General features: G+C 44.0%; 4 protein-coding genes across 8 annotated transcripts; 3 read left to right on the top strand and 1 right to left on the bottom strand.

The window, feature by feature from the left end:
• Positions 1 to 36,646: 36,646 nt before the first annotated feature.
• LOC121553276 (LIM domain-binding protein 3) lies at positions 36,647 to 109,531 on the top strand. The gene is made up of 16 exons (XM_045211465.1): positions 36,647 to 36,981; positions 66,387 to 66,538; positions 84,235 to 84,310; positions 86,645 to 86,667; positions 88,198 to 88,392; positions 91,515 to 91,681; positions 91,864 to 91,900; positions 92,539 to 92,634; positions 95,953 to 95,961; positions 98,104 to 98,376; positions 104,510 to 104,877; positions 104,973 to 105,345; positions 105,464 to 105,644; positions 105,762 to 105,882; positions 106,113 to 106,228; positions 106,358 to 109,531. The coding sequence occupies exons 1-16, from the start codon at positions 36,886 to 36,888 to the stop codon at positions 106,445 to 106,447; spliced, it is 2,373 nt and encodes a 790-aa protein (XP_045067400.1). The 5' UTR covers positions 36,647 to 36,885; the 3' UTR covers positions 106,448 to 109,531.
• A 284-nt stretch (positions 109,532 to 109,815) lies between these two features.
• Positions 109,816 to 182,959, top strand: LOC121553724 (bone morphogenetic protein receptor type-1A). 3 transcript variants are annotated; one of them, XM_041867057.2, is made up of 13 exons: positions 109,816 to 110,225; positions 127,412 to 127,553; positions 162,549 to 162,898; positions 176,291 to 176,450; positions 176,847 to 176,949; positions 177,148 to 177,247; positions 177,363 to 177,459; positions 177,885 to 178,023; positions 178,635 to 178,827; positions 179,117 to 179,414; positions 179,676 to 179,851; positions 180,122 to 180,252; positions 180,484 to 182,959. In XM_041867057.2, the coding sequence occupies exons 3-13, from the start codon at positions 162,823 to 162,825 to the stop codon at positions 180,607 to 180,609; spliced, it is 1,599 nt and encodes a 532-aa protein (XP_041722991.1). In that variant the 5' UTR covers positions 109,816 to 110,225; positions 127,412 to 127,553; positions 162,549 to 162,822; the 3' UTR covers positions 180,610 to 182,959. The 3 variants fall into 3 exon arrangements, with proteins under 3 accessions (XP_041722991.1, XP_041722992.1, XP_041722993.1); XM_041867058.2 differs by lacking the exon at positions 127,412 to 127,553; XM_041867059.1 differs by lacking the exons at positions 109,816 to 110,225; positions 127,412 to 127,553; positions 162,549 to 162,898 and adding an exon at positions 175,211 to 175,411.
• Positions 182,960 to 184,578: 1,619 nt separating this feature from the next.
• LOC121553725 (multimerin-2) lies at positions 184,579 to 206,549 on the bottom strand. The gene is made up of 8 exons (XM_041867060.1): positions 206,144 to 206,549; positions 196,525 to 196,647; positions 196,184 to 196,290; positions 195,691 to 195,774; positions 194,722 to 194,946; positions 188,210 to 188,646; positions 186,501 to 188,037; positions 184,579 to 185,403 (listed from the first exon to the last, which is right to left on the bottom strand). Exons 1-8 carry the CDS (start codon positions 206,503 to 206,505, stop codon positions 184,991 to 184,993), a joined length of 3,288 nt encoding a protein of 1,095 aa, XP_041722994.1. The 5' UTR covers positions 206,506 to 206,549; the 3' UTR covers positions 184,579 to 184,990.
• A 26,194-nt stretch (positions 206,550 to 232,743) lies between these two features.
• On the top strand, positions 232,744 to 246,242 carry LOC121553423 (synuclein). 3 transcript variants are annotated; one of them, XM_041866520.2, is made up of 6 exons: positions 232,744 to 233,130; positions 238,092 to 238,133; positions 238,284 to 238,411; positions 239,383 to 239,427; positions 242,730 to 242,807; positions 244,761 to 246,242. In XM_041866520.2, exons 1-5 carry the CDS (start codon positions 233,010 to 233,012, stop codon positions 242,775 to 242,777), a joined length of 384 nt encoding a protein of 127 aa, XP_041722454.1. In that variant the 5' UTR covers positions 232,744 to 233,009; the 3' UTR covers positions 242,778 to 242,807; positions 244,761 to 246,242. The 3 variants fall into 3 exon arrangements, with proteins under 3 accessions (XP_041722454.1, XP_041722453.1, XP_041722455.1); XM_041866519.2 differs by having other exon boundaries at positions 239,383 to 239,451; XM_041866521.2 differs by lacking the exon at positions 239,383 to 239,427 and having other exon boundaries at positions 232,748 to 233,130.
• The last annotated feature ends 33,955 nt before the right edge of the window (positions 246,243 to 280,197 follow it).

The following is a 280,197-nucleotide window of genomic DNA, read 5'->3' as shown; positions in this document are numbered from 1 at the left end:
AGGATTCTTCTGTGTAATCCGCAACGAATCCTATTAAACCAACTTTTGGCCTGGAAAGCACCCTGGATTTGTGTCAGCCAATCGCATGGCTCCTAAACTAATCTGGCACCTCGTTACAGACAGGATGGTAAGATGAATCCACGGCAGAGCAGGGTCACTCCAGGGAGGAAGCTTTAGGAGGGCTTTGCAGTACCATAGATGTCTAATCAGATTATGACATGTTTGAAACGTTGTGTTCATCTTTATGGTGTTCTTTCAGTGTTATTATTTAAAATGTGATGTCACCTGCTAAGGCAGTGTTTTACTAACTGTGGTATGGAGCACAGTACTTGTAGGAGGCAATCTGTATCGGAGGATAAGAATCTCTTTTAAAAATGTATGAGCAATCGCATAGGGGTCAGCAGACATATTTCTGTAAACGGGTATATAGAGATAGCTGATGGGTGTTATCAGGGTTCATGACAAAGAAAAGTTGCATTTGTGTCTTAAATCTCTTTACAACATATTGTGATGCAATTGTAATCTTTATTGATAGAGGTTAGTTTTCACTGTTAATTAAATGTCCCCCTTTAGTGTATTTGCCCTTGTTCACTCATCTGAAAAGTAGAATAAACTTTAGCTGGCTTTCATCTGGGTTCGGAGCCACAGTATAACAGTATTCAGTGGTTTGACCACCCAAAGCGTTAGTTAAATGAGAACAGTGACCTAAGTGGACCTCCTATAGATTCTAGGTCAATATTTGGTAGATAGGATAGCATGCCTGATAGTACCCGTAAATTTGTCATAAGAGACTATGGGCACCAAGTGCTAACGAGCAGTAGTAGTTCTGGTACTTGGGTTATTTATAACTGGTCATTTGGATCATAGATATACAGTGCATTCTGAAAGTATTCAGACCCCCTTGACTTATTCCACATTGTTACATTACAGCCTTATTCTACACACAATACCCCCATAATGACAAAGCAAAAGCGTTTTTTGTTTTTTCTATAGCAAATGTATTAAAAATTAAACATGGAAATATGACATTTACATAAGTATTCAGACCTCTTTTACTCAGTACTTTGTTGAAGCACCTTTGGCAGCGATTACAGCTCGAGTCTACTTGGGTATGACGCTACATGCTAGCACACCTGTATGAGGAGTTTCTCCCATTCTTCTCTGCAGATCCTCTCAAGCTCTGTCAGGTTGGATGGGGAGTGTTGCCTGCACAGCTATTTTCAGGTCTCTCCAGAGATGTTCGATCGGGTTCAAGTCCGGGCTCTGGCTGGGCCACTCAATGACATTCAGAGACTTGTCCCAAGCCACTCCTGCGTTATCTTGACTGTGTGCTTAGGGTCTTTGTCCTGTTGGAAGGTGAACCTTCGCCCCAGTCTAAGGGGTCCTGAGCGCTCTGGAGCAGGTTTCATCAAGGATCTCTGTACTTTGCTCCGTTCATCTTTCTCAATCCTGACTAGTCTCCCCTGTCCCTGCCACTGAAAAACATCCCCCACAGCATGATGCTGCCACCACCATGACTTCACCGTAGAAATGATGCCAGGTTTCCTCCAGACGCAACGCTTGGCAGTCTGGCCAAAGAGTTCAATCTTGGTTTCATCAGACCAGAAGATCTTGTTTCTCATGGTCACGTTTCCTGCAGGTGCCTTTTGGCAAACTCCAAGCGGGCTGTCATGTTGCCTTTTACTGAGGAGTGGCTTCCGTCTGGCCATTCTACCATAAAGGCCTGATTGGTGGAGTGTCTGCAGAGATGTTTGTCCTTCTGGAAGGTTCTCCCATCTCCACAGAGGGGATCTCTGGAGCTCATTCAGAGTGACCATCGGGTTCTTGGTCATCTCCCGACCAAGGCCTTTCTCCCCGATTGCTCAGTTTGGCCGGGCTGAGCTCTTCGGAAGAGTCTTGGTGGTCCAAACTTCTTCCATTTGAATGATGGAGGCCACTGTGTTCTTGGGGACCTTCAATGCTGCAGAAATGTTTTGGTACCCTTCCCCAGACCTGTGCCTCGACACAATCCTGTCTCGAGCTCTATGGACAATTCCTTCGACCTCATAGCTTGGTTATTGCTCTGACATGCACTGTCAACTGTGGGACCTGTCCAATCAATTGAATTTACCACAGGTGGACTCCAATCCAGTTGTAGAAACATCTTAAGGATGACCAATGAAACTGGATGCACCTGAGCAAAGGGGTCTGAATACTTATATAAATAAGGTGATTTCTGTTTTTATTTCTAAAAACCTGTTTTCGCTTTGTCATTATGGGGTATTGTGTGTAGATTGATGAGGACATTTTTTATTCAATCAATTTTAGAATAAGGCTGTAACGTAACAAAATGTGGAAAAGTCAAGGGGTCTGTATACTTTCCGAATGCACTGTAGAATTGCTGAAAATCAGAGACATGGTTTGAATATTGCTGTCCATCAAGGATTCCAAACCAAATTTACTGAGCTTGACAATGGATACAGTATATGTTGCCGTAAGACTTGTACCAAGTTTGTAGAATCTTATTCAAAAATGATTCACCGCTGTAATGGCTGCCAAAAATGCTTCCACACCAAGTATTAACTCTGGGGTGTGAAGACATCTTAATTTTTTATTAATTAGAAATGTTCTATAATTTTCTTTCACTTTGAAAATGTGGAGTAGGTTGTGTAGATCCGTAGGAAAAAATCAAATTGAATCAATTTAATTTAGATTATATTTTAAAGCAGCAAAATGTAGAAGACTGTGCAAGGGTTGTGGAGCCTCACAATGGACTGTAACACTGACTTTTCAAGCCTGATTGTTATCAATATCCGCCCATTCAAGATCAAATCATTAATGAAGGCTTAATTGTTATGTGTTGCCTCTTATATAAGGAATCCCTACAATTATTAGAACGTCTTTACTACGTGACCCAACAAATGTGTTTTGTGTGACTGGAATTTAATTGAGTGTCGACATTGAAGTGACTCGCAGTTCGTCACTTATTATAATAGCAGGAAACAACCTCACATCATGTATTTTGTATCTTCCAGAGCTCTTACGATGTGGACAACATCTCCATGACAGGCGTGGGCCACAGTGACCACGACTTCCAGCTGTGTACCCATAATGAGTGTCAGTTAATTCGCTTGTTGCTGTATCGACTAGGTGGCTTGCCATTACCTTCTTCAATAAAAATCAAAGCAGCACTGGTGCCCTATTTAACCTTTGCTCAGTCTGAAATATAACACATGTTTTCCCTGTTTTCTACCCTCTTGAGCCCATAAGTACGTAATATGGCTCCCAGTCTCCCATATGGAGAAGACTCTATAGCAGGGATCATCAACTAGATTCAGCCGCGGGCAGATTTTCTTGAGGCGGATGGTCAGGGGGCCGAACATAATTACAAATAATTTGAAGATTGCAAATTGACTGCAAGAAGCCCAAACAGATATAACATTTTACTAAAACATAATAATTTAAAACCTTGCTTACAATTGTATACAATCACATATATATATATATATATATATATATATATACACACACACATATACACACACACAAATCAAATCAAATCAAATTTTTATTGGTCACATGCGCGAATACAACAGGTGCAGACATTACAGTGAAATGCTTACTTACAGCCCTTAACCAACAGTGCATTTATTTTAAACAAAAAAGTAAGAATAAAACAACAACAAAAGTGTTGAGAAAAAAAAGAGCAGAAGTAAAATAAAGTGACAGTAGGGAGGCTATATATACAGTAAAATAAAGTGACAGTAGGGGAGGCTATATATACAGGGGGGTACCGTTGCATTGTCAATGTGCGGGGCACCGGCTAGTTGAGGTAGTTGAGGTAATATGTACATGTGGGTAGAGTTAAAGTGACTATGCATAAATACTTAACAGAGTATCGCAGCAGCGTAAAAAGGATGGGGTGGGGGCAGTGCAAATAGTCCGGGTAGCCATGATTAGCTGTTCAGGAGTCTTATGGCTTGGGGGTAGAAGCTGTTGAGAAGTCTTTTGGACCTAGACTTGGCACTCCGGTACCGCTTGCCGTGCGGTAGCAGAGAGAGAGAACAGTCTATGACTAGGGTGGCTGGAGTCTTTGACAATTTTGAGGGCCTTCCTCTGACACCGCCTGGTATAGAGGTCCTGGATGGCAGGGAGCTTTGCCCCAGTGATGTACTGGGCCGTACGCACTACCCTCTGTAGTGCCTTGCGGTCAGAGGCCAAGCAGTTGCCATACCAGGCGGTGATGCAACCAGTCAGGATGCTCTCGATGGTGCAGCTGTAGAATTTTTTTGAGGATCTGAGGAACCATGCCAAATCTTTTAGTCTCCTGAGGGGAATAGGCTTTGTCGTGCCCTCTTCACGACTGTCTTGGTGTGTTTGGACCATGATAGTTCGTTGGTGATGTGGACACCAAGGAACTTGAAGCTCTCAACCTGTTCCACTACAGCCCCGTCGATGAGAATGGGGGGCGTGCTCAGTCCTCTTTTTTCCTGTAGTCCACAATCACTCTCCTTTGTCTTGGTCACGTTGAGGGAGAGGTTGTTGTCCTGGCACCACACGGCCAGATCTCTGACCTCCTCCCTATAGGCTGTCTCATCGTTGTCGGTGATCAGGCCTACCACTGTTGTGTCAGCGGCAAACTTAATGATGGTGTTGGAGTCGTGCCTAGCCATGCAGTCATGGGTGAACAGAGAGTACAGGAGGGGGACTGAGCACGCACCCTGAGGGCCCCCGTGTTGAGGATCAGTGTGGCAGATGTGTTGTTACCTACCCTTACCACCTGGGGGCGGCCCGTCAGGAAGTCCAGGATCCAGTTGCAGAGGGAGGTGTTTAGTCCCAGGATCCTTAGCTTAGTGATGAGCTTAGAGGGCACTATGGTGTTGAATGTTGAGCTGTAGTCAATGAATAGCATTCTCACGTAGGTGTTCCTCTTGTCCAGGTGGGGAAAGGGCAGTGTGGAGTGCGATAGAGATTGCATCATCTGTGGATCTGTTGGGCGGTATGCAAATTGGAGTGGGTCTAGGGTTTCTGGGATTATGCTGTTGATGTGAGCCATGACCAGTCTTTCAAAGCACTTCATGGCTACAGACGTCAGTGCTCGGGTCGGTAGTCATTTAGGCAGGTTATCTTAGAGTTCTTGGGCACGGGGACTATGGTGGTCTGCTTGAAACATGTTGGTATTACAGACTCAGTCAGGGACATGTTGAAAATGTCAGTGAAGACACTTGCCAGTTGGTCAGCACATGCTCGGAGTACACGTCCTGGTAATCCGTCTGGCCCTGCGGCCTTGTGAATGTTGACCTGCTTAAAAGTCTTACTCACATCAGCTACGGAGAGCGTGATCACATAGTCGTCCCGAACAGCTGAGTGCTCTCATGCATGCTTCAGTGTTGCTTGCCTCGAGGCGAGCATAGAAGTGGTTTAGTCTCGTCTGGTAGGCTTGTGTCACTGGGCAGCTCGCGGCTGTGCTTCCCTTTGTAGTCTGTAATAGTTTTCAAGCCTGCCACATCCGACGAGCGTCAGAGCCAGTGTAGTATGATTCAATCTTAGACCTGTATTGACTCTTTGCCTGTTTGATGGTTCGTCGGAGGTCATAGCGGGATTTCTTATAAGCGTCCGGGTTAGAGTCCCGTTCCTTGAAAGCGGCAGCTCTACCCTTTAGCTCAGTGCGGATGTTTCCTGTAATCCATGGCTTCTGGTTGGGGGGTATGTACGCGGTCACTGTGGGGACGACATCATCGATGCACTTATTGATGAAGCCAGTGACTGATGTGGTGTACTCCTCAATGCTGTCTGAAGAATCCCCGGAACATGTTCCAGTCTGTGCTAGCAAAACAGTCCTGTAGCTTAGCATCTGCGTCATCTGACCACTTTTTTATTAGCCGAATCACTGGTGCTTCCTGCTTCAGTTTTTGCTTATAAGCAGGAATCAGGAGGATAGAGTTATGGTCAGATTTGCCAAATGGAGGGGCGAGGGAGAGCTTTGTATGCGTCTCTGTGTGTGGAGTAAAGGTGGTCTAGAGTTTTTTCCCCTCTGGTTGCACATTTAACATGCTGGTAGAAATGAGGTAGAACAGATTTAAGTTTCCCTGCATTAAAGTCCCGGCTACTAGGAGCGCTGCATCTGGATGAGCGTTTTCCTGTTGATTAATGGCCTTGTACAACTCATTCAGTGCAATCTTAATGCCAGCATTGGTTTGTGGTGGTAAATAGACAGCTATGAAAAATATAGATGAAAACTCTCTTGGTAAATAGTGTGGTCTACAGCTTATCATAAGATACTCTACCTCAGGCGAGCAAAACCTCGAGACTTCCTTAGTATTTGATTTTGTGCACCAGCTGTTGTTTACAAATATACAGAGACCGCCACCCCTTGTCTTACCGGAGTTTGCCGTTCTGTCCTGCCGATGTAGCGTATAGCCTGCTAGCTGAATGTTGTCATTGTTGTCGTTCAGCCACGACTCCGTAAAACATAAGATATTACAGTTTTTAATGTCCCGTTGGTAGGATAACCGTAATCTTAAATCGTCAATTTTATTCTCAAAAGATTGAACATTGGCTAATAGGATTGATGGGAGGAGGCAGTTTACTCGTTGCCGTCGGATCCTTACAAGGCACCCGGATCTGCGTCCACGATATCTCCGTCTCTTCCTCACGCGAATGACAGGGATCTGGGCCTTGTCGGGAGTCTGTAGAATATCCTTCGCGAACGCCTCGTAAGAAAAAGTATTCGTCCAACGCGAGGTGAGTAATCGCTGTCCTGATATCCAGAAGCTCTCTTTGGTTATAAGAGACGATGGCAGAAACATTATGTACAAAATAAATTACAAATAACGCGGAAAAACACACATAGTAGTACAATTGGTTAGAGGGCTGTAAAACGGCAGCCATCTTCTTCGGCACAGGTCTGGATAAAATTAAGAGACCACTGTAAATGTTTCTTAAATCAGCATCTCTACATGTATGACAGCCATTCCATTCCAGTGTCTGTTGAATTCCAACACAGAGGCACACCTCATTCTACTGAATTAGGTACTGATTAGGTGATCACCTGAACCAAATCTTATTTAACGAGGGAAAGTATAAAAACCACTGCTGTGGTAATCACTATCCTCTTGCAATAGGACCAGCTGGATGGCAAAAACAGTGCTAATAGTACCTCAAAAGTAGTATTAATCAAAAAATAACAATTGACCATGCCAAAAGAGTTGAAAAGGAAAGTTTTGAGTGAGGAAAAGAAGGTTTCAATTCTGGCTTTACTGGCAGAGGGATACAGTGAGCGTCAGGTTTCTTCCATCCTTAAGATTTCAAAGACGGCGGTTCATAAGAACAAGGTCAAGCAGCAGACATTGGGGACAACAAAGCTACAGACCGGCAGAGGGCGAAAACGACTCTCTACTGACCGAGATGACCGCCAACTTATTCAAATATTACTCAACAACTGTAGGATGACATCAAGTGACCTACAAAAAGAATGGCAAACGGCAGCTGAGGTGAAGTGCACGGCGAGGGCGGCTCGAAACAGGCTCCTAGGGGCAGGGCTGAAGTCGTGCAAAGCTAGAAAAAAGCCCTTCATCAATGAGAAGCAAAGAAGAGCCAGGCTGAGGTTTGCAAAAGACCATAAGGATTGGACCGTAGAGGACTGGAGTAAGGTCATCTTCTCTGATGAGTCCAATGTTCAGCTTTGCCCAACACCTGGTCGTCTAATGGTTAGACGGAGACCTGGAGAGGCCTACAAGCCACAGTGTCTCGCACCCACTGTGAAATTTGGTGGAGGATCGGTGATGATCTGGGGGTCCTTCAGCAAGGCTGGAATCGGGCAGATTTCTCTTTGTGAAGGACGCATGAATCAAGCCACGTACAAGGTTGTCCTGGAAGAAAACTTGCTTCCTTTTGCTCTGACATTGTTCCCCAACTCTGAGGATTGGTTTTTCCAGCAGGACAATGCGCCATGCCACACAGCCAGGTCAATCAAGGTGTGGATGGAGGACCACCAGATCAAGACCCTGTCATGGCCAGCCCAATCTCCAGACCTGAACCCCATTGAAAATTTCTGGAATGTGATCAAGAGGAAGATGGATGGTCACAAGCCATCAAACAAAGCCGAGCTGCTTGAATTTTTGTGCCAGGAGTGGCATAAAGTCACCCAACATCAATGTGAAAGACTGGTGGAGAGCATTCCAAGACGCATGAAAGCTGTGATTGAAAATCAGGGTTATTCCACCAAATATTGATTTCTGAACTCTTCCTAAGTTAAAACATTAGTATTATGTTGTTTAAAAATGAACATGAACTTATTTTATTTGCATTATTCGAGGTCTAACAACACTGCATCTTTTTTGTTATTTTGACCAGTTTTCATTTTCTGCAAATAAATGCTCTAAATGACAATATTTTTATTTGGAATTTGGGATAAATGTTGTCAGTAGTTTATAGAATAAAACAAAAATGTTAATTTCACCCAAACACATACAGTGGGGAGAACAAGTATTTGATACACTGCCGCTTTTGCAGGTTTTCCTACTTACAAAGCATGTAGAGGTCTGTAATTCTTATCATAGATACACTTCAACTGTGAGAGACAGAATCTAAAACAAAAATCCAGAAAATCACATTGTATGATTTTTAAGTAATTAATTGGCTTTTTATTGCACGACATAAGTATTTGATACATCAGAAAAGCAGAACTTAATATTTGGTACAGAAACCTTTGTTTGCAATTACAGAGATCATACGTTTCCTGTAGGTCTTGACCAGGTTTGCACACACTGCAGCAGGGATTTTGGCCCACTCCTCCATACAGACCCTCTCCAGATCCTTCAGGTTTCGTGGCTGTCGCTGGGCAATACGGACTTTCAGCTCCCTACAAAGATTTTCTATTGGGTTCAGGTCTGGAGACTGGCTAGGCCACTCCAGGACCTTGAGATGCTTCTTACGGAGCCACTCCTTAGTTGCCCTGGCTGTGTGTTTCGGGTCGTTGTCATGCTGGAAGACCCAGCCACGACCCATCTTCAATGCTCTTACTGAGGGAAGGAGGTTGTTGGCCAAGATCTCGCGATACATCGCCCCATCCATCCTCCTCTCAATACGGTGCAGTCGTCCTGTCCCCTTTGCAGAAAAGCATCCCCAAAGAATGATGTTTCCACCTCCATGCTTCACGGTTGGGATGGTGTTCTTGGGGTTGTACTCATCCTTCTTCTTCCTCCAAACACGGCGAGTGGAGTTTAGACCAAAAAGCTATATTTTTGTCTCATCAGACCACATGACCTTCTCCCATTCCTCCTCTGGATCATCCAGATGGTCATTGGAAAACTTCAGACGGGCCTGGACATGCGCTGACTTGAGCAAGGGGACCTTGCGTGCGCTGCAGGATTTTAATCCATGACGGCGTAGTGTGTTACTAATGGTTTTCTTTGAGACTGTGGTCCCAGCTCTCTTCAGGTCATTGACCAGGTCCTGCCGTGTAGTTCTGGGCTGATCCCTCACCTTCCTCATGATCATTGATGCCCCACGAGGTGAGATCTTGCATGGAGCCCCAGACCGAGGTGATTGACCGTCATCTTGAACTTCTTCCATTTTTAATAATTGCGCCAACAGTTGTTGCCTTCTCACCAAGCTGCTTGCCTATTGTCCTGTAGCCCATCCCATTCTTGTGCAGGTCTACAATTTTATCCCTGATGTCCTTACACAGCTCTCTGGTCTTGGCCATTGTGGAGAGGTTGGAGTCTGTTTGATTGAGTGTGTGGACAGGTGTCTTTTATACAGGTAACGAGTTCAAACAGGTGCAGTTAATATAGGTAATGAGTGGAGAACAGGAGGGCTTCTTAAAGAAAAACTAACAGGTCTGTGAGAGCCGGAATTCTTACTGGTTGGTAGGTGATCAAATACTTATGTCATGCAATAAAATGCAAATTAATTACTTAAAAAGTCATACAATGTGATTTTCAGGATTTTTGATTTAGATTCCGTCTCTCACAGTTGAAGTGTACCTATGATTAAAATTACAGACCTCTACATGCTTTGTAAGTAGGAAAACCTGCAAAAAATCGGCAGTGTATCAAATACTTGTTCTCCCCACTGTACCTATAAATAGTAAACCAGAGAAACGTAAATTTTTGCAGTGGTCTCTTAATTTTTCCAGAGCTGTATATATATTGTGATGTCACGAGAGGCTACACAGCTTTCAGCGGGATTGCTCAAGTAGTGCAAGGAGACCAGGTTCAACAAAACAAGGATTTTATTAAAGGTCTTGGGAAACTAACGAAAGTATAACACAATTCTGTTCTCTGGTGGCTCTTTAAGGGTTAACAGTTCAGGGATGTCTCTTCCACATCCAAAATCATAACTCTCCCTCGCCCAAATAACTTTTCCCCAGTCTTACTGTATTCCACGTTGCAGCTAGTGGCCAACCCAGCAAAACGTCCTTCCCAATGTCCCACACGTATTTCCACAGGTGCATATATCCAAAGGTGAGTATTTCCCCAAAGGTAAAGTGTCTCCAAATCCTTATATTCCTCATGGAAGTGGACGTGCAGCACTCTTGTCCTCCAGAGAGCCCAGGTTGGAGACTGTGTTTCTTCACCCCCCACCCACTCCCCTCAGTGTGTCTCTTCCCTTCCCAAACCTTCAGCTCATCAGCTCCTCATTTGTTTCAGCTGCGTGGGAAGATTGGCCATAGAGGGTGGAGTTCCCGACCATCACCAGCAGATGGAGCCATAGCTGTCTGGGTTTGCAGCCACCTCAGGATGTAACGTCCCTCAGGACACAGCCTCTCGTGACATCACACATCCCCTCCTCGGGACCGACGTCCTCGTCGGGGTAAAGGCAGCGAAGAAGGCATCACGCCGGGAGAGGGCGTCCGCATTGCCGTGGTGCTTGCCAGACTGCTCTCTCTTCAACTCCTCCAACTCTAGGACCAGGGACTCAGCCTCCTGTTGTCTCTCCTTGAGTTTCTTACTGAAACGCATCAGCCTTGGTTTTAGCAGAGTTTAGCTTCTGTTGAGCAGCTTTCAGTTCCTTCTCTCTCTCTGCCTCCGCATTCTTCATCTTGTTCTCCAACACCTTGTACTTCTCCTCTGCCTTCTTCTGGACCTCCTTACTACTGCGCAGGGTCTCCTCACACTCCTCGATGGTCCTGCGCAGCCTCTCCAGCTCCTCCTGTTGCTTAGGAAGGAGCTCTGTTGGAGTTTAGCCTGGAGGATATCCTAACTCTTCTGTCTTCATGTCTAACTGTTGCTTTAACAAACGATACCTCTCAGCGGTCCCCTTCAGACCAGACAGTTCTTTGTCCAGATTCTGTAGCTCCCGTCTCTGTGTCGGTCTGGGCACCTGCCATCCCTATCAGAGCCCGGGCGGGAGTGAGTAACTCGGAGGATTGCACCGGAGCCTTCCCAGGATGAGTCTTGCCTCTCCGTTTCCGAGGTACTCGGGTTATCCTCTCCTGAGACTCTCTCCAGAGTGGGTAAAAGGCTGGGCAGTTCTCGTCCAATTAGGACAGGGACGGGGAGGGAATCAACCACCCCACCGTCGTGTGTATGGTTCCCCGTGTGCTGGTCATTGTAAGTTCAGTAATGGGGTATTCTCTGGTGTCCCCATGGACACAGGAAACTGGGAGGACTTTCCCGGGGTCAGACACGTTGGGCCCACCAAATCCTTACGCACCAGGGTGGCCCGGCTACCAGAATCCAGTAAGGCCTCCACATCATGGTGATTCACAGTTACCGGGCAGGTGGGGGGTCGATCTGGGCCGCCATCTCGACTCCCAAGAGGCGAGGCAAAGCGGTGTGTGGGTGCTGAGCTGGAGGACTTCGCAGTGGGCATAGGTTCATCGGCTGGTTTCCACACTGCCAGGAGATATGTCCCATCTCCCCACACACGGTAACACTGTCGAGTTTCCCCCTCCTGGTGTACTCTTCTTGGACCCGCCTGGTTTCTGGCTCCCCCTGGAGCCGGGATAAGTCCTGACGTGGCTGGGTTCGAGACCTTGGGAATCCTTTGGACGGGTTCTTCCCATTTGTGGTGGGGCGCACTCCTGGGGTCTTTTCGGCATTCAGCATCTCCGCTGTGGCCTGGTACTTTTCCACAGCTTCCACGGTCAGATCAGCCGTGGTCAAGGCCTGTTGACTGATGAACCGTTTTGCACTCATAAGGCAGGGCGCGTAGGTAACGATCCACCACAACGGCCTCCACCACCGCCGCTGCTGTATTCCTCTGCGGATCCAGCCATTTCCTTGCGATTCGGACAAGTTCATGCATCTGCGCCCGAGGAGGTTGGTCTGGTTGGAAGGTCCAACTGTGAAGGCGCTGGGCCATACCAAACTTTGTGAGTCCATATCTGCTGAGGATCTCAGACTTCAGGGCATCATAGTCAGTAACCTGGTCAGGGCCCAGGTCCCGGACAGCATTCAGCGCTTCCCCGGTTAGAAAGGGGGCTAACAGACCAACCCACTGTTGCTTGGGCCAGGCTTCCCTAGTGGCCGTGGCCTCAAATGCATGCAGGTATGCCTCAATGTCATCGGTAGCTCCCATCTTAGATATAAAGTCACTTTGCCTTTATTGGGCGGGTATTTTGGACCACCCTCTGTCTCTGCAACTGCAATTCCTCTGCCTTCAGAAGGTTGGCTTTCTTTTGCTCCTCCAAGAGAGCCACGTTTGCTTGCATCTGGGCTTGCTGGCCAGCAACAAGGGCTTTCAATATGTCCTCCATTTCAGTCGGCGGGGAGCCTACGGCCAACTTGGAAAACTGGGTGATCAAACCTTCGGTATCCTCCTCTGACATGCACTATTAACGCTTGAGCGTGCCCGCATTCTCCACCATCTGTGATGTCACGAGAGGCTACACAGCTTTCAGCGGGATTGCTCAAGTAGTGCAAGGAGACCAGGTTCAACAAAACAAGGATTTTATTAAAGGTCTTGGGAAACTAACGAAAGTATAACACAATTCTGTTCTCTGGTGGCTCTTTAAGGGTTAACAGTTCAGGGATGTCTCTTCCACATCCAAAATCATAACTCTCCCTCGCTCAAATAACTTTTCCCCAGTCTTACTGTATTCCACGTTGCAGCTAGTGGCCAACCCAGCAAAACGTCCTTCCCAATGTCCCACACGTATTTCCACAGGTGCATATATCCAAAGGTGAGTATTTCCCCAAAGGTAAGTGTCTCCCAAATCCTTATATTCCTCATGGAAGTGGACGTGCAGCACTCTTGTCCTCCAGAGAGCCCAGGTTGGAGACTGTGTTTCTTCACCCCCCCACCCACTCCCCTCAGTGTGTCTCTTCCCTTCCCAAACCTTCAGCTCATCAGCTCCTCATTTGTTTCAGCTGCGTGGGAAGATTGGCCAAGAGGGGTGGAGTTCCCGACCATACCAGCAGATGGAGCCATAGCTGTCTGGGTTTGCAGCCACCTCAGGGGGATGTAACGTCCCTCCAGGACGCAGCCTCTCGTGACATCACAATATATTTCCAAAATGAAAATCATTTGGAGCTGAGTTGCTGGTGTTTTTACAGTCTTTTTATGTCCAACAATAAAATAAAATAAAAAAATATATATATTAAATCACCCGCGGGCCAAATTCGCTCTATAGTCTCTGCCTTAGCCAAAGATGATTTAACATATTTTTATTTCCATCATAGCCTCAGTGTGTTTAGTGTTGACTGATGTGAATGCGTTCTCAATTAGCCCATGTCAGCTAAAATGTTTTAGATTGGTAAATTAGTCTAACGGCCGGCCAGGTGTAGGAACCAAAATTATTTTCTGATCGTTTCGTTCTGAACAGAACCATTATTTAGTTGGGTCCGTTCCACTGTTCTGACTAGCAAAATAAAAAGTTCTGAACCGGTTCGAACCCCAAAAAAGTTTTTAAACCTCTGAAATCACTTTATGTTTTTACATTAAGCTCAATATTTAATTACTTCACCAATCAGTGCAGCTAGAACAGCTTGCTATGGAGCGGGCAAGTTATCATTGTTTATGCGTGATGGACAGACAAGTGTAGGGCGCGAGATGTGGCTGAAGTTTTGCGGGTGGGGAGAAAGCGAGAGAGGGTGGAGGAGGAGGCTTGGCTTGAAGCGCTGGGCATTTTGTGATGACATGCATTATCTAAATTAGGCCCACAGAATCGTACCTACGGAGGAACTTTGAATGTCTTTGAACTTCCGAGAGTTGGCTTAGTGTTGGACCAGAGCTTACGTTAGCTAGCTAGCTAACTAACAAGTTTGTGTGTGCAGAGCGGCACCAGAATTAAAAACACATCTTACCTTTTTGTTGTTAATAAATCCAAACAGAATTTAGCTTAGGGCCCCCAAAAGGCTAAGGCCGGTTCTGACTACGTGTGGGTATGGATGTGGGTATGCAGACCCACGAGCCACCGCGGCCCCCCCATTGTTTGTTGCCCCCAACCCCATTAAAGTTGACCATCCCTGGTCTAGATAGGCTTTGAAGTATACAAGACTGTCTTTTAGGGAAAATAATGTAAAACCAAAAATCCAATCTTTGTCTTAAATTGCAATGTTGCATAGCTAGATAATTGGGTGAGAAAATCAACAATTTAGCATTTTATGTTCGCTGTTTCTCATCTCACCTTCTGTTTGACTTCGATAGGCAGGTGATTCGTCAGAAGACACCATAACTAGAGGAATGATTGGCCGGATCACCAGCATCGTCATCACCTCCGAGACCAGCCCCTTCTTACCTGTCCTTAGGACCAGTTCCCATGGTTCCAGTACCAGGCCAGCCAATGGCAATGCAGATGTAGGGTCTGTAACTAAGGGGCCACTGGAGAGTGTCCAGCAGGGGTTAACACTTCCCTCTAACTCCCCTATCAGTGATGGCTCTACACCACTCATCTGATCACAACCACCCCTGTTTTTATGTTCAGTACATTATGATTTATAGTAAATGCCAGGGTCTGTACTCAACATGCAACTTATCTAAAAGTCAAGTTAACCCCCATGTGAATACTCTTGCTGTATGTTCTTTATTAAGACGTTTTTGTTTTGTTGCTTTGTCAATGTGCTAGCAGACTGTACTACTGTAAGCACATGGGATAGGTTGTGTTGTCTGCTAAGCTTTCACCAGGTCATCTGAGTGAGCTACAATCGTAAGGTAGTTCCTAAAGTGACACAGCAGCCCAACCGTTTCAAACCCCTTTCAAACATTTCCCCTAGCCCAGGTCCCCTACACACAACAGAACTGTTGTGTGTAGTAATGCAGTTGTGACAAACAGGCTGAGCTGGAGATGGCTATCTGAGGGATCTACACTACAGTGAGGGAAAAACATATTTGATCCCCTGCTGATTTTGTACGTTTGCCCACTGACAAAGACATGATCAGTCTATAATTTTATAAGTCATGTTTTGCAGAGGGGTCAAATACTTATTTCCCCTCATTAAAATGCAAATCAATTTATAACATTTTTTACATGCGTTTTTCTGGATTTTCTTGTTGTTATTCTGTCTCTCACTGTTCAAATAAACCTACCATTAAAATGATAGACTGATCATTTCTTTGTCAGTGGGCAAACGTACAAAATCAGCAGGGGATCAAATACTTTTTTCCCCTCACTGTATATATACAAAAGTATTTGGACACCCCTTCAAATTAGTGGATTCGGATATTTCAGCCACACCCGTTGCTGACAGGTTTATAAAATCGAGCACACAGCCATGCAATCTCCATAGACAAACATTAGCAGTAGAATGGCCTTACTGAAGAGCTCAGTGACATTCAACGTGGCACCGTCATAGGACATTCAACGTGGCCACCTGTCCAACAAGTCAGTTCGTCAAATGTCTGCCCAAGAGCTGCCCCGGTCAACTGTAACTGCTGTTATTGTGAAGTGGAAACATCTAGAAGCAACAACGACTCAGCCGCGAAGTGGTAGGCCACACAAGCTCACAGAACGGGATCGCAGAGTGCTGAAACGCATAGTGCATACAAATCATCTGTCCTCGGTTGCAACACTCACTACCGAGTTCCAAACTGCCTCTGGAAGCAACGTCGCACACAAGCCTAGGTTCACCATGCATAATGCCAAGCGTCGGCTGGAGTGGTGTAAAGCTCGCCACCATAGGACTCTGGAGCAGTGGAAACGCGTTCTCTGGAGTGATGAATTACGCTTGACCATCTGGCAGTCCGACGGACGAATCTGGGTTCGGCGGATGCCAGGAGAACACTTCCTGCCCCAATGCCTAGGGCCAACTGTAAAGTTTGGTGGAGGAGGAATAATGGTCTGGGGCTGTTTTTCATGGTTCGGGCTAGGCCCCTTAGTTCCAGTGAAGGGAAATCTTAACGCTACAGCATACAATGATATTCTAGACAATTATGTGGTTCCAATTTTGTGGCAACAGTTTGGGGAAGGCCCTTTCCTGTTTCAGCATGACAATGCCCCCGTGCACAAAGAGAGGTCAATACAGAAATGGTTTGACAAGATTGGTGTGGAACTTGATTGGCCTGCACAGATCACTGACCTCAACCCCATCAAACACCTTTGGGATGAATTGGAACGCCGACTGCAAGCCAGGCCTAATCGCCCAACATCAGTGCCCGACCTCACTAATGCTCTTGTGGCTGAATGGAAGCAAGTCCCCGCAGCAATATTCCAACATCTAGTGGAAAGCCGTCCCAGAAGAGTGAAGGCTGTTATAGCAGCAAAGGGGGGGACCAACTCCATATTAATGCCCATGATTTTGGAATGAGATATTCGGCGAGCAGGTGTCCTCATACTTTTGGTCATGTAGTGTATCTTCGCTGGGAGAAGTTCTTATTATGGATCCAGGCTGTAGTCAACTCAGATTCCGTCACACAGCCATGGGCCTTGAGAAAGAGAGACTTAAATGTAATTGACCATTAGAATGTGTAGGAACCTGCATTTTAACACAATATTCTGTTGCTGTATTTATGCAGTATAGATTCAATCCGTATCGCAGAAGATCTGTGTTATAGCTCGATTTAAATTTAAAGGCAATATTCCCGCATTCGCGGAGACTGCATTCACGGCAAACGCTGCATATGTCGGCTCAATTGGAAATTACCTTTACATTTTAACCCGGATCTGGATTGAATCCAGAATGGTTTTAGCTATTCTAGATGCATCCAGTTTACAGAATAAGAAGTGGTTGGTCCATGGGCAGTAGCTTAGTTGGTAAACAAAGACACTGAGTAAACATTATCTATGGCAGATTTGAATTCCGGCATCAGTTTCCAGTGGCGTCTATTCATGGATGCCAAAGGAAGCCAGGCTTCCCCAAATATTTGACCAATAAATACATTACAATTATAAAATAATTTATCTTTCATCGCTCTCTGTGTTTTCATAATTTTCTGTCAATTCACAAGTTGCTGAATCTCACCAGAGAAATCATCAGAGCGAGGGAAATAGCGTGCCTCTGTCTCAGTATGTGTAGCCCATGTACAGTGGGGGAAAAACGTATTTAGTCAGCCACCAATTGTGCAAGTTCTCCCACTTAAAAAGATGAGAGAGGCCTGTAATTTTCATCATAGGTACACGTCAACTATGACAGACAAAATGAGAGAAAAAAAATCCAGAAAATCACATTGTAGGATTTTTAATGAATTTATTTGCAAATTATGCTGGAAAATAAGTATTTGGTCACCTACAAACAAGCAAGATTTCTGGCTCTCACAGACCTGTAACTTCTTCTTTAAGAGGCTCCTCTGTCCTCCACTCGTTACCTGTATTAATGGCACCTGTTTGAACTTGTTATCAGTATAAAAGACACCTGTCCACAACCTCAAACAGTCACACTCCAAACTCCACTATGGCCAAGACCAAAGAGCTGTCAAAGGACACCAGAAACAAAATTGTAGACCCGCACCAGGCTGGGAAGACTGAATCTGCAATAGGTAAGCAGCTTGGTTTGAAGAAATCAACAGTGGGAGCAATTATTAGGAAATGGAAGACATACAAGACCACTGATAATCTCCCTCGATCTGGGGCTCCACGCAAGATCTCACCCCGTGGGGTCAAAATGATCACAAGAACGGTGAGCAAAAATCCCAGAACCACACGGGGGGACCTATGAATGACCTGCAGAGAGCTGGGACCAAAGTAACAAAGCCTACCATCAGTAACACACTACGCCGCCAGGGACTCAAATCCTGCAGTGCCAGACGTGTCCCCCTGCTTAAGCCAGTACATGTCCAGGCCCGTCTGAAGTTTGCTAGAGTGCATTTGGATGATCCAGAAGAGGATTGGGGAGAATGTCATATGGTCAGATGAAACCAAAATATAACTTTTTTGGTAAAAACTCAACTCGTCGTGTTTGGAGGACAAAGAATGCTGAGTTGCATCCAAAGAACACCATACCTACTATGAAGCATGGGGGGTGGAAACATCATGCTTTGGGGCTGGTTTTTCTGCAAAGGGACCAGGACGACTGATCCGTGTAAAGGAAAGAATGAATGGGGCCATGTATCGTGAGATTTTGAGTGAAAACCTCCTTCCATCAGCAAGGGCATTGAAGATGAAACGTGGCTGGGTCTTTCAGCATGACAATGATCCCAAACACACCGCCCGGCAACGAAGGAGTGGCCGTAAGAAGCATTTCAAGGTCCTGTAGTGGCCTAGCCAGTCTCCAGATCTCAACCCCATAGAAAATCTTTGGAGGGAGTTGAAAGTCTGTGTTGCCCAGCGACAGCCCCAAAACATCACTGCTCTAGAGGAGATCTGCATGGAGGAATGGGCCAAAATACCAGCAACAGTGTGTGAAAACCTTGTGAAGACTTACAGAAAACGTTTGACCTGTGTCATTGCCAACAAAGGGTATATAACAAAGTATTGAGAAACTTTTGTTATTGACCAAATACTTATTTTCCACCATAATTTGCAAAAAAAATAATTAAAAATCCTACAATGTGATTTTCTGGAGAAAAATCTCATTTTGTCTGTCATAGTTGACGTGTACCTATGATGAAAATTACAGGCCTCTCATCTTTTTAAGTGGGAGAACATGCACAATTGGTGGCTGACTAAATACTTTTTTTCCCCACTGTACCTGATGCTGTCTGAACCAAGAGAGTATCACATGTTGCCGATGCTAGCTTGATGCTGATTGATTGATGCTAGCAAGCATTTGGCCTCCCTTCATAAAAAAATATAAAATAATTAGACAATCAGCGTTGAGCTGAGCTTAACTGTGGGTTATCCTGGTGCAGCAATATATAGCCTAGATGTAACCTAATACTGTGTTACCTAGCTAGCTAACTTAGTTGGTTCATTGTTGCTCATGTAAGGAAGTCAGGCTAGCAAGCATTTTAGCTAAATAGCCTATGGCAACAAAAACTACAAGTGTACTGTATGACCGAGCCATAGATCGTTTTGCCAACATGTAAGAGAGGAGGATGGCATTGGCGTTCAACTAGTCTTCAAGTAGGGTGAGTCAACATTTTTTGTTTTACTTGCACGTGCACGCACACACACACACACACACACACACACACACACACAGAAATCAGTACCATGGACAGCCACATGATATTTAGCAACATTGATAGGAAAAATGTTTGGGGGGGGGTATCTTTAAGTTTTTTTTCAGTGTATTAAACTAAGTATATACTGCATAGCCTTGTTGATTTGATGATGTTTAAATGTTTAAGTTGAAATGGTGCTGGAATAGCGGAGGCAGTGCTCCTGTTGTCTTTGTGCTGACTTGTGGTAACTCCGTGGTTCTAAATCAGTAGTTGTTTACTAAACTGTCAAAAACATTAACTTGCTTGAGCATGCTGCAGGTGATATAACTGTTTGTATGCAATATTTGCTTTGTGGACATCACCGGACAGATGTTGCTTTCCGGTTTTGTGATAAAACAAACATATGTGTAGTTGAATTTATTCCACCTCTGTGTGACTGTCTTTTTGTTGTCACGGCCTTATTATATATCACGGTGGCGTATGAACGAACGGTTATAGCGCAAACAACTCAATTATCACAACATATGTTGTAATATGGCTTTTTTACTAGCTTGGCTTCCCCAGCGATTTTACCCACGCACCGCTTCTGTCAGTTTCTCATCAGTTCCTCTAACTTCAATCACCAAACTAGTGTTAACTGGTACTATTGGGTTTTGATGGAACCAAATAGACTGACAGACTGCAGGACACAATGGTTGAGAGTCCGAGAGATAGTGATTGATACCACTTGTAATGAGAAGACACAAGTGTACAGGTTCATAGTACATCTGTTGAGTGTCTGGTTTCCTATTTATTACGGTTGCCTGTTTTTTAGATTATGCTTGTCATAAAGCAGTGTAAAATTTGCTTTGTAAGAAGCTGCGTATTGAATTTCAAATACGTAATATATTGAAAAGATTTCCACACTAAGATGACCATAAGTATTTATTTTTCTGTCCCATGGGGGTCTTTTTGATTGTAATTCATGGGAGAATCAGTATCAGCGCATTTTGCTCCACAATGAATTGTCTAATGGCACAGTTAATGATAACTTCACTCTTGTGAAATCAAACTTAAAAATGATCCAATAGTGTTCTTATGATCTGCAGAAGCACTTTTTTTTTTAAAGTCTAGATATTTAAGGATTTTATTTTACAGTTCTTATTCGCTTCTGTATATTTGTGTTGTACTGCTTTTATTTTGTGATTCAAGCTTTTGGAAGTAACTGTAAAGTGAATTGTACAGTACTATGAGCAGTGTTGTAGAATGTGAATTCAATGTTCCCTGTGTTTGTATGGGTGGAAATAATGAACATTATTGTTGATTGTACCTCAGCTGTTAAATAGCCTTCCCTAAATTGGGTCTATAGTGAGTTTCAATACAGATCATGACTGTAATATAGGTGACTATAATGATAGTATAGTGTATGAAAGACTTCATCATACTCTATAATAGGTCCGAAGATCACAAACATAAAATATTGACTAAAGTGCAACAAGTTGTTTTGTTGTCTAATTTGGAAGGGTAGAATGCGAACAGAAAATAACCTCACCCCGTGTTTGCAATTTATCTGCCTGTATGAGTAGGCCAACTACAAAGCTGTCTCATTGAGATACAGGATGTGTCCCACTGAGCCTTGTCCCTAGGAAGTGGAAAACACACTTCCTGTTGACTGATCCATCAGAGTAAATTGACCATAAATTGCCCCTTAGCAATTGCATTGACGCTCAATCATGAAGACTGCCTGTTTGTCAGATCGTACTTGGTTATTATATCTTACTGGCAACTCAGTGCGCAGTGTCATCCATATACTGTTTTGGGAAAGGGAAACTGTGGGCCAATCCAAAATCGTCCCCTAAAACCTAAGCCCTATGCACTTGTGGAGATCTGAGAGGATTTGATTTGGTGAAACTTCCACCTAGCCTATCAGAGGGCAAGGTGGTGCCATTACCAGATTGATTACACCTGTCAAATCCTCTCAGATCTACACAAGTGCATAGGGCGACGGGGACGATTTGGGATTGTGCCCATGCTTCATTGTGACAAGGGCTGCGTTGTCAGGCAGCCCGATTCTGATCTTTTTTCCCACTCATTGGTCTTTTGACCAATCGGATCAGCTCTGAAAAAGATCTGATGTGAAAAGATCTGATGTGATTGGTCAAAAGAACAATCAGTGGAAAAAATATCGGAATTGGGCTTCCTGTGTAACCCACCATTCTGAAGTGTGAGATGTATTATATGTGATTGAGCCGCACAGTGACGTGTAAATAGTGTTCCCAATGATTCTCAATGTCTCATGGCCAGTGAGCAGAGAAATTTGAGAGTTCAGCGTCATTCCAGATGGGCAGGGATTGAAAGGTTGATTAAAAAGCATTCCTAACAATGAAAGATAACTGTATGTCCCCCTCTGCTCTCAGTATCTCAGAGGAGAAAGTTTCTAAAATGGATTCAATTGCCGAATGTTTTCCAAATAGATGTTGTTCAGTCTTATCAAATGCTAAGTTGTAATCTATTTTGTTGTTCTGTAGTATAATGGTGTTGAACTTAAATACAGGTGTTTAATTAATTTGTTTATGTGTATTTGTATTATTGAGAGGCGTCTATCTTACAGAAAAGGACTATATGTTTGGAAATATGAAAAAGGATTTATTGTAGATTTGATCCTTATAGTAGGTCCAATCAGTGTTGTTCTAATTTATTTGTGTAAATAAATATATATATATTACTCAATGTATCCTCTACCTTGTGATGCTTCAGTATTTTTTTAAGTATTGTTCAAACAAGAGGCAAATTAACACACACACACACACACACACACAAACAGACAGAGGCCTTCCCTTAAAACCTCTGATCTCCTGAGCCAGGTAAGGGCCAGTAGCTGGTGGGTGGGCCTTATGAAACAGCAGATTTATGGCCCCAGTAGTTGGAAAGTGAATTTAGTAATGAAGAATTATGGATGCTTTGTTATCCACTTTGTTCTCATTAGATACCCTCTGAGCCCAAAGTATATGGCCATTGGCCACTAGCAGAACTGATCCGACCTCTTCTGGTAGGAGGTTGAACTGCAAAACACCTATAAGATCAATACTTAGAGCCATAACGTACTTGTAGGCCACTTTAGTAGGCTTCAAAGAGAGTTATGCAGGTTCTATTTACAGCATTCCCTCCATAGATAAGTGACAGGAAATCTCAGATGACCAAAGCAGTGGGCCTGTATACCCTTAAGTGGGTGAACTGATAAATGTGTGGGTTTTTCAACTTGTATGTGTATGAAAATAATGTATGACCCTATGGGCTCCATACATGCGTATGATAAAATTAGTTTCCATTGCACTTGACATTGGCATCCTAAACCTTTTCATGTTTCTAATTGAACATTGACCATGTAAGTAAGAAAGAATGTGTTGATGTCAGATACTGTCTACTGACAAATAATGGAAGCTCTTTCACCAACAGCAGTTTTCACCGAAATCATTCAAAAGCATAGCTTGATCCAACTATGAAGACATAATGCAAACATGAGACATGCAGTCATGAGTTCTCATCCATATTGTCTTAAGACTATCTGGACAGATCGGTTTCTACAAACCACTCATTTCATCAGACCTGCATTGGCGAGTCTGTAACATGCTATTCTGCACATCTAACTCTACTGAATATGCAAAAATAATGTAATGTCTGCTCATGTCCATTGGGGCTTTGGTATTGCTTGCTTGCTGCACCCCTAGTCATTTCCCTGATAATGGATTCACACTATCAGTCACACATTACAGAACATGGGATGGGAACATAAGAGAGATTGCATAAGGGCTGAACCTGTCAATCAACTGTCCATTTATATGTAAGAATGGGATGGCCCATAATTGCACACAAGGGTTTTTCTTTATTTTTAGAATTTTCTACATTGTAGAATAATAGTGAAGACATCAAAACTATGAAATAACACATGGAATCATGTAGTAATCAAAAAAGTAAAAATATATTTTATATTTGAGATTCTTTAAATAGCCACCCTTGGCATTCTCTCAACCAGCTTCATGAGGTAGTCACCTGGAATGCATTTCAATTAACAGGTGTGCCTTCTTAAACGTTAATTTGTGGAATTCTCTCAACCAGCTTCACCTGGAATGCTTTTCCAACAATCTTGAAGAAGTTCCCACATATGCTGAGCACTTGTTGGCTGCTTTTCCTTCACTCTGTGGTCCGACTCATCCCAAACCATCTCAGTTGGGTGGAGGTCGGGGGATTGTGGAGGCCAGGTCATCTGATGCAGCACTCCATCACTCTCCTTCTTGGTAAAATAGCCCTTACACAGCCTGGAGGTGTGTTGGGTCATTGTCCTGTTGAAAAACAAATGATAGTCCCACTAAGCCCAAATCAGATGGGATGGCGTATCACTGCAGAATGCAGTGGTAGCCATGCTGGTTAATTGTGCCGTGAATTCTAAATAAATCACAGACAGTGTCACCAGCAAAGCATCCCCACACCATAACAGCTCCTCCTCCATGCTTTACAGTGGGAAATACACATGCGGAGATAACCCGTTCACCCACACCGCGTCTCACAAAGGATACATTTCCACTGACCTAATGTCCATTGCTCGTGTTTCTTGGCCCAAGCAGGTCTCTTCTTATTATTGGTGTCCTTTAGTAGTGGTTTCTTTGCAGCAATTTGACCATGAAGGCCTGATTCACACAGTTCCCTCTAAACACTTCATGTTGAGATGTGTCTGTGACTTGAACTCTGAAGCATTTATTTGGGCTGCAATTTCTGAGGCTGGTAACTCTAATGAACTTATCCTCTGCAGCAGAGGTAACTCTGGGTCTTCCATTCCTGTGGCGGTCCTCATGAGAGCCAGTTTCATCATAGCGCTTGATGTTTTTTGCGACTGCACTTGAAGAAACGTTCAAAGTTCTCGAAATGTTCCGTATTGACTGACCTTCATGTCTTAAAGTAATGATGGGCTGTCGTTTCTCTTTGCATATTTGAGCTGTTCTTGCCATAATATGGACTTGGTCTTTTACCAAATAGGGCTATCTTCTGTATACCCCCCCCTACCTTGTCACAACACAACTGATTGGCTCAAACGGAAGGAAATACATTTCACAAATTAACTTTTAAGGCACACCTGTTAATTGAAATGCATTCCAGGTGACTATCTCATTAAGATGGTTGAGAGAAAGCCAAGAGTGTGCAAAGCTGTCATCAAGGCAAAGGGTGGCTATTTGAAGAATCTCAAATATAAAATGTATTTTGATTTGTTAACACTTTTTTTGCTTACTACATGATTCCATATGTGTTATTTCATAGTTTTGATGTCTTCACTATTATTCTACAATGTAAGAAATAGTAAAAATAAAGAAAAACCCTATAATGAGTAGGTATGTCCAGACTTCTGACTGGTAGTGTATATCCGGCTGCAATGGGATGTTATTTTATATACAAGTAATAACTTCCACAATCATGTGGCATGTGGCATGCTCAGTAATAAGTAGTTATGCCATAGGCCTAGAAGAACAAGAAATGACAGCTACTCCAGGATAGCTCCAACTCACACTATTACACATCTTTGATGACAGGAAATAAACGACTGATATATAAAGGCTGTTATTCACCGAACAGACAGATTGTTCTGAGAAACAAATTGTTGTTTTCCTGTCTGTGAGACCTCTTATTTCATACACTATTTAAGCATTCTTAGGTGTTTTGAAAAGTCAGACTGTGTGTCCTCCAGACTGCCTAAATTACATATTTATCTGGGCTCCCGAGTGGCGCAGTGGTCTAAGGCACTGCATCTCAGTGCTTGAGGCGTCACTACAGACCCCCTGGTTCGATTCCAGGCTGTATCACAACCGGCCGTGATTGGGAGTCCCATAGGGCGGCGCACAATTGGCCCAGCGTCGTCCGGGTTTGGCCGGTGTAGGCCATCATTGTAAATAAGAATTTGTTCTTAACTGACTTGCCTAGTTAAATAAAGGTAAAAATAAAATAAAATCTGTGCTACACCGAAGTCACATGTGGCCTGTTATTTAGAGTTTAATGATAGCAATGGACTCAGAAAGATGGATAATATAGTGTGTGAAATGAATCTTTCTGCCCTGTAAATTGCTGCTGTTGTTGTTAGCTATCTAGCCCCATTTCTCATCCAAGGGCATTTATAATATTGTGACTATCACATTATCACACTGATTTAGGGTTTTAAAAACTTCAGGGTCTATTTGGGAACTTTACAGTGCTCCGGGGCTGTTCATGCAAACCCAAAACAAGGTTAATATGACATTTAACAAGGACAGAGGCTAAGATACCAGGTAAACATGCATCATGTGATGGGGATTGTATTATTGTACTAGCACTTGTAACATTGTCGTACCACTACTGTGATTATATATGTAGCATACCACTGCATGTACACCCTCACTCTCCATAACATCTCTCTGAGGCAGGAAAAATACATTTATGATGAGTTTCCTTACCTATGGAATTGACAACCTTGAAGAACCATGGCGTTCCTTTTCCTTCTCCATTTGGATTCCCCCCACACAGAGGGTATGTGTGCTCAGAGCTCAGGGCCTGGGAGGCAGTTGAGGAGATGACAAGAAGGAGATGAGTCCCCTGGACACATCCATCCCTCACTGATCACAGGCCTGCTGTGACACCTACAAAGCACCTATGAGCTCTGCTGGTATTTCTAAGTCCATGAACAATACAGCAGCTAAGAATCAATCATTAACTCACATGAAATAGAAAATGCAATTTTTTTTGAATAAATGCTTTTTAATCTACCTGCACAACATTGACTCCAAACCATATGCATACAGCGAATCTGCAGGGTTGTTATGATTGGCAGTTTAGGCCTAGTCAGCAGACAGGTGTGGAATTGTAAGAGTTCTATATATGTCAACAGTGTGCGTCTTTTTTCATTTCTGTTTTGGTGCTTCAACATGTGTCTCTGAGATGGCCTGGAGATAAAGGACGACTGTCGCTTTAACAATTCCACGTTAATGAAAATCCACCGTTAACAGCAGCCACGGGTCCCGGGGATCAGATAAGGCTGTCCCGAGTGACATAGCGGCGACACAAGACGGGACGGAGAGGAGAACTGCAAATAACAACGGCAGGTAGTAACGTTAACGCCGTCAGCTTGTTTAGAGCGCTTACCGTGAGTCCTGAACTGAATGGAATTTGAAGCAATTGTAGTTCTTTACAATAATCCTTGTTGGTCGCCATTGGATGCAACAGGCTCACTGCACGGTCGGGACCTCATGTTTGTTTGTCACAACAGCTATAAAGCTGCACTTGCTCCGGTTTTGCATGTAAAAGCTTGAACTGAACACCCCATTCAATCAAAAATCCCATTCAATTATGCCTGTTATGCTGCATCTCATCTGGGAATTTGTTTGCATAATGACACTATCAGGTGTGGGATGGCGCTAGTGTTGCCTCTAACAATTGGTGCTTTCAAGACAACTGGGAACTCGATAACAAACGAGGTTAAATCATGATGTCAGTGATCTTTAGGTTGGAAAGTCGGACGTTTCTAAAGATAAAGATTCTGACTTGGAATTCTTAGTTGGATGACCATTTAAAATGTTTTTTCCCAGTAGGATCTCGTTTTTTCCAGATGTCCCAGTTGTCTTGAACGCACTGAAGTCAGCGCTTTCCGAGTTCCCAGTTCTTTTGAATGCGGCATTTCGGTGTAGGACGAATTGTTTGAGGTGGGCAAGGTTGATTTAAGCCTGTCGCATGTTTCTCACTCTAAACAGTTCACGCATATTATGATGTATTGGTGTTCGGCAAGGTTTTTTTCCGTCTGTTCGCGACCCTTCGCCAGTTACTACTCCTAGTAGGAGTGGGAACTAGGGACGGAATTCTTCAATGAAGTATTTGTTGTCATTCAATAAGAGATTCGTTTTAATGAATATTTTGTTCACTTGAGAAATACTAAAATTGAATGACTAAGACCTTGGCAAAAACGACAATTAATTACAGATTTCTTGATTTATCTTTGAGGAGGTGTTTCTGGCTATGGTGGCTCAAGAAGGACAAACAACAGTAATATTGCCACTTTTTTTCTCAATTTTCAAGCAAAGGTCTTTAGGGAGTATGCGACGCACCTAGCCTAGGTAAGTTGAAGTTCGGTAGCCTTCGTTGGTGATTGGTTAACAGTAGGGGTGGGAACTATGGACAGGATTCTTCAATTCAGTGTTTGCTGTCATGCAACGAGAGTGCACTACTAGTTTATGTAATTTTTTCACTTGAGAGATACTGCACCAAACATCTTAGCTAGATATAAAATTGCACGACCAAGACCACCTTGGCAAAAACGTCAAAATGTAATTACAGATTTCTTGATTTATTTTAAGGAAGTGTAATGGCTATGTTGTTGCTATGGTGACAAACAAGCGTAAAATTGCCATATTTTTTGTTTGTTTTTCAAGCAAAGGTCTTTAGGGAGTATGCGAGCACAGGTTTTCACTTCGCCTAGTCAAACTGATGTATGTGGCTGCCTTTACCTGTGTGCAACTCTCTAGTCTCGACATCACTAGCCATTGATTTTGAAGAGTAGCCCCATAGCCTGGTTATTCAAAATGTTTAGAAAATATGTTGCCCAATAGATTAAAAAATCAAATACAATATTACCGGTTATAGGTCTAAGTTATTATTGTATTTATTTTTAAGTTCTCTGCAACATTTTTTTCATGCAAACAAAAAGCCTGTCCTTGTTCAAACTCAAATCCCTTTGTATCCTAGAGGTCATCATAGCCTTGCATGTTCTGGATTTTCAGCATATATGAATGAGTTTATTAGTAGGTTATTTCCATCTATAACATTTTGTAAATATGCCTTTTGATATGTTGTTTACTCACCTTTCTTCAATAATATTTCTACTCTATAGGCATTATATTGTCACATTATTGGCAGTTACCTTTGTTATTCTTCATTGATAATCTACAAGATGTTTCCAACTATAGACAAAAAGTTTGTCTTTGCAGACGGAAATGGAACATGACTATAGGAATAACTGATGATTCTGAGGGGCCTAGATTGTGCAATGTGGTGGTGGTAGTTATTGCATTTCAGTCCAAGTAGGCAGGTAGATACAGTGCCTTTGGAAAGTATTCAGACCCCTTGACTTTTTCAAAATTTTGTTACTTTACAGCCTTACTCTAAAATCGATAAAATAAAATAAATGTCCTCAGCAATCTACACACAATACCCCATAATGACAAAGTGAAAACAGGTTTTTAGAAATGTTTGCTAATTTATTAAAAATAAAAAACAGAAACCTTATTTACATAAGTATTCAGACACTTTACTATGAGATTCGAAATTGAGCTCTTCTAACGTACCATACGGTCAAGCTGCTCCCACAACAGCTCAATAGGGTTGAAATCCGGTGACTGTGCTGGCCACTCCATTATAGACAGAATACCAGCTGACTGCTTCTACCCTAAATAGTTCTTGCATAGTTTGGCGCTGTGCTTTGGGGCATTGTCCTGTTGTAGGAGGAAATTGGCTCCAATCAAGCGACGTCCACAGGGTATGGCATGGCATTGCAAAATGGAGTGATAGCCTTCCTTCTTCAAGATCTCTTTTACCCTGTTCAAATCTCCCACTTTACCACCACCAAAGCACCCCCAGACCATCACATTGCCTCCACCATGCTTGACAGATGGCATCAAGCACTCCTCCAGCATATTTTCATTTGGTCTCACAAATGTTCTTCTTTGTGATCCGAACACCTCAAACTTCGATTCGTCTGTCCATAACTTTTTTCCAATCTTCCTCTGTCCAGTGTCTGTGTTATTTTGCCCATCTTAATATTTTATTTTTCTTGGCCAGTCTGAGATATGGCCTTTTCTTTGCAACTCTGCCTAGAAGGTCAGCATCCCAGAGTCGCCTCTTCACTGTTGACTTTGAGACTGGTGTTTTGCGGGTACTATTGAATGAAGCTGCCAGTTGAGGACCTGTGAGACGTCTGTTTCTCAAACTAGACACTAATGTATTTGTCCTCTTGCTCAGTTGTGCACCGGGGCCTCCCACTCCTCCTTCTATTCTGGTTAGAGCCAGTTTGCGCTGTTCTGTGAAGGGAGTAGTACACAGCGTTGTACGAGATCTTCAGTTTCTTGGCAATTTCTCGCATGGAATAGCCTTCATTTCTCAGAACATGAATAGACTAACGCGTTTCAGAAGAAAGTTAGATGTTTCTGGCCATTTTGAGCCTGTAATCGAACCCACAATTGCTGATGCTCCAGATACTCAACTAGTCTCAAGAAGGCCAGTTTTATTGCTTCTTTAATCAGCACAACAGTTTTCAGCTGTGCTAACATAATTGCAGAAGGGTTTTCTAATGATCAATTAGCCTTTTAAAATGCTAAACTTGGCTTAGCAAACACAACGTGCCATTGGAACACAGGACTGATGGTTGCTGATAATGGGCCTCTGTACGCCTATGTAGATATTCCATAAAAAATCAGCCGTTTCCAGTTACAATAGCCATTTACAACATTAACAATGTCTGCACTGTATTTCTGATCAATTTGATGTTATTTTAATGGAGAAAACAAGGACATTTCTAAGTGACCCCAAACTTTTGAACAGTTGTGTATATACAGTTGAAGTCGGAAGTTTACATACACCTTAGCCAAATACATTTAAACTCAGTTTTTCACAATTCCTGACATTTTAATCCTAGTAAAAATTCCCTGTCTTAGGTCAGTTAGGATAACCACTTTATTTTAAGAATGTGAAATGTCAGAATGATAGTAGAGAGAATGATTTATTTCAGCTTTTATTTCTTCCTTCACATTCCCAGTGGGACAGAAGTTTACATACACTCAATTAGTGTCCCCATGTGTAGTTGCAGAACGTAGTCTGGCGGTTTTGGAGCAGTGGCTTCTTCCTTGCTGAGCGGCCTTTCAGGTTATGTCGATATAGGACTCGTTTTACTGTGGATATAGATACTTTTGTACCGGTTTCCTCCAGCATCTTCACAAGGTCCTTTGCTGTTGTTCTGGGATTGATTTGCACTTTTCGCACCAAAGTACGTTCATCTCTAGCAGACAGAATGTGTCTCCTTCCTGAGCGGTATGATGGCTGCGTGGTCCCATTGTGTTAATACTTGCGTACTATTGTTTGTACAGATGAGCATGGCACCTTCAGGCGTTTGGAAATTGCTCCCAAGGATGAACCAGACTTGGGGAGGTCTACCATTTATTTTCTGAGGTCTTGGCTGATTTATTTTGATTTTCCCATGATGTCAAGCAAAGAGGCACTGAGTTTGAAGGTAGGCCTTGAAATGCATCCACAGGTACACCTCCAATTGACTCATGATGTCAATTAGCCTATCAGAAGCTTCTAAACCCATGACATCATTTTCTATATATATGTCACGGATGCCGCCGAGGCTGCTCCTCCTCCTTGCTCGGGCAGGCTTCGGCGTTCGTCGTCCCCGGAGTACTAGCTACTACCATTTGATGTTTTCGATGTTTGTTTTGTCATGTCTAGTTAGTGCACCTGTTTCGTATTCTGTATTGATTATGTCACCTATAAGTTCACCTATGTTATTTTTGTATTTTGTGTGTTATTGTCCGCCTGTCATGTATGTATAGGTTCGGTACCTTGGCATTTCGTGTGATTTTACGCACTCGCGTATTTGTTTCGAGGTCGTTTATTTGTGTGTACCTATAGAGGTGATTAGTGAAGTCGTCTTGACTTATTCCTCTGTGTCCTGCGCTTGACTTCACCACCGCATCCACATCAGCACCTTGACACATACAGTGGGGAGAACAATTATTTGATACACTGCCAATTTTGCAGGTTTTCCTACTTACAAAGCATGTAGAGGTCTGTAATTTTGATCATAGGTACACGTCAACTGTGAGAGACGGAATCTAAAACAAAAATCCAGAAAAACACATTGTATGATTTTTAAGTAATTAATTTGCATTTTATTGCATGACATAAGTATTTGAACACCTACCAACCAGTAAGAATTCCGTCTCTCACCGACCTGTTAGTTTTTCTTTAAGAAGCCCTCCTGTTCTCCACTCATTACCTGTATTAACAGCACCTGTTTGAACTCATTACCTGTATAAAAGACACCTGTCCACACACTCAATCAAACAGACTCCAACCTCTCCACAATGGCCAAGACCAGAGAGCTGTGTAAGGACATCAGGGATAAAATTGTAGACCTGCACAAGGCTGGGATGGGCTACAGGACAATAGGCAAGCAGCTTGGTGAGAAGGCAACAACTGTTGGCGCAATTATTAGAAAATTGAAGAAGTTCAAGATGACGGTCAATCACCCTCGGTCTGGGGCTCTATGCAAGATCTCACCTCGTGGGGCATCAATGATCATGAGGAAGGTGAGGGATCAGCCCAGAACTACACGGCAGGACCTGGTCAATGACCTGAAGAGAGCTGGGACCACAGTCTCAAAGAAAACCATTAGTATCACACTACGCCGTCATGGATTAAAATCCTGCTGCGTACGCAAGGTCCCCCTGCTCAAGCCAGCGCATGTCCAGGCCCGTCTGAAGTTTGCCAATGACCATCTGGATGATCCAGAGGAGGAATGGGAGAAGGTCATGTGGTCTGATGAGACAAAAATAGAGCTTTTTGGTCTAAACTCCACTCGCCGTGTTTGGAGGAAGAAGAAGGATGAGTACAACCCCAAGAACACCATCCCAACCGTGAAGCATGGAGGTGGAAACATCATTCTTTGGGGATGCTTTTCTGCAAAGGGGACAGGACGACTGCACCGTATTGAGGGGAGGATGGATGGGGCCATGTATCGCGAGATCTTGGTAAGAGCATTGAAGATGGGTCGTGGCTGGGTCTTCCAGCATGACAACGACCCGAAACACACAGCCAGGGCAACTAAGGAGTGGCTCCGTAAGAAGCATCTCAAGGTCCTGGAGTGGCCTAGCCAGTCTCCAGACCTGAACCCAATAGAAAATCTTTGTAGGGAGCTGAAAGTCCGTATTGCCCAGCGACAGTCCCGAAACCTGAAGGATCTGGAGAAGGTCTGTATGGAGGAGTGGGCCAAAATCCCTGCTGCAGTGTGTGCAAACCTGGTCAAGACCTACAGGAAACGTATGATCTCTGTAATTGCAAACAAAGGTTTCTGTACCAAATATTAAGTTCTGCTTTTCTGATGTATCAAATACTTATGTCATGCAATAAAATGCAAATTATTACTTAAAAATCATACAATGTGATTTTCTGGATTTTTGTTTTAGATTCCGTCTCTCACAGTTGAAGTGTACCTATGATAAAAATGACAGACCTCTACATGCTTTGTAAGTAGGAAAACCTGCAAAATCGGCAGTGTATCAAATACTTGTTCTCCCCACTGTGTGTGTATATATATATATATATATATATATATATATATATAACACCTCATCAAAAAAATAAACGTCCCTTTTTCAGGACCCTGTCTTTCAAAGATAATTTGTAAAAATCCAAATTACTTCAAAGATCTTCATTGTAAAGGGTTTAAACACTGTTTCCCATGCTTGTTCAATGAACCATAAACAATTAATGAACATGCACCTGTGGAACGGTCGTTAAGACACTTAACAGCTTACAGACGGTAGGCAATTAAGGTCACAGTTATGAAAACTTAGGATACTAAAGAGGCCTTTCCACTCTGGAAAAACACCAAAAGAAAGATGCCCAGGGTCCCTGCTCATCTGCGTGAACGTGCCTTAGGCATGCTGCAAGGAGGCATGAGGACAGCAGATGTGGCCAGGGCAATAAATTGCAATGTCCGTACTGTGAGACGCCTAAGACAGAGCTACAGGTAGACCGGACGGACAGCTGATCGTCCTCGCAGTGGCAGACCACGTGTAACCACCTACACAGGATTGGTACATCCGAACATCACACCTGCGAGACCGGTACAGGATGGCAACAACAACTGCCCGAGTTACACCAGGAACGCACAATCCCTCCATCAGTGCTCAGACTGTCCGCAATAGGCTGAGAGAGGCTGGACTGAGGGCTTGTAGGCCTGTTGTAAGGCAGGTCCTCACCAGACATCACCGGCAACAATGTCGACTATGGTTACAAACCCACTGTCGCTGGACCAGACAGGACTGGCAAAAAGTGCTCTTCACTGACGAGTCGCGATTTTGTCTCACCAGGGGTGATGGTCGGATTCGCGTTTATCGTCGAATGAATGAGCGTTACACCGAGGCCTGTACTCTGGAGCGGGATCGATTTGGAAGTGGAGGGTCCGTCATGGTCTGGGGCGGTGTGTAACAGCATCATCGGACTGAGCTTGTCATTATTGCATGCAAACTCAACACTGTGCGTTACAGGGAAGACATCCTCCTCCCTCATGTGGTACCCTTCTTGCAGGCTCATCCTGACATGACCCTCCAGCATGACAATGCCACCAGCCATACTGCTTGTTCTGTGCATGATTTCCTGCAAGACAGGAATGTCAGTGTTCTGCCATGGCCAGCGACGAGGCCGGATCTCAATCCCATTGAGCACGTCTGGGACCTGTTGGATCGAAGGGTGAGGGTTAGGGCCATTCCCCCCAGAAATGTCTGGGAACTTGCAGGTGACTTGGTGGAAGAGTGGGGTAACATCTCACAGCAAGAACTGGCAAATCTGGTGCAGTCCATTAGGAGGAGATGCACTGCAGTACTTAATGCAGTTGGTGGCCACACCAGATACTGACTATTACTTTTGATTTTGACCCCCCCCCCGATTGTTCAGGGACACATTATTCCATTTATATTAGTCACATGTCTGTGTAACATGTCTGTGGAACTGGTTTGTTTCAGTTGTTGAATCTTACTTTGATACAAATATTTACAAAAAAATGCAGTTGACCGTGAGAGGACGTTTCTTTTTTTTCTGCCTTTATATATATATATATATATGTATATGTACGTACACTACATGACCAAATAGTATGTGGACACCTGCTCGTCAAACATCTCATTCCAAAATCATGGGCATTAATATAGAGTTGGTCCCCCCTTTGCTGGTATAACAGCCTCCACTCTTCTGGGAATGCTTTCCACTCGATGTTGGAATATTGCTGCGGGGACTTGCTTCCATTCAGCTACAAGAGCATTAGTGAGGTCGGGCACTGATGTGTGGGCGATTAGGCCTGGCTTGCTGTCGGCGTTCCAATTAATCCCAAAGGTGTTTGATGGGGTTGAGGTTAGGGCTCTGTGCAGGCCAGTCAAGTTCTTCCAGACCGATCTCGTCAAACCATTTCTGTATGGACCTTGCTTTGTGCACGGGGGCATTGTCATGCTGAAACAGGAAAGGGCCTTCCCCAAACTGTTGCCACAAAGTTGGAAGCACAGAATCATCTAGAATGTCATTGTATGCTGTAGCGTTAACATTTCCCTTCACTGGAACTAAGGGACCTAGCCCAAAGCATGAAAAACAGCCCCAGACCATTATTCCTCCTCCACCAAACTTTACAGTTGGCACTATGTATTGGGGCAGGTAGCGTTCTTCTGGCATCTGCCAAACCCAGATGGGTCCGGCGTACTGCCAGATGGTGAAGCGTGATTCATCACTCCAGAGAACGCATATCCACATCACCAGAGTCCAATGGCGATGAACTTTACACCACTCAAGCCGACGCTTGGCATTGTGTATGGTGATCTTAGGCTTGTGTGCGGCTGCTCGGCCATGGAAACCCATTTCATGAAGCTCCCAATGAACAGTTCTTGTGCTGATATTGCATCCAGAGGCAGTTTGGAACTCGGTAGTGAGTGTTGGAACTGAGGACAGACGGTTTTTACACGCTACGCGCTTCAGCACTCGGCGAGCACTTACAGTTGACCGGGGCAGCTCTAGCAGGTGGTATCCTATGACAGTGCCACTTTGAAAGTTACTGAGTTCTTCAGTAAGGCCATTCTACTGGCAATGTTTGTCTATGGAGATTGCATGGTGGTCTGCTTGATTTTTATACACCTGTCAGCAACAGGTGTGGCTGAAATTGCCGAATCCACTAATTTGAAGGGGTGTCCACATACTTTTGTGTGTGTATATATAGTGTGTATACATTTTTATTTATATATATTAATACCAGTCAAAAGTTTGGACACACCTACTCATTCCAGGGTTTCTCTTTATTTTTACAATTTTCTACATTGTAGAATAATAGTGAAGACATCAAAAATAAAAATGAAATAACACATATGGAATCATGTAGTAACCAAAAAAGTGTTAAACAAATCAAAATATATTTTCTGTTTGAGATTCTTCAAATAGCCACCCTTTGCCGCCAGTTGCCCATCCCTGTATTAGTTAACGCTGCATTGTAGTTCACATCATGTCAGAGGCTGGGCTCTCACTTATCCGGTCAGACTCCCAGGAGAGTCATTAAATGGAGTGATTTTCTGCCAAAAATAACCAAAGGTTTCTTTCACCGTCTTCGCTCTTTCCAACAAATTCCTCCATTGACAATGAGGGCTAAACTTAGTGCATGTGATGTCTCTTTAGGAGGGTGTCAACCAAATTAGGCTGGGTCTCGGAGCAGGGAGCGGGCCCTTAATAATTATCTCTTGTCCTGTGTTGTGTCACTACTCAGCCCTTGTGACACACTACACTGCCTGCCTGCCTGACTGTATCAGAACACTGGTCTTATCGTGCCAGGGTAAGGCCGTATGATCTGGCCTGTTCTTTTCTCAGAACTACACTACCTAGATCTCCTTTGGGTTCTGAATATATGGCGTAATAATTCCAAATTGAATGGACTCTGGTGGTGGTCTTTTTTTTTTTTTTAACCTGTTGCCCAACTGTTGAGAATCCATACTGGGGTAGATTTTGTGAAAGTGGAACACATGGAGAAATCAAAGAGGATCACACCTTAGCCTCGACTTAACAACCAGGACTACCTCTTTCACAATCTGTGTACTGCTACTGTAATGTTAATGAGATGTTTCCTCAAGCCACTCCCAGTGTGAGGTGTGAGGAGACACAGTTTTGGGAAGACCCTAGTCTGGAGTTAGGGGGGTCTAGAAAAATCTGTTGGCCTAGGAAGAGGCTATATTAGCCCTGTGAATCATGGCAGGCCTGGCATACTGGGTGTTCCCTTACATGCCATATAAGGGACCCCCCCCCCACACTGCCACTGTGCTATTGCTTTCTGCAGAGGGGTGACTATTCTTAGGCTGTCACTTCAGCTCATCTAAGCAGGCAAGACCTCTCTTCCTCTGGCTCTCTACTCTCTTCTGTCCATCTTTCTCTTATTATTTAAAAAGGGGTGGGCTTGAATTACGTATTTGTCTGTGGCTGTACTGGGTTGGTTTTTCATTTGCTGTACTCCCAGTCTCACTTGACATTTCAGGGAGATATTGTATCTTTTTTTTGTCCTCCACTTTAATTTTTTTACACCTTTTTTCTGCTTTCAGAGGCTACTTGGCTCCTGCCCCACCACCTCTACCTCAATTTTTGGACACCACCTTGGAGGAAGATTAAACCATCCAAGCAATCAAAGCCTTTGGAAGAATGAGTACCTACAACATTTCTCTGAGTGGGCCGGCCCCATGGGGCTTCCGATTGCAGGGAGGCAAGGACTTCAACATGCCCCTGACCATCTCCAGGGTAAGAGCTTGATTCATCCAATTCAGAGTACAATTATCCATACTTTGTACACACATGAAGATATTTATACATCCCATATCCCATTTGTCTTTTGACCAATGAGATTATCCTTTTGTCTTGCATTAAGCTTGAATCTCATTGTTGTGGTTTATTTAATGGTCAGTGCTTAAAGCAGTCACCCAACCCTTGTATGACATCAAATATTGAATTACTGCTACAGTACTAGTACAGTACTTGTAGGTGTGTTGTTGTTAAACATGGTGGGCCTTTTTGGGAAGTTTGGTTGATTGATAGATTGTTTGGGATGCAGTGTTATTACAGTAGTTTCAATACGTTGTGTCATTGGTTGGTATCATTGTGTGGTATTTGAAAATCCAGTGCGAGAGCTTGGCCATTGCTAAAGTCTGAGAATATGCTTTGTTGTGTTCACCTTTTACTGTAGTAGTGTGTTCACCTTACACATTGTAAAGGCCCTGCATAAAATGATGGTAAAACTCTGCCATGTAAACATAAAAGATGAAATAGGTGGATGGTGAGAATGTAGACTTGTGTATTTTCAGACTGGAATCATGGCATGGCATATATAGTTACTTCAGTTGTTACTCCAGGTGTGGTTATGCTTTTTGTATGTTGCGTTTGTGCTGTCGTGACCCAATATGTGAGTTCATTGCCCTTTCCTCTCCAAAACTGAAAATAGATATTTGGATTTGTCACCCTGTAACTTTGAGGTGTCAAGGTGGAATTCCCCACTTTATTTTAGTACTGCAAGTAAAATAGGTCTTTTGGCCTGAATATCACAAGTTCTTTTCTGGGAAGGAGAAATATATTTTATATGAACATCTCTTCTAAGAACATAAATCTATCAATGCTCTTAGAAGAGATATTTGTAGAAGAGATATTTCTTAGAAGAAAAGAGAGGAAGCGCTGGAATAATAGTATGAGTCTGGTATGTGTTCCTGAAGCATGTGTGTTCATAACGGGTGCATCTTTTGGATATATGGTCCTCTGTAGCTCAATTGGTAGAGCATGGCGCTTGTAACGCCAGGGTAGTGGGTTCGATCCCCGGGACCACCCATACGTAAAAATGTATGCACACATGACTGTAAGTCACTTTGGATAAAAGCGTCTGCTAAATCGCAAATTATATTATATACAGTGGGGAAAAAAAGTATTTAGTCAGCCACCAATTGTGCAAGTTCTCCCACTTAAAAAGATGAGAGAGGCCTGTAATTTTCATCATAGGTACACGTCAACTATGACAGACAAAATGAGCATTTTTTTCTCCAGAAAATCACATTGTAGGATTTTTTATGAATTTATTTGCAAATTATGGTGGAAAATAAGTATTTGGTCAATAAAAAAAAGTTTCTCAATACTTTGTTATATACCCTTTGTTGGCAATGACACAGGTCAAATGTTTTCTGTAAGTCTTTACAAGGTTTTCACACACTGTTGCTGGTATTTTGGCCCATTCCTCCATGCAGATCTCCTCTAGAGCAGTGATGTTTTGGGGCTGTCGCTGGGCAACACGGACTTTCAACTCCCTCCAAAGATTTTCTATGGGGTTGAGATCTGGAGACTGGCTAGGCCACTCCAGGACCTTGAAATGCTTCTTACGAAGCCACTCCTTCGTTGCCCGGGCGGTGTGTTTGGGATCATTGTCATGCTGAAAGACCCAGCCACGTTTCCTCTTCAATGCCCTTGCTGATGGAAGGAGGTTTTCACTCAAAATCTCACGATACATGGCCCCATTCATTCTTTCCTTTACACAGATCAGTCGTCCTGGTCCCTTTGCAGAAAAACAGCCCCAAAGCATGATGTTTCCACCCCCATGCTTCAGAGTAGGTATGGTGTTCTTTGGATGCAACTCAGCATTCTTTGTCCTCCAAACACGACGAGTTGAGTTTTTACCAAAAAGTTATATTTTGGTTTCATCTGACCATATGACATTCTCCCAATCCTCTTCTGGATCATCCAAATGCACTCTAGCAAACTTCAGACGGGCCTGGACATGTACTGGCTTAAGCAAGGGGACTCGTCTTGCACTGCAGGATTTGAGTCCCTGGCGGCGTAGTGTGTTACTGATGGTAGGCTTTGTTACTTTGGTCCCAGCTCTCTGCAGGTCATTCACTAGGTCACCCCGTGTGGTTCTGGGATTTTTGCTCACCGTTCTTGTGATCATTTTGACCCCACAGGGTGAGATCTTGCGTGGAGCCCCAGATCGAGGGAGATTATCAGTGGTCTTGTATGTCTTCCATTTCCTAATAATTGCTCCCACAGTTGATTTCTTCAAACCAAGCTGCTTACCTATTGCAGATTCAGTCTCCCCAGCCTGGTGCAGGTCTACAATTTTGTTTCTGGTGTCCTTTGACAGCTCTTTGGTCTTGGCCATAGTGGAGTTTGGAGTGTGACTGTTTGATGTTGTGGACAGGTGTCTTTTATACTGATAACAAGTTCAAACAGGTGCCATTAATACAGGTAACGAGTGGAGGACAGAGGAGCCTCTTAAAGAAGAAGTTACAGGTATGTGAGAGCCAGAAATCTTGCTTGTTTGTAGGTGACCAAATACTTATTTTCCACCATAATTTGCAAATAAATTCATTAAAAATCCTACAATGTGATTTTCTGGAAAAAAAAATCTCAATTTGTCTGTCATAGTTGACGTGTACCTATGATGAAAATTACAGGCGTCTCATCTTTTTAAGTGGGAGAACTTGCACAATTGGTGGCTGACTAAATACTTTTTTTCCCCACTGTATGTGCATAACTCACTTGTAGATTACCTTTACAGTATGTTAGGACTGGTGCCTGTAAATGTTAGTGTGTGTGGATGGGTCCTTTGCTATTCCTAGGCCCCAGGTGAGGAAAGTCTCTCCACTCAGTTGTGTGACTCGCTGGCATTAGAGGAACCTGAGGGTGGAGAGACTAGAGGCATGTAAAAAGACCCAGGGCTGTCAGACAGTGGCAGTTGGACGTGCTCCACACTGAAAGGATTCAATGGCATTCCATCGCCCATCCACACATACATTGTGGCCACAGAACAATGTTCACTGGATAGGCTCTCCCTTTATCCTTCTACGGTGACGAACACTCCCTGTCATGGACTGGTTTTCAGCACCCACACCACAGAATAGAAAGATGCACAGCCAGATACCGTGCCTGTCAAAGTAATATGTCTCTGTCTTGTTAATGAGGTTTATTGTACACATCAGAGAGGCAGAAGTTGGCAAGGAGGATGCAGTTATTTCCAAATCAACCTATAGCCCCTTCTCCTTACTTGCTCTGAAAGGATTGGAGAAGTGTAATCCACACAGTAAAAAGTCTACCTACTGTAGCATTTCAAAGGGCAAAGTAGTATAGCTATCACTATTGTTAATACAGTCCTTTCAGATCTACAGGAAGTGCATGGAGATAGGAGCAAGTGGTCCATTTGGAATTGGGGCGTAAGTGTAGCCTCAGCACGCAATAACTTTTATTTCAATAAGCCTTTAGAACTGGTTGTTGAATACCTTACTGTACAGTCTTGTATAGAGGAGGCCTGCAAGCTGGACTCTCCAGTCTGCAGCCCAGGAGCACCAGGCCCAGTCACTCAGCACTCTAACAGGTGGAGAGAAACTTCCGCCTGCCTAGAGCTGCTGCTCCCTCCTATAAATAGTTTCTGTCCCACCGGTGGACAATGCTGTTTGTTTGGGCGGTCCATGACTGCTGTCTTTTTTTTTTTTCCAGAGCCAGGTGTGACAGAGAGAGAGAATGTGTGTAGTGTTGTAGCCTACATACTGTATGATAGAGGAGAGGGAAGTTAGAGGGGTGGGGGATTGGGTTGGGTTGTTAAATTGCTGATGACCAAGCTGCTGCTGGTGTCACTCACATGTGACGGCCTGGACTGCACAACCTCAGCCCTGTACACACATACTGCACGGCTACTGTGGTGGTTCCAATTACCCATGTCATGTTACAGTATATCTGTGATATAGCTAGCTACATAAGATCTAGCACTGTGAGACAGATCCCCAGGGACAAGGCTGGATTATGGCTGTAAAAAGAAGTGTTGTAAGGTGCTCTGTGTGCAGTACATCTCAAGTGACTGAGATTAAAATATCTGCTGCTAAATCTGAAACATTATGATAGTTAAAGGGATTCTCCGGTACTTTTGTATACTTTTTAGCCAGTAGTTCTGAAAGTAGCGCTCACGAGCCAAAAGTGGTCCCCGAAAATTGCGTACTATGTCGCATATGTGCAGATATGTGCACCACGTCATTGCTCTCTTTCGCTCTGCTATGGATGAATCATGTGCATCTTGCTAGCTGTCACTTACAGTGGGGAGAACAAGTATTTGATACACTGCCGATTTTGCAGGTTTTCCTACTTACAAAGCATGTAGAGGTCTGCAATTTTTATCATAGGTACACTTCAACTGTGAGAGACGGAATCTAAAACAAAAATCCTGAAAAACACATTGTATGATTTTTAAGTAATTAATTTGCATTTTATTGCATGACATAAGTATTTGATCACCTACCAACCAGTAAGAATTCCGGCTCTCACAGACCTGTTAGTTTTTCTTTAAGAAGCCCTCCTGTTCTCCACTCATTACCTGTATTAACTGCACCTGTTTGAACTCGTTACCTGTATAAAAGAAACCTGTCCACACACTCAATGAAACAAACTCCAACCTCTCCACAATGGCCAAGACCAGAGAGCTGTGTAAGGACATCAGGGATAAAATTGTAGACCTGCACAAGGCTGGGATGGGCTACAGGACAATAGGTAAGCAGCTTGGTGAGAAGGCTACAACTGTTGGCGCAATTATTAGAAAATGGAAGAAGTTCAAGATGACGGTCAATCACCCTCGGTCTGGGGCTCCATGCAAGATCTCACCTCGTGGGGCATCAATGATCATGAGGAAGGTGAGGGATCAGCCCAGAACTACACAGCAGGACCTGGTCAATGACCTGAAGAGAGCTGGGACCACAGTCTCAAAGAAAACCATTAATAACACACTACGCCGTCATGGATTAAAATCCTGCAGCGCACGCAAGGTCCCCCTGCTCAAGCCAGCGCATGTCCAGGCCCGTCTGAAGTTTGCCAATGACCATCTGGATGATCCAGAGGAGGAATAGGAGAAGGTCATTTGGTCTGATGAAACAAAAATTGAGCTTTTTGGTCTAAACTCCACTCGCCGTGTTTGGAGGAAGAAGAAGGATGAGTACAACCCCAAGAACACCATCCCAACCGTGAAGCATGGAGGTGGAAACATCATTCTTTGGGGATGCTTTTCTGCAAAGGGGACAGGACGACTGCACCGTATTGAGGGGAGGATGGATGGGGCCATGTATCGCGAGATCTTGGCCAACAACCCCTTTCCCTCAGTAAGAGCATTAAAGATGGGTCGTGGCTGGGTCTTCCAGCATGACAACGACCCGAAACGCACAGCCAGGGCAACTAAGGAGTGGCTCCGTAAGAAGCATCTCAAGGTCCTGGAGTGGCCTAGCCAGTCTCCAGACCTGAACCCAATAGAACATCTTTGTAGGGAGCTGAAAGTCCGTATTGCCCAGCGACAGCCCCGAAACCTGAAGGATCTGGAGAAGGTCTGTATGGAGGAGTGGGCCAAAATCCCTGCTGCAGTGTGTGCAAACCTGGTCAAGACCTACAGGAAATGTATGATCTCTGTAATTGCAAACAAAGGTTTCTGTACCAAATATTAAGTTCTGCTTTTCTGATGTATCAAATACTTATGTCATGCAATAAAATGCAAATTAATTACTTAAAAATCATACAATGTGATTTTCTGCATTTTTGTTTTAGATTCCGTCTCTCACAGTTGAAGTGTAACTATGATAAAAATTACAGACCTCTACATGCTTTGTAAGTAGGAAAACCTGCAAAATCGGCAGTGTATCAAATACTTGTTCTCCCCACTGTATATGGCGAGGGGCTGAAGCTCATTGGTTGAACTCTAATGGCTAGGGGGCTTGCCCACGTAGGGGGGAAAATTGAGGGAAAATGGCGCAGTACAGCATCCAGAGAAATGGTTGCTTTAAAACTAGAGGTTTTGTGGCTAATTTAGGGAAGACGGTAATTGTGCTCATATATTATGCATATATTACCACACATTGACACATCCAGCCCAAAGCGGGAGGTTTGACAAATACTTAATAGTCGCAAGTGTTCCGGAGCATGTCTTAAGGCTATAGGTCTGGCTTTGGGTATACTGCAACAGGTTTTAAGAGATCTCTCTAACTTTATACACTCAATTAGTATTTGGTAGCATTGCCTTTAAATTGTTTAACTTGGGTCAATTGTTTCGGGTAGCCTTCCACAAGCTTCCCACAATAAGTTGGGTGAATTTTGGCCCATTCCTCCTAACAGAGCTGGTGTAACTGAGTCAGGTTTCTAGGCCTCCTTGCTCACACACGCTTTTTCAGTTTTGCCCACAACTTTGGAAGTAGGATTCAGGTCAGGGCTTTGTGATGGCCACTCCAATAACTTGACTTTGTTGTCCTTAAGCCATTTTGCCACAACTTTGGAAGTATGCTTGGGGTCATTGTCCATTTGGAAGACCCATTTGCGACCAAGCTTTAACTTCCTGACTGATGTCTTGAGATGTTGCTTCAATATGTCCACATAAGTTTCCTTCCTTATGATGCCATCTATTTTGTGAAGTGCACCAGTCCCTCCTGCAGCAAAGCACCCCCACAGCATGATGCTGCCACCCCTTGCTTCACGGTTGGGATGGTGTTCTTCGGCTTGCAAGCAACCCCCTTTTTCCTCCAAACATAACGAAGGTCATTATGGCCAAACAGTTCTATTTGTGTTTCATCAGACCAGAGGACATTTCTCCAAGAAGTACGATCTTTGTCCCCATGTGCAGTAGCAAACCGTAGTCTGGCTTTTTTATGGCGGTTTTGGAGCAGTGGCTTCTTCCTTGCTGAGCGGCCTTTCAGGTTATGTCGATATAGGACTCGTTTTACTGTGGATATAGATACTTTTGTACCTGTTTCCTCCAGCATCTTCACAAGGTCCTTTGCTGTTGTTCTGGGATTTATTTGCACTTTTCGCACCAAAGTACGTTCATCTCTAGGAGACAGAACGCGTCTCCTTCCTGAGCGGTATGACGGCTGCGTGGTCCCATGGGGTTTATACTTGCGTACTATTGTTTGTACAGATGAACGTGGTACTTTCAGGCGTTTGGAAATTGCTCCCAAGGATGAACCAGACTTGTGGAGGTCAACAATTTTCTTTCTGAGGTCTTGGCTGATTTCTTTAGATTTTCCCATGATGTCAAGCAAAGAGGCACTGAGTTTGAAGGTAGGCCTTGAAATACATCCACAGGTACACCTCCAATTGACTCAAATTATGTCAATTAGCCTATCAGAAGCTCCTAAAGCCATGACATCATTTTCTGGAATTTTCCAAGCTGTTTAAAGGCACAGTCAACTTAGTGTATGTAAACTTCTCACCCACTGGAATTGTGATACAGTGAATTATAAGTGAAATAATCTGTCTGTAAACAATTGTTGGGAAAAATTACTTGTGTCATGCACAAAGTAGAAGTCCTAACTGACTAGCCAAAACTATAGTTTGTTAACAAGAAATTTGTGGAGTGATTGAGAAACGAGTTTTAATGACTCCAACCTAAGTGTATGTAAACTTCGGACTTTAACTGTGTGTGGGAACTCCTTCAAGACTGTTGGACAAGCATTCCAGGTGAAGCTGGTTGAGAGAATGCCAAGATTGTGCAAAGCTGTCATAAAGGCAAAGGGTGGCTATTTGAAGAATTTGTTTAACACTTTTTTGGTTACTACATGATTCCATATTTGTTATTTCATAGTTTTGATGTCTTCACTATTATTCTAAAATGTTGAAAATATTAAAAATAAAGAAAAACCTTTGAATGAGTGGCTGTGTCCAAACTTTTGACAGGTTCTGTGGTATGTATGTATGTATGTATGTATGTATGTATGTATGTATGTATGTATGGGCTTGTGTAAGATATTAATTAGGTTCATTCACCTTCGCCTGTGAAATGATAATTGGCTCAGGTATAAAGCAATTGAGCTCAGTCTGTTGCCTAAGATACCATGTACAGCAATGGAACAAGTCAACCCCGGTGGTTTGTTTCAAGTGAAATGTTTACAATTCATTGATACCCCTGGAATTGTAGATATCTACATTAGATAATGGCCCCTGTCTCATAGAGGCGATAACAACCATGTAGACCAGGGGTGTCGAACTCAGTTTGCCCCAGGGGATGCATTCGGTCTTCAATGAGGTTCCTTGCCATCAAAATATACCAAACATAGCCCTCTATCTATCGTTTTTGGAATTGTTGATGCTCCCTGACTGTCTAATGATTATTAGCGAGCTGGACAATCAAGAAACTTTATGAATATAGGTCCATTATCATTTCTACACAGTTTCAATTAATTACAAAATAAGTACTCAAACCACCCGCAGGCCAGATTGGAGCCCCCGGGCCGTGAATTTGACACCCCTGGTGTAGACTTTGAAATATATTTATGTGGGATTATGTGGAGGTGAAACCAGGAGTGATGCTAAAGCAGATAGCATATGGAAAGCATGAACTTGAAACCCTGCTGTAATATCAAGCAGCAGACTGTGAGTTTGGGATGAAAATAAATCTTGTTGGAGGAGAGGCCTTTCAAAAAATATTTCCTCCGTTTTCAAGTGGGGCACTTAATTTATCCACATTCCAAAGTCCGTCCTGGCTGTCTTGCATGTGACTTGGCTTCTTTATGTGAGAAAAATCAGCTGCTGTCTGTCGTCCTCAAAAAACCGACTGATCTCAAGGTTCTTCGGATGTGTGCGTCACCATTTATTGGTTTATAAACTGCCCATATTTATGAGGGAGCACTGTGACATTTCCTTTTAATATTGGACTGCCATTATAAACTAATATGGCCTTCATAAGATGTCTGAGGGAAATGTCAGCAAGGAGATCCACCAACTCTGAATACAAAATGTGTACCTAGCAAACCTCTGGAGTCCAGTAAGGAGAATAGCACTGTATTGAGTGCCACATGCACGACAGCTGGTTGTGATATGGTCCTTTCTATTCTGCCTTGCCTGTTAGGACACCTTGGCTCGCAACAATTCATGTTATCAAGAAGTTTATGGGATTCAGGAAAGTGATTTAAAAAAAATTGCATTTATTTGAGCTCCTTCAACTGCCCTCCCATATAGCCTCAGAAGATCAAGTTTTACAATGGGCTGTAATCTGATCTGTAATAATCCTTTAAGGAAATTCCGTTTGCAGTTTGTGGCCTCAGCCGTGTCATGCTGCTATTAAAATGTGTCTCCTCTCCTCCCCAGGGCAGTGGCCTAAGTTGTTGAGTTGAGTGTCGTCTTACTTTACGAGGGGAGGGCTGGTTATCCAACACAGGAGGGCTTGTGTGACAGTTTTTTAGTCAACACTTCTTGGCTCTAGTATGTAGCGGTAAAGTGGTAATTCCTTACGGCCTTTGGTCTGGCTGTGAGATTTGCTATTGACAGATGAACACAAATCCCCTTGAGTGGATACGGGTGATTATGTTCTTTCTGTTTGAGTGTCGGCCTGAGACTGAGGGGAAATGGGGCCATGCTTTCAAACTTTTGAGTCATTGCCTCATACACTGATCCTCAGGTTGGGTATGTGACCCTGTCTGTGACGAGATGGATTTAACGAGCTGATTCATTTATTCAAATCAGTAAATACATTACATTACATTACATCATCCATCAATAAACACGTCTAATTATCATAACGTAGGCTAAATGCAACCTTGTGTGAAGGTGAAGTACATCATGTTTATAATGCTATTCTACTAGATATTGCCTGTCTGTTTTACCCTTGGACCGCTGAGTTGTAAACCTTGTAGAGCGTCGGCCTTGTAGATTTGACATAAATCAGTGTGATACACGACAGACTTGAATACTGTACCTGTCTTAGAACCAGCAGACAAGGCTCACCCTCTAAACCCATCTGGTGTACATTAGATAATCTTCTCCCCTTGCCCCCAGGATTTAACAAGGTCTGCTTGATGCAGTTTGTATCCTTTCAATTGACTGTGCGGTCTGAATTCCTCCGACTTCTCCGAATCCATACGGAAATAAGGGGCTTTAAGTATAGTTTTATGGGCCGTATCGTCCTCCCCAGTTAAATTCCCTCTTCCTATCAATCAAGCTTGCTGCAACTCTAAATAAAGATGTAACCTATAATGCAGAGTAGTGTACACAGTAACAACTATTAGCAAGGGGCCTATGTCCAGTACATCTCACTACCATAGTACATGGTCTATAGTATACATTGGTGCCGTGTTATCCCCCCCCCCCACACACACACACATACAGTAGCATATTGAAGATTGAGGTCCTGAGCAGTCAGTAGGCTGCTGACTCAGTCTGATAATGTGGCTGTTAAATTAGCCCTGGTCTCACAGGCCTCTGCATTCCAGCACCTCCCCCCCCCTCCAGGCCTGTGGTATGAGAGCCAGTGACGGGGGCTGCTGACAGGCAAGGCTGTTTTTAGCAAGCAGCTGAATGTCAGGGCAGATTGTGAGGGCTATGTATACCAGCAGTGCTCACCTCCACCCCTGCAGGGGTCAGGGGACCGGGTTAGGACTTTGAGCCTGGGGTTCCCACTAACTCAGCCTCTCTTAGCTGTCCATTGGTGTCAACAGTGGGTTAATGTGTCTTGAAACTTATGATGGCAGTGTTCTGATGGTGTTTAATTGATGTTACTGAGAGGTAATCTGGACTGTTGACCTGTGAAAGCAGTCAGGCTTTCCCAAGGCAGACTAGGACTGCTGGGTAGAGCAGGGCGGGGTGTGGGGGATAGGATATCGGGTCACCCTCATTCTTTTCACACTTGTTAGCAGAAACTAACTCAAGCTTCGAGTCTTCAAGTATGTGGCTTGTAAAATTACACATATTTTGGACAAATTAAACACTTATTCTATGTAAATGTGGTGTAGACCTTATTTTCCCCTGAAATTAATACCATACTAGCAAAAGACCAAAAGTGTTTGCCTCTTTATAAACCTGTTGTTAATGTATGTAAAAGCATTGGGTGTATTTTCGAAACTTCAGAATGATCTTGTGAAACAGCAGTTTGAATTAATAAGTAATTAAATAAATGTGTAGGGGAAATATTGATTAATCAAATCAGAAGTTCTGTATACAGTGTCATGATAGTGGACAAACCCATAATTAATTAATAATTAATCAAACCATGATCTGATTAAGCGATTACATCATGGCAGTGGCAGGCCAGTGAGGCTGTGATACAAGAGTGTGTGGTCTCATTTCAGTCTATCTATAGCTGTTTGGCTGGCAATCACTTTTTCTTTAGTTAGCTACTGGATTTCTGACTCTCTTTGCTGATTTCCCTCTTTATTTCTCTCTCTCTCTCTCTCAATTCAAAGGGCTTTATTGGCATGGGAAACATGTTTACATTGCCAAAGCAAGTGAAATAGATAATATAAAAAATGAACAGTAAAAATTACACTCATAAAAGTTCCAAAGGAATAGAGACATTTCAAATGTCATTAAGGCTATCTCTCTCTCCTTTCGATCTCTCTTCTCTCTGGCTCGCTCTCTGTGCCCCACTTTCCCCCATGGTCATTGCCTGGCCCATAGAACAGGCCTGCCCTTTGTGTGTTGTGAGTGCACAGGAGATTTGAGCTGGCATATCAGCCAGCCTTTCACCCAGATATCAATAGACCAGAGTTGGGGTGGAGGGTTAGTACAGGTTTTGTGAGCCAGTTGGTAATCCACTCCTCACCCTCTCTCAAGCCCTTTGTTTTTCCTGGTTGCCCCTCCATTTCCTCTTGTCATTTGCTTTGTGGGTCCAGTGAGAAACAAACGTTTCAATGAACTTGGATTTTGTAGCTTATTTAGTCAGCAGGGGGAAATTCTATTCATTTATTGATGGAGAAAGTTTTCTATTTTAGTCCTCATTGGGGGGAAAAATTGTCTAAAAGCAGAGCAACACCTGTTGCATGTTTTACTCCACTGACTCCAGTAGCAATGTAATCACTGTGTTATATCATTTCCTGCGTTATTATGGTGTGACCCTGATGGTCAACATGACTGTAAGATCGAGGGGGTCACTAGTAACTCTTTGATCACACAATATCTTGTCCTCTATGGCGCCAATTGTAATAGAGTTGACCAGTGGAGCACGAACACCATCGTAAATACAACGTATATTTATCTGTTTATTTATTTTCCCTTTCATACTTCAACTATTTGCACATGTGTTACAACACTGTACATAGCCAATAATATAACACTTTTGTGAGTGTAATGTTTACTGTTCATTTCTGATTATTTATTTCCCTTGTTTATGCCAATAAAGCAGAGAGAGAGGGTCACGCTTTGATTCTGCCCGTCTTTCTCGGTCTGTCCCTATAGAAGTTGTGATTTATTTATTGATGATGATAAATATGTAGAGGGGCTTGATCAGAAAAAAACAATTTGAAAAGAAACTATTTTAGTTAAAACATTGAGGTGTTTTAGTCTCTTTTTCTAATTATTATTTTAATCACGACTTTTATGTAGCAAAGTGTAAATGATATTAATAAGCTCCTGTCAATTGTCCTGGACCTTGTCATTAACGATGACTGTCATCATTCTTTTCCCTTAATATTAATGTGACAAGCCACATGGACACAACATGTAGGAGCTTCAGTCATACAGTATGACTAGCTCAGGAGGTTTTCCTGACCATGATCAAGAAAAACTCCTGGCCCTAAATACAGTGTATGACAAACCACTCTGTGATCCAGCTGTGGTTTTGACAGGAGAATAGAAAGTCTGTTTTACCAATTGAGTGTGGGGCAAGAATGGCACATTAATGGCTATTGAAGGCCTTTGAAGGCCCTTAGAATGTGGTTTAGCAGTGACACATCTGTCAAATATACTGTACACCAGGAATGTCATTATTACTTCTGTCCACAGAGGAGATTGTCATCGGTTATATTCCCTGTCCCAATGGTCAGTTTCCTCTGCGGTACTCAGGATTTCCTGCTAAATACAGCAGCAGGCTCAGTGTTTTCCACAAGTACATAGACTAGACAGCCAAATAGAAAAAGAAGCCAGCCAGGCGCCCCCGGCCGGGGTTCAAAATATTTGCCGAAGGAGCTCTTTTGGTGGCTTCTGGTACATTCAAATGCCTTGATTCCATCTGAAATACACAGTGAAATTATTGAATACTTTATCGAGTTTACCTCCCAGATTGGAAAAATGTGTTGTGGTATTGTATAGAAAGACATGACTTTACAATTTAAATAACTGAAAATGTATGAATTCAGTGTATTGTGAGTTGTTTTGGATATTGTCTAGGTCTATATGATCAGGACAATTTTCTAAGAGGGCATTAAACTTTCTTTACATTTTAACCTATCTTCTCTTGAGATTAAAGTCTTATTTACAATTTTACTGCAATATATGAAATGCCGTAGTGATGTTTGATCTTCAAATGTATGTATTTTATTCAAACAGAAAAAGTAAGTAAATAGCCCACACTATCTTGAAAAATAACAAATACATTTTTTGGGGGGGCAGTTTTTCCCATAGTTTATTTTCGCATTTAGAGCACACTTTTTTAAAATAGAAAAACAACAACAACATTGCATGTTTTAAGTCCACAACAATGCTTAAACCACATGAGGAGACCCCATGAATTCTGGGAACAATCTGAGAAATTGATTTTTGGGTGTAGTTACCCTTTTTAATTCAAGTGCACACACAGCAAGAGGCTGTTGTTTAGCAGTGTTTTTGTAGTGCACATGTGATGGTAGAGTTTGAAAAACAAATGCGCATTGGATTGATGAAAATAATCATGGAACCATTCTGCCAGGTAAGCATAGGCAACTTTGAAGTTAACATTTCATTGAAGGTTTTTGGGAAAGCCTTTCCATCTAGGCCTACCAGAAGACTGTTTTCATTAGCATCATCGCTAACAGTTACGCAAAGTGGTAGACGCACGCACCACACACACACAGAGACAGGGGCATTCTCGTTGCCTCTTCAGAAAGTTGCAGGAAATGCAAATCACTGATGCATTCTGTTCATGTCTTATGTTAGGCTAAACTTGGGTTGATTCCCTACTAAGGTCAATACATTTTTGTTGTTGTTGTAGAATTCCATTTTCATGCATGGATTCTGAAAGGGCCCCAATTATCATATTTGGAGCAGCATTAGGCTCTCCACTACCTATTGTTCCTACAGTGAAGATTCTCCTTCTTCATCTGATTTATTTTCATAATTTATCTGCAGATAATCACCAATAAGCCTAGGCCTACCAGTAGAATATGCAAATTGGGGAGCCAAATAAACATCTCTCTCACAGATGCGATTCGGTAGGCTATCACTGATGAGTCACTCACTTTAGAGTCACTGACTGGCAAGCCCCGACATCGAAAGGAAACCTAGAATATCCTTTGGATTACTTGTCCCGATGTGATACCATGGACATACAGTGGGGGAAAAAAGTATTTAGTCAGCCACCAATTGTGCAAGTTCTCCCACTTAAAAAGATGAGAGAGGCCTGTAATTTTCATCATAGGTACACGTCAACTATGACAGACAAATTGAGAAAAAAAATCCAGAAAATCAAATAGTAGGATTTTTTATGAATTTATTTGCAAATTATGCTGGAAAATAAGTATTTGGTCACCTACAAACAAGCAAGATTTCTGGATCTCACAGACCTGTAACTTCTTCTTTAAGAGGCTCCTCTGTCCTCCACTCGTTACCTGTATTAATGGCACCTGTTTGAACTTGTTATCAGTATAAAAGACACCTGTCCACAACCTCACAGTCACACTCCAAACTCCACTATGGCCAAGACCAAAGAGCTGTCAAAGGACACCAGAAACAAAATTGTAGACCTGCACCAGGCTGGGAAGACTGAATCTGCAATAGGTAAGCAGCTTGGTTTGAAGAAATCAACTGTGGGAGCAATTATTAGGAAATGGAAGACATACAAGACCACTGATAATCTCCCTTGATCTGGGGCTCCACGCAAGATCTCACCCCGTGGGGTCAAAATGATCACAAGAACGGTGAGCAAAAATCCCAGAACCACACGGGGGGACCTAGTGAATGACCTGCAGAGAGCTGGGACCAAAGTAACAGCCTACCATCAGTAACACAATACGCCGCCAGGGACTCAAATCCTGCAGTGCCAGACGTATCCCCCTGCTTAAGCCAGTACATGTCCAGGCCCGTCTGAAGTTTGCTAGAGTGCATTTGGATGATCCAGAAGAGGATTGGGAGAATGTCAGATGAAACCAAAATATAACTTTTTGGTCAAAACTCAACTCGTCGTGTTTGGAGGACCAAAGAATGCTGAGTTGCATCCAAAGAACACCATACCTACTGTGAAGCATGGGGGTGGAAACATCATGCTTTGGGGCTGTTTTTCTGCAAAGGGACCAGGACGACTGATCTGTGTAAAGGAAAGAATGAATGGGGCCATGTATCGTGAGCTTTTGAGTGAAAACCTCCTTCCATCAGCAAGGGCATTGAAGATGAAACGTGGCTGGGTCTTTCAGCATGACAATGATCCCAAACACACCGCCCGGGCAACGAAGGAGTGGCTTCGTAAGAAGCATTTCAAGGTCCTGGAGTGGCCTAGCCAGTCTCCAGATCTCAACCCCATAGAAAATCTTTGGAGGGGAGTTGAAAGTCCGTGTTGCCCAGCGACAGCCCCAAAACATCACTGCTCTAGAGGAGATCTGCATGGAGGAATGGGCCAAAATACCAGCAACAGTGTGTGAAAACCTTGTGAAGACTTACAGAAAACGTTTGACCACGTTGCATGATTTATGAATGGCAAAGGCATATAGGAGATCGACTTTATTCAGTCAGTTCCACACCTTTTATAAACGAGTCAACACTTGCTGTTCAGTTGTCAATCAACACACAGTAAATAGCCTAGGCCTACTATGCACCAGAACTCCACATGGCTGTATGTGAAACACGCTAAATAAAATAAATGAATGTGTCAGAAAACAACAATAATTAGGCTAAATCGTGGATTTCGACTCATCGTTACCACTTACATTACATGGGACATGCAAATTCACGAGCATCATGCTCGCGCTCCCTCCGTGTAAAGAAATGTAACTGCAACCAGAGAACTGTAGGCTAGGCCTATATAATGACGAGATGCTTATGTCTCCGCACTAACAATGGGAGTCGTTGTCCTAAAAGGCGGAAAGGCAGGCGACAAGTTTAGTTCCAAAATAAGCCCATAGAAACTCATTGGACGTATTTTGGCGAGAGTGAAACCAGGGACGGATGAAGAAATCATAGGCTCCGGGGCTTTTTTTTTTTTTTTTTATAGGTGGTTACATTTTTTTTATAAGTGTTTTGAATTCTGGTCTTGAATTCAAACAAACAATAGCCCAAGCCAATGAAGCGACACACAGATTGTACAATATTAGGAGGCAATATATAAAAAGTATATACCCTGAACAAAAATATAAATGCAACATGTAAATGTATGAAAATGTATGCACTCACTAACTGTAAGTCGCTCTGGATAAGAGCTTCTGCTAAATGACTAAAATGTAAATGTAAAAAGTAAAGTGTTGGTCCCATGTTTTATGAGCTGAAATAAAATATCCCAGAAATTGTCCATACGTACAAAAAGCTTATTTCTCTCAAATTGTGTCAAATCCCTGTTAGTGAGCATTTCTCCTTTGCCAAGATAATCCATCCACCTGACAGGTGTGGAATATTGAGAAGCTGATTAAACAGCATGATCATTACACAGGTGCACCTTGTGCTGGGGACAATAAAAGGCCACTCTAAAATGTGCAGTTTTGTCACACAACACAATGCCACAGATGTCTCATGTTTTGAAGGAGAGTGCAATTGGCATGCTGACTGAATGTTCACCAGAGCTGTTGCCAGAAAATGGAATGTTAATTTCTCTACCATTAGCCAACGTCATTTTAGAGAATTTGGCAGTACGTCCAACCGGCCTCACAACCGCATACCATGTGTAATCACACCAGCCCAGGACCTCCACATCTGCCTTCTTCATTTTTTACATTTACATTTTAGTCATTTAGCAGACGCTCTTATCCAGAGCGACTTACAGTTAGTAAATACATATATATATATATATATATATATATAAATTTTTTTTTTCATACTGGTCCCCCGTGGGAATTGAACCCACAACCCTGGCGTTGCAAACGCCATGCTCTATCAACTGAGCTACATCCCTGCCAGCCATTCCCTCCCCTACCCTGGACAACGCTAGGCCAATTGTGCGCTGCCCATGAATCTCCCGGTCGCGGCCGGCTGCGACAGAGCCTGGATTCGAACCAGGATCTCTAATGGCACAGCTAGCACTGCGATGCAGTGCCTTAGACCACTGCACCACTCAGGAGACTACACCTGTGGGATCGTCTAAGACCAGCCACCCGGACAGTTGATGAAACTGTGGGTTTGCACAACCGAAAAATGTGTGCACAAACTATCAGAAACCGTCTCAGGGAAGCTCAGATTCAGTGTTTAATAGTCACATGTACAGGGTTGCAGGTGTGATTGCAGGGTACAGTGAAAATGTAGGATGCAGGATTAAGTGAAATAAAATAATGAACATTTTAATAAAAAACAATATAAATACCACTATGTACACAATAACTGTGGCAGTGATGAATAAATACATGTCCATCGGGGTGGAGGCAGAGTAAAGACTGTTCAGTGGGTGTGGGGGAATGACCATGGGGGGAGTAGCATGTAAGTGATCGTTGGGGGTGGTGGTGTCCATAGGGGGAGTAGCAGGGGGGAAATGTCTCTAGGGGGAGTAGGTAGCTGGCTAGTGGTGGCTATTCAGCAGCCTGATGGTCTGAGGGTAGATACTATTGGCCAGTCTGATAGTTTTTGCCATGATGCTCCTGTACTGCCCGCGTCTGAATGATTGAAGCAAGGAGAACAGGGCATGGCTTGGGTTCCTGGGGTCCCTGATGATCTTCTTGGCCTTCCTGCGACACCTGGTGTTGTAGGTGTCCTGTAGGGCAGGCAGTGTGCACCCAATGGTGCGTTCTGCTTCACGTATTAGCGGTGGTGTAAAGTACTTAAGTAAAAATACTTTAAAGTACTACTTAAGTCGTTTTTTGTGGTATCTGTACTATACTTTACTATTTATATATTGACAACTTTTACTTCACTACATTCCTAAAGAAAATAATGTACTTTTTACTTTATACATTTTCCCTGACATCCTAAAGTACTCATTACATTTTGAATGCTTAGCAGGACAGGAAAATGGAGAACATCCCTGGTCATCCCTACTGCCTCTGATCTGGCTGACTCACTAAACACAATTGCTTTGTTTGAGTGTTGGAGTGTGCCCCTGGCTATCCGTAAATAAAAAAATACAAGAAAATGGTGCCGTCTGGTTTGCCTAATATAAGGAATTTGAAATTATTTATACATTTACTTTTACTTTTGATACCTATGTATATTTTAGCAATTACATTTACTTTTGATACTTTTAGACCTTTACTCAAGTAGTATTTTACTGGGTGACTTTCACTTTTACTTCATTTTCTTTTAAGGTATCTTGACTTTTACTCAAGTATGACAATTGGGTACTTTTTCCACCACTGTGTATTAGGTATATGCTCGTTGTCCTCACCAGGGTCTTGACCTGATTGCAGTTTGGCGTCGTAACTGACTTCAGTGGGCAAATGCTCACCTTCGATGGCCACGGGCACGCTGGAGAAGTGTGCTCTTCACGAATCAATCCCGGTTTCAACTGAACCGGGCAGACGGTTTGCTGATGTGAACAGAGTGCCCCATGGTGGCAGTGGGGTTATGGTATGGGCAGGAATAAGCTACAGACAACGAACACAATTGCATTTTATCAATGGGAATTTGAATGCACAGAGATACCGTGACGAGATCTTGAGGGACATTGTCGTGCCATTCATCCGCCGCCATCACCTCATGTTTCAGCATGATAATGCATGCCCCTATGTCGCAAGGATCTGTACACAATTCCTGGAAGCTGAAAATGTCCCAGTTCTTCCATGGCCTGCATACTCACCAGACATGTCACCCATTGAGCATGTTTGGGATGCTCTGGATCGACGTGTACTACAGCGTGTTCCTGACAATATCCAGCAACTTCGCACAGCCATTGAAGAGGAGTGGTACAACATTCCACAGGCCACAATCAACAGCCTGATCAACTCTATGCGAAGAAAATGTGTCGCGCTGCATGAGGCAAATGGTGGTCACACCAGATACTAACTGGTTTCATGATCCACGCCCCTATTTTTTTTAAAGGTTTCTGTGACTAACAGATGCATATCTGTATTCCCAGTCATTTGAAATCCATAGATTCGGGCCTAATGAATTTATTTAAATTGACCGATTTCCTTATATGAACTGTAACTCAGTAAAATCTTAAATTGTTGCATGTTGTGTCCCATTCAAGTCAGGACTGGCATCCATTGATAGTGTACCCATGAGTTGAACAGTCAAATTGCCAGGGTAAGAGGTTACAAAACCTTTCTATGGATTATGTCTATGGCCAGAACGCAACAAGCTGTAACTTATATTTGGTGTGCATGCTGCCCAAACTGCGGCCTTTCTGACTATTAGCATACCGATAACTGCGAAAATAAAGGAAACACTTGAGTAAATGAGGGATACAAAATATATGTAATAGTGTGGGGTGCATTTTCCTGGCATGGTTTAGGTCCATTTGTAGAATCTATGCCAAGATGCATTGAAGATGTTCTGGCAGCCCAAACCCTTTTAAGACCACCTTATTTTGGCAGTTTCCTGTATGTGCTTGTGATAAAACGTTATGTTTTTGAAACTATTGATCCTCTGTCGCTAAATTATGCTCTCTGGTGTATTTTGAACATTGAGAGCGGGCTCCTGCGGTTGGATGAAAAAAAAATTAAAAAATATATATATATATATATGTGTGTATGTGTGTATATATATGTGTTATTTTTAGTATTTGTTGCCTCTTGGGCCCCCTACAGGTTTGGGCCCAGTCCCTGACTCACACAATTGACCAGTAACATTGATTTATTATGAAGTTTATGAATTGTTTTTTTATTAATCAACTACCCAATCAAGGCAGGGCCCCCCAGTTACCCATATGGACCCCTTACCTCCTCTCCTCCCCCCATCTGACGATTAGCAGCCGGCCTACACTCATTGACAGAGGGCTACTGAGTCCTCCTGTGGATGGCGTTTGCAGTTAAAATATATATAGTGTGTGTGTGTGTACTCTACCAGTCAAAAGTTTGGACACACTTACTCATTCAAGGGTTTTTCTTTATTTGTTAATTTTTTTTTTACATTGTAGAATAATAATAAAGACATCAAAACTATGAATTAACACATATGGAATCATGTAGTAACCCAAAAGTGTAAAACAAATCAAAATATATTTTATATTTGAGATTCTTCAAAGTAGCCACCCTTTGCTGAGTTCCCACATATGCTGACCACTTGTTGGCTGCTTTCCTTCACTCTGCGGTCCAACTCCTCCCAAACCATCTCAATTGGGTTGAGGTCGGGTGATTGTGGAGGCCAGGTCATCTGATGCAGCACTCCATCACTCTCCTTCTTGGTGAAATAGCCCTTACTACAATGTAGAAAATAGTCAAAATAAAGAAAAACCCTTGAATAAGTTGGTGTGTCCAAACTTTTGACTGGTACATGTGTGTGTGTGTGTGTGTGTGTATACATACATACTTTTTCATAGCACTGTATGTTCCCTTTATCTAATATTAGGTTTTGGTTGAAGATCTAATAACATTCAGTATCACAAATATGCAAAAGTAGAGAAAATTAGAAAGGGGGCAAATACTTTTTCATAGCACTGTATGTATTTGCCCCCTTTCTAATTTTCTCTACTTTTGCATATTTGTGATACTGAATGTTATTAGATCTTCATCCAAAACCTAATATTAGATAAAGGGAACATAAGTGAACAAATAACACAACAATTACATATTTATTTCATTTATTTCATAAACAAAGTTATGCAACACCCAATTCCCCTGTGTGAAAAAGTAATTGCCCCCTTACACTCAATAACTGGTTGTGCCACCTTTAGCTGCAATGACTCCAACCAAATGCTTCCTGTAGTTGTTGATCAGTCTCTCACGTCGCTGTGGAGGAATTTTGGCCCACTCTTCCATGCAGAACTGCTTCAACTCAGTGACGTGTGGGTTTTCTAGCATGAACTGCTCGTTTCAAGTCCTGCCACAACATCTCAATTGGGATTAGGTCTGGACTTTGACTAGGCCATTCCAAAACGTCCAATTTGTTGCTTTTTAGCAATTTTCATGTAGACTTGATTGTGTGTTTTGGATCATTGTCTTGCTGCATGACCCAGCTGCGCTTCAGCTTCAGCTCACAGACGGATGGTCTGACATTCTCCTGTAGAATTCTCTGATACAGAGCAGAATTCATGGTTCCTTCTATTAAGGCAAGTCGTCCAGGTCCTGAGGCAGCAGAGCATTCCCAAACCATCACACCACCACCACCATGCTTGACCTTTTGGTATGATGTTCTTACTGTGGAATGCAGAGTTTGGTTTTCGCCAGGCATTACTGGAACCATGTCGTCCAAAAAGTTATACTTTTGACTCATCTGTTCATAGAAATTTCTTACAAGAGTCTTGATGATCATCCAGGTGCTTCCAGGTGACTTTTGGCAAACTTGAGTCAACTTTTTGGACGAGATGGGTCACATTATGTCTGGCGAAACCAAACACTGCATTCCACAGTAAGCACCTCATACCAACGGTCAAGCATGGTGGTGGTAGTGTGATGATTTGGGGATGCTTTGCTGCGTAAATAAGTATTCAACCCCTTTGTTATGGTAAGCCTAAATAAGTTCAGGAGTAATTATTTGCTTAACAAGTCACATAAGTTGCATGGACTCTGTGTGCAATAATTGTGTTTTAACATGATTTTTGAATAGCTATCTCATTTCTGTACCCCACACAATTATCTGTAAGGTCTCTCAGTCAAGCAGTACATTTCAAACAAAGATTCAGTCACAAAGATCAAGGAGGTTTTCCAATGCCTCACAAAGAAGGGCACGTATTGGTAGATGGGTAAAAAAAAAAGGAGACATGAACCCCCCCCCAGTCACTACAAAGATACAGGCCTCCTTCCTAACTCAGTAGCCGGAGAGGGGGGAAACCGCTCAGGGATTTCACCATGAGGCCAATGGTGACTTTAAAACAGTTATTTACATTTTACATTTACATTTTAGTCGTTTAGCAGACGCTCTTATCCAGAGCGACTTACAGTTAGTGAGTGCATACATTATTAATTTTTTATTTTTCATACTGGCCCCCTGTGGGAATCGAACCCACAACCCTGGCGTTGCAAACGCCATGCTCTACCAACTGAGCTACATCCCTGCCGGCCATTCCCTCCCCTACCCTGGACGATGCTGGGCCAATTGTGCGCCGCCCCATGGGTCTCCCGGTCGCGGCCGGCTACGACAGAGCCTGGATTCGAACCAGGATCTCTAGTGGCACAGCTAGCACTGCGATGGCTGTGATAGAAAATATTTGAGGATGGATCAACAACATTGTAGTTGCCCCACAAAACTAACCTAAATGACAGCGTAAGATATTCCAAAACATGCATCCTGTTTGCAACAAGGCACTAAAGTAAAACTGCAAAAAATGTGGCAAAGAAATTAACGTTACAGTGAGGGGGGAAAAAGTATTTGATCCCCTGCTCATTTTGTACGTTTGCCCACTGACAAAGACATGATCAGTCTATAATTTTAATGGTAGGTTTATTTGAACAGTGAGACAGAATAACAACAAAAAAATCCAGAAAAACGCATGTCAAATTTTAAAAGAAAATTGATTTGCATTTTAATGAGGGAAATAAGTATTTGACCCCCTCTCAATCAGAAAGATTTCTGGCTCCCAGGCGTCTTTTATACAGGTAACGAGCTGAGATTAGGAGCACACTCTTAAAGGGAGTGCTCCTAATCTCAGTTTCTTACCTGTATAAAAGACACCTGTCCACAGAATCAATCAATCAATCAGATTCCAAACTCTCCACCATGGCCAAGACCAAAGAGCTCTCCAAGGATGTCAGGGACACGATTGTAGACCTACACAAGGCTGGAATGGGCTACAAGACCATCGCCAAGCAGCTTGGTGAGAAGGTGACAACAGTTGGTGTGATTATTTGCAAATGGAAGAAACACAAAAGAACTGTCAATCTCCCTCGGCCTGGGGTTCCATGCAAGATCTCACCTCATGGAGTTGCAATGATCATGAGAACGGTGAGGAATCAGCCCAGAACTACACGGGAGGATCTTGTCAATGATCTCAAGGCAGCTGGGACCATAGTCACCAAGAAAACAATTGGTAACACACTACGCGGTGAAGGACTGAAATCCTGCAGCGCCCGCAAGGTCCCCCTGCTCAAGAAAGCACATATACAGGCCCGTCTGAAGTTTGCCAATGAACATCTGAATGATTCAGAGGAGAACTGGGTGGAAGTGTTGTGGTCAGATGAGACCAAAATCGAGCTCTTTGCCATCAACTCAACTCGCCGTGTTTGGAGGAGGAGGAATGCTGCCTATGACCCCAAGAACACCATCCCCACCGTCAAACATGGAGGTGGAAACATTATGCTTTGGGGGTGTTTTTCTGCTAAGGGGACAGGACAACTTCACTGCATCAAAGGGACGATGGACGAGGCCATGTACCGTCAAATCTTGGGTGAGAACCTCCTTCCCTCAGCCAGGGCATTGAAAATGGGTCTTGGATGGGTATTCCAGCATGACAATGACCCAAAACACTTGGCCAAGGCAACAAAGGAGTGGCTCAATAAGAAGCACATTAAGGTCCTGGAGTGGCCTAGCCAGTCTCCAGACCTTAATCCCATAGAAAATCTGTGGAGGGAGCTGAAGGTTCGAGTTGCCAAACGTCAGCCTCGAAACCTTAATGACTTGGAGAAGATCTGCAAAGAGGAGTGGGACAAAATCCCTCCGGAGATGTGTGCAAACCTGGTGGCCAACTACAAGAAATGTCTGACCTCTGTGATTGCCAACAAGGGTTTTGCCACCAAGTACTAAGTCATGTTTTGCAGAGGGGTCAAATACTTATTTCCCTCATTTAAAATGGAAATCAATTTATAACATTTTTGACATGCATTTTTCTGGATTTTTTTGTTGTTATTCTGGCTTTTAATGTTCAAATAAACCTACCATTAAAATTATAGACTGATCATGTCTTTGTCAGTGGGCAAACGTACAGAATCAGCAGGGAATAAATACTTTTTTCCCTCACTGTATATACTCAATACAAAGTGTTGTGTTTGGGGCAAATCCAACAGAACACATCACTGAGTACCACTCTTCATATTTCCAAGCATGGTGGTGGCTGCATTATGTTATGTGTATGCTTGTCATCGCAAAGGACTAGGGAGTTTTTTAGGATTAAAATAAACGTAATAGAACTAAGCACAGGCAAAATCCTATAGGAAAACTGTGTTCAGTCTGCTTTCCAACAGACACTGGGAGGCAAATTCACCTTTCAGCATGACAATAACCTAAAACAAAAGGTCAAATGGAGTTGCTTACCAAGACGACATAGAATGTTCCTGAGTGCCCTAGTTACAGTTTTGACTTAAATCAGCTTGAAAATCTATGGCAAGACTTGTAAATGGCTGTCTAGCAATGTTCAACAACCTACTTGAAAAAATATATAATGTGCAAATATTGTACAATCCAGGTGTGCGAAGCTCTTAGACTTACCCAGAAAGACTCCCAGAAAGACTCACGCTGCCAAAGGTGATTCTAACATGAATTGACTCAGGGGGTTGAATACTTATGTAATCTAGATATATTAGGGGGGGGTTTCATGTTTTTTATTTTTTTCCCAAAATGCACAGCTGAAAAGCCCCCCTGGATATAACTGATTTAGTGGAGAACTTTCAACAACACACTCAAACGGGTCTGCAACAGTGTATGATTACTCAATTGTACTTCTTAAAGTGAAAGTCATAGAACAAGTTCAAAATACAGCCGAAGCATTCCTTGCCTTGTTTTTGGTGTTCCATCTCGATCTGAACAGTTCTTTGTCAATTCATTCATTTGAGCTCAACAAATTGCAGGAAGCATTAAAGGGGCAATCTGCTGTTGGAAAAACAACAAAGCGCTACCTCGCCACATGTTTTGGTAAACAGCTGAGGGATGGGGCGGGAGAAATGTAACCACTCTCAAATTCATAGACAGAGCTATGGATACTGTTATTATACTGCTGCTCTTTAATTATTTGTTATTTTTTTGTTCTCTTTTTTACTTAACACTTCTTTTTCTTAAAATTGCATTGTTGGTTAAGGGCTTGTTATTAAGCATTTCACTCTAAGGTCTACACCTGTTGTATTCGGCGCATGTGACATTTTGATTTGAAGTACTGACCATTCATGAGATTTAAATGATAGATTTAACAATGCAGTGTTTACAAACAATGAAGTTAAAACAAGCTTATATTTTGGTTTCTGATGGCGCAAGGCTGTGAACTAATAAGCTCATGAGGCATTCCTAAGTTGTATTCTTTAAAAAAATCAATGGCTATATATAATTAAAGTCCATAAATGGCTGTAGCAATCGCAGATGCTAAACCCCATAATGCTAAAGTTTACTTTTGGAATCTTCATTTCTTTGCACTTCTCTGTGAAGTCAGTGCCCATTTATCTCATTCTAATGATCTCTTAGGCCAAAATGTATTAAGTGTGTCTCTGTCTACAGCCGACTCACTCTTTTCACTTATGCTACTCTGATGAAAGTGCACGCGGACCGTGTCATTCCATGTCCTTTTAACAGTAATAATGAATAAGCCACCCTGACTTTCAGTTTAGTTAGTTTGATTTTTTTTCTTTTTTTTCTGAAAGCTCTCTCACGTCTCTCGCTCTTTTTTTCCTCTCTTCCTGAATGACAGAAATTATTAAGGAAATATGAAAAGTGAGTAAGTAAGAAATGTCAGGCAGTTTGAACAGGAAGCAGCATATTACTGTGTACTACTCCCGGGAGTAAAAGTTAGGGGTAAAAGACCGTGAGATTAGGTGAGGTAAGGGTTTTTATCAGGAGGGATATTTTGGGTGAGGGTGGTTTTATAAATGAGGGCAGGTGGTGTCAAAACTGGAGGGTTAAGAGGACAGGTCCGGGGGGTGGCGAAAAGAAAACCCTGACTCTCTGTTAAACCAGCTAATGAGTGTCCTGGAAGCCAGATTGGTCCGTCGGACTGCCAGATGGTGAAGCGTGATTCATCACTCCAGAGAACGTGTTTCTCCTGCTCCAGAGTCCAATGGCGGTGAGCTTTATACCACTCCAGCTGACGCTTGGCATTGCGCATGGTGATCTTAGGCTTGTGTGCGGCTGCTCAGCCATGGAATCCCATTTCATGAAGCTCCCGACGAACAGTTCTTGTGCTGACGTTGCTTCCAGAGGCAGTTTGGAACTCTGTAGTGATTGTTGCAACTGAAGACAGACGATGTTTAAGTGCTATGCGCTTCATCATTCGGCGGTCCCGTTCTGTGAACTTGTGTGGCCTACCACTTCGCGGCTGAGCCGTTGTTGCTGGGGCTGGGTGGTTAAGAGGTTGGGCTAGTAACCGAAAGGTTATTGGTTCGAATCCCCGAGCTGACTAGGTGAAATCTGACTAAAATGTGTTTAAAAAAATTGCTCCGAGACGTTTCCACAGAACTTTAACAAACTGACTTGTTGGAAAGGTGGCATCCTATGACTGTGGCACGTTGAAAGTCACTGAGCTCTTCAGTAAGGCCATTCTACTGTCAATGTTTGTCTATGGAGATTGCATGGCGGTGTGCTCGATTTTATACACCGGTCAGCAACGGCTGTGGATGAAATAGCCAAATCCACTAATTTCAAGGTGTGTCCACATACAGTGGCTTGTGAAAGTATTCACCCCCCTTGGCATTTTTCCTATTTTGTTGCCTTACAACCTGGAATTAAAATTGATTTTTGGGGGATTTATATCATTTGATTTACACAACATGCCTACCACTTTGAAGATGCAAAATATTTTTTCTTGTGAAACAAACAAGAAATAAGACATAAAAACAGAACTTGAGCATGCATACCTATTCACCCCCCCAAAGTCAATACTTTGTAGAGCCACCTTTTGCAGCAATTACAGCTGCAAGTCTCTTGGGGTATGTCTCCATAAGCTTGGCACATCTAGCCAATGGGATTTTTGCCCATTCTTCAAGGCAAAACTGCTCCAGCTCCTTCAAGTTGGATGGGTTCCGCTGGTGTACCACAATCTTTGTCATACCACAGATTCTCAATTGGATTGAGGTCTGGGCTTTGACTAGGCCATTCCAAGACATTTAAATGTTTCCCCTTAAACCACTCGAGTGTTGCTTTAGCAGTATGCGTAGGGTCATTGTCCTGCTGGGAGGTGAACCTCCGTCCCAGTCTCAAATCTCTGGAAGACTGAAACAGGTTTCCCTCAAGAATTTCCCTGTATTTAGCGCCATCCGTCATTCCTTCAATTCTGACGAGTTTCCCAGTCCCTGCCAATGGAAAAACATCCCCACAGCATGATGCTGCCACCACCATGCTTCACTGTGGGGAAGGTGTTCTCGGGGTGATGAGGTGTTGGGTTTGCGCCAGACATAGCGTTTTCCTTGATGGCCAAAAAGCTCAATTTTAGTCTCATCTGACCAGAGTACCTTCTTCCATATGTTTGGGGAGTCTCCCACATGGCTTTTGGCGAACACCAAACATGTTTGCTTATTTTTTTCTTTAAGCAATGGCTTTTTTCTGGCCACCCTTCCGTAAAGCCCAGCTCTGTGGAGTGTATGGCTTAAAGTGGTCCTATGGACAGATACTCTAGTCTCCGCTGTGGAGCTTTGCAGCTCCTTCAGGGTTATCTTTGGTCTCTTTGTTGCCTCTCTAATTAATGCCCTCCATGCCTGGTCCGTGAGTTTTGGTGGGCAGCCCTCTCTTGGCAGGTTTGTTGTGGTGCCATATTCTTTCAATTTTTTAATAATGGATTTAATGGTGCGCCGTGGGATGTTCAAAGTTTCTGATATTTTTTTATAACCCAACCCTGATCTGTACTTCTCCCCAACTTTGTCCCTGATCTGTTTGGAGAGCTCCTTGGTCTTCATGGTGCCGCTTGCTTGCTGGTGCCCCTTGCTTAGTGGTGTTGCAGACTCTGGGGACTTTCAGAACAGGTGTATATATATATATACTGAGATCATGTGACAAATAATTTGACACTTAGATTGCACACAGATGGATCATTTACAGATGGACTATCCAAATAAGTCTCATGATGGTAGTGACTGCACATTACTTATAATAATATGCCATTTAGCAGACGCTTTTATCCAAAGCGACTTAGTCATTCGTGCATACATTTTTGTGTATGGGTGGTCCCGGGGATCGAACCCACTACCTTGGCGTTACAAGCGCCGTGCTCTACCAGCTGAGCTACAGAGGACCACTTATCACTTATTAACCATTCACTTTACCTTAATAAAATATTTGTTTTATTTGATTGCTTTATTATTTCATTCCAAGTCATCATCTCATCTCTATAGAGCTGCTGCCTATGCTGTCTGACAAAATCACTATTTTAGTAGTAAATAAGGTATACTTTTATGACTGTTGAATACCAAATATCAATCACTTACATCATGTATTTTCAGGTAGAGCCCTGCAATAAAACTGATTTTTATCACTCATGTGTTCTCTCTCGTTCAACTAAGCTACCTGGGGCGGCAGGTAGCTTAGTGGTTAAGAGCGTTGTGCCAGTAACCGAAAGGTCGCTGGTTCTAATCCCCGAGCCGACTAGGTGAAAAATCTGTCGATGTGCCCTTGAGCAAGGCACTTAACCCTAATTGCTCCTGTAAGTCGCTCTGGATAAGAGCGTCTGCTAAATGACCAATTATTTTTATTATTTATTATAACGAGGTCTCAGTGTCTGCTCCACACAGACCGAGACTGAACAAGTAAGCGGGCGGGCAATGGATTATGGTCATTGTAGTTAATTACCATATTTTCTGCACTAAACTATGTAGAATATTGTCCTGTTGGAAACTACAACTCCCTACTACATTGCACAATTCGGGCTTGATCTAATTTCTCTCTATAGAAACTGAGCATCAAGCATACAAAAAAAACGTAACGAAATGTAAATCAAATAATTGAACCGACATCTGTTTAATATTGAAAAATGTTTTGACATTTTGGTTAATCACTCCTCACTAGTGTCCATTTACAAAGAACATTATGATTAAGGTTGACCTCTATGCTGAGTGCCCATTGTTGAAGAGCATTATGACTGAGGTTGACCTGTGTGTGTGTGTGTGTGTGCTGACCATCCGCAGATCACCCCAGGGAGCAAGGCACAGCAGGGCAACCTGATCCAGGGTGACATCATCGTGGCCATCGACGGGGTCAGCACTGAGGGCATGACCCACCTGGAGGCCCAGAACAAGATCAAGTCTGCCAGCTTTAACCTGGCCCTCACCATGCAGAAGTACGTACACACACACACACACACACACACACACACACTCCTCTCTCTGAGGGCCAACTCTTATAGTGGCATAATTGATGATCAGACAGAGATATTAGGTGTCATTTTAAACAGGCACAGGGAGACAGTGACAGAGTGGGCTGCCTCAGATCTTTTAGAGGTAGAGATGTGGCCACTCTGTCATCTGAGGACTGAGGAGAGAGGGAATGGATGGAGGGAGGGAATATAAATAATTATATTTTCACACCTGTTGTCCTAAAACTAGAGAACCAAAGCTAGCTTTGGGACACTTTTATCATGGGACATACACTACCAGTCAAATGTTTGGACACACCTACTCATTCAAGGGTTTTTCTTTATTTTTTACTATTTTTTTACATTGTAGAATACATTTACATTTACATTTTAGTCATTTAGCAGACGCTCTTATCCAGAGCGACTTACATGAGCAATTAGGGTTAAGTGCCTTGCTTAAGGGCACATCAACAGATTTTTCACCTATAAAAGTGAAGACATCAAAACTATGAAATAGCCACCCTTTCATTGATGACAGCTTTGCACACTCTTGGCATTCTCTCAACCAGCTTCACCTCGAATGCTTTTCCAACAGTCTTGAAGGAGTTCCCACATATGCTGAGCACTTGTTGGCTGCTTTTCCTTCACTCTGTGGTCCGACTCATCCCAAACCATCTCAATTTGGTTGAGGTCGGGGGATTGTCGAGGCCAGGTCATCTGATGCAGCAGTCCATCACTCTCCTTCTTGGTAAAATAGCACTTACACAGCCTGGAGGTGTGTTGGGTCATTGTCCTGTTGAAAAACAAGTGATAGTCCCACTAAGCCCAAACCAGATGGGACGGCGTATCGCTGTAGAATGCTGTGGTAGCCATGCATTAAGTGTGCCTTGAATTCTAAATAAATCACTGACAGTGTCACCAGCAAAGCACCATAACACCACCTCCTCCATGCTTTACGGTGAGAAATACACATGCAGAGATCATCCGTTCACTCACACCGCGTCTCACAAAGACACAGCGGTTGGAACCAAAAATCTCAAATTTGGACTCTAGACCAAAGGACAGATTTCCACTGGTCTAATGTCCATTGCTCGTGTTTCTTGGCCCAAGCAGGTCTCTTCTTCTTATTGGTGTCCTTTAGTAGTGGTTTCTTTGCAGCAATTCGACAATGAAGGCCTGATTCACACAGTCCCCTCTGAACAGTTGATGTTGAGATGTGTCTGTTACTTGAACTCTGTGAAGCATTTATTTGGGCTGCAATTTCTGAGGCCGGTAACTATAATGAACTTATCCTCTGCAGCAGAGGTAACTCTGGGTCTTCCATTCCTGTGGCGGTCCTCATGAGAGCCAGTTTCATCATAGCGCTTGATGGTTTTTGCGACTGCACTTGAAGAAACTTTCTAGAAATGTTCCGGATTGACTGACCTTCATGTCTTAAGGTAGTGATGGACTGTCGTTTCACTTTGCATATTTGAGCTGTTCTTGCCATAATATGGACTTAGCTTTTAAGAAGGCACACCTGTTAATTGAAATGCATTCCAGGTGACTACCTCATGAAGCTGGTTGAGAGAATGCCAAGAGTGTGCAAAGCTGTCTTCAAGGCAAAGGTTGGCTACTTTGAAGAATCTCAAATATAAAATATATGTTGATTTTGTTTAACAGTTTATTTTGGTTACTACATGATTCCATATGTGTTATTTCATAGTTTTGATGTCTTCACTATTATTCAACAATGTAGAAACTAGTAAAAAATAAAGAAAAACCCTGGAATGAGTAGGTGTGTCCTACTTTTTGACTGGTACTGTACATCAATATGATGTAACAGTTTTTTCTCTGTTGACACTGTTCTCCCCATACAAATAACCAGAAGTGCACTGAGTACATTTTTTTATCAATGTTACTATATGAAAAAGCAAATCAGTGTAACAATATTATTAGCAAGCAGCATCTGTCTCTGGACCATGCTTGAATTGATTAGTTTGGAACAAATGCTTGTGTACAGACCCATACCTCATGGCCAAACCTAAGGAAAGACAAACCATGAACACAAATCTCTTTGCAAAATCTGTAAGTTTACTCTGTCACACATAGACATGAAAGTTCGAGCAGAGGACAGATATGGTCGTCCTTCAGTGTTACCCCTATGATTTTTTTTCAGCAGCAGTGGCAAAGTTAGAGTGGGATAGGGGAGGTGGGGGCGCATAGTTGTTGACGTGGCTAATGGCACGGTGTCTGAACCAGTTTAAGGTCCTCGTCTTGGCATTTTGCCAGGTGGCGGAGATAATATTTTCACCGTTTTAAAACTAGTTTCCTGCAATTCTATACATTTTGTCATGGGTCTGAGAGAGAAAATTTGCAGTTTTTAAAGCTAATTTCCTGCAATTCTACAGATTTTTCCACGGCTTATGCCATGTTCTTATGCTATATGAGTGACTCAAACATTATAACAAAATCAATGGGGGCCCCATGCCATGACATTTTTTTAATTTTAGGTTCTCTCTGACAGCCTAGTTTTTATTTTGGTGATTGTACTTCTTAAAGGTTATCTTAATAAAAAATATATAGCTCCATTTTCTTTTCTCCATACAGTACTTTAGACAGTGCCTTCAGAAAGTATTCACGCCCCTTGACTTTTTCCACATTTTGTTGTTACAAAGTGGGATTAAAATTGATTTTGTCAAAGATCTACACAACATACTCTAATATCAAGGTGGAAGAAAAGTTATAACATTTGTAAAAAATAAAACACTAGAATATCTTGATTAGATAAGTATTCAATCCCCTGAGGGTTGTACCTGGTAGGTTCGTTGATAATTTGCGTGAGGTTGAGGGCATCTAGTTTGGATTGTAGGATGGCCGGGGTATTAAGCATATCCCAATTTAGGTCACCAAGCAGTACAAACTCTGAGGATAAATGGGGTGCAATCAATTCACATATGGTGTCCAGGGCACATCTGGGGGCTGAGGGGGGTCTGTAGCAAGCGGCAACAGTGAGAGACTTATTTCTGGAAAGGTGGATTTTTAGAAGTAGAAGCTCAAACTGTTTGGGCACAGACCTGGATAGTATGATAGAGCTCTGCAGGCTATCTCTACAGTAGATTGCAACTCCACCCCCTTTGGCAGTTCTATCTAGACGGAAAATGTTATAGTTGGGGATGGAAATTTCAGAATTTTTGGTGGCCTTCCTGAGCCAGGATTCAGACACTGCTAGAACATCAGGGTTGGCGGAGTGTGCTAACGCAGTGAATAACTCAAACTTAGGAAGTAGACTTCTGATGTTTACGTGCAAGAAACCAAGACTTTTGCGATTACAGAAGTCAGCAAATGATAGCGCCTGGGGAGTAGGAGTGATACTGAGGGCTGCAGGGCCTGGGTTAGCCTCTACATCACCAGAGGAACAGAGGAGGACTAGAATAAGGATACGGCTAAAGGCTTTAAGAACTGGTCTTCTAGTGCGTTGGGTACATAGAATAAAGGGGGCAGATTTCCGGGTGTTGTAGAAAAGATTCAGGGCATTATGTACAGACAAGGATATGGAAGGATATGAGTAAAGTGGGGGTAAACCTAAGCGTTGGGTAACAATGAAAGAGATAGTATCACTAGAGGCACCAATTGAGTCGGTCTCTGCGTGTATGGGGGTGGGACAAAGGAGCTATCTAAGGCAGGTTTAGCTGGGCTGGGGGATCTACAGTGAAATAGTACAATTAGAAATAACCGAAACAACAATAAGCTAACCATGTTTGGGCTGAGGCTAAACATAAACAGGATGTAGTACCGTAAAAAGGAACAGTCCAGCAGACATCAGCTGTATAGCTGAGTTATCATAAGGTCCGGTGAACAGCAATAGGATAGTTCGGAGGCTGCTAAAGCACTAGCAGGTAAGAGGCCACGGCTAGCGTGTGCTAGCGGGCCGGGGCTAGCAGATGGAATCTTCGTGGTCGACGTTGTCGTAACCACATCAGACGATTTCGTCGGCAGACCAGTCGTGTAGGATCGGCGGGGCTCCGTGTCAACACTAGGTGGTCCCGTCCGGTTGACAGAGGGGTAGATAGCCGGGAGATGGGCCTAGCTCAGGATGATTAGCCAGACCACAGCGTCCATTTAGTTGAAGCTAGCTGGTAGCGATGAATCCGGAGTTAAAGGTCCAGTGATTCAGTGATTCCGGCAGAAAAACTGATATGTTCTGGGTCGATAACGCGCTGTGCAGACTGGCCGAATATCCGGTGATTAATATCCAGTGATTAAATTAATCCCGCAGAAAAAAAATCCAATGTTCTGGGTGAAATACCGCTAACTGTGGCTAATAGCAAGTAGCTAGTTAGCTGGCTAGCTAGTTTCAACTGGAGATTCTATATAAAAGGTAAGTCAATAATAGAATCCGTTCCACATTGAGTGAGGCGGGTTGCAGGAAAGTATATTTTGTAGAAGGATGAAAAGTCTGATAGGAAAATATGTACGAAAAATACAAAAAAACAGGGTATTTACAGGCTATTTACAGACACACGACAAAAACAGAACTGCACAGAATTTGCCCATTATTATTTTCAGAATTCTTCAAGCTCTGCCAAATTGGTTGTTGATCATTGCTAAACAACAATTTTCAGGTCTTGCCATAGATTTTCAAGCAGATTTAAGTCAACTGTAACTCGACCACTCAGGAACATTCACTGTCTTCTTGGTAAGCAACTCCAGTGTAGAGTTGGCCTTGTGTTTTAGGTTATTGTCCTGCTGAAAGGTGAATTCATCGCTGTGTCTGGTGGAAGGCAGACTGAACCAGGTTTTCCTCTAGGATTTAGCCTGTGCTTTGCTCCATTCCGTTTCTTTTTTATCCTGAAAATTCCCCAGTCCTTAATGATTACAAGCATACGCATAACATGTTGCAGCCACCACTATGCTTGAAAATATGGAGAGTGGTACTCAGTAATATGTTGTATTGGATTTGCCCCAAACATAACACTTTGTATTCAGGAAAAAATGTAAATTACTTTGCCACAATTTGCAGTATTACTTTAGTGTCTTGTTGCAAACAGAATGCATGTTTTGGAATATTTTTATTATGTACAGGCTTCCTTCTTTTCACTCTGTCAATTAGGTTAGTATTGTGGAGTAACTACAATGTTGTTGATCCATCCTCAGTTTTCTCCTTTCACAGCCATTAAACTCTGTAACTGTTTTAAAGTCACCATTGGCCTCATGGTGAAATCCCTGAGTGGTTTCCTTCCCCTCCGGCAACTGAGTTAGGAAGGATGCCTGTATCTTTGTAGTGACTGGGTGTATTGATACACCATCCAAAGTGTAATTAATAACTTCACCATGCTTAAGGGATATTCAATGTCTACTTTTTTTTTTTTTTTTTTTTTTACCCATCTACCAATAGGTGCCCTTCTTTGCGAGGCATTGGAAAACCTCCCTGGTCTTTGTGGTTGAATCTATGTTTGAAATTCAGTGCTTGACTGAGGGAACTTACAGATAATTGTATGTGTGTGGTACAGAGATGAGGTAGTCATTCAAAAATCATGTTAAACACTATTATTGCACACAGGGTGAGTCCATGCAACTTATTATGTGACTTGTTAAGCACATTTGTACTCCTAAAATGTAGGCTTGCCATAACAAAGGGGTTCAATGCTTATTAACTCAAGACATTTCAGCTTTTCATTTTTTATGAATTCGAAAAAAATATAAAAAACATAATTCCACTTTGACATTATGGGGTATTATGAGTAAGCCAGTGACAAAACATCTATATTTAATTCATTTGAAATTCAGGCTGTAACAACAAAATGTGGAAAAAGTCAAGTGGTGTGAATACTTTCTGAAGGCACTGTATGTGTTTTAGTTGTTTTAAGTTTACACTGAAAATATTTTACCATCCTAAAAAAGTATTACCTTTTTGGGGAGTGGTGGCAATGATTTAGCAGCAGAGGCCCCGCCGCAGCTAAATTAATATAGGGGAAACACTGCATCCTTGATAGTGTCCCATGTCGTCTTTTCATTAATTTGAATCTGCTGAATCACCCCCCACCGCTGATCTACGGCAAACACAGTGGATGCCTTCAATTACTCACGCATGCACACACACACACACAAACACACACAATCTTGACTCCCAAGGTTGCAGATACAAGATAAAGTGCTAATGAAAAAAAGCACCGCAATATAGCTTGTAGTTCATGTGTGATATGAACGCTTCCTATATCAAACAATCAGCCAGTTACATCCAAATGATAGAGGCTACTGAATGTCTAGGGGGAGATGTTAGCACTGGTGGACTTACCATTAGTCAGAAGAGGCAATTGCCTCAGGCCTCACATCATCAAGGGGTCTCATAAACTGGGTATACATCAACATATTTTGATGGGGTTTTAATCTACGATTTCCCGGCCATCCTCACCATAGACTGTATAAAGAATCGTCACGCGCTATTGCACCGACAACACTAATCTAGTGGGCACTATTGGAGCTTCGCCCAAGCAAGACATTTGATTGGTTTGACGTGTAGTGAGGCGTCACTGATTTACACAGGGTCTCCACCTATTTAGCTATTTTCTGCAATTTCTGCCCGTATTAGGGAAACCTGGTTCTCGACAAAGCTAGCTTAGTAGAAACCCAGCCCCGGGCCCTTAGACTCTAGGGGGATACAATATGCATTTCTTTAGTAAAAAGACAGGTGCTGCTGATAATACTGCCATCGTCGTCGAGGCAGAGGACATGTATGTGAATCTGATGCTGTCTGGCCAAAATGAGGATGGCATGTCATACTTTTTTTGTTGTGGTCTAGACAGCATCAGATACATGGGCTATGTACAGTGCCCTCCACTATTATTGGCACCCCTGTTTAAGATGTGGTCGAGGACTTCCAAAAATTCTCATTTTTTTTAAACAACATAGAACCCAAATGCAAAAAAAGAGAAAAATCCAACCTTTTATTTAAGTACATTACTTTGGTGGTAAAAAAAAAAAATTGTCCCACAATTATTGGCACCCCTAACAATTCCGCTGAAAATTAATTGATTTTTTAAAAAATATATTTTTCTGTAGTTGCTAAAGTTGGTCAGGGTATCTAGGAACTTTTAATTAGTAATTCATGACTTCCTGTTTCCCTGGGGTATAAATATGACGTGACACAGAGGCCTAATTCTCTTACCCATTTGTCAACATGGCAAAGACAAGAGAACACACCATTCAAGTAAGGCAGATTTGTGTCGACCTTCATAAGTCAGGCAATGGCTACAAGAAAATAGCCCCTCGCCTTAACTTGCCCGTATCTACAGTCAGAGGAATCATTAAGAAGTTTAAAACAACTGGAACAGTGACAAACAAGGCTGGAAGAGGTCCCAAGTTTATCTTGCCACAACGCACAGTGAGGAGGATGGTAAGAGAAGTAAAAAAAGTCCTAAGCTCACTGTCACAGAATTGCATCAAAGAGTGGCATCTTGGGGTCACAAAGTCTCCAAAACAACCATCAGACGCTCTCTACATGCCAACAAGCTGTTTGGGAGGCATGCAAGGAAAAAGCCTTTTCTCACTAACACTCACAAACGTAAACGTCTGGAGTTTGCTAAGCGGCACTGGGACTTCAACTGGGATCGTGTGCTTTGGTCAGATGAGACTAAGATTGAGCTTTTTGGCAACAAACACTCTAAGTGGGTCTGGCGTAAAACAAAAGATGAGTATGCCGAAAAGCACCTCATGCCCACCGTGAAGTATGGTGGAGGATCTGTGATGCTGTGGGCCTGTTTCTCTTCCAAAGGCCCTGGGAACCTTGTTAGGGTGCATGGCATTATGAACGCTTTGAACTACCAGGACATTTTAAATAAAAACCTGATGGCCTCTGCCAGAAAGCTGAAGATGGGTCGTCACTGGGTCTTTCAGCAGGATAATGATCCAAAACATGTGGCAAAATCTACACAAAAATGGTTCAGCAGTCACAAACTCAAGGTCCTCCCATGGCCATCTCAGTCCCCAGACCTCAACCCTATCGAAAACCTGTGGGGCGAGCTAAAGAGGAGAGTGCATAAGAGAGGACCCAGGACACTGGATGATCTAGAAAGATTGTGCAAAGAAGAATGGTCAAAGATCCCCCTCTCTGTGTTCTCCAATCTTGTGAAATGTTATAGGAGGAGATTAAGTGCTGTCTTGTTGGCAAAAGGGGGTTGTACAAATTATTAACATCAGGGGTGCCAATAATTGTGGGACACATGATTTCAAGTTTATTTTTTTCTAAATGTGTGATCTTTTTTTTTTTTACACCAAAGTAATGTACTTAAATAAAAGGTTGGATTTTTCTCTTTTTTTGCATTTGGGTTCTATGTTGTTTAAAAAAAAAATGAGAATTTCTGGAAGTCCTCGACCACATCTTAAACAGGGGTGCCAATAATTGTGGAGGGCACTGTATACTGAGACAGAGGGGCGCTGTTTCGCTCGCTCGGATGCTTTCTCTGTTGAGATCGTTTCAGCCACTTACGAATTGAACGAAAGTTGGCGGGTGCACAGTGCACTGTTTGGATGCTGGAATGATTTTGGATAAATGTGCGAAGGTAGTTATTTGTTTGACAATCAGATGAATACATCATGACTGGTTGTGTTCATGGCACATTTACAGTTAAATTATGTCTCAACTATAAAACTCATTAAAAAAATCACAGAGGAGTAACTAGCCCCTTTTTCACTTTATATCACTTTATTATCATTTGAATAACTTCGCTCACTCTCAGACAGACTAATCAAAATGGAGTCTATAAGGCAACAGTCTTCGTCACTGCAGTGAATGGGTCACTGAAATGAAGACTATGTTGAGGTCCAGGGTGACATTTCCTTTCAACCTACAATCTCATAACAGTTTTTTAAAACTCTGGTATTGAATGTGGACCTGTTTGTTGTGTTTGAGGGCTCTCGAAGGCTGCTGGTAGTGTTGTTGTTACATAAACCTTTTGAAGGCTAAATCCCTTAATGCACCCCTACATAAAGCCAGATAGTGGCTGTCCTTTAGAGATCCTATTAAATTACGTTTTATTCTCATTCCTAATTCGATGGGCTGTCCTTTGTCAGAGGGAGGCAATGAAAAGGTCAAGGCACTTTATTTTCTCTGTTTCATCTCCAAGTCAATTAGCGAGGTGACAGGGTATGGTATTTACCATGACAGATGGGTATTACATTGGACACTCTCCCTCTAACTGGACTGTACCCCATAGTTCGGCTACACAAAGGTCTCCCTATCTCTTGGGCTCTTTGGTAGCTGTTTGTACTGCTGCTGCAGTCATTTTTTTTACCCTAGTTGTTCAACCAGTTAAAAGATAACTCGGTCAGGTCAGTGGCTAAAGCATGTTAGGTCTCACTTCTTAATCCCCACTGACTTTACCTCTCTACTTTATTTTGGAAGATTTGTGTTTGTTCACCTTAGACCAGAGGTACCTGTCAGTTTGTTTTCCATTCTGACACTCAGGGGAGCCACAAATGGCTGCACTCTGCTTTGTACTTGACATTTTACTTAAGAGTCACACTCTCAGCCATCTGTGTACTGTGGCAGATGTCAAGAGTCTGAGTCGGGCTGCTCTCAGTGACAGTATTTTACACTGGGGCCATTCGGTTTGTTTCATTACAAATGTTAAAGGAATGTGGTGATTCCTTGTTTGATGGGTATATTATACAACCACACAGTGTTCTTTCACTGTCTACTGGTCTTCTCAAGTTTTTGCTGTGGTGTCCTTTTTGCTGGATCCCACCACACCGATTTTCCCTCATCAACCCTGGGATTCAAACCAGCAAATGTTTGATTGCATCGCTCCTGTGAATGCATGTACAGTACATTTTTAAGAAGAGGTTGTTTCCGTTTTAGTGGGGGGGTTGAGTAGGGTCCTAGGTGTCCCTCCAACCTCCTCACATCTGTACCTGCTCATCAACTTCAACCCCCCTCCTCCCCCCAATACTCCGCCCACGCCGGCTTGCGAGACCCCCCACCTCCCTCCCCTCATCTCCAGGCTGTTTTTCATCAGCCGTCTGATTTGTTGTAAAATGGGGAGGAAAGGCTGGCATAGGCTGGATCGATAAAGTGCTTGTCCTCCCACTGGTTGATTGATACAAGGAGGCACTCCTGCCGTGCCTTTCCAGAGCTTGTCATCGTCTCTCCTCTTTCTCAATCTTTCTTCGCTGTTTTCCCAAGAAACACTTTACCTCTTATTTCATTTTTCTTTCGCCAAAAAAACATCAACTGTTAGAGAGAGCTTGTTTTTAAAAATTGGTTGATAACAAAACTCTCACCACCAGGCAGGGAAGAAGCCTGTTGGGATAAGAGGAGGATGTTGTGGATGGAGCTGGATCTGACCTCTGCTTGTATAATGTGTGGAGATGTGAGAGCAGTGCAAAAACAGGGGAGGCATGCCAGGTATGTCTACCACTATATGGAAGGAAACTGCACCAGACAGTCCTGTAATCCTCAAATGATGGGTTCCTCAAAACAACCGTAATCTCCTCATACTGCTGGGTGCAATTCCAATAAATCTACTCCCAAAATCAATCAAGAGAGGTTAACCTGCGGTTCAGTTGGTCATAGAAAAAGGAGCCTAAAAAGGAGCCGCTTCACCCCCCTCTGCTCTGTTTGCATACAGTGGGAGATTAGCAGTGGGGCGTCATCCCCCTATTTTACCATTCTTCAGGTCAGCAGGGCACTGCTATCCCACAATGCCTTGTGGTCCACTGCTGCCATGTGTTGAGGTGATGGCGTGTGAAACTGAAGTAATACCTTAAGGAAGGTCACTCATAACGACTGAAACATCAACCAATTAAACAATGTGTCAGTATTTCTATATGAGAAACTGGGCAATTGGGGCTTTTATTTCCAACACCACAAGAACGGCGTATTAGTGTGCAGAAGACTAAGCGCTATAAAGACGAGTGAAGACAGTCAAGAGTTCTGGAGCATGCATGTAGTCAACACATGAAGCATCTATTATAAATGTGCATTTTGTCTGTGTTTTTTCACCACTTATATTGTCAAGCCATTCTAATCCAAGGCCAAAATCTTTGGTAAATTGGAACTTTTGGAAAGTACACTCGGTCATTCAATCCTTTTCTTTGTGCTCAACTTGTGAACAACAAAAAATACATGGTTTGCCAGAGCCATTTGGGCCTTTTGTGTAGCAGGCAGGCAGACAGAGGGCAAAAGGCCAGAGAATTCGTTCAAAAAGCTGCATTGAATTCTGCCTGCCTGCAGTGCCCCACGAAGATGCCAATGGATTATGCCAGTGCCATTTTCTATGCAGCTATCCATATGCACAAAACTTTTTCTCTAAATTGTTGTGCACAAATTTGTTTACATCTGTTAGTGAGTGTTTCTCCTTTGCCAAGATAATCCATCCACCTGACAGGTGTGGCATATCAAGAAGCTGATTAAACAACATGATCGTTACACAGGTGCACCTTGTGCTGGGGACAATAAAAGGCCACTCTAAAATGTGCCGTTTTGTCACACAACACAATGCAACAGATGTCTCAAGTTTTGAGGGAGCGTGCAAAAGGCATGCTGACTGCAGGAATGTCCACCAGAGCTGTTGCCAGAAAATTCATTTCTCTACCATAAGCTACCTCCAACATCGTTTTAGAGAATTTGGCAGTACGTCCAACCGGCCTCACAACCTCTGACCACATGTATGGCGTCGTGTGGGTGAGTGGTTTGCTGATGTCAACGTTGTGAACAGAGTGCCCCATGGTGGCAGTGGGGTTATGGTATGGGCAGGCATAACCTACGGACAACGAACACAATTGCATTTTATCGATGGCAATTTGAATACACAAAAATACATTGAGGAGATCCTGAGGCCCATTGTGAAGCCCATTTTTTAAAAGTATCTGTGGCCAACCGATGCATATCTGTATTCCCAGTCATGTGAAATCCATAGATTATTTCAATTGACTGATCAATGAAATTGTTGCATGTTGCATTTATATTTTTGTTCAGTATAAATAACCACTATTTGGATAACAACTGTACGCCGCAGAAGAACACAATGCAGATATTAGAACATTGAACACTTACAATATGCACTACTTACTCAGCCGTGCTTCCTGATCGCCTGTGCTGTAGCACCAATTCGAACTGCTTCTGGACTCACATTGCTGTTCACTGGACCTTATGATCACTCAGCTGCACAGCTGATGCCTGCTGGACTGTTCCTTTACACGGTACCCTGTCCTGTTTTATCTGTTTAGCCTCAGCCCAAACTTTCATCGCCATTACCAGTTGTTGTCTTAGCTCTCTCGAAAAACACCTGTGATTGCTTTATGCCTCTCTCCCATGTCAATATGCCTTGCCTATTGCTGTTCCAGTTAGCTCTTATTATACAATTTCACTGTAGAGCCCCAAGTCCCTCTCAAACTGCCTCAAATAGCTCCTTTGTTCCACCCCCATACACGCGGAGACCGGCTCAATCGGTGCCTCCAGTGATGCTATCTCTTTCATTGTTACCCAACGCTTAGGTTTACCTCCACTGTACTCATATCCTTCCATATCCTTGTCTGTACATAATGCCCTGAATCTATTCTACAACGCCCGGAAATCTGCCCCCTTTATTCTCTGTGCCCAACACACTAGAAGACCAGTTCTTAAAGCCTTTAGCCGTATCCTTATTCTAGTCCTCCTCTGTTCCTCTGGTGATGTAGAGGTTAACCCAGGCCCTGCAGCCCCCAGTATCTCTCCAGGCGCTATCATTTGTTGACTTCTGTAACCGTAAAAGCATTGGCTTTTTGCATGTTAACATCAGAAGCCTCCTTCCTAAGTTTGAGTTATTCACTGCATTAGCACACTCCGCCAACCCTGATGTTCTAGCAGTGTCTTAATCCTGGCTTAGGAAGGCCACCAAAAATTCAGAAATGTCCATCCCCAACTACAACATTTTCCATCTAGATAGAACTGCCAAAGGGGGTGGAGTTGCAATCTACTGTAGAGCTAGCCTGCAGAGCTCGATCATACTATCCAGGTCTGTGCCCAAACAGTTTGAGCTCCTACTTCTAAAAATCCACCTTTCCAGAAATAAGTCTCTCACTGTTGCCGCTTGCTACAGATCCCCCTCAGCCCCCAGCTGTGCCCTGGACACCATATGTGAATTGATTGCCTCCCATCTATCCTCAGAGTTCGTACTGCTTGGTGACCTAAACTAGGATATGCTTAACACCCCGGCCATCGTACAATCCAAACTAGATGCCCTCAATCTCACACAAATTATCAAGGAACCTACCAGGTACAACCCTAAATCCGTAAACATGGGTACCCTCATAGATATCATCCTGACTAACTAACCCTCTAAATACACCTCCGCTCTCTTCAACCAGGATCTCAGCGATCACTGCCTTATTGCCTGCGTCCATAACGGGTCCGCGGTCAAACGACCACCCCTCATCACTGTCAAACGCTCCCTAAAACACTTTAGCGAGCAGGCCTTCCTAATTCACCTGGCCCAGGTATCCTGGATGGATATCGATCTCATTCCGTCAGTAGAGGATGCCTGGTTGTTCTTTAAAAGTGCTTTCCTCTCAATCTTAAATAAGCATGCCCCATTCAAAAAATTCTGAACTAAGAACAGATATAGCCCCTGGTTCTCCTCAGACTTGACTGCCCTTGACCAGCACAAAAACATGCTGTGGCGTACTTCATTAGCATCGAATAGCACCCGCGATATGCAACTTTTCAGGGAAGTTAGGAACCAATATACACAAGCAGTTAGGAAAGCAAAGGCTAGCTTTTTCAAACAGAAATGTGCATCCTGTAGCACTAACTCCAAAAGGTTTTGGGACACTGTAAAGTCCATGGAGAATAAGAGCACCTCCTCCCAGCTGCCCACTGCACTGAGGCTAGGAAACACTATCACCACTGATAAATCTACAATAATCAAGAATTTCAACAAGCATTTTGCTACGGCTGGCCATGCTTTCCACCTGGCTACCACTACCCCGGCCACCAGCTCTGCACCCTCCGCTGCAACTTGCCCATGCCCCCCGCTTCTCCTTCACACAAATTCAGACAGTTGATGTTCTGAAAGAGCTGCAAAATCTGGACCCCTACAAATAATCTGGGTTTGACAATCTGGACCCTTTCTTTCTAGAATTAGCAGCCGAAATTGTCGCAACCCCTATTACTAGCCTGTTCAACCTCTCTTTCGTAACGTCTGAGATCCCCAGAGATTGGAAAGCTGCTGCGGTCATCCCCCTCTTCAAAGGGGGTGACACTCTAGATCCAAACTGTTACAGACCTATATCCATCCTGCCGTGCCTTTCAAAAGTTTTTGAAAGCCAAGTTAACAAACAGATCACCGACCATTTCGAATCCCAATGTACCTTCTCCACTATGCAATCCGGTTTCCGAGCTGGTCATGGGTGCACCTCAGCCACGTTCAAGGTCTCCACTATGCAATCCTAAACGATATTATAACCGCAGTCGATAATAGACAGTACTGTGCAGCCGTCTTCATCGACCTGGCCGAGGCTTTCGACTCGGTCAACCACCGCATTCTTATTGGCAGACTAAATAGCCTTGGTTTCTCAAATGACTGCCTCGCCTGGTACACCAACTACTTCTCAGATAGAGTTCAGTGTGTCAAATCGGAGGGCCTGTGGTCTGGACCTATGGTTGTCTATATGGGGGTGCCACAGGGTACAATTCTCGGGCTGACTCTTTTCTCTGTGTATATCAGTGATGTCGCTCTTGCTGCTGGTGACTCTCAGATCCACCTTTACGCAGACAACACCATTTTGTATACATCTGGCCCTTCATTGGACACTGTGTTAACAAACCTCCAAACGAGCTTCAATGCCATACAACACTCCTTCCGTAGCCTCCAACTGCTCTTAAACACTAGTAAAACGAAATGCATGCTCTTCAATCGAATGCTGCTGGCACCCGCCCATCCGATTTAGAATCACTACTCTCGGCGGTTCTGACCTAGAGTATGTGGACAACTACAAATACCTAGGTGTCTGGTTAGACCGTAAACTCTCCTTCCAGACTCACGTTAAGCATCGCCAATCAAAAGTTACATCTAGAATCGGCTTCCTATTTCGCAACAAAGCCTCCTTCACTCATGCTGCCAAACATGCCCTCGTTAAACTGACTATCCTACCGATCCTTGACTTCGGCGATGTCATTTTTCAAAATAGCCTCCAACACTCTACTCAGCAAATTGGATGTAGTCTATCACAGTGCCATCCGTTTTGTCACCAAAGCCCCATATACTACCCACCACTGTGACCTGTACGCTCTTGTTGGCTGGTCCTCACTACATATTCGTCGCCAAACCCACTGGCTCCAGGTCATCTATAAATCACTGCTAGGCAAATCCTCGCCTTATCTTAGCTCATTGGTCACCATAGCAACACCCACTCATAGTATGCGCTCCAGCAGGTATATCTCACTGGTCATCCCCAAAGCCAACACCTCCTTTGGCCGCCATTCCTTCCAGTTCTCTGCTACCAATGACTGGAACGAACTACAAAAATCTCTGAAGCTGGAGACACTTATCTCCCTCACTAACTTTAAGCATCAGTTGTCAGAGCACCTTACCGATCACTGCACCTGTACACAGCACATCTGAAATTAGCCCACCCAACTACCTCAGCCCCATATTGTTATTTATTTTGCTCATTTGCACCCCAGTATCTCTATTTGCACATCATCTCTTGTACATCTATCATTCCAGTGTTAATACTAAATTGTAATTATTTTGCACTATGGCCTTTCCTCCATAACTTGCTACATTTGCACACACTGTATATATATTTTCTGTTGTATTTTTGACTATGTTTTGTTTACCCCATATGTAACTCTGTGTTGTTTTTTATCGCACTGCTTTGCTTTATCTTGGCCAGGTCGCAGTTGTAAATGAGAACTTGTTCTCAACTGGCAGAAGGCAAGCACTCCCAAGTCTTGACTCACTTTTTGCCACTCAAAAGAAAAAGCACCCACATACTGTTTTCTTGTCATTTCACTTGTGTATCTGAACTTGACCAACAGTGCTAAAACCAAACGTTCTGAACCCATGAGCCTGACCATAGTCTTATACAACCTCCATAGATCTAGGTCAGGGTCTACAACGAGTACGCTACACTCTAAAAGGGCTTTTCGGCTGTCCACATAGGAGAACCCTTTTTGGTTCCAAGTATAACTATTTTTGGTTCAAGGCTAGGTTGAAGATGGGAAGGTTAAGACAATGTAGTAATTCCATTCAGAAGCGTTAGAAAATAAACAAATTCATGGGAGCAACTCCATTGATAACTACTAGTGCCCTTGCTAACTAGCAACGCTGGTCCCATGACCAGTGGGCGCAGTGGTCTAAGGCACTGCATCGCAGTGCTAGCTGTGCCACTAGAGATCCTGGTTCGAATCCAGGTTCTGTCGTAGCCGGCCGCAACCGGGAGACCCATGGGGCGGTGCACAATTGGCCCAGCGTCGTCCAGGGTAGGGGAGGGAATGGCCGGCAGGGATGTAGCTCAGTTGGTAGAGCATGGCGTTTGCAACGCCAGGGTTGTGGGTTCGTTTCCCACGGGGGGCCAGTATGAAAATGTATGCACTCACTTAACTGTAAGTTGCTCTGGATAAGAGCGTCTGCTATATGACTAAAATGTAAATATTAGAATCCTCTTGTCTTCACCTACAGTGAGGGAAAAAAGTATTTGATCCCCTGCTGATTTTGTACGTTTGCCCACTGACAAAGAAATGATCAGTGTATAATTTTAATGGTAGGTTTATTTGAACAGTGAGAGACAGAATAACAACAAAAAAATCCAGAAAAACGCATGTAAAAAATGTTATAAATTGATTTGCATTTTAATGAGGAAAATAAGTATTTGACCCCCTCTCAATCAAATATTTCTGGCTCCCAGGTGTCTTTTATACAGGTAACGAGCTGAGATTAGGAGCACACTCTTAAAGGATCAAATACTTTTTTCCCTCACTGTATATATTTTGAACATAGGTTCAATGTAGAACCCTTTTGAGTATCATGTAATACCCTCTGTGGAAAGGATGCTACATGGAACCCAAAAGGGTTCTCCTATGGGGATAGCCGAAGAACCCTTTTAGGTTCTAGAGCACCTTTCATTCTAAGAGTGTAGACAAATAACTTATGGGAACATTCTCTGAAGTCTTCTGTAAACATTCACATTATTCTCTGAATTAGACCTCACCTCATTGTTGGTTCAAGTAAACATTGGCGGTGCGAACAATATGGCGGATTGACTCTTGCACTTGCTGAGCTTGGAGAATATACCTTTCTCGTCTAAATTTTTATGGAATGTATTTTATTCTGGCACTGGAATCTATGTTATGTCCTTGGTGATATGGCTCACTACCACTTATGATAAGGAGGGTATACAGTTTGTATCTGAGTGGTCTGTGAAGGTCTCAGGTTGAGCCTAGCTCTCTGTGGGCCTGTCTCTGTGACCTTTGACCTCTTTGCTCCTCATGTCCAGGTAGTAATGGACTTGTTGGACACTGGTCTTTCTCCATTAGACTTTTCCTCTCCCTGTCTCTCTTTCTCTATCTATCTCGATCTCTCTCATAAACCATGACAAAGCTGTTTCAGTGCAGAACACCTTTCTGCCAGCCACTTATTATGTGTTATACAAGTGGTAGAATTCACACTGTAATAACTGTAATATTCCTAATGTATCTGTTTTTCATTGTTTTGCTACAGGTCAAAGCGGCCATTTCCACTTCCCACATCCACCCCAAGAATTGACTCTCCCATTCAACAGATCCCTCACCAGAAGGTAAGCATGACCGCAGCCAGCAACAACACTCTGTTCAGTCTCACTCTCCCAGCATATTCAGCAGAACGAATGCTAAATGTTCATACTTCCGTAATTGTAGAATTTCAGTTGCCTGCACTTATAAATAAAATATACATACACTCTTCAGTCACACTCGTATGGGATCAAAGTGGGTTAAGGATGTTCAGTGAAACCACTGCCTCCTTCCAGACCAGAGGCGTCAGGGTAGGTAGCTCCAGGAGGCTCCATGCAAAGTTCCTCCATTCGGGGTGTAAGGAGACACAGGCAGCAGCAGCACATCCAGCTGTGAGGTCTGTCAGAACAGCCCTGGGCTCTGCTGGGCTCAGGCAGTGCCTATGTTAAGTCTCTCACTGCCCTCTACTGGTGATACTGGTGACAAAGCAGCACCCACCCTGCCTTCCAAGTTTAAGTTCAAACAACTATATTTTTGAATTTCATAGAGTACCTTTTGTGTTGACCTCTCTGACCACGCCTCTATCTGTCTTCCCCCTTATCCACCTCACCCACGCCTCTTCCCTCCTGAAGGCTCAAACAACCAAAATAAATGGCGGCCTCTCGGCCTGCAATACCTCCTCCGTGTCACTAGAGGCGTCTGGCGAGGAAAACTCCTACTCGGGGTCACCCACCAAGAGGCAAACGCCAAGCCCTGGGGGCAAGACGACCCCCACAAAGAAGGCGCAGTATAACACCCCTATTGGGCTGTACTCAGCTGAGACACTGCGAGAGATGGCCCAGCTCCAGGAGAGCCACAGAGGAAAGGGCTCTGCAGCAGGCCTCTCAGTGGGGTATGTAACCAAGTGGAACAGGCGGTAGTAACAGCAGCACCAGCCAGGGGTGGCCAGGCCTGGTGAACCCCATAGTGGAGAGGAGGGAGTGGGGTAGAAGCTCCGGGTAGAAGTTACCTATAGGCTCAGGTGTAGGATCAGCCAGCCCTCTCCAAAACCTTCAACATTCAGAGAAAACCCCCCACAAAACTTACCATAGATCAGTGTCTATGGCCAACTTCACCATACTCCAAGGGACTTCACCCTACTCCACCCAATCCCCGCTGCTCTGCTGACCGGCCCTCGTGGGGCAGAAGGATGGATAGAGTCTCAGAACATTCAGATTTAGCTGTGTATTCTTGTCCCGAGCTGGGCTCTAGACAGGCTGGTGACCCCAATGGGTTATAGTGATTTAGGTTCGCCCAGAGGGGAATGTGCAGGGCAGGCAGCACAGTCCCTGTAAAGGCCCCTAGCTCATGCTGTGGCCCTCCTCCAGGTAATACGAAGAGCCCCCGGGAGATTAGGTGTCCCCTCTGCCAAAATATGAACACGTGACATCCCAGGCAAGCCTTACAGTACTTGTGTATATGAAGAGATAAGTATTGCTTTAAACCAAACCATTGCTTTAAACGTGGCCAGGATGGACGAAGTGACTGCACAGTGAGATGGAGATTGTTTCTAGTATGTGTCTGTGTCAATGAAATGCTAATAGCATAATTTCTTTAATGTGAGAAAGTCAAGAGGTGAATCGCTAATTGCAATGCTTGCTGTATCAGTCTTTGTGATGAACAGTGAACTAGCATTCCCCTAGTGTTATCTAAAACAGAAAGCAGTCGCGTGACCTCATTAAAAGACCTCACACACATCTCAGAGACATGGGGTTCCCACAATAATTGCGGAGTGCTATAAGACTGTCACCGTGACGATGGTTCAGGGCCAGCACCTGTTGTCTTCTCTTTGAAAGGCCATGGAATGGCTGGGTTCAGGTTCCTCTCTGCTCTGCTCTGCTCCCATCTCTAAACATACAGAACCCCAATATATCTGCCTCTGCCTCTGTCTCATCTGACTCTCTCTCTTCACGTCTCTCTCTCTCCCTTTATCTATTTCTTTATCTCTCTTTCTACCCTCATCTACAAAACATAGAGTACAAAGTTACATCTCTCTTTCGTCTGTTGCACTCTCTCCCACTTTCTTTATCACTTCATACCACTGCTCTGACGTAAAAATAGTATTTTAGCACCATGTAATATATATGTTATATATTTAAAGAGCCTGCAATGCCATGGCTTTAGATCAGTGATGGACAAGCCTCAGTAATGATCATAATCAAGAATGAACACCAACAAAGGTGAAAACATATTTTTCACTGATTGCTTTCATTGTTGCATTGTGTGATTCCCAGTAAGCTCAGTATTCACCTTCACCCTCCATCTATCTTTTCTCCTTTGCTATTCTCTTATCTCTGACATAACTTCACGCCAAATAAGTGACCTCGCGGAGGTGGGTTGTTAATCACTGTCTCTTTCTCTCTCTTTCTCCACTGCCTCAGGTTATTTCCAACACTCCTGCCAAGTTAGTACCCTACCCTGAATGTGGTGTAGTAGTGTTTGCCCAAACGATTCTGTGGTTCAGCTGCATGGTGTAGTGTGTCATGTTAATGTTATTGTGTCATTCTCTTTGGTGTGAAGTGGATGTGCATTGTCTTGGCTTGTTGTCTAGTGATTATGCCTTTTGAGACGGATGAGCAGTTCTAGGATTGGTAATGAGAATGACCTTTTTGGTTTGGAATGTAATGGTTGTCAAAGTCCGCCAGAGAAAAGGGAGTGAACGTCTAATACATTTTAACCTATCATAAAACAACTTTGCCTGTGATGTTCATTAACTTGTAAACCCTCACAGACAAAGATCCCTGTTCATTAATAGTGTTTTGGGATATTTTTTGAGGGAATAAAGGTCATTTTCTGACATAATGCTGAATTCTCCCATGAGCCATCAGCCATGTACTTATGACATTTAGGTGGAGAGTGTGGACGTGTGAAGCTTGTGTAATTGACTTTTATTGGATAGATGGCTAATATGATGAACATTTTGAAACTGTGCATTGCTGGCATTGATCAACTGTGCTTATTTGTAGGATAAGTTAGCCTTTATATTTTTATAACTTAGATGACAGTGCATGTTTCTATTAACACCTCCATTTGCTCTTTTATCTTGATCAGTTTACTTGTGGGCCAGTTGTATAGCATCATCTGAGCCTGTAGGCTCCCACATACCTGGAAGGGTTGACCTGTATCTTGAGGGAAACCTGAGTGTGTGTGTGCAGATATGTGAGCTGTGCTGTACCTGCTCTACTGGGGGATTTACAGAGCATGTTTGCTGTGTAACAGACAGCGTCTCTATGGCTCCTTATCTGCCCTTCTCTTCAAAACCCCAAACTGTTGTAGTAGCCGGGTAGCAGATCTCTATGGGGGGAATTCCCACCTGAGTTAAGCGCAAGTAAATGGAACTTAATTCCCTCTTTATGCACTTTTCTCTCTACGCGTATTCTGACTTTGAATTTAAGCATGAGATCAAGGTCGTTATCTCAATATATTCTAGTGAGACTGTCAAACTAAAAGGTACACCGCATTTAAGGGGGGGGGGGGTTTCAGAGGTTGAATGAAATTAATTCAGAGCGTGCAAGGTAGCCACACCTGCAGAGCACGTTATGTAGCTGAATAAGTTAAGTCTGTATACCAAATACTGAGAAGTGCGTAGAAAAGGCGGGCATAGAAAAGGCATACATTTCCCCAGTCTGAATTGTCCCCTTTTGTGCATTAGCCAACTCCTTTGTTGTGCCACCCATTGTTGTGACATACATGTTGATGTTCCGCATGGCATGATATACGACAGAGGAGTTGGCTAAAGCACAAACTGATCTGCTAGCAGGCTATTACACTGTTGCACATACCATCTCACACCATTTCTCCTTCCACTGCCACCCTCCTTCCTCACTTTCCGTCACTTTTCCCTCTTTCTCCCTCTCTCTTTCCTTCTTCTCCTCTTCACCCTCACCATCACTATCCTGCCAACTTCCTCCAACCCTCCACCGCTCCACGACAGCAACGAATATGTGGCCAACTTCAACCCCAATGCACTGAAGGACACGGCCCTGTCCACCCACAAGCCCATCGAGGTGAAGGGTCCTGGGGGCAAGGCCACCATCATCCATGCCCAGTACAACACCCCCATTAGCATGTACTCCCAGGACGCCATCATGGACGCCATCGCCGGACAGTCCAAGGGCCACGAGGCCGGGTAAGACCCTCCTTCCTCTGCACTCCTTCCCTCACTTTCCTTCTCTCCCCTTCTCTTTCTACCTTTTCCCCAAACCTGCATGACTTTAGTAGTACCGCTCCTTTCCTCTCCTTGGCTGGCTGTGCTGAACTAGTCTAGCACTACAGTGTAGTGTAGCCGCGCTGTGCTGGAGAAGCTAAAGCCGCAGACTTACTTCATCAGGATGTCTTATCAGGGTCTGATGATCTAGGATTGTTACCATCCTTTAAAATATGTGTACAGTACTGTATATACTAAGTGTATTCTGTATGTGTCAAGAAGAAACATGCATACAACTCCGATTGCTTCAAGGAGGTAGCAGTGAGATTTGGTTTGGTGCTCTAAGGCACAGATGTAGATTATTTTTGTGTGTTTACAAAGGCATAGATGCTGATTGTTTAGCAACTAAATTGTGCGCAACTATGGGGCAAACAGACTGGGTTGGCTTAGATTGTTGACAACATGTAAGCTATATTAATGTTTATTGAAAAAATATATACATTTGCACAATGAGCACTTGTCTCTCAAATACATCATTACAGTTGTTGGCTAGCTAGCTAGCGAATTTTAACCATATTAGCATTTACATGAAATCCGTCAAAATGCCTCATAACAAGACATGGTATCAAGAACAAGATTAAATGAGCCACTTACGATTCCCCACATGGCAGTTTCTTGTCATTGTTGGTATCTATCTGGCCACCCAGAATCACAACAATATGCTGACTTCTGCCCCATGAAAGTGCGCACATTGTTTTCGTGACGTTGTCAGCTAACCGATCTATATTCCTTGTTACAAATGCAGGTCACCTGTGGCAATATTCGAGTGTATTTGTTAGATTCCATCCATTCTATGAATGTCTTCATGCTGCTCACCTTCAAGCATAAAGCCACCCAATCACCTTTAGTCACCAAGCCTTCCCTGATCTTTTGGCATTTTAGTCATTTAGCAGACGCTCTTATACAGAGCAACTAGGATTAAGTGCCTTGCTCAAGGGCACATCGGCAGATTTTTCATCAAGTCTGCTCTGGGATTCAAACCAGCGACCTTTTGGTTACTGGCCCAACCCTCTTAACCGCTAGGCTACCTGCCACCCTTTTACATACACTCACCCACACACATAATTGCCTTCTAAATACCTGAAGATCACAGTACACACATCCATATTCAGCTAGGAGTTACCATGGCAAAATGTATAATTTAATAAAAGGGACTGTAAACTCTTGATTTGTAACAATGTAACAAATCAATGATTTGTACACATGCTTCATGTAAACAGAGAACTTTCTTTAGAAATTGATAACCAGACAAATTGTTTTGTTCATATGTGGAGAAAAGTGAAATTTCCCTGTGTGAGTTGAAGGAATGCTAAGGGTCTCCCTCTATGACATCCCCTATGGGGCCCATATCTAATCCTCCCTCTCTCACTTCCTCGGTTCTTCCTCAACAAACCCAATCACTGCACTGTCCATCCCACCCACCATGCCATGCTGCTTCTCCCCCACCCCTCTCCATCCATCCATCCATCCATCCATCCATCCACGGCCCCACCTTGCCCCGCCCTGCCCCACCCCATCCCTGCCGAACAGAGAGGAAGTCCCAGCCGGCTCCCCCTTGGCGTAAGTAGACCACTCTGTGGCAACCTATGAAGCACAGCCTGTGTGCGGTCTCTCCATATCCCTCCTTCCTCCCTCCTTATGTTCGTTCCCCTCACTGCTAACCCACTACATCCTCACTCTGAATGGAGATTTTGTTACCCATGGCAATTTTCGAAACATGCCACCATTTGGTGTAGTTTGTGGGTTGATGGAATGACGTCTAGAACTGCCGGATGTTGCCTCTGCACCCTTAATGCAATGATGACATCATAGTTTGACGGTAGCCGATTGCAGAGCAGTTGTTTGTAGAGGACATCACTATAAGTATGGTGTTGTTTTGATATTTAGGGTTGACTGATTACTAACAAACAATTTTTCATTCAGTTGGAAAATTGTGCTGAAATTGTATTGGATTGGAATGCATGGAAAACAGCCATGGATTAGACGTTTTCATGCCAAACATTATTTGAGTTTTTAGAAAAGCACAGTGTGGTGCAAACCGATATTGCTCAACAGGTCAACCACAGAATCATCATTTTGTTCCTTGGCAGTTTCACCATCTCCGTCAGTCCTCTGCTACACTCATTCCTCCATTCACCATCATGTAGCAAACAGTTTCTTAGACGGTGTCCACTCCCCTGCTGGCTACACAGGGATTCTTTATGTATCAAGGCTCTCTGTAAAATAGGTTTTATTGTCAGCTGCAATGTTATCACCAGTCAGTTATCTCTTGTATTACAAAAAACCTGCATGATTTATATGGATATAAAAAGGAAATGAATGGAGGAGGAACACATTAAGTGCTGGCCTCAGTTAGGTGGCCAGAATACTCTGAACCTCCCAATTAGTGCTCAGGGAATGTGCAACTGACCAGCACTAGTTATGCCATATACCAGGAACTATACTGGTTTAATAATGACACTAAACTGAATGTTCTGAGCTCTTTCCTCCTCCTGCTAGAGGTACAGTATGTGTATTTTTATTGTATGCAATTTATATTTCTGAAATATGCTGTTGAGAAAAGATGCCGCAGGGTCCAAGCTAGCTAGTAGCTATGTAGCCATAATGCTTTACATGCAAGCTTCTGCAAATAGGAAACTATTTGACAGCTTTTTAGCATTTTATCACTGGTTTGTGTGAGCAGAAGCTGGCGGATGCTGCTTTTAATGTCCCGTTTTTAGCTCCTCTCTTATGCAAGATCAAGCCTGTTTTTTACATCTCAAATTGAAAGTAAAGAGGGAGCCTTTGAAGTAGATCCTCTCCCAATTCTCCTAAATGCTCCTTAGTCATCTAAGTAGGCTACAAAGGTTAGTTATAGTACTGTATATGTATACACTCAGACATACCCCAATAATAAAAAATCACCACCAGACTGCAGTTTTTTAACACTGTGATCAGAATCCGAATAACACCCACCATTTCCTATTCGTCCTGATGGCTGTCAGGCTATGGTGGGCATAAATTAGTGCCAGTGTGACGAGCCAGCTCTCTCTCTGTGGTTCCAGTTCACTCCCAGTAAAAGACGCTCAGGTAGACAGTGCCTCCCCAGTGTATCAGGCTGTGATCAAGACTGCAGACAGGGACATGGAGTTGAATGACTGGGCCCGCAGCTCCTCCCAGGTGCAGTCCAAGTCCTTCCGACTCCTCGCCCACATCACGGGAACGGAGTTCAGTAAGTAGTGCTTTTCTATTTCTATTCTATTCTTGTTTCATTTAGTTTAGTTTAGTCTACCCCTCTTACCCTGCCAAACACTCAGTTACTGATGGTTCTCCTGTCTTCTCTCTCTGTCTTTGTCTCTGTCTCTGTCTCTGTCTCTGTCTCTCTCACTCTCACTCTCTCGCTCTCTCCTTTAGTGCAAGACCCAGACGTGGAACATCTGAGGAAATCAAGGTAGGCAGCTAGCAGCAGCGACCGGTGGCCTAGCAACCAGGCTGTATTTGGTCATTGCCCCAGACCAAACCAGATGAGCCCAGAGCAGAGTTCCTGCTGTTAGCTAGGGGTCAAGGGTCACTGAGTCACTCAGCCCTACCTCAGGGCCCTGCTCCACACCACTCTCTGTGGTGAACTTGAAGGTTAGAGTGTGAGTCATGTCTTGCCGAGCCAATAGTGAGAATAGTATGAGGTGTATCGATGCTGCAGTGCCCCTCACATGGATTACGGATAGCCCCCATGATGAGCTCACAGGTGTTTTTCCCAGTTCGCAGCAGTCTGTTAGACTCCTCCAGCTGAAACGACACAGAACGTGTTCATGCCACACACACAGAGCAGAAATATCCCATTTTGTTTCCTCATGAGGGATTTCTCAAGCCTGGGCTTATTCATTAGGGCCCTGATACAGTATGGTGCAGGACATCATAGGGGTTGTGTTGAATTGTGTTTGTGGAGGATTTGGGAGCCCCAAGTGCACTCTGACTCACACAGGACTCAGGCAGGGGAGTGGAGGCCACAGTCCCTAACCCATCTCTCATCCCCCCTTTTCTTCCTTTCTCTCCCCCCCATTTTCCTTTCTCTCTTTCCTCATGCCACAGGGAAAAGTTTGACACTGAATTTAAAGGCCCACGTTTTGCCAAATTGAAAAATTGGCACAATGGCCTGTCTGCTCAAATCCTTAACGTGCCAGAATAAGCCCTGGTTTAAAATACGTGTCAGACCAAACGGAACTGTAGCAACCAGAGAAGTGCAGAGCAGGTAAAACAGTTGGACTGTGAGTGAGGAGAAGGTCAGGCTAAAAATACTGGAATGTGAGTTAGTGGAAAGAGGGTTGTTCAATACTTGTTGATCACATATTGTAATGAAAATTTTAGCCCAATGTCATCTTCTTCCTTTATTTTGGCTATTTAAGTTGATCCTAGTTTTCAAAAGTAATTGCAGCTGTGTAAGAAAGTTGTATTGTATTTCAACCGTAAATTATCACTATTTGAGTTTGACATTGTGATAAGTATGAATAAAAACGATACCACTGAATAAAACATTTTCCTTTAGTTGCTTTCATATCAGATTGTTACTCTGAAAAGATAAGAGATTGTTTTGATGTAGCAGTTTACAGGCTTTAAATGGAAGTTAGGCATAGCAACCTAACACCCTCTTAGAGACAATAAACAATTATTCATATGAGTCATCACAAACTTCAGTTGTTTGTTTAAACGTTCACAGCCGCTACCAAGGAACCATTAAATAGTACTTAACCGAGATCTCAAGGGTCCAATTAAGGATAAACAATTCCCCGATATCAACAAACGTCATAATGAATCTCAATATGAATCACTCACAGATGAAACATAGCTTGTTTGTTTCCTTATCCCTGGGCTCTGACTCATTGGAATGTGTGGAGAGCAGCAAACCCTTACAGCCTATGAGAAAGTGAGGAATTAGAGAATTTCTCAGAAAGGGTGAATGGCATTAATAAAGTGAACTATGGCAGGGATAATTAGTAGCGCTGCCTGCATTGTGCATTGCACTGATATTTAAAAAGATTAAAGGATAGGCCCCAGTCTGGCTCATGGCCAGATGGCCACATGATTAAGTATGACTTCAATCAGAAGGAAAATGATTGGATTTCATATTGACCATGAGTTTGCTTTCGACTTCAATGAGAGAAGTTCATCCATTTTCTTTGACAGTATCTTTCAATTTCATAATTGGTAATTGAAAAGGTTTGCATAGCTGTTTTCTTTTCAGTTACCAATGGCAGGGCACTTCACTATTCAAGCAGTACTTTTGTAAATTGAAGCTGGTCAAGGATTGCTTTTCACAGAAGCTCCTTATAAAGGCCAAGGCCTTGTGCTCCTCTGTCCTCTCATTTGTGTTTCAAGTACTTTGGCATTCGAGATGTTATATAAACAATTTGACCTAGAAAAAAACTGAGAGATTTGATATAACGAAAGTGGCTTTGGAATAACTTTTCCATACATAATACCAACCTACTGTATATTGCCTCATGTCAAGAGTGTTATAAGATATGTATTACAAATAACATTGAACAATCACTTAGAGATTGTATCCCGAAAAGTTCTTTAGAAACACTGTAAAAATAAACCAAGCTAATTATCATATGACTCGCAGAAGGATCTTTGTTATTCTCCACACATGCCATTTAGTCTGTTACACAGGGCTATTTCTGTATTATGATTGTACTAAACTCAGCCATCATTAGCTCTAATATAATCATGCCATCAATTGTTATCAATTGTTGATTGTCTGTTATTACATAGAAGCAGTATTATATCAAGGGTCTGTCCAAGAGTCTCTAGCTGATACTATAAGGAGGTCAGATGTGGCTGAAGGAAGGCACTATCATATCAGGATTCAAGCACAGCCATCAGACAACACTCTGTTGGGTGTCGTCCCATCCTCCCTCATAAGAGAGGTGAACAGGAAGTCAAATATGTGAGTAGTGAGAGTCGGCGAGGCCATGTTTGAAGGCGTTGAAAGCTCTTTGAAAGGTAACTCTGCTTGTCTGGTTGTCACATAGGGGAACTGGTGTTACTTAGCTCTGCTGTGGGCTGATGAGTGGATTATTAATGCCCGTTTGTAACTGTTGGAAATCTCTGCTAACTGCCTCTTCCCTGCCTGGACATGCTCCTTGGCATCATCCCCCCTACCCCTTCTTCCTCACCTCCCCTGAGAGATATTGCCACCTGCATGCAATGCATGCTGGGTGGACAGTGTGTTTGCACTGGAGTGCCTCTGGGTGGCTGACCCCCTCTCGCCCTTCATCGCTCCTCCTCTTCCTCCTCTATCATACTCAGGCCTCAGTCTCCGCCCCACATACAAGATCTCATTCTCCACTTCAGTTCCATTGAGAGTGCTACTCCTATCCCTCACTCCCTCTCTTTTTTCATCACAGATTCTAGAACTGACACATCAGACATTCCAAAACATCAGGACGGGCGTCATTGCTTCACATCAAATTTCGGCACATCACTCATAGCTATCTCGTCCCACCCTCACTTCCAAATTAGTGGAAAGTAATTTGGTGTGTGTGCTCAGTTTTCATGTGGTCGGCAGGATTTGTGTTTTTGCAGTTTGTGACTTCTAGGGACCTAGGGCTCATTTGAGTGTCCTAGGGCTCATTTTAGGGACCTAGGGTTCATGTGACTTCCCATTTTCTTATTGATTCTTTTTGAAAATTATATTGTTTTCAAAAGCCTCAAGGGCCCTAGTGGTTGTCTCAATATTATAGAGATGTTTGTGACAGTAGGCGATAAGAAGTTATGTTGTAGGTTTAATTCATGGGACTAATGACCGTTTTGACAATCAAGAAGGTAGAGTTAATGTAGACCTACTGTATGTCCCATTTGAGAATCAGGTAAAGGGCACAGAAGGTGAGGGGTGCCTGGGGACAGCTGTGTTTGTGTCTGTCTTCATGTTGTGTGTCTGAATCATTGTGTTTCCTTGTCTTAGTCTTGCCTGTATCACCTGTCAGTGTCTTCCTCATCTACGACAGCTCTCCAGTAACCCATCCCCCTCCCTCAACCTCAAGCCCCTCTCACAAATCCTAAACTCCATGGTTAGAGCTCACTGCTGCTTTGAAGTACAGTAGGCAGCTGAACATGGTAAAATACCTACCTGTTTGTTGTCTCTAAACCACCTAGTACTAGACCCATTGCTCGTAAGAGCATGCACTGGTCTTGCTAAAGACTCCCTTGCCCTTGCCTGCCCACCTCACCAGTATTATGCAAACACACACCAGTGTTTGCCTACCTACTGCGGAGTGGTCTTTCAGTCCCAGAGAATGAGGAGCAGAGTGAAATGGTAGGCGAGGTGTCAGGTTGCCTGCCCATGGAGCTGCCTTACTAACCCAGCTGCTTTAGTGGGAGAGATCACAATTTCCCTATGTTGCCAGTTGTGCCAAGCAAATGTTACCAGTGGGGGGCGCTATAGATTTGTTACTCTTTAAAACTATCCTCAAATTAGTATCCTCAAGTTTTTCCCTTCCACAGTGAGAGAAAGTGAGAAATTAAATGCCATCATTTAGTTTACAGATCAAGTATTTAAAATTCCAAACTGTTTATAGATCATTGGCAGATGAAAGAGTGGTGCATGTATGAGATCTTCTATCTTTAACATCTCTGTCAGGTGTGACTTCTTTCTACTTCGATCTTCTTTCCCCCTTTCCCCTTATGTTTTTAATCTGAGGTACCAGATTTTGACTTCAGCCTTCAAAGCACACTATCCTTCATCTACCCCTAACTTGAAACAGTCATTCCCTCGGTACATCTGGAAATAGATCACAGCAATTCAGCCAATGCAATCTATTAATCCTGCATGAAGAGGGTTAATGTGTTTTGAAGGCCAGGGTCCTCTGTGTGTACCTAATTACCTGCACAGGATGCCCGTTTATGTAAACCCCTTGTTGTGAGTCAAGTCTGTCTGTGTCTATGTGTGTGTCTTTGTACATGGCTGTCTGAGTTCAAATAGAGATCCAGTAGTATTGAAGTTAGATGTCTGTATCTATGCCAGATTAGTTCATGTAACTTATACCCAAGGATGGCGATAACAGTTGAAACACAATTGAGAGGTGTTTCCTACACTCCCATCAGCTAAAAGTTACTTTGTAGAGGTCTCTCTAGATCAGGGCTCTCCAACCCTGTTCCTAGAGAGCTCCCCTCCTGTAGGTTTTCAATCCAACCCCAGTTGTAACTAACCTGATTCAGCTTATCAACCAGCTAATTATTAAAATCAGGTGTGCTAGATTATGGTTGGAGCGAAAACCTACAGAGAGCCCTGCTATAGAATCTATAGATGGAAGCAGTTGATGCTATATAACTTTGTTTATAAATACTTTATCCTAGTAATAGGTTTCATTGGTTGGATTCAGAAGTCATTTAAGGTATTGGCTTTAGTATCTGTGTGTCTGTGGCCTGCCCTGTCCTTGTACCCAGCCTCAAAGGCACTTCCTCTGTTAACTGTCACTCAAACTGAGAGCATCTATCACCTGTCTATCTGTGCTGATCCTTTCACCTCCCCTGCCGACACACCAACACTCCACTCCTCACATCGAGCCGTGAGACACACCATAGACCCCACTACCACCACAACCTAGCAGCACTTGCTAACCTCACAAGTTCACCACAGAAAGTGATGAAGGGTTTAAATGACTGCCTAAGACCACTGTTTCCTGGTCAGATTTATGTCCAGGAGAGGAGGTCAGGGTGCTGGAAGTGAGTAGGGGTCAGCCATCGGTCTACCACCACCAGGCCTGTTGCTGCTAGATGCCTGCCACCCTCTCTGTTCCCCCCTGGGCATTGCATTCATTCCGTTGTCCCGAGTCCTCCACCCCACCTTCTCCCGCAGTCATTCACTCGATGTCTTGGCCTCATGTCCAAGTCAGCTGTGTTTAAATGTCAAGATCTGGGGAGCCTCCACTGTTCGTTTTCACTCATGTTTAAAAGTAAATTCACAAATGTTCTGTAGCGTGCACTCATTGATTATGCCATGCTCACTAAGTGTTCATTTATCTTTCCTTTTTGCTGTTGTTGGTGTATACTCTGTTTAATCCTTTTCCCCAGCAGAGTTTATGGCTGAAACTCTCCCAACACCTTAGATTGTCTCTGATTATATTAGATTAGTATGATACACTATACAGTTACAAATCAATGTGTAATGTACTGTGCTAATTACGTAAGGACTGTGTATATCAAGCATATAGCCTGCTTCATCCCAGTGAGGTGGTACCCTCTGGTCCTGGACAAGATTGATGAAGCTCTCTTGTCTTGACGCAGTTATTTAATCATTCCCCGTTATGCTCAATCGATTCCTGCAGTAGCAGCTAGGCAGCTTTCCATTAAGAGTGAAATACAACCAGATATCACCCCACTCACCCCTGCCAGTCTCTGTGCTTTCTCCAGTGAGTCACCCAAAATCAATAGTTCAAATGTCAGTTTTTATCTTATTATGAACAGATAGTGAGGGGTGTTTTTCTGCAGAGGGTTTTTTCCTCACCTCTGGATCTAAATCCTGATATTGAAAGATAAGACTCATTTATTTTTCTATTCTTTCTCCATTTGTTCCTTGATGGACTTCCGTGCATTGGGCTGAGCAACATCAAGGCTTTTGGTTTTGCATGTGATTGAGGCCATATAACCTTACAGGTCTATTTGTGCTGACATTAACTCTAATTCATATACACACAGACCTACATGGGCTGTTTGTATATATGGTTTTCGGCCTCAGACTGCTGATGGTTTTCTCTCAATGCAATCTAACCTCTTATGCAGTAGCCCTGTTGAGCATGCTCCAGTCGCCTCCAGCCCCACACATGTTGCTCTCCCTGCTAGTGCTGCTTCGCCCAATCAGGCGACTTCGCCTGCTGCTTACCAGTCTCCAGAGCCCGCCCCCGTAGCCCCTGAACCCACCCCTGAGAGGTAATGCTGTGTGGGTTGAACGTTTTTGCCTGTTGTGGTTTTATTGTCCTCCGCCAACTGGGTGCTCGTCCTTTTATTTGGTGTGTAGCTATATTTGTGTGTGTACCTTCATTGAGAGGGACTGTTTTGTTCTGATGTTTTTCCCTTTGTCAACTGTTTCGTGATTGATTGAACATTGATTGAAATGTGTTTTTGTTTTCATGTTCCAGTTAAACTGGTAAAACCTTGATTGTACTATGTAAATGTTTCGGTGAAAGGTTTCATGAGCAGTATGTGTGTAAGTGGCTAGGGCTTTGGGTTTAGTACATTCACATGGGAGAGTGTCCATATTCAGTGTCCAAGGTAAGTCAAACAGTCTGATGTTGTGATCATCTGTACTGTGAAGAGAGAGACACTGGGAAGACCTGCCATGTCTGTGAGCGGTGTGAGAACAGAGAGCCTCGAGGCAGTGGAGTACTGTAGTCATACAGAGCGAGTCTGCCAAACCCACCATCCTTTAACCCGTAACGCCCTCATCATCATAACGATCCATCCATCTTAATCCTGTTTTTTATTTGACCAGCCTTAACACAACAGATATGCCCTGGGCCTGTGCAAGCTGTTGCTTCTGTGGTTGGTCATGACTGCCATACACCCCCCATAGGAAGTAGACAGTTCTGTCAAATCTAGAGAGAATTCGCAAAGTGAACAGTCATTATGTCACACAAAGAATTCCCATAATTCCCTTTCCTAGTTCCCCCAAAGCACGACCCCCCTCTCCTGCGCCTTCCCCTGCAGTCCCCTCTGGGGGACCCTGCCACCTGACGAACGCAGCCTCCCATATATTGTCTGCTCTGACTACACAGTCTAGGTACAGTTGTTACTCAATCACTCCCCCTGTCCCAGTTTCTACCTTTTATGTCAGTCGGGATAGATAGCGCCCTACCAGTATCGAATAGACCAATGTGTCTGGCGGGCTGTGTGGATTTGGTTGAGATAGGAGGGGCAGAAGCTAGTACATAGTTGCTATTTTACGGGTGGCAGAAAAGAGGTTTGTGCGGAAGATGGATTGATTTGAGCTTTATTTTCTTAGGCTGAAATAGTGGATGTAAGAGTATACAGGGTGTAAAAAAGTGTTAAAAGAATGAAAGTGAAGATTTATTTTTGGTCACACTTTATTTGCATAGTTCCCAATAGATTATCTATAGATGCTCAAACTATCAACTGCTAATCTGTCTATATGCAACAGCTTGCTAGCGTTAGCGTATTAACTTATTTTGGACATAATTACATGGGCCAGATATTGCATCTTGGTGAAATATCCCAGATCACTCCCTTGAACCTTCAATGGGGGTATCCCAGATTACTTTCTTGGACTTCTGGATTAGGTTTTTGGACCATTCAGAGGCGTGTTTATACTACTTTTTTGGACCCTCACAGATAACTATGTTTGGGCCATCACAGCAGATGAATGGTAGTTTGTCAGTAGGATAAAAAATCACATTTAAAAAAACGTTTTGTGTCCCATCTAGGGGACCACGAACGGCCATACGTATTGACATTGGACATTGGATAAATAGAATAGAATATTGTTAGTGGATAATTTGTTAAATAGTTTGTTGACAGTTAGTTGAACTGGCCTCCTGTAGCTCAGTTGGTAGAGCATGGTACTCGCAACGCCACACTTCCGATTTGTAAGTGTAAGAGCATGACAAGTGGTTATGGCTCTTATTACTCCCTCAGTTTGCGTGGTTCAGCCAACCATTGTAGAGGGTTATTTTTGTTTTGTATAAACAGCGGGCTTAAATGAGGAAACACATCCACTCTTTAGTTTTAATATACAGTGGGGAAAAAAAGTATTTAGTCAGCCACCAATTGTGCAAGTTCTCCCACTTAAAAAGATGAGAGAGGCCTGTAATTTTCATCATAGGTACACGTCAACTATGACAGACAAATTGAGAAAAGAAATTCCAGAAAATCACATTGTAGGATTTTTAATGAATTTATTTGCAAATTATGGTGGAAAATAAGTATTTGGTCACCTACAAACAAGCAAGATTTCTGGCTCTCACAGACCTGTAACTTCTTCTTTAAGAGGCTCCTCTGTCCTCCACTCGTTACCTGTATTAATGGCACCTGTTTGAACTTGTTATCCGTATAAAAGACACCTGTCCACAACCTCAAACAGTCACACTCCAAACTCCACTATGGCCAAGACCAAAGAGCTGTCAAAGGACACCAGAAACAAAATTGTAGACCTGCACCAGGCTGGGAAGACTGAATCTGCAATAGGTAAGCAGCTTGGTTTGAAGAAATCAACTGTGGGAGCAATTATTAGGAAATGGAAGACATACAAGACCACTGATAATCTCCCTCGATCTGGGGCTCCACGCAAGAGCTCACCCCGTGGGGTCAAAATGATGACAAGAACGGTGAGCAAAAATCCCAGAACCACATGGGGGGACCTAGTGAATGACCTACAGAGAGCTGGGACCAAAGTAACAAAGCCTACCATCAGTAACACACTACGCCGCCAGGGACTCAAATCCTGCAGTCCCCCTGCTTAAGCCAGTACATGTCCAGGCCCGTCTGAAGTTTGCTAGAGTGCCTTTGGATGATCCAGAAGAGGATTGGGAGAATGTCATATGGTCAGATGAAACCAAAATATAACTTTTTGGTAAAAACTCAACTCGTCGTGTTTGGAGGATAAAGAATGCTGAGTTGCATCCAAAGAACACCATACCTACTGTGAAGCATGGTGGTGGAAACATCATGCTTTGGGGCTGTTTTTCTGCAAAGGGACCAGGACGACTGATCCGTGTAAAGGAAAGAATGAATGGGGCCATGTATCGTGAGATTTTGAGTGAAAACCTCCTTCCATCAGCAAGGGCATTGAAGATGAAACGTGGCTGGGTCTTTCAGCATGACAATGATCCCAAACACACCGCCCGGGCAACGAAGGAGTGGCTTCGTAAGAAGCATTTCAAGGTCCTGGAGTGGCCTAGCCAGTCTCCAGATCTCAACCCCATAGAAAATCTTTGGAGGGAGTTGAAAGTCTGTGTTGCCCAGCGACAGCCCCAAAACATCACTGCTCTAGAGGAGATCTGCATGGAGGAATGGGCCAAAATACCAGCAACAGTGTGTGAAAACCTTGTGAAGACTTACAGAAAACGTTTGACCTGTGTCATTGCCAACAAAGGGTATATAACAAAGTATTGAGAAACTTTTGTTATTGACCAAATACTTATTTTCCACCATAATTTGCAAATAAATTCATTAAAAATCCTACAATGTGATTTTCTGGATTTTTTTTTCTCATTTTGTCTGTCATAGTTGACGTGTACCTATGATGAAAATTACAGGCCTCTCTCATCTTTTTAAGTGGGAGAACTTGCACAATTGGTGGCTGACTAAATACTTTTTTTCCCCACTGTAATAGTGGTACTTTATAGGGATCTCCTGGAGCCAGTGTGGTGACCAAAGTTGCTTAAAACTGTGAACGATAAATCAACTTATGGTGTGCAGTGGAGGGTGGTTTGGAGTGAATTTATCTGGCCTGCATGTTAGTGTGTTTTTGAGAAGTGGTCCTCTGGCTTGTCTTAAAGTTTCCTAATAATGATGTCGTTGTTTTTTTCTTTAATGTGGATTGGATGTGTTAACTGATGTTCAGATGTCAATGCAGCCTACAGTGGCTTGTGAAAGTATTCACCCCTCTTGGCATTTTTCCTATTTTGTTACTTTACAACCTGGAATTCAAATGGAATTTTTTGGGGTTTGTATCATTTGATTTACACAACATGCCTACCACTTGGAAGATGCAAAATATTTTTGTTGTTGTTGAAAGATCTTATTTAGGGGCTTCATAGCAAAGGGGGTGAATACATATGCACGCACCACTTTTCCGTTATTTATTTTTTAGAATTTTCTGAAACAAGTAATTTTTTTCATTCCACTTCACCAATTTGGACTATTTTGTGTGTGTCCATTACATGAAATCCAAATAAATATCAATTTAAATTACAGGTTGAAATGCAACCAAATAGGAAAAACGCCAAGGGATGAATACAGTCGTTCACCTATACCTCAAATGGACTGCTGATTGGGTGCTGCCCTCTCTTCAAAAGAGACAGCGCTGACTATGTGGTCAAAATAGGCTGACTGACTAGCAGTTAGTATGAAACTGGTGTGGTCTGATAATGTTACAATATGTGAGAAATCAGATGATTCTTGATTTACACCCCATCTTAGAGTAAACAGTGGAGAAAAGTTAGATGGAAAAATCTGCAAATGCAATATTAAAAAACTGGATGCCATTATCAGTAATAAACTTCTTGGGCAGCACGGCATCTTACAGGTATAGGTGTCCATGACCTTAATCCAAAGAACTGTGTTTGACCCCTGTTTTTGACCCCTGACCCTTTTCTGTTGCGTTATAGCTACAGTCTGCAGCAGTCTGCCTCAGTCTCTAGGTACTTCTGTGGGGAAGCTTATCCAGATGGCACTGCTCATAGAACATCTGGATAGTGTGCTTCCTTACCTTATTGTCAATATAACTTCACCTTCAAAATAACACACACTTATTCCCCTCCCTCTGTTTTTAGCTCTAAGGATGATAATCGTGATTTGACAGTGTTGATTTAACCTGCGTTTTAACCTCCCCTTTTCTTACAAATGTATCAACCTGCTTCTCTCTCCTCTCAAATGAAATCAGTTGGCGACTCTGAATCTCTCTCACTGCCTTCAAATCTAATTTACTGGTCAAATACACATGGTTAGTAGATGTTATTGCGAGTGTAGCGAAATGCTTGTGCTTCTAGTTCCGACTGCAGCAATATTTAGCAAGTAATATCTTACAGTTCCACAACAAATATCTAATACACACAAATCTAAGGAATGGAATAAGAATATATCAATATATGGATGAGCAATGTCATTATCAGAGTGGCATAGGCTAAGATGCAATAGATAGTATTGAATACAGTATATACATATGAGATGGGTAACGCAAGATATGTAAACATTATTAAAGTGGCATTATTAAAGTGACTAGTGTTCCATTTATTAAAGTGGCCAGTGATTTTCAAGTCTGTATGTAGGCAGCAGCCTCTGTGCTAGTGATGGCTGTTTAATAGTGATGACCTTGAGATAGAAGCTGTTTTTCAGTCTCTCGGTCCCAGCTTTGACAGGCCAAATTTCTTCAGCCTCCTGAGGTTGAAGAGACGCTGTTGCACCTTCTTCACCACACTGTCTGTGTGGGTGGACCATTTCAGTTTGTCAGTGATATGTACGCTGAGGAACTTAAAACGTTCCACCTTCTCCACTGCTGTCCAGTCGATGTGGATAGGGGGGTACTCCCTCTGCTGTTTCCTGAAGTCCACGATCATCTCCTTTGTTTTGTTGATGTTGAGTGAGAGGTTATTTTCCTGACACCACATTCTGAGAGCCCTCACCTCCTCCCTGTAGGCTGTCTCATTGCCATAACCTAGGCTCTCTGTTCTAACACTGTCTCTCTGATACCAGGCTGTCTTTCTTTTGCTCGCTCTCTGTGGGTCTCTGCTATATTAAACCCACTAACCTTTACGTTAAACGTGTCTGGTGAAGTGGAGGAGATCCAGGTAAGACTCAAAACATATGTGGACACTCCTGGAGTCAGGAAGGAGATAGGTGGCTGTTCAGCAGACTAGGTTTGATTGTGAGGCATATTAGTGTTAAAGGGCTACGTCAGGATTTTGGCAGAGTCGGATGAACTCGTGGATACCATTTTTATGTCTCTGCATCCAGTATGAAGGACGTTAGAGGTAGTTTTGCGAGCCAATGCTAACTAGCGTTAGCGCAATGACTTCGAGCTAACGCTAGTTAGCAATTGTGCTAGCGCTAGTTAGCAACTTCCTTCAAACTGCACGCAGATGGTAGCCATGAGTTCCTCTGACTCTGGGGAAGTAGATAAAGGGCCTCATTGCCAAAATCCTGAAGTATCCCTTTAACAGTATCCTTATGAGTAACTGGTACTTGTAGTATAGTTTCCCAGTTTAGATTTGATATATTATATAAACTATGACAGTTCAGAAAGCTTCTGAAGTAATAAGGCTAGTAGAGATATGTTTGCATCTAGGTGGTGATGATGTCACTCAGCTTCTTGTTTATCCTTCTGTAGCCTATATGGCCAGGCTCCCCCCATGCAAAAAGCCCCTCCCATGTACCAGGGGCAATCCATGTACCAGGGGCCTCCTATGCAGCAGGGACCTCCCATGTACCAGGGGCCTCCTATGCAGCAGGGACCTCCCATGTACCAAGGGCCTCCAATGCAGCAGGGACCTCCCATGTACCAGGGGCCTCCAATGCAGCAGGGACCTCCCATGTACCAAGGGCCTCCAATGCAGCAGGGACCTCCCATGTACCAGGGGCCCCCCATGCAGCAGCCTCCTCCTATGCAGCAGCCTCCTCTCATGCAGCAAAGCTCCATCCAGATCCCTGTGGGCCCTCCCCCACCCAAGGTGGTCAGCACCGCCTGCATTGTGCCAGGTAGTTACAGCAGGTGGCGATGTGTGACCATTTGTGTTAACAATATGGTAAGTATAGATAGTGTTAACTTAACCAGGTGTCTCTTTGGGTAATAGCTCCAGCCCCTGCGCCTGCCCCTGTTCCAGCCGCAGCCCCGGCCGCCCCTGAACCCCCCTCCAGCAGGCCACCCTGGATCACGGACGACTCTTTTGCCAACAAGTTTGACCCCAGCAAGACCACCAGCACCAGCATGAAAGTGCCTGCTCTACCTCAGAGTGCCCCACCAGCACCGGCCTACATCCCAAACCCTGGCTCCGCCCACGCCCGTCCCTCTGCCCCAAGCCCTGCCTATAATCCCAGCCCCGCCCCCTACAACACCGCCCCTGCCCCCTTCCCTCCCATTGCCCGGGGCGTGGCCCAAAGGGCGGAGCGCTTCGCTGCCAACAGCAGCAGAGCACCCCTCTGTGGAGCCTGCAACAACATGATCCGGTAACAACAACGATACACCGTCAGTGGAAACACACCCACTCAAACAGAAACACAGTGTTTGGCTTCAGAAATGGTCATTGTCAACACCTTTGTCCTCATGCGCTGTCTGTCGTTACAGGGGACCCTTTCTGGTGGCCTTGGGTCGCTCCTGGCACCCAGAGGAGTTCAACTGTCACTACTGCCACACATCGCTGGCAGACTGCAGCTTTGTGGAGGAGCAGAACGCAGTGTACTGTGAGAACTGCTACGGCGAGTTCTTTGCCCCCACCTGTGCACGCTGCAACACCAAGATCATGGGGGTGAGATGACAGACACAAACATACAGACATGTACGACACACACAAAAGCGCTTTGTTTAGCCAATGCAGAATATACCCACAAATGCACATAGACAATAACCTTTTGTCCCTGTGCAGGAGGTGATGCATGCTCTGCGGCAGACATGGCACACCACCTGCTTTGTGTGTGCTGCCTGTGGCAAGGCCTTTGGAAACAGCCTCTTCCACATGGAGGATGGGGAGCCCTACTGCGAGAAAGGTACTTTACATCAATGGAATGGCACATAATGAAAAGCCACAAGTGTTAAATGTTTCCCTTAAAGCCCAAACCAGCTTCTGCTGATATTTTTGCCATAATGTATTCTGTGAAAACAGCTTCTGCAACTGAACTACATTTGAATTATATACATAAGACTCCTTTTTTTATGCATGTAACTTTGCTACCATTTGCACCATTTGCTATTGTTCAGTCTTTCCTCCCTCTTCCAGATTACATTTCACTCTTCAGCACCAAATGCCACGGCTGTGACTTCCCAGTAGAAGCTGGAGACAAGTTCATTGAAGCACTGGGTCATACCTGGCACGATACCTGCTTTGTCTGTGCAGTAAGAATGACTACACAGCTGTACAATAACCCATGTTCCTGATGTATAAGTCTGTTATACCTCAGATCTCTGGGAATGTACCAAAAATGGCTGGTTTGTGAGATTCACAATTATGTTTGTCTCCCACAGGTGTGCCATGTGAACCTGGAGGGCCAGCCCTTCTACTCCAAGAAGGACAAGCCCCTGTGCAAGAAGCACGCTCATGCTATCAACGTGTAAATGCTCCATCTGCAGCCTTATGGGGTGGTGGGCATGTGCTAACGTAGCTATGCCCTGGCAATGAACCCTGTAGAGGGGGCATTGATGCCAATGTAAATGATGAGAAACACAAGCTGAAGATGGTAGCGACAAGATTGACCGTTCAGTAAATAGAACAGTCAGTCGTGACAAAATACAAAAATAATTTGTTTTTTAAGTAGTTTCATATTAGTTAGGTTTGTATTTATTATTTCACTCACAAATGAATTATAATTTATATTTTATATCAGAGAATTCTGATGTAAACCCTTTGCTACTCCACTCAGTTCCTAAAGGGCCTCAATACAGGGAGGCTGGAGCTACAGCATAAGCAGCCTACAGACACATGCAGACTGAGTGGATTAGCAGGGTTCTTCAGTAAATAAGATGCCTTATTTCACAGAAACACTGTGTGCTTTGTTTTGAATGTAAAACCCCAAATAGCGAAACACAAATAGCTTGCAGTGATACCGTTTTAGTATCGTATATACTAGATTTAACATGATGATGCCTCACTGTGTACTGATACAGTATATCATGACACATGTAGGCCTGCTAATACTGTTTGATTTAACATAGTTATTATAGTTTAGTAAGTTATATTTATTGCAACTTTGACAGTTATATTATTTATTTACATAGAATAAAATGAAAGTATAACATTCATGGATGTTTATATTGCTGATAAAGCAAAAATGTTATACATTGCCTTTTGTTGACAGCTGCATTATATTGTGTACATCACTCAAACTCTTTCATCCTGGATTCATTTGAAATCCAGTCAAATAATAATACAAAGATACAGTAATACCATACCGATTTTAGGGATACAGGTAGAAGATGAGAAAACGTTAGATATATTTATGGGGTAGGGAAGTTAGGATTTGTGGAATGTGTCTCATAAACGTGGTTTGCTCCTGACCGGAAATCAAGGAAGCACCCTGGATCTTTTTACAGCATGTAAGGGAGGCAAACTCTAGCCTGGGGTCTTACACATACATTTTACACAGCAAATGTCTATGCATGTTGATGTGCCTTACATCTGTATGAAGTGCTACATTTAAACAAGAATTTATAGGAAATATCTGTAAAGGCCAAAAACAGCCATTCACATTCATTTTCACTCTCACTAGCACACACCTTAAAAGTCAGTTGAGACGGTGTGCTCGTGTACAGACGTTTTACTTTCAGAGTTTATTTTATACATCTTTGTATATTTTCTGTGTATGTGTGCATGCATGCATGAGTTTGTACATGATTGTCAGTGCATGTCTACTGAGGCAACATCAGTATTAGTTACTGTAAGTATTTGTGCCACTAGTTTATTGTGATTTGACATAACTCTGAGAACACTACACTGAGTACTTTTGATATGCGTATGTATGTAGTCAACTGGTAAGAAAAGCATAGTCAGTGCCAGTTCAGAATAAACCTTACATGGTACCATTGGAGGGAAATGAAGGCAGACTTGAATTGTTGCTAGATAGTTGTTTTAGCAACTAATTTTTCTGAAAGATCAGCATATTGAAACTAGTTCTATAGTTTCCAACCACAGTGCAACAGAGTGTTGAAACCATGTTGGCTACTTGGCATGCCTCACACACTAGTCACTATTTAGGGTTATTTAGATGGTACCCCTTTATAAAAAATAAAACAAACTATTGAGTCAACATGATGATAAAATTGCTGTGCGTCCCATTGAGGCCATTTTTAGGCAATACAATAGTGTGTTTTGTGTTACCTGGTATCTGAAGGACAGCAGCCCAAACTGTCAATATATGTGGTTCCAATGCTCACATCTGTAGTCAACATTGGCTATAACACTATAAAACAATAATGTATCACATTTATTACAGTTTGATATAATTTCAAAGTCCATTTCCAAATGTGACATAACTTCTCTCTGCTGTCAGTCATTCATTCCATTTAGGTAAGAGGTTTCTCTGGTGCATCTCTGCCCTCTGTATAGAGAGGCATAAGTAGCCTCATTCTCTTTACTCAATTCTTCCCTCCCTCCTGGCTAGTTCTCCCTAAACAGTCTACATGACACACATTGCTTTGCTATGACACTGTATTAAGACGATCCCTTTTAATGTCAGTTTTAGTTTGCTGAGTGGTCTTTCTGATTTTGGTTCACACGTTATTTCTGTTTGCATTGCTGTATATTAAACACTTGTAAGGCTGCAAGATTTATATCCAATGTGTAAAAGGGATCGCTTCTTCTTCCATGTTCTGTGTTTTGATAGGGGAAAGTATTTTTCTAGAGTAGTATTTTTCTTAAAATAGACATACTTGGCATGAGATAACAACCACTCTCTTAAATCTGATCATTTATTTACTTATTTAAACTTTTTTTTTTTTTACACTAACTGAAATATGGCCTTGATCTTTGAGTAGTTGTATGCCTTTATTTTTTGGGACTGGACTGTTGGAGGAATAGGATTGTTGTCATTTTTCTATTGTATATTATCAATAACACATTACCTTGTTTCATCTCTTGCTACATTTGTACTTAGAACCCTATTGTCTTTATAAACAAGGTATTTTTATGTGGAACATTGATGTATTTGGAGTGTAAACCCCCATATTTCAAATGTATCACCATGCCTGGCCTGCCATAACACTATGCATCAAAATAGGAAAATGTTTTGTGTGTTGCTTTTAGTGAACTGCATCTAACTGCTATCAGAACAGAATTACATGGAGAAAGGATATACCTTGAAGATTTTAACAGTAGTCTGTCACATAGTATATAATTGTGTGAGATGAATATGTGTGTGTGTATCAATCTTGGGAAGGAAATGGGCTTGATTTCCACTCTATTGAGAACTTCCTGATTGGACAGTGTTAGAGGGATTGCCTTAATTTATGCATGCTGTGTATTGAATACCATGACCTTAATGTACTGTATATTTTTCAGTAAAGACTACCAATCACAATTATTTTTTGTTTTACAACCACAAGTATGCCTGTGTTACCAGAGTCAATGATGAAAGGCTGCTGGTATCTCTAGGACAGGTTGAATCTTTGAAATTTGTCAATAAACATTTTATTTCACATTTTGAATGTCTTTCACCTTGATTTATTGTTCCACCTCCTTATCTCCCTTATTCATAATCTCCTATCCTCCTCAGCGTTATCCTTTCCACCCTTTACTTCTCAATCTCCTTTATCCATGTTCTTGAATCCCTCATCTCCTCACTCACCCTTTCCACCTTGTTCTCCTTTTTCACTCTCTTTACTTCTCCGGTTTCTAATACCTCGCCAGCCCCTCGCCTCCTCCCTCTTCCACGCCTCCTCCCTCTTCCACGCCACCCCCCTCCGACAAAGGTCTCTTACTCTCCAGACTGTTCTATTTGTGAGTAGACGACTGCATGCATGTGTCTAATTTGATGTCAAAGAAATACGAAAACAGTAGATCTGTCCATTTACGCCAGGGGGCGTTAGAAGTAATTGGGACATACTTTAATTATCCATAGAAATACTAGCACCGCGACTCGCTCCCCCTCAAATGGTTGCGCACTCGCTGCAGTGATTGGAAGGTTTTGGTCTAGAATTATCTCGCATCGCGTAGGACTGGGTATGTGCGCTTGATCAAATGACATATTTAGAGCCTGAATCAGAGAAGGAGAGCAGGGCCGACGTAAAACCGCATTTTTGGAAAATACACCACATTTTGCAACTTCAATACGAAATATAGAGATATAAGGGAGTGCTCGCCCGGAACCAAAAGGATTGGCCAAATCTGCTGGAGAAAAAGGTGAGGTGGAATTAAATCTAGGCTACATCATAAATTAAACCTATGAATTCTGCTCGGACTTTGTCTGTCTTGGAAAAAGTTTGTTTTAGCGTATGAAAAGTTGTATTATAAAAGTTGCTGTAGTTTTATTTTTGTTAGCAGACTATTTTGGCAGTGGTTTGAATGGAGCCACTTGTTTGCCAGAGTTTATGTATGTGAAAACTAGATTGTTGGCTCTAGCTAGCTAACGTTAGCTTGGCCACTTAGCTAGCTATTTACATTTGTTTGGCTAACTAACTCGTTTTTTTAGTAGCGTTTCTTCAACTAGCAAACCTGACACTGAACTTTGATATTTACAGAATTGGTTAGTATATAGTTATCCGGATTATTATTTCTTTATTAGTTTTTTTCAGTTTAAAGTGTTTTATAAATTAATTCACTCGCTACACAATGAAAGTTGTCTGGCTAGTTAGCACAGAGCGGTGCTAGCCAGCAACAATCATTGTACTTAGCGCTTCCGGAGACATTGCAACAATGTGTTAACGTTACAAATTTGACTGAGTAAATGTCATGAGGTTGGAACCATTTGTTTCAAATCAAATTATGATATTACTGAAGTTTTTACCATTTCCGCTGAGGTTGACTAAGTTTAGTTAATATTCAACATTGTTGACAAGTAACGTTAGACAATATCTTTTGAATTTACTAACTTACTTTGAAGCCTAGCTGGTAGGCTAACGTTACTAAATGTATTGATTATACATTGCTAACAATAACGTTAGTAGTTCACCGATAAAAACGGTCAATTGGCTCAAAGTAGGACTATTCGTTGCTCTGTCATTGTGAGTGTGTTTTGTAACAAGTGTTGACCATCCAGAGGACTGGGAAAGGCATAACGTTACCACCTCAAGTACTGATAACAAATAATCACCCAAGTGGGCATTAGTGATGCTTCTTTAAAGGTGTTACACATATATATTTTTTTGCATTTCAGAAAATGTCTGTTGCTAATAGTGGAATGATAGTTTCACACTATTACTTACCCGCCAGTGTTGATTGGCTGTGATATTCGACTATTGATTTATTCTGCTGGAAGGGCATCTGTTGTCAAAATGGGAAAGCTGTTCTGACTTTGAAATTTGAAAATCAAATTATCCTATGTGTAGCACCTTTTTAATAATGAGACTTCACATCAGCTCTCAATTTGCTACCTATAAGCACACACAGTTTGAATAAAGTGGTTTTGGGTAGGCTATCAGGTCAATGGTTGAATTCCCTGTGGACTATCATCATTGCTCATCATAAATTGTTCTATCATCAACGTGATAAAGTCCTCACTGTTGATGGAAAGTATTAATTCAGGTTTTTGGTACCTTGCTAGTTCATTTGTCTGGACGTGAACCTGGTTAGTGATGGTGTGAAAGTATTGGAGGCAGTGAGACACCTTCAAATCTGGCAATACACACACACACTCCAAACACTCATTCACACACTACCTCAGTAGCGAGAGGTCTGTCTCCTCTCTCATGGGATGTCAGTCGAATCCAAATGGAACATTTTTTGGCCATGCTTTTCTCCTCTGTGCAAAGTGAAAAGCTGGTTTTAATTTGAGCCTGGAATGGAATGGCTCTGCATTGTGCTCTCCACCATCCCATGCTGAAGGCAACTCTGGAGTGAAAGGGGTCCGGAACGTAGGGAGGTCAAAAACCAGATGGATGCCTTGACTGTGAAACTGTCTACTTTAAGGGGCCTGGAGGAGAGGCATGGGGTAGGAGAAGTAGATTTATAAAGGGGGAGGAAAAACAAATTACATCTAAAGTCTAACATTATACATATGCCAGACAGCTGTGCATTCCACGGCTTACCCGGGGCTCTCCATTACTGAAATAACACAGGCCAATATTGGGGGAGTGAGACTAGGTGAGGATGATGAAGAAGAGGTAGAGGAAGAATGGCTAATAACCTCATGGTGAGGATTGTTCCAGGTATTCAAATCATAATTAAGCACTTGACAAGAAATGGCAATATTTAGACATAGCTGAATGTCTTCATAGTTCATATAGACCTAAGCCTAGTGTCTCTAGCAATAATTGTGTACACAGTATCTTGATCTGTGGGCTGACAGGGATTATAGCAGGAGTCTAGCCCCGCTCTGGAGCTGAGGGTGATTCATTAGCCAGAGCTCTGTTACTGCCTGGCATCTTGAGTGAACGTAATGGAGTTTAGACAGAAATGAGGATGGGATTCAGTAAATGGTACATAATTCAGATATGATTTATATGCACATGATATACAGATCAGAGGTCTACTCTTTGTCAGGAGCATATAACTAGATTGAAGTGTCTTCTTTTTATAGAATGATTATCACTCATATAATGGGTCATTTGTGTTCGTCTCCCATGCTCCTGCTCCACAGCTGCCATTGCAGTTGAACTTTGAAATGGGCATAGCCTACATGTGGGAAATCAAAATATGCTTATGAATGTACTTTCATTAAATAACCTACATTGTTTCCATGAAGTCCATGCTTAGTATGTGGTGTGTGTGTAGTGATACGACTATTTATTTCCTAGAAATGGTTGTTTCAGTACTGAAGTCTGTAACATAAACCAGAACTTGCCTGCTCTAGCTTGCTCTGAGTGCAGGGAAAGAGAGAAGCAAAACATTATCCTGCTCATATATTTTCTCAATCACTTGAAATCTACAATGCTTGTTTTTCTAACCTCCGTTTATGTTTAAGAGCGTCTTTCCCCCTGCCCTGCTTCTGTTGTCCTGTAACACACTCTCCCCTGTCTCTCTCTCAAAGAGCGTTTCCAATCTCAGAGGCAGAGTGAGGGATCAGATTGCTCTGGGAGTCTCGAAGGCTCTCTGGCGAGGTGGCAGTGGAAAGGTGGTGTAGATGAAGGCGGGGAGGGAGGGGGTAGCGCATGGATCAAGTTTCACATCCCAACGCCTTCCTCTTTCTGCTGCGCCTCCCTCAGTCAACCCCCCTCTCCTTCCCATCACCCCATCCCCTCAGCCTGGAGACAGAGTGGCTGAGCTGGCGGAAGAAAACATGCAATCCTACTCTCTCTCCATACATCCACCTCAGACTCCAGCAGCCTCTCTGGAGCGTAGAGAAGCAGATAAATAAGGACTGTAAATCTAACCCATCACCATTAGAATGTACAAAGAGGGCTGTTTCAGCCAGAGAATGGTGGAGTTTAGGAGTGCTCTAGGCTTGGGCGCTATCCAGATTGTCATACCTTAATACCGACCTTGTGCCATACTGGGATATTCGGTAATACCGACACTGAACACAAGGGGCGCTGTTTTCAAACCCCACTGAGCCTTTGTAATCCGAAGGTTAACAATGCTAACAAGTACATGTAAAATCCCATAGAGAATGCTAACTAAATGCTAACTAACTACTGCATTGTGAACATTCTATACAGTCTCTGACCTAAACTATTTTCAGGACAGACATCCCAGCTCAAAGTTATACAAGTAACTCAAAAATGCTACTCACAGTTTGCTTCATGCACAAAACAAATATTAGACAACAAGGCTCTTGATCCCGGAGGGTATTCTCTGCTGTTTCCGGCAAGCGAAGCTTGATTTTGGAAGAAACATTTTCGGTAAATTTTCCAAATGTCCATAAAACAAAATACGCTAGACAAGGTGAGATCTTTTTGTGTCTGTAAAATGAACAGTGCGAGAAATGTCTGTGGAAACGCTTTTATGCGCAAATATTGATATAATAACCATCATATCGAAGTAAAGTTGGAGTCACTCGATGGCATGTTGTGTTGTCCTTCCACTACGACTTGTTGGGAAAGCATGCAGTTTATTAAACTACAGATGAAATAAGTTATGATGAACTTCACGGGGTGGTGAAAGTGCAAGGTGATGAGCTTGATGCTCCTTTCCAATAAAATCGAGAGTCTTATTCTGGTGATAATCGATGCTTGGCTGCCGTTTGGGGAAAAATAGAAATCTTGCTTTTGTCCATATAAGTTCATGTAGGCTATAAGTGTGCTCTAGCCAGCAGCGCGCAGATAGCGCTGTTGGCTAGAGCGCGCGTGCCAATACCAGAGTGGGCACACTCTTGTCCTCTGTAGCTCAATTGGTAGAGCATGGCGCTTGTAACGCCAGAGTAGTGGGTTCGATCCCCGGGACCACCCATACGTAAAAATGTATGCACACATGACTGTAAGTCACTTTGGATAAAAGCGTCTGCTAAATGGCATATTATTATATTATTATATATACTTTTTTTTTTTGCGAACCATCAGTACAGTTAAATGCAATGGAAACCCATTTAACTTGTATTTCTTTATTAGGTACATGGGAATTTAACCGCAAAATCTATTTTTATGTGCACTACGTCATCACACACAGCCTTTTATCTGCAACAAGTCAGTTAGTGGAAACATCTCTGGTGGGAAAATGTGCGTTTAGTTTTTATGCAGATTTTAGAATATTCGCATGAAAATCTGTCGGCAATTGGATGGAAGCCTAGCTAGTGAAGTAATCCAATTTGTAAAACCATTTTTATTTTTTTGCATTGTATCAACATATCATTTTAGGCGGTATTGTAAAAATCCATACCTGGTATACCTTAAACAACGATATCACCCAGCCTTAATTCAACATGTTGCGTGTAAAGGAAAAGCCTATTTGTTTTCCCAATATACACATGGTGTGCAGGAGGCCAGTTATCCAGGCTTCAAATGTTTACATCTTCTCTGCACTTGTTGAATAGTGATTGACTTTGAAGGCTTCAGCTGTGCAAACGTTTGTCTTCCATCCATTTCGATTTAAACACCCTTTCATTGACATACAGTGAAGAGGTTAGTGGCGTAGTATAGGTTTGTTCTACACGATTGCTTTAAGGATGACTGGCCTTGATTATGTTTACCATGCAAACTGCAGTTGTCCTTTAATGGTATTGATCTTTCTTTAAATACTCTGAGCCATCTGAGTGAATAATTTAGAAGAGCTCATGCTAATGTGAACAGAGGGAGGGACAGAGATTGTGTGGATGGTAACTTAAATAATTTTGTATCTTTTAATGGATAAAGTGGAAAAGGTCAGGGAGTTTGTTTATGTAGTTTTATTTGGGGAAATCCCTTCCTATTTGTAAACTATGAAAATTTGATTATTTTGGGCAATGTGATTTATAAAAACAAGCATTGTGTGATGGAGTCCGAAATGCTTCTGTGAAAGAATGTGTTTTTTGTGTGTTTTTAAATGTTGAAGGCAACTAAAAGGATAGCATTCCTGGAGAATTAAAATGCTGGAAGATTCAGAAAACCGGGGGGGTAAACTAATCTTTTTAGTGTCTTGTTTTGTCTTTGTAAAGAACAGTTGATGAACAGTTAATGCCTATGATATGATGCAGTTTATCCTATGTTGCGCTTTCTTTTTCAAACTGTGCCATTATTGTAAATACTGGATTACCCAGATGAAGGAGAGGGGATCAAGCTTATAGTGTTCATCATTCTTTCTCTTGGAGGGTTTGCATTTTCTTTTTGGGTAATCCTTTTGCCTGAGTTGTGCCATTTAACCTTTTGAAGTTAATATGGCTCCAACCCCATTCCTAACCCCGTCATATAGCTGTCCATTTCCCACCTGCATTAGACCATACTTTTGCAGAATGGCTTTTTGAGTGAGTCTTCCATCCTTTAGAGCAGGGGTGGCCGATGTGGGTACCAACGTGCCTTTCTCTCGTTTCCGGGTTGGGACATCTGTTTTGGGGGAAATCCTATATCCGGTCTAAGGCGAATGGTCTTTTTTCAATAGAAATGGTGCAAACAAAGAGAGAGTCCTGTTGTAGTTTACTTCTGTTAGAATTTGAGAATAAAACGTCTGTTAGGGCTAAAAACAGTAATCGAATAACAGTGTAACTGACGGTTATGAATGAAGGCCGTCGTGAAAATAAAATAACCGTCAAAACCGTTTTTAAATAGGCCTACATTCATTTTAGGATTTGAAAATAAAATATTAACATTATTTTCATGTCGATAAACTATACCTAATAGCGGGACTGTTTACTAATGATTTATAAGTGATTGTTTTGCTAACTTAGTCTTGTCATGTTAGTCATTGCATACCTTAGAGCTATTTATAACTTGTCAGAAATGTCCAGATCAATTAGCCCATGTCAGCTAAAGTCTTTTTTTATTTAGGCTTTTTAGCCCATAGATTTTTATTTTTTTATTTACTCAAATATCACATGAATACACATTAGACATGGCAAAATGTCTAGAATTGCAATACATTTTGTTTTGATACTGCAAAATTCTCTCCACCAACAAGAGGGGTGGGAACAGTTTGTGTAATGAACAGTGCTTGTGCCCATTGAAATAGACGTGGTGCGTGCGGGATGTTCCCCAATGCTGGAAGGGGGCCCCCCCCCAGTAAAAAAGTTTGGGTACCCCTGTCCTAGGCTATACAGTGTCGGCCCGCAATGCACTTTTATGAATGTTCATGTGGTAGCCTACCATTTGTAAAAGGCAATTTACTGTTAATCCCTGTCATTTGGTTACATTAATTTCTGTTAATGCATGTATTAATTAGTCATTTACCGTTCTCGGAGAGGAAACGTTGTTTGCAGAGTTCACAACCTGCTACACTTGTGAGAAACACCTTTTGGATAATTTCATACCATTTACACACTTCATGTGAGCAATGAGCATGTGTCTGGTTTCTCTGTCCTGTTAATGTTGATGGAGCGCGCGCCTGAGTACGCATAAGAGTACCTGGCCTGCTTCTCACAAATGTAGGAAAGTGCCCATTTGGGGATTTGGGCGGTATACCGTGTACCGGGGTATTTGGAAATAGCCAGGGGATGGTTTTTCAATACCGTTGAAGTTTTTTTTTTTTTGTAAGTAAATGCCTGAAGTCAACTTGTGCGATACATTAGGAGATGAAGCAGATCGGATTCTTAATTTCACCTGTCACATTATTTTACATTATGAAGCTTACTGCTACACCAAGAAAAGTAACTACACATCAGTCTGATCGCTGTCAGCTGAATGCCCGTTCGATCGCTGAATGCCCATTTGTGAATTCTCATCCGAGTGGAGAAGTGTAACTGAAGCACAAAATTAGGCTGATGCCGAGCAGAAATTACAATAAGAAGCATTTAAGATCTGCAAGATATTTCTTATGCGTTTTAGCTTTCTGCTGTGTTTGAGAAGTCAAAGCCCTTAGGATGAGTTATCTCTACAGCTGCCACTGCTATCTTGATTTCCTTGCATTTTTTTCTCATTTGTTCTCGGCCCATCTGCTCCTCCCCCTCTTCTTCAAGCAGAGCAGGCTGGCCTGTTGCCCTAGCGACTCCAGACTCCACACAGACACAGCGTGTACACATGCTGCTCCAGAGCCAGTACTGTTCTTCCTTCAGACAAGCATGCGTCAAAACTTTGTTAGTTTGCACAATGTCGCTCGTTCACATTTGCTTGTAAATGTCCAAACTCACCAAAATGTGTAACTTTATGAGCTGCATTGCCTGTTTTTGCAATTTGTTTATTTTAGTTTGCGTTCATTAGCATATTTAGCTAGCAGCCTCCATGAACATTTGCTATTATTTCTGCTAATTTTGTTAGCATTATGATAATAGACATCCAACTGGCTTTTTGTGGGTGGGTTTGGCACCCCCTTGTGTACTAAGCCAGTAATACGGTAAATCCCGGTATTAGAGAACCCTAGTCAATTCATAATTTTATAGCCTACTTTTGGAAAACCTAAGGTAGACCTAGGTTTTTAAATATTTTTTTAAGGAAAGGATAAATATTTGCTCTTGTCTGACATGCGCTGGTGGCTTTGATTGACGGGTGCTTTTACAGGGTGTGCATGTGGGAGTTCGCTGATTCTCTCGCTATAGGCCTAATTGTCCATTCAGAAAGTATGAGGATCTATTGTCATTCTCAATGGATGTAAAAACAGACTTCGTTTACTAGCTGTTTGAGGTGAAGAAAAAAAAATGTTGGTACCCTTTCCCAGATCTGTGCCTCGACACAATCCTGTCTCGGAGCTCTACGGACAATTCCTTCGACCTCATGGCTTGGTTTTTGCTCTCACATGCGCTGTCAACTGTGGGACCTTACATATGCAGGTGTGTGCCTTTCCAAATCATGTCCAATCAAATGAATTTACCACAGGTGGACTCCAATCAAGTTGTTGAAACATCTCAAGGATGATCAATGGATACAGGATGGACCTGAGCTCAATTTCGAGTCTCATAGCAAAAGGTCTGAATACTTATGTAAATAAGGTGTTTTTGATTTTTTTATTAATGTGCTAAAATTTCGAAACCGGTTTTCGTTTTGTCATTATAGGGTATTGTGTGTAGATTGATGAGGAAAAAATTGAATTTAATCAATTTTAGAATAAGGCTGTAACGTAACAAAATGTGGAAAAAGTCAAGGGGTCTGAATACTTTCCGAAGGCACTGTATATTGAATGCATTAACAGAAATTACCGTAACCAAATAAACATTGTAGATTAGGAATTAACGGTAATACTGGTGTGCCATCCCTGCTGCCTCCGCAATAGATTAGTCCACTCAGACAGGCGTGAATCAGACCGGTGTCTCGTGCCATAACATTTTTATTTTTTATTTTAGACTGCTCGACTAAAAAAACAACAGCCTATCGACCGAACAATCGACCAGTCAACTAAATAGGGTCTACCCTAGATCCAACTATGTTGGTAATGCTTGTCGTGTCTGACTACTGCTTGTCCATGTGCTAGCTAACAGCAACAAACCCAGACGAGCTAAATGTGAAAGCATCCATCAGAGATCAGCTTCTCATTAGCTAGCTAACGTTAGCTATATTATAGCTATAAAGCAGTGTTTAAGGTTTAATGTTTTGAAATAACATTATATATTTATTTGATACGTTATATATACATAGTCTCGGCAAGCTCTTTAGCAGCAAGCGTTTTTAGCTATAATATTTAGCTACCTAGCTAGCTAGGTTTGCAAATGTTAGCCTAGCTAACTAGCATCAAGTGTAGGCGATTTACAAATAAATGGCCGTAAAAACAGTTCTTGCTTAGTTTAGAAGAAAGACCTGACGTTTATTTTTTACCGGATAATTACTTTTGATGCACCCATAGCAAAGATTTTTATAACTAGCTCCTTGTTCTATCTGTACCCGTAGTGTACAGCAGCTGCCAATACTACAGCGGAAAAACCGGAACCAGTAATTCCCCTCCCCCGCGAGAGATAGGCCTACTGCCAAGTCAAATATTTTGATTAGTTGAATCAGTGTTACTGCTTGGCTGGAACAAAAGCATCCACCCACACCAGCCCTTTGTAGATGAGTGACCACCCCATGCTTGTGTATAGCCGGGAGAGGGTGGCCTCTTTGTTTGTTCATATTGATGTTTCTTTGTTCTACCCCTCTTTGAGAAAGGTTAAATGCACACAAGTCTTTTAATTGCCATTTTATGAACCACTGCAGTACATAGCCTAGGCCCTTGTTTATAAGATTTAGGCTGGCAAGTGTTTAAAATGGATGAACACATGAAAAACATGGCTGAGTAAGTTTTACTATAGGCCTGCATTTTCACAGCTTCATTTTCAAATTACAGCCGGCTGTCATTTGTTTCTCAGTTTTACCTGTTTCTCTGTATGCTGTGTGCCATCCATTAATATGTGCCATACTATTCATCAAGTAGCAGCCTAGTCTAAATATCAACTGGTATGCTCACAACTATGACAATAATGTAATGTTGGGAGCATCATTGAGATAAGTGCAGGGGTATCCTTTTTGCATAAATTCAATTTTCTTCCCCTGAACAATAGTGGATGGTAGGCTACATGCAGTGGGAAGACGACTCCAACCCACAAGACTCATCTCCACTCCAATCAGAATATCTGTCTTAAAATATGACACATGAATTTGGATAGAAAAACTGATAAAGGAGCAAGAAAGATAAGAGAATGTAGGCTAGTTCAAAACGCTTAGCAGATTTCTTTGTATATGACAGTAAAACATTCTTATGTTGGCACCTTAAATTCCTGCACATTTTCTCATAATGATATTTCAACACTGTCTGCTCAGGCAAATATGCCGAACTGCTAAACTTGGAACCAATCAGAACTCCGGCAGGGCTAGTTCAAACTGCAGTAGGATGGTTCTCCTCACAGGTGAGTGAATCAGCCCATGCTTGGTGAATAGCACTTGGTTGATCTCTGGGAGCAGGACACAGGAGAGCTGAATAAATCATTTGAGACAAAAGTGAGAGACAATAATTAATACAATAAATCATACCAGCAAATGAATGTAGTTTGTGAGCTAGAAAAGGAACATCCTGACAGTCTGAGGCACGGTGCTCTTCAATCATCGTACTCCAACTATTGACAGGGATAATGTGCCATTTCTTATTTGTCAGTGTGGATTAAATTAGTGGGTCCTGCCTTGATTACTTGGGATAAACTGCTAGCTAAAACATTCCTTGTGCCGGAATGACATGCTAGCTAGTGATAAAGCTATCTGCTCCAGCTAGCTAGCAACAGATCTACTTGTTGTAACTAACTAGCAAGCTAGCTACATTACTAAGGTTGTTGTGTTATAAGTTGGGAGTCATTTTACTGCTTGCGTTGATGGTATCACGCTTATATAACTAAATAGTTTGATTACAAAGAAGAAAAAAATACTTTACCTGATAGCAGTTTGTCAGACGGAGATCTCTCTCACCAGCTGTCCACTACCTTAGATATGAATAACGTGATTGGCAGAGGTAGTACCATGGATAGTACACACGTTTTGATTGGTTTACTGTTTAGTACTCGGAAATGTGTTCAGAAGAAATAAATATACACAATATGTAAAAATCAGCTCCATCCTCGACAGAGATCAATCATCTTGAAAACTAAAGCAGATAGCTTGCTACGGCCCACCACCTAACTGGGCAAATGTATTACTAAAAGCCAAACAGCACATGTAAGATGTAGGTTAGGGCTTCATGAAAAAGTAGCTAGTTGACAGGAGGCAGTTTTTTCCTGTAAGGAGGCATTCGACAGTGACTAAGATGAGAGTTGCTGAGAGAGAAGGGGAAAATCTGGCGTAGGCCTGTGTAAGGGTCGCACAAGGCCCATACACATTCCCACACAGAGCGGGCCCTGTGAACCGACTGGAGCCTCTCTCTCTCCCCCTCTATGGTCTTTAATTTCAATTAGCTATGGCTGATCGTTCACTTTGATGGCATTAGTCACTCCTCCAAGCCTCGACACATTTCCCTCTGCTCTCGTGCCACTCTGTTGGTTTTGCTAAAGCTGACGGAATTAACTTCAGCGATGGAATCTCCAAATGCTTGACTTCCACTTCCCTTTTCAAGCCTCTGTCACATACACAAGCGCACACATATCAGCCCAATAATGTTTCTTTATTTTTTTTATTTTATTTTTTTATTTGTTTGTTGACTTTTGCTTTTTCAGTGCCGTTGTGGGATGCGGTGTTCTCTCGTGGCTGACATAGTTCTGTTCCATTGTGTAATAACGGACGAAAGACTGGTTACACAACTATCCTGTCAGACAGTAAAGTTGAACACCTCACTGACACCTGGTGCTGTGAGGAATTTGCATACAACGTTACAAAGCACTTGATGTTTTTCCCTTTTCACAACAGATAAATCTGTCCATCAACCTTCAGTCTGTTTTACAGATCACAATATGCGATATGCTAACTCTACAACTTAAAACATGAGCCCATATGTCTGACAGCTTTTAAACTTGAGGAGTAGAACTACAAGATGTCTAGTACTTTCGTTCTCTATTTCTATCTGCATTGTTGCTTTTACTCAAAATATCTCCCTGGAGCCATGCCCCTGCACTGTGACAGCTCGCAACCTCAAGATATTCCTGCATGCTCTCAGGACTTTATAAATAGCCAGCGCAGTTAGTTACCAATCATCGGCTGCACCCTTGAGTGACCTTGGCCTGGTGAGGAGACACTCCGAGTCCAGAGGCGCTATTGTAAACAGATGAGCACAGCTGATCTCCCTCTGCTGCCTTTCACTCTCCTGAACGTGCTCACTGTGTGTTCATGTATTTAATTCTTCGATTTGTTTTGTATTTGCTCATACTAACCACTCTAGCACTTTCAACTGGCTATTTTCTTGTAATTTGGCCTAAAAATAGTTCGTGCATGGAATGCCTACTGCAGTTATGTCCTTTACAAGGGTGCTTTTGACTTGGCTATAAGGCCCTCAAATGCCTTTACACCAGCAGAACAGAGTTTCCCACTTGCAAGAATTAAGATTTCTATTTGATGTAGTGCATTTATTTTCCCTACAAAAGAGTTTGTCGCTGACTGTCCGGCCTGAATGTAAACTCACTTTGATGTCCCTGGCTAATAAATAGTCCATGTGCCACGGGGGTTGGGCGGGCTCACTTGGGCTGACGATGTCTCATAGTGATTTTCTTGAAGGTCTATGTTAGGGATGATTGGGTTAACTTATAACCCGCAGTCCCTGCGGTTAGGTCTGCGGAGCGGGTGAGTTTAGGGTCATGAAATATTGTGGGGTTGAATAAAGCAAGAACAATAACTTTAAAAATCCATGAAGATTTCATTCTTGTGCAATTTATAACTATAGGCTATATTGAGGTTTTGTCTTTCATTATTTTAGGCTTTCTGGCATTCGTGCGTAAGCTTTAGGGCCTAACTGTTCATGCACCAAATAGCCTACACGCCAATCGCCAAATGCTTTTGGAAACGGGCAGAAAGGTTAACGTTGATCCACGGAGGCAAGAAGGACAATGTCTGAGTTTAATTCAATAAGAGAGAGGCTACGAAATGGAGTGTTGAAGATAAAGAGAAGGTAGGGCCAGAAAATATTATTTGGGAAAGTGGTGAAAGAGGATGATAGTAGTGCTGGCTATGTTATGTGTGATGATTGTGAGGCGCTATACAAATTCGACAGTCACAAGACAGGGACTTCAAATAGGCCTATGGAACATCAAGGGAACTGTAGCCTACTGTTTAGATGGGTTAAATGGAAACTGAAATCACAGCTTTCGATTTCCTTACAATCTGTCAAACTGATGTGGAAATTTGGCACAGAAAATCTTTTTTTTAAATCATTATTATTTTATTTTTTTACCTCTATGGTACATATCAGAATTACCTGTAAAAATTGCTTAAAAAGGAAACCCCAATATATTTTAACCTTTGTTTGACAAGTGGTTGTGAAAGGTAATTAAATTACCTTTTCAAATGATATATAATCTAACCAACTTCGAATGCACTAGCTACAACTATTGTTTAAAAAAATAGCACATTGTGCCATTGACATTTAATGTTGGAAGCTTAGCCATAGAATTCCAGTGGGGCAGCTATGTTTTTGGATTTTAACTTTGGAAATGGAAGCACCACATTTGTCACACACAGCTAGAACAGGGTTATAAAAAAAAGTGTAGATACAGGGCCATCACAGGATTCACGCATTATCCCAGAGTTTTCCAAACTCTGTCAGGACCCTAAGGGGTACAAATGTTAGTTTTTTGCACTAGCACTACACAGCTGATTCAACTAATCATCAAGCCTTGGGGTCCCGAGGACTGAGTTTGGGAAACGCTGTATTAACCCCACAGAAGCCTTTAACCAATATGGCTGCCAAACCACTCAATGGACAGACAGCTTTTTGGGCACATTCTTACCACAATTCTGGCACATTTGGTTGTGTATTCTACATCACTATGAACATTTTAAGATATTATTGGAATTAAATGTGATTCAATTAGACTTTATTGAGTTGTGTGGCGGGCATATTGGAAAAAGGCTTCAGTGGGGATAATACGTGAATCCTGTGATGGCCCTGTATCTACAAATCTTTTTAAAACCCTGTTCTAGCTGTGTGTGTCAAATGTGGTGCCTTTATCACCAAAGTTACAATCCAAAAACTGCCCCACTACATGGAATTCTATGGCTAAGCTTCCAACATTCTAACATCAATGGCACAATATGGGCTATTTTTAAACAATAGTTGTAGCTGGTGCTTTCAAAGTTGGTTATATTATATATCATTTCAAAGGTCGTTTCATGAAAATGTATGCACTCACTAACTGTAAGTCGCTCTGGATAAGTCGCTCTGGATAAGAGCGTCTGCTAAATGACTAAAATGTAAAATGACCTTTTTCAGATCCACTTGTCAAACAAAGGTTAAAATGTATCGGGGTTTCCTTTTTTAAGCAATTTATACAGATAGTTCTCATACTTTTGGTCATGTAGTGTATGTGGACACCTGCTCCTCAAACATCTCATTCCAAAATCATGGGCATTAATATGGACTTGGTCCCCCTCTTTGCTGCTATAACAGCCTCCACTCTTCTGGGAAGGCTTTCCCCTAGATGTTGGAACATTGCTGCAGGAACTTGCTTCCATTCAGCCACGAGCGTTAGTGAGATCGGGCACTGATGTTGGGCGATTTAGGCCTGGCTCGCAGTCGGCGTTCCAATTCATCCCAAAGGTGTTCGATAGGGTTGAGGTCAGGGCTCTGTGCAGGCCCTTCAAGTTCTTCCACACCGATCTCGACAAAACGTTTCTGTATGGACCTCGCTTTGTGCATGGGGGCATTCTCATGTTGAAACAGGAAAGGGCCTTCCCCAAACTGTTGCCACAACGTTGGATGTACAGAATTGTCTGGAATGTCATTGTATGCTGTAGCGTTAAGATTTCCCTTCACTGGAACTAAGGGGCCTAGACCGAACCATGAAAAACAGCCCCAGACCATTATGCCTCCTCCACCAAACTTTACAGTTGGAACTATGCATTGGGGCAGGTAGCGTTCTCCTGGCATCCGCCAAACCCAGATTCGTCCGTCGCACTGCCAGATGGTTGAGTGTGATTCATCACGCCAGAGAACGCGTTTCTACTGCTCCAGAGTCCAATGGCGGCGAGCTTTACACCACTCCAGTTGACACTTGGCATTGCGCATGGTGATCTTAGGCTTGTGTGCGGCTGCTCTGCCATGGAAACCCATTTCATGAAGCTCCCGACGAACAGTTCCTGTGCTGACGTTGCTTCCAGAGGCAGTTAGGAACTCTGTAGTGAGTGTTGCAACCGTGAATAGACTATTTTTATGCGCTTCAGCATTCGGCGGTCCCGAGCTTGTGTGACCTACCACTTCACGGCTGAGCCATTGTTGCTCCTAGAAGTTTCCACTTCACAATAACAACACTTACAGTTGAGCGGGGCAGCTCTAGCAGGGCAGAAATTTGACGAACTGACTTGTTGGAAAGGTGGCATCCTATGACGGTGACACGTTGAAAGTCACGGAGCTCTTCAGTAAGGCCATTCAATTGCCAATGTTTGTCTATGGAGATTGCATGGTTGTGTGCTCATTTTACACACCTGTCTCCAATGAGTATGTCTGAAATAACCAAATCCACTAATTTGAAGGGTTGTCCACATACTTTTGTATATATAGCTTATGTACCGTAGAGGTCAAAGGTCAAGGTTATGTTGACTCAAACATCCCAAGAATGTGTCTGATAGCTGTGAATCTAAGCTTTCCAATGATATATTATTGAAGGGTATCCCTATGGGATGGATGGAGGGATGGATGAAAGAAAGTAACACAGAGAACGCTACCATTGATGCACTGCTATCACATATTTTACAACTCTAGGGACAGAGCTTCAAGAAAATCACAGACCTTGTCGCCCCAAGAGAGCCCGACGGCCCAAATGTAGGGGTCTGGCTCATGGACTAAAAGGCCCTTTGAGTCTCAAGGAGCTCTCCCATGTGGAAGAATAGCCCCTGTGTTGGTGTTGAGAGCAGTGCCTGGCTGTCAGGCTGCTGGGCCACATCCAGACCATGCTGCTCCACTTATCTCCCAGCCACAGCAGGGGCTTTTGGCCCGCAGTTGCCCACTCAGAGGAGGCTTTATGGGGACACCATGGACGACCTCCTCTCCCACTCCCTGGAATAGCACATCCCTCAGGTCTAAAATCAGATGTCTGTGTGTCCCAATGTGCTGTTGGGATATCTTTGCTGAAACGTCTGAGACTGTGAGCTAGATGAAGATTCGGGAAGTGACTGACACTCTTTGCCCCTAGTATGTTTTCAGGCTGATGTAGGCAAGGCCGAAAGCTGTTTTGAAAGGCTAAATCTAAAGATCCACTATGCAGAAATCGTTCCACCATTTCCTGGTTGCTAAAATTCTAATAGTTCGCCTAATTTCAGTTGTGACAACAAGCAAGTACAGTGTAGAGAATCATTGTACGATCTAAACCGCTGTGAAATATATTTTCCATAACCAAAAATATTGTATTTTCAGCTGTTTGAAGCTGGTGTACAAAACCAAAAGTAAAAGATGCAAAAACGAAATGTAAGAACGGCAGGCATAGAAATAGTGCCCAGAACGGCTCTACCGCTTCTTAGACTGGCTTTCAATGAGGATGACCTCTATAATGCAGATTGCTATGAATTTTGTTGGGTCGCCTCAAAATTACATATTGTAGCTTTAAATAAAATTAGGCCTAATTTTGTGCGATCCCAATTATCAACATTTTAATTCCACATGAAATTTGCTATTTTTGTTATTTACTGACTCATTTGTGTGATTAGTCAAGTCAATGAATGCGTCGCCAACATTAATTTACCAGACACAGAAATCACACTTTGATAAGCCCTCTGTCTAAGACCTTCAGCTCTTATATTCCTGTTGGAACTTGCCTCCGTCTCTCTGAGGTGGTGTCCTTCTGGAGACGGTGATGCTTAAGTGGCGGTAATTACACACACCGATCCGGCTCTGCTAATGACTTTTAAAGTTTGAAGATCTTAGTTGTGGGCTGCAGTAATGTGTAATGCCTTTCCCTCAGTGGAGGTCATAGTGTACTGCGGCTGGGTCCCTGGGCTCTGGGCCCCGGAGACAGTCTGTCTGCAGTGCTGTGCCGCGGCTCCTGCCCCGTCATCTGATACCTCTGTACCGCTTGGGTTGGCCAGCAACCCCCTCGGACTCCTTTACCCTGCTTTATTTGCCAATGGGGTTTTTGGGCTGAAATAAAAAGGAAATGTTTGGCTAAATCAAAGCTTTTATTTTCATCCAGACATATCAAGACTTGTGATATGCAATCCTTCCAGACCTGCCATGTTGTGTGGTTCCCATCTGTCATTGACACACTTTGGTCCATTACAAAGTACGAAGTGCAGTAAGTCCCATTTGCTTGGTGTGTGACTAACTTGAGGCTCACACTCTCTCCTGCTCAGGTCTCCATGGTGCCATGCTGGATTTCTGTCTCCAGTATCAATATGTTCTCTATCCCTATGGATCTGTATGACCCCCAGCACCAACGCTGGTCTCTCAACAAGCTTCTTCAACATGCCCCCGCACCATGGATCCCCCAGTGAGGTAAGGCTCTCTGGCTGTTAGTGAATCAGAGGGATGACTTCTGCTTTGGATTATGCTTGTGATGATACAGTTGAAGTCAGAAGTTTACATACACTTAGGTTGGAGTCATTTAAAACTCGTTTTTGAACCACTCCACACATTTCTTGGTAACAAACTATAGTTTTGGCAAGTCGGTTAGGACATCTACTTTGTGCATGACACAAGTAATTTTTCCAACAATTGTTTACAGACAGATTATTTCACTTATAATTCACTGTATCACAATTCCAGTGGGTCAGAAGTTTACATACACTAAGTTGACTGTGCCTTTAAACAGCTTGGAAAATTCCAGGAAATGATGTCATGGCTTTAGAAGCTTCCGATAGGCTAATTGACATGTGAGTTAATTGGAGGTGCGGAAAAGAAAGACACGTTATTTAATGCCCTTGCTGGATGCTTGAAGAGGTTTTACTTAAAATTCACGATACATGGCCCCATTTATTCTTTCCTTTACACGGATCAGTCAGTCCTGGTCCCTTTGCAGAAAAAACAGCCCCAAAGCATGATGTTTCCAACCCCATGCTTCACAGTAGGTATGGTGTTCTTTTGGATGCAACTCAGCATTCTTTGTCCTCCAAACATGACGAGTTGAGTTTTTACCAAAAAGTTATATTTTGGTTTCATCTGACCATATGACATTCTCCCAATCCTCTTCTGGATCATCCAAATACACTTCAGACGGGCCTGGACATGTACTGGCTTAAGCAGGGGACACGTCTCGCACTGCAGGATTTGAGTCCCTGGCGGCGTAGTGTGTTACTGATGGTTGGCTTTGTTACTTTGGTCCCAGCTCTCAGCAGGTCATTCACTAGGTCCCCCCGTGTGGTTCTGGGATTTTTGCTCACCGTTCTTGTGATCATTTTGACCCCACGGGGTGAGATCTTGCATGGAGCCCCAGATCGAGGGAGATTATCAGTGGTCTTGTATGTCTTCCATTTCCTAATAATTGCTCCCACAGTTGATTTCTTCAAACCAAGCTGCTTACCTGTTGCAGATTCAGTCTTCCCAGCCTGGTGCAGGTCTACAATTTTGTTTTTGGTGTCCTTTGACAGCTCTTTGGTCTTGGCCATTGTGAAGTTTGGAGTGTGACTGTTTGAGGTTGTGGACAGGTGTCTTTTATACTGATAACAAGTTCAAACAGGTGCCATTAATACAGGTAACGAGTGGAGGACAGAGGAGCCTCTTAAAGAAGAAGTTACAGGTCTGTGAGAGCCAGAAATCTTGCTTGTTTGTAGGTGACCAAATACTTATTTTCCACCATAATTTGCAAATCAATTCATTAAAAATCCTACAATGTGATTTTCTGGATTTTTTTTCCTCAATTTGTCTGTCATAGTTGACGTGTACCTATGATGAAAATTACAGGCCTCTCTCATCTTTTTAAGTGGGAGAACTTGCACAATTGGTGGCTGACTAAATACTTTTTTGCCCCACTGTACCTGTGGATATATTTCAAGGCCTACCTTCAAACTCAGTGCCTCTTTGCTTGACATCATGGGAAAATCAAAAGAAATCAGGCAAGACCTCAGAAAAATATTTGTAGACCTTCACAAGTCTGGTTCATCCTTGGGAGCAATTTCCAAACGCCTGAAGGTACCACGTTCATCTGTACAAACAATAGTACGCAAGTATAAACACCATGGGACCACGCAGCCATCATACCGCTCAGGAAGGAGACGCGTTCTGTCTCCTAGAGATGAACGTACTTTGGTGCGAAAAGTGCAAATCAATCCCAGAACAACAGCAAAGGACCTTGTGAAGATGCTGGAGGAAACCGGTACAAAAGTATCTATATCCACAGTAAAACGAGTCCTATATCGACATAACCTGAAAGGCCGCTCAGCAAGGAAGAAGTCACTGCTCCAAAACCGCCATAAAAAAGCCAGACTACGGTTTGCAACTGCACATGGGGACAAAGATCGTGCTTTTTGGAGAAATGTCCTCTGGTCTGATGAAACAAAAATAGAACTGTTTGGCCATAATGACCATCGTTATGTTTGGAGGAAAAAGGGGGTTGCTTGCAAGCTGAAGAACACCATCCCAACCGTGTGGGGCTGCTTTGCTGCAGGAGGACTGGTCCACTTCACAAAATAGATGGCATCATGAGGAAGGAAAATTATGTGGATATTTGAAGCAACATCTCAAGACATCAGTCAGGAAGTTAAAGCTTGGTCGCAAATGGGTCTTCCAAATGGACAATGACCCCCAAGCATACTTCCAAATTTGTGGCAAAATGGCTTAAGGACAACAAAGTCAGGTATTGGAGTGGCCATCACAAAGCCCTGACCTCAATCCTATAGAAAATGTGTGGGCAGAACTGAAAAAGCGTGTGTGAGCAAGGAGGCCTACAAACCTGACTCAGTTACACCATCTCTGTCAGGAGGAATGGGCCAAAATTCACCCAACTTATTGTGGGAAGCTTGTGGAAAGCTACCAGAAACCAAGTTAAACAATTTAAAGGCAATGCCACCAAATACTAATTGAGTGTATGTAAACTTCTGACCCACTGGGAATGTGATGAAAGAAATAAAAGCTGAAATAAATCATTCTCTCTACAATTATTCTGACATTTCACATTCTTAAAATAAAGTGGTGATCCTAACTGACCTAAAACAGGGAATTTTGACTAGGATTAAATGTCAAGAATTGTGAAAAACTGAGTTTAAATGTATTTGGCTAATGTGTATGTAAACTTCTGACTTCAACTGGACATGTTCAACCCCATACAGTGTGTAATTTGTGCAAGATGTGTTGAGGTCACATGCTTGGTTGGTGAATGCATCTCTGTTTGGATTCCATCTCCAAGCCTTTTTCTTTAGCCTAACAAATGTTTGTTTCTCTGCGGAGGGCACTGCTGATTACCACAACCTGATTATACCCCTCCCCCCTCTGAGGAGATTAAACCCTGACCTCTCCCGGCAGACAGAGCTGGCCAATCAGGTGGTTACCCGGCTCTTAATTGCAGGCGCAGAGAGGGTCATTGGAGCTGTCTGCTGATGTGATTAATAACTGGAGGAATAAGAGCAGGAAAGGGCCTGATTGCACATGCTCCTGGAGGTTGACTCATCTGTGAGTTTCCATGGGTGGAGTGACTCCCGCCTTTAGAAAAAATCTAGAATGTTTATTATTTTTGGTGGGGGGGGGGGTTCTCAATTTGTTATTTTATTAAGAGGTATCTCGCTGTCATTAAGTCATCATCTTAGTTCACAGTTTAAACATGTATAAAAGATGAGACAACAATGAACTGATCGGTGGCATATATGTTCTGTCTTCTGTTTTTTTTGGGGGGGTGAAAAAAAACACGCACTGAGACTGAGTTTGCGCGCTCCGCCGGCAGACCTTCACAGTCAGGGAGTCTACTCGAGCAAATTGCTACCATATGTCCACAGAGGATGTTGAACCCAATGTATTTCACGTCCTCACTTTTAAACACAACTTAAGGTGAGCTGGTGAGTTTCCCAATTTGTGCCGGTCTACTTTTGTGTCCAACTTTTGCCCCTGAATCATCACTCATAGACTGAAGAGTGGTGTGACCTTAAGAAAGCAACCGGGATCTTCTCTCCTTATAGAGGTAGTGGTTGAGGGTGACACGGGGCTAGTCTCTGGAAGAGGGGGAGGGGTCCTGTTGACAGGGATACAGTGAGGCTTGTTTTATGGGAAGCTTGCACTCCCACTGGACCGTAAATTCCAGAAGTAGCCTAACTGTGTGACTCCTGGCTTATTGACGGAAGAAGCTAGCAGTTATCCCGACAGATTAGCCAACCTTCGCTCTGTGCAGTTGTGAGCCTTTCGGCCTCGCTCCATTGTTCTGGTTTGTGTCAGCAGATTTCTAATCCAGCACAGTTCTAGATGCATAAGAAAAAAGGAGGGGGCATACAGGTAACTGCCAAAATACAGGAATCGCTTGAGGTAAATGAGGGATACAAAATATATTGAAACACACAGGTATGGGTCCTGAGTTAATTAAGCAATTAACATACCATCATGCCTAGGGTCATGTATGTATACAAATGCCCAGTTGCCCATTATTTTGGCTACCATGGCTAGAAGAAGAGATCTCAGTTACTTTGAAAGAGGGATCTCAAAGGAGCATAGGGGGGTTAAAGTCTGTGTTTGTGTGTGTCTGTCACCAGATCTCAACCCAATTGAACACTTATGGGAAATTCTGGAGCGAGCGTTTCCCATCAACAAAACACCAAATGATGGTATTTATTGTGCAAGAATGGTGTCGCATCCCTCCAATAGAGTTCCAGACACTTGTAGAATCTATGCCAAGGTGCATTGAAGCTGTTCTGGCTCGTGGTGGCCCAACGCCCTATTAAGATACTTTATGTTGGTGTTTCCTTTATTTTGGCAGTTACCTGAATGTACAGCTAACACACAAAATATTTAAAACCTGGCAGCTACAGTCAAGGCTAGGTGTGTTTTTTATTTTACTTCTGTGGTCTGGTAGATAGATGAGTTACATCTTGGAATGCCAAACCAGTCTGTCAGTGTTAAGGATGAAGCCTACGTGTGGTCAGTTCAAACCACTGAACTGCTAGGCCTATACCCATTATTCCAAACGTTGTCCTAATAAAACGCGTCACTTGCCCCTCCTGCCCTCATCCTCCCAACTTCAAGGTCAGGTCGATTGACAGCCGGAGAGATGCTGTCTGCCGTACAGTAGCTACTAGCAGATCCTGTTGTCCTGACTAGGGATGTTAATCAGTTAGCCTCCCAAAATACATTTGACCGGTCATGCTTATCAGTCTATAGGTTAATTTGCATACAGTGAGGGGAAAAAAAGTATTTGATCCCCTGCTGATTTTGTACGTTTGCCCATTGACAAAGACATGATCAGTCTATAATTTTAATGATAACAGTGAGAGACAGAATAACAACAAAAAATCCAGAAAAATGCATGTCGAAAATGTTATAAATTGATTTGCATTTTAATGAGGGAAATAAGTATTTGACCCCTCTGCAAAACATGACTTAGTACTTGGTGGCAAAACCCTTGTTGGCAATCACAGAGGTCAGACGTTTCTTGTAGTTGGCCACCAGGTTTGCACACATCTCAGGCGGGATTTTGTCCCACTCCTCTTTGCAGATCTTCTCCAAGTCATTAAGGTTTCGAGGCTGATGTTTGGCAACTCAAACCTTCAGCTCCCTCCACAGATTTTCTATGGGATTAAGGTCTGGAGACTGGCTAGGCTACTCCAGGACCTTAATGTGCTTCTTCTTGAGCCACTCCTTTGTTGCCTTGGCTGTGTGTTTTGGATCATTGTCATGCTGGAATACCCATCCACGACCCATTTTCAATGCCCTGGCTGAGGGAAGGAGGTTCTCCATCGTCCCTTTGATGCGGTGAAGTTGTCCTGTCCCATTAGCGGAAAAACACCCCCAAAGCATAATGTTTGACGGTGGGGATGGTGTTCTTGGGGTCATAGGCAGCATTCCTCCTCCTCCAAACACGGCGAGTTGAGTTGATGCCAAAGAGCGAGATTAGGAGCACTCCCTTTAAGAGTGTGCTCCTAACCTCAGCTCGTTACCTGCATAAAAGACACCTGGGAGCCAGAAATCTTTCTGATTGAGAAGGGGTCAAATACTTATTTCCCTCATTAAAATGCAGATCAATTTATAACATTTTTGACATGCGTTTTTCTGGATTTTTTTGTTGTTATTCTGTCTCTCACTGTTCAAATAAACCTACCATTAAAATTATAGACTGATCATGTCTTTGTCAGTGGGCAACCGTACAAAATCAGCAGGGGATCAAATACTTTTTTCCCTCACTGTATGTTAGTGGATAATTTAAATTGGCCCCTGTGTATTTTTGTTAGTCGTCATGTATCTTCTCACACGCGCACAGAATACAGAGCCTAGTTTGAGGAGCGGAATGGCCGATTTTACCTGTCAGACAACGGGAGAGCAGCTGGTACAGGAGTGAAACATGCTTTTATAAGCACAGTCATTGCGCAACAAATAACAATTCTAAATGCAATCACGTGTTAAACTGTTTTGATGGCCAAGATTGAAAAGAGCAATTTTTTTATTTCTCAACTCGTAATTAAAGCGCGTCTCCCATTCGCCATTGGAATGCATAGGCTATAGTCAACGGTAGGCACACTTTACAATGAGGCAGTGTAATTGTTTGAAACCTGAACGATTGACTTCAATTAATGAGGAATGTCTTACCTTGCTTCAATTATTTTATGAAGACTTCCTCATGCCATTAAGGTTGCATTTCTCTCCTGTTCTATTGGTTTTCATACCAACTGTATTTTGTTGTCCAGAAAACAAAGGCACAATCTTAGTCATGGATATACAGTGCCCTCCACAATTATTGGCACCCCTGTTTAAGATGTGGTCGAGGACTTCCAAAAATTCTCCTTTTTTTTTAAACAACATAGAACCCAAATGCAAAAAAAGAGAAAAATCCAACCTTTTATTTAAGTACATTACTTTGGTGTAAAAAAAAAAAATCACACATTTAGAAAAAAAAAACTTGAAATCATGTGTCCCACAATTATTGGCACCCCTGATGTTAATACTTTGTACAACCCCCTTTTGCCAACAAGACAGCACTTAATCTCCTCCTATAACTTTTCACAAGATTGGAGAACACAGAGAGAGGGATCTTTGACCATTCTTCTTTGCACAATCTTTCTAGATCATCCAGTGTCCTGGGTCCTCTCTTATGCACTCTCCTCTTTAGCTCGCCCAACAGGTTTTCGATTGGGTTGAGGTCTGGGGACTGAGATGGCCATGGGAGGACCTTGAGTTTGTGACTGCTGAACCATTTTTGTGTAGATTTTGCCACATGTTTTGGATCATTATCCTGCTGAAAGACCCAATGACGACCCATCTTCAGCTTTCTGGCAGAGGCCATCAGGTTTTTATTTAAAATGTCCTGGTAGTTCAAAGCGTTCATAATGCCATGCACCCTAACAAGGTTCCCAGGGCCTTTGGAAGAGAAACAGGCCCACAGCATCACAGATCCTCCACCATACTTCACGGTGGGCATGAGGTGCTTTTCGGCATACTCATCTTTTGTTTTACGCCAGACCCACTTAGTGTTTGTTGCCAAAAAGCTCAATCTTAGTCTCATCTGACCAAAGCACACGATCCCAGTTGAAGTCCCAGTGCCGCTTAGCAAACTCCAGACGTTTACGTTTGTGAGTGTTAGTGAGAAAAGGCTTTTTCCTTGCATGCCTCCCAAACAGCTTGTTGGCATGTAGAGAGCGTCTGATGGTTGTTTTGGAGACTTTGTGACCCCAAGATGCTTCTCTTTGATGCAATTCTGTGACAGTGAGCTTAGGACTTTTTTTTACTTCTCTTACCATCCTCCTCACTGTGCGTTGTGGCAAGATAAACTTGGGACCTCTTCCAGCCTTGTTTGTCACTGTTCCAGTTGTTTTAAACTTCTTAATGATTCCTCTGACTGTAGATACGGGCAAGTTAAGGCGAGTGGCTATTTTCTTGTAGCCATTGCCTGACTTATGAAGGTCGACACATCTGCCTTACTTGAATGGTGTGTTCTCTTGTCTTTGCCGTGTTGACAAATGGGTAAGAGAATTAGGCCTCTGTGTCACGTCATATCTATACCCCAGGGAAACAGGAAGTCATGAATTACTAATTAAAAGTTCCTAGATACCCTGACCAACTTTAGCAACTACAGAAAAATATATTTTAAAAAAATCTATGAAAATGTTCAGCGGAATTGTTAGGGGTGCCAATAATTGTGGGACACATGATTTCAAGTTTATTTTTTTCTAAATGTGTGATTTTTTTTTTTTACCACCAAAGTAATGTACTTAAATAAAAGGTTGGATTTTTCTCTTTTTTTTGCATTTGGGTTCTATGTTGTTTAAAAAAAATGAGAATTTTTGGAAGTCCTCGACCACATCTTAAACAGGGGTGCCAATAATAGTGGAGGGCACTGTATATTAGCAACCCATCCTAGTTGTTGCTATTAGAGTCCCCCTCTTTCTACGTTTCTAACAGAGATTTTCATCTGTCACATATGGAACCACTTGCATTAGGAGTGCTGTTTAGAACTGTGTTTTCCCACCAATTGTATTTTGGCAAATGTTTGAAGATGAGGTTTTATTAGTTGCTTCATTAAAGCAGTTGCATATTCAATAATAGGCCATAGTCTTTTGACTGTAAGATGATAGGCTTGCTTTCATTGTCCGTTCCTTGCATGCATAGTTTTTTGTTGGTCACGTCATTTAACTGTTTGGAGAAAAAAAAATTGTGGACCGGTTAATGAGGGTTGGTTAGTCGGCAGAGAAATTGACCGAAATTTGCATCCCTAGTCCTGACAAAGCCTTATTTCATACCATCCTCTGTGAGGGAGGATCTGTCAGTGAATCCCAAACCACCCCCTCGCACCTACCAACTTGCCCGGAGGGCCCTCCGTTGTCACATGTTGCTAACGAAACTCAGAGGGTGGCTTCCAGAGAGTGGCAAGGGGATCAATAAACCCATCAACTGCGGGGGACACTCGTGACTTGAACTTTCAAATGATACAATGAGTATGAAATTCTAATGATCAAATACACACTGTTTTTTAAACCTCAGTACCTTTTTTTTTATTTGGGAGGTATTTCATCTGTTACATGTGTCAAGTCTCGAAATCAGACAAACAAATGCACGTGGCTCCAAACATATCGCCGTTCATGTTGGGATAGCACTTTGCTCTGAAACCTGCATCTGTGCTGGCTCGGTCAAAGTGGCTATCGAGAGACTAATTAGCCCCTACACCATCAATCATTTTCACTCACTCAGCTTTGGGACACTATAGCAAATGGCAGTGGCATGCGTGAACGTGCAAATGGAGGGGTGAGGGGAAGGATGTGATTTGGGATTCAACCTGTGTCTCAGGGTGGATGGTTTCTCTCAGGAGGATTGCTGTTCTGGAGCGCTGCCTGGCCCCAGCTCTTATCAGCACCCTGCCTCTCCTCTCCTCCCCTCCTCTCCTCCCCTGCCTCCCCTCCCCTCCCCTCATCTCCTCCCCTGCTAGTGGAATGTGTGAGCATGTAATGGAAAATAAACAAGCAGAAAATCTCAGCTCCTCAAAGCGCTCATGGAAATTTGAGTGATAGTGGGCACCTTGCCGGAGCAGAGCCTGTCAAAGGAAAATCAATTAAAGAATAGTGGTTTTCAATTGGCCTGCATGACATTTTTCAATTAGCCTTCTTGAAGAGGACCTCTGTTTCAACAGGGGCGCCAACACTGTTTAGATCAGAGGGTGTTCAGTAGATTTCAGGAGGTATTATCAAGATCACAGGCAACCCTAATATCATGCGAAACCATGCTGTAAACTACCCTGTACAGTGTGGTTTGATCAGAGGGTAGCCTACTCTTCCATGGGTGTCCTATGCGTGTGGACTGTGGCATATGTGTCAGTCTTTGTGTGTGTAAGCATGCCTATTAGAGACTCCATAAGCCGTGGTTGCAGTAATTGACTGTGTCTGTGGAGGGTAACCTCAGATCCTGGGAGGCCTGGTCACAGAGTCAGGAACACTGGCTCCGTTCACAAACCTTCCACTCCAGAGAGAGGGAGGACTCTATTCAACAGCACATCTTCTCACCTCAGTGTTTCCTTGGAGTGTTATGTTTTTGTTTTAACATTACCTAGCCTCTCTTCAGAGTGAAAAATCCTCTGCATCTCCCTGTTCTTCACATTCACTGGCTGCGTGAAATGGGTCATGCCAGTTGTGACACCAGCAGATCACAGTTGAGGCCTCTCTCTCGTAGCGGACTATAGACCAGCGCTTCCCAACCGGTGTGCCACATGAGGGGCGTCCATCACGAGCAAAGTAATTTTGTATGATTTTACTTTGTCTGTGAAAACCATTAGCACGTGTCGTTCCACAAAAAGCACGAGGACACCCACCATCACAGATTGTTCTGAAATCATTTCTGTAGTTAGTGACAGATATGATTAGCGTTCCTGAAACATTATTTTGTTTAAATATAATTGGATCTGAGAAATTACGCTAATTCATTTATAGTATTCAGATAGTATTCAATAAATATAGTAATCAACATCCGATTTGAACCAAACTTCTTCCTACCAATGAGTAAGACCTGAGGAGTCCCCCCAAAAAATGTAAAAGCCACCCACACCCCATGCCAATCCCACCTCAAGACCCAGTATACAGTATCAGTTCTCTATGTTTGACAAGTAGTATGAAGCTGTGGCGTGGAGTATTGCTTCTCCATACAATGCAGAGGATTCCCTGTGAATCATTTTTTTCCCATGTTGAGAGAATTTGTCATTTGAAGCTGCTTGCATTATTTACCTTAAAGTAGTGTGAAAGTGCCATATTTTGACCACTAGATGCCACTGTTGCCGCTATACTGCCACAATCTTTGATATATTTTCCTGGTCTCTTATGTTTATTACATAGATCACAACATTTCCTTTGCAAGTTTGGGTAGAAAACCAATAGATTTGTCTGATGGAAATAAATGGTGTGGTCATCCTAGAACTGGGACAATGAACCGAAAATGATCGACCATACCGATCACTTATCGCGGGCATTTTGCTGATATCGTTCATTACGATAAGTGGCATATACTAGAGAAATGTGAAGTTTTTAAATGAAATGAGTTTGCTAATACGGCTGCTTGTTAATGGGACAATTAATGACTACAGACATCAAACCAGTAGTAATTTAATAGATACAATGTTTTTTTTGTTGCACATTAAAGTTATAAACGTATCGTTCTATTTATCATTATCGCATCAATTCAGGCAATTTATTGCGATATGGATGTTTGTCCATATAACCCAGCTCTAGGTCATCCTCACAATTCAAGCCAGTCTTCCATGAATGCAATTCAGTTTGTCCTAATGGCAACCTAATGGCAACCTAATTCTTATATTAAGACTTTTCCTACAAGCCCAAAACTTTGAAGGAGAAATTTGCTAGGGACAAAATCTGACAACCCCCCCAAAAAAAAACAGAAAATAATATATATGTATGTCAAAAGTTTGGACACTTACTCATTCCAGGGTTTTTCTTTATTCTTTATTTTTTGTAGAATCAAAAATGTGTTCAACAAATCAAAATATATGTTATATTTGAGATTCTTCAAAGTAGCTACACTTTGCCTTGTTGACAGCTTTGCACACTCTTGGCATTCTCTCAACCAGCTTCATGATGTAGTCACCTGGAATGCATTTCAATTAACAGGTGTGCCTTCATAAAAGGTAATTTGTGGAATGTATTTTCCTTCTTAATGCGTTTGAACCAATAAGTTGTGTTGTGACAATGTAGGGGTGGTATACAGAAGATAGCCCTATTTGGTAAAAGACCAAGTCTATATTATGGCAAGAACAGTTCAAATAAGCAAAGAGAAATTACAGTCCATCATTACTTTTAAGACATGAAGGTCAGTCCATCCAGAAAATGTTAAGAACTTTGAACGTTTCTTCAAGTGCAGTCGCAAAAACCATCAAGCGCTATGATGAACCTGGCTCTCATGAGGACCGCCACAGGAAAGAAAGCCCCAGAGTTACATCTGCTGCAGAGGATAAGTTCATTAGAGTTACCAGCCTCAGAAATTGCAGGCTAAATAAATGCTTCACAGAGTTCAAGTAACAGACACGTCTCAACATGAACTGTTCAGAGGAGACTGCGTGAATCAGGTCTTCATGGTCAAATTGCTGCAAAGAACCCACTACTAAAGGACACCAATAAGAAGAAGAGACTTGCTTGGGCCAAGAAACATGAGCAATGGATATTAGACCGGTGGAAATCTGTCCTTTTGATCTGATGAGTCCAAATTTGAGATTTTTGGTTCCAACCGCCGTGTCTTTGTGAGACACAGAGTAGGTGAACGGATGATCTCCGCGTGTGTGGTTCCCACCATGAATTATGGAGGAGGAGGTGTGAGGGTGCTTGGCTGGTGACATTGTCTGTGATTTATTTAGAATTCAAGGCACACTTAACCAGCATGGCTACCACAGCATACTGCAGTGCTATGCCATCCCATCTGGTTTGCGCTTAGTGGGACTATAATTTGTTTTTCAACAGGACAATGACCCAACACACCTCCAGGCTGTGTAAGGGCTATTTGACCAAGGAGGAGAGTGATGGAGTGCTGCATCAGATGACCTGGCCTCCACAATCCCCCGACCTCAACCCAATTGAGATGGTTTGGGATGAGTTGGACCGCAGAGTGAAGGAAAAGCAGCCAACAAATGCTCAGCATATGTGGGAACTGGAAAAGCATTTCAGGTGAAGCTGGTTGAGAGATTGCCAAAAGTGTGCAAAGCTGTCATCAAGGCAAAGGGTGGCTACTTTGAAGAATCAAAAATATATTTTGATTTGTTTAACACTTTTTTTTGGTTACTACATGATGCCATATGTGTTATTTCATAGTTTTGATGTCTTCACTATTATTCTACAATGTAGAAAAAAATAAAGAAAAACCCTTGAATGAGTAGGTGTGTCCAAACTTTTGACTGGTACTGTGTGTGTGTGTGTGTATGTGTATGTATATATATATGTATATATATATATATATATATATATATATATATATATATATACACACACACACACACACACACACACACACACACACACACACACACACACACACACACACACACACACACACACACACACACACACACACACACACACACACACACACACAGTGAGGGGAAAAAAAGTATTTGATCCTCTGCTGATTTTGTACGTTTGCCCACTGACAAAGAAATGATCAGTCTATAATTTTAATGGTAGGTTTATTTGAACAGTGAGAGACAGAATAACAGCAAAAAAAAACAGAAAAACGTATGTCAAAAATGTTAAATTGATTTGCATTTTAATGAGGGAAATAAGTATTTGACCCCTTCTCAATCAGAAAGATTTCTGGCTCCCAGGTGTCTTTTATACAGGTAACGAGCTGAGATTAGGAGCACACTCTTAAAGGGAGTGCTCCTAATCTCACCTTGTTACCTGTATAAAAGACACCTGTCCACAGAAGCAATCAATCAATCAGATTCCAAACTCTCCACCATGGCCAAGACCAAAGAGCTTTCCAAGGATGTCAAGGACAAGATTGTAGACCTACACAAGGCTGGAATGGGCTACAAGACCATCGCCAAGCAGCTTGGTGAGAAGGTGACAACAGTTGGTGCGATTATTCGCAAATGGAAAAACACAAAATAACTCCCTCGGCCTGAGGCTCCATGCAAGATCTCACCTCGTGGAGTTGCAGTGATCATGAGAACGGTGAGGAATCAGCCCAGAACTACACAGGGGGATCTTGTCAATGATCTCAAGGCAGCTGGGACCATAGTCACCAAGAAAACAATTGGTAACACACTACGCCGTGAAGGACTGAAATCCCCCTGCTCAAGAAAGCACATATACAGGCCCGTCTGAAGTTTGCCAATGAACATCTGAATGATTCAGAGGAGAACTGGGTGGAAGTGTTGTGGTCAGATGAGACCAAAATCGAGCTCTTTGGCATCTACTCAACTCGCCGTGTTTGGAGGAGGAGGAATGCTGCCTATGACCCCAAGAACACCATCCCCACCGTCAAACATGGAGGTGGAAACATTATGCTTTGGGGGTGTTTTTCTGCTAAGGGGACAGGACAACTTCACCGCATCAAAGGGACGATGGACGGGGCCATGTACCGTCAAATCTTGGGTGAGAACCTCCTTCCCTCAGCCAGGGCATTGAAAATGGGTCGTGGATGGATATTCCAGCATGACAATGACCCAAAACACATGGCCAAGGCAACAAAGGAGTGGCTCAAGAAGAAGCACATTAAGGTCCTGGAGTGGCCTAGCCAGTCTCCAGACCTTTAATCCCATAGAAAATCTGTGGAGGGAGCTGAAGGTTCGAGTTGCCAAACGTCAGCCTCAATCTTAATGACTAGGAGAAGATCTGCAAAGGGGAGTGGAACAAAATCCCTCCTGAGATGTTTGCAAACCTGGTGAGCAACTACAAGAAACGTCTGACCTCTGTGATTGCCAACAAGGGTTTTGCCACCAAGTACTAAGTCATGTTTTTATAGAGGGGTCAAATACTTATTTCCCTCATTAAAATGCATATCAATTCATAACATTTTTGACATGCGTTACGTTTTGTTCTGGATTTTTTTGTTGTTATTCTGTCTCTCACTGTTCAAATAAACCTACCATTCAAATTATAGACTGATCATGTCTTTGTCAGTGGGCAAACGTACAAAATCAGCAGGGGATCAAATACTTTTTTCCCTCACTGTATATATATATATATATATATATATATATATATATACAGTGGGGAAAATAAGTATTTAGTCAGCCACCAATTGTGCAAGTTCTCCCACTTAAAAAGATGAGAGAGGCCTGTAATTTTCATCATAGAGACACGTCTACTATGACAGACAAAATGAGATTTTTTTTTCTCCAGAAAATCACATTGTAGGATTTTTTATGAATTTATTTGCAAATTATGGTGGAAAATAAGTATTTGGTCAATAACAAAAGTTTCTCAATACTTTGTTATATACCCTTTGTTGACAATGACACAGGTCAAACGTTTTCATTAAGTCTTCACAAGGTTTTCACACACTGTTGCTGGTATTTTGGCCCATTCCTCCATGCAGTGATGTTTTGGGGCTGTCGCTGGGCAACACAGACTTTCAACTCCCTCCAAAGATTTTCTATGGGGTTGAGATCTGGAGACTGGCTAGGCTACTCCAGGACCTTGAAATGCTTCTTACGAAGCCACTCCTTCGTTGCCCGGGCGGTGTGTTCGGGATCATTGTCATGCTGAAAGACCCAGCCACGTTTCATCTTCAATGCCCTTGCTGATGGAAGGAGGTTTTCACAAAAAATCTCACGATACATCGCTCCATTCATTCTTTCCTTTACACGGATCAGTCATCCTGGTCCCTTTGCAGAAAAACAGCCCCAAAGCATGATGTTTCCATCCCCATGCTTCACAGTAGGTATGGTGTTCTTTGGATGCAACTCAGCATTATTTGTCCTCCAAACACGACGAGTTGAGTTTTTACCAAAAAGTTATATTTTGGTTTCATCTGACCATATGACATTCTCCCAATCCTCTTCTGGATCATCCAAATGCACTCTAGCAAACTTCAGACGGGCCTGGACATGTACTGGCTTAAGCAGGGGGACACGTCTGGCACTGCAGGATTTGAGTCCCTGGCGACGTAGTGTGTTACTGATGGTAGGCTTTGTTACTTTGGTCCCAGCTCTCTGCAGGTCATTCACTAGGTCCCCCCGTGTGGTTCTGGGATTTTTGCTCACCGTTCTTGTGATCATTTTGACCCCACGGGGTGAGATCTTGCGTGGAGCCCCAGATCGAGGGAGATTATCAGTGGTCTTGTATGTCTTCCATTTCCTAATAATTGCTCCCACAGTTGATTTCTTCAAACCAAGCTGCTTACCTATTGCAGATTCAGTCTTCCCAGCCTGGTGCAGGTCTACAATTTTGTTTCTGGTGTCCTTTGACAGCTCTTTGGTCTTGGCCATAGTGGAGTTTGGAGTGTGGCTGTTTGAGGTTGTGGACAGGTGTTTTTTATACTGATAACAAGTTCAAACAGGTGCCATTAATACAGGTAATGAGTGGATGACAGAGGAGCCTCTTAAAGAAGAAGTTACAGGTCTGTGAGAGCCAGAAATCTTGCTTGTTTGTAGGTGACCAAATACTTATTTTCCACCATAATTTGCAAATAAATTCATAAAAAATCCTACAATGTGATTTTCTGGATTTTTTTTCCTCAATTTGTCTGTCATAGTTGACGTGTACCTATGATGAAAATTACAGGCCCTCTCATCTTTTTAAGTGGGAGAACTTGCACAATTGGTGGCTGACTAAATACTTTTTTCCCCACTGTATATATATTAGTGCCTTACCACATTTTGTTACGTTACAGCCTTATTCTAAAATTGATTCAATTGTTTTTTTTCCCTCATCGATCTACACACAATACCCCATAATGACAAACAAAAACAGGTTTTTAGAAATGTTTGCTAATAAAAAATAAAATAAATCTGAAATCACATTTACATAAGGATTCAGACCCTTTACTCAGTACTTTATTGAAGCACCTTTGGCAGTGATTTGAGTCTTCTTGGGTATGACGCTACAAGCTTGGCACACCTGTATTTGGGGAGTTTCTCCCATTCTTCTTTGCAGATCCTCTCAAGCTCTGTCAGGTTGAATGGGGAGCGTTTCTGCACAGCTATTTTCAGTTCTCTCCAGAGATGTTCAATCGGGTTCAAGTCCGGGCTCTGGCTGGGCCACTCAAGGACATTCAGAGACTTGTCCCGAAGCCACTCCTGCGTTGTCTTGGCTGTGTGCTTAGGGTCGTTGTCCTGTTGAGCAGGTTTATTTCTGGAGCAAGGATCTCTCTGTACTTTGCTCCGTTCACCTTTGCCTCGATCCTGACTAGTCTCCCAGTCCCTGCCGCTGAACAACATCCCCACAGCATGATGCTGTCCCTGGGATTAAACACCTCCATGGACTTACTGATGATCCTGGACTTCCTGATGGGCTGCCCCCACGTGGTGATGGTAGGCAACAACACATCCGCCACGTGAACCTCAACACGTGGGCCCCTCATGGGAGCGTGCCTAGTCCCCTCCTGTACTCCCTTTTCACCCATGACTGCGTGGCTGCGCTCGACCCCAACACCATCATAAAGTTTGCAGATGACACGGCGGTAGTAGGCCTGATCACAGACGATAATGAGACAGCCTACAGGGAGGAGGTCACAGACCTGGCAGTGTGGTGCCAGGACAACAACCTCTCCCTCAACGTCAGCAAGACAAAGGAGCTGATCGTGGACTAAAGGAAACGGAGTGCCGAGTACGCCCCCATCCACATCAACAGGACTGTTGTGGGACATGTCGAGATCTTCAATTTCTCGGTGTCCACATCACTAAGGAACTATCAGCGTGACAAATGTGTTGTCACCTACCCTTACCACCTTGGGGCTGCCCGTCAGGAAGTCCAGGATCCAGTTGCCGAGGGAGGTGTTTAGTCCCAGGGCACTATGGTGTTGAACGCTGAGCTGTAGTCAATGAATAGCATTCTCACATAGGTGTTCCTTTTGTCCAGGTGGGAAAGGGCAGTGTGGAGTGCAATAGAGATTGCATCATCTGTGGATCTGTTGGGACGGTATGCCAATTGGAGTGGGTCTAGGGTTTCTGGGATAATGGTGTTGATGTGAACCATGACCATTCTTTCAAAGCATTTCATGGCTACAGACGTGAGTGCTACGGGTCTGTAGTCATTTAGGCATGTTACCTTTGTGTTTTTGGGCACAGGGACTATGGTGGTCTGCTTGAAACATGTTGGTATTACAGACTCAGTCAGGGACAGGTTGAAAATGTCAGTGAAGACACTTGCAAGTTGGTCAGCGCATGCTCGGAGTACACGTCCTGGTAATCCGTCTGGCCCTGCGGCCTTGTGAATGTTGACCTGTTTAAAGGTCTTAGTCACATCGGCTATGGAGAGCGTGATCACACAGTCATCCGGAACAGCTGATGCTCTCATGTATGTTTCAATGTTGCTTGCCTCGAAGCGAGCATAGAAGTAATTGAGCTTGTCTGGTAGGCTCGTGTCACTGGGCAGCTCACGTCTGTGCTTCCCTTTGTAGTCTGTAATAGTTTGCAAGCCCTGCCACATCCAACGAGCATCAGAGCCGGTGTAGTACGATTAAATCTTAGTCCTGTATTGACGCTTTCCCTGTTTGATAGTTAGTTGGAGGGAATAGCGGTACTTCTTATAAGCTTCCGGGTTAGAGTCCCGCTCCTTGAAAGCGGCAGCTCTACCCTTTAGCTCAGTGCAGATGTTACCTGTAATCCATGGCTTTTGGTTGGGATATGTACGTACGGTCACTGTGTTGACGACGTCATCAATGCACTTATTGATGAAGCCAGTGACTGATGATGTGTGCTCCTCAATGCCATCGGAAGAATCCCGGAACAAATTCCAATCTGTGCTAGCAAAACAGTCCTGTAGGTTAGCATCTGCGTCATCTGACCACTTCTTTATTGACCGAGTCATTGGTGCTTCCTGCTTTAGTTTTTGCTTGTAAGCAGGAATCAGGAGGGAAGAATGATGGTCAGATTTGCCAAATGGAGGGCGAGGGTGAGCTTTGTACACATCTCTGTGTGTGGAGTAAAGGTGGTCTAGAGTTGTTTTTTTTCCTCCATCTGGTTGCATATTTAACATGCTGGTAGAAATTCGGTACAACTGATATAAGTTTCCCAGCATTAAAGTCCCCGGCCACTAGGAGCGCCGCCTCTGGATGAGCGTTTTCCTGTTTGATTATGGCCTTATGCAGCTCATTGAGTGCGGTCTTAGTGCCAGCACACACATCAACACAGTCGTGGAGAGGGCACGACAACGTCTCTTCCCTCTCAGGAAGCTGAAAAGATTTGGCATCTGCCCTCAGATCCTCAAAAAGTTAAACAGTTGCACCATTGAGAGCATCTTGACTGGCTGGCTGCATCACCGCTTGGTATGGCAACTGCTTGGAATCCGGCCGCAAGTCGCTACAGAGGGTAGTGCGTACAGCCCAGTACATCGCTGGGGCAGAGCTCCCTGACATCCAGGACCTCTATACCAGGCGGTATCAGAGGAAGGCCCTAAAATTAGTCATAGACTGTTCTTTCTACTGCATGGCAAGCTGTTCCACAGGACCAAGTCTGGAACCAACAGGACCTTGAACAGCTTCTACCCAAAGCTAGAAGACTGCTAAATAGTTAGTTAAATATTTAACCAATAGTTACCAGGAATATCTGCATTGCCCCTTTTTGCAATAATCTCTTTTGACTCATCACATATGGGGGGGCAGAAAAGTGAATGAAAAGGTTTAGGTGGTAATCAGCCTTGAAATCAGTATATTTGCATTATGGTTGGCATATTATCACAAAGTACAACGGTAGTGAATTGATGTTAGCTTTAGCTGTCAGCTAGCAAGAAAAGTTAACCTACAAAGCTGGAAGCTACCGGTATCTTCTCGCATTGAAAAGTATTCTAGCTTGTACGGGCATTGTTTTGCGAATAGTAATGAACAGTTTCAACATTTCTACATGCCGTGTTGCATTATTGAAGTGTAGGGGAGCTAACATGATGCAGCCCAGACTCCCAGTGCTGCAGCCCAGGTGTTAACCATAGAAGGATGTTAACCCATGCTCAAAGTTAGCCATTATTATATAAATGACGGTTGAAAAGTAACAGTGACCAGGCCTTGGAGATGGAAACAGAAAAGTCTGAGCCTTTTGGGTAAAACACTGGGGTAAGTCTCGGGTGGAAACTCAGCACTGAAGAGTGTGGCTCAGGGAGTCGAGTGGAAAATGAAGAAGTCAAGGATGAGGAGGGAGAGGAGAGGGTGTGGGTTGGAGGCCGCAGCTCCGTGTGGATGGGTATTCTTATGCTAATCCACTCCCGGGATGAGGCGCAAATCAGCCAAGCAAACAATGGCAGTGGAGCCAGAAAGTCTGCCCTGCAGTCTAGCAGGCCTTGAAAGGCATGTTGGTCAGGGCGCCGACACTGGGAGAGGGCTGCCTGCAGCACGGAGAGGGCTGCCTGCAAGGAGGGGCCCCAGGAGGGTCATGGATCTGGGCCAAGGCAGGGGGAGAGAGAGAGAGCACGATGGAAGGAGGGGGGTGAAAGGGAGAGATGAGACACATGACATACCACATCACTCTGACTTTAGAGGCAGCAGGGCTGCAGTGAAGAGCTCCTTCCAAGGCTGTGTGAGAGACGTAGTGAGGGTGTTCGGTTGTACTTTAATTTATACCCCTTTGTGTTGTCCATTCACCAGGCCCTTATTGCTCAAGTCTACATTATCACCCTCCACTAAAACAGCAAAGCCCAATATTAGTAGATTCATTTTTTGAGCTCGGGAGTAGTCAATCGGGCAGCTTTGTTTTTATTTAGACTGCAGCCTTCCAGAGCGGAAAACACAGCTGCGTTAAGGTTGGATATTGATGTCAGTCTTCTCTGCAGCCATCCAGAGAAGGAAGTAGCGAGGCATTAGGGGTAGATTTTGGATGTGTGGGGGGGTGTAGCAGCGTCAGTTTCTAAACCATATCTCAGTTCAAGAGTGGATTCATTAATATGCTGACCTGAACGAGAAGAATCCTGAGATTAACATTTGTAAAATAGGCCCTTTAGTTGTATACATTTTGCGAGGGTTGGACATACCAAGATCATTCCCAACTCTGGCTCTACCATACGGCCATATGCAGCTTTAAGGGATTGTTCAGTTGAAAATCGGTATGTCAGAGGAATGAGTTACCATTTCAAATTCACCTCAGGTTAGACCGATTCTAGATGTGCTAGCTCTTGTCCTGAGAATATGCACCCTGCGGTGTTCTGAAACGATGCCAATTTCTTTCATTTCCATCATTGTTATCTCTGACCTAATGGAGTGATTTTGACTCTTATCAGTTCACCTCAGTCTCCAGACGGGATTTAAAGACCTCTTTCTGAGCTTTTTCTCAGTGTTTTCCTGTCTGTAGCCGCTCCTTGGATTTCCAGCCCATTGAATTTCCCGGCATCCATTGAGTGGTGCGACCCAGAATTCCTTCCCTAGGGGGATGACCATGCATCAGTGGTTCGCTATAAGAGTGATTATTCTATACAGGTGGCACCACCGTTTCACATGACAATGCCCCCTTTCATTCTGATGGAAGAGTGAGCAGTGAGCACAGGCTGCTCTCCCAAAAATCTCTAAGACTGTGGTGACACAATTTTCCAACTGCCTATAGGCCTACATGTTTCAGTAGACATCTTGGTAGACGTGTTTCTTTAGGGCAGTGGTATAGCGGTGCCTGGAGAAGTGGGCATACTCATATTTTGCCAAAAATGTCCCAAACAGCCCGCCCGGCGAAAGGCGAACTGTGTGAAAAATTATATTTTTCTAGAGTTTTTGGGGTTTCATGTTCAAAATCACTTTTTTAGAAAGAAAAAAAATATATATATATATGATGTTCTAAGTCCACAACAATGCTTAAACCATATCAGGAGACCCTTTTTGAGGTCTGGGAAAAATATACATGTTTTTGGGAGGGTGTAGTTGCCCTTCAATTCAGTTGCCCACCTAGCAAGAGAGCGTTCGGCTAGCGGTGTTTCTGTACTGTACAACAATGTAGGCCTACAGTGTGCATGTGATTTAGCGTCTGCTAAATGACTTAAATGTAAAATGCAGAATTTGCTAAACAAATCCCCTCCCGATTTGATTTGATACAAATCATCATGATATCATTCTGCCAGGTAAAATATAATATATGCCGTTTAGCAGACGCTTTGATCCAAAGTGACTTACAGTCATGTCAATTACGTATGAGTGGCCCCGGGAATTGAACCCATAATCCTGGCTTTGCAAGTGCCATGCTCTACTAACTGAAACATACAGGACCACTACAGGTGCATAGGGGTAGGCCTACTTTGCAGTCAACATTTAATTGGGAAGGTTTTTTGGGTTTAGAAATGTTCATTCAAACAGCGCATGATGACCGAATTGCGCATCACAAAGATTCAACTAAGTCATAGATTTCAGTAAGGCCATAGACTTTTTCAATACCTGGTTTGCATACTCCTTGTTGCCTTAGTTAGCTGGTAGATACCATAAGTTGGAACGTCTTTCCTACCGTACTGGCTACCGATGTCGTTCTTCTGTGATTTGAGAGCTGTGTGCTCCTACTGCTCCCAGATATTCCTCCGAAACTAGGCTATGTGGGCGGCTTGCATTAATATACATCGCTCAAAAAAATAAAGGGAACACTAAAATAACACATCCTAGATCTGAATGAATGAAATAATCTTATTACATACTTTTTTCTTTACATAGTTGAATGTGCTGACAACAAAATCACACAAAAATGATCAATGGAAATCAAATGTATCAACCCATGGAGGTCTGGATTTGGAGTCACACTCAAAATTAAAGTGGAAAACCACACTACAGGCTGATCCAAACGTTAATGTAATGTCCTTAAAACAAGTCAAAATGAGGCTCAGTTGTGTGTGTGGCCTCCACGTGCCTGTATGACCTCCCTACAACGCCTGGGCATGCTCCTGATGAGGTGGCGGATGGTCTCCTGTGGGATCTCCTCCCAAACCTGGACTAAAGCATCCGCCAACTCCTGGACAGTCTGTGGTGCAACGTGGCGTTGGTGGATGGAGCGAGACATGATGTCCCAGATGTGCTCAATTGGATTCAGGTCTGGGGAACAGGCGGGCCAGTCCATAGCATCAATGCCTTCCTCTTGCAGGAACTGCTGACACACTCCAGCCACATGAGGTCTAGCATTGTCTTGCATTAGGAGGAACCCATGGCCAACCGCACCAGCATATGGTCTCACAAGGGGTCTGAGGATCTCATCTCGGTACCTAATGGCAGTCAGGCTACCTCTGGCGAGCACATGGAGGGCTGTGCGGCCCCCCAAAGAAATGCCACCCCACACCATGACTGACCCACCGCCAAACCGGTCATGCTGGAGGATGTTGCAGGCAGCAGAACGTTCTCCACGGCGTCTCCAGACTCTGTCACGTGCTCAGTGTGAACCTGCTTTCATCTGTGAAGAGCACAGGGCGCCAGTGGCGAATTTGCCAATCTTGGTGTTCTCTGGCAAATGCCAAACGTCCTGCACGGTGTTGGGCTATAAGCACAAACCCCACCTGTGGACGTCGGGCCCTCATACCACCCTCATGGAGTCTGTTTCTGACCGTTTGAGCAGACACATGCACATTTGTGGCCTGCTGGAGGTCATTTTGCAGGGCTCTGGCAGTGCTCCTCCTGCTACTCCTTGCACAAAGGCGGAGGTAGCGGTCCTGCTGCTGTGTTGTTGCCCTCCTACGGCCTCCTCCACGTCTCCTGATGTACTGGCCTGTCTCCTGGTAGCGCCTCCATGCTCTGGACACTACGCTGACAGACACAGCAAACCTTCTTGCCACAGCTCGCATTGATGTGCCATTCTGGATGAGCTGCACTACCTGAGCCACTTGTGTGGGTTGTAGACTCCGTCTCATGCTACCACTAGAGTGAAAGCACCGCCAGCATTCAAAAGTGACCAAAACATCAGCCAGGAAGCATAGGAACTGAGAAGTGGTCTGTGGTCACCACCTGCAGAATCACTCCTTTATTGGGGGTGTCTTGCTAATTGCCTATAATTTCCACCTGTTGTCTATTCCATTTGCACAACAGCATGTGAAATGTATTGTCAATCAGTTTTGCTTCCTAAGTGGACAGTTTGATTTCACAGAAGTGTGATTGACTTGGAGTTACATTGTGTTGTTTCAGTGTTCCCTTTATTTTTTAGAGCAGTGTATTTCACGTGCTTTGTGTTTGTGTAGGCTACTTTGTGCATTATTTCTCTATTGTTCTACATAATTGATACAGTGTATACCTCCACTACACTACTTTGATATGCATCAATACACAATGCCCACTGAATAAAAATAAAAGTGGGTATAGAGCGTATACCTGCGTAAAGCCCCCACTCACTACACCACTGCTTTAGGGTAAGGTACATTACCTGGATGGCCACAATCAAGGTTAGAGGGTAAAATGAGTAATACCAGGTAAACATGTATGCAGTGTTAATTCTGCTTCACCACCATCAACCCAGACTCAAGTTCCCCCACCCAGACGAGAGGGGATTTATTTTGTAATGCTACACTATATATACAAAAGTATGTGGACACCCCTTCAAATCAGTGGATACGGCTATTTCAGCCACACTCGTTGTTGACAGGTGTAAAAAATTTAGCACACAGCCACGCAATCTCCATAGACACACATTGGCAGTAGAATGGCCTTACTGAAGAGCCCAGTGACTATCAACGTGGCACCGTCATAGGATGCTACCTTTCCAACAAGTCAGTTTGTCAAATTGCTGGTCAGCCGCGATGTGGTAGGCCACACAAGCTCACAGAACGGGACCACCGAGTGGTCTACAGAGTTCCAAACTGTCTCTGGAAGCAACGTCAGCACAATAACTGTTCGTCGGGAGCTTCATGAAATGGGTTTCCATGGCCGAGCAGCCGCACACAAGCGTAAGATAACCATGCGCATTGGCAAGTGTCGGCTGGAGTGGTGTAAAGCTCGCCGCCATTGGACTCTGGAGCAGTGGAAACACATTCTCTGAAGCGGTGAATCATGCTTCGCCATCTGGCAGTCTGACGGACGAATCTGGGTTTGGCGGATGCCAGGAGAACGCTACCTGCCGAATGCATAGTGCCAACTGTAAAGTTTGGTGGAGGAGAAATAATTGTCTGGGACTGTTTTTTATGGTTTGGGCTAGGCCCCTTACTTCCAGTGAAGGGAAATGTTAACACTACAGCATACAATGACATTCTAGACAAGTCTGTGCTTCCAACTTTGTGGCAACAGTTTGGGGAAGGCCCTTTCCTGTTTAAGCATGACAATGCCCCCATGCACAAAGCAAGGTCCATGCAGAAATGGTTTGTTGATTGGTGTGGAAGAATTTGACTGGCCTGCACAGAGCCCTGACCTCAACCCCATCGAACACCTTTGAGATTAATTGGAACGCCGACTGAGAGCCAGGCCTAACCGCCCAACATCAGTGCCCAACCTCACTAATACTGTTGTGGCTGAATGGAAGCAAGTCCCCGCAGCAATGTTCCAACATCTAGTGGAAAGCCTTCCCAGAAGAGTGGAGGCTGTTATAGCAGCAGAGGGGGGACCAACTCCATATTAATGCCCATGATCTTGGAAAGAGATGTTCGATGAGCAGGTGTCCACATACTTTTGGTCATGTAGTGTAGTCTGCTAGCTCTCTCTGACAAGTCATAACAAGACCTTGCCGAGTCCTGAGCCATGTACAGGAGTAGAGGTGGTGTTAGTACTCTGCAAAAGTTACCTGACACCATCGCAGAGACTAGAGGACGACAAAATCTTCAGCCTCTCAAGCCCAAGCCCACTCTTTTATTTCCTCCATGTTAGTTTCATTCTCCTTTGATTGTAGGTGTTTCTTTAAGTTGTTGCCTGTCTTAACTGTAGGCTATGCCCTTTGTTGGTTACTTTACTAGTCAGTTTTCCTCTTTTTGTTGGCTTCTGTTAATCTCAGAGAAAAGCCTGCAGCTACGCTAGTATCTAGCTGCTGTTATCTGTTCGGAAGTGTGTCTCCATGTCAATCAGCAGCCCCAGCTGTTATGTTTGTGCCCTGTTCATCTCGTGTTTAGGAAGGGAAGTGTATGTGTCAGGGGTGATGGGGACTGCTTCCTGGCTTGGGGCCTCACAACTAGGGCTAGGACAATTACCATATTATAACCGTGTAACCGACGGTTATGGATGAATACCGCCATGAAAATAAAATAAACATCATAACCGTTAAAGTTTTGTGGAACTGAAGACTGGACGGCCGAACATTTTTGTGAGGTTGAGTCCGTTTCTGCCGTAACATGGAGATAATGTTGCTCCTTGCTGAAACAAGCAAGGTGTTGTAGCAAAAGAGTCTAGGCAACACCCCCCACAATGCAGCACTAGCACTCATAGAAATAGAATGAATAGAACAGGATTGGAACCTCTAACCCTGGCAATTTGACTTGGGACACTCAATGGCTGCATGGTATTGTGATGCAATAATTCCCATTGTTATGTAGAATGTTCATTCAAATTATGTTAACTGATATGGCTCATGCAATGGAATCTATGTTTTTTAATGTCAGCTGAGTTGAATCAACAAATCACAGCACATATTTAAGCACATATTTTACTTCCTGCTTTGCTCCTATGGGTACACTCACAATGGCCGCCAGTCCACCCATTATGCCAGAATTGACTTGAATGGGGACGCCCGTTCTATTCATTCTATTTCTATGGTAGCACATGTAGTCAGGAGGAGAGGAGAAAATAATGTGTGTAAGTAAATAATGTATGCTATTTGAACGTTATTACGGTGACCGCGGTCATTTGGCGGGCCAATTATCATAATCCAAAATTCCATGACAGTCACAGCCCTACTCACAACAGGCTTTTCCTCTGCATGCCTCATCTTGCCTCCACCTGATAGGGGTAGCAACTAGGGATGTGACAAATAGACAATTTTGCTTAACGTATAAACTGCAATTTTCTTTCTGGTTTTCTGTTAAAAAGATAAGAAAAAAAATCATAAAATTCCACATCAGAATAATGGTCCTATTACGTATGTATGATGCTAGCGCCGGGCAATGAAGTTATATCTACCGCAGTCATATACCCTTGAAAGCACCCTTCGCTACGGCATGTTTGTTTGTCTGTAAGGGCTTTTTAAATGCAGACACAAAATCTTCTCTGGAGATAGTTTTGTAGCGCCACTGAACAGGTATTTTACTTGTCTGTAAAGGAATGCTGCTTCTGAAGCGGGACTAACGTCCATCACTAGGCGACCGGAACCAGGGCTCGACATTAACATGTGGCTTATGCAATGAAATGTATGTTTTGTAATGTCAGTTGAGTTAAATCAACTAATCACAGCACATATTTTAACACATATTTTACTTCCTGCTTTGCTCCTAAAAAATAGTCGGACAAGAATAATATAGATTTACAGTTGAAGTCGGAAGTTTACATACACCTTCCACAAGTTTCCCACAATAAGTTGGGAGAATTTTGGCCCATTCCTCCTGACAGAGCTGGTGTAACGGAGTCAGGTTTGTAGGCCTCCTTGCTCGCACACGCTTTTTCAGTTCTGCCCACAAATGTTCTATAGGATTGAAGTCAGGGCTTTGTGATGGGCACTCCAATACCTTGACTTTGTTGTCCTTAAGCCATTTTACCACAACTTTGGAACTATGCTTGGGGTCATTGTCCATTTGGAAGACCAATTTGCGACCAAGCTTTAACTTCCTGACTGATGTCTTGAGATGTTGCTTCAATATATCCACATAATTTTCCTTCCTCGTGATGCCATCTATTTTGTGAAGTGCACCAGTCCCTCCTGCAGCAAAGCACCCCCACAGCATGATGCTGCCACCCCCGTGCGTCACGGTTGGGATGGTGTTCTTCGGCTTGCAAGCCTCACCCCCTTTTTCCTCCAAACATAACTATGGTCATTATGGCCAAACAGTTCTATTTTTGTTCAATCAGACCAAAGGACATTTCTCCAAAAAGTACGATCTTTATCCCCATGTGCAGTTGCAAACCGTAGTCTTGCTATTTTATGGCGGTTTTGGAGCAGTGGCTTCTTCCTTGCTGAGCGGCCTTTCAGGTTATGTCGATATAGGACTCTTTTTACTGTGGATATAGATACTTTTGTACCTGTTTCCTCCAGCATCTTCACAAGGTCCTTTGCTGTTGTTCTGGGATTGATTTGCACCAAAGTACGTTCATCTCTAGGAGACGGAACACGTCTTCTTCCTGACCGGTATGACGGCTGCGTGGTCCCATGGTGTTTATACTTGCGTACTATTGTTTGTACAGATGAACGTGGTACCTTCAGTCGTTTGGAAATTGCTTCCAAGGATGAACCAGACTTGTGGAGGTCTACCATTTGTTTTCTGAGGTCTTGGCTGATTTCTTTAGATTTTCCCATGATGTCAAGCAAAGAGGCACTGAGTTTGAAGGTAGGCCTTGAAATACATCCACAGGTACACCTCCAATTGACTCAAATGATGTCAATTAGCCTATCAGAAGCTTCTAAAGCCATGACATCATTTTCTGGAATTTTCCAAGCTGTTTAAAGGCACAGTCAACTTAGTGTTTGTAAACTTCTGACCCACTGGAATTGTGATACAGTGAATTATAAGTGAAATAATCTGTCTGTAAACAATTGTTGGAAGAATTACTTGTGTCATGCACAAATTAATGTCCTAACCGACTTGCCCAAACTATAGCTTGTTAACAAGAAATTTGTGGAGTGGTTAAAAAACGAGTTTTAATGATTCCAACCTAAGTGTATGTAAACTTCCGACTTCAACTGTAAGTTGTCCGAATGAACAAGTAAAAAAATGAATATACCCAAATCACTATCAAACAATTACTCCGATCAGAATTGGATCAGAGGTCAACATTGGAATAACATTCAAATCCATTTTTCATTTAGGCCTACATAAATGAAGCCTACACATCAGAGTGTAGGGGATGGGCATAGGCTACAGCCTCATGTCCAAACAGATTCTGACATGAGGTGCCATAAAATGTAGCCAAACTTTTATGAGACTTTTAATTACATAAATATAGGCTAAACGCCAGTCATGTTTGACAAATGGAATGAAGGATAATTAACTTTAACGTCTATAGGCTCGATTCTGTCAACATACTGGAGGCACGGTTCGTTCAGATCAAATGGTCATAGAAATGTTGAGGGAATTATCGTAATGACTTAATATGCCTTTGAAACCAGCCTTTTTGTCATGTTCTACTGAATTTCAAATTAACGTTATTTTATTGTTCTGCAGCCAAAGGCATAATCCTAGTCATATTAGTAACTCATCCTAGTTGTTGCTATTAGATTCCCCCTCTTTCTATGTTTCTAATGGAGATTATCATCTCTGTCACACGAAACCGCTCGCGGTGTGCTTTTCAGAATGGTGTTTTCCCGCTAATTGCATTTTGGTATATACGTGCGTAGGCCTTTAATAGCTTACAGCCATGTGTTCATTTTTGAGTTTATAATATTAAGAAATAAAACGTTATTAACATTTTAAGCTAAACGGTCTGATGTGTTGCATCAGCCTCATTGCTCTCAGAACTGTCCCAGAGTCTGTTTTGAACCGTATGCATTTTTTTTATTGTCCGAAGGACGACGGGACGCCTTTAATTTTGAGCCCTGGAGGGAATTATTTTTTATTTGGTTTTAATTGTAAAGTTGCAATATTTTATAGGCTACCAAGGGTGGCCAACCATCCTCCAGGGAAGCCTTAAAGGGGCAGTGTTGTATTTTGAGACAGGCTTGAATATGCAAGAAGGCAGTAGGCAGAGTGTAGCCTACAGTTTTGTATGATTCTCTATGGTGTAAACGTTTTTTTTTGGGGGGGGGGGACAAGTGACTTGAGATTTTGGAGAGGTAAAAAATCGGTCCTCCTTGGCTAAAAAAGTGAATGTCAAGCCCTGAGAATGGTCAATCAAATAATCTCGAGCTGCCTGCACACCGTCTCACTGGCTGCTGCCTGCGCGCAGACCACTCTCTCCTAAAAAAGTACTTTAAAGTTCGTTAAATACTGTGATTTACCAAGACATTTAGTAGGACGAACACATATCTTCCGCTAGGTATTTTTGGAACGGAGGAGACTGATTAGTTGCCGTACTTCCGAGAACACAAACACTTGCATATTTCATAGCGAGCTAGCTAGGGACAGAGAGAAAAGGGAGGGGCACAGTATAGCCAGGTCGGCCACCAGGCATACAGTTGGAATCGTGAACCAGGCCTATCCATCGGCAATCAAAAGCTGTATCTTGCAATGGAATGGCTTGCAATGTCTCGCAACTTCGGTAAAGCAGGGCCTATCATCAATAAATAGTCTAGGATATTCTACACTGAGCACACACTTGTATCATTAGCGATGAGAAAGAGCAGGCGAGCCAGCCGCACTGTGATTTACATTTAGTGGGGGGAACAAACGTTTTTTTCGTTAGTGACTTTTCTTAACGTTAAGGATAAGTAGTAGCAACTCTTCTCCCAGGGCTGAGATTGTTTGTATTATTTCTGCATTGCAATGTTGTTGTTGTGTCATTTGGCTTAATGTAATGGATATTGCGTATTCATTTGATTAGGCTACCACTTTAAAGTTTTACCCTTGATTTGTCTCAGTATTGGTCTGCACACCGGTTTATAAAAGAAGTGTAAAACTCTTAGTCATTGGAAGAGATACAAGCTGCTAGCTACAGTTGTCGTCCTGACCGGCATCACTCCTGAACACAGTTGTTCCCTCTCCCGCCTTTCTCTCGCTCCATCTTTCCATTCTCTCCATCCCACCTAATCCCTCACACACACACACACACACAGCGCACACACACGGTGTGCCCTGCTGCTCTCCCTCTTTAAAGGTGCCTGGTTGGCTGTCTTGTCCCCCAGCCTTGAGGAGGCCGCCTTTGTTCCCTCATTACCCAGTCAGGGATGTGTGAAAAGTGGGGCACAGGTCGGGGCTCTTTGTCCCCCTCGGGCAAATCAAAAGTGACAGACACCGGCCCGCTCCGCCACTAATTTGTCCCCCCCATCCCCCTCGGAACGGGCACTTCTCAGGGCCGCTAATTGCAGTGAGACGCGCAGGGAACAGACCCATCTCGTTATTAACGCTGGACAAGGCCAACACGGGTAATTGTGGAACATCCTTAAACAAATAATTTGGGCATGTTTAGCCATTCAAGAGTAGCGCCAGCCTGACCGGGGTCGCGGGGTCAAGCCCGCAAAGATGGACAGCACATACAAAATAATAGATGGAGAATTAAAAAGGGGAGCATGGATGAGAGTGCAGTTTTGGCTTGTCGAGGGGTTCTCATCCGAGGCTGGTTGTCACCCCACATGTTGGTTAGCTGTTAGAGCGACAGAGAGCCCTGCCTTGCCCCATTGGCTTTGTCCTCCTCTGATCACCAAAGTGTAAGGTTAGAAGTCAGCAGGGTCATACATCAGCCTTATATCATTCTCATCATTTATGCCGCGTTCAAGATAACTCGGAAAGTCTGACATTTCCGACTTGGAAGCTCGTTGTCGAAAGATGAGCTCAGAGTTTCTCACTTGAAAAGTATCAGAATCAACCAATAGGAAGCTCTACGCGAAAAACGTACCCAAGTTTTAACTCTGAGTTTCCGAGTTGTCTTGAAAGCACCAATAGCCCCAGCACCTCTTGCATCAGACATGTGATGCCACAATGGAATCACGTCTTCAAATGACAGAGGAAGCATTCTCCCAACCTATTCCCAACCGATCATATACATTGAGGGAAAAAAGTATTTGATCCCCTGCTGATTTTGTAAGTTTGCCCACTGACAAAGAAATTATCAGTCTATAATTTTAATGGTAGGTTTATTTGAACAGTGAGAGACAGAATAACAACAAAAAAATCCAGAAAAACACAGAGGTCAGACGTTTCTTGTAGTTGGCCACCAGGTTTGCACACATCTCAGGAGGGATTTTGTCACACTCCTCTTTGCAGATCTTCTCCAAGTCATTAAGGTTTCGAGGCTGACGTTTGGCAACTCGAACCTTCAGCTCCCTCCACAGATTTTCTATGGGATTAAGGTCTGGAGACTGGCTGGGCCACTCCAGGACCTTTAATGTACTTCTTCTTGAGCCACTCCTTTGTTGCCTTGGCCGTGTGTTTTGGGTCATTGTCATGCTAGAATACCCATCCATGACCCATTTTCAATGCCCTGGCTGAGGGAAGGAGGTTCTCACCCAATATTTGACGGTACATGGCCCCGTCCATCGTCCCTTTAATGCGGTGAAGTTGTCCTGTCCCCTTAGCAGAAAAACACCCCCAAAGCATAATGTTTCCACCTCCGTGTTTGACGGTGGGGATGGTGTTCTTGGGGTCATAGGCAGCATTCCTCCTCCTCCAAACACGGCGAGTTGAGTTGATGCCAAAGAGCTCCATTTTGGTCTCCTCTGACCACAACACTTTCACCCAGTTCTCCTCTGAATCATTCGGATGTTAATTGGCAAACTTCAGACGGGCATGTATATGTGCTTTCTTGAGCAGGGGGACCTTGCGGGCGATGCAGGATTTCAGTCCTTCACGGCGTAGTGTGTTACCAATTGTTTTCTTGGTGACTATGGTCCAAGCTGCCTTGAGATCATTGACAAGATCCTCCCGTGTATTTCTGGGCTGATTCCTCACCGTTCTCATGATCATTGCAACTCCACGAGGTGAGATCTTGCATGGAGCGCCAGCCCGAGGGAAATTGACAGTTATTTTGTGTTTCTTCCATTTGCGAATAATCGCATCAACTGTTGTCACCTTCTCACCAAGCTGCTTGGCGATGGTCTTGTAGCCCATTCCAGCCTTGTGTAGGTCTACAATCTTGTCCCTGACATCCTTGGAGAGCTCTTTGGTCTTGGCCATGGTGGAGAGTTTTGGAATCTGATTGATTGATTGCTTCTGTGGACCAGTGTCTTTTATACAGGTAACAAACTGAGATTAGGAGCACTCCCTTTAAGAGTGTGCTCCTAATCTCAGCTCGTTACCTGTATAAAAGACACCTGGGAGCAAGAAATCTTTCTGATTGAGAGGGGGTCAAATACTTATTTCCCTCATTAAAATGCAGATCAATTTATAATATTTTTGACATGCGTTTTTCTGGATTTTTTTGTTGTTATTCTGTCTCTCTCACTGTTCAAATAAACATACCATTAAAATTATAGACTGATCATGTCTTTGTCAGTGGGCAAACGTACAAAATCAGCAGGGGATCAAATACTTTTTTCCCTCACTGTATGTGGCTTTTCTGTCTGCTGTTTGTGGCCGAAGGAGCTGATATAATCGGGTGGGAAGCAGCTGCTGCATCATTTAGTTCTGGCACAGTAAATAAGATGTGCTCAATCTCTCCATCATTTGATTTGTATGCCATTTTTGTCCTTTTAAACTCTGCTTTTATGGCTGGGAGTATTGGAGGCATAAAAGCCTCTAGTGGAAAATCCATTTGTTAGTTGGGAGGAGTGTTAAGGCATCTGCATGCTTCCCAGCAGAAACAGTTCGGAATAGTTTGTACATATATATTGACATTCCGTGACTTATTTTTTTTGGGACTTCGATAATTTTTTTGTTCTGTCCGTGTTGTTCAGGCACACATTTATTCATGAGGCTAGCCAAAGTCCGTAGTCAAAGCCTTCGTCGGCGATTGGTCAACAGTAGGGATTCTTCCGTTGTCATTCAATGAGAGACGACTCGTTTTCATGCACATTTGTTCATTGAAAAATACTGCACCAAACATCTTAGTAGTGTAATTTTACATCTAAGATCTCCTTGGCAAAAATGTCCAAGTGAATGACAGATTTGAGTTATTTTAGATTAATTTGCACTATTTTGAGGAAGTGTACAGTGCATTCGGAAAGTATTCAGACCCCTTGACTTTTTCCACATTTTGTTACGTTACAGCCTTATTCTAAAATTGATTATTTTATTTTTTCTCATCAATCTACACACAATACCCCATAATCACAAAGCAAAAACAACTTTGTTGAAGCACCTTTGGCAGCGATTACAGCCTTGAGTATTCTTGGGTATGACGCTACAAGCTTGGCACACCTGTATTTTAGGAGTTTCTCCCATTCTGCTCTGCAGATCCTCTCAAGCTCTGTCAGGTTGGATGGGGAGCGTCGCTGCACAGCTATCATGTTCAAGTCCGGGCTCTGGCTGGGCCCCTCAATGACATTCAGAGAGTTGTCCCGAAGCCACTCCTGCATTGTCTTTGCTGCTTTGGGTCGTTGTCCTGTTAGAAGGTAAACCTTCGCCCCAAGTCTCAGGTCCTGAGCGCTCTGGAGCAGGTTTTCATCAAGGATCTCTCTGTACTTTGCTCCGTTAATCTTTGCCACAATCCTGACTAGTCTCCCAGTCCTTGCCGCTGAAAAAATATCCCCACAGCATGATGCTGCCACCACCCTGCTTCACCGTAGGGATGGTGCCAGGTTTCCTCCAGACGTGACGCTTGGCTTTCAGGCCAAAGAGTTCAATCTTAGTTTCATCAGACCAGAGAATCTTGTTTCTCATGGTCTGAGAGTCCTTTAGGTGCATTTTAGCAAACTCCAAGCGGGCTGTCATGTGCCTTTTACTGAGGAGTGGCTTCCGTCTGGCCACTCTACCATAAAGGCCTAATTGGTGGCGTGCTGCAGAGATGGTTGTCCTTCTGGAAGGTTCTGCCATCTCCACAGAGGAACTCTGGAGCTCTCTGTGACCATTGGGTTCTTGGTCACCTCCCTGACCAAGGCCCTTCTCCCCCGATTGCTCAGTTTGGCCGGGCGGCCAGGTCTAGGAAGAGTCTTGGTGGTTCCAAACTTCTTCCATTTAAGAATGATGGAGGCCACTGTGTTCTTGGGGACCTTCAATGCTGCAGAAATGTTTTGGTACCCTTCCCCAGATCTGTGCCTCGACACAATCCTGTCTCGAAGCTCTGTGGACAATTCCTTCGACCTCATGGCTTGGTTTTTGCTCTGACATGCACTGTCAACTGTGGGACCTTTATATAGACAGGTGTGTGCCTTTCCAATCAATTGAATTTACCACAGGTGGACTCCATTCAAGTTTTAGAAACATTTCAAGGATGATCAATGGAAACAGGATGCACCTGAGCTTAATTTCGAGTCTCATAGCAAAGGGTCTGAATACTTATGTAAATAAGGTATTTCTGTTTTTATTTTTAATACATTTGCAAAAATATCTAAAAACCTGTTTTCACTTTGTCATTATGGGGTATTGTGTGCAGATTGATGAGAATTATTATATATTTTTTATCCATTTTAGAATAAGGCTGTGACGTATCAAAATGTGGAGAAAGTCGAGGGGTCTGAATACTTTCCGAATTCACTGGCTATGGCATCTCAAAATGGACAAACAGTACTATTGCCGCTTTTTTCTCACTTTTCAAGCAAAGGACTTTTAACAGAGTATGTGAGCACACGCGTTCGGCTAGGCGCCATCCGAACTGAAGCGTGCTGACGCCTTTACCCTCTTGATGCTGTCGCTCTTCTCAGGGCGGTTTGAGAGGAGCAATGATGCCCACCACTGACCATTGTTGTCTTTATCCACCACAGTCTGGTATGTTTGCTCCCAAGTTGTGCTAAATTGCTCAGCAAATCTGATAACATGCAGCCGAGGGCTTACAAAGATAGTAGGGGTTGGCTGTCAGTTTCAACCCGCTGCCCTCTCCAAATTTGATCACGACATGTGTGCGAGGGCCTTCCACTCTCTGCAGTGACACATGCAAGGAAAATGCAGGCTGTTTAATGGTGTTCAAGTGTTCTAGAATCTTTGTTTATACTGTACTTCCTCCCTCTAACAATATTTCCCTTTCTCTCTAATTTTCCAGGGTTTCCAACAGAGGTAGCCTGTGAGAAGGAAGATTTGAGTGTCATCCTACCCATCCTCCCTCACCCACTCGCCTCTCCCTGCCCCGTACATATTCACCCGCACCTCCACTCCCCCAACAGGGGAAAACTATGCTCCTGTTCTCCCTGAGCTGAACCAGGAAGGGACAGGACGGGGCACACCATCAGAGCCCACAGAGGTGACCACCAGTGACCAACAAGCTCCCACAGAGCGCAGTCTAGCCCAGTCAAGTCTCCACAAGTCACTGTGCCAGGATGACAGTGCTTCCCTTTTACATCGCTGCGGTGGGAGTCTGCATCCTACTGGTGATCAGAGCTGAATGTATTCAAAGTAAGACTGGCTCCTCTGTTATTGTAGTCCACTGTTATTGTTGTCTCACTGCTCCCACCACCTCTTATTACTATGCATAACTGTCTGTGCCTCCCACTCTCTTTAGTTGAAAGGATACTTTAATATGCTGTGTTGATGGAAAGTTAAAGGGTAACTCTCAATCCCAATTTCAACCTTTCCCCAACCCCTTTACATTTTAAACTAATTGTGGGTTGGGGGAATTGCTCATAAATATTCATAGTTCTACCTGAATTAATTGTACTTGATATAGGGCCGTCCCAGACTAAAGAAAATCTTGGTTGACCAAGAGTCGTCTTGTGCTTTCTAAAATGTGTATTTTTCCATATATAGACACATCCTATATGTTTTAATCAAATCAACTGTATGCACTGAGATTGTCTGATGCTTTAAGCGAACTGTTTGATTAAATAATTAAGACACATAAATGACTTGAGGGAGTCCGACCGCATTTAATTTGATTGTGCCGCCTGGCTCAGACTTACTGCGCTGTGTTAAAAAAAAATAAAAAAATCAGCGCCTGACTGTGACTAGCACCCGTTGTCTCTTTCCTCCCTGCTGCAGCGACCACCACTGAACATCAGTGTGTGTATAGCGCTGTCCGTGTTGCTGAAGCTGCAACATAATTATAGCCATTTCTAATTGAAAAGTTAAGTTACCGAAATCCCTAATTTGTTTAGGAAAAACATTCCCTCAATCCTTGCTCTCTTTACGTGACACGTATGCTTCGCATGCACGTGACCAATCGGGCCTGACCTATAGCATATCATAATCACATCAATAAATTGGTTATAACTAACTCTGAACACCGTAACACATGTGACAGCAAAATGGATGCAGAGGACGTGACAAATAAACTCGAAAAGGGGAATGTTTACTGGTTGCTCAGGAGGTAAAGGGAAGTCAGATGTGTTGAATAAATTTGACTAGTTGTGGAAAATACTGGAGATCAAGAAAAATAAGGTATGGAGCCAGCGCTGCGTGCATATTATGTGTGGCAAACGGGTGCTGTTAAATTATATTGTAATTTTCTGACCTTTTGGAACAATTGTAAACAACACAAAATAAATTATAAGCGTTTTTTTTTGTAAAGTCTTTATTACAGCAAAGACTAGAAAACAGTCACATTCATTTGTGAATGCAATTTCCGAAATGGAACGGTTAAGGTCTATTTATTGTTTACGCTAATTTTTCAATGGTCGCTTTATTTTATTTAAAAACTAAAGTACTTGATTGCATTTCACGTAATGAATGATTCGTATGCTGTGTGATGAAATGAACAAATAAATGATTAATTGATACAGTAGCCTATATAAGTATTGAAATAGGCTAAGTTACGGTATTAAGACTAAACAGGATGTGCTCTTAGGCTTACAGCTCGATGGTGGTTATACAAGGATGCTATACTAAGCCTAGCAATGATAATTACCATTACTTATTATTATAATGATGATAATAATAACAATAAGAAGGAGCTCAAGGAAAAAAGAGGGTTATTATTAATATAATTTGTATGACAATTTGGAACATTGTAAACAGATCTAAATGAATTATAAATAACACCAGGGAGGCTGGTCTAACGGGGGGGGGGGGGAAATGCAACGCCTTTATTACAGCGTAGCAAAGATTAAAAACAGCCGAACTTGGGAAATCAGTAGGCTATCAACCAAAGGATCTGTCTTATTTCTGTAGATATACAGTGCCTTCAGAAAGTATTCAGACCCCTTGACTTTTTCCACATTTTGTTACGTTACAGCCTTATTCTAAAATGGGTTAAATACATACAAATCCTCAGCATTCTACACTCAATACCCCATAATGACAAAGCGAAAACAGGTTTTTAGAAATGTTTTCAAATGCATTCAAAATAAAAAACGAATACCTTATTTAGATAAGTATTCAGACCCTTTTATGAGACTCGATATTGAGCTCAGGTGCATCCTGTTTCCATTGATCATCCTTGATGTTTCTACAACTTGATGTGGAGTCCACCTGTGGTAAATTTCAGTTAATTTGGAAAGGCACACGTGTCTATATAAGGTCCCACAGTTAACAGTACATGTCAGAGCAAAAACTAAGCCACGAGGTCGAAGGAATTGTCTTTAGAGCTCCGAGACAGGATTGTGTCGAGGCACCAATCTGGGGAAGGGTACCAAAAAATTTCTGCAACATTGAAGGTCCCCAAGAACACAGTGGCCTCATCATTCTTAAATGGAAGAAGTTTGGATCCACCAAGACTCTACCTAGACCTGGCCGCCCGGCCAAACTGAGCAATCGGGGGAGAAGGGCCTTGGTCAGGATGGTGACCAAGAACCCGATGGTCACTCTGACAGAGCTCCGGAGTTCCTCTGTGAAGATGGCAGAACCTTCCATAAGGACAACCATCTCTGCAGCACTCCACCAATTAGGACTTTATGGTAGAGTGGCCAGATGGAAGCCACTCCTCAGTAAAAGGAACATGACAGCCCGCTTGGAGTTTGCCAAAAGGCACCAAAAGACTCTGACCATGAGAAACAAGATTTAGAGGTGGTTGGGCATGGGATGAATATTGTAAATAAAGGATTTACATTTACATTTTCGTCATTTAGCAGACGCTTTTATCCAGAGCGACTTACAAATTGGTGCATTCACCTTACGATAGCCAGTGGGACAACCACTTTACAATAATGTTTATTTTATTTTTTCTTTGGGGTGGGGTAAGGGAGGGTAGAAGGATTACTTTATCCTATCCCAGGTATTCCTTAAAGAGGTGGGGTTTCAAGTGGCTCCGGAAGGTGGTGATTGACTCCGCTGTCCTGGCGTCGTGAGGGAACTTGTTCCACCATTGGGGTGCCAGAGCAGCGAACAGTTTTGACTGGGCTGAGCGGGAACTGTGCTTCCGCAGAGGTAGGGGGGCGAGCAGGCCAGAGGTGGATGAACGCAATGCCCTCGTTTGGGTGTAGGGACTGATCAGAGCCTGAAGGTACGGAGGTGCCGTTCCCCTCACAGGCTCTTGTAGCAGATGCGAGCTTCAACTGGAAGCCAGTGGAGTGTGCGGAGGAGCGGGGTGACGTGAGAGAACTTGGGAAGGTTGAACACCAGACGGGCTGCGGCGTTCTGGAGGAGTTCTAGGGGTATAGCGAGAATAGGAGAGGGCCTAGAACTGAGCCCTGGGGGACACCAGTGGTGAGAGCATGTGGGGCGGAGACAGATTCTCGCCACGCCACCTGGTAGGAGCGACCTGTCAGGTAGGACGCAATCCAAGAGTGAGCTGCGCCGGAGATGCCCAACTCGGAGAGGGTGGAGAGGAGGATCTGATGGTTCACAGTATCAAAGGCAGCAGTTAGGTCTAGAAGGACGAGAGCAGAGGAGAGAGTTAGCTTTAGCAGTGCGGAGAGCCTCCGTGACACAGAGAAGAGCAGTCTCAGTTGAATGACCAGTCTTGAAAGCTGACTGGTTTGGATCAAGAAGGACATTCTGAGAGAGATAGCAAGAGAGTTGGCTAAAGAGAAAAGAAAGAAGGGATACTGGTCTGTAGTTGTTGACATCGGAGGGATCGAGTGTAGGTTTTTTGAGAAGGGGTGCAACTCTCGCCCTCTTGAAGACGGAAGGGACATAGCCAGCGGTCAAGGGTGAGTTGATGAGCGAGGTGAGGTAAGGGAGAAGTTCTCCGGAAATGGTCTGGAGAAGAGAGGAGGGGATAGGGTCAAGCGGGCAGGTTGTTGGGCGGCCGGCCGTCACAAGTCGCAAGATTTCATCTGGAGAGAGAGGGGAGAAAGAAGTCAAAGCATAGGGTAGAGCAGTGTGAGCAGGACCAGCGGTGTCATTTGACTTAACAAACGAGGATCGGATGTCGTCAACCTTCTTTTCAAAATGGTTGACGAAGTCATCCACAGAGGAGGAGGGGGAGGAGGATTCAGCAGGGAGGAGAAGGTGGCAAAGAGCTTCCTAGGGTTAGAGGCAGATGCTTAGAATTTAGAGTGGTAGAAAGTGGCTTTAGCAGCAGAAACAGAGGAAGAAAAATGTAGAGAGGAGGGAGTGAAAAGATGACAGGTCCGCAGGGAGTCTAGTTTTCCTCCATTTCCGCTCGGCTGCCCGGAGCCCTGTTCTGTGAGCTCGCAATGAGTCGTCAAGCCACGGAGCAGGAGGGGAGGACCGAGCCGGCCGGGAGGATAGGGGACATAGAGAGTCAAAGGATGCAGAAAGAGAGGAGAGGAGGGTTGAGGAGGCAGAATCAGGAGATTGGAGGGAGAAGGATTGAGCAGAGGGAAGAGATGATAGGATGGAAGTGGAGAGAGTAGCGGGAGAGAGAGAGCGAAGGTTGCGACAGCGCATTACCATCTGAGTAGGGGCAGAGTTAGTATTGTTGGAGGAGAGCGAGAGAGAAAAGGATACAAAGTAGTGGTCGGAGACTTTGAGGGGAGTTGCAGTGAGATTAGTAGAAGAACAGCATCTAGTAAAGATGAGGTCAAGCGTATTGCCTGCCTTGTGAGTAGGGGGGGACGGTGAGAGGGTGAGGTCAAAAGAGGAGAGGAGTGGAAAGGAGGAGGCAGAGAGAAATGAGTCAAAGGTAGACGTAGGGAGGTTAAAGTCACCCAGAACTGTGAGGGGTGAGCCATCCTCAGGAAAGGAACTTATCAAGGCATCAAGTTCATTGATGAACTCTACAAGGGAACCTGGAGGGCGATAAATGATAAGGATGTTAAGCTTGAATGGGCTAGTGACTGTGACAGCATGGAATTCAAATGAAGAGATGGACAGATCAGGTCAGGGGAGAAAGAGAGAATGTCCACTTGGGAGAGATGAGGATTCCTGTGCCACCACCCCGCTGACCAGATGCTCTCGGGGTATGCGAGAACACGTGGTCAGACAAGGAGAGAGCAGTAGGATTAGCAGTGTTTTCTGTGGTAATCCATGTTTCTGTCAGCGCCAAGAAGTCGAGGGACTGGAGGGTAGCATAGGCTGAGATGAACTCTGCCTTGTTGGCCGCAGAACGGCAGTTCCAGAGGCTGCCGGAGACCTGGAACTCCACGTTGGTCGTGCATGCAGGGACCACCAGGTTAGAGTGGCAGCAGCCACGCTGTGTGAGGCGTTTGTATAGCCTGTGCGGAGAGGAGAGAACAGGGATAGACAGACACATAGTTGACAGGCTACAGAAAATGGCTACAATAATGCAAAGGAGATCGGAATGAAATGAACTAAACATCTGGGAAAGCGAGAGAGCGCGGTTAAATGTTTTATAGGAATAGACTAACTTAGTTTATTCAGCTAGCTAACTTGGTACAGTATTCTTCCGTGAAAACCGTCCAGGGCACCGAATCCTATGACGCCATAGCCAACTAGCATGCCAGCCTCCAATAACACGGTTTAGCACCAGTACTCGGTTACAACAAACCACCAGTGTGTTAACATGCCAAGCAGATCATTCGTGTCCGTGTCTAACGTTGTGTAAAGTTTTGGGTTAGTTTTGACAGTTTGAGTGAGTCCTTCGTCAACTTATTCAGCCAGTTAGTTAGCTAGAATAGTTAGCATACTAGCTAGCCATTGCTCTCTGCCAACGAAAAACCCCTCCTCCCACGGCACGAACACACAGAGAGAGCCAAGCTAACGTTAACTATTCACCCATGTCCCGAATTCCCTTGAACGACTCTGGTTACCAGTATGTAAAAACAAAACACAAATGTAGGTTATAACTTACCCTTAGTAGCTACTGTTAGCCAGTTAAGTGCAAAGCTAGCCACTGAATCGATTCAGCCAGTTCGCGTCTGTTCGCTAGGTTGTTCTAGCTATTGTTTAGTTAGCTATCCAGGTAGCAACAAGCTAGCTACATTTCGAATACAGTAGCTACTAACTACCTAACGTTAACGCTTCAGATAATGAGGTTAGAAAAACAGCTGAATGGTAGGCAGCTAGCTGGCATAATTACAGGTACTCTTAAGCGTGAAATAATATTGGAAACAACTATCCACAGTTGCTAATAGTTACCAGTAGCTACCCGCTAGCTAGTCCAGGTAGTGGGTTAGCTAGCCTCGTGCTTCACCGGGCTCAGCCGAATACAATACTTACCTACAATAATTACCTACAATAACCTACGATAACTACCTACAATACCTAACTACAATCTAAATACATACAATACCCCATAATGACAATGCGAAAACACGAAATTGAGCTCAGGTGCATCCTGTTTCCATTGATCATCCTTGAGATGTTTCTACAACTTGATTGGAGTCCACCTGTGGTAAATTCAATTGAATGGAAAGGCACACACCTGTCTATATAAGGTCACATAATTGACAGTGCATGTCAGAGCAAAAACCAAGCCATGCGGTCGAAGGAATTGTCTGTAGAGCTCCAAGACAGGATTGTGTCGAGGCACTGGGGAAGGGTACCAAAAAAATAATTATGCAGCATTGAAGGTCCCCAAGAACACAGTGGCCTCCATCATTCTTAAATGGAAGAAGTTTTGAACCACCAAGACTCTTCCTAGAGCTGGCCGCCCAGTCAAATTGAGCAATCGGGGGAGAAGGGCCTTGGTCAGGGAGGTGACCAAGAACCCGATGGTCACTGACAGAGCACTAGAGTTCCTCTGTCAGGAATATATATATATATATATATATTTCAATTTGATCTCCGTTACGAAGGGGGACACCAAGACAAAATAAGAGAAGTCAATAGCACTTTTGAAACACTTATCTATCTATTGCATAAGGAGGGGCATGATAAACGTTGTTCAACTAAATTAGCATAAATTCTTATTTCTGCCTTTGTTTAAGCTAGGCTACCCCCTTATGTGACCCACAGTCCCCCACCCCCCACTATGAAGAGATCAGTATCTTAAGCCATTGTAATGGCTGTGATTAGAGTGAATTAGCTGGTGATACAGTGCCTTTTGAAATGCTTGACCTAAGTTACCTAGTTAAAGACTAGTAACAAAAACCCCATGTGGTCCTAACAGGTTAATATGGCAATGACATTGTTCTGTTGCTATATGCTAATTAGGGGACCCAACCAATAGGACCAAACACCATAGGCACAACTCACAGTCCTTTCTCTCAATACCAAGTTTACCATGATGTGCAAAAACACCCATGAGTAGGGAATGGTACCTACCACTTGGGAAATGCCCTGATCTCAATGAGATTAGACCATGTTGAATATCATGTGATGTTCCAATGATATTGCCCCTTATTTTGCCTTGTGTCGTGAGAGATCGTGCTAGGTGAGTAAATTATGTATCGAAAAGACACTGAATACGCTCCGATCACAGCACAATTTAGTCACGAAGACCATTTTATTCTACGTACTGGGCACACGCAGGCCTCAATTATAACACTGGTTTTACCCGGACATGTTTGATGTCGGGAGGATATGGAGCTATCTTAATGGGCCTCATAAAATGGCCTCCCTTCCTCTGCTCTAGCTGCTCCTACTGTTGCTCTCATACTGCCTGCCCGGGGGGGGGCCTCCACAGTGAACCAACCAACAGCCATAAAGCCAACCAGGGCCATGAAGACGGAGCTCTCAGCCTCGTAAAAGGTTACCTTTAACCAGCCAATGAGATGTGAAGGCAAATATCAGGAGCTGATTACTCTAAAAGCAGAGCTTTTTAACACACGCACACACAGGCTGATAAGAGGAAGGCAAGGTTGGTCCAAGTCTTAGGGATGATTGATTCAGAGCTACGCTATTGTGTTGATTAGTCTCTGTTAACTCTGGGTCTACCTTGTCCCAGGCATATACTGTACAGTGAAACAGTGCCTCTGTACCCAGGCAGGGCCAGGTTAGCCTCTCTCCTTCCTTCCTTCCTTCCTTCCTTCCTTCCCACCAGCAGCTCAGTCATTGACTGTTGTGACCCGCTGGAGAACCCCCCCCCTCACTACAGGAAGCTGTTGAAATAATTGTTGGCACTCTGGGTTCCTTTTTTCACATTAACCATTTCCTCTATAAATACTGTCAGTCATTACAGGGCAAAAAATACTCCAAACATTCATTGTTCTCCGGAAATAATTCAATCCCTCGAGAGGTTTTTCTCTACATCTTGTTCTTTTTTTCCCGCCGCGCTAGCTGATTAGTGAGGGAGTGTGGGGCCTGGGCCTGGCATATGCCAAGCGTTATGGGGAGAGGGGGCAGGGACAGAGGTGCCCAAGAGGCTGCCAGAGTGGCTGTATAATGGGCCTGCTGTGCTATCTCATGAATGCTCTTTTCACACTCACTTTTTCTGCTCCTAAAGTGTCAACAAACCAATTCGAATTCCACTTTTGTCTCACCCAGGGGAAAAGGCGCATGTTTTATAGGTCTAGTTTTTTTATTTGCTGTTGTTTTCCCATGTGTGAGGAGTTTGAATGAGCGTGAGGCTGTAGCAACTTGTTAAATACCTTTTCAAGGTACTCAACTGTTGCCAGGTTACAGAGGTTATTGAATGAACTCCTCAGGAAATTCTCCAATAACACTCAAAGAACACATGGAATAATGTTTAACTTTTTTCTCTACATCTTGGGCAAAAGCCTTGTAGTGAATCACTGACTAATATCAACAGAATGTATTGGATTTGTGGTGTTGGATGGTGCTGTGGTGAAGAGGTATTTCTTCACTGTAATAGCTACTGTAAATTGGACAGTGCAGTTAGATTAACAAGAATTCTAAGCTTTCTGCCCATATAAGACATGTCTATGTCCTGGAAAGTTGGCTGTTACTTACATCACCAATGAGCTCTATTTTCATGTTGTCCAACAAATGTAAACGCCTGGAGTTTGCTAAACGTCATTGGCACTTGGATTGGAACCAGCACTTTGGTCAGATGACATGAAAATAGAGCTCTTTGGCCATGCACACCAGTGATGGGTTTGGTGTTAAATTGAGAATGCATAAGCAGAAAATAACCCCTAACCTACTGTAAAATATGGTGGTGGGTCTTTGATGGTTTGGGGCTATTTCGCTTCCACTGGTCCTGGGACCTTAAGGTCAATGACATAATGAACTTTACCCACTACCAGGATATTTTAGCCAAAAACCTGGTTGCCTCTACCAGGAGGCTGAAACATTAACCCCAAGCACATGTCAAATCCACAAAGAAATTGTTAATTGACCACATAATCAAATTTTTGCAATGGCCATCTGTCTCCGGACTTTGAACCGAACCGAACCCATTGAAAACCTGTTTTGAATTGAAGAGGGCAGTCCATAAACGCAGACTAAGGATATCAAGGATCTAGAAGGATTCTGTATGGAGGAATGGTCTAAGATCCCTCCCAACGTGTTCTCCAACTCATAAAACCTTTTAGAAAAAGTCTCAGTGCCGTTATCCTCATATTGAAAACAGGGGCGCCAAAATGTTGGACCCCTACCTTTTTTGAGAATGTTTTACAACTTGTTAAACAAAATATATTTCTCTGAGCGAGGGTATTAGTATAAATAATATAATTTTCCAGTTTTTGGGGCGAATACGATATAGCTCAGTATTATAATTATTTATTTTATACAGTAATTTTTGCTCATCTTTATCAAGAGTCAGTAATTTCGGACCCCGCTGTATATAATTGTCAGCTAATACCTCCATACTTCTCCTTTTCTCGCCGACTCACCCACCTCGAGTTATAATTTCAGGCAGCTTTCTCTCCCCGTCCAGATTCCCCCCCAAAGTCAGAGGGAAAGGTTGATCGTCTCTAAGATTTGTTGCTGTGAACTGATCTTTCTTTTTTCCTTGCTCTCTCATTTTTTCTCTCTCCCTTGTTCTTCTCTCTCTCTCACACTCACACACACACTCACACACACTTACTCACTTTCTCTCGCCTGAGACTTTAGGAGAGGGCAGGTTTTAGTGACTGTGTTTGTATGCAGGTATATGACATATGACTCCCCTCACCTCCACACTGTGTCCTGTTAGAAGAACAACCAGTTCAGAACACTGTTTAGCTCGTGTCGCTGCACTCTTATGGCTGGCTCTGACAAAAACAGGCTCTGCTGCTGGCCTTTTAAGAGCCCTGCATTCCATTGCCGGTAGATGGATTGGCTCGTTAGCGTTGCAGTGTGCTGGCCCTTTAAGAGTGCAACATGTGGCTGACTGGAGATGGAGAGGCTCATTACTGGGGGTGCTCTGCCAGACCTCAGACTCCGCCGTGACTGGTGGCAGAATTAAGCACACATGTGGAGGCAGAGGCAGAGAGAGCACCAGCAGCCATTTCCAGCCCCACTGACAGCCGCTGCTCTCCATCAATCATGGCCCCCAGCCAATCAATGGCCTCCTAGTAGAGGGGAAGAGAGGTACTCTGTGTCTTTGCTAGCGAGGCCCAGCCAAATAGAAACAAAAAGGGCCTTGAGGCTCTTTAGGGGTTTGATGGTGAACATTAAATCTTGTATTGTCAACATGGCTTTCTCTGTAGACTCAATCCAGTGAGAGAGAGGCCTCAGAAGTCCTCGACGCTCCCAGTGACTGCAGTAAAAACGTGTCAGAGTTTTATGTGCTTACTCAGGGACTGTCAAAGAGGCTTTCATCACCTCATCAAAGCATCCAGGAGCCTCCTGAATCCCTTTCCCCATCACTCAAACATGACTCAAGCCAGTCGAGACTGAGCACAGCTCCCAGAGGGAGAGCGAGGGAGAGAAGGAGAAAGAGTGTGGGAGGGAGAAAGAGAGTAATCTACCCTCAGCTATCTGGTTTCTATTTGGGGCTTGGCCCGTTTGATCTGGTTCCAGTCTGCTGTGTGTTTATAAGTTTCCACACTGCCTCCCAACACTGCTCTGTGCCAATCTGACATCGCCAGGGGACTGCCCAGCTCAAACTGGGCCCTGGGCCATGCCACCACTTAAGTGTAGTTTATTAGTGGAACAATTTCAGATATTATTTCGATTCAATCTCCTGTGTGTAATATCAATGGTAAGAGGTCTAGACTATCTGCCTCCTTTTGGGAGCTTTTTCTTTGGATCTGGTGTGTGTGCTTGTGACGGATGTAGAGCGAAGAATCTGAGAGACTGAGTTTATTCCCACCCCCCAGGAGGGTGTTGGTCAGAGTGCTTGGTTGGAACTCTGTAATCGGTGTGTCATTTTCCTCTTCACTGATAGAAGGCAGACATCAAAGCCACGGTTTCACAGCTTCTGAGGCCGGCTCTGCTATCTCACTGGAGAACTGCTCAGGCCTCTTTATTTTTTCAGGGTGTTGCCACCGATAGCCCCTGCCCCCCTTGTTTGTACAACAGATTTGTGTTTGTTCTATGCCCAGAGGACCCCAGTTCTAGCATACGGCTATGAACTCACAACCCCCTGCCACAGTGATTTTCTCTGCTCTGATTGGGTTCATAAATCTGCTCTAGTGATGTGACCTTAGTGTTGACACCTTTAATGAGGACTGTAGTGAGTCACTTGCCTGGTTGTCTATTCTGTACCCATAAAATATTACTGAAGAGTTATGGTCTGCTTTGCTTTAATTGGTGAAATGTAGAATATAGAGGCCTAATGGTTGCTTTTATTTTGATACAGCTATTATGTGTTTGCGTAAGTGTTTGGCTTTCATTTGACTCTAAAGGATCCCAAAACGAAGTTATGACTGGCACATTTTTGTCTGCCACCCTCTGGGGTTCCATAATTTATTTGGGAAATTCTGTTGGCTGAAGTACAACATTAAAAGTGAAGCGTTCGTAGAAGTAGTAGTCTTCGTCGACTGTTAGGCTGTCTGACGTCAGTAAGCCAGGGAGTCTCTACGTACATGATCAGCGTACAAATTAACTGTAAAAAGGAACTGAAGCCTAACAGATGCCCCTTTATCTCTCAGGGTCTCCTTTTAAATAGTAATTTACCAATAGAATTACTTATAGAATGCAGCCTCAATCTAGACCCACCAGGGCACTCGGTTGTAAAACGAAGGGGAAAAAAACTGAGGAAAACATGAACAACAACCCTGAATCCGGTAATGGGGTCTAGGGAAGGAATGCGGAGATGGAGACAAGCAGCAGGGAGAGAAAAAAAAAGGGGTGCCGTTCTGCTGCCGAGACGTTTAAAAGTGTATGTTTGCAGGTGATTGGCTCTCTGCAGACATGTCTGAACTGGAGCAGGCTCGAGTCACGTCATGCTCCAGAGGAAGTGCCCCGAAGCCGTGCCGAGCGCCGCACACAGACATCACATTATGCTCACGACTCACAGGAGCCCCTCAGCCCATGTCCACTCTCCTGAGGGGCGGGGGGGGGGGGTATTGGAGCGAGTGAATAGGGAAAAAGGCAGACGGGGAGGGGGGTAGGGAAATAAGTAAGGGGCAGAGAAATGGGGTGGGGGAGGGGAAGAGAAAGGAGGGGCTAGGACGAGGTAGAAGTCAAGAACAGGAGAATATGGAACAAGAAGGACAATAGAGGAACAACAGACCGGAGAAGCTAAATGCCTGTGGGGAAAAAAGAAGCGAGCAAGAGGTGGAGCGATAAGGAAAGTCAGGGCATTGAAGGAGGAGAGGAAACGAGATCAGGAGAAAGGGCATGAGAAGAGGTGGAGGGAGTACCAGACAGTAACGTGAGGATAGGAGGAGTCACACAGTGAGCTCATACACAACATTTAATGCAACATAAGGGACTTAACGTAATATTAGTGTGCTGCTCTGTAAAATGGCCTCTTCCTGGCTTTGGATCCATGGTGCCATGCATCTAATCTTAATGGCTCTGACTGGCTCCTTAAGATATCAGTAGATTTGTTGCCGGAGTCCTGGCAGTGCGCTCTCGGCTAGTTTAACCAGCGTAAACTGATTTTAGCAGTGAACATTTGCTGTGTCCTAAACCTTGCCATTATAAAGAACCACAACATAATGGCCTGCATGAATATTAGATTTTCCTCCATTAAACCACACTGTTGTTTTCAATTTCATATGTAATTGCAATCAGATTGACAACAGTGATAATGTTTTGCTGAGAGAACAACAGAGGTTGGGCTTGGCCCTCCAGTATTCCGCTTTGCTTACACTCATGCATGTGATGGCTCTGACTGGACACTAGTACACAGTATAAATAGCCCTCTGGCCATATATGGATCAGACTCATCACATGAGCACACAATTGGGACCAGACCAGACCCCTCTCATATATAAACGAATAGAGGGCGGGACAGCAGATAAATAAACCCCACCATAGGACTGATGAGTTTACTATGAATATATAGCCTCGTATTTGACTACAGATGTTGTTAGGCGGTGGAATGAAAATAATGTTACACAATGTATTTATATGTTCTGTATTTAAGACAACATTGATGTGTGCAGTGAAAACCTATGTTTTTGCGAGGGCAGACAGCGTCTCCCAGGTGGAGGGAAAACATTATGGATTGTGACATTTTCATTGTCATTATAAAACCAAACTATTTTTCCTACTCTGTCTATTCCCAACCTCTCTACCTCCCTTCTCTCTCTCCCTCCGTCCATCCAGCTGGTCAGAATCCAGACCACATGCTCCATGGCACCGGGCACAAGCATGAGTCCAGGAAGCACGGGGACGACTCCACGGTGGCCCCAGAGGACGCCGCCCGCTTTCTGAGCTGCTACTGCTCGGGCCACTGTCCAGAGGACCACAAAAATAACACCTGCGAGTGAGTGACCAACCAAGGCCAAATTCTTAATTGATATGTTTGTTCCAACTCTGACTGTTGGGTCTGTGATGAATGTCAATGGAAGTTTTGGTCAAAAGTTTTTGTACACCAGAAGTACATTCATTTCCAATGGAACGATTAGTTTGCCTTGCAGCATTGTGTTGCAGAGGCAGTTGCAGTGCGTTCTGTGTGGTGCATGCGTTGGATTTATCGAACGTATGCATCAAATTGTATGCGTAGACGGCTTGACAGAAATGGTAGCAGAAGGTGAATGTTGTACTTTTGTTGCACGCATATCCAGATGATGCTGCGTACCATTTTGCACAATGACGGTGTAGGTGTGATCGAGGCGTAAGTGTGTTTGGGAACCGTACTCCTTTAATGTTTTTATTGCAGGACGAATGGCCAATGTTTTGCCATCATAGAGGAGGACGATAATGGAGAAGCTATTCTGACTTCTGGCTGCATGAAGTATGAAGGCTCACATTTTCAATGCAAGGTAAGCATGTGTTGTCTGTATGGAGGGACCGTGACACAGGGGTGTCAATTATATGTTGTAACATTTTAGAATATTGTTATTATATGTGTATATAGCTATTTTATATTTTAGTTGTTAACAATTCTTTTTGAAGAACCCCTGTTGAATTGAGTGCCACAACAACAACAAACATGGTTGCATTTCTTCTTTTTTTTTCAGGATTCTCCCAAGGCTCAGACAAGGCGAACGATCGAATGCTGTGGGACGGACTTCTGTAATCGGGACCTGCAGCCCACGTTACCTCCCCCAATGGACACTGGTGAGGCTTAGGGCCAACTATGTTCCTCTGTATAATGGCCCCAGTAGGGTATTCTTGAGCTGGTATATCAGGGTCTGAGACTTAATTTCATTTGGGGACTCGGGTTGTTTTGCAGGTTCCTACTTTGGCAGTGCCCACTGGCTGGCGTTCCTTATATCAATGACTGTATGCTGCTGCACTCTCATCTGCATCACGGTAGTCTGTTACTACAGGTAGGACTACTGCAGAGAAGAGCTTACACAAATCGAGATTCCAACTTTCTTTCCATATGTATATGGGAATTGAGTCCTGGTTAACCTAACTTGTGGTAGAATCAAAGTCGGTCACCTGTTGGTGTCAGTTAGCATTTCTATGAATACTTTCATGGGTTTGTGACTAAGTAGGACTGTTTGGTCCTCTGTAGCTCAGCTGGTAGAGCAGGGCGCTTGTAACGCCAAGGTTGTGGGTTCGATCCCCGGGACCACCCATACACAAAAATGTATGCACGCATGACTGTAAGTCGCTTTGGATAAAAGCGTCTGCTAAATGGCATATGAAAAAAATAAAGTCAGATTGTTGCTACATTACTGCGCTTGTCATTCATCTATTGTAGCTTTAGCATGTGTGCCCTGTACTGATCTGAGTGTGTTCCTGTCAGGTACAAGTGGCAGACGGAGCGGCAGCGGTACCATCGGGACCTGGAGCAGGACGAGGCCTTCATCCCTGTGGGAGAGTCTCTCAAAGACCTCATCAACCAGTGCCAGTCATCTGGCAGTGGCTCTGGGCTCCCCCTGCTGGTAAGGACCCCACACTGCACAGGGAGGGGCTTTGGAGCATGTGACCTGGGTGAAAAGCCTTTGGCTATGGTTATATAATAGGCTGCTCAAAATGTGACTTCTGCTTTCCAGGAAAGTGTAACTGCAGTTTTGTGTGTGTCTTTGGCCATAGCTAGGTTATAGTAGGTTAAGTGAAATTGTAAATTATAAACTGGGTGGTTCGAGCCCTGAATGCTGATTGGCTGACATACCACGGGTATGACAAAACATTTATTTTTACTGCTCTAATTACGTTTGCAACCAGTTTATAATAGCAATAAGGCACCTCTGGGGTTTGTGGTATATGGCCAATATACCACGGCTAAGGGCTGTATCCAGGCACTCCGCATTGTGTCGTGCTAAGAACAGCTCTTAGCCGTGGTATATTGGCCATATACCACACCCCCCCAGGCCTTATTGCTTAATTATAACACATCACAGGCCTTAGGAAGCAAAACGTCTGGCTTGCAACAGCGAATACCACCTAAAAGAACGAACAAATGGTAAAGGTTGTAGTAGGTATGATCTGTGGTAAGCTACTCTTGATCTGATATATATATGCTCAATGCCTCTCTCCCTGGTGTGTATTTTAGGTGCAGCGCACCATTGCCAAGCAGATCCAGATGGTGCGTCAGATCGGCAAGGGGCGCTACGGCGAGGTGTGGCTGGGTCGCTGGCGGGGAGAGAAGGTGGCCGTCAAGGTGTTCTTCACCCGGGAGGAGGCCAGCTGGTTCAGAGAGACCGAGATCTACCAGACAGTCCTCATGAGGCACGAGAACATACTAGGTAAGTGTCATTCCTACCACTAACTTGTAGCAAAGACGAATGCTGTCTCTGCCTCCATCTAAACCATATACTGCCGTTTGCAGTTTTCTTTCTAAATTGATCTAAATTAGTCTGAATCTAAGTTTAATGTAGAGAGTCTTGATTGACTGAGATATATAATCTTGGAGTGTTTTTAGGCCTACATTTGTCCTTATACATACGTGGCTGAGGTCAACTGTCATGTATCAGGGCAAGGCCTACATCTCACTACAGCACTAAACACCCCTCACCTCTCTTCTCACATCTGCAGGTTTCATTGCGGCAGACATCAAGGGTACTGGGGCCTTCACACAGCTCTTCCTCATCACAGACTACCATGAGAACGGCTCCCTGTATGACTACCTGAAGTTCACCACGCTGGACACCCAGAGCCTGCTGCGACTGGTCTACTCTGCTGCCTGCGGCCTGTGCCACCTCCACACAGAGATCTATGGCACCCAGGGCAAGCCGGCCATCGCCCACCGAGACCTAAAGAGTAAGAACATCCTGATGAAGAAGAACGGCACCTGCTGCATCGCCGACCTGGGCCTGGCCGTCAAGTTCAACAGGTAGGATACTGCTCAGTCATGGAGGTTTTAAACAAGGTTCTCTTTATTAGGCACCAAAATAAAGAACTGACAAACAGGGAGGGGGAGTACCTGAACTTGTCCAATGAGCAACAATCATTTTGTGTTGCCCTAATATACAAAACCCATGTTTTCACTTATGGCTGTTCTTCTGAACAGTTCTGAACTGTTGTTTCTGGGGCACCTTTGACTATTTCCCTGTAGGTTATTCTGAATTCCTGTTCTTCAACCTCTTGTCCTCAGTGATACCAACGAGGTAGACGTCCCTCTGAGTACACGGGTGGGGACCCGGAGGTACATGGCCCCAGAGGTGCTGAACGAGACCCTGAACAAGAACCACTTCCAGGCCTACATCATGGCTGATATATACAGCTACGGTCTCATCATCTGGGAGATTGCCCGCCGCTGTATAACAGGAGGTACGGACACACACACAGAACACACACACACACACACACACACACACACACACACACACACACACACACACACACACACACACACACGTGTAGTCATGAATCTACAGGCATACCGGTATTTATGTACACATGATACTGGCATTCCATACCAGTCACTACAAAAACAGTAATGGGCATAAGATTTCAGCTGTTTATGAAAAGTACTACACTGACGGTATTGTTGAACCAGTGTTCATTTGCACACCGTTATCTCTCTCTCGTCTCTCTCAGGTATAGTGGAGGACCACCAGCTGCCATACTGTGATATGGTACCGTCAGACCCGTCCTTTGAGGACATGCTGGAGGTGGTGTGTGTCAAAGGGCTGCGGCCCACCGTGTCCAACAGGTGGAACAGTGACGAGGTGAGTCTGAAGGTGGGGCGTTGGAGCTAGCCACGAATGTCAACATCTGTGTCACTGCGAGGACATGATATATCAGGGCAATATTGTTTTGACTGCACACTGAAGAGCATATACTTTGCATTTACACAAAGGTGATTATCCAATTCTAGCAGTGTTAGAGAATGCATTTGCATTTAGTAGCGTAAGCAGAAGGAAAAACAACTCCTAAAATGGTGTGTGTTTTCTCCACAGTGTCTGAGGACCATGCTGAAGCTGATGTCTGAGTGCTGGGCCCACAACCCCGCCTCGCGCCTCACCATCTTACGAGTCAAGAAGACCCTGGCCAAAATGGTGGAATCACAGGACATCAAAATGTGATATTTTACCCCTACGTACTCATCACAGCCCGACCGAGAGCCAGAACTCCCCAGTGTGTCCTAATGTCATGATGCAGAATGTCACCTCTGTTCAGGAGGCGGGGGAGGAGAAACGGGATGGGAGGAAAAGGATCCTGTCACAGGGCCTTGGGCATTGAGCCTCAACCCTCATGAATCTCTATAACCACAACGGACAGATGCTGCTACAGAGGTGTGTTTTGACTAAAGGAAACTGTGTAGGTTCACTCTCCCACCTATTCCCTCCCTGGCCAGAGGCGTTCTTGGTTGTAGGATGCAACGTGCTGTGATTTATGCTTTCTGTGAAAGCCAAAACATGACATGGTGTGAGGAGGGGGAGGCCATGTTCCTGCTCACATGTTGATGGACAGAAAGTTATATGATGTAGGAACCTTAGAGCCACACTTCAAACAGACACTGGCCTCGCAATCGTCACCACCCGCCAATTATGTTCCATTTTTGCCTGTAAACAGTTTATGCCAATTTCTTTCTCTTCAGGACAGTCTTCTCCTGCCATATTGAAATATATATCTTGACTCTTAAGTAGAGTAATTATGAAATAAGGTACTATCATTATATGTGAAGTTATATGTAAATATATTTGATCGATAGATGCTGTGCCTACAAACAAAAAAGAACTATGCCGCAATGGTATTCACGTCCAGTGGGCTTCAAACGCAACCTGCTTCAAGAGCTACAAGCAATCCAGACAACCAAGGACATTGTAAGAGGGGAGACCCCACTTGCCTTAAATCAACGACTCACTGTGCTTCCTACAACAAACTTCAAATCAGTAACTTCTCAAAAAATCTATGTTCTGTCACATTTGACATGAAATGGATGTCTGGGGCAAAAAATATTTGACGCATAATTGTATTCAGAAGGAAATGTGTAAATAGGAAGTGGATCTGTGTCCCGTCCTGTCGCTATGCTTTCCCCTAATTCATATTTGTTCCTTTCTGTGTATATACGGTATGTCTTCTGGGAGGAAAGTCCAGAACACTAAACATTGAGTCTTGTCCACATTCATAGATATTATAAGCTGAATTTCCCTCCAGCTCTTCTCTATTGCTTTTAATTCCATGCTGAGTTATAGATAGATATTCTATAAGTGGCCAACTTTCATATTGCCAAACATCATGTGAGCTCGGCCATTGGACTGTGCGGTAATGAAGACTTGTTCATTGCTAAGGGTCTGAGCAATTGATTAGTAATGGTTTGTCTTCTAGGGTACTCCATGTCCATTGTCAGAGGTTTGTCATAGTGCTTACAAGAAGTCCACATTAGTTTGGAAAATATGCCATATTTTACTAACTTAAAGTACAAATATATAGCTTACTCAATGCTATGGTAAATGACAGTTACTTGTGCTAAAAACATTTGGAGCTGTAATGCCAATGAAGTTTGTGTTGATCCATCAAGCTTCCTCAGGTGTGTGTGAGAGACAGAATTACGGCCAAGTACAGAGTGAACAGACACTGAAGTGAAACTAGTTAGACTGTTTACTTCAGGTTGTTTCAGGACACATGCAAATATATACACATCCGCAGGTTTCCTTAGTGATGTTATCTGTGGGCCAGTGCAGTGGGCAGAGCCAGCTCATTGAATACCATTTACCACAAGAGCAACTGCATTTCTACATTTAGATCTTTCACTTTTCATACAGGACAGAAAAGGAAAGATCTGAAGTGAGAACTTAAATAATGTCCTCATCTGAACCACTGTCCTTACCTCTTTACAGTCTGTTTGCCAGTGTAATGATGACGAGGAAGCCTTGTCACAGATTGTGCCCCTGATAAATGATGGTTGAACCTCTTGCATAGGATCGATGTCTTGGCCAGTGTATTCTTCAAACGTTCTCTTCCAAGTCCCTGCTCCCATTGTGTCTGCTGTCTCTTCTGTCTAATGTTGGCTTTTGCTTCACTTGTGTCCATACAAATGCATAAAACAACCTATCTTGCATAGCTTTAGCAGAGCAGTGCTTGTGGGTTTGCGCTCATGATGTGTGCACATGTTGGTTAAGTGTGCATGTCTGCTGAAATCCTGTGTGTGTGTGTGTGTGTCAGGACAGTTTCTCTGTGAATTAAGCTAACAGTACATGGTAGATATTTAAGAAAAATACTTCACCCAAGCAGTAACTAGTGTTTTCCTCTCTTTGTAACATGCAAGAAAACCATATAGAATAATCTCTAATATGTAAATCTTTAATGTGTTTTTGTACAGCATCTGGTTAAAAGGTGCCTTTATGAGTTTACCAAGGAAAGAAAACTATTCTGTATACAGCCTGTCCAATGTATCCATTTTTAAGTAAATAACCTTATTTTACTACACAACTTTGTGGTCCGGTCTTGAGTTATTTACATTTGTTTCTTCCAATGAACTGTGGGTTTGACTGTGTACCAGTAAGGTGTCTAGCATTTCCATCTGCTGGAGGAGAAATATACAGCATATTGATGTACTGTAATATAGAGTTCACCTCTTCACACAATCAATTCCTCTGTCCCTTCACTTCATTGATTTATGTTCACTGAAGTCAATATGGAGCCAGTGACTTGTAGAAAATGGTCTGTTTCTATACCTGGTCCTTATACAGTGCATTCGAAGGTATTCATGACCCCCTGACTTTTTCCACATTTTGTTACGTTACAGCCTTATTCTAAAATTGATTAAATTGTATTTTTCTCTCATCAATCGACACGCAATACCCCATAATGACAAAGCAAAACAGGTTTTTAGACAAAGCAAAAACGGAAATATCACAATTACATAAGTATTCAGACCCTTTACTCAGTACTCTGTTGACGCACCTTCGGCAGTGATTACAGCCTTGAGTCTTTTTGGGTATGATGCTACAAGCTTGGCACACCTGTACTTGGGGAGTTTCTCCCATTCTTCTCTGCAGATCATCTCAAGCTCTGTCAGGTTGGATGGGTAGCATCGCTGCACAGCTATTTTCAGGTCACTCCAGAGATGTTCAAGTCCGGGCTCTGGCTGGGCCACTCAAGGACATTCAGAGACTTGTCCCGAAGCCACTCCTGCGTTGTCAGGTTGGAAGGTGAACCTTCGCCCCAGTCTGAGGTCCTGTGCGCTCTGTAGCAGTTTTTCATCAAGGATCTCTCTGTACTTTGCTCTGTTAATCTTTCCCTCGATCCTGACTAGTCTCATAGTCCCTGCTGCTGAAGAACATCCCCACAGCATGATGCTGCCACCACTATGCTTCACCATAGGGATGGTGCCAGGTTTCCTCCAGATGTGACGCTTGGTATTCAGGCCAAAGAGTTCAATCTTGCTTTCATCAGACCAGAGAATCTTCTTTCTCATGGTCTGAGAGTCTTTTTAGGTGCCTTTTGGCAAACTCTAAGCGGGCTGTCATGTGCCTTTTTTTACTGAGGAGTGGCTTCCGTCTGGCCACTCTACCATAAAGGCCTGATTGGTGGAGTGCTGCAGAGATGGTTGTCCTTCTGGAAGGTTCTCCCATCTCCACAGAGGAACTCTGGACCTCTGTCAGAGTGACCATCGGGTTCTTGGTAAACTCCCTGACCAAGGCCCTTCTCCCCTGATTGCTCAGTTTGGCCGGGCGGCCAGCTCTAGGAAGAATCTTGGTGGTTCCAAACTTCTTCCAATTAAGAATGAGGGAAGCCACTGTGTTCTCGGGACCTTCAATGCTGCAGACATTTTTTGGTACACTTCCGCAGATCTGTGCGTCGACACAATCCTGTCTCGGAGCTCTACGGACAATTCCTTCGACCTCATGGCTTGGGTTTTGCTCTGACATGCACTGTCAACTGTGGGACCTTATATAGACAGTTGTGTGCCTTTCGAAATCATGTCAAATCAATTGAATTTACCACAGGTGGACTCCAAGTTGTTGAAACATCTCAAGGATGATCAATGGAAACATTTTAGAATAAGGCTGTAACGAAACAAAGTTGAAAAAGTCAAGGGGTCTGAATACTTTCAGAATGCACTGTATATAACATGTATAAGCAATGTTGCAGTCATAAAGCATTGAAGGCACTGTATTATGGTAGCATGGAGGGGAGCATGTGATATATCTTAAAGAGCCCACCTTATATTCTCAGTCAGTGTTTCTATAGAATATGGTTTGATGGTCTAGAATGCTCATGCTCCTGTTTCCCTTATAACAGCCTACAATAACTTCAGGGAAGTTGTATTGCAACGCTTTAAGTGGTATACTGTTTGACAAAGGAAACATGTTTATACTCCCTTAACCTTCTATATACACTCCTCCTCCCAATATCAATGTAAGGGATTGAAACACGGGGGGCGTAGCAGCTGTCAGTCTAGTGATTGATTTAGCTCAGTCCAACATCTCTTCTGACTGCAGAGCAGACACAGCTCCCTCAGGTGGTGTGATGGAGGAGAAGCCCAGCGAAGATGTTGTCGTTAGGGTCATCAGTCACCAGAGTCCCCCCATACAGTTCAAGGTGGAGCTCCTCTCCCTGCCGCAGCTGTAGGAGACACACACTGGTGACGGGGCCATACGATGCCATCTTGTCCTGATGCAGAGTGGCAGCCAGCTCCCCGTTCTCTCTCCTCAGCCCAGAGAGCGAGGGGCCAGGTTCAAAGTTCAGTGTTAGCACGAAGAGGTAGACCCCTGCTAACGGTGCTTGGAACACCCCAGTGTGAGTTGAGTACGCCTGGCCACTGTTTAGGGATGTGTTCTCAAACACCAGCAGGCTACTGTCACTTGGTCTGCTGCGCTGTATGCTTCTGGCCACAAACATCAGGGGATTGTCCCTCAACTTAGATAGTACTGAAAGAGAAGAGACAGGGAATTATCAGCTGTTCTCTGCTATCTATTCATTTGAACCCTTGCCATAGACACTCACTATACTTATGCTTAGACCATTTATAAGCCTGAAATAAAACATTTTTGTTCACCAGGGGGCAGTCTTGTGTTGTCTATTAGGGTTGCTGGTAATGGTGATTCTCTCAGTAATGCTAAGCAACTATTTTTAACCCATTACTAACACTTACTTGAGGGTGTTGCACTGTATAGATCTCCAATGATGTTTCTTTGTTTAAAGTGCATTCTGATCTTAGTGGAGGTTAGAAAGAAATGTGGCCCAGCATGATAGAGGTACAGGTAACTGCCAAAAGAAACACCAACATAAAGTGTCTTAATAGGGCGTTGACCTGCAAAAACAGCTTAAATGCGCCTTGGCATATATTCTAAAAGTGTTTGGAACTCTATTGGAGGGATACGACACTATTCTTCCACGGGAAATTCCATAATTTGGTGTTTTGTTGATTGGTGGAAAACACTGTCTCGGGCGCCGCTCCATAATCTCCCATAAGTGTTCAATTGGGTTGTGATCTGGTGACTGACAAACACACACACACCCTTTTAACCCCCTATGCTCCTTTTGAGACCCTTCTTTCTAAGTCTTTGGGAGAATCTCAATTGCGTACTGCTCACGTCCTCCTCTCTCCTCGCCTCCTTTTCAAAACCGTTTTGATGAGAAAGCCAGAGGTCCCTCCCCTCTGACCTTCTCTTTCAATGGGTTTTGAAAAGGAGGCAAGGAGAGGACGTGAGGATTATGCAGTTGAGAAAAGGCCACTGAGATCTCTTCTAGCCATGGTAGCCAAAAAAATGGGGAACTGGGCATTTTTAAACATGACCCAAAGTATGATGGGATGTTAATTGCTTAATTAACTCAGGAACCACACCTGTAAGTCGCTCTGGATAAGAGCGTCTGCTAAATGACTAAAATGTAAATGTAAATGTGTGGAAGCACCTGCTTTCAATATAATTTGTATCCCTCATTTACTCAAGTGTTTCCTTTATTTTGGCAGTTACCTGTAGATATGTGATTGTGTGTTTTTGTCCTTTTATAGATTGATGCCTACCTGATGTATCCCTCCTGCTGCGAAGGTTAGCTCTCTCTCCAATATGGTCTTTGATCCCCACTTTCTTGTCGTTGTGCTTCCTCTGTCTCTTCCTTTCCTTCCTCTTCATCAGGGCCCACAGCTGGTCCAGATCCAGGGTGCTCTCTGAGTCGGCCAGCCCCTCTGAGTTACTGAAGACATTCTTAAAGAGCCGCAAATGATTCTCTAGAACCTTCCTCAGCCAGGCCAACTCCGCCTGCATTTTGGCCTTCACATCATCAGAGGCGCTGTCTTTGGTGTTGTTGCAGCTGGCAGGGCAAGGCCTGTACTCCAGCCTGTTGACTTTCTCCCCCAGCTCCTCCACTGCTTTCGCAAGGCTCCACAGGTCACTGTCCGAGTAGTCTTGCCGGTCCTCAGAGGCTGCTGAGTCCATGAGGTGGTCACTCCTCTGGTCTCCACTCCTCCTCTTCAGCCCGCGGGAGGCCAAGTCTACCAGCACAGAGGGCTCGTCTGAGGACGGGACCTCCTCTGCCCGGGCGGCCTCCAGCAGGGTGGTGAGGCTGAGGTTCTGGCCCCTGATCTGCTCCTGCATGTGGTGGAGCCTCTTCTGCAGCGCGGTGATGGAGTGGGCCTCCTGCTCGTGGAGGGGCCAGTCCATGAACTCCATCACCTCATCCCCCAGGAGCATCTCCAGCACGTCATTGTGGCGGATGGCGTCCTTCAACAGAGAGGAAAAGGAGCTGGAGAGGTGGCGCATCTCAGCTGCCAACCTCTCGTCGCTCTCCCGCAGGCTGAGCACGTCCCTCTGGCTGCCCAGGACGGAGGCCAGCAGCTGAGTCACGTTGTGTTGGAGAGTTCTGCTCTTCTCTTGCTCGAAGGCCAGGGAGGCCTTGACGTGATCCAACCCCTGGTAGATGTCCTCCACAGAGGGACCCCAGCGCTCCGACCCAGCATCGGTACTCCCATCCAGGGCCAGCCGGTTGTCGTTGGCCAGCTCAGTGACGTTGGTCAGGCCCTGCTCCAGGCGGGAGATGGAGGCGGTGAATGCCTTGCAGTCACAGTCTCCGGCAGTGCTGACGTTCTGGTAGAACTGTGTGTACAGGTAGTCCATGTCAGTCTCCATCTCCTGCAGCTGCTCCGAGCGGATGGTCAGGTTGCTGGCCAGTTCATTGACGCGGTTCAGCACAGCTACTTTAGCCGCCTCCACCTCCAGGCCTGTCTCCATGAACTGGATCTGGCTGTTCCTCCCCGTCTGGGCAATGTTCTCCTCAAGGCCTCGGAAGCCCCTCTTCAGGTCCAGGACGTTGTCATTGGCCATATCTAGGTCTTCAACCAGGGCATCTACCCTCACTGTGTTGTTGACGACCTTGTTGTCCAGACGGGCGATAGCCTCCCACACTGCTGAGTCCTCTGGAGGCTGCTGGGCCTGACTGGGCTGGACCTGGCTGGGTTCTCTCCTGGCCCCTGGGCTGGTCAGGTCCCTCTGGAGCACTAAGCTCAGACGCTCCTGCTCCAGCTTCATGTCTGACAGGGTGGCATTCATGGACCGGAGATTAACCTACCCGGGAGCCATGAAAGACATGAAGAATGTTTTTCTCACTTAATGCCCATAATTTGCAAGTCTAAAAGGGTATGTTACTAACGCAAGTGAGGAACTAAGTCTAAAAGTTTTTAATTATTAAATGGTTACATCACCATGCCATGAGATCCATTAATGAGGATTCACTGACCTGTAATATCTTGTGGTTGCGTTTGATCTTGACGTCAATGTCTGTCTTGAAGTTGGAGATGTTATAATGCAGCATGGCATGCTGGGAGTGTAGCCTGTCCGCCATCTCAGCTCTATGTCTCTCCAGTTCCCTCCTCACCTCCTTGATGTCTTGGAAACGCTGCTCCAGCTTAGCCTCCAAGGCTTCGGGACCCTCTCCAGCCCCTGCTCCGCGCATGGCCTCCTCCTCTACCTCCCACTGAGAGCTCCGGAGCTGAGCCACATCCCGGGACAGACCCTCGACCTCCTGGGTTAGGTGCTCCAAGGTGCGGTTGAAGCCATCCAACATGGGCTGGAGCTGGGACATCAGCAGGGCCATCATGTGGGGCAGAGGGAGGGGAGATTGGGAGTCTTGGTAGGGCAGTAGAGGGACAGCCTCCACCTCATCCCTGATTGGATCTGGGAGACAAACCAGGAAGTCAGAGCACAATATTTACTCACGTCAATCAGTATAAGGCATCAGAACAAGACACATTTTCAGTTTTAGACATATCCACTTTGTAACTGTGCACAAGGCTGAGATGACCCATGGGGCGGCGTACAATTGGCCCAGCGTCGTTCAGGGTAGGTGAGGGAATGGCCGGCAGGGATGTAGCTCAGTTGGTAGAGCATGGCGTTTGCAACGCCAGGGTTGTGGGTTCGATTCCCACAGGGGTATGAAAAATAAAAAAATAATGTATCGCTCTAACTAAGTCGCTCTGGATAAGAGCGTCTACTAAATGACTAAAATGTAAAAAAAAATGACACCTCAACAATTGTACATCTACATTAATGTGTATAGGAGCAAAGCAAGGTTCCTTTTCAATACCTGTTAGAATGTATTCTCTTGTAAAGGCCATTCATTCATATCAGTTGTGCCATTAGTTCTTAGGAACAGTTATGAGAACCTTTTGTCTCTCAAGAAATCTTCAACCAAAATTGTTTTCAAAGTCAAATGCCAAGCTGCCAAAAATAGGAATAATAACATTTTCAGACCTATATTTGGACATTTAATTTCCCCTATGTATTGGTCTTCCTGACTGAACCTCTTTGTTTACAAGAAAGCCCAGTGATTTATTGTTGGATGGGTTTGCTTCATGGCAGTGTTCTTGTACCCCAGAGATGGCCCTAATGGATGCAATTCCTTTTAGAATGGTACATTCTCCAGGGATTCTAGAAAGTGTGTGTGTGTGTGTGTGTGTGTGTGTGTGTACACGCATGCTTGTCTGTGTGTGTGTGTGTGTGTGTGTGTGTGTGTGTGTACACGCATGCTTGTCTGTGTGAGTGTGTATGTCTGACATTGAATTCCCCCACCCACATGTATTAGCCTCATAATTACCAGACTGATTACTGCTGTGCAGCGAACATTCATGTAAGCTCGCAAGATCACGCCCCTTGCGAGGTTATGCATTTATGCCCCCTGGGAATCAGTCACAGTTCTTACGCTGTCACCCTTATATCTGGAAAGAGTCCAGACCCCCCCTCCAAGCTGTTTCTGTTTGTGCTCTAAAGTGTGATCTATGTGATCAGAGGGCCTTTCATCATTTAGGGCTTGTTTTTCTAATAACATTGGAAAGACTCTCCATTAATTCAGGGAGAAAAAAACTGTTCCCACATGCGGTCCCACTAAGAGGTCAGATACAGTGAGGTCACAATGAGAGAGGAAATCAGGTCGTCCCTGCCATGAGAGTTTTACGAAGTTGGAAGAGTTGGTTGGGTTCTCTAAAAAAATCACACAGATCAAAAGAAGTAGGTAAGTAGTGTTTTCAAATAGATGTGCAGGCTGACATACTCTAGCTAGCCCCTTCACTAATTTCCCTGCTATTCTAAAAAGAAACTTGAACAATAACATGTAGGCCGATTGTCTTTAGTCTGACTTGATGGAAGTCTGATCAGTAATTTGTTCATACAGACTTTACGTCATGGCCTTAGCTTGTTGAGTCTTTCCCAAATATGTCACAGGAAGTGAGAATGTACCACAACAGCAAAAACTATGACACCCCTCACTTTGTGCAGTGGTGTAAAGAACTTAAGTAAAAATACTTTAAAGTACTACTTTTGGGGGGTATCTGTACTTTACTTTACTATTTATATTTTTGACAACTTTTGCTTTTACTTTAATATATTCCTAAAGAAAATAGGGTACTTTTTACTCCATACATTTTCCCTGACACCCAAAAGTACTCGTTACATTTTGAATGCTTAGCAGGACAGGAAAATTGTCTAATTCACACACTTATCAAGAGAACATCCCTGGTCATCCCTACTGCCTCTGATCTGGCGGACTCACTAAACAGTGTGAGTGTTGGAGCGTGCCCCTGGCTATCTGTAAATTAAAAAAACAAGAAAATGGTGCCGTCTGGTTTGCTTAATGAAAGCAATTTGAAATGATTTATACTTTTACTTTTACTTTTGATACTTAAGTATATTTAACACCAAATACTTTTAGACTTTTACTCAAGTAGGATTTTACTGGGTGTCACGCTCTGGCTCCGGGACTTTGTGTGTTGAGCCAGGGTGTGTTCGTTTCGTGGTGTTTTGTTTGGTTGGGTGGTTCTATGTGTTGTATTTCTTTGTTGGGTTCAATGACTCCCAATCGGAGGTAACGAGTGTCAGCTGTCGGCTCGTTATCTCTGATTGGGAGCCATATTTATCTGTATGTTTTCCTGTGGGTGTTGTGGGTTTTTGTTCCAGGTTCAGTCTTTGTCACTGTTGGACTTCACTATCGTCTTTTGTTTTGTATTTACGTGCTTTACTCATTAAAGTCATCATGTTCACTCAACGCGCTGCGTATTGGTCTGCTCCTTCGTCAGACGACCGTGACAGAAAAACCCACCATAAGAGGACCAAGCAGCGTGTCAAGCGGCAACAGGACCCAGCTCCAAAGGATTCCTGGACATGGGAGGAGATTTTGGACGGAAAAGGGTCCTGGACTTGGGAGGAGATCCTGGATGGGATGGATCGCCGTCCATGGAGCGAAACAGTGGAGAGGCGACGGAGAGAGGAGCAACGGGCGTCGGCAGGGCCATCGTCGGAGGGACGAGAGGCAACCCCAAAAAGGTTTTTTTGGGGGGGCACATGGCAGGGCGGCTGGGCAGCAGGAGGCTGCCACAGGGAGACGTGGAGAGAAGGCTATCGGATTACGGGAGCCATTGGCGAGTAGAGGAAGGGAAGTTGTTGCGGCACGGCGTGAGAGACTGATGTGTGTTACCAGTCCGGTCCGGCCCGTTCCTGATCCCCAGTTAAAGCCAGTGGTGTGTGTTCCCAGTACGGACCGGCCTGTTCCTACTCCACGCATCAAGCCCACGGTGTGCGTCGCCAGTCCAGCCCGGCCTGTTCCTGCTCCACGCACAGAACCTACGGTGTGCGTCGCCAGCCCAGCCCGGCCTGTTCCTGCTCCACGCACAGAACCTACGGTGTGCGTCGCCAGCCCAGCCCGGCCTGTTCCTGCTCCACGCACAGAACCTAAGGTGTGCGTCGCCAGCCCAGCCCGGCCTGTTCCTGCTCCACGCACAGAACCTACGGTGTGCGTCGCCAGCCCAGCCCGGCCTGTTCCTGCTCCACGCACAGAACCTACGGTGTGCGTCGCCAGCCCAGCCCGGCCTGTTCCTGCTCCACGCACAGAACCTAAGGTGTGCGTCGCCAGCCCAGCCCGGCCTGTTCCTGCTCCACGCACAGAACCTACGGTGTGCGTCGCCAGCCCAGCCCGGCCTGTTCCTGCTCCACGCACAGAACCTACGGTGTGCGTCGCCAGCCCAGCCCGGCCTGTTCCTGCTCCACGCACAGAACCTACGGTGTGCGTCGCCAGCCCAGCCCGGCCTGTTCCTGCTCCACGCACAGAACCTACGGTGTGCGTCGCCAGCCCAGCCCGGCCTGTTCCTGCCACTCGCACCAAACCTACGGTGCGCGTCGCCAGCCCGACCCGGCCTGTTCCTGCCACTCGCACCAAACCTACGGTGCGCGTCGCCAGCCCGGTCCGGCCTGTTCCTGCCACCCGCACCAAGTCTACGGTGCGCGTCGCCAGCCCGACCCGGCCTGTTCCTGCCACTCGCACCAAACCTACGGTGCGCGTCGCCAGCCCGGTCCGGCCTGTTCCTTCTCCCCGCACTAGCCCTGAGATGCGTGTCCTCAGCCCGGTACCTCCAGTTCCGGCACCACGCACCAGGCCTACGATGCGCCTCAGACGGCCAGAGTCTGCCGTCTGCCCAACGGCGCCTGAACTGCCCGTCTGCCCAACGGCGCCTGAACTGCCCGTCTGCCCAACGGCGCTTGAACTGCCCGTCTGCCCAACGGCGCCTGAACTGCCTGTCTGCCCAACGCCGTCTGAACTGTCCGTCTGCCAAGCGCTGCATGAACTGCCCGTCTGTACGGAGCCTGCAAAGCCGCCCGTCTGCCATGAGCCTTCAGAGCCGTCCGCCAGACCGGAGCCGCTAGAGCCTTCCGCCAGACAGGATCAGCCAGAGCCTTCCGCCAGACAGGATCAGCCAGAGCCTTCCGCCAGACAGGATCAGCCAGAGCCTTCCGCCAGCCATGAGCAGCCAGATCCGTCAGCCGGCCATGAGCAGCCAGATCCGTCAGCCAGCCATGAGCAGCCAGATCCGTCAGCCAGCCATGAGCAGCCAGATCCTTCAGCCAGCCATGAGCCGTCCAGCCAGGATCCGCCAGAGCCAGCCAGCCAGGATCCGCCATTGAGTCCGGTGCTGTCCCTTAGCCCGGTGCTGCCCCTTATCCTGGTGCTGCCCCTTAGTCCGGTGCTGCCCCTTAGTCCGGTGCTGCCCCTTAGTCCGGTGCTGCCCCCTTAGTCCGGTGCTGCCCTTTAGTCGGTGCCGCCCCTTAATCCAGTGGGGTTTAGTTGGGGGGTGGTCATGTGGAGGAGGCTACGTAAGCGGGTAGTGACTTTGGTGGGGTGGGGACCACGGCCAGAGCCAGAACCACCGCCGAAGAGGTATGCCCACCCAGCCCTCCCTTGTTTAGCCTTATTGAGGCGCGGTCGCAGTCCGCGCCTTTAGGGGGGGGTACTGTCACGCTCTGGCTCCGGGACTTTGTGTGTTGAGCCAGGGTGTGTTCGTTTCGTGGTGTTTTGTTTGGTTGGGTGGTTCTATGTGTTGTATTTCTTTGTTGGGTTCAATGACTGTTCAATGAGTGTCAGCTGTCGGCTCGTTATCTCTGATTGGGAGCCATATTTATCTGTATGTTTTCCTGTGGGTGTTGTGGGTTTTTGTTCCAGGTTCAGTCTTTGTCACTGTTGGACTTCACTATCGTCTTTTGTTTTGTATTTACGTGCTTTACTCATTAAAGTCATCATGTTCACTCAACGCGCTGCGTATTGGTCTGCTCCTTCGTCAGACGACCGTGACACTGGGTGAGTTTCACTTTTACTTGAGTCATTTTCTATTAAGGTATCTTTACTTTTACTCAAGTATGACAATTGGGTACTTTTTCCACCACTGACTGTGTGTGGCTATAATATGAGACCTCACACTATATTAGGCTCTCTATATCACCATCCCACTGCAGATTACATCATCCACACACAATGTATTGGGGGGGCATTTTTTACAGAAGAAAGAGAGGATTTCCTGAGAAGGAAGCTGTAATGAGTATAAAGGGGGTGGGGGGGGGGGGGGCACTAAACTGGAGGTGTCACTGCGGAGGGATGGAGTTGTGGAAATGCTCCCCATAGATGTACGTATATTTTCCCTGGTCATGCCTTCCCCCAGTCAACTGTGGGTTATTTACTGCACTTGTCTAAAGCCTGTCGATTCTCTCAGAGGATGTGGATGAGACAGGTAGTTGACCAGACAGTAGTGCATAAATAACAGCTGGGAGTGTTAACATGCCAGACAGGAGCTTAGAGAAATAGGAGTACTTCACTGTCAGTGTATTAACATTTTGTATAAACATTAACATTGTATTAACAATGGCCCATTCCTCACAGTTTTTTTTATTGACTATGAGATAGTGAGTGAGTATGTGTGTCCAATATGTGTCTTTGCATGAGGGTCTCAAAGAGGTTGATAGATGGGTTTAGGGGTGTTGATGATTACCCTGCTTCCTTTTCATGGCCCTGATTTTAGGGGCGTTGATGATTACCCTGCCTCCTTTTCATGGCCCTGATTTTAGGGGTGTTGATGATTACCCTGCTTCCTTTTCATGGCCCTGATTTTAGGGGTGTTGATGATTACCCTGCCTCCTTTTCATGGCCCTGATTTTAGGGGTGTTGATGATTACCCTGTCTCCTTTTCATGGCCCTGATTTTAGGGGTGTTGATGATTACCCTGTCTCCTTTTCATGGCCCTGATTTTAGGGGTGTTGATGATTACCCTGCTTCCTTTTCAGGCCCTGATTTTAGGGGTGTTGATGATTACCCTGTCTCCTTTTCATGGCCCTGATTACCTCCTGAAGCACAGTCACAATCCTGGCATCCTAACTTTTTCCCAGTGTGAATTAACATGATGTTAGTACAGTACTAGTGATTCTAGGGTCCCAACTTACCTCCATGGTTGAAGTCCCGCTGGTGGTGGTTGGGGTAAGGGTTGTGGGGGTGGTCGTAGCCATGGTGAGGGATGTGCTCCTGGGCCTGTCGAGGGTATGAGGGGGACTCTGTGTGTGTGTTGTTGTTGTCAGCCTCTGAGGCATGGGGTTCGTACAGAGGATTCTCCGACACCTGGAAGTCATTCTGCTCCCTCTCAGCCTGGTGGGTGAGTCTAGACTGTGCACCTAGACAGACCGATAACAGACAGATAGATGGTATGTTAGGAGAGGCTTTCATTCAACACAGTGGCACAGAGTAGAAGCTGTGTCTCTCTGCCCTGACCATGAGAACCATAGCCTTGGGTGAGCTCTCTGTCCCCCACTTCTGACCCAACTTCAGCCAACCCTGTGTGTGTGCTTGATTAGTGTGTGTAACATAATAGCTACTGGACTCCAGTAGTCGTGAAGAATTAATTATATGAGACCTTTGCGGTTTAGGAAGCCCTCTCAATGAGGGGCGTGGAGGGACTGAGAGCGGACCAGCCGATAACGGGGAACTTTACGTCTTTATCTTGGCCTAGAACTGGCCTAAAAGGGCAGAGGGTTATTTTTAGTGTCTCAGCTCCTGCCTGTTTTCAGTATTTTTTCTGCATGCCTGCATATGTGTTTGTGTACGGGTGACTCGGTGTGTTTGGGCTCCTAGCTATATGTGTGGGGTGGGATAGGGTCACACCCCCTCTACAGCCTAGCTTGATGCCTTGAGAATTGTCACACACCCTTTCCTCCCTCCCCTGGGAGGTGACGAACTTCCCACAGCCTGCTATAGCTTTTACACAAATGCTTGTTCTCCTGGCCCACTGCCGTTTCCTCGGTTTGTTCAGTTTGTTTGAGTCAGAGAAGGCGGCACGGGGCGTTTGATTGAAGGCCAGCTCACCCAGTCACCCCCCCACCCCCAACATGTAAACAGACGGGTCAGATGAGCAGACCTACCTGTGTGGTGAGGCTCAGTGTCTCCTGGATGTGGTCGTCCTGCCAACGTAGGGTCCGCCGGGTCAGACACATGGCCATCAGCCACTGAGGAATAGAGGGAGGGAGAGAGAAAGAGGAAGCGAGAGGAGAGCAGGAGCGCAGGGAGAGGATGTTACTTTTATTGGTTCCACCAGCTTTCGTAAACACATGATTTTCTCAGCCGGTCTCTCTCGCCGAGTTAAGGGCCATTTCACAGACAGGAAATCTACTCGAGATTTGTCGCTGAACGAAAAGACCCTAAATCATACTATTAGTAAAAAGAGTCCGAGCCAAACTCATCAAGTAATCCAGGAGAACGTCTAGAGTAGGCCAGTGGAGGCATATTGCACCGTAAGGTTACTTCTTATGCCAAAATGCAATTACTAACACTCAACTGTTTTGATGCTCATTGACTTATAGGGGCCTACAGTATACAGCATGTGTGTATCAGTTGTGTCTAGCTCTGTTTCAGTACCTGTTTCCTCACAGTTCTCCCCTCCATGTCCTGGGCAGCACCTCCACAACAGGGCTGTGAAGATCTTTTGCTTCTCTCTGTACACTGGCCGGGTAGAGAGCTTGTACCTAAACACACAGAAAACAAGGTTACAAACACACACACACACATTGGTTTTCGCCTGAAATTGAACTGATGGATCGTAAATAAGATATTATTATTGTTATTATATGAGAATGCTGCATTGAGCAATGTGCAATGCAAGGGGATTTGAGTGTGCATTGTCAATCTGTAATGTAATGCAGTGTACTGTTAACATGTGGTTGAAGTTGACGTTTGAATGCACAGTGGGCTGAACTCACATGACAAGTTGGCAGTCAGGCGTGCCATTGGGACAGGGGCTCTGGGACTTGATGGTGTACTGTTCTTTGCCACAGGATACAGCCATGGTTTCAATGCGGCGGTGCACGAATGCACACCAGTTTCTGGAAGAGGACACAAGCATACAGCGTCATTCCTTTGATACTGTGCAATATCTACACTACCTTTCAAAAGTTTGGGGTCACTTAGAAATGTCCTTGTTTTCCATGAAAACATACATTAAATGAATTTGGATAGGAAATATAGCAAAATGAATAGGAAATGTAGTCATTGACAAGGTTAGAAATAATGATTTTTTTATTGAAATAATAATTGTGTCCTTCAAACTTTGCTTTCGTCAAAGAATCTTCCATTTGCAGCAATTACAGCCTTGCAGACCTTTGGCATTCTAGTTGTCAATTTGTTGAGGTAATCTGAAGGGATTTTCACCCCATGCTTCCTGAAGTACCTCCCACAAGTTGGATTGACTTGATGGGCACTTCTTACGTACCATAGGGTCAAGCTGCTCCCACAACAGCTCAATAGGGTTGAGATCCGGTGACTGTGCTGGCCACTCCATTATAGACAGAATACCAGCTGACTGCTTTTTCCCCTGACTGTTCTTGCATAGCTTGGAGCTGTGCTTTGGGTCATTGTCCTGTTGTAGGAGGAAATTGGCTCCAATCAAGCGCCGTCCACAGGGTATGGCATGGCGTTGCAAAATGGAGTGATAGCCTTCCTTCTTCAAGATCCCTTTTACCCTGTTCAAATCTCCCACTTTACCACCACCAAAGCACCCCCAGACCATCACATTGCCTCCACCATGCTTGACAGATGGCATCAAGCACTCCTCCAGCATCTTTTCATTTGGTCTGTGTCTCACAATTGTTGTTCTTTGTGATCCGAACACCTCAAACTTCAATTCGTCTGTCCATGACACTTTTTCCAATCTTCCTCTGTCCAGTGTCTGTGTTCTTTTGCCCATCTTAATATTTTCTTTTTATTGGCCAGTCTGAGATATGGCTTTTTCTTTGCAACTTTGCCTAGAAGGTCAGCATCCCGGAGTCGCCTCTTCACTGTTGACTTTGAGACTGGTGTTTTGCGGGTACTATTTAATGAAGCTGCCATTTGAGGACCTGTGAGGCGTCTGTTTCTCAAACTAGACACTCTAATGTATTTGTCCTCTTGCTCAGTTGTGCACCGGGGCCTCCCACTCCTCTTTCTATTCTGGTTAGAGCCAGTTTGCACTGTTCTGTGAAGGGAGTAGTACACAGCGTTGTACGAGATCTTCAGTTTCTTGGCAATTTCTCGCATGGAATAGCCTTCATTTCTCAGAACAAGAATAGACTGAAGATTTCTGGCCATTTTGAGCCTGTAATCGAACCCACAATTGCTGATGCTCCAGATACTCAACTAGTCTCAAGAAGGCCAGTTTATTGCTTCTTTAATCAGCACTACAGTTTTCAGCTGTGCTAACATAATTGCAAAAGGGTTTTCTAATGATCAATTAGCCTTTTAAAATGATAAACTTGGATTAGCAAACACAACGTGCCATTGGAACAAAGGACTGATGGTTGCTGCTAAAGGGCCTCTGTACGCCTATGTAGATATTCCATTAAAAATCAGCCGTTTCCAGCAACAATAGCCATTTACAACATTAACAATGTCTACACTGTATTTCTGATCAATTTGATGTTATTTTAATGGACAAAAAAATTGCTTTTCTTTTGAAAAACAAGGACCTTTCTAAGTGACCCCAAACTTTTGAAGGGTAGTGTATGTGTAATGAAACAGGAAGCTGGGAGACAGCTGAGGGGTGAAGGTCAGTCTGTCTTCCTCCTGGGCTTACAGCTCTCTCTGTCTTAACGGCTACTGCTGCTGTCTCACAGTTTGCTTGTTTGCAATTCTGTGGTTATCCTTCCTGTTTCTACAGGTCAGGGCTACAAACATAACATCCTCTCCAGATACTGACCACTGGACTTTCCCATAACTTAACAGTCATAATGCATAGTGTTCATTTTCATTTATCTTGATTTAGAGTTAACAGGGCCCAAAATAAAAATCCATTCAGCAACATCTGCCTTTTCATCCAACCTTATTTGGGTGCTGTTGGACTCTTGAAGCACGTATTGTTTGTGTGTTTCGGTGGCATACATTTCAAAAGACGTTTCCCAAATATTTTTCTTTTTTACAGTTGCTTTGTCGTTGAGTTGTCTTATCGCTCCCAGTGCAGTCACCCTCCTGACCCCTATCTACCCCCCATTACTAATGGGCCTTTTACTGCCAGCTTCAGTTCTCAGGCCTGGCATGGTGACTCACCCACCTGGTTCCTCCCAAGGGTAGCGCTGAAAGAATGATTCCCTGCTTCCAACTCTACCTTCTCAGCACATACAGTTGAAGACGGAAGTTCACATACACCTTAGCCAAATACATTTCAACTCAGTTTTTTCACAATTCCTGACATTTAATCCTAGTAAAGATTCCCTGTCTTAGGTCAGTTAGGATCACCACTTTATTTTAAGAATGTGAAATGTCAGGATAATAGTAGAGAGAATGATTTATTTCAGCTTTTATTTATTTCATCACATTCCCAGTGGGTCAGAAGTTTACATACACTCAATTAGTATTTGGTAGCATTGCCTTTAAGTTGTTTAACTGGGTCAAATGTTTTGGGTAGCCTTTCACAAGCTTCCCACAATAAGTTGGGTGAATTTTGGTCCATTCCTCCTGACAGAGATGGTGTAACTGAGTCAGGTTTGTAGGCCTCCTTGATTGCACACGCTTTTTCAGTTCTGCCCACACATTTTCTATAGGATTGAGGTCAGGGCTTTGTGATGGCCACTCCAATACCTTGACTTTGTTGTCCTTAAGCCATTTTACCACAACTTTGGAAGTATGCTTGGGATCATTGTCCATTTTGAAGACCCATTTGCGACCAAGCTTTAACTTCCTGACTGATGTCTTGAGATATTGCTTCAATATATATCCACATAATTTTCCTTCCTCATGATGCCATACATTTTGTGAAGTGCACCAGTCCCTCCTGCAGCAAAGCCACCCCCATAGCATGATGCTGCCACCCCCATGCTTTACGGTTGGGATGGTGTTCTTCGGCTTGCAAGCGTCCCCCTTTTTCCTCCAAACATAACGATGGTCATTATGGCCAAACAGTTCAATTTCTGTTTCATCAGACCAAAGGACATTTCTCCAAAAAGTACGATCTTTGTCCCCATGTGCAGTTGCAAACCGTAGTCTGGCTTTTTTATGGCGGTTTTGGAGCAGTGGCTTCTTCCTTGCTGAGCGGCCTTTCAGGTTATGTTGACATAGGACTCGTATTACTGTGGATATAGATACTTTTGTACCTGTTTCCTCCAGCATCTTCACAAGGTCCTTTGCTGTTGTTCTGGGCTTGATTTGCATTTTTCGCACCAAAGTACGTTCATCTCTAGGAGACAGAACGCGTTTCCTTCCTGAGCGGTATGGCGGCTGCGTGGTCCCTTGGTGTTTATACTTGCATACTTTTTTGTACAGATGAACGTGGTATCTTGAGGCCTTTGGAAATTGCTCCCAAGGATGAACCAGACTTGTGGAGGCCAACAATTTTCTTTCTGAGGTCTTGGCTGATTTCTTTAGATTTTCTCATGATGTCAAGCAAAGAGGCACTGAGTTTGAAGGTAGGCCTTGAAATACATCCACAGGTACACCTCCAATTGACTCAAATGATGTCAATTAGCCTATCAGAAGCTTCTAAAGCCATGACATCATTTTCTGGAATTTTCCAAGCTGTTTAAAGGCAAAGTATGTAAACTTCTGATCCACTGGAATTGTGATACAGTGAATTATAAGTGAAATAATCTGTCTGTAAACAATTGTTGGATAAATTACTTGTGTCATGCACAAAGTAGATGTCCTAACCGACTTGCCAAAACTATAGTTTGTTAACAAGAAATTTGTGGAGTGGTTGAAAAACAAGTTTTATTAACTCCAACCTAAGTGTATGTAAACTTCCGACTTCAACTGTACGTAGCACCTAATGACTGGCCAAAGGCATCTATAGGCTGGCTTTCTTTTCAGGACCTTCACACTGCTGTCTGCATATCTAATCAGGGAAATTGTATTCACTTTTATTTTCCAGCAGAATTGTTTGATTTCAATGAATTCCACAGGTATTTATCTATCTCAGTTTCTGGAGACTTATGCCATCATATTCCATTTGAACCCCATGACCTTCATTTGCTACAGCGGCTCTCCCCTTCTGACCCTCCCTAACCAGCACAGCACTGCACTGAGCTGTGCTAACCTGTTCCAGACCCAGACTGTCCAAACAGCCCATTAGAGAAGATGAAGGATAGCCAGGGGTCAGTCTACATCACAGCAGGGGTCATCTCACCACCAGCCCCTGACCCAGGTGAAACAGGTGTGGAGGGGGGATGGATTTCACTGCTCCTGGGTGGCCCTGTCTGAGACAAACCCCACGCCCCCTTGTCCCTCGCAATCAGGACACGATCAGACGTGAGGTCATCAACGAGGGAAAGCGTTGACTGTAAACACCAGGCGAGCAGGCGGCCCGGGGCCCCTCAAACTGATGCATGTGGTGGGGGGAGCGGTTAGTGTGACACGTCAGATCTGGTGTTTAGTGTTTTTTCTGGCTCACCTTGCTGAACCTGTGACTCAGAGACCCCATGTGGATGGAAAGGCAAGGTGAAGTGGCTGTTATGTTTTGCCAAACCACTCCCTTCCACTGTGGTCTGTAGCATTGTATGGAGGGGATGCCGGTCAAGGGTTAATGAACTCTTCATGTGTGTGTTTATGTGTGTTTGACTGTGAGTGTTTCCTAAATAGGACAAGCTCTATCTGACCTAGCTCAACCATTCAAGGTTAAGAAGAACTTCTAGACATAGTTATGTATTCTCAGCGTTATCCCCCCTCTCTGTTCCTCAGTCATGGTACAGGCCGTACGACTCACAGGACCCTGTATTGGAAGATCCTCAACATGAGTGTGTCATTGGCTCTCCAATCCACCACCTCTGTGTCCAGGCCAGACCAAACAAAGACCCTTGAAGCTTCAGCTGCAGAGGAGTGGAGAGGATTAAACCAAAGTCCTTAATCTGTTTCCAAGACAACAGGTGGTTAACAACCAAGTGACCGCATCATTGTGGCCCTGATATTGGAGTGTAGCCAAAGTCCTTCACGTATTGCACAGACACACGTACCACCACGGCTTGTTTGAGACTTACTCTATACTGCAGAGACTGAGAATGTGTAGACCGGAGACATTTGACCTTTACTGATGAGGAGAACAAGAGGGTTCACCTTTTCCCTCACTCCGATCCAAGCCTGTCTTTCTCTTGGCCCAGTTAGCTACAAATGCATGCGCTCTGTAAGAGGGAACTCATGCTGAATAAAGAGTTAGTGGGGAGGGGTGTCACAACACAACCCAGCACTCATCTCAAATTTCATAAACTGAGAGAACACGGTCTCTTGACCCCCTCTAACAGTCTCCAGCTCTTCCACAGTGTTCATCCCTACACAGACTAAACAGTGCCACAACAAAAAAGCTAGTCTAACAAATGTTGAGTACATGAGGATTGCCATAAGAAAGCAAATACAAGGATAATTTTTCCCTTCCAATACCAAACAGAAAAAATATTGAGCAATATCCTCGTTCAACAGGACTGAATGTAAACTCAGAGTGTGGAATGTTTGGTGAAATGACTAGAGGGTCACTGATACTTTGACTATTTACCCCCGTACAGTTTGATTTGGCCTCTAGTGTGTCACAAACTGTGTTCTGCACTTGAGCTCGTCTTCGAAATTTCACAATAGAACAATATTATGCAATTTTTACAATATGGGAACATTGCGGTCTGGCGGCCCCTGCTCTTCCTGTCATCACAAGTGAAATGTGCACTCACTTTCTGGCAGATAAAAAAGTACATACTGGATTCTTACCAGCCCCCAGCAGTGGCAATGTGGTTCACAAAATTCTAGGAATTAGGGTTCCCCCACACTGCTTGGTTGAAAAGTTGAACATTTTCACTGGAAATTCCCATTTCTCAATGTGAATTCCAATTTGTCAATGACCTCTTGACATCTACAATATTTGGTCCTTCCATGCTCAACCCCACCGCCGTGCTACTCGCTTGGCAGAGTCAGAGCTGCCCCATGTCACTTCCTCTTGGTCTGCTGTGACATCATTGAGGGCCATCCCTGGGAGAGCACAATAGCTGTGTAATTACCTCCTGTAGGCCTACGGCTCCCATCTCTGGCTTTGACCAGGAAGGAAGTGTCTGACGCTCTCATACATCGTAACCTACTCCATCCTGGGACACTCTGCCATGCAGCATACCCACGGGTATCCACATGCGCACACACACAAACACAGACAACACACACAACATACACACATTGGGGAAGATGTAAGAATCCCGAATCCTTATCCCCAGTCACTTTCTACAGCAAATACATTTGGTAAACCCTCACACAGCTCTGTCATACAGCTTTGGTGGTGCGTTTCTCTATCATGGTGATATGATACTAGAGCTGTGTTCACACTGCGACACTGGCCTCTCCCACAGTCTAATAATGGAGGTCAATGGGCTTGATTAGGCCTCTGGCTGGGAGGAGAGCCGAGGTTGCCAAACAGGGCTAACCAAGTTAGCTAAGAGGCTCTGTAGTCTTTGTTCAAGGTTGAAGAGTCATGTCATAAAGCTAAATCAGATTTTTTTATAGCACTAACAATACCAGACCCAGATACTCCATTTGCAAGATAAATGAAGAACTAATACTAACAGAAGAGCTTTGTTTTTGGTTTCAAAGCCCAGACTCCTATTTGCTTGTTGCTTATACAGTACAGCTGGCCTGGATAACACTGTCCCCTTTATGCTGCGCTGTGGCCTTTTTTATTTTTTATTTAGTTCAAGAAAAGCCACATTGTGTCGGAGAGTGTTCAAAGTGTGGACCCTGACTGCTGCAGATGATGTTGATTCAGAAACAAAAGAGAATATAACCAGATGAGTATGGGGGCCCTGTTAGCCATTGAGTCGACATGGACTCTGAAACCCTACTGTACACAAAAGGCCTTTGTGACAATACCACTGGCAGAGTGGCCGAGGCCAAGCACACTGAGAATCAAAGCTGATTCCCTTAGGCCATATTTTATGACAGTGAGTCAGAGAGTGAGGGTGAAGTGAGCATAGCATCAACAAGCAGAATTTGCCACACATCCATTCTAGACACGCAGCCATTCCTGCTTCATTGGTGGTGGATCGGAATGCCCTTTTTCCGAGGGGTCCGAGACGGGCCGCTGAGGGATAGGAAGGGAGCGGATGAGACGGAGTTTCCGCTCTGGAAGCTGGAGCTGGGAGATGTAATCAGCGGAGGCCGCAGCAGAGCCTCCCGCGAGGGGGGACAGTACAGCCTCAGAACCCCTCTATGGACCCCAGCAGGAGGGCCAGGCTTTAGACTTGGACATGTCTTGATTTCATTCTTTTAGCGTTTCTTCCTATTATGTTGATTGTAATGATAGTGCGTAATGAAAGACATTTATTAAATATGATAGTCGTAAAAGGACAGTTAATTATGCATTGCCATTAGCAATGATGCTACAGATAGTGCACTCTAGTGTGTGATGGATGTACCATGTTGCATTCAAATATATGAGCAGAATTAATTAAAACAGCTTAAGCAGTTAACTACTCCTCCCTCATACTTGCCTTGTTCATGGCTTCTTGTATTGAGTTGTTTAGCCTGTTGTCTGGGCCTGCTCCACTTTGCTTCCACACAGTTCTGTTCTGTTTGCTAGCTACAATGTAGTAGTCCACAGGTCTACAATACATTCCCTCCCTGTCAGTGGCCTTTCAGAGCTCCCCATGCGTACCAATGGCCCAAAGCCTCAGGTCAGCCGTGAGCCGTCCATCCCAACGCCCCTCGTATATCCACATTCATCGCCCACCCCCTGGGTTCTAACACACGCGTTGTTCCATACCTGGGTCCAGCAGCGTGTAGAATGGAACATCCTCAGACCCAGCAGCACAATGTCTGCACCACCGGAGGGAATTATCCTAGCACCGTAGCACACACACACACACACACACACACACACATCACCTAGACCCTGAGCACTCGCTCAGGCAGTATACACACCAAAAACAACCGGAGCTGCTACATCCTGGGGATGAAAACATGCCAAAAACACTGTACTGAAAACCATTCAGCACTAAAATAAACTGAGATATCTGACCTGTTAGTCAGTGTTATTCATATGCTAAAGGTACTCAGACACTCTTGGAGGACAAATAGAAGTTTGTAACAAAAATACATTTTGAAAAGAAGAAGAATAAACATTTTTTCCTTTGCATAGTCAGTGCTCTTTAGATGTAAGGAGTATTCAGTTACTGACAAATTGAAGTTTGCAGAAAAATGTTTTTTCTATTCTTAACAACCAATGTGTTTTCCCTTTACAGACTCCAAGGCCGAAGTGCATAGATTTTTTAACAATGAAGAGGAAGGACTCGCCTGAATACCTTTCACATATCCATTCTAACCATGAACCTGGGTTGAATTCAGAGGTAGCAAAAGACAGTATACTTTTTACATTGCAGAGTAAGAGCTCTTCACACACTGACTGAATATACCTCTCTTCACAAGGTGAACCTCCCATTGACCCCCAGCCTCCTCCGCCACAAGAGCCTCCAATGAAAATTGTCCATCAGAGATATCACAGGTCACAACCGCACGCTTCCCGGCCCAAACCTGCACTCCATTACAGTAATGGGGGTGACACACAAGAAAAATAAGGTATTCTTTGAATAACATCGTTAAGTAAACGTTTAAGTGGCTGCTCTTAAGGAGGGCTAATCGCTGGCTGTTTGGGCTAGCTCCTCAGGGAGCACATTATCGGGGGATCAGGCAATTTGGGGTGTAATGTATGTATCTGGGTTAGAATAATGACTGTGTCCAGTAACCGTCTGGAGCAAAGATCGGGCTCTGCCAGCAGCTTGGGCTTCGAGCACAAAGTACAGGAAACCTATGGCTCTCTTATGGCTTTCTCTGCAATTAAGATGAATTACTATTGATTAGGCTTGGGTAATGATAACTTGGCTATATAGAGAGGAAAACCATTTCAGCCTATTTATGACACACCGAGCCAGTGAAACCATTGCAGTTTGTGTACAGACTCATTCTGCTGAGGGCACATAAATGTTTGCTAAAACACTTTGCCTTTGTTTAGTTTCCCCATCAGCTCAAGCTTCGTGCTGATTGCATAGGAAGATTAAAGAGATACCAAATGTTTCCACATAGGAGAGGTCGGAAAGAGTTGAATGTGCTGAGAGGGAAAAAGCCTGCAGGAAGACACCCCCATTTGAAACCCATCCCTCATAAAAGCCGTATTTCTAGGCATTTGTGAGCTGCTCCAGGTTCTCAACCTGGGTGGTAGCTGCTATTACATACATGCTGGTAGACCAAACATTTAATGTTCTGTTTGATGTGCATGCTGTGAAAGTGCATGTGTGTGTTTGTTGATCCACAGGTGGTGTGTTTTTCTACTCCTATAGATACTTGTCTGCACAGGCTGCCTATCAGCTGAGAGGTGGCTCGCTACTGTGAACAAACACTTACCCGGTGCGGGCTGGGTAGCTCCCTCCTTCTCCTGGTGGAGGTGCTGTCTCCTTGGGCAGCAGACCCAGGGGGTGTTGTCCAGGACCAGCCTGATGGGGTTGCCCATGTGGTCCGTGCCCCACGGGGTGGTGGGCAGAGCCAGGGACATCAGGTCTGTGGCCATGGGGTCCATTCCTCTGGTGGGGGATGTCAAACTCCCCAGGTCCAGGGTGGACACCCACCCCCTGGGTATCCCAGCCTCCTCTCTCCACAGGCAGGTCTTGGTCCTCTTCCTCCACCTCAGGGTCTCTAGCCCTAACCTCACAGTGAGCCGTCACCATCAGCCCCAGCACCAGCAGCATCAGTTCCCCGAAGGCTGTCATGTCTGCTTCCCTGCCTGGTCCTGATCTATCCACGCTAGCTAGCTGCCAAAAGTATCTGAGGCCTCTCCGGGACTGCTATTTGTTTTTAAAGAGTTGGTTTTGGAAATACCCCGCCCCATCTCCAAAAATCACCCTCCTCCTCCCCAGGCTCAGAGTCCCCTCCCCCTGTTCCCCTCACTCACATACACATACTCGCACACACAGATGCACTCACACCCTATCTCCCCTCCTTCTGAAGTTTTCAAAGCCCTCCAACAATCCTCGGAAATGAGCCTCCCACCCACCAGCCAGTTCCCTATGGAAAGGTCGCAGGCTCTGGAACAATGAGCCTGGCTGTGCGTCTCTCTTCTCTCTCAGGCCCTCAGGCTGGAGGTACTGTTAGGATCCCCCCCACCACCACACACACAAATACACACAAACACAAATGCCGCGCGCACGCACACACACACACACACACACACACACACACCAGCCGGGCTGTTGAGGAAGCAGACCCATTTCTCTTGGCAAGTTGGCAGGTCACTGGAATTCTAATGTTCTTATCACCTCGCCTCTGTCTCTCTTCCTCCGATTGGCAGAGTGCAGGAAAAGGATGTTAGGGGAGAGAGAGCGAGGGATTGGACATTATTTAAAGGAGTGTAAAGGGGTGTTAGCCAGAGGATATAGTGAATCTGTCAAATGTATCTGCATGGGAGAGACTTCAGACTTTTCCCTCTGGTTATCTCTGTCTCTATGCATCAGGATCACAAACTGGCCCATATGAGTAATCACCTTTTAAATATTTAGTGGGGTTCCCCGTTTCACTGGCAGCAGTGTGAGAAAGAGGAGAGGAATGACGTTATGACCATACATTGTTTAGCTTAAGGATGAGTCACTGTTTGAGTTGAAACTGTATCGCCATGGAGACAGATGTTCCAGCAGTTGAGTGGTTGTAGTGAAAGTCACCTACCATGGTAACACTTCTGTATGAGTCTCAGTGACAGTGTTATTGTCACATTAACTTTAAGAGTTGACTTGGAATGTGTGAAGTTGCTGTGCGTATCTTCCCCAGTGTTTGGGACAGACTTGTTCGCTATAGTATGATTTACTGTGCTCCTTAACATGGATGGCCTTGTAACTCTTTAGTAGCAGCAGGACCTGGGGACATCTGAAGTGCCTCCCTTATGTATAAGGAGAGACAGACCGTGGAAGCCCATTAAAATAGACAGACTACCATGACCATATACAGCACAGTACAGTAAGAGGCTGGGACAACGTAGGGTCTGCTGCCCTAGATTCTGACCGTTGAAAGGAAAACAAAAAGAAAGGAAATGTTTTTCTTCTTCTCCATAAGAACTTAATCCACTTTACTTGTTTGCTTCCAGTTGTAGCTCTAGCAGTGGGGGGTCTGTGTGATCGTAGACTTGATTTGGTGTTCTTGGCTGCAGCCGAGCAGCGAGGGACCCCAGGGTAAATTATGAGCATAGAGAGAAATTAGTGTTCCCTGGATCATCAGCAGGTGGCACTAGTTTTACACCTAGAAAGCTGACGGGCCTTGTTTTGCCAGCTTCAATGGGAGAAGAGGTAACATCAGCCGTTATGGCTAGCTGGGGCTGGGGATCAACATCCCACCAGGAGAGAGGTCGCCTCACACAGACAGGACGGGCAAGGAGGAGAGCTCTGGTCATTACTGATCTCTGTGTTATGTTATTAGAACTGGATAACTGTATATGCAGTATAGTAGTTTATGTCCTGTCCAACGGGGCGGTTGTAATGTTCCGAAGTTTCTGATTATAGATATGTTAAGATGCACTGGAATGTGTCATATATTGTACACAATTCCCTATACAGTCATTGACACAATTAGAGCAGTCTCACACAGAGACCCTGACTACCTCATCAAACAGGAGCCACAGCATTGGAAATATATGAATGCACACACTTCCGACTTCAACTGTATGTATATATATATATATATATATATATATATATATATATATACATACAGTTGAAGTCGGAAGTTTACATACACTTAGGTTGGAGTCTTTAAAACTCGTTTTTCAACCACTTTCATACACTAAGTTGACTGTGCCTTTAAACAGCTTGGAAAATTCCTGAAAATGATGTCATGGCTTTAGAAGCTTCTGATAGGCTAATTTACATCATATGAGTCAATTTGAGGTGTACCTGTGGATGTATTTCAAGGCCTACCTTCAAACTCAGTGCCTCTTTGCTTGACATCATGGGAAAATCTAAAGAAATCAGCCAAGACCTCAGAAAAACAATTGTAGACCTCCACAAGTCTGGTTCATCCTTGGGAGCAATTTCCAAACACCTGAAGGTACCACATTCATCTGTACAAACAATATTACGCAAGTATAAACATCATGGGACCATGCAGCCGTCAGACCGCTCAGGAAGGAGACGCGTTCTGTCTCCTAGAGATGAACGTACTTTGTTGCGAAAAGTGCAAATCAATCCCAGAACAACAGCAAAGGACCTTGTGAAGATGCTGGAGGAAACAGATCCAAAGGTATCTCTATGCACAGTAAAAAAGAGTCCTATATCGACATAACCTAAAAGGCCGCTCAGCAAGGAAGAAGCCACTGCTCCAAAACAGCCATAAAAAAGCCATACTACGGTTTGCAACTGCACATGGGGACAAAGATCGTACTTTTTGGAGAAATGTCCTCTGGTCTGATGAAACAAAAATAGAATTGTTTGGCCATAATGACCATCGTTATGTTTGGAGGAAAAAGGGGGTGGCTTGCATGCCGAAGAACACCATCCCATCCGTGAAGCACGGGGGTGGCAGCATCATGCTGTGTGAGTGCTTTGCTGCAGGAGGGACTGGTGCACTTCACAAAATAGATGGCATCATGAGGAAGGAAAATAATGTGGATATATTGAAGCAGCATCTTAAGACATCAGTCAGGAAGTTAAAGCTTGCTCTCAAATGGGTCTTCCAAATGGACAATGACCCCAAGCATATTTCCAAAGTTGTGGCAAAATGGCTTAAGGACAACAAAGTCAAGTTATTGGAGTGGCCATCACAAAGCCCTGACCTCAATCCTATAGGAAATATGTGGGCAGAACTGAAAAAGTGTGTGCGACCAAGGAGGCCTACAAACCTGACTCAGTTACACCAGCTCTGTCAGGAGGAATGGGCCAAAATTCACCCAACTTATTGTGGGAAGCTTGTGGAAGGCTACCCGAAACGTTTGACCAAAGTTAAACAATTTAAAAGCAATGCTACCAAACACTAATTGAGTGTATATAAACTTCTGACCCACTGGGAATGTGATGAAAGAAATCAAAGCTGAAAGAAATCATTCTCTCTACTATTATTCTGACATTTCACATTCTTAAAATAAAGTGGTGATCCTAACTGACCTAAGACAGGGAATTTTTACTAGGATTAAATGTCAGGAATTGTGAAAAACTGAGTTTAAATGTATTTGGCTAAGGTGTATGTAAACTTCCGACTTCAACTGTATATATATATAGTACCCCACTGCTTTAAAAACTCTAGTGGAACGCATACAACAAAAGTTCCCCATATTGTGCAAATTATGTATTGGCTTTAAGGGGGAGGGTCTATAAACTAATTTATTTACCCAGCAGGCACAATGTATGAGTTTCCTCTTAAATCACAGAAATTGACATCGCTTGGAGAAAAAACTCTCTGTGACTGAAGTTTAAAGTTGACGTGGGTATATAGCCTTTCCTGCCCAATGATGAATGTCCTAAATGTCGAAAGGTCAAGGAGAGCACAGGGCCATAGGTGAAGGGACAGGGAGGGAGGGGGGTTGGGGGGTTCTGTGGAGTTATACCAAGCTCAACATCAATGTTGGCAAAGCTTGACTCTAACACTGTCAATTTCGTTTTGTATTTTTGTTTTTCCCAATAGAGATGCAGTGAGATTTGAGTTTGACGAGGGAAATAGGCAGCTTTTTTTTTACTGTGGGACCCGGTGGGGACTCTGAGTACCTAAAGGAAAACATCTGTAACCTGATACAGGAATTGCTTGAAATACCCCAAGGCTGTGACTCACCCAACAGTTTTCTAACAAAGCTGGCGACAAGCTAAATGTCACGGGCCCATGTCCAACTTCCAAAATATTTGTAACAGGCTTCCTTTTGTTCCACACATACCCCACCCATACTAATAGTGAAAATTCTGGGCCCCACATTAATTTGATAAAAGCATCCTCTTGGCACCTTTGCTGTTTGGATGAGGAGGCCATGTGAGGTACTGGACCATTATTGTCAAAATACATGAAGGCCCTCTGATAAATTGGAAAAATGTGGAAACAACAGTCAAATTATGCACATGAGCAGTTTTCAATTAGAACTGTAGTGTTAGTTTAGTAATTTATGGAAAATCACTTAATTGACAAAGACAACAAAAAGGTGTGGGGGTGGGGGGGAAATCTCATCAGAGAAATTGGTGAAAACCATAACATCTCTTTGTCACACCCTGATCTGTTTCACCTGTCTTTGTGATTGTCTCCACCCCCCTCCAGGTGTCGCCCATCTTCCCCATTATCCCCAGTGTATTTATACCTGTGTTCTCTATTTGTTTGTTGCCAGTTCGTTTTGTTTCGTCAAGCCTACCAGCGGTTTTCCCCTTGCTCCTGTCTTTTTCAAGTTCCTGGTTTCCAGGTTTTGACCATTCTGCCTGCCCTGAGCCTGCCTGCCGTTCTGTACCTTGTCACACCACCCTGAATTATTGACCTCTGCCTGCCCTGACCCTGAGACTGCCTACTGCTCTGTACCTTTTGGACTCTGATCTGGATTACTGACCTCTGCCTGCCCTTCACCTGTCGGTTGCCTGCCTCTTGTTTTTGTAATAAACGTTTGTTACTTAGACACTGTCTGCATCTGGGTCTTCTCCTGAAACGTGATAGTACGAACTGGCCTTTCTGCACACTCATTGGGTTGTCGGCCAGCCTATCCTCCGGTTTCCACCCTCAGTCCAACGGCCAGTCGGAGTGCGCTAACCAAGACCTGGAGACAAATCTGCGCTGCCTGGTCTCCACCAACCCCACCACCTGGAGCCAGCAACTAGTGTGGGTCGACTATGCCCGCAACACCCTTCCCTGCTCTGCCACGGGTCTTTCGCCTTTTGAGTGTTCCCTGGGTTATCAGCCCCCGCTCTTCCCAGAGGAAGAGGTTGGTATACCCTCGGCCCAGATGTTTGTCCGCCGTTGTTGTCGTACCTGGAGGAGAGCCCGGTCAGCTCTTAAGACCACCTCCAGGTACCGACGACAAGCGGACCGCCACCGGACCCTGGCTCCACGGTATCGTCTCGGGCAGAAGGTATGGCTGTCCACCCGAAATCTGCCCCTCCGGGTGGAGTCACGCAAACTTTCCCCCCGGTTTATTGGCCCTATCCCCATCTCCAAGATCATTAGCCCCTCTGCTGTTCATCTTCTGTTTTCCTGTACCCTCTGTATACGTCCCACTTTTAATGTGTCTAGGATCAAACCCAAGTCTCACAGCCCTTTATCCCCAGGGTATTTATACCTGTGTTCTGTTTGTTGCCAGTTCGTTTTGTTTCGTTAAGCCTACTAGCGTTTTTTCCCTTGCTCCTGTCTTTTTCAAGTTCCTGGTTTCCAGGTTTTGACCATTCTGCCTACCATGAGCCTGAGCCTGCCTGCCGTTCTGTACCATGTCACACCACCCTGGATTATTGACCTCTGCCTGCCCTGACCCTGAGACTGCCTGCTGTTCTGTACCTTTTGGACTCTGATCTGGATTACTGACCTCTGCCTGCCCTTGACCTGTCGGTTGCCTGCCCCCTGTTTTTGTAATAAAAGGTTGTTACTTCGACACTGTCTGGGTCTTCTCCTGAAACTTGATACTTTGAGGGTATATTAGATTTGTGCTGGTGTCATGGTTGGCTGCTCTGAGGCAATATCTATTGCATCTCACATCCTACCCCGACTGCCTGGCCATGCTGTAGCCCCACTGTGCCGCGTCACACTGTATGACTGACTATACACAGGTGCATGATGGGACGGACTGCAGCGATGCACTGATCTGCAGGGTGTGGTGGCAGAAGCCTTGGCATGGTGGGTCTGTCTGGAACTGGCAGCAGGCCCATTATTTGGCCCTTTATTTATCACTGCCCTGAATGGAGGCATTTGGTGGATCTGAAAAGGGGGATTATTTTCTTGCAACCCCAGTGAGCTCTTTGTGTAGATTAGTTGATATGGAATGTGTTTGAGTGGCTTATTCCTTCTTAGTGATATAGAGCACAGGAGCTGCTGATTTGCATCTGTCTCAATACAGCTGCATCTACCACAACCAAACATTAACCCTTGGCCTACAATGGTCGCGCCCCCCGCGGAAATCTAACATAAATCCCCATCAAGCTAGACATGTGTTTTTGAATGGGCTGCGTCTCAATCCACCTCATCCGCCGATATCGCCCTTCCGCATCTGCAGTAAAAAGTGGAATGAGCCAGAGTGGTGTTTGTCAAACCATGAGACATCCCGAAAATTGGTCTTCTCACAAAAACGCCTGTAGCATCTGAAAGGTTTGGCCCAGAAACTATATTGAAAGCTGAGACTCTTGCGAACACGATGGTTTTCTCCGTTTTGCCCTAGGATGCCCACAAGCCTCACAAGACTCATCTGAATGTCCCCAGTACCAGTGCCTAAAATAAGGCAGTGGGAGAGGACAAATAAAGGGGATAAATACATGTAAGAAATATATATAAATAGTGCATTCGGAAAGTATTCAGACCCCTTGACTTTTTCCACATTTTGTTAGGTTCCAGACTTATTCTAAAATTGATTAAATTGTTTTTTCCCCCTCAATCTACACACTACCCCATAATGGTAAAAAAGTTTAGAAATTGTTGCAATTTTTTTTTTAAATAAATAACTAAAAAATTACATTTACATAAGTATTCAGACCCTACTTTGTTGAAGCACCTTTGGCAGCGATTACAGCCTCAAGTCTTCTTGGGTATGACGCTATAAGCTTGGCACACCTGTATTTGGGGAGTTTCTCCCATTCTTCTCTGCAGATCCTCTCAAGCTCTGTCAGGTTGGATGGGGAGCATTGCTGCACAGCTATTTTCAGGTCTCTCCAGAGATGTTCGATCGGGTTCAAGTCCGGGCTCTGGCTGGGCCACTCAACGACATTCAGAGACTTGTCCCAAAGCCACTCCTGTGTTGTCCTGGCTGTGTGCTTAGGGTCGTTGTCCTGTTGGAAGGTGAACCTTTCCCCAGTCTGAGGTCCTGAGTGCCCTGGAGCAGGTTTTCATTAAGGATCTCTCTGTACTTTGCTCTGTTCATCTTTCCCTCGATCCTGACTAGTCTCCCAGTCCCTGCTGCTGAAAAACATCCCCACAGCATGATGTTGCCACCACTATGCTTCACTGTAGGGATGGTGCCAGGTTTCCTCCAAATGTGACCCTTGGCATTCAGGCCAAGGAGTTCAAGCTTGGTTTCATCAGACCAGAGAATCTTGTTTCTCATGGTCTGAGAGTCTATAGGTGCCTTTTGGCAAACTCCAAGCGGGCTGTCGTGCCTTTTACTGAGGAGTGGCTTCCGTCTGGAAGGTTCTCCCACCTCCACAGAGGAACTCTGGACCTCTGTCAGAGTGACCATCAGGTTCTTGGTCACCTCCCTGACCAAGGCCCTTCTCCCCCGATTGCTCAGTTTGGCTGGGCGGCCAGCTCTAGGAAGAGTCTTGGTGGTTCCAAACTTCTTCCATTTAAGAATGATGGAGGCCACTGTGTTCTTGGGGACCTTCAATGCTGCAGAAATGTTTTGGTACCCTTCCCCAGATCTGTGCCTCGACACAATCCTGTCTCGGAGCTCTACGGACAATTCCTTCAACCTCATGGCTTGGTTTTTGCTCTGATATGCACTGTCAACTGTGGGACCTTATATAAACAGGTGTGTGTCTTTCCAAATAATGTCCAATCAATTGAATGTACCACAGGTGGACTCCAATCAAGTTGTAGAAACATCTGAAGGATGATCAATGGAAACAGGATGCACCTGAGGTCAATTTCAAGTCTGATAACAAAGGGTGTGAATACTTACGTAAAAAAGGTATTTCTGTTTTTAAATGAATACATTTGCAAAAATGTCTAAACCTGTTTTCGCTTTTTCATTATGGGGTATTGTATGTAGATTGCTGAGGATTTTTATTTAATTAATCAATTTTAGAATAAGGCTGTAACATAACAAAGAGAGTGGAGAATGATATGGAGAGACTTGAGTAATAGCTATGAAGTGGTTAGCCGATTACCACCACAATAATATTGCTCTATGGATTCTGGCACTTGGAGTTGGTGTTAAGAGACTATAGTTGACTCCATTAGTGTTGATATAACATGGGAGAATGGTGAGAGGGTCTGTTTAGGAACCCGGGCAGTCATAAAGTGGTATGATTAGTCCAAATGGCATCAGTATTGATAGCCTGCTGCCCCAACTGTTAGTCTGCTGCAAGATCATAACTGGACTAACACTATATTTTCATTACTCTTTCATTGATAGCCTTTGTTTTGTTGGACTTAGGGGACTGATACAGTCCGTTGGATGGATGTATCAGTATCCCTGTGCAATAAACTTGGGCCATAACAGTGTGTAGGCCTGTGACCTGTAGTAACCCCTAGGTGAGGACATCAGACAGTGGCATGCTTCAACCCACCACCATGGGTAATTTAGCACCCCCCTGCTAATAGGTCCTCTCTCGACATTTAATGAGGGGGAGGTCATGTGCATGGGTCCTATATTGATGCCCTTCCATGTGCCTGTTTTGTTTTCATTACAACAGTGACCCAAAATACATAAACCCAACCCAACCCAAACGACGGACAACAAACTTTCACAGGACGTTTAAACCACATGATCAACCCCCCATTCTTCGTCTTGGCAATAACAAATTTACACAGCAGATGTGTTAGCGGCAAATGTTTTGTTATGTATCTTGGGCACGTTAACAATAGGCTTTCAGGCAGCACTCCAGCAGTCATTCACCTTCAGGTTCTTGGATAAAGCAGTGGTCCTCACACTAAGATCTACAACTCTATCCTCTCTCTCCTTTCTAAAGGGCAACCATTTTAGCTTAATCAAATCAAATTGTATTTGTCACATGCTTCATAAACAACAGGTGTAGACTAACATTGAAATGCTTATTTATGGGCCGTTCCCAACAATGCAGAAAGAAAGAAAATAGAGAAATAATAGAAAAGTAAAACACGTAATACTACATACACAATGAGTAATGATAACTTGGCAATAAAGAGAGAGAGTCGAGTAGAGTATTACTTTATTAATCCCAATTTGGGAAATTGTTTTATCACAACATGCATCATCAATGACTTACAATGACAGAACACGCAACAATGACCAACACATGAAAATAAATACACAGAGTACCGAGTCGATGTGCAGGGGTACGAGGTAATTGAGGCAGATACACTGAGTGTACAAAACATTAGGAACTCCTGCTCTTTCCATTACCTAAACTGACCAGGTGAATCCAGGTGAAAGCTATGATCCCTTATTGATGTAACTTGTTAAATCCACTTCAATCAGTGTAGATGAAGGGAGGAGACAGGTTAAAGAAGGATTTTTAAGCCTTGAGACAATTGAGACATGGATCGTGTATGTGTGCCATTCAGAGGGTGAATGGGCAAGACAAAATATTTAAGTGCCTTTGAACGGGGTATGGTAGTAGGCAGTGGCGGCTCCTGAAAAAATTCTCAAGGGGGGCAATTTTTCTGATGATTTAGGTGACCTACACACATTTAAAAAAGATATGTCCAGCAACAACATGAAGACAGGGGCAGCATATAAGTCAATACCAGAAGCATTTATTGACTGATCTCAAAAGTGTTGGCTTACCAGGGTTGGTGGAGCCCTCAGTTTCATCTTTGCCTCGCAAAGCTAACTCAAACACTCCGCAAAACTTCACACACTGGATTAGCCGGCTGAGGATGTGGCGGTTCTTGCTAATGTCGTAGTAAATATATTTGTTATAGTGAATATGGAATATGATATGTTGAGTAAAATGTTGTGCTAAGATCTATTTAGGTCAGGAGCTGGTTATAAGTTCTGTTCCTATCCAATAACAATGGACAAAAGGGTCCTATCTTGTCAGCCTTGTCAGCAGGTGGCCAAGGACAACACCCACGCCATAGGCCTCTCAGTTCTTCCAACTCACGAGTTCTTGCTCTGAGGACACACACACACACACACACAAAACACACACACACACACATCATCACTGTTAAACACACACACACACACACACACACACACACACACACACACATCATCACTGTTAAACACACACACACACACACACACACAAAAATCCCCTCTCTTAGGCTGAACATTTGAAGACAGAGAACCCGACTCAGAGCCAATGCAACAGTGACAGTAGCCTGGAGGGGACCTCGCCCAACTCATCAGGACCAATCAGAAGATCAGAACTACTAGATTCAACCTACTTCATTTATTGCATAAAATGTCTGCACACAATGTTTCGGGGCTCTCTTCAGATAATAATAATAATAATAATAATATGCCATTTAGCAGACGCTTTTATCCAAAGCGACTTACAGTCATGCGTGCATACATTTTTGTGTATGGGTGGTCCCGGGGATCGAACCCACTACCTTGGCGTTACAAGCGCCATGCTCTACCAGCTGAGCTACAGAATGTGGATACTCATGGATGCGCATCGCAATTGTAAAATGTCAACACAATTGGAGACACCACGTCATTTTTGGAGACATGTTATTGACAGTAAACTATTGTAGATGCGACTGCTAACTAAATAAAACATTTTAGCTGGCTAGCTAATCATCTTAGCTAAATGTGGGGCAAACAATTCAGTTATTTACCGTTAATTTGAGGGATTGGGGTGAAAGAAATCGAGTTACATAGTGATACTTTACGATATACTGTATTGACAATATCGCAATATTTTAGCGCTAGTTGGCTGTACCTGCACCAAAACACCATTATTGTTCCTTCATAGCTTGTTCTCAATCTTTTCACATTGGGAGCCAATTTGTTTTCAGCACTTTTATTTCCATGACTGATCAAAACTCGTTCTCATGGCTTTCTGATCCCTCTGCAACAGACATATGGTGCGCAATAAAATCACAGTATCGAATCGCAATACGTATAGAATCATGAGACTCGCAATGCTGATGCATATATCTTATCGTGAGGTTCCTGGCAATTCCCAGCCCAAGTTCATTTGCCACAACAAATCTCTTCGCTAGCAAACGCGATGTCTTCTCCAAAACGGCAATGTGTCTCCAGCAATGTTTACTTTTTTTGACGTTCTATGGCATCTCCACTTTCCAAGCATATATGACCACATGTAATATTTTGGTAAGTGATGCAAATAGTGAACTATGTAGGGCCAGGATGTAAAATATATGTAGCTGCAGCAATTTCTCTTATCTGATATGGTAAGTAATGGGGCTTAATGTATAGCTCCCTAAGAGTTTGACGAACGGGTCCGTGCACGCGATTCCAGATATCTTTACCTCTGAATAAACTGCCTTTATTATACCATATCCACCCTGTCCAAAGTCTCTACTTGGTCTCAGTTCTCCAGTAAACTTGTGATTATCAACACTAACCTCATCGTTGTGGCGGCGGACAGCTAGCCTGTATCCCTCATCAAGTTGAGTGGCAATGTAATTTTTCCGTTCAGTACCAATTTTTGGAAAATCCTCGGGTGTAGGACTTTCCGCCTTTAGTAGAAACCTGTTGAATTATTAAATTTGGTCTGGGAGGTCCTAATTGTTTCGTTGCCAATTTATCTTCATTTGTTCGCCGACAAAAAGGAACTTCTTTCAAAGACACAATCCGCTCTTTTCTCAGTTACGTTCATGGTTACGTTATGCTACGTATGACGAAAGCGCGTAAGTGCAAGCCCTCAGACACCCATAGAGATTGTATTGAAGGCTCTGAAATTTGAAAAAAATAGATTTTACATGGGAGTCTATGACAGACTTCTGGGCGATTTTCAACCTGACTGAAATCGCCCCAAAAGGGGGGGGAGCCATTTGAAGCACGACTTTAGCCTGATTCGACATTTAGTGGCAGTGTGGCACTGTGGCAGATCAGACGTATAGATTACAACACTGATAACTACTGTTGCCGTGATATAATTGATTAGAAAAAAAATCCCTTCCTTTTCCCGTTTGGCAGTGCGTCGCCCATATCGCCCTATTGAACAGGCCGCCCCTGGTAGTAGGTGCCAGGCACACCGGTTTGAGTGTGCTAAGAATTGCAGCGCTGCTGGGTTTTTCACGCTCAACAGTTTCTCATGTGTATCAAGAATGGTCCACCACCCAAAGGACATCCAGCGAACTTTGGGAAGCATTGGAGTCAACATTGGCCAGCATCCCTGTGGAACGCTTTCGACACCTTGTAGAGTCCATGCCCCAACGAATTTAGGCTGTTCTGAGGGCAAAAGGTGGTGCAACTCAGTATTAGGAAGGTGTTTCTAATGTTTTGAACACTCAGTGTATGTACATACTGTATAACTAGGAATAAAGTGACAGATAATAAAAAGTAGCAGCAGCGTATGTGATGAGTCAAAAAAGTTAGTGCAAAAAGTGTCAATGCAGATAGTTAAATAGTTAACTAAATAGCTACCCTGAATAATTATTTAGCATTCTTATGGCTTGGGGGTAGAAGCTGTTCAGGGTCCTGCTGCTTCCAGACTTGGTGCATCGATACCACTTGCCTTGCAGTAGCAGAGAGAACAGTATGACTTGGGTGGCTGGAGTCTTTGACATTTTATAGGCCCTTCCTCTGACATGGCCTGGTATAGAGGTCCTGGAGGGCGGGGAGCTCGGCCCCAGTGATTTACTGGGCCGTATGCACTACCCTCTGTAGCACCTTACGGTCGGATGCCAAGCAGTTGCCATACCAAGCGGTGGTGCAGCCAGTCAAGATGCTCTCAGTGGTGCAGCTGTAGACATTTTTGAGGATGAGGGCCCATGGCAAATCTTATCAGCCTCCTGAGTGTGAAGAGGCATTGTCGTACTCTCTTCACGTCTGTGTTGGTGTGTGTGGACCATGATACATCCTTAGTGATGTGGACACCGAGGAACTCGACCTGCTCCACTACAGCCCTGTCGATGTGAATGGAGGCATGCTTGGCCCTCTATTTCCTGTAGTCCACGATCAGCTCCTTTGTCTTGCTGACGTTGAGGGAGAGGTTGTTGTCCTGGCACCACACTGCTAGGTCTCTGACCTCCTCCCTATAGGCTGTCTCATCGTCATTGTTAATCAGGCCTACAATCATTGTGTCATCGGAAAACTTAATGATGGTGTTGGAGTCGTGCGCTGCCATGCAGTCGTGGGTGAACAGGAAGTACAGGAGGGGAATAAGCACTCATCCCTGAGGAGCCCCCGTATTTAGGGTGAGCGTGGCAATGTGATGTTGCCTACACTTACCACCTGGGGGCGGCCCATCAAGAAGTCCAGGATCCAGTCGCAGAGGGAGGTGTTCAGTCCCAGGGTCCTTAGCTTAGTGATGAGCTTGGAGGGCACTATGGTTTTGAACGCTGAGCTGTTGTCAATGAACAGCATTCTCACATAGGTGTTCCTCTTGTCCAGGTGGGAAAGGGCAGTGTGGAGTGCATCATCTGTGGATCTGTTGGGGCGGTATGCGAATTGGAGTGGGTTTATGGTGTCTGGGATGATGGTGTTGATGTGAGCCATGACCAGCCTTTCAAAGCTCTTCATGGCTACAGATGTGAGTGCTACGGTGTGATAATCATTTAGACAGGTTACCTTGGCGTTTTTGGGCACAGGGACTATGGTGGTCTACTTGAAACATGCTGGTATTACAGACTGGGTCAGGGAGAGGTTGAAAATGTCAGTGAAGACACTTGCCAGCTGGTCAGCGCATGCTCTGAGTATGCGTCCTGGTTATCCTTGTGAATGTTGACTTGTTTAAAGTTCTTACTCACATCAGCTACGAAGAGTGTGATCACACAGTCGTCCGGAACAGCTGGTACTCTCATGCATGGTTCGTTGCTTGCCTCGAAGCTAGCATAGAGGGCATTTAGCTCGTCTAGTGGACTCGCGTCACTGGGCAGCTCGCGGCTGGGTTTTCCTTTATAATCCATGATAGTTTGCAAGCACTGCCACATCCGATGAGTTTCAGAGCCGGTGTAGTAGGATTCGATCTTAGTCCTGTATTGACGCTTTAGCTGTTTGATTGTTAATCGAAGGGTGTAGCGTGATTTCTCATAAGAGTCCGGATTAGTGTCCTGCTCCTTGAAAGCGGCAGCTCTAGCCTTTAGCTCGGTGCGGATGTTGCCTGTAATCCATGCTCAGTGCAGATGTTGCCTGTAATCCCCTAATTTCAAACCATGGCAGCACAATAGGCCTAATATCTGATGTTCTACATATTGTAGGCCTACCGCTGGAATATAATTAGTCGAGATTAGGATTGACCCCATTTAGTCGACTGGTCAATTGTTTGGTTGATAGGCTGTTGGTCGACCGAGATTTCTTTAGTCGAACAGTAGCAATAAATAATAATTTAATGGTGTACAAGACACCTGTCTGATTGCCGCCTGTCTGAGTAGTGTAATCCATTGTGAAAGCCGTGAGAATGGCAAAGTCCATCACTAAGACATGCTACTGAAAATGTATATGGTTATATTACGTAAGAACAATGGTGCAACACTAATAAAAATAACATTTTATAACAAATGCGCTTTCTCTGAAACATCAGTGCGCTGTTGAATTGGCACATTTTCCTATGTGCATAATAGCAAAGTTAACCAGCATATTGGTGTTGAGAACAATGTGGCGGAGGCAGCAGCGGAGTTAGGAGATGAGAAAACAGCACTTGCCTTAATTGACTAAGAAAAGTGAGGAGAGAGGAAACGCCAACTTAATTAGGTCTGTAATCAATAGCCTAACTGTTAAATGTTCCTGGCTTGAGAAATCATCCATATACAGTACCAGTCAAAAGTTTGGACACACCTATTAATTCAAGGGTTTCTTTATTTTTACTATTTTCCACATAATAATAGTGAAGACATCAAAACTATGAAATAACACATATGGAATCATATAGTAACCAAAAAAGTGTTAAACAAACCAAAATATATTTTATATTTGAGATTCTTCAAAGTAGCCACCCTTTGCCTTGATGACAGCTTTGCACACTCTTGGCATTCTCTCAACCAGCTTCATGAGGTAGTCACCTGGGATGCATTTCAATTAACAGGTGTGCCTTGTTAAAAGTTAATTTGTGGAATTTCTTTCCTTCTTAATGCATTTGAGCCAATCAGTTGTGTTGTGACAAGGTAGGGGTGGTATACAGAAGATGGCCCTATTTGGTAAAAGACCAAGTCCATATTATGGCAAGAACAGCTCAAATAAGCAAAGAGAAACGACAGTCCATCATTACTTTAAGACATGAAGGTCAGTCAATCCGGAACATTTCTAGAAAGTTTCTTCAAGTGCAGTCACAAAAACCATCAAGCGCTATGATGAAACTGGCTCTCATGAGGACCGCCACAGGAAAGCAAGACCCAGAGTTACCTCTGCTGCAGAGGATATGTTCATTAGAGTTACCAGCCTCTGAAATTGCAGCCCAAATAAATGCTTCACAGAGTTCAAGTAACAGACACATCTCAACATCAACTGTTCAGAGGAGACTGCGTGAAAAAGGCCTTCATGGTCGAATTGCTGCAAAGAAACCACTACTAAAGGACACCAATAAGAAGAAGAGACTTGCTTGGGCCAAGAAACACGAGCAATTTACATTAGACCGGTGGAAATCTGTCCTTTGGTCTGATGAGTCCAAATTTGAGATGTTTTGTTCCAACCGCCGTGTCTTTGTGAGACGCAGAGTAGGTGAATGGATGATCTCCGCATGTGTATTTCCCACTGTAAAGCATGGAGGAGGAGGTGTTATGGTGTGGGGGTGCTTTGCTGGTGACACTGTCTGGGATTTATTTAGAATTCAAGGCACACTTAACCAGCATGGCTATTACAGCATTCTGCAGCGATACGCCATCCCATCTGGTTTGGGCTTAGTGGGACTATCATTTGTTTTTCAACAGGACAATGACCCAACACACCTCCAGGCTGTATAAGGGCTGTATTTTACCAAGAAGGAGAGTGATGGAGTGCTGCATCAGATGACCTAGCCTCCACAATCCCCCGACCTCAACCAAATTGAGTTGGTTTGGGATGAGTCGGACCGCAGAGTGAAGGAAAAGCAGCCAACAAGTGGTCAGCATATGTGGGAACTCCTTCAAGACTGTTGGAAAAGCATTCCAGGTGAAGCTGGTTGAGAGAATGCCAAGAGTGTGCAAAGCTGTCATCAAGGCAAAGGGTGGCTACTTTGAAGAATCTAAAATCTAAAATATATTTTGATTTAACACTTGTTTGGTTACTACATGATTCCACATGTTCTTTCATAGTTTTGATGTCTTCACTATTATTCTACAATGTAGAAAATAGTAAAAATAAAGAAAAACTCTTGAATGAGTAGGTGTGTCCAAACTTTTGACTGGTACTGTATATCTACAGAAATAAGACAGATCCTGCTTCTGTTTGAGTGTTTGTTTAATAGCCTACTGATTCTGTGAGCACCAAGCCTCATGCAACCACAACATGTTTCACAAATTCTGCTGTTTTTAATCTTTGTTATGCTGTAATAAAGGCTTTACACTTTTTTCTCATTAGAACAGCCTCTCTGGTATTACTTATAATTTATTTAGTATTTACACTCTTCCAAATTGTCAGAAAAATTATCTATATAATAATAATAACCCTTATTTTTCTTAATCTCCTTCTTATTGTTATTATTACTATTATTATGATCATCATTAGTAGGCTTAGAATAGCAGCCTTGTATAACCACCATCAAGCTGTAGGCCTCTTTAGTCTTAATACCATAACTTACCTATATTTCAATCAATCATTCATTCTTTGATTTGAAATGCAATCAAGCATTTTCGTTTTAAAATAAAATAAAGCGACCCTTGAATAATTAGCGCGAAAAAAATGTACCATTCCATTTTGGAAATTACATTCACAAATGAATGTGACTGTTTTTAGTCGTTGCTGTAATAAAGGCTTTACAAACAATCAAAATAACATTACAGCAGACTCTCTGGTATGCTTATAATTTATTTAGAGTTGTTTACATTGTTCCAAATGGTCTGAAAAATTATATTGTAATCTAACGGCACCTGTTTGGCACACATAATATGCACGCAGAGCTTGCTCCATAACTTATTTTTCTTGATCTCCAGTATTTTCCACAACTAGTCAAATCTATTCCACACATCTGACTTCCCCTTTACCTCCTGAGCAACCAGTAAACATTCCCCCGTTTCAAGTTCATTTGTCACATCCTCTGCATCCATTTTGCTGTCACGTGTTCGGAGTTTGTTGTAACCAATTTATTGATGTAATTATGGTATGCTATCGGTCAGGCCCTATTGGTCACGTGCATGTGATGCAGACGTGTCACATTAAGAGAGCAAGGGTTGAGGGAATAGGGAATGTTTTTCCTAAACAAATTAGGGATTTCGGTAACATAACTTTTCAGTCAGAAATGGCTCTAATTATGTTGCAGCCTCAGCAACATGGACTGCGCGATAAACACTGTTGAAGTTCTGTAGTGGTCACTGCAGCATGGAGGCGAGAGAGACAACGGGTGCTAGTCACACAGTCACTCACTGTCATTTGTTTTAACACAGTGCAGCAAGTCTGCGCACAATCAAATCAATTGCGGTCGGACTCCCTCTAGTCATTTATGTGTCTTAATTATTTCATTGAACAGTGTGCTTAAAGCATCAGACAAGCTCAGTGCATATAGTTGATTTGATTAAAACACATAGGATGTGTCTATATATGGAAAAATACAAGTTTAAAAATGTCTAACAATCAATTGGTCGAAAGAACAGACGACTCTTGGTCGACCAAGAGTTATTTTTGTCGGGGACAGCCCTAGTAGAGACAGTGTAGTGGCTTAGTCTGAAATAGGACATTCTCCTCAATCAGGCCCTCATACAGAGTAGACTGATTAAAAAGTCAATACTTAACACAGCCCTCTGATCGCATTTGAAGGCACTTGACCCATGATAATACACTTAGGTTGCGGGTTAAAATGTCTTCAATTGTATTGAGTTGAAGTCAGACCGTGTAATGTGACTTGCTGACCCATTTTGGCTCAAATATTCTGGGAACATTTTATTGTTTCTTTTCCCAGCAAATTGGGTGAAGAGAGAACTCAAAACAAAAGCTGCCTGATCTTAGCAAAGCACATGTTTCTACTGTCTCATGACCAGCCCTGACTGGACTGGGAACATGCTGTGGTTCTCAACCCAGAGGTGTTGTACTGTATCTGAAATGCTCCACTGAATATAAAATACATAAAAGGCTTAGACCACAGGGTGGGGAGAATGGGAGCTTTTAAGATTCAGCAGACTTTGTCTGTAGGTCATCCTGATGAAGGACTTCAGCTCCTCTCAGCCTGCGGTGGATGTGGAGATTGTGGACATCCATCCATCACTCTCCTTCTCCTGTCCTAGTCTATAGGCCTTAGCTCCTGCTGCCACTTCCAACATGGTCATGTGCCTTGGCACATGATGACAAGGACGGGAGGGTGTAAAGAGGGAGATATTTCACATCGACACACCACAGAGAGTCTCATGATCTGTATTGACCACTGCTCCTCTGACCACCGTATCGCTCCACCCTTTCCTGTAGGGTGGGCGATCTGCCACCGCAGCGACCCATAGGAGCCGATGTCACTATACATTCTCTCCTTATTATACGAGAAGTGAGCTCCTCTAAAAATAGCCCTGCGCTGGCCCTTAGCCAATCAGAGGAGAGACGGAGGCTGCAGGGAGGAGAGAGAGAGGTGGCTGGGGGAGGCTGGTCGGGTATTGGGGCTGCAGGCAGGCTGCCATGTTGTCTGCCTGCTAAAGGTTATTCTCTGAGTCACCCTATTTTCTGACCAGGATTCAGGACACAAGGGGAGGGAGACAGCTGCAAATCTGGGACTGTGCAAGGCGTCTGGCCAACAAACCCGATTATAGGGTGAAACGTCAGCTCTTTTCAGCCTGTTCTGGGTTTAAATGGACGACCAGGCGAGCCGAAGGGATGACAAACTCATTTACAGCAGAGATAATGGTGCAGAAATTATCCAATTATCACTCTCCATTTGCAGCTCTTCATTCATTTTCCAATTGGCCACTTCCCCTGAATACAAATATCATCTGTGAAGATATTTTCTCACATTCTCAGTGCTTTATCTTGTTATATTAAGGGATACTTATTTTCAATTGTATAATTTTTTACCTTTAATAATATGAGGTCACAAATGAGGCTAGGGGATGATCTCCTCCACCCTTTCTGTACTACCACTGCAAATCAAAGGCCAAAGCGGTAATAAGGCTATACAGTAAAACCCATTTTCACAGTGTAGGCAATCCTCTGTTTCTCATTAATAGATGAGGTCATTGGTTGTCTGAATGGGTCCATATAACCATTTCATTACTCCTGAGTATGGTTCCTCTTTACACTCTAATGGACATCCACACCCCTGGGACTAAAACCCTGGGTCTCCGATTCCCTCTCATCCCAATAAGCCCTAACTCAGCAGTCTTTAAGTCCCCAATCTCCCATACACCTGACCTCAACATCTTTTAGCACTCTCTTAGCCCCTCCTTTCCCTGTGATTCTCATTCAATGTCTGTTTCTTTCATACATTCACGTCACATGCATAGTACAGAGAATCCGACATTAATCAGCTTTAATAGTAACACCATGATGCCTCAGAATATATCCCCATCCTACTTTCCTTACTGATACAGAGGGGAGTGGCACGGTGTCTGGAACTCTATTTCTTGCTGGATAATGTTGAGTGGAGACGAGTACAGCCTACTTCTGACATCAATAACAAGTTGCATTTCTCTGAAAAGAACATCAAGTCATGATGACCATTATGGTCATCATGTTACTGAATGTTTCCGTCAACGGCACTACAGGACTCTCGTTATAGAAAATCCTAAACTGTATTAAACTGAAGCATGCGTATATATACAATGATACTACTGTATATTTATATAGCAATATCTCTATAAATACTTTATCTGCACCACCATTTAGTATGCATCATGAGTATGGATAGCTTTTACAGGTCAGGCACTCTAAAGGGCTTTCTTTTCCATTCACTTTGATGTAGAGTGGGGGGATGCTGTGTGTATTGAATGGATGTGCTTCAGCAGCCATATGTAACTAACTTCACATGCGCTAATTATAGCTCTGGGCTTCATAATCCTTTCCCTCTCCAAGACCTATTGCTGCCAATGACATCAAATACAGTTGAGCGACCACACACATCTCATTAGTGCTTCTATGGTTTTCTGTATTATTATTATAATGAGTGATTGCAGTGGCATCTCAATTTCTAGGGAGAAACCTGATGATCAATGTACGAGTAAGTGTGGCGTGTAGGATCTTAATTTGACCTGTATTGTCACAGCAAAAATAATCCTGCAGCAACAGTATTTGAACATTTAGTCCCTAATGGTGCTTGATCGGTGGTTAGGCTATTAGCTGGCCAAAAATAGGCTACATGAAAAGTGCAATACTGTTAATATAATAGAACCGTGTGTTAGTGTGGGTTTTCAGTGAATTTATGTAAATCACGAAGCTCATCTACAGGAAAATTCTCAGCAACAAAAGAGTGATCAAATTAAGATCCTACATACTGTATGTACCCGCTATGCATTATGCATAGTGGGATGTACAGTACGTATTCTACAGATGTAGGATTTTTTATTATTTTTTAAACGTTTTAGGGGGTAGATCAGCTTTAATATTGCAGATAGATTGTTACTTCCATCAATGTAATTGTCTGCATCACTTCCAATCCCCCAAATGTTTTATTTCGCAAATATATATATATATATAAATATATATATATATATATAAATACATACATACATATATACAGTGCTATGAAAAAGTATTTGCCCCCTTTCTAATTTTCTCTACTTTTGCATATTTGTTATACTGAATGTTATCAGATCTTCAACCAACACCTAATATTAGATAAAGGGAACATAAGTGAACAAATAACACAACAATTACATATTTATTTAATTTATTTCATAAACAAAGTTATGCAACACCCAATTCCCCTGTGTGAAAAAGTAATTGCCCCCTTACACTCAATAACTGGTTGTGCCACCTTTAGCTGCAATGACTCCAACCAAATGCTTCCTGTAGTTGTTGATCAGTCTCTCATGTCGCTGTGGAGGAATTTTGGCCCACTCTTCCATGCAAAACTGCTTTAACTCAGTGACGTGTGGGTTTTCAAGCATGAACTGCTCGTTTCAAGTCCTGCCACAACATCTCAATTGGGATTAGGTCTGGACTTTGACTAGGCCATTCCAAAACGTCCAATTTGTTGCTTTTTAGCAATTTTCATGTAGACTTGATTGTGTGTTTTGGATCATTGTCTTGCTGCATGACCCAGCTGCGCTTCAGCTTCAGCTCACAGACGGATGGTCTGACATTCTCCTGTAGAATTCTCTGATACAGAGCAGAATTCATGGTTCCTTCTATTAAGGCAAGTCGTCCAGGTCCTGAGGCAGCAAAGCATCCCCAAACCATCACACCACCACCACCATGCTTGACCTTTGGTATGATGTTCTTACTGTGGAATGCAGTGTTTGGTTTTCGCCAGGCATAATGGGACCCATCTCGTCCAAAAAGTTGACTCAAGTTTGTCAAAAAGCACCTGGATGATCATCAAGACTCTTGGAAGAACGTTCTATGGACAGATGATTCAAAAGTATAACTTTTTGGACGACATGGTTCCAGTAATGCCTGGCGAAAACCAAACTCTGCATTCCACAATAGAACATTTCTATTTGCCATATATTTTTCAACTGTACTGTGATGTAGGATCTTAATTTGATCACGCTGTTGCAGGAGAACATTCCTGCAACGCATACTTTTTTAAATTGTGCTGTATTTGAGGTTTAAAAAGGCTTCTTAAGTTTGGAATTTCCATTTTGAAATGTCAGACTTGATTTTCCCTTATGAAAAATGTATCAACCCCTACAAAAATTACCATGAATTATAATCCACATAATGATTCACATTTCCTGTTGCTGGAGGATTTTTTCCTGCTGTAGCAAACTGGCTCAAATTGAGATCCTACATCTGTATGAATGACTTAATGAATTACATTTCATTTTTGTGTCAAATCGCCAATTGGCAACCCATCCCTTACGGGATTAATTGACACATAAACAAACATTACAATAATTCACTGTGGTAATTAAATTATAATTATTCTTCCGGTGTTTTCTGCATTGCACATCGCAAAAAGAGTGAAAGAATGTAAGGTAAAAATCAATACATAATAGTAAATAAGGTTATCCAAACGATAATTATATCCCTAGAGCAGTAAAGGAATATACATGTTTGATGTGCTGCTGACTTCACAAAAGGAATTTTCATGGAAATGGGCAATAAAGTGTAAGGTCATATACTGTATCTTATTGAATAATTATATATTGTATTGTATCATATCAATATCAATATATCATATCAGTGTCTGTATAGTATATTGCTGAGGATGGCAGGTTGGTGAATCTTAAATGTAATGAAAGAGAGGGAGAGCAGAGAATTGCAGTTTTTGTGTTCAATAACATTTATTGGCAGACTAAATAGCCTTGGTTTCTCAACTGACTGCCTCGCCTGGTTCACCAACTACTTTTCAGATAGAGTTCAATGTGTAAAATCGGAGGGCATGTTTTCTGGACCTCTGGCAGTCTCTATTGGGGTGCCACAGGGTTCAATTGTCGGGCCGACTCTTTTCTCTGTGTATATCAATGATGTCGCTCTTGCTGCTGGTGACTCTCAGATCCACCTCTACGCAGACGACACCATTTTGTATACAACTGGCCCTTCATTGGACACTGTGTTAACAAACCTCCAAACGAGCTTCAATGCCATACAACACTCCTTCCATGGCCTCCAACTGCTCTTAAACGCTAGTAAAACCTAAATGCATGCTCTTCAATCGAACGCTGCTTGCACCCGCCCGCCTGACTAGAATCACTACTCTCGGCGGGTCTAACTACAAATACCTAGGTGTCTGGTTAGACCGTAAACTCTCCTTCCAGACTCACATTAAGCATCTCCAATCCAAAGTAAAATCTAGAATCGGCTTCCTGTTTCGCAACAAAGCCTCCTTCACTCATGCTGCTAAACATGCCCTCGTAAAACTGACTATCCTACCGATCCTTGACTTTGGCGATGTCATTTACAAAATAGCTTCCAACACTCAACTCAGCAAATTGGATGTAGTCTATCACAGTGCCATCCGTTTTGTCACCAAAGCCCCATATACTACCCACCATTGTGACCTGTACGCTCTCATTGGCTGGCCCTTACTACATATTTGTCACCAAACCCACTGGCTCCAGGTCATCTATAAATCACTGCTAGGCAAATCCCCGCCTTATCTTAGCTCATTGGTCACCATAGCAACACCCACCCGTAGTATGCGCTCCAGCAGGTATATCTCACTGGTCATCCCCAAAGCCAACACCTCCTTTGGCCGCCATTCTGTCACGATCGTCATAATGAACGGACCAAGGCGCAGCGTGATATGAGTACATACTTTAATAGGTACTTTCAATATAACACAAAACAACAAAAACGATACGTGAAGTCCTCGGTCATAAACACAAACCTTAACAGAACAAGATCCCACAAAACACAAGTGCAGGCTGCCTAAGTATGGTTCCCAATCAGAGACAACAAGCAACAGCTGATTCACGTTGCCTCTGATTGAGAACCACCCCAGCCAACATAGAAACACATAACCTAGAACAGAACATAGAAAACGAAACATAGACACTGCACAAAGAAACTAACACCCTGGCTCAACATACAAGAGTCCCCAGAGCCAGGACTGCGACCGCGCCAACATAAACCCAACAGGGGAGGGACCGGGTGGGCATTCCTCCTCGGAGGCGGATCCGGCTCCGGGCGTGACCACCACCCTCTAACAACCCCCCCGTAGCGCCCCTGGTCTGGTCTGGCCCCGCTGGCAGGAGCTGGACTGGACATCGGTGGAGCGGATTGCTTAGGCGCCGGTGTGGAGCAGCTGACCGGTACCTGACCAGGCACCAGTGAAGCAGGCACGGGCTGTGCCGGACTGACGACGCGCACCACAGGCTTGGTGCGGGGAGCAGGGACGGGCCGGACCGGGCTGGCGACGCGCACCACAGGCTTGGTGCGGGGAGCAGGAACGGGCCGGACCGGGCTGTGGAGACGGACTGGAGGTCTGGAGCGAAGAGCTGACACAACCCGTCCTGGCTGAATGCCTATTTTTACACACTCTGTGTGAGGCATCAGCACAGGACGTACAGGGCTGTGTACTCGTACTGGCACTACAGCACGTGACACTGGCGCAGGATATCCGGGACCGAGGAGGGGTACTGGAGGCCACGAGCGTTGAGCCGGCACACTCCGTCCTGGCTGCATGCCCACCTTAGCACGACACGTGCGTGGTGCTCGCACAGGACGTACCGGACTGTGCCGGACCACTCGCGGCACAGTACGCAGCTCCACATACCTCGGAACCTGCCCAGTCTCACGCTGCCTAGCCTGAGTACGGGGAGTTGGCTCTGCTCTACCTCTAGGCTCCGCCAACCTCCCTTCCAGCCCCCCAAACCCGGTGGCCTCCTCTCCTAATCCCCAAACTCGCCCCGTAGCTGCCTCCAGCAGCCCCGTCGTCCATGCTTGGTGTGCCCCCCCCAAAAAATGTATTGGGGTTGCCTCTTGCGTGTCCGACGTCGACCCGGTTGGCGCCGCTGCTACTCTCTATGGCGCGCCTCCACCGTCTCCTCCCACGGACGGCGATCCATTTCGGCCTGGATTTCCTCCCAAGTCCAGGAACCCTGCCCGTCCAAGATCTCCTCCCAAGTCCAGGCTGTCTGCTCCTGGACACGCTGCTTGGTCCTGTTTTGGTGGGATCTTCTGTCACGATCGTCATAATGAACGGACCAAGGCGCAGCGTGATATGAGTACATACTTTAATAGGTACTTTCAATATAACACAAAACAACAAAAACAATACGTGAAGTCCTCGGTCATAAACACAAACCTTAACGGAACAAGATCCCACAAAACACAAGTGCACAACAGGCTGCCTAAGTATGGTTTCCCATCAGAGACAACAAGCAACAGCTGATTCACGTTGCCTCTGATTGAGAACCACCCCGGCCAACATAGAAACACATAACCTAGAACAGAACATAGAAAACGAAACATAGACACTACACAAAGAAACTAACACCCTGGCTCAACATACAAGAGTCCCCAGAGCCAGGGCGTGACACATTCCTTCCAGTTCTCTGCTGCAAATGACTGGAACGAACTACAAAAATATCTAAAGCTGGAGACACTTATCTCCCTCATTAACTTTAAGCATCAGTTGTCAGAGCAGCTTACCGATCACTGCACCTGTACACAGCCCATCTGAAATTAGCCCACCCAACTACCTCTTTGTTATTTATTTTGCTCATTTGCACCCCAGTATCTCTATTTGCACATCATCTTCTGCACATCTATCACTCCAGTGTTAATACTAAATTGTAATTATTTTGCACTATGGCCTATTATTATTGCCTTACCTCCATAACTTACTACATTTGCACACACTGTACATAGATTTTCTATTTTCTATTGTGTTATTGACTGTACGTTTTTGTTTATTCCATATGTAACTCTGTGTTGTTGTTGTTTTTATAGCACTGCTTTGCTTTATCTTGGCCAGGTTACAGTTGTAAATGAGAACTTGTTCTCAACTGGCTTACCTGGTTAAATAAAGGTGAAAAAAAAAAAGGTGTCATTCCAGGGTTGACACACAGATAAATCCAGTCTTGAATAAACCACTAAGCCTGTGAGTGTACTTGTATCTCTGTGTGCACGATAGCAGAAGAGATGGGGTAGGTAGCATGACTGAGAAAAATACAGCAGTGTCTTGTGGAATCCATCTCTGCCCCTCACCCACTTGCTGTTGTCTCTTTCTTTACCTCTTCTCTCTCTCTCTCTCTCTCATCTCTCTTTCCATCTCGCTCCCCCTTCTCTCACAGCCTATCTCGCTCTCTCTCCATCTCTCTCCCTCTCTCTCTCCCCTCCCTCTCTCTCTCCCTCCCTCCTTCTCTCTCCATATCATTCGCTCAGCTGCTCTTCTTGTTGAGGGCGTCCCAATCTGCTTCAGCAGTACAGATCAGTCCAGCTTCTCTCTCTCTCTCATAAGAGCAGCGCATGCACGTACGCTCGCACACACACACACCCACCACGCAGAGATACACACTCACAGACGCGCTCACACACACGCAGACAGGCACAGACAGGCACACCGAGCAGCCTAATCCACCAGCTCCAAGACGCAGCCAGAGCCAGCTAAAAGACACAGCCCCGTAACAGCAGGCCAGCATGGATGCACTGAAGAAAGGATTCTCCATGGCCAAGGAGGGCGTCGTGGCGGCAGCGGAGAAGACCAAGGCAGGGGTGGAGGAGGCAGCTGCCAAAACCAAGGAGGGAGTCATGTATGTGGGTGAGTACAGGAGTGATGATGATGGCGAAGGGTGTGGAGGAAAGACAGAGGTGGTTTGCTGAAAATAGTACATCAGTTTTTATGTGGGATAATCTGGTTCACATTTTGATCCTGTGATGCTTGCCTGGTGTGCTTGTTTTTTGATGGATCAGTGTACTAGTCTGTCTGCGAGGTTTGAATAAAATGGGACAGACAACCAGGCACTGCATGTGCTAAATATTACTAGTAATGGAAACATAGATAGTGTAGCAAGAGGGAGGGAATGTTGAACAAGAAAAGGAGAAAGATGATGAAGGACCGAAGGAGAGGGGCAAGAGAAGGGAGAAATACTTTAACTTGGCTCTGCTGTGCCACCCATCCACCTGCCTGTCTGCACGCTGCAGCAGTGAGATTTATCATGGGCGTCTCACAGCGTGACTAATGCAGCTAGCCCCATGGTCAGAACCCCCGTCAGCCCAACACAACCCAGCACAGCACAGTTCACCTGAGCACTACTGACACATACAGAACACGAGACATAGAGAGAACACTGACACATTAGAACGCTGAATCATACACAGATTCATACAGAACACTGAGACGTTTAATGCCATGTGGTCCTGTTACAGCACTGACAACCTGGAGGAGACGGAGGAGAGGAAATGGCAGAGAGTGAAGGAGAGAAAGAGGGAAAGGATAAACGAGTGAATGAAACATTTGAGAGTCATCTGATTCCTGGTTTTATTTCCGGTGGGTGAACGGAGGGGAGGAGAGAGAGAGAATTAACTAGAGTGCAAGAGAATGAGGTAACAAGACAATGAATGAATGGGTGTTGCACTCTCAGATTCCAATAATTACAGTTAGTGGGATTCTCATTAATTGGTTGTCAATAAGCAGAGACAGAGGAGGAGGCTGTATCCATCCTTATCCATTCATCAAAAATCATCACCACCACAGGGGGTCCACCCCGTTCTTCTGAAGGACCTAGTGGAGCCATTCGGCCACAGAGGGCAGGGCCCATCACATTTAACTGGTTTATTGATTTTCACAGCACTGTAAAGAGATCATTTGACCTCTAACGTTACTGCTCAGTCAGATATCTTATCATCAGCTTAATTTTAGTCTCCTTTTTTATCTTTGTTGTTCTCTCCCCTTCTTCTGAAAGCGAATGAGGCGCACTAATCCCCCCATCCCTGTCAAAGTGTGAATCCCTATATACCCATCCAAATACATCACTGGATTTACTGTGGCTGGGACAGTCAGAACTGCCTGTCTATGATCAAACAACAGTCAGTATTGAGACAGTGGCTCTCCTTCACTGCCTGTATCTCTTCTCAGTGAGTGATCCTGACCGACAGATAGCACTGATAAGTGGACTGTGGGGTGGTGGTGGGATGAAGGAGGTGGGGGTGGCAGGGCAGGGATTGGAGTGGCGGCTAAAAGAGTGGCAGCATTCTACACCGGAAAGGCAAGCAGATATACACACACAGACAGCCATACACCCATAGAGAGAGCCCAGTGCCCTACCAGGGGAGCTAGCTGCGGGGCTAAGAAAAGAGGGAGTGCCCTGAGACAGTGGTGTCGGAGCAGTGGAGCGTGCTGACACACAGCCAAGACCCACCAGGCCTCCATCAAGCACTTTACTGTGTGAGTCATCTACGGTATGAGAGAGAATGGATTATGATTTTTTTAAAGGAGGAGAATCATCTCAAATCCCCCCTGTCCCTGATCTGCTGCCTCTGTTTATCTACACAGCCTCTCACTGAGCGCTAATCCCTAGTGTGTATATGTGTATGTTTGTGCCCGATGCTCAGCTGCTCTTGGGTGGGTGGCAGACAGTCACAAGGCCCAGTGCTACAGGATGGTGAGCAGAGAGGATGGATGGATGGATAGAGGGAGGGAGGGAGGTAAAAGCTTTATCCCAGAGTATAGGCTGTCTCCCACAATCACAGATGAGAGGTCACAGAGTTACCTTCGTATGTATGCACACACGTAATGTCTGGATTGTGCCGCTGTCCATTCAGCACCACATTCATTTAGCCACTTTGTTCTCTCTCCCTCTCTCTCTGGTCTCGCTTCCTCTTCTGTCACTGACATAAGTACCATCTTATCATAGTAGGATGTCAGGAAACTCTAGACTACGACGGTGTAAATTAATCAGAGAGAGAGAAACAGACCCCACAGAGCCCCAGGACAACAACACAATTAGACCCAACCAAATCATGAGAAAACAAAAAGAGAATTACTTGACACATTGGAAAGAATTAACAAAAAAAACAGAGCATGCTAGAACTAGAATGCTATATGGCCCTAAACAGAGAGTACACAGTTTCAGAATACCTGACCACTGTGACTGACCCAAACTTAAGGAAAGCTTTGACTATGTACAGACTTAGTGAGCATAGCCTTGCTATTGAGAAAGGCCGCTGTAGGCAGACCTGGCTCTCAAGAGAAGACAGGCTATGTGCACACTGCCCACAAAATGAGGTGGAAACTGAGCTGCACTTCCTAACCTCCTGCCAAATGTATGACCATATTAGAGACACAAATTTCCCTCAGATTACACAGATCCACAAAGAATTCGAAACAAACCCAATTTTGATAAACTCCCTTATCTACTGGGTGAAATACTACAGTGTGCCATCACAGCAGCACGTTTTGTGACCTCTTGCCACAAGAAAAGGGCAATCAGTGAAGAACAAACACCATCGTAAACACAATCCAACACTGTATATATACATAATATGACATTTGAAATGTCTTTATTCTTTTGAAACTTCTAAGTGTAATGTTTACTGTTAATATTTATTATGTATTTCACTTTTGTTTACTATCTACTTAAATTGCTTTGGCAATGTTAACATACGTTTCCCATGCCAATAAAGCCTTTAAATTGAAATTGAATTGAATTGAAATTGAATTGAGAGAGAGATGCAATGGAACCCACCTCAAATGAACACCCTAAACATGTCATTGTTGTGCAGTGTTGCGTTCATGTGATACTAAATATATCTCTCGTGACAGACTAAACAATTAGCTTGCCAGCGTGCACGTGAAATTTGGTTCTGGGAGCAGCGATTACTACATACAAAATCAAAGATGCTATCACATTCTTATGAGACAATGACGTCCTGTATTTCAGTTGTTATCTTTGCTTATAATCACGCTAGCATTATATATTTTGTGGCTGTGTAGTCATGTATTATAGTATCAGTATCTACCATCTCAGCTGCAGGGGAAGTATTTGTAACCACAGATTGCTAGATTCCTCACAAAACTGACCATGTTACAACATTGATGGTTGCTTGGTGATATTACCTCCTCTCTATTGATTACAGCATTGACAGTACAATAGCCTGGCTCCTGTGTCTGTCTGTGTTCTACATAGGACAGTAGGACTTTAGCCCATGGAAATGTCCATGTCCCCAGTACTAAATTAGCCCATTGTCGTGTAGGGTGTACAATAACAATGACACGCTTGACAAGAGAAATGTGTTTGTGTGTGGGGACTGGGAGTGACTTTCAGACACGTCTCCCGGCTCAAAGGGTCAGAAGGGGAAACAGAGCAACGGCTTGTTGTGTTGGTGATTTGAGTGGGAGGAAGGGAGTGAGTGAGGGAAGGAGAGAGGGGGAGAGAGAGAAATCCACTCCAATGCTCCATGCCAGTTGTATTGAGGACGTTGAGTGGGTTTGGCTGGCCAGCAGGTCTCGACCCATACAGTTCTTTGGCTGGAGGAATGACTGACCTTTTCTTTCCTCAAGGAGTCTTTGTGAGGCAGAGATGGGCTGAGCTCCAAAGGGCCCAGAGAGACTGGGAGAGAACAGATAGTACTGGACCAGCTGAGCAGAACCCATTGGTCTTAAAACAGACACCAAGGATCTGGCCCTATAAAAGAACCATGAGAGAGGGAGACTGTTTCTATGTGCCCAATTCATTAAGTATTGAAGTGTTAGGGAAGCCTGGAGATGTTGATCTGGGTTATACACTCCCCTACATATTTATTTGGACAGTAAAGGTAAAACTTTTAATTTAGCTCTGTACTCCAGCATTTTGGATATGAGATATCATTTTTCATGAGTCGGCAGTACAGAATGACACCTTTTATTTGAGGGTATTTTCATACATATCTGTTTTATCGTTTAGAAATGAAAGCACTTTATGTATCTAGTCCCCTCCATTTGAAGGTGTTTTAAGTAGTTGGACAAATTCACTTATATTTGTATTAATTCCTAGCACGCAATGATTACATCAAGCTTGTGACTCAACAAACTTGTTGGATGCATTTGCAGTTTGTTTTTATGAATAATGTTTTGTTTATATGAATAATGATGAGTAAGAAAATTACAGAGGCATAAATATCATACGCCAAAAAATGCTAACCTCCCCTGTTATTGGTAATGGTGAGAGGTTAGCATGTCTTGGGGGTATGATCTTTGTGCCACTCATCATTATTCATGATTCAGTCATGATTACCCGTAATCATGGTGGCATCCACTTTAACGTAGAAGTGTTTAGAAACCTATTCTATTCTTATTTACAATAAAAGTTACTCCAAAATGACACAATACGTTATTTACCATTGATTTCTATTGGGCACAACATAATCTGAAACACAACCGAAACAAACTGCAAATGCATCCAACAAGTTTGCAGAGTCACAAGCTTGACGTAGTCATTGGGTGCTAGGAATATGGGACCAAATACTAAACATTGTGTATTGTATGAAATTACCCTCAAATAAAAAATGTTAGCTTCACTATCCAAATAAATTGGTAGGGGAGTGTACAGTAGATTGTACAAAACTTGGTGTCCTTACTGAGCTATTCCATGTTGCCATATGATTATGAAGCTGCATGCTATGCATTGATAGTGGAAGGGGCGAGTTACCCCCATCCAATGTTAAGCGCTTTGAGTTTGAGAAATGATATTTAAACATAAATCCTCTACCTCTTCTTAAGCAGGATGTTTCTCTCTTTTACAGGGAACAAGACAAAGGACGGGATGGTAGCAGGTGTGAACACAGGTAAGCGCAACACTACCCACTGAAAATACACTGCATTACATTTCATGACTATACAGGGGTCAGACTCTGAGGTTTTTTCACAAACCATATTCTGAGGTGAAACATTGGTCCAAGGACAAAGTACGACAACTCCCTGTCCCCTTTTCCCAGTGGCCCAGAGAACGACTGACCAGGCCAATATTGTTGGGGACGCAACGGTTTCCGGGGCCAATGAGCTGTCTCAGCAAACAGTGGAGGGGTTGGAGAATGTGGCGGTGAACTCTGGATTGGTGAACCAGGTGAGTCACATCTTGTCTTTTCATATTGTGAAGATGACAAACTCCTTTCCTCTACAGGGAATTGTGGGCTGGTCGCTTGGAGGTGCTTGAATTAGAGCCATATACAGTTATAACTAGGGTTGCAAAGCTACCGGTAATTTACCAATGTTACCGGAAACTTCGGTAATTAACAGGTAATCTATGGTCATGTATGGTAACTTTGGTAATTTATACTTGAATAACTAAATGTATTCGTTTATAGTATTCTTTATTTTATTCTATATATATCTGTGTCCATATTGTCCATGAGTTTCTAGGGGATAGACCATAGGGTTCAAGAGAAAATAGCCTAATGAATGAAAAAAGCATCTAATCAACAATGCCATTATTTTCTATTAACTCTACAACTTTATGTTGTATTATAACTTTTCCAACTATTGTATTTTTTCACAACTCTCACCAGTTTGGCCCCACAGCCTGGTCTCATAGACTAGACGTAACACAGTAAACATAAATCCAGGGACTTTCAAATTAGCATGATATGTTACATTTGGTATGGTTTTATAAGACAGATGGTTACTTACAAAATGCCCTGAAGTACCCCAAAAGGCCACTAGATGTCATCTGATAAAATTCCATATTCCTTGAAAGTTACCAAATTCTGGTAGTTTATTGGTAAACTTCAAAAGTTTCCAGTATTATACCCTCCCCTTTGCAACCCTGGTTATAACATACTTGAGATCAGCCTTGGGATTCCAGGAGAGGAGTCTTCAACATGTCCTTCCTTCAGCAATCTTATCCTGGTCAAAAACACTGATTGTTCGAAGTTGACTTCGAACAAATTTCAGTTTTTAGCGTCAGTTATAAGGAATGCTGAGTAAAAGTATCAAAGCTTACTGGGACCTTTCGTGTCTGTGAATATCTGTATGTGAGTGTTGTTGGTAACTTGTATTGTTTCTTCTCTTTCCACCCATAACTGGGGTGTCTGGCAGGAACAGGGACAGGAAGAAGCCGTAGCTGTAAAGGCTGAGCATGAGGTGGCTGGTTTTGGTTTGGAAGGGGTGTGTGGTGGAGTTTAGTAGAATGAATGAACGAATGCACTGCATGATGCTTGCTGCCTTTATTGCCTTCTTATGATTGAAGCACCATGACTTTATTTGCAGTAATTAGCAGTCAACTTGGATGCTGACTGGTAGACTACAGTAGTGCTTGGGTGCTGGTTGGTTTGAAGGGGGACACATGGATGTGCGACTGCTCAGCTCCAAATGAGCAAATACTTCCTCAAGCTGTGAATGTATGTTCACACTGGGGAGAATTCCAACCCAAGTGAAGCATGCGTAAATGAAACGTAATTCCTTTTTATGCACTTTTCTCTCTATGCGTATTCTGACCTTGAACTTTAGCATGCTATTGACCCGCTATTTGTTTGGGATGGAGATCAAATAAATGAAGGTGTGTCTACAGATACACCATATTCTGACCTTGACTTAATTCCCTAATAATTCCACCACCTTTATGCGCGAGGAAACCATGAATAACGTCTAGCGAACCTACCGGTTCCAAGTGGAAAAAGCATCTACTTTCTTTTTTTTACGATAGAAATAACACCCTTCTACGTGCACTATAATTTACAACTTGATAAGAGCTATTGATAAGAGCTAGGTAAATGAGTAATGTGTTTGGATAAGGGAATTGTAAATACAAATGACACTTGTCATATGGCAGCAAACTGAAGCATATCAACATATTAACTTTCCCACAGTAAAGTTTAAGAAATGCTGTGCCATTATGCAGAATTCAAATTCAAATTGTACGGCCTTCTACCTTGCAGGGATGGGCACTCTCAAATGTCTTAATTGTCATGTTAAATATTAGCCACTATCAGTATCGACCATCAGTAGGCCTAATAACCACATGTATTCAACTGCCAATTTACTGTTAGTTCCCTTCAGTTGGTATAGACTACTTTATCATTCCATTTAATTACATTGTTTCGTTTAACTTCATTTGTTTCCCATGTAAACGCCATCATGGCCGTGTGGTTGTTGCTGAGGATCAATAGTAACAGTTGATAGTATAAAAAAAGACATGTAGTCTAATTAAGTCGTTATGGAGCGCCACACAGACCAAGCCATAGCAGTTTGAACCCGATGCATGGTGAAGTACTTGACCTTCAAAAAGAAAAGGAAAGCCGCACACTCTAGGAGCTCAGATGCAATAATTTAATATCTTAATAACCAACGTTTCGACAGACAAGCTGTCTTCATCAGGGTATAAATACTTGACCTTGTCATCATCACACAGTTCCATGGTTAGTGCAGGCAATAGACGAGGGTATAGCCTACTATTCTACACTATTCTCCCTGTTAGAATTCTATGTACACTAATCTACCAACATTACCATGGGTTGAAGAACTGAATGTGAACATTTTCAGAATGAATCAAACCACAGTTTTCTTTCTTTCGTGTGTAAAGGCTCTCCAAACCTGTTTTTTATGATTCATAAATCATTTCCTAAACCTAAATAATCTACAAAATCAGAGTATTTTTTTATCTACCAATTGGTGCTGAAACGGAGACGAATATGTATATACTTAGATGGCTTTCTAGCATTGATATCTAATATTCTGAACCCTTTCTCTCTATATATTCTAGTGAGTGTCAAAAGAATTCTAACTTAAAGGTACATCATATTTAAAGGGATGGCTTAAGATGAATGTACTGAAAACCCTACTGAATGAAAACTCGATGAGAAACTCTGTTGGCCAGCAAGTGAGAGGGTTTTTAGTGGTTGAATTAAATGTATTCAGAGCGCGCAAGGTAGCCACTCAAGTCTGAATATCAAATACTGAGAAGTGTGTAGGAAAGGAGTGCGTAGGAAAGGAGTACATTTCCTAAATCTGAATCGGCCCCATTGAGATTTTTTTTTTGCCAGAACACAAGCCCCCAATCCCAAATCATACAATGAATTCAAAGGAATACAGACCATTGAAAAAAAAGTGTGCATATAAATGAAATAATGCAACGAATTTAAAGGTAGAGTATAGATACCTTTCAAATATTAAATTGATGAAGGTTAACTTAAAAGCTGCCCTCCAGTATAGTGTTGTGGTCATTTGTCATGCGGTAAAGATGGCTGTGTCCCCGCTATATTAACATGCTTCTCCTGCCTCTGACCCAGCAGGTTGGGCTCTATGGCTGCAGGACAGATAGAGTGTACTCTGGGACAAGGTCTTTGTTTGTTAGCAGCATAATGATAGCATTACTTAATTCCACTAAATATGTTATTTGTTTTTGTTTGTGTGTGTGGGTGAACATGCAGGCATGCGTGGGTGTACGTGTATGTATGCCGGTGTGCGTGTGTGTGTGCACATTTGTGTGCCATTTCTTCTCTCAGGCTCTTTGTAATATAAAGCAAGAAGATCCATCTGTAATTAAATCCACAGCCCTAACAATCTCTCCATCGCTCCTCACCGCAGCAGGCAATCAACCCGCTTCCTTTTTCAATCTCCTTCTATCTCTCCATCTCTCTCTCCCGGCTCTATTATATGATCCTTTTCAAAGGCACTAAAAAGCCTTTTGTAGGAGAGAGTACAGTAGAGGTAAGGTCAAAGTAAACAACTGTAGACTGTCAGACCATGATATGGCACAATCATCCTCATTATCACAATTTCAGTCACTGTTATAGTATGTGGTAAGGACATTATTGTAGCAACTTCTTGCTAGAATTATTACCCACAATTATAATCATAAGAATAATTATATTGGTGATAATTATTCCCACAGCAATAAGGTTGATCATATTAATATTTCTATAACCAAATCAAGGAATCATGAATAATCATAATCAAACTTGATAATCAAACTTCAGACCATTCACTAAACTAATATCATAATTCCATGCCGGGAGTCATAATTATAATTTCTATCCTAATACAGATGATTGCAGTGGTAATTGTTGGGCATTAATCAATTAATGAGGAAACTATCAAGGATATTTTCTCCTGAGTGCCTGAGCCCCTGATATCTCAATTCATTGTCTGCCATTGAAGCCATAACTACCCTACTAAAGAGATACCTGTGCATGTCGATTAACCAGAACCGTGGTTTGAATACACTAACATCTACATTTCTCTCAAGCTTAACCCTCCTCCAAGTCCATTACTCACATGCTCAGCTGGAGATTGCGTCAGAGGAAGTTGTCATCACCGTCCTCCTCTGTAGCAGCAACAGGCGGCTGCAGAAGTAGTAGTAGCGATAGTAGTAGAGATGGTAATCTTTTCGATGGTATATCTATTCATTCTCTTGCTAATCCGCTTTCTTTGTTTGTGCCACACAGGGTGACTTCTCACAGGGAGCTGAGCAGGCCGGGCAGGCAGGACAGTAGAAGAGTGTGTGTTTGTACTTCTATAGAGGGGTGGGTTCTGTGTGTGCGTGCTTCCGTGTGTTTGTGTGCGTGTTGACATATACAGTGCATTCGGAAAGTATTCAGACCCCTTAGCTTTTTCCACATTTTGTTACGTTACAGCCTTATTCTAAAATTGATTAAATTGTTTTTCCCCCCTCATCAATCTACACACAATACCCCATAATGACAGAGCAAAAACTGAAATATCACATTTACGTAAGTATTCAGACCCTTTACTCAGTACATTGTTGAAGCACCTTTGGCAGCGATTACAGCCTGGAGTATTCTTGGGTATGACGCTACAAGCTTGGCACACCTGTATTTGGGGAGTTTCTCCCATTCTTCTCTGCAGATCCTCTCAAGCTCTGTCAGGTTGGATGGGGAGCGTCGCTGCACAGCTATTTTCAGGTCTCTCAATCTGGTTCAAGTCTGGGCTCTGGCTGGGCTACTCAGGGACATTCAGAGACTTGTCCCAAAGCCACTCCTGTGTTGTCTTGGCTGTGTGCTTAGGGTCGTTGTCCTGTTGGAAGGTGAACCCTCGCCCTAGTCTGAGGTCCTGAGCGCTCTGGAGCAGGTTTTCATCAAAGATCGCTCTGTACTTTGCTCCGTTCATCTTTCCCTTGATCCTGACTAGTCTCCCAGTCCCTGCCGCTGAAAAACATCCCTACAGCATGATGCTGCCACCACCATGCTTCACCGTAGGGATGGTGCCAGGTTTCCTCCAGACGTGATGCTTGGCATTCAGGCCAAAGAGTTCAATCTTGATTTCATCAGACCAGAGAATCTTCTTTCTCATGGTCTGAGAGTCCTTTAGGTGGCTCTTGGCAAACTCCAAGCGGGCTGTCGTGCCTTTTACTGAGGAGTGGCTTCCGTCTGGCCACTCTACCATAAAGGCCTGCTTGGTGGAGTGCTGCAGAGATGGTTGTCCTTCTGGAAGGTTCTCCCATCTCCAGAGGGGGTACTCTGGAGCTGTCAGTGACCATCGGGTTCTTGGTCACCACCCTGACCAAGGCCCTTCTCCCCCGATTGCTCAGTGTGGCCGGGCGGCCAGGTCTAGGAAGAGTCTTGGTGGTTCCAAACTTCTTCCATTTAAGAATGATGGAGGCCACTGTGTTCTTGGGGACCTTCAATGCTGCAGACATTTTTTGGTACCCTTCCCCAGATCTGTGCCTCGACACAATCCTGTCTCGGAGCTCTACGGACAATTCCTTCGACCTCATGGCTTGGTTTTTGCTCTGAAATGCACTGTCAACTGTGGGACCTTATATAGACAGGTGTGTGCCTTTCCAAATCATATCCAATTAATTGGTGGACGCCAATCAATAGAAACAGGATGCACCTGAGCTCAATGTCTAGTCTCATAGCAAAGGGTCTGAATAACTATGTAAATATGGTATTTCTGTTTTTTTTTTTTTTACATTTGCAAAAAATTATAAAAACCTGTTTTCGCTTTGTCATTATGGGGTATTGTGTGTAGATTTATGAAAATAATATAAAAATAATCAATTTTAGAATAAGGCTGTAACGTAACAAAATGTGGAAGTGTTTATGTATAGTCAGGGAGCAAGGTGGCATCATAGCGATATGTTCATTTGATGTGCTTGAAGGGGTCCTAAAATTGCTGTGACATTTGATGTAGTGTCCGAATAACAGCAGGCGATCTACTAACATGTAAAGGTAAAGAGTTTAACTTAAGGGCCATGGCAAAAAGCCCTAGCACACAGACTCACACAGTCATAATGGCCATACAGTGACAGGTATGGGGCTAGATGTGAGCTAGAGGATTTGTTACACCAGGGTATCATTCATCCATATCTCCAAAGCTGCCAGATAATCCACTACTGTGCCAAAACAGACAAGTTGGCTAGTCCGTTTTGATGAATACCATCTGCAGTAGAAATCTGTGACTTCTGCTTCTCTCACAATATTAAAATGTTTATTTCCCTCTCCTCTCAATCTCAGGAGAGTTGGTCCTGACCTCAGTGATCAGCAGCGGCCTCCCTCGTCTGTTTTAGCTGCTGCTTGTCCTGCGTCTCCCATCGCCACCTCATGGGCCCTGGGGAACACTACCGCTCCCAGTGTCTCCTCTCTGATGCTTTCTTTGTGTGACTCGATGGAAACAAAAACAAATGGAAAAATCCTCCCCAGCCACAACAACCCTCACCATACACACTCTACACATTCCTACCCTAATGCCTTTACTGTCCATATACCTCATCCCAGACATTTACCCACCTTACCACTGTGACCTTCCTCACCCCCCATCCCCTGCGCCCATCACTCAAGATCACCTTACCACACATACAGTACACACACGCATACACACCACGACATTGAGAAAGACTTTGCAGAACAATAATTTTCTTCCTCCCCTAGAGGTTCGGCAATGTGAGACTTACTGGTAGTGTGCACGCTGTAAGCTAACGCAACACCTGTACTTATACTGTAGATGTACTTATATCAGTGTATGCTTTGGTCAGGTTTGTTGATTAAGATGTGTTTGAAGCCTGTGTATATTTAACCCCTTGTGTCTTAATGCCTGACATCCCCTATCCCTTATTATGACAGATCAGGGTTCAGGGTCAGAGTGAAAGTGGAGATCTGGGTTAACAGTATGACATATTGTCTGTTTACTCCCCATACTCACATGACCCATCACATGACCCAGTCTCACACCTGCAATGGGGCTGCAGTACATGCAGGGTACTATGGGAACTATGTATCTGATAAACAGATACAGTCTGTGGTGTTTCCTGCTGTCTCTCCACCCAAACCTGGGTCTGCAATTATAGAGTTATCAAAGAGAGAAAAGTTACATCAGGAGTTTGCAATGGCCTTTATCTATAATTTGTTTGACTAGTTGCAATGAAAGGCAATAAATAAGATCTGTTGAGGCGTTTTTGTATGTGATCAGATTAAAGATAAAGTATAAGGTTCCCACAGATTCAGTATTTATTCCATTCCAGCCATTACAATGATCCTCCTATACCGCCTCCCACCAGCCTCCTCTTCTTGATATCCCATACATATGGTCTCCGAGGAATCAAATCTCTCCACCCCTTCATCATGCTTTCACTGTTCTGTCATACAAGCCACACCTCCTGTCACTCAACAATGTGCCCTGGCCCCTCCCCTGTCTGTCTGCTCTCGGTGGCTAAAACAGGTCTTTTAAACCATTACAGTGTTTGGCGTTTGAAGCCATCTGAAACGAGACTGCATGTTGCCTTACTAACATCCAGACACACATTCATTGGTACTAAAAACATAACCGCACACAAATAAAAATTCACATATCACACACATTTATCCAAGAATTAGAGTTGACACACTGGCACACACGTTCACACAGAAATGCAAATATATGTTGGCATCAAAGCAGACTGTTTATTTTATAAACAGTACAACTGAACTGAAATAAATAAAATATTGTTTAAATCCAAAGTACTTGTTTGTTTATGTCTTGTTTTATGATCTTTCATTATGGGATAATAATTTCCTGAGACAATACCAAATTGGGGCAAACACACCTAGACTGCTCATTTCATTATTTACACCTTCTCTCATACGTGATATTGTTGGCTACTCCTTTATTATTCTCAGCCTCCTCTCTCTCTCTCTCTCTCTCTCTCTCTCTCTCTCTCTCTCTCTCTCTCTCTCTCTATATATATATATATCTCACTCTCTCTCTCTCTCTCTCTCTCTCTCTCTCTCTCTCTCTCTCTCTCTCTCTCTCTCTCTCTCTCTCTCTCTCTCTCTCTCTCTCTCTCTCTCTCTCTCTCTCTCTCTCTATATATATATATATATCTCACTCTCTCTCTCTATCTCTCTATATCTCTCTCTCTATCTCTCTGTCTCTCTCTCTATCTCTCTCTCTATATATATATATATCTGTCTCTCTCTCTCACTCTCTATCTCTCTCTCTATCTCTATCTCTCTCTATCTCTCTCTCCTCTCTCTCTATCTCTCTCTCTCTCTCTCACCACCTCACATCTTTATCTTATTTCCCTCTTTCTATTTCCATACTCACCAGACTATCTGTGCAGTGGAGCATAATTACTGCCTCTATAAATAATACCATACAGTGTAAACTGGATGATTATTCTGCTATTCTATTGAAGCAGGGCTCTCTATTGACTTGCTGGCTGGCTGTATTGATCTGCAGAGAGACAAACAGCAAAGGAGCAGTGGCAGCAATAGAAAGATCATCGTCACACGCTCTCCCAACTGCCACCCGGTGTTCAGTGGTGAAAGCAGAGTAGTGCGCTTGGCTTTTGTTCAAAACAGTCACAGAGCTATTACTTATTTAAGCCACATGTCCTGAACCTCCATTTGCATCCGAGAGTGATTCCCCGGAGATAGAAGAAGAAGCATACACACATTCACTACTCAAAGCATGAACACACACACGTGTCATACAGTACATACACACACACATACACACGCACACATGGATGGATGAATGGACACACACTCATGTGTACACACACACACGATGCACTCACATTCAAACATACAGTATACAGTTTATTAGGTACACCACCCTGTTCACAAAAATGTATCTCTCCTACAGACAGTGAGTCACGTGGCCGTGACTTGCTATATAAAGCAGGCAGACAGGCATCGAGGCATTCAGTTACTGTTCGATTGAACGTTAGAATGGGCAAAACGAGTGACCTAAGCGACTTTGAGCATGGTATGATTGTCGGTGCCAGGCGTGCCTTTTCCAGTATCTCAGAAACGGCCGCCCTCCTGGGCTTTTCAAGCACGACAGTGTCTAGGGTTTACCGAGAACGGTGCAAGAAGAAGCGGCTCCAGTGGGCACGCGATCACCAACACTGGACATTTGAGGATTGGAAAAACATTGCCTGGTCCGACGAATCCCAATTCCTGTTGCATCATGCTGATGGCAGAGTCAAGATTTGCCATAAACAGTCCATGGATCCATCCTGCCTGTTGTCAATGGCACAGGCTGGTGGCGGTGGTGTGCTGGTGTGGGGAAGGTTTTCCTGGCACACGTTAGGTCCCTTGATACCAATTGAGCAACGAACGTTTCCGACACCTTGTAGAATCCATCCCCCAAAGAATTCAGGCTGTTCTGGAGGCAAAGGGGGGTCTGACCCGGTACTAGATGAGTGTACCTAATAAACTGCCCACTGAGTGTATGTACAGCACTCACAGCCAGAGATTGTAGAGAGTGTGTGTTCATGTGGTCGATAACATTTGCACATAATTTACATGTTCCAACATGACACTGGCAGGAAATCAGGATTTACTGGGCTCCAATGAAATTAAACTGGAGAGGCATTTTAATGTGGTTTCATCATACTGGCTTCACATTGCAAAGTGTTCCTATTCTTAGGGACCTTTCAGAATTTACAGAATGGGGTACATGGAGGAATTTGAGGGAGGGTCATGCTTTTTCAATTTCAGTCTGGGGGAAGGTTTAGTATTTCTTAATTTAGTCCAGGGGAGGGTCATGTCTAATCGATGAAATGTCTATATTTCTCAGTGTTTTAGAATTAGTTGTTGACTATATTTCGATGTGTGCCCGATGCCACCCCTCATCTCTGATCATGAGTCCCTTTAATATTTTAAGTAGAAATTGTTCCCTTTAATATTGACCACATGGAACATTTTATAAATCTTATTTTTAATATGAATAAATATTTGCTAAAGTGCCAACATTTTGAATATTGACATGTCCCTCTGTGCACCCTCTGTGACTTCTAGGAAGATTTTAATCCACTTAACCCCAACATTTCTCCATGTTTTCACCACCATTTTAAAGGCTTAGTTATTTTGTTGCTTTGACAATGTCATTTCTGAAGATTATTATTTATTTAATGTGATTAGTGATTCATTTTAAGGCAAAAAAACAACAACCTGTCCCTCATTTTAAGGTTACGTGAACTAAACTCTCGTTTTAACCTTTTACAGCAGTGGGCTAAATCAGGGTCACATAGAGTGATTCTTGGTAGTCTTAAACAAATCTACTTTGAAAAAAAAGTATACATCTCACACACATGCTTATGGGCTTAAAAAAAGAAGACACCTGTACCATGTCAGATAGAATTGAAATGTATTCAATTTTGAGTTTGCATCCCAATATTACACTTTATATTTATCACAGAAAAATGAAATATAACCAAACTGTTTGACATAGAAACACCAGATTTTTGTCGTTAATTATTATTATTTTATTAATTATTACTATTTTTTTAATTACACCTGAACAAAAATATAAATGCAACATGTAAAGTGCTGGTCCCATGTTTCATGAGCTGAAATAAAATATCCCAGAAATGTTCCATAAATACAAACATATTATTTCTCTACAATTTTGTGCACACATTTGTTTACGTCCCTGTTATTGAGCATTTTCTCTTTTGTCAAGATAATCTATCCACCTGACAGGTGTGGCATATCAATAAGCTGATTAAACAGCATGATCATTACACAGGTTCACCTTGTTCTGGGGACAATAAAAGGCCACTCTAAAATGTGCAGTTTTGTCACAAAACAATGCCACAGTTTTGAGGGAGCATGCAATTGGCATTCTGATTGCAGGAATGTCCACCAGAGCTGTTGCCAGATAATTAAATGTTAATTTCTCTACCAAAAACCTCCTCCAAGTCATTTTAGAGAATTTGGCAGTACGTCCAACTGGCCTCACAACTGCAGACCACGTGCAACCACGCCAGCCCAGGACCTCCACATCCGGCTTCTTCACCTGCGGGATCGTCAGAGGGGAAGGGGAGTGGGGGGTCTGGAGGTGTTTTTCTGTCTGTAATAAAATACTCATTCTGATTGGCTGGGCCAGGCTCCCCAGTGGGTCGGCCTGCCTCCCAAGTGGTTGGGCCTATGCCCTCCCAGGCTCACCCATGGCTGCGCCCCTGCCCAGTGATGTGAAATCCATAGATTAGGGCCTAACAAATGTATTTCAACTGACTGATTTCCTTAAATGAACTGTAACTCAGCAAAATCTTTGAAATTGTTGCATGTTGCATGATATTTTTGATCAGCATAGTAACATTCCACCCATGAGGCCAAAGAGGGTGCATTTGGTAATTGACTGCAGGAAAGGGCTACTATGATAAAACTATTTATAAAAAATAAATAGAAATCTAAAGAAATTCTAATAGTCAAATCATATTGTAAAAGCAGGTGAGCAGGTTCTATCTTTTTGGCCATTTTCTTGTGTTTTGTGGTGGAAAACTGAACGGGTCGAGCATAACATGTTAATCCTGTTACCCATAGATAGACAGGCTAGAAATGTTTTAACAATCTAAAAAAAAATTGTGAAGCTGGCATTCAATTGCCCCTCCCTATTGCACACAACAAGCTGCTATTCCCCCTGTCACAAGGGGATTTATGGCTGATTTAAGATGAAATCGTCAACCATGTTACTTCATTTGGCATTTAATATAGTACTTTTTTTTTATTTAAGCTCTTGAGAGGGGGACTGCGTTTTTAATTTTTTAAACCCTGAGGTCGACGTCCGCGCCCCCACGGACATCTAATTAGCATAATAAAAAATCCCCATACAAATGTCAGTTTAAGCTAGAGATATGTTTTTTGGCATTGGATGCGCCTCAATCCACTGCATCTGCCTATGTCGCACTTCCGCATCTGCGGTGAAAGGTGACAGAGCTAGAGCAGTGTTTGTCAGACCATGAGACATCCCGAAAATCAGTCTTCTCACAAAATAGTCTGTAGCGTCCAAACGGTTTGGCCTACAAACGTATTTATTTATTTTTATTTCACCTTTATTTAACCAGGTAAGCCAGTTGAGAACAAGTTCTCATTTACAACTGCGACCTGGCCAAGATAAAGCAAAGCAGTGCGATAAAAACAACAACACAGAGTTATATATGGGGTAAAACAAAACATAAAGTCAAAAATACAACAGAAAATATATATACAGTGTGTGCAAATGTAGCAAGTTATGGAGGTAAGCCAATAAATAGGCCATAGTGCAAAATAATTACAATTAGTATTAACACTGGAATGATAGATGTGCAAGAGATGATGTGCAAATAGAGATACTGGGGTGCAAATGAGCAAAATAAATAACAATATGGGGATGAGGTAGTTGGGTGGGCTAATTTCAGATGGGCTGTGTACAGGTGCAGTGATTGGTAAGGTGCTCTGACAACTGATGCTTAAAGTTAGTGAGGGAGATAAGAGTCTCCAGCTTCAGCTATTTTTGCAGTTCGTTCCAGTCATTGGCATCAGAGAACTGGAAGGAATGGCGGCCAAAGGAGGTGTTGGCTTTGGGGATGACCAGTGAGATAAGATAAGGCAGGGATTTGCCTAGCAGTGATTTATAGATGGCCTGGAGCCAGTGGGTTTGGCGATGAATATGCAGTGAGGACCAGCCAACAAGAGCGTACAGGTCACAGTGGTGGGTAGTATATGGGGCTTTGGTGATAAAACGGATGGCACTGTGATAGACTACATCCAATTTGCTGAGTAGAGTGTTGGAGGCTATTTTGTAAATGACATTGCCGAAGTCAAGGATCGGTAGGATAGTCAGTTTTACGAGGGCATGTTTGGCAGCATGAGTGAAGGAGGCTTTGTTGCGAAATAGGAAGCCGATTCTAGATTTAACTTTGTATTGGAGATGCTTAATGTGAGTCTGGAAGGAGAGTTTATATTCTAACCAGACACCTAGGTATTTGTAGTTGTCCACATACTCTAGGTCAGACCTGTCGAGAGTAGTGATTCTAGTCGGGTGGGCGGGTGCCAGCAGCGTTCGATTGAAGAGCATGCATTTAGTTTTACTTGTGTTTAAGAGCAGTTGGAGGCTATGGAAGGAGTGTTGTATGGCATGGAAGCTCGTTTGGAGGTTTGTTAACACAGTGTCCAATGAAGGGCCAGATGTATACAAAATGGTGTCGTCTGCGCAGAGGTGGATCTGAGAATCACCAGCAGCAAGAGCGACATCATTGATATACACAGAGAAAAGAGTCGGCCCGACAATTGAACCTTGTGGCACCCCAATAGAGACTGCCAGAGGTCCAGAAAACATGCCCTCCGATTTTACACATTGAACTCTATCTGAAAAGTAGTTGGTGAACCAGGCGAGGCAGTCAGTTGAGAAACCAAGGCTATTTAGTCTGCCAATAAGAATGCGGTGGTTGACAGAGTCGAAAGCCTTGGCCAGGTCGATGAAGACGGCTGCACAGTACTGTCTATTATCGATCGCGGTTATAATATCGTTTAGGACCTTGAGCGTGGCTGAGGTGCACCCATGACCAGCTGGGAAACCGGATTGCATAGCGGAGAAGGTACGGTGGGATTCCAAATGGTCGGTGATCTGTTTGTTTTGACCCCTCTATGGACAGATGAGACTCTCGCGAACACGATGGTGTTCTCCGTATTGCTATACAATGCCCACAAGCGTCTTGGGACTCAGTACAGCGGATCTGACAACTTCTGTCTGTAGCATCCAAACTGTTTGGGATACACACTGCTCTGGGATGCCCACAGGTCTCACAAGTCTCGTCTGAAGGTCCCCTGGTACCAGTTGAAAAAATTAATGGAAGTATAAAGGAGCCTGTTTAGTGCCAAACAAAATATGTTTCCTGATCTTTCTTATATCTAAGATATAGGACAGACACTTCAGAACAAACTTCCTTTAGATTATTTTTTGGGGACTGTCTGTTGTTCCATGTAGTGAATCTGTCAACCACATCAAACCACACCCCAAAACCAACTCCAAACCAACTCATTAACATTTCTTTATTAATCAAATCTATAACAAGGCCAAATCAGGAAGTACAGACACCCTTTAAGTCATTGAAATTTCGAGCTATTGGAATTTTAACATATTGTCCCATGTACATTGTGTAATTTACTGATGGTCCCTAACTAGCCCCATAGGGATATCCAAAGTTAATCCAAATTTACCACAAGCATTAACATTGAGTTGCGTGCAGCTGCAATTGATGATTACCTGTGTGCGGCCAGCTGTGGGCAGGATTTAAATAAACCCAACCTTCCTTTAACGTTTTGACATACTCAGGTACAAAACTCAGTTTTGGACAAGACTGACTTTATGACCAAAATTATCCTATTTACACTTTGTAGTCAATTTTGACAGTAGAATAAATGTTTGACTCATATTGTCACGATCGTCGGGAACAGAGGAGGACCAAGGCGCAGCGTGGAATGCGAACATATTTATTAATAGATGATCAAAAGAACAAAACGAAAACGTGACGTCCCTGGTTACATTCACAAACCAACACGGAACAAGAAACCACACCCAATGAATGCCTAACGGCTACCTAAGTATGACTCCCAATCAGAGACAACGAGCTACAGCCGTCTCTGATTGGGAGCCACCCTGGCCAACATAGATATACAAAAACTAGAATACCCAAAGGAAACTCACACCCTGGCTCAACATACAAGTGTCCCCAGAGCCAGGGGCGTGACAGTACCCCCCCCTAAAGGCGCGGACTCCGGCCGCGCCAACCAAACACCACAGGGGAGGGACCGGGTGGGCACTCCACCTTGGCGGCGGATCCGGCTCCGGGCCTGATCCCCACTCCAACCCCCCAAAGTACCCCTGGTCCGGTCTGGCCCCGCTGGCCGGAGCTGGACTGCACACTGGTGGAGCGGATTGCTCTAGGTCCGGCGTGAAGCAGCTGACCGGTGCTGAACCAGGCACCAGTGGAACAGGCACGGGCTGTGCCGGACTGACGACGCACACCACTGGCTTGGTGTGGGGAGCAGGAACGGGCCGAGCCGGGCTGACGAAACACACCCCTGACTTGGTGCGGGAGCAGGAGCGGGCCGGACCGGGCTGGACAAGCGCACCACTGACTTGGTGCGGGGAGCAGGAACGGGCCGAGCCGGGCTGACGAAGCGCACCACTGACTTGGTGCGGGGAGCAGGAACGGGCCGAGCCGGGCTGACGAAGCGCACCACTGACTTGGTGCGGGGAGCAGGAGCGGGCCGAGCTGGGCTGACGAAACGCACCATTGGCTTGGTGCGGGGAGCAGGAACAGGCCGGGCCGGGCTGGCGACGCGTACCATTGGCTTGGTGCGGGGAGCAGGAACAGGCCGAACCGGGCTGGCGACGCACACCACAGGCTCGGTGCGAGGGACAGGAACAGGCCGGACCGTACTGGGGACACATACCACTGGCCCTACGCGGGGATCAGGAACGGGCCGGACCGGACTGGTAACACACCCCAGTACCTCTCGCCGTGCCTCTACACTTTCCTCCCCTTTTGTGACCAGTGGCCCCCGTAACCTGGCGGCCTCCTCTACTAACCGCTCCATCGCGGCCCCCTGCTGCCCCGTCGTCCACGGCGTGAGCCCCCCCCTAAAAAATTTCTGGCCGTCTCTCCTACCCGTGGACCAGGTCTCCAAGTCCCTCGCCAGACTTTCGCCCTTCTGCTTCCAAGTCCGGCCCTTCTCTTCCTCACCCGGCTTGACCCAGTCGAGGAGGCGAAGGAGATCTGCTAGAGATCTCCCTGGCGATGGCTCCTGGACACGCTGCTTGGTCCAGTCTTGGTGGTTTCTTCTGTCACGATCGTCGGGAACAGAGGAGGACCAAGGCGCAGCGTGGAATGCGAACATATTTATTAATAGATGATCAAAAAAACAAAACGAAAACGTGACGTCCCTGGTTACATTGACAAACCAACACGGAACAAGAAACCACACCCAATGAATGCCTAACGGCTACCTAAGTATGACTCCCAATCAGAGACAACGAGCTACAGCCGTCTCTGATTGGGAGCCACCCTGGCCAACATAGATATACAAAAACTAGAATACCCAAAGGAAACTCACACCCTGGCTCAACATACAAGTGTCCCCAGAGCCAGGGCGTGACACATATCGATGCCACATAGGCTGTTTTATAAATGAGAAGTTGGTTTTTAGGGGCAGTTGCTCTTTAAATTGAACATGTGTTCTTTCCCTTACAAAAATGTACCATGGTAGTACAATTAAAAAAATAGCATGTTTTTTTTGGTCACTACCATGGCAGGATAATACCATGGTACTGGTGCAAATACCATGGTATTTTCCTGCCATGGTAGTGACCAAAAAAACATGCTATTTTTTTCATTGAACTAACTACCATGGTACACAAATGAACAGTGGTAGTACAATGAAAAACATACCATGGTTTTGTACTACATTTACATTTTAGTCATTTAGCAGACGCTCTTATCCAGAGCGACTTACAGTTAGCACATACATTATTTTATCGAACCCACAACCCTGGCGTTGCAAACGCCATGCTCTACCAACTGAGCTACATCCCCTGCCGGCCATTCCCTCCCCTACCCTAGCAGCATGTAGTGAAACATGAAAGCATGGTAGTTGTTTACATTATGATGGTCTTTGTCCCACCGTTTTTCGGGTAAAGTGACCATTTATGGTACTCACATAACGCAACATTGAATACTTGCTCTGCAATGGCAAAGCGTAGGCATAGTACCCTCTTAAATCCCTTCAACTCATAGTGAAAAACCACAACACACATGGTCTCATGGTCTAGTAGTGTAGTGTACCCTCAAACCTTGCTTGGGATCTGGATAAGGTATGGTGAGAAGAACGAAGGGAGTCTGAAACTTTGAAGATTAAAAAATATTTATGTTTATCTGGTGCATCTCTCTTCAATACAGTTCAGTTGGCTCTCTCTCTCATTCAACTGACTTGGCTACTCTTATACAATTCTAAATAGCCATACTAAAAAAACTATTTGTAAAAAGGTAATAATTATCATCTTATCTCATAGATACATTTTCCTCATGTAATTCTCAACATATCCCTAAAAACAGCAAGTTCTATATCGTGGAGCTCCGCCCCATAGGGGAGCTCTGCTCCTATTGGTTTACCCTCTGCCCTAAGGCAGCATCAGCCTGAGACAAAATTATGCACACACCTGCAGCCAATAGGAGTACAGGTGTCCCTATAAGAGGGGATGCCTCCCCTCAATCTGCCTCCCTTTATCTAGAGGCGACTGGACTAGACTGAAGAAGCCAAGAAGAGACGAAGAGAAGACTCAGGACGAAGAAAACGCCGTCGATTTTCCAGATCATCGACGTCGTCCTACAATGAGCACACCAAGCTTATCCATAGGGTAAGTATTTAACAAAAGCTCTTTTCAGAGCTCAATGTCGCTGTTCCCCTTGGCGGCTGTCGACCCCCCCGACATATGTTTCGTGGGTTGAGGGACACAGCACGCCAGGGACAGCCTCATTAATCCCCCACTATGCGCCAGCTGCACCCTCCTTTTTTGAAGGAGAGGAAGCAGCGTTGGGCATTTTTAGGGAGGATATTCCTCTTGAGGATGTGCTATCAGTGTTAGTCTCAGCTTCTGAGGCATCATCTGAAGGCGCTGACTCAGGAGATGACAGGGCTATTGGGGAAGAAATGAATATTCTATTGGAAAAATTCATTACACTGACCCAGATGTTTAACACCCCTTTTCCTTCAGGAAATTGTGAGGTCATTACATCCCTGGATGATGACGCCACAGCCTCTCTGTGCTCTGAATTCTCAGGTCTCATTGAGTGGGCTGCTAAACAGCGGGAGATTAAGCTGCCCCCCATTCCCTCCAACCCGGAAGTGGATATGATGAAGGGCGGCCGTTACTCTCGCTACAGCTTGGCGTCAGACAGCGGCCTCCAGCAGCAAGGGAGCGGGCCTCGCCCCCCTGCAGCGCCAGAGGTGCCGGCGAGAGAGGTCATTAAAGCGTCATCCTGGCATCACCCGGCCAGAAGAGACGCCCGGCCATCCTGGCCAGAAGAGACGCCGTTTATGACAGGCGAGGGGGAGAGAACAGAAGACGGCGCAGCGCCTGCTGTGACCGAGCCCACTGTCCCCCCCCACCCTACCGTTGAGTGTATGGAGGAGAATGTTTTTTGTTGATGTGTGTAATAAAGAGTTGGCTCTACTTGACACTGTCAAAAAAGAGCCCCTTTTCCATAATACATCCGAGAGCGTTCGACCTTTCTCGCTCTCTCTCTTACCACTATGAGTGCAGCTCAGCCCACCATGGTGCGTTGCTGAACGCACACATAAGGCAGGTATATAAAAGGTATTAAGTGTACCTTATAAAGACCTCACTTTACAGACTTCTAGGAGTGCTGTAGTGAGTGTCTCACATAGCAGGCTGCAGTCTCAGCCAGATAATGGCATGATGACGCGACCGCTATTCGGGACGGCGCTCTGTCTCAGGCTAACGCCTCAGTCAGTGCAGTTCAGACCCGTGCTGCGTTCACGGAGGGCCTGATTACTACGGTTACGGGCGTAACCAACGTATCGGCGCCCCCGTTTCTCTCAGAACGCGCTGATAATAACCACATTGGGGATGGCGCACTATCACAGACTAAGGTCTCTGTTAGTACGACCCAGACCCATGCTGCGTTCAAGAAGGGCCCGATTACCACGGTCACGAAGGTGCCCAGTGTATCGGCGCCCCCACCTTTATCTGAACGCGCCCAGGCTCACCACACTGAGTGTAGTTCAGCCCACCAGAGGTGCAGAGCTGAACGCACACAGGAGGTGAAAGGAGGAATAATACCTAGACGCCGTCTTGGTTTATCTCAAAGAGACCTCACATTACAGACTCCAAGGAGTACTGTAGTGAGTGCCTCTCATAGCAGGCTGCAGGCTCAGTCAGGAGACATGATGAAGCAGCCGCTAGTTGGGGATGGCGCACTATCGCAGACTAAGGTCTCGGTTAGTGCGATTCAGACCCATGCTGCGTTCACGGAGGGCCCGATTACCACGGTCACGAAGGTGCCCAGTGTATCGGCGCCCCCACTTCTTTCTGAACGCGCTAATACTCACCACACTGAGCGTAGTCCAGCCCACCAGAGGTGCAGAGCTGAACGCACACAGGAGGTGAAGGGAGGAAAGATACCAAGACACCGTCTTGGCTTATCTCAAAGAGACCTCACATTACAGACCTCAAGGAGTACTGTAGTGAGTGTCTCTCATAGCAGGCTGCAGTCTCAGTCAGGAGACATGATGACGCAGCCGCTATTTGGGGATGGCGCACTATCGCAGACTAAGGTCTCGGTTAGTGCGATTCAGACCCATGCTGCGTTCACGGAGGGCCCGATTACCGCGGTCACGAAGGTGCCCAGTGTATCGGCGCCCCCACTTTCCTTTGAACGCGCTAATACTCACCACACTGAGCGTGACTCAACCCACCAGAGGTGCAGAGTTGAACACACACAGAAGGTGAAGGGTAAGACGGTATCAAGGCGGCGCCTTGTGTTACCTCATAGAGACCTCATATTACAGACTTCGAGGAGTATTGTAGTGAGTGGCTCTAATAACGGTTTGCAGTCACCTACGATGACGCAATCGCTTGCTGGGGATGGTGCCCTGTCGTAGGCTGTGGCCTCGGTCAGTGCAATTCAGACCCACGTTGCGTTCACGGAGGACAGGAATACGACGGTTACAGGTTTAACTGACGTTTCTGCCCCCCCCTTTTTGGTTCAGAACGCACTAATGTTTCCTCTCCCTTTCTTGGGAGGCCCGCCTTGGCTGTTCCACCACCTCAGTGTTGGAGAACAGCGGCGGCAAGGGCCATAGAGGAATACAGGTCCTTCCTACTGGATGCACCACAGCTTCGTGCTCAGCCGCTTTCTCTGCATTGTTGGCAGTGGCAAAGAAGCTGCACCCTCTCACGCTGGCTAGAACAGACGTTGCAGAAGGGTTATGCTCTCCAATTCCACCGGACCCCACCCCCGTTCAGGGGAGTGGTGGAGACGGTGATGAAAACGCCAGACAAAGTGGCCGCTCTGATGACAGAGATTACGGAACTTTTGGCGAAGGAGGCGGTGACAGTAGTTCCCCGGGAGCAAAGGAACAAAGGGCTATATTCGCCTTATTTCCTAGTGCCCAAAAAGACGGGGGGAGTGAGGCCGATTTTGGACTTACGCATTCTCAACGAGCATAACCAAACGGCCCTTCCGAATGCTAACGACAAAACGTCTGCTGGAATGTGTCCAGAGAGGGGACTTTTGTACGAGCATAGACCTAAAGGACGCGTACTTTCATGTGCCGGTTCAGCCGCGTCACAGGAAGTTTCTGCGGTTCGCCTTTCAAGGGGTGGCGTACGAATACACAAGGATGCCATTTGGGTACGCCCTGGCACCTCGCACATTTTCCAAGTGTGTGGAGGCGACATTGAAACCGTTGCGTCGTCAGGGAATACGGCTACTAGCCTACCTGGACGATCTACTGGTTCTCGCCCCGCCAGCAGAGCTGGCGATCACTCACACAACACAGACAGTGATGCATCTCACAAGTCTGGGGTTTGCTGTGAATTGGAAAAAGAGCGCGCCCTGGCCCACTCATCAGATTGTCTACCTGGGGATACAGCTAGACACTGTGAGGATGAGGGCTCAAATTTCGGACCCCCGAAGGGTAGCCTTGTTGCTAGCCCTGAGGAAGTGTCGTCCGAATCACACGGTGACGGCGCTGTCGATCATGTCACTTTTGGGTCTCATGTCGTCAGCCCACTCCGTGGTTCCACTGGGACTACTGCATATGCGCAGGATGCAGCGATGGTTCGCCCAACTAAGACTAGACCCATTGCGTCAACGTCATCGGTTGGTGGTGGTTCCCCTCTCGCTCAGTGCAGATCTGAACTATTGGAGAAACCCGCGCGTCCTCTCACATCCCAGTATTCACGGATGCGTCCCTGACGGGATGGGGAGGGACATGTCAGACCCAAGCGATAGGTGGTGTGTGGCCTCAATCAGGTCGTCATATCAACCTCTTGGAGTTGGAAACGGTTCGACTGGTTCTGACCCACTTCGCGTCTACCCTTCGGGGTCGCGATGTGCTGGTCTGGTCAGACAACCGGACCACAGTAGCTCACATAAATCGCCAGGGAGGAGTCAGGTCTCCTGCTCTCCATCGGGCGGCAGAGGAATTGTGGCTGTGGGCTCACGAGCACCTTCGCTCATTGAGAGCAGCACACATTCCGGGCTACTTGAACGTAGGAGCAGACCTCATGTCAAGAGGGGGTCCTCGAGACGACGAGTGGTGTCTGCATCCGGACATTGTTCTCCAGATTTGGGAACAATTCGGGAGAGCCGAGGTGGACCTATTCGCGTCACGCGTGAACGCGCAATGTCCTCTGTGGTTCTCTCTGAGGGAACAGGACGAACCGCCACTGGGAAGGGACGCCTTTGCGCACCAACCGTGGCCGAGAGTTCTCCTGTATGCATTCCCTCCGCTGTCCTGCATTCTCCCACTGCTAGCCAGGGTGAGGTCAGGGGGCTGTCAGTGATACTGATAGCGCCCGATCGCCCGGGGCTCCTTGGTTTGCGGAGATGAGTCAGATGTTGATTGCGCCACCTTGGCCAATTCCACATCGACGGGGACGCGTTGTCTCAGGCGGGAGGCACGATAGGGAAATTGCCCATAATCGGCCAACCACTGAAGGCCTGGCTGCTGAGAGGGACAGGCTAGAGCGCCGTGGGTTATCTGATGCAGTGATCAGGACCATACAGGGTTCACGTGCCAGTTCCACTTCTAAGATGTATGCCAGTAGATGGAATGTGTTTTCACGATGGTGTGTCACACAAGGTGTAGACCCCATGAGCTGTCAGGTGGAGAGTATTCTCTCTTTTCTACAGCTCATGTTTGATAAGCAAAAATCGCCTGCCACTATTAGGGTGTTTGCAGCAGCGATTTCAGCTTGTCATGAGGGGTTTGGCAGAGACAATGTCTTTAGCCACCCTCTAGTGAAACGCTTCCTATTAGGAACGCGGCGACTTAGGCTAACACCTAGAGTCACGCTTCCTCAGTGGGATTTGGCTTTGGTACTCGAAGCGTTATGTAAGTTGCCGTTCGAGCCATTGAATCAAATACCCCTCAAGATGCTGTCTATGAAGACAGCACTGTTGCTCGCTTTGACTACAGCTAAGCGGGTCAGTGATTTGTGTGCTCTTTCGACGAGACCTGACTGCCTGGCCATCAATGGTGACCTGAGCAGAGCAGTGTTACGTCCTAACCCGGCATTTGTGCCAAAGGTTATTAAGAGTTCATATAGGTCACAGACCGTGGAGCTGTGGGCTTTTTCTCCTCCTCCTCATAGAGAGAGGAGTGAGGAAAAGTTCCATCGACTGTGCCCGGTACGCGTTTTGGCGTGTTACGTCGAGCGCACAGCAGCGATTAGGTCATCGCCTCAGTTGTTTGTGTGTCACGGTGCGGCTGCACTAGGTAGACCATTTTCAAAACAGCGGTTGTCTCACTGGCTTTGTGAAGGCATTGAGACAGCTTATGAGGCAGCGGGGCGGCAATTGCCTCAGGGTATTAGAGCTCACTCCACTCGTGGAGTAGCGGCTTCTACTGCCCTTTTCAGAGGAACAGGGGTAGAGGATATCTGTAGAGCAGCATCCTGGTCGACGCCGTCTCCATTTATCCGTTTCTATCTCTTAGATATGTCTTCTAACTCTCTGGCTCGATCTGTACTCAGCGTGGCTGAAGGGAGATCTTGAGCAAGAAAGAGAGGAGAAGCAGGACTGTGGACACAGGTTTCCATCAGGTCCGCTTTGGTTAGGAAGACGTGTTTTTGACAGATATGTTTTCTAACTCTTTGGCTCGGTCTGTACTCAGCATAGCTGAAGGGAGATCTTGAGCTAGGAAGAGAGGAGAAAGCAGGACTATGGACAAGGTTTCCATCAGGTCCGCTTTGGATAAGAAAACATATTTTGTGGCATGACTCCTGACTGACAGGTTCAGTACAGTAGAGGCATGTGTTGATTGACAGAATGTGAGGTCATCTATCTGCTTGTTCAGTTTTAGTATGACCCATGTTTTGTTCCCGCCCACTAATCTCTGGGAGTCCATTGAGTGAGTGAGGCGGTCTACCGCGTTCACAATGTAGAGTGACACTTGGTGTCATTCCATTAGTGGTCGGTAGTGTTTTCACAGGATATTGAGGCACATCTATCTGCTAGTACAGATTAGTATGGCTTCTATTCTGGTGATCTGCCCACTAGTCATTGGCATTGCCATTGGACTAGGTGGGGCGGGTCTTTTACCGATGACGCGGTATATTGTGACGCCCGTAGGGGTTTTTAGTTGCAGTACTGCGGGACTTGGGTGCAGCCATTGCTAGGCCTGACCTTTCCGTTTCGATGGGAAGTGTTGGGCTCGGCAGGGAGTACATTTTGGAGCGCTACGCTCCGTCTTAAACCAATAGGAGCAGAGCTCCCCTATGGGGCGGAGCTCCACGATATAGAACGATTAGTTACCGGAGTGTAACTCCAGTTCTATGAGTGGAGCGGAGCCCCATAGGACTTAAGGCCCTGCCGACCCTCTCTAGTCTCGCTGAAGATAAATATCTCGGGAGGCAGATTGAGGGGAGGCATCCCCTCTTATAGGGACACCTGTACTCCTATTGGCTGCAGGTGTGTGCATAATTTTGTCTCAGGCTGATGCTGCCTTAGGGCAGAGGGTAAACCAATAGGAGCAGAGCTCCCCTATGGGGCTCCGCTCCACTCATAGAACTGGAGTTATACTCCGGTAACTAATCGTTACAATGTGTCCCTTTGTTTACACTCCGTGTGAACGTTCATTGGTCCTGTCGCCATGACTACGACAGGCTAGCTTGACTGGAGCTAACTTTTGCCGACGTTAGCGTCTATGCTAACGGACTTGTATGAATTAATTAAACTATCAAAACATAAAATAACAATTATATAATTGCACTCCGCTTGACTTGGGCTTCATATCATATGCTTTATAACTCGCCCAACGTAATATTTCGTTTATCTGGTGCTTCTCTCTTCAGTTGGCTTGGCTCTCTCATTCAACTGACTCACCGACTAGGCAGGCTAGCGCGAGAGCCACTGTAGCGTGAGAGGGCGAAGAAAATCAAATCAAATCAAATCAAATGTTATTGGTCACATGCGCCGAATACAACAGGTGCAGCCATTACAGTGAAATGCTTACTTACAGCCCTTAACCAACAGTGCATTTATTTTTAACAAAAAAAGTAAAAATAAAACAACAACAAAAAAAGTGTTGAGAAAAAAAGAGCAGAAGTAAAATAAAATAACAGTAGGGAGGCTATATATACAGGGGGGTACCGGTGCAGAGTCAATGTGCGGGGGCACCGGCTAGTTGAGATGGTTGAAGTAATATGTACATGTGGGTAGAGCAACCACTAGAGCGAGCGGCTCTCTCTGCTGGCCGAAACAAGCACAACACCCCTTGACAAAAAATACTGTAAATTATCAAAATGATAAAGATTAGGCTACAATATATCTCACATTCTATCACATTTCAGGTTGGCAACACAGGGAACACAAACATGAGCAAAAAACTGTACTATTAATACAGAAAGTATTACCCCTTTTTCATATCAACTTTTTCCCTTTTTCTTTGATGTTACAGACAAACTAGGCCCAACAATAGTAGCCTGCCTCTGACTTCATCAGAAACTTGCCCATACTGGTGTATACATTCATCAATATAATACCAACCAACCTCTTTCTTGACCTTAGGGTGTTTATTTATTTAATGCATATACTGCCATTGTACTATGGTAACGCACAATTAATAAAGATGCCACCATATAACATTTTTTGGTACCATTTATCATAATTCTATGTTACCATGGTAGAATGCATAATGCAGGTTAAAACCATGGTATTTCCATGATCCACATCTATACTATGGTATTTTTGGGGGGCAATACCATGGTATTATTTAGGCGCATGGCAGTACCATCATACTTCAAAGCTAAAACCATGGTACATTTCCATGATTCAGATCTATACCATGGTATAAATGATGCCATACCATGGTAATATTTAGGTACAATGGCAGCACCATGGTAATACCATCATACTTCAAGGCTATAAGTGAAAGTACCATAGTAGTACCATGGTATGAATGAAAGTACCATAGTAGTACCATGGTACATTTTAGTAAGAGTTATGACAGATTGTTAAAATTTTGTGAAATAAAAATAAATAATTCACCAAGTTACACTACACAAACGGGACTCATTTCGTGGAATGATCCATCTGTCATTTCATAATCTGATAACTTTTTTGTTAGTACTTCCTAATAACAATAAAGCATTTATTATGGATTAGTAAGTAGTTTATTCATCATTTATTATTCATTACTCCCAGAATGTAATAATGATTTATAAGATCATTCATAAAATGTTTAATATAGGTCCTTATAAACCATTTACTAATCATAAGTAAAGTATTTTTGCATAATCTAATCTAAAGTGAGGGCTTTTTATACTTTATAAATGTTTTGAGTGACCAGCGTAATTTCTTTAAAAAAAGATGGACATGCCATTGGTAGACATTCCAGCAGTACCTGATGCTCTCAAAATAGCCTAGAACATATCAATGGTAAAATAATAAGCACATAACACATGCCAGCCATACTTGCAAACAATAGAAAAACTTTCAGTTTTGTTTAAGCATCAGCCAATTAAAATCGTTGATGTAGTTGCACGTATTAAAAGGCTACATTTTACAGTAGCTAATCCCATTACATAACCTGGCACATTTAGCCCTATGCTAACCTCACCAGGTGGCAGTGCTTATTTCCTGTAACAAATTCCGCATCAGCCTATGAAAGATCTTAAACTTTTTTAAATAGGTCAACTCCGCAACCAGAGGGATATATTTAAACCTCCAAATTCAAGGTTTACTTTTGTTCCCCCTCACTTGGTCTATCTCAAGTATAGTGTCAATATTGCATGCTCATCGCACCCTTGAAAGGCTGCTTACTATTGGGTGCTTTCCTTAATTCACTCTGGAGTGCCGGAGAGCGTTGTCAGATTCAGAGCATTGTCAGATTGTCGGTTAGTAAATTCAGAGCGTTTCGTTCTCGGAGCGGTCAGAGCGCACACTGGACGCTCTGGCTGAGTAGGGTTGATCCGAGTGTTCTGACCTCACCGCAGTCAAGCACCCAAGCTAACTGGCTAAAGTTAGCTAGCTTGCTAACTACTTCCAGACATAAATGAGAGAACACCTCACTCTGACCTTTTTTCTCGCCCATGCAGAGCTGGTTAGGCTTTTTTCATGTTATCCAGTGCGTTGGTAACTGTAACTGTGCTGCTGGCAACAATGTAATTATGCGTGGAGTAGATAGAACATTTAAGAGCGAATTTACAAACATTGTAAATTAGTATTTGATACACTGCCGATTTTGCAGGTTTTCCTACTTACAAAGCATGTAGAGGTCTGTAATTTTTATCATAGGTTCACTTCAACTGTGAGAGACGAAATCTAAAACAAAAATCCAGAAAATAACATTGTATGATTTTTAAGTAATTAATTTGCATTTTATTGCATGACATAAGTATTTGATCACCTACCAACCAGTAAGAATTCCGGGTCTCACAGACCTGTTAGTTTTTATTTAAGAAGCCCTCCTGTTCTCCACTCATTACCTGTATTAACTGCACATGTTTGAACTCGTTACCTGTATAAAAGACACCTGTCCACACACTCAATCAAACAGACTCCAACCTCTCCACAATGGCCAAGACCAGAGAGCTGTGTAAGGACATCAGGGATAAAATTGTAGACCTGCACAAGGCTGGGATGGGCTACAGGACAATAGGCAAGCAGCTTGGTGAGAAGGCAACAACTGTTGGCGCAATTATTAGAAAATGGAAGAAGTTCAAGATGACGGTCAATCACCCCTCGGTCTGGGGCTCCATGCAAGATCTCACCTCGTGGGGCATCAATGATCATGAGGAAGGTGAGGGATCAGCCCAGAACTACACGGCAGGACCTGGTCAATGACCTGAAGAGAGCTGGGACCACAGTCTCAAAGAAAACCATTAGTAACACACTACGCCGTCATGGATTAGAATCCTGCAGCGCATGCAAGGTACCCCTGCTCAAGCCAGCGCATGTCCAGGCCCGTCTGAAGTTTGCCAATGACCATCTGGATGATCCAGAGGAGGAATGGGAGAAGGTCATGTGGTCTGATGAGACAAAAATAGAGCTTTTTGGTCTAAACTCCACTCGCCGTGTTTGGAGGAAGAAGAAGGATGAGTACAACCCCAAGAACACCATCCCAACCGTGAAGCATGGAGGTGGAAACATCATTCTTTGGGGATGCTTTTCTGCAAAGGGGACAGGACGACTGCACCGTATTGAGGGGAGGATGGATGGGGCCATGTATCGCGAGATCTTGGCCAACAACCTCCTTCCCTCAGTAAGAGCATTGAAGATGGGTCGTGGCTAGGTCTTCCAGCATGACAACGACCCGAAACACACAGCCATGGCAACTAAGGAGTGGCTCCGTAAGAAGCATCTCAAGGTCCTGGAGTGGCCTAGCCAGTCTCCAGACCTGAACCCAATAGAAAATATTTGGAGGGAGCTGAAAGTCTGTATTGCCCAGCGACAGCCCCAAAACCTGCAGGATCTGGAGAAGGTCTGTATGGAGGAGTGGGCCAAAATCCCTGCTGCAGTGTGTGCAAACCTGGTGAAGACCTACAGGAAACGTATGATCTCTGTAATTGCAAACAAAGGTTTCTGTACCAAATATTAAGTTCTGCTTTTCTGATGTATCAAATACTTATGTCATGCAATAAAATGCAAATGAATTACTTAAAAATCATACAATGTGATTTTCTGGATTTTTGTTTAAGATTCCGTCTCTCACAGTTGAAGTGTACCTATGATAAAAATTACAGACCTCTACATGCTTTGTAAGTAGGAAAACCTGCAAAATCGGCAGTGTATCAAATACTTGTTCTCCCCACTGTATGTACATTGTTACATTTAGACAAAGATCGTTTTCACATGTGACAAAATCCCACGGTTTTGCTTATCCGTTTCACATACATTTTATGGAGAAAAGATAAAGAAGGTCTAAACAACATTTAAGTTTACCCTACATCATTAACACAAACAAGTCAAAGAGCCTTATGGACTTGTCAAATAGCTGTCATATAGCCTACTATGTCCATCTTTGCTTGCTGGTGCCACATACCACCAAAGCGCTTGACTCGTAAACATCAATGCACTTTAATCACAGGTTCGAGCCCTACTCGCATTAAGCTTTTTTGTTAAGGAATACAAATAACGCATATCTGATGAAGTGGATGATTATAATAATGCACATAAAACGTTGTAAGTGTAGCCTACATAAGAAATTAAGTACAGTAACCTTATACTTAAGCAATAAGGCACGAGGGGGTGTGGTATATGGCCAATATACCACGGCTAAGGGCTGTTCATACGCACAACGCAACGTGAAGTGCCTGGATACAGCCCTTAGCCATGGTATATTGGCCATATATCACAAACCCCCAAGGTGCCTTATTGCTATTATAAACTGGGTGGTTTGAGCCCTGAATGCTGATTGGCTGAAAGCCGTGGTATATCAGTTTGGATCTGAGCCCTGGGTCATATTCATTAGGCACCAAACGGAAGAAAACGGACTAATGGCATTCAGATCTTACTTGACGACATTTTGGACCAGGATCCCTGCCACTGCGCACATGATAATGGGTAGGCTGATGTTGATGATCACAAGTTTACTGGAGAACGGAGACCAAGTAGAGACTTTCGGACAAGGTGGATAATTGTATAATATAAGGCAGTTTATTCAGAGGTAAAGATATCTGTAAATAGCGTGCACGGACCTGTTCGTCAATCTCGTAGGGAGATATCTGAGCGAGAGCCCCTAAACATTGTGTGCTGACATTTTATACAATAAAATAAAGTAGGTTGATTCTAGTAGTTCTGATCTTCTGATTGGTCCTGATGAGTTGGGCGAGGTCACCTCCAGGCTAGTGTCACTGTTACATTGGCTCTGAGTCGGGTTCTCTGTCTTCAGATGTTCAGCCTAAGAGAAGGGGGTTTTTGTGTGTGTGTGTGTTTGTGTGTGTTTAACAGTGGTGTGTGTGTGTGTGTGTGTTTATCAGTGGTGTGTGTGTGTGTGTGTGTGTGTGTGTGTGTGTGTGTGTGTGTGTGTGTTTAACAGTGGTGTGTGTGTGTGTGTGTGTTTATCAGTGGTGTGTGTGTGTGTGTGTGTGTGTGTGTGTGTGTGTGTGTGTGTGTGTGTGTGTGTGTGTTTATCAGTGATGATGTGTGTGTGTGTGTGTGTGTGGGTGTGTGTGTGTGTGTCCTCAGAGCAAGAACTCGTGAGTTGGAAGAACTGAGAGACCTATGGCGTGGGTGTTGTCCATAGCCACCTGCTGATAAGGCTGACAAGATAGAAGTCTCTTGTGCATTGTATTAAATACAAAGGCCCAACACAAGATGGGTCATGCACAAGATTTTAGTCAGACCAAGCTATAACATTATATATTTACTACGACAAATCCCTCTCTTCACGTCTCCCCAGAGACGTGACCAAGTAACAGTAAAGAAGGAAAACTTAAGACGTGACACAAGCTAACAGTGTGATTGGCAAAATAGGGAAAACTTTATCAGAAGATAAAGTTTTACATTCCCCCTCTTCACGTCTCACAAGAGACGTGACAAAAAGCTTAAATGCTACAATTGGCAAAATAGGGAAAACTTTATCAGAAGATAAAGTTTTAATTCCCCCTCTTCACGTCTCACAAGAGACGTGACACAAGCTTAATAGTGCAATTGGCAAAATAGGGAAAACTTTATCAGAAGATAAAGTTTTACATTCCCCCTCTTCACGTCTCACAAGAGACGTGACAAAAAGCTTAAAGCTGCAATTTGCAAAATAGGGAAAACTTTATCAGAAGATAAAGTTTTACATTCCCCCTCTTCACGTCTCACAAGAGACGTGACAAAAAGCTTAAATGCTGCAATTGGCAAAATAGGGAAAACTTTATCAGAAGATAAAGTTTTACATTCCCCCTCTTCACGTCTCACAAGAGACGTGACAAAAAGCTTAAATGCTATTCATCATCCAGATATCCTTGGTCAGCATCGTCAATAGCAAGCAAAGGAAACATCTGACCGTTATCTGCAGGATGTGGATCAATAGCGGTGGTTATAATCCTGGTTGTCAGCGTCCGTATGCATGGAATGCAACAGCATCCACAAAGCACTAGAATTGCAGCAAAAACAGAGATGGATACAAGTATAGAAGAAACAAGCGTTTTATATTTACCAAACGCATCCATCCAAGAGTCCCACATTGAAGTATCCACCCCTGAGTGGCTCTTCATTTTGCCATTAAGAGTTCGTAACCCTTCCAGGGCGACAGTCAAGCTGCCATCTGTGGCTGTATTGTTGGGAATAAAGGTACAACATTGTTCACCAAACATAGCACATACTCCTCCTTTTTCAGCCAGGAGCATGTCGACAGCAATACGATTTTGGAAAGCCATGAGAGAGGTCGCAGCCAACTGGCCATGCACCGCCTCAAAACCTTGTTGTGTCCAATTGCCTAATTTTTGAACATTAAAATGGACATAATTGATTCTGTCAACATTTTTATTAATCGTGCACCACCAGCAAAATGAAGATTCAAAACCTGCGGCTACTTGGTCAATCAATTTATACTCATCTGGTACCCCCCTAGGGACCCCAATTGCATCAATGTAGGTTGGGTCCCCATGAGTAGGGCCCACAGCGCGCCTGGTCCTGGTAGGAATTAAGTCAGACACATGGGTCACCAGCTCCTGAACACCTGTTGGATACACAGAAATTGGTAGCAAAAGAGAGACTAGTGCACAGGTGCCTGTGGCATTTCCAGGCAGTCCATCAAACAGACGAAACGCCTCCACACCACCACCAGACATCAGCCCTGGAAACAGGTTTAAACTCAGCATTAGGCGTATAGATAAACCGACACCATCCAACAGGTACCATACCCAACAATGGTAGACCTTTCGTGAGATTAACACAGGTAAAGTTAGCTCTAGCCACCTGATAGGAAAAAATTGGTTTCTTAGTTGCTTTAGTAACCAAGGGATGAACTACGTCCCATAGTGTACAATTGGCGGAAGGGTTGTCATGTTTCATGACAGACAGGAAGCATTCTGGCGTAATGGCGGCAGGGATAATGCGAAGCAATGGCCGTGCCCCCATACAAACCACACAACTCTGGTGGGTGGCCTTGCCCGCCTCCTCAGCCAATAATACCCAATTATTCGTAAGTCCCGAGACCCCTGTAGCTGTAAGGATAGCACCGTCAAGAGTAGGCGGTGCTGCAAGTAAAATAATAGAATTATTCTTATTACCATTTTCATTAATAGCCTGTGCTTTTGTGTTATTAATATGACAAATTCGAACATTCCAATGGACTGGTGCAGTGGTACAGCTTACATAAGGAGCAAGTCTAAAGTCCTGGCAGCCTAATGCAATACCAGGATAGATAGTAAATTTGAGTCCTTTAGAGTTTTTTGTCAAAGTCAAGAGTTTCCTCCATTGTTTTCCTAATGTAGTAGAGGTGCAACTGGACCAGTCATAATTAGTCTCACATACCAAGTTTGTCCAAGTCCAATCGCTATGGGTGTCCCCCACTGTCATATACCAGTCCCAGTCACGGTAGTAGGTAAGTTCTCCGAAGTCTACCCACGGCACTGTCGCAGTAGTGGTAACATTAAAGGGTATATATAATGTGGTGCTTCTATACAATTGTCTGGGCCCACAGGAAAGGGTGTTAGAGACAACTTGTCGTTTATTTACGTGGTGGCTGTGGCTTACATTCTGATCTGGGCTCAATGTGTCGGAGTGCAGGTTGGTCGGACGTATGGTTGTGGCATTGAATGTGTCGTTAGGTTTACTAGTGGGTGTAATGGGTGTCTGTGTCATGTGCTGTACTGACCAGAGTATGATTCCTAGAGTAACCCCAATAGTTACAATCAGCAAAACAAGGAGTGGAGCAGAGCACCCCAGTCTCTCCCATGGTGGTCTGTCCCTCCTCTGTTTTTCCCCTCCAGTATCTGAAGATGGGAGTCTCCTCCACATATTCAGATAGTGTTGGTGTCAAGAATTTGATCCGAATTTAATGTGATTAAATCACTTCTGACTTCAGTCAGGGTTCTGGAAGGAGTTGGTGCTGGTGTACAATGTGTCAAGTGGTGCCAAGGTGCGCCTGATTTACCTTTGACCTGGACTGAGTGTGAAGTAACCTCCTTCACTTCGTGCGGTCCAGTCCACCTGGGATCTTGCCACTTTCTCTTGTGAACCTTGATCCTTACCCAGTCGCCAACCTTTACCTTCAGTGGTTCTGGATCCCCCCGTCAGCTCCCCCTCTTGGACTCTGTGTATCTGTTTGGAGAGAGCTGCAGACAGTTCCGTCAATTTCCTTACATAGTCAGTCATACCTATCTGGTGTACATCAAGAGGGGGGCATATGACCTCCCTCTCTTGGTGGACCTGGCATAACTCTTCCGGTCATTATTTCATGGGGTGAAAGATGTGTCCCTGCTCCTGGTGAGGACCTCATGGCCATCAACGCAAGGGGCAGGGCTTCCACCCACGTCAATTTAGAACCTGCACATACCTTGGCTATCTTAGCTTTCAAAGTTTGATTGGCGCGTTCCACGAGGCCCTGAGATTGCGGCCGGTACACTGACCCAAACTTGTGCACAATGCCGAACCTCTCCTCCACCTGTCTCAGGTGTTGGTTACTGAAATGGGACCCGTTGTCGGATCGAATTTGTCTTGGAACCCCATACCTTGGTATGAGTTCAGTCTGCAGCCACTTAATAACTGACCTAGCATCCTCACGTGCTGTTGGTATTGCCTCAACCCATTTGGAGAATCGATCTACCATTACCAATAAGTACCTTTTTCCCATTAGTTACATTATCAGCCCCCATGTCAGTGTAATCTATGCTAATGTCCTGAAAACATGCATTAGGTACTGGGTATGAACCCATGGGTGTTTGGAAAGGTTTCTTTGGGTTGTGGCTGCCACAAATGCTGCACTCATCACAAAACAAGTCTGTCATGTCCTTAATGTGTGGGTGCCACCAAATATGGGAAACCTTCTGTAAAGTTTTGAGTTTCCCTTCATGGGTGGGCCCATGAGCCTCACGTATCAGCCTCGGGACAGAGATTAGCTGGGGCCACCAACCTGCCGTCATGGCATCTCCAAAGTTCATCAGGTCCTTTGGTGGCTCCATTCTGTCCCCATACCGAGTGCTCATACGGGCCCGCTGTGAATTGTAGTTCCTTTATGTGTTGGTCTGTGAGTTCTGTTCTAGCTGGTTGAGTCTGCAGCACCATCTGTCTTGGAGTGTAGCCCCCAGCTTTCTTGGCTGCTTTGTCAGCTGCGTCATTTCCCTCGCTGACTTTGTTCTTGAGTTGCTGATGTCCTTTGTACTTCATGATGGCCACCTGCTCAGGTAGTGAGACTGCTTTTATCAGTCTCTCCATTTGTGCCTTGTGTTTGATCGGAAGGTTTCCTGTTGTGGTGAAGTTACGTCTGACCCATTGTGGTCCATCTGTATGGACTGCTCCGTGAGCATATGCTGAGTCAGTGTAGATGTTCACAGTCTTTCCTTCAGCCTTTTCCAGGGCTTGAGTCAAACCAATGATCTCGGCTAGTTGGGCTGAGGCAGGTTGTGGGATGATGTCTGATTCCAGGGTCACGTGTGACCCGTCTGGAAGCTGCTGTACCACTGCATATGCTGCTATGTTCCCTTCTTCTCCTCTATAGCAGCATCCATCGGTGTACAACCATAGATCAGGATTGGTAAGGGGTTCGTTTCCCAAGTCTGGTCGCAGTTTCAGTTCCTGTGCCGCCCTCTCTTCGCAGGAGTGTGCCAACCCTTCTTCTGCATTGAGTGCGTCTGCCATGTTTTTGTCGGTGTTGACAAAAGTAATGTGTGATTGGGTGCATTTATTCTGGATTTTGTTCTTTCTTTCAGCGCTGAACGTGAATTCCTTGCTCATCAGATATGCTGCAACCCCATGGTGCGTATGGATTTCCAATTTGTGGCACATTACCAGGTGGGCGGTTTTTTCAATAGCTTTTGCCACTGCAGCCACGTACCTGGAACATGTTGTCTGACCTGCTTCAATATGGTCCAACTTAGAGGAATGATACATCAGTACTCTTCTCTCCCCCTCTTGTTTCTGAAAAAGGATGGAAGAAGTGAACCCCTCCTTTTCAGAAACATCAAGATGAAATTTGTTTTTGTAGTCGGGTGCTGTCAGAGCTGCTGCCACCGAGAGATCGGTTTTTAGGAGAGCAAATGCTGTTGATGCTTCAGGTGTCCAGGTAAGTGAGGAGTGTAAGTTTCTTGGTCCTGCTTCTCTCACTATTTCTCTCAGTGGTTCAGTCCTGGATGTGTAGTCAGGGATGTGGGTACGGCTGTACCCTGTCAACCCCCAGGAAGGACAACATGCCTGACACTGTGATGGGACGTGGATGATGGAGTATGGAATCTCGGTGGGATTTCGAGAGACCAGCACCTTCTCCTGAGATTTCTCTGCCAAGGAAAAGGACAGTTCTGCGACAGGACTGGACTTTGCTCATTTTGACCTTGTAGCCTTTGACAGCCAATAAGTCAAGTAGGGTTTTTGTCATTTGTAGACAGAGATCAGATGTGGGAGCCCCCAGCAAAAGGTCATCTACATATTGGATGAGTATCACTCCTTCAGGGATTTTCAATTCGGCCAGGTGTGTCTTTAGGATATGATTGAAGATTCCGGGAGAACACCTGTAACCCTGTGGAAGAACCGAATACGTATACTGTTGATGTTCATATGTGAAGGCAAAAAGAGGCTGTGAAGCCTCATCCAGTGGAATGCTGAAGAAGGCATTAGCCAGATCCACAACGGTGAAGTATTGGTGTTTTGGTGAGAGATTACTCAGTGTAATGTGAGGGTCAGGGACAGGTAGGTCAATGGGTGCAGTGACGTCGTTCACTGCTCGGAAGTCTTGTACCATCCGGTATGTTTCGCCTCCTGTTTTCAAGACTGGTAAGATTGGTGTGTTCCATGGAGACACAGTGCGATATATGACACGAGCTCCCAACAACCCATCTATGGTTGGTTTGATCCCCATGGTCTGTTCAGGTTTCAGACGGTACTGTGTTCGGTAGATAGGAATTTGATCAGGGTTGAGTAAGGTGATGGTGACTGGTGCCACCTGTAGTTGTCCAACATCAAATGGGGTGTGTGTCCATATGCCTTCATCAACGGTGGAAAGCAGTGCTTGTGATGAGGGGTGGTCTGTGTAAGGTTTACCATGGTGTCTTGGGAGAGTCAAACGTTCAGGAAGGCAATGTTCCTCTGTGTCAACTGTCATAAACCTCCACATGTTCTCAGTGGTGGCTTTGGTTATTCCTGGAGTTTGGGTGGGTTCCCACTGGAGTTTGGATGCTCTTCTGATCATAGGCCCAAGGCTCCTTGCCTCAAAACCGTGTCCAACTGCCAGTGTAACATGGGGAGCAGATTCTTCGCCCAGTAGGTACCAGGATTTCAAATGGGAAGGTAGGATAACCGGAGCAGCCACTCCTTCTTGTCCACACACTATGGTACAACATCTGATTGTTGGTGTCAGGTGCATCATGTTTTCATCCCAGTCATCGGTATATGGGTTGACATCATTGTCAGTCACATTAAGTGTACAGTGGATTTCAGCTTGAGGAGTCTTGTATGGGTGAAATGTGTAAATGAGTTGTCTCAGCTGGTTGAACTTGAATTGAACCTCAGGGGTTCCTTGGCCGGATTCGATGCACTTCAACCAGTATATTTCTTGGGTCAGGGAGAGCACTGGGGTTGGGATGATGGGTAGCATCAGCACCCTAACTGGATGAACTGGTGTGGAGGTAATGGGATCAATGGAAACCTCCACACCCTTTTCGGTAAGGTAGATTGAACATTTCAGTTTGCACAATAGGTCCCTTCCTAATAGGTTGATTGGACAGTTGGGACAATATAGGAATTGATGCTTCAAATTGGAAGGGCCCCATTGGAAGAGCAATGGTATGGTCTTGTTTTGTGCTTCGGGTGTTCCTGATACCCCCACCACCTGTATTGATTCCGAAGAGAGTGGTTGCGAGATCTTATGGCAGAGTACGTACATCCTGTATCTACCAAAAATTGGTGGGTAACTCCTCCACTTCACACATGACAGTTGGTTCGGTGTGGAGTGGAAAATGCTGACCCCCATTCCCGTTCTGTGGTGGTGGGCAGCTTCAGGGCCAGGGAGGATATTCGTCTGACATGCCCTGGAAGGTAGGAGCTGGCTGCTGGTTAGGCTGTTGGTTTGGGTCTTGTTGTGGGTGGTTATATGCTGGTAGGGCAGCATGTGGCTGGGGCACCCCGCTAAAGTAACCTGCCTGTGTCCATTTGAGTTTCACTCCCTCCCACACTTTCTTTACTGTCTTATACTGTTCTTTCCCTCCCGCTCTATCCTGTATTTTTTGATCTAGATATTCATTAAATTTGAGTTTTGGGACGGTAGTGGTTGCCATGGTTATACAGTTTTTAGACTATCTTGGTGCACTTAGCCCGTCACTGGCCGAATCCAGCAATGTATTCTTGGCGCTGACTGAGACTTATCTCTGATGTCCCACCCTCGTAAAAAAAAAAATGTTCAATACTTTATTATTAGGAATTATTTTGCAAAAGGTATTATTGTTTTTCAATTATTCGAATTATTATATATTTTCCCAAAAGGTATCAGAATCGCCCTTTTGGAACAATATATTAACAAACCCGAGCGCTCCCAAAACAATCATCAATTTAATCCCAGGAATTATTTTGCAAAAGTTATTATTGTCTTTCAGGTACTCGAGCTATTATATATTTTCCCAAAAGGTATCAGAATCGCCCTTTTGGAAGAATATATTAACAAACTCAAGCGCTCCTAAAATAATTATCAATCTAATTCTAGGAATTATTTGCAAAAGTTATTATTGTTTTTCAGGTATTCGAGTTATTATATATTTTCCCAGAAGGTATCAGAATCGCCCTTTTGGAAGAATATATTAGCAAACTCGAGCGCTCTTAAAATAATTATCAATTTAATTTTAGAAATTATTTGCAAAAGTTATTATTGTTTTTCAGGTATTCGAGTTATTATATATTTTCCCAAAAGGTATCAGAATCGCCCTTTTGGAAGAATATATTAGCAAACTCGAGCGCTCCTAAAATAATTATCAATTTAATTTTAGGAACTAAGGAAATACCAACACCACAAGAGGGAAAAAAGTACAAGTCAGCTTTTAGCGCAGCGGCTGCATAACAGGCAAAATAGGACTCGGTGGTCCTCTTAAAAGTTATCAACTAGTTAGTCTCATGAAACGGCCAATCTTACACAACATTCAGGTTAACACTTTCAACATTTACATTTTGCATTTACATATCAACATCAACACACGAATTCAGTTTGAGTTCCTCACAGTACATCTAGTTGAGTGCCAAGCCAACCATTGCCCGACTATCTGAACTTGTATTTTTATTTTATTTTATTGATTCTCCTCAAGGAGACTCCCAGTCGTTTAAACCATTCAACTGGCGTCTAGTCGGGAGAACCTTTTCTGGACTTGGATTCTCACGGAATTAACTCAACCCGACTATCTGAATCTTTTTATCAAGTCACCAGATCCTTCTCTTGTGGATCAAATAAAAGGGTCCATCTCTTGTGAACCAAACCTCTGTAAATAGGCTCCTCACTAGAAAGCCACAATTCAACAGAAAATAAAAGTCGGTCCTTCGCTTGTGAACCACTGTAACTAGACTTCTTCTCTTAGAGTCACATTTCAACAGTAAAAACCTAAGATTTCAGATATCAACAGTAAACATAAAAGGGTCCTTCTCTCGTGAACCACAACCTCTGTAAATAGACTCCTCACCTAGAGTCACATTTCAACAGTAAAAACCTAAAGAATTCAGATATCTTTACATATATGCCTTTTGAGTCATAATAGATATGTTATAAATTTAACGGTAATCCATACTCACGCTCAGTACTACTGATCTTAATTTGGTTTATCCTACAATACAATATGCAGATTTTCTTTTAACAGGTTCTGCTTACCTTTGTATTGACGTCCGTTTAGATCAGTTTCCTGAGGCGAGCTGGATTCCCGGCTGCTCCTGCGAACAGGTCACCCGTATTTTTCTGATCCGTCTCTTACTTGTCTCCTGTCTCTATCAACTTTTATGGACCGAGTTCAGAGTTAGAAAACCATCCTCTGCTACCAATTTTGTTGATGATCACAAGTTTACTGGAGAACGGAGACCAAGTAGAGACTTTCGGACAAGGTGGATAATTGTATAATATAAGGCAGTTTATTCAGAGGTAAAGATATCTGTAAATAGCGTGCACGGACCCGTTCGTCAATCTCGTAGGGGAGATATCTGAGCGAGAGCCCCTAAACATTGTGTGCTGACATTTTTATACAATAAAATAAAGTAGGTTGATTCTAGTAGTTCTGATCTTCTGATTGGTCCTGATGAGTTGGGCGAGGTCACCTCCAGGCTAGTGTCACTGTTACATTGGCTCTGAGTCGGGTTCTCTGTCTTCAGATGTTCAGCCTAAGAGAAGGGGGTTTTTTGTGTGTGTGTGTTTGTGTGTGTTTAACAGTGGTGTGTGTGTGTGTGTGTGTTTATCAGTGGTGTGTGTGTGTGTGTGTGTGTGTGTGTGTGTGTTTAACAGTGGTGTGTGTGTGTGTGTGTGTTTATCAGTGGGTGTGTGTGTGTGTGTGTGTGTGTGTGTGTGTGTGTGTGTGTGTGTTTATCAGTGATGATGTGTGTGTGTGTGTGTGTGTGGGTGTGTGTGTGTGTGTCCTCAGAGCAAGAACTCGTGAGTTGGAAGAACTGAGAGACCTATGGCGTGGGTGTTGTCCATAGCCACCTGCTGATAAGGCTGACAAGATAGAAGTCTCTTGTGCATTGTATTAAATACAAAGGCCCAACACAAGATGGGTCATGCACAAGATTTTAGTCAGACCAAGCTATAACATTATATATTTACTACGACACTGACAGCACACGCCCTTCTCACTGATGTTTGCCGCCACCACCAGGGGAGGAGCACACTGCCTCAGGGACACAGAGATTAGTACCCTGCACTGAAAATTAACCAACATCTCATTAAGAAAACCTTCCTTATATTGAGTTGCAATCCCCCAAAAAACTGGTCTTAAAAGGAGCAATATGTAGTTGACAGCTCTGTTCTAAGAGCTAATGGGGCCCCGTGTAGCTCAGTTGGTAGAGCATGGCGCTTGCAACGCCAGGGTTGTGGGTTCGTTTCCCACGGGGGGCCAGTATGAAAATGTATGCACTCACTAACTGTAAGTCGCTCTGGATAAGAGCGTCTGCTAAATGACTAAAATGTAAAACTGTGTTAGTTGAGCAGCAGCGCTGCTATTTTACCTAAGCTGCTCCTAGAGCAGCAACATCAGGATAACACAGTACAGGTCTGCTCCTAGAGCAGCAACATCAGGATAACACAGTACAGGTCTGCTCCTAGAGCAGCAACATCAGGATAACACAGTACAGGTCTGCTCCTAGAGCAGCAACATCAGGATAACACAGTACAGTTCTGCTCTTAGAGCAGCAACATCAGGATAACACAGTACAGTTCTGCTCCTAGAGCAGCAACATCAGGATAACACAGTACAGTTCTGCTCCTAGAGCAGCAACATCAGGATAACACAGTACAGTTCTGCTCTTAGAGCAGCAACATCAGGATAACACAGTACAGTTCTGCTCTTAGAGCAGCAACATCAGGATAACACAGTACAGTTCTGCTCCTAGAGCAGCAACATCAGGATAACACAGTACAGTTCTGCTCTTAGAGCAGCAACATCAGGATAACACAGTACAGGTCTGCTCCTAGAGCAGCAACATCAGGATAACACAGTACAGTTCTGCTCTTAGAGCAGCAACATCAGGATAACACAGTACAGTTCTGCTCCTAGAGCAGCAACATCAGGATAACACAGTACAGTTCTGCTCTTAGAGCAGCAACATCAGGATAACACAGTACAGGTCTGCTCCTAGAGCAGCAACATCAGGATAACACAGTACAGTTCTGCTCTTAGAGCAGCAGGGGACCCAGTTAACTCAAACTGCTCCTAGAGGAGCAATATTTACTGTGGTTAAAGGAACATTTAAATATTTTTCAACTTCATATTCATAATCTCCAGCACCATCAACATATGTGAAAATAGCAAATATTTTGGTTTTATAGTACAAAAGATAGATAAGTGTTTCCAATGACATCATGGGTGTGCATCATGTGATTTTAACCAATTATTAGTAGGCATTGCCTACTAATTGTGTACTAATTGGTTGATGTCATTGGAAACATGTATCTTGTTCTTTTTTTACTACAAAACATAGATAAGGAAGTAAGAAGAGGCGCGAAACAGCTGAAGGAAATGGAACAAACTATGCGAGACCTGAGCGAGGAGAGGAAACAAGGAAGTAGAGCAACCTCTCCACCAATGATGCACAGACCGGTTTCACCTCCCAGAGGGCACTATATAGATATGGGAGAAGAGCATGAAGAAGCAGTGAGAGAGAGAGAGAGAGTAGGAGGGGGCCAGTACCCACTGATAGCCTTACCTAATCTATTGGCGGGGAATGAAAGGGGCCCCAGCAACCTTAGATGTATACAGTAATAATAATAATAATATGCCATTTAGCAGACAGGCCATGAACACAGAGGACGTGGCCAGAGCGGTAGAAGGAATGACCCACCCCAAAACAGGAATAGTAAGGTTTGGGCTGCCGTTAGAGGGCAATGGGTTTCAGGGGATGCAAGTAGCTTTAGCTATTATGCTGAGGGAATAGCACCAACCTATAGTGGGTTCTAGATTTGTTAAATAAACAAACTTATATTTTAAGTAATGCAATAGGCTACAATTATAACATTATCAGAAAAAGGCACAATGTAATGTGAAATAGTTATTACAATTATTATTAATAGTTATTACAGTTTTTATCATTGATCCAGTAATGATAGAAGGATAGTAGAGCAAAGGCAAGGGATTAAATCTCATTTAGGGAAAGAAGAAGAGTATGAAGATATATTAGGGAGAAAATACCATTAACTGAGGGATATAAAACGTTTAGCTGAAAAAGACAACAGGAATAATTTACCGTACACCCTAATATAGACATTAGACCACACCAGAAGTAGAGATGGCAGGATCACCAGTAGCAATCATGAAGAGAAGGTTCCCAGAAAATAGTGAAGATATTGGTAATATCTCTAATAAATGAGAAAAAGGACCAGAAAGATAGTAACTAAATGGCCAAAGGAGGGAACATTTGATGTAACCGTGATTGTATTGGCAAAAAAATGAAATATGACATTTACAGGGGGGACAGGAACAATAGAAGGGGAGACAGATTTTCCTAGGGGGTTGATCAAATAATTGATAATGGATCATTTGAGATGAGATCACATGTAGCAGATTTAGGGTAATCATTTAAATAATCATTGTATACTCGAGGAATTTTGAGTGGTTTTATGGATTAGTTATGAGGAA

This window comes from Coregonus clupeaformis, chromosome 37 (assembly GCF_020615455.1).
Source record: "Coregonus clupeaformis isolate EN_2021a chromosome 37, ASM2061545v1, whole genome shotgun sequence".
Classification (NCBI taxonomy): domain Eukaryota; kingdom Metazoa; phylum Chordata; class Actinopteri; order Salmoniformes; family Salmonidae; genus Coregonus; species Coregonus clupeaformis.
The sequence above is the reverse complement of the archived record's forward strand: the minus strand, read 5'-3'. Positions and strand labels throughout refer to the sequence as shown.

Coding starts and splice junctions, on each gene's coding strand:
- LOC121553276 (XM_045211465.1), top strand. CDS start 36,886: ATGAGTACCTACAACATTTCTCTGAGTGGGCCGGCCCCATGGGGCTTC. Junction 91,901..92,538: donor GAACATCTGAGGAAATCAAG/GTAGGCAGCTAG, acceptor CTCATGCCACAG/GGAAAAGTTTGACACTGAAT. Junction 106,229..106,357: donor ATACCTGCTTTGTCTGTGCA/GTAAGAATGACT, acceptor TGTCTCCCACAG/GTGTGCCATGTGAACCTGGA.
- LOC121553725 (XM_041867060.1), bottom strand. CDS start 206,505: ATGACAGCCTTCGGGGAACTGATGCTGCTGGTGCTGGGGCTGATGGTG. Junction 196,648..206,143: donor AGCTACCCAGCCCGCACCGG/GTAAGTGTTTGT, acceptor GTCCTCTTCCAG/AAACTGGTGTGCATTCGTGC. Junction 195,775..196,183: donor GGAGAACTGTGAGGAAACAG/GTACTGAAACAG, acceptor TCTATTCCTCAG/TGGCTGATGGCCATGTGTCT.
- LOC121553423 (XM_041866519.2), top strand. CDS start 233,010: ATGGATGCACTGAAGAAAGGATTCTCCATGGCCAAGGAGGGCGTCGTG. Junction 233,131..238,091: donor GGAGGGAGTCATGTATGTGG/GTGAGTACAGGA, acceptor TCTCTTTTACAG/GGAACAAGACAAAGGACGGG. Junction 238,134..238,283: donor GGTAGCAGGTGTGAACACAG/GTAAGCGCAACA, acceptor CCCTTTTCCCAG/TGGCCCAGAGAACGACTGAC.
- LOC121553724 (XM_041867058.2), top strand. CDS start 162,823: ATGACAGTGCTTCCCTTTTACATCGCTGCGGTGGGAGTCTGCATCCTA. Junction 177,460..177,884: donor ACGGTAGTCTGTTACTACAG/GTAGGACTACTG, acceptor TGTTCCTGTCAG/GTACAAGTGGCAGACGGAGC. Junction 179,852..180,121: donor CCGCCGCTGTATAACAGGAG/GTACGGACACAC, acceptor CGTCTCTCTCAG/GTATAGTGGAGGACCACCAG.